The sequence below is a fragment of the Mustela erminea genome, chromosome 18 (genome assembly GCF_009829155.1).
Source record: "Mustela erminea isolate mMusErm1 chromosome 18, mMusErm1.Pri, whole genome shotgun sequence".
In the NCBI taxonomy this organism is placed as follows: Eukaryota; Metazoa; Chordata; class Mammalia; order Carnivora; family Mustelidae; genus Mustela; species Mustela erminea.
In genome coordinates, this window is record NC_045631.1 from 120089 (window position 1) to 360307 (window position 240219).

The following is a 240219-nucleotide window of genomic DNA, read 5'->3' on the forward strand; positions in this document are numbered from 1 at the left end:
ACCCTAAGAACATGACCTGAGCCAAAGGCAGACGTGCAACTGACTGAGCCACCCTGGTGCCCAGATGTCGTGTTTTCGAAGTGTAGGCAGTAGAAATGAATGACATATTTGTCAGAGCCGTGGTTGTCAATGTTAATTAGGTGAGTGTGGTTTTAGACAAATTCACCAAGTTTGCAAGATTAATCCTTGAACCATTACTTTTTAAGACTCTTTCAAGTCAGGACATCTCCCCTCATTGTCCCTAAAGCCTGCTCTAGATCACCTCTTTCTCCATTCCTATCATTTACTTCCTTCTCTCCACCTGTGTCTTTCTGCGAATATTTACTGAAAACACACTATGGAGAGTCATTACATGCAAAAATGGTAAGTATACAACTCTTGTCCCCCCAAAATAAAATAAAAACTGGCTAATGATGTATATATTAATAGGAAAGATATATACCAACATGAAAAATGTCATCAATTTTTAAGTAGTAAATGCTTTTGGACAATAGAAAAATGAATAAAAAGACTTATGAAAATGGAATGTGAGCATCAGAAATTATTCACAGAAAGAAGATCAATTATAAGGATCATTTGGAATTAACTATGAAGCTTATTAAAATGTGAATTTCTGGGCCAACTTCAGAGATTTTTGGAAGTATAGATAGAACTCAATAATCTGCATGTTTGGGGCACCTGGGTGGCTCAGTGGGTTAAGCCTCTGCCTTCGGCTCAGGTCATGATCTCAGGGTTCTGGGATCGAGCCCCACATCGGGCTCTCTGCTCAGCAGGGAGCCTGCTTCTTCCTCTCCCTCTGCCTGCCTCTCTGCCTGCTTGTGATCTCTATCTGTCAAATAAATAAATAAAATCTTAAAAAAAATAATAATCTGCATGTTTAACATGTAATAGAGATCAATAATAATAATAATGATGATGATGATGATGGCTAACTCACAACTGAGAGCTTATTAATAAGGAAAGGCATTCTGATTAATCTATCAATCATGATCTCAGGCTCTGATTTAAGTTCTGTTGTATTGTTGGGGTGAGTATGTTAATTATTGTGGAAAGGAACTACCCAATAGAAACATTAAGGAAGAACATGTAGAAAAGTATTACATCAACAGACTGTTTTCAAATGATGTTAAGTAACCACCACCCCTATTGTCAGTCAATAGCAATGACTTATTCTCCTAGATCGGTGTTGGTTTCATCTGGCCAGTTCTGCTTTGGGTTATAGTGACTGGGCTGCACAGTCCTTATTTTAAAAAGCAGTCTTGAGAGGTAGCAGCTACATAAGGAAAGTTCTAAATTCTTATAGTAATTGTCTGAAGCTTAAGAGATAAGCACAATTACATCTTTTTCAGGTGAGCCACCATCACACTGGCCAAGACAAGCCAAACTGTGGAGACCAATATTAGTTGGGTGCTGTATGTGTCAAGGTCACTTAGCAGTTGGAATCCACACTAGTTATTCAACAATAATTTAACAAAGACTTGATGAGGTTTGGAGGTGTTTTCTAGATAATAGAAGGACTCAGGTCCACACCTAGAGAACAAAAAGAGGAGTTTCAGATAGCTGAAATCTATAAACATAGATGAGTGGCCCTATAATGGATTGAACTATGTTCCCCAAAATCACTGGTGGAAGCCTATGGAGATAAGGCCTTTAATGAGGGCGTTAAATGAGTTAAATGAGTTTGGAAGGGGCCCTAATTCAATATGACTGTTGTCATTATAAGTAGAGGAAGAAGGTACCAGGGATGTTCATGTACAGAAGAAGGTCCATGTGAGGACACAGCAAGAAGGTGGCCATATGTAAAACAAGGAAAGAGGTCTCATGAGAAATCCATCCTTTCAGCACCTTGATCTTGGATTTCTAGCCTCCAGAACTGTGAGCAGGTACGGATCTGTGTTTAAGCCATCCAGTCTATGATGTTTTGTTATGGCAGCCCCAGCAGGACTAGCAAGGCCCTGTAGAGCTGAAATTCAGAGTTCTGAGGAGGTCCCGTTCATCTCAATTCTGAGGAATATTTCCTCTGAACATGTGATACACTTCTGAGGATGAGTATAATTTTGATAACATAATAAATATTTCACATTTCGTGAAGTCATGTAACATCAAAATTATTCTGCAATTTTTTTTGAAACTGTACAAGTGTATTTTTTTATTTGATTTTATTTTTTCAGTGTTCCAAGATTCATTATTTATGCACCACACCCAGTGCTCCATGCAATACGTGCCCTCCTTAATACCCACCACCAGGCTTGCCCATCGCCCCACCCCACCCTCACCCCTTCAAAACCCACATTTTGTTTCTCAGAGTCCACAGTCTTTCATGATTCCTTTATCCTTCTGATTTTCTGCCAACTCATTTCTCCTCGCCTTCTTCCAATGTCCTCCATATTGGTTTCCTTGAATGCATGGATTTATATGAAAATTATATTCAATAATTATTTAATTTTAGAGATAAATATTGTGGTTTTATTTTGCTCAAAGAAACTGTCAATTGATATTCAAAAATAAATAAAATAAAGTAGGGGGAAAATAAAAATATTAGTATAATTCATTGTTTTATGTAAGAATACCTAATACTTCAAATATTACTAATTACACAATAATACTTGGATATATCTTCCTTCTTAATAAGACAATATTATAATAAATTTGCAGAGATGCTAACTAAGTGGAATGAAAATGGAATGCTGAATGTTTTTAAAATTCAGGCAAATAATTTTACTGATGATAAATACATTCAGCCTAAAGTAATAACAGAAGCCAGTGGGAAATTTGAAGGAAGCCACTAGAGGACTCATTGTTCTCTGATGGTGGATCTGACTAATAAATGGAAAAACTACCAAAATAACAGTAGCTTACATCTGGGAAGCCCGCAAAAGAAGCCATACAAATGGTGTCCAATATAATGTGAACAGTTGTAAATTTTTGAATATTTGTAAAAATGTTTTTAAAAATTTTATTACTATAGAAAGTTTATAATCACCATTACCTACGACACATTACAGCACATGTCTTAGAGTTTTCAGGAAAGCTTTATTCTGAATGTTAAAGGGTACCTAGCAAATGATTCCAAGAGCTGTAAACCATGAGGTTAACTGGAATAAACTATAAAAGAATTTAAATATTTTGCACAAAATCATTAAAAAATCACTAAAAAATGCTTAGAGTAAACATTAGACAACTTGCTTTTAAAAATCCTTTTCCACCAAACATTTACTCTTGGGTTAATTCCTGTCTCCCACCCACTGACTCTTCACTTGTTAGTCTCCTGATTTCCTATCCCTTCTTTTTGTTACTTTCTTCTCCTCTCGCTCTCCCAGCAAGAAACACAAATTTACCTGTTTTTGTCCTACAAAGCTTTTGCAAGTTCTCTGCTGTTTTCCTGCTCACATTTAAATTCTACATTAAGTAAGTTATCACAGTGTATTTTACAAGAAAACCCAATTTCATTACTTAAGAAATAATGGTGCCAAACAGTGGTATGCTGGAATCATATCATACATATTACATGTACGTCTCCCAACTCTACAGTTTGGTGATGTTGCTCTGGCAGCTTTCAATCAGTGCACCTGTATGTGGGGGGGTTGGGGAGGTAAATAATGGAAATGAGAAAGCAAGGGCTTTCTATGTCTTCTGGAGTTGTTCAATATATACCAGCATTGCACTGGAGCTACTTGCTGTATTAAATGATATTAACAATAATGATAGAATTACTTAACATTTACAGGTTTATTATGGAACAAAAACCTAAATACTGTATATATCTTAAATCAATTAATACCCAGAATAATCATCTGGGATATGTACTAGAATTATCCTTATTAAAAGATGATGATGCTGAGGTCAGAGATTGATCTCATTGAAGTTAAGTCTTCTGGAGAAGCAATATGAACCTTTGCCTCACCCAAAGTCTGCGCGCACAAAGTTAGGATATTGGAGAGGGAATGTCTGGGAGTAATAAGAACTGAGTTTAATTTCCTCTATTTCATCCTTACCCTTTGACCTTGGGTAGTTTATTTTCAGTCTAAGTTTCTCCAAATAAAAGACCTATCATCTAGGATGGTTTGAGAAATAGTTTTGTAAAACTATAAAGTGCCTTCATTAATCTAAATATGTAATATGTTTGGGAATTTTAGCAAAAATTTAAGTAAACTAAAATTTCAATTAAAAAAATTTGCTAAAATTGGGACTCCTGAATGGCACAGTCAGTCAAGCATCCACTCTTGGTTTTATCTTATCTTGTGATCTCAGGGTTGTGAGATCAAGCCCTGCATTGGGCTCTGTGCTTAGGGCAGAGTCGGCTTGAGATCATTGTCCTCTCTCTCTGCCCTTCCCATTCATGCTCTCTCTCTTTTTAAAATAAAGAAATAAATCTTTTAAAAAATATTGTGTTAAAATTTAAGGGAATTCATATATAAATGGATATACACACATATGTGGATACACACACACACACACACACACACAAACATTCATATACATACTTTTGGTTCTTTTTTTTTTAAAGATTTTTATTTATTTATTTCACAGACAGAGATCACAAGTCAGACAGAGATCACAAGTAGGAAGAGAGGCAGGCAGAATGAGAGGGAGCAACAGGCTCCTTGATGAGCAGAGAGCCCAATGCGGGGCTTGATCCCAGGACACTGGGATCATGACCTGAGCCGAAGGCAGAGGCTTTAACCCACTGAGCCACCCAGGCACCCCTTTGGTTCTGTTTTAATGGAAAACTGTAATACATTCCCTAAACAATGGGCTACTTACAACTTATGGGCTACTTACAACCAGGCACAATTATCAAAAGAAGGAAATTCCATGCATCTCCATATTCCTTTACTCTGCCATATTACTGTGGCCCCTCACCACCACCTCGTGGCACACAGTCTCTTCTTTGCTGTCCTCCTGCTGTTCCCTTGCAGTGTATTCAATACATTTCTTTTGTTCTGTCTTGGGTGAATTCTTTCACCTCCCATTGCACTAGCCCTCCCCAGCCGGTACACCCCAGAAATTACTTAGTAAGATGTTCACCTCCATTTTTGGTCTGGTCTGGTTTGTGACTCTATGGATATAGTCATGGAAATGCTGAAAGGTGCTATTAATCTCCTAGGTAATTCCCACAAGTTTGTTATTTTCTTTTTTCTTTTCTGTTACTGAGCATGTCACTCAAACCTCAGTATAACATAGTGATATAAATAGACTAATTAAAAGAACCATGGTAAGGAAAGGAATTCCACAGGAAGTAAGAAGTTTTAATAAATTCTGAAGCTAATTAGAGCAAAGATTTCCCAAAAAAGTATATCAGAAAGAAATATAAATCAAGTTTGTTGAAACATGGTCTAAAAGAGTTTAGTTTGTTATTAACATGGTCTGAAGAGTGAATTATTTTGATCTGATAATGTAAACAAGAATTTAATGTGTTTTTTTCTTTTTTATTGGCAATAGAGTGAAATTTTAAAAAAATTAAAAATTAGGTAAAAATTGACACCTAATAAAAAATTAAGTAAAAATTGAAGATATTTTTTTCATGTTTTTCAAAAACCCACAAAATGACAAAAGCATTGAATGATAAAGACAAATTTATTTTCTCATAAAAGTAGGTGTTACAACAGCCCTAACCTCCAGATGGTGAACTTCATATTGTGATATACAGAGTTATATACAAGGATACTAGATTCTATAACTACTTCTTTAGATTTTACACAACACCTACATCTCTGCAAGGTTATTAACATATTAGCCACTGAGGTAAACTAGTTTGAGAAATACCAAGAGCTTGGTCATGAATGTATTAAGTCTTTCAAGTGTATTAGACATTCAAAGGGAGCCATTGATTTTATAAAGGAAATTGTACAGTTGAAAATTCAGGAAGTATGCCAGAGTTTAAATTACACATTAAAAGTGAATCGCTTCTATTCAATCTCATGTGAAAACATAGATTTGTTGATGGAAATGTGAGAAAAAAAAATGTAAAAACTACCAGAAAAATAGTTTAAAGCTGTGGATTTTCCAAGTAAATTTTCTCAAATTTTAATAAAGAAATAATTCTGATACTACTGAAAATATTCCAGAGCACAAAAACATTGGAAAAGATTCTAATTAAATTTTGGATTCAAAAAAAAAAATTTTGGATTCAAGCTTTTCTATAAATACCAAAATTTCTAAAAAGTAACACAATCAAAACACAAAATCAGACACCATAGACTCAGTTTACTAAAAAAACAACACAAAACACTTACCAAACATTTGGCAATTTGAATTCATGATTTTATGTATAAAATTCTATAATTCCAAGGTTTTTATTACAAATGTATGTATATAATTCACTCTGAACAATAAATCAAAAAGAAAAAAATGAATAAACTCCATAAATTATAAATGTCTTCTGATGTTTAATTGGGAATCAATGCTGACTTTCATTTAATGAAACAAGAACAGATGGATTCTTATTTAGTACATGGATATACATAGATATATTATAGGGATATAGATATATAAATAATTAAATGTCAGCTGCATTCTAAATGGAGAATTACTAATCTTTCCATCAAAGTGTAGGACAGCACAAGGATATCTATGCTGATCTTTATCACTTAACATTTTTCTGGGTGTACTAGTCAAGAAATTTTGATATGAAAAGTAAATATGATACAAATATTATACAGGAAAAAGCAAAATTATCATTATTTTCACATGATAAGACTGAATATCTAAAAAATATAAAGGAATCAATGAGAAACATTTTTAAATAAGAAAATGCAGTATTTAAGTAAAAACACCACTGACTTCTAGCAATTTTTTAAAGCTGTATAAAATTGAAAAGAGAAAATCTCATTTTACTAGAAAAAATGTAAAATCACCAGGAATGAATTACTAAAATAAGTGTGGAGCACAAATGGAGATAAATTTACAACTCTGTTGGATAGGAAAAAGACTTGAATTCAGAAGCTATGAAGAACAAGATTAATAAATCTGACTACATAAAACATAATCTTCATAGAAAGGAGGTAAGATACTGCAAAACATGAATTATAAAGTGATAATTACACTTCCAGTTCATATGGAAAAGTGCTAAGTTCATGAGTACATACAGTGCTTTTAAGATTAATATACCATTAGACAAAATAGGAAAAAAAATATAAGCAGACAGTTCACAGAGTACACAAATACCATGAAACAATATTTAACATTAATTACTCAATAAAATACATGGTAACACATCAATAAATAGTTATTTAACTTAAATTGGTGAAGTTTGATACTAGAACATTTTGAAAGATTTTGACTAGTACAATCACAAATCTATAACATTTTTATAATATTTTGGCAACATCTATCAACATAAACATGTATAAAAAATCATTTTCAATGAATGAATTCTACAGGTAATCTCACATAAATTCACAAATATATACACCATATAGATAAATTTCACTGACCACTGTAATAAAAAAAAAGTAACATGACTATCATAACATTGGTTAATTAAATTATGGTAGACTTATAAAATAATATAAAATTCACCCATTAAGAATAAAGAGTTGTATCCATGAATGGTCTGAATAGTAGTTGAGTTATCAGCACTGTAATAATAGTGATTTTGTGGTTTTGTTAATGAACTTGTTCAGATACTGGTTTTATATGATTGGGTAAAGTAGGTAAAGTATACTCTAAAATATTCTGTGCTATATTTACTACATGTAAATTTGTATTTATGTGCAATAAAAATTTAAAAAATCCAGATGGTCTGATATGGAAGGATGAACAATATAATTTAAAGTATAAATATAAATGGATTATATATTCTGTATATAAATATATAAATATATAAATATCTTATATATACTATATGTGTTTGTTGGTCTGAAGCAACAGGAAATCCCTTTTGGAGAAACAATGCCATGTAGATCTCAAATTTTTCGTAGACTTTTCATACATGATGTGGCATCTATTAAAAATTTACCAAATACTGGACAGGACTGGAAGAGATTATGCTGAGCGAAATAAGTCAAGCAGAGAGAGTCAATTATCATATGGTTTCACTTATTTGTGGAGCATAACAAATAGCATGGCGGACATGGGGAGATGGTGAGAAGGGAGATGAGGGAAACTGGAAGGGGAGATGAACCATGAGAGACTATGGACTCTGAAAAATAATCTGAGGGTTTTGAAGGGGTAGGGGTGGGGGGTTGGGGGAGCCAGGTGGTGGGTATTATGGAGGGCATGTATTGCATGGAGCACTGGGGTGTGGGTGCATAAACAATGAACTCTGTATGCTGAAAAGAAATAAATTTTTAAAAATTACCAAATACTGCAGGGAAAATAAAACCCATGATTTATAAACCCAAGTTAGAAGACAAAAGCAGAAAATAAAGACAAATTCATAAGAAAACTGGAGATGTCATGTATATTTAATATGTACATGGACTAGAGTACAAGATAAATTAAACTATATGTAGGTAATCTAATGATCATTATTGTAATAAGAAATACCTTAGCATACTGAGAATTTTATATATAGGTTTCATAACAGTTTAGTCATAGCTAAAAAGGTGATAAGTAAAGATAGATAGATGATAGATCAGAAAAAAATGATGATTGAAGCATTTGAGAAAATAACGGAAAAAATCCAAAGTTAGCATATGATATATGGCACACAATGAAGATATCTTATGGGAAATTTGAGAGTTATGTATCATGAGCAATGGAAAGGTAATGAGAGAGAGAGAGAGAGAGGTGGGGAAGAAAAGAGAAAGAGAATTAGAAACAATATTTTAAAAGCTAACAGACAAAAATATTGACAGTGATCAGACACATCAAAACACAATTTAAACAATGCTATAAACCACAAGCATAAAAATACACAAAGAAAGCCATGTCCAGGAAAATAACAGCAGAATTGCTGAAAGTCAAAGACAAGGAGAAAACTTTAAAAGAAATCAGAAGTCAAAGTGACAACTATTTTCAACAAATCAGCCATAAGGCTGACAGCTTTGATGGAAAACGGAATTAATGGGAAAGACAAAGTAAACAAACTTTTTGTAGTTCTGAGAAAATACCCCTTGAATTATAATTCTGTAGCCCTCCCCCCAAAAAAACCATTAAAACTGAAAGCAAAATAATGATTTGTTTATACAAATATTGAAAGAAACTATCTTTAATAAGATATAATAAGATATCTTTAAAAGCATGACTTTTTAAAATATTTTATTTAATTATTGACAGAGATCACAAGTAGGCAGAAAGGCAGGTGGGGAGGTGAGCAGGCTCCCTGCAGAGCAGAGAGTCTGATGCAGGGCTCTACAGGATTCTGCAGGTCTCCATCCCAGGACCCTGAGATCAGGATCCTCGCCGAAGGCAGAGGCTTAACCCACTGAGCCACACAGGTGCCCCAAAAGAAACTATCTCTAACAAACACTAAATGATATGAATTTTCAAACAGAATGATAGTAATGCTCTTTGGTAAAAGTATGGAAATGTAGGAAAGAATAAAGAACAGTACAGAGTGAAGTTCATTATTTTCTTCATTTGAGAAATAGCCCTAACCATCCAAGCCTTTAGTTGCCACCACTCTAATTAGTTAGCAGACATCAACAAGGAAGCAAGACCTCCACCAGCAAAAGACTGAGTCACTGAAAGCTCAGATGACAGCAGTTTTTTACCCAAAAAAGTATTTTAATTAATATACCTACACTTTTAGATATAACATTATTTCACACTTAGGAGAGTATAGTATAAATATAACTTTTATATGCACTGGAAAATTAAAAAAAATTTGACTCTCATTACTGTAATGTTCACTTTATTGTGGTGGTTTGAAACTAAACCTGCAACACCTCTGAGTAATGCTTGTATGTGGAATGAGAATAAAAGGAAGGAAGGAAGGAAGAAAGTACAGAGGGAGGGAGGTAAGGAAGAAGGAGGGAGAGAAGGCAGGCAGGAAGGAAGGAAAGTAGGAAGGAAGGCAGGCAGGCAGGCAGCCAAGCTCAAGCTGTGTATACAGAGAACAGACTGGTGGTTGCCAGAGAAGGAGGTACAGGAAGGGAGATGTAGAGGAAGAATGAATTTTTGTTGTTGTTGTTGTTGTTAAGTTTAAATAAATTTTAAAAAATGAAATAAAATAGAATAAAATAAAATAAAACCCAACAATAAGTGAATAGAAAAAAGAAAAGGGAAATTAAGGTCACTCTTTGAACCAGGGATGTTAAACAAACAATTTCAAAGTAAAGAGATTATTTGGATTATCTGAATACACCTAAACCCAGAAGACAAGAGAGGAAGAGTGGGTAATAGAGCTGGCATCATAAGAACCCACTGACCTTTGCTGGGTTCAATTTTCAAGAAAAAGGCCACAAACCTAGAAATTCTCTCTAAAGCTGTAAAAGACAAGAAAATGGATTCTCCCTTAGAGGTTTCAAAGATAAATGTAGCTGGTGAGATGCACTGTGGCTTCTGATCTGCAGAACTGTATGATAATAAGTATGTGCTGTTTCAAGCCTTTAGGTTTGGGTTAACTTGGTACAGAACCAATATGAAATCTTTAAAATATTTTATTGTCCTCAGCAAAATGATCTAAAATTATTTGAAAAATCAACCACACAAGTGATTCAATTGTATTTTAATCTTCCAAATGCATTTTGATAGTGATTTATCAGCATATTATACATTTAGAAAGAAATTAATATTTTAAAATTCAAAAAGAAGCTACATAAACAACACTTCAGAAAGGTCAATGGTAAATATGTGAGGAGAGAGATACTTTATTAATTAACGAATTTATTATTCATTCTTTACTAGACATGAATTTATTATATTTGATACCCAACCACAGACTACTAGCATTCTGATTTAGTTTATTATTACATCTAAGTTAAAGGATTTATGTATAATACATGTACTAAATTTTGATATTATATAGCTGTTTAGCAACTTCTATTTTCCTGCTAAGATATGTGCGATTTTATTCTCTTTGATGTTGAAGAAAATCTATAGTGAGATCCAGTTTTCTTTAAAAAAATTTTTTTTAGAGATATAGCTTATTATTCATGGACTCTGGACTAGAAACAAATTCAAATAGATTCAGCATTCAGATCAGTTGCAGCATATATATTTTTAGGTGATAACATTTTATTAAAAAGTTTTCTGAAAGAGCTTAGAAAAAAATAACACTTGAAGAATAATACCAATTCATATGAATTAATAAAAAGAAAGCCTAAACTTGGTAGGATATTTTTGTGACATAGAAATGGTTTATTTTTATAATATGCTCCAAATTAATTCACTGTTCTTATGCTTGTTATTCAATCTTAATATATATCAATATTGTTTGCCGATATTAGCATAAATTTATCAAATTATGTATTAATTATGTATTAATCAGTGGCAGAAGTTGCCTGTTTGTTCCAACTTATAAAACACATTATTCTTCTTATTAAACACATACATTTACTTAATATTTACTAATATTTACTTAATAATAAATTAATAATAAATGATAAATCATTGACAAAACTTCCTTTGAAAAAACTAAAATGATGGTCTAGTGTTATCTAACAGGGTCCAAATTTGATCTTGCGGCTTCCATAATATTTTCAGCATTCTTTATATTAAACAACCCATCAATTTCACTTTTTAAAAATCCTATTAGAAGAGAAAACATGTTTCTCTTATTTTTTGTTTGTTTGTTTATTACAGTTAAGCCTTTGCTACCAGTAAGTTGCAATCTTTAAACACTGACTGATCAGAATGAAAAAAATACAGGAACAAGGACATGTACAGAGGCTTCGGGAAGACCCTTGAAGAAATTACAGTTGACCTTTGAACAATTTGGATATGAACTGCATTGGTCCTCTAATAGGTGGATATTTTTTTTTTTTACGTTACAAATACAGTACTGCAAATGTGTTTTTTCTTACAATTTAATAATAATATTTTCTAGCTTATTTTATTATAAGAATACAGTATATAACACATATAGAAAATATGTGTTAATACACTATGTTATTGGTAAAGCTTCTGACCAGCAGTAGACTATTAGTAGTTAAGATTTGGTGGGAGTCAAAAGCTGTATGTAAATTTTCGACTGTGTGGGGTATTGGTTCTCTTAACCCCCACATTGCTCAAAAATTAACTGGATTTACATCTGGAAATTTAAATAACTTTGAAGTTTTAATAAAATGAGGTTTGTGTCAGTGCTAAAAACATTGTATCTTGGCTCTTGACAACCACACAATAAAGAATTAGAGATCAATGCCCAAAGTGAAAGCAGAAGGCAGGTTTATTAAAGCAACAGCACACTCTCTAAGGGAGAGCAGGTGGTATTCCGTGAGGTGGAGCTGGCCCTTACTTTGTTTTGGGATTGGATATTTCTTGGTCTTTTTGAAGTGGGAGGACCTTCAACATGCAGTGGATTGATCTCTAATGGAGGCTGCTTCCAATCATTTGGGGGACTCCTACCACAGGTTGGGAAGAGGAGTTGTTGTTGTCATTTTTATTTTATTTTTTTCAGGGTTCCAAAATTCACTGTTTATGCACCACACCCAGTGCTCCATGCAATATGTGCCCTCCATAACTCCCATTAACAGGCTTACCCAACCCTCTGCCCCCTCCCCTCAAAACTCTCAGTTTGTTTCTCAGAGTCTCTCATGGTTTGTCTCCCCCTCCAATTTCCCCCCACTCACTTCTCCTCTTGATCACCCAGTGTCTTCTGTGTTATTCTTTATGCTCCACAATTAAGTGAAACCATGTGAAAATTGACAATCTTTGCTTGACTTATTTCACTCAGGATAATTTCCTCCAGTCCCGTCCATGTTGATACAAAAGTTGGGTATCCTTCCTTTCAGAAGGAAGCATAATACTCCATTGTAAAAATGGATCATATCTTCTTTATCCGTTCATCCATTGAAGGTCATCTTGGTTCTTTCCAAAGTTTAATGACTGTGGCCATTGCTGCTATAAACATTAGGGTACAGATGTCCCTTCTTTTCACTGCATCTGTTTCTTAGGGGTAAATACTCAGTAGTGCAATTGCAGGGTCGTAGGGTAGCTCTAATTTTAATTTCTTAAGGAGTCTCTACACTGTATCCCAAAGTAGCTGCACCAACTGGCATTCTCAACAATAGTGTAAGAGGGTTCCCCATTCTCCACATCCTCTCCAACACTTGTTGTTTATTGCCTTGTTAATTTTGGCCATTCTAACTGTGTAAGGTGGTATCCCAACGTGCTTTTGGTTTGAATCTCCCTGATGGCTAATGATGATGAACATTTTTTCATGCATCTGTTTGCCATTTGTATGTCTTCTTCGGAGAAGTGTCTGTTCATGTCTTCTGACCATTTTTTGACATGATTATCTGTTTTGTGTATGTTGAGTTTGAGGAGTTCTTTATAGATCTTGGATATCAGCCCTTTATCTGTAATGTCATTTGTGAAAATCTTCTCCCATTCCGTGGGTTGTCTCTTCATTTTGTTGACTGTTTCTTTGCTGTGCAGAAACTTTTAATCTTGATGAAGTCCCAAAAGTTCATTTTTGCTTTTGTTTCCTTTGTCTTTGGGGACATGGATTGAAAGAATTTGCTGTGGCCAGTGTCCAAGAGGTTACTGCCTATGTTCTCCTCTAGGATTTTGATAGATTCCTGCCTCATGTTGAGGTCTTTTGTCCATTTTGAATTTATCTGTATGTATGGTATAAGAGAATGGTTGAGTGTCATTCTTCCATACATAGCTGTCCAATTTTTCCAGCACCATTGATTGAAGAGGCTGTCTTTTTTCCAATGTATAATTTTCTCTGCTTTGTCAAAGATTTTTTGACCATAGAGTTGATGGTCCATATCTGGGCACTCTACTCTGTTCCACTGGTCTACATGTCTGTTTTTATGCCAGTAGCATGCTGTCTTGGTGAACACAGCTTTGTAGTAAAGCTTGAAATTAGACAACATGAAGCCCCCAGTTTTACTTTTTCTTTTTCAACATTCCCTTAGCATTTCAGGGTCTCTTCTGGTTCCATACAAATTGTTTGGAATTATTTGTTGTTGTTTGTTCCAGCTCTTTGAAAAGTTCCAGTGGAATTTTGATCAGGATAGCACTGGAAGTATAGATGGCTCTAGGCAGTATAGACATTTTCACAATGTTTATTCTTCCAATTCATGCACGTGGAATGATCTTCATTTTTTTTTGTGACTTCTTCAGTTTCTTTCATGAGTATTCTGTAGTTCCTCAAGTACAGATCCTTTACCTCTCTGGTGATGTTTATTCCAAGGTATTTTATGGTTCTTGGTGCTATAGGAAATGGAATCAATTCTCTAATTTCCCTTTCTATGGAAATCAACTGATTTCTGTACATTAATTTTGTATCCTGCCACATTACTGAATTGCTGTTATGACTTCTAGTAGTTGGGGGGTGGAGTCTTTTGGGTTTTCTATATAAAGTATCATGTCATCTGCAAAGAGAGAGAGTTTGACTTATTTTTTGCCAATTCGAATACCTTTTATTTCTTTGTGTTGTCTGATTGTTGTTTCTAGGACTTTTAGTACTGTGTTGAATAACAGGGTTTAGAGTGGACATCCTTGTTGTGTTCCTGATTTCAATTGGTAGGCTGTCAGCTTTTCCCGTTTGAGGATGATATTCGCTATGGGTTTTTCATAGATAGATTTTATGAAGTTGAGGAATGTTCCCTCTATCCCTGTACTTTGAAGTGTTTTAATCAGGAGTGGATGCTGTATCTTGCCAAATGCTTTTTCTACATCAATTGAGAGGACCATGTGCTTATTCTCTCTTCTTTTATTGATTTGTTTTATCACATTTACTGATTTGTGAATGTTAAACTACCCTTGTATCCCATGGATAAATCCCACCTGGTCGTGGTGGATAATCTTTTTAGTGTACTGTTGGATCCTATTAGCTAGGATCTTGTTGAGAATCTTGGCATCCATATTCATCAGGGGTATTGGTCTGAAATTCTCCTTTTGGATGGTGTCTTTGCCTGGTTTGGGGATCAGAGTAATGCTGGCTTCATAGAAAGAGTCTGGAAGTTTTCCTTCTGTTTCTATTTTTGGAAGCAGCTTCAGAATAATAGGTGTTATTTCTTCTTGGAAAGTTTAGTAGAATTCTCCAGGGAATTCACCAGGTCCTGGGCTCTTGTTTTTTGGGAGGTCTTTGATGACTGCTTCGATCTCCTAACTAGATATTGGTCTATTCAGGTTGTCAGTTTCTTCCTGATTCAGTTTTGGAAGTTTATAGGTTCCTAGGAATGCATCTATTTTGTCTAGGTTGCTTAACTTACTGTCATATAACTCTTTCAACTGTTGATAATAATTTCTGATGATTGTTTCTATTTCCTTGCTATTAGTCATGATCTTTCCCTTTTCATTCATAATTTTATTAATTTAGGTATTCTCTCTTTTCTTTTGGATTATTTTGGCCAGTAGTTTATCAGTCTTATTGATTCTTTCAAAATTCAGCTTCTAGTTTCATTGATGTGTTCTACTGTATCTCTAATTTCTATCTCATTGATCTCTGCTTTAATCTTGATTATTTCCCTTCTTGCATGTGGGTTTGGCTTAATTTGTTATTGATTCTCCAGGTCTTTAAGGTGTAAAGAGAGTTGGTTTATTCTGGAGTTTTCAATTTTTTTGAGGGAGCCTGGTTGGAAGAGTTGTTTTTTACCTTAAAAGGTTTGTTCTGGAACCATCATGGCAACTCTTTTCCATGGGGATGGCAATGCAAATGCATTATGATAGATCTAGGGGTTACTCTGGGGTAGAGGTAGAAGAGGAGAGAACATTTTCAGTACCAGTGTCTCCTGGTTTGTTAGGCCCAGGGTCTCAGAAGTCACAAAGTCGGGAGGTTGTGCCCTCAGTCTTCTAATGTGTAACCCATTTTTCACCATCCTTGCCTCTAACTCATCTCTCACTGTCCACACATTCAGATATAGGGGAATATTGATTGACAAAATATTAATTGCCAAATAACAGTAGTTGGAGAATAAGAAAAATGCAGGCACCTGATTATATAATATTACTTAAATAAAATATGTTTTTATAAGTGCTATTGGAAGTAAATTCCTCAATACTTTAATCACACAGAATGATGGAATCCTAGATTTTTTTTTCTTGTATTTACTAAGAAAATGATCATGCCTCAAGTATATTAAAATGGAATAGGGAAAATTAAAAATTGTTTTAAGTTGATTTGCGTGTGTTGTGCGTATGTGAGAGAGAAAGAGAAAGAGAGAAAAAAAGAGAAAGGGAAAGACAGAGAGATGGCTGCAGTGAATTGATGAGTTGCAGGATAGATTTTAAAGTTTTGTCTTTTGCTTTCTACATTTCCTTTTCCTTAGGTTCAAGAGAACAATCAGTAATATCTCAGATGCCTGCTGGTAACATCAGCAGAAAGAGTTAGAGGTTCCCAGAAAATTAAAGATGAGATATAGTTTTCCTGACATAAGAAAAGTCATTTTTGTCCCCAGATATTTTCAATGATCTACAATATTTTCAAGTACCTGTGTACTTGCCCAAGCACACTTCTTCCAAAACTTCCTGGGAGGTTCTTACTGAAGGAGCAGAAGGCTGGCTGGGACAAAGCAAAAGCTGGCGTCTTGCACCCCCTCTTCACCCGCTCCCCTCCATATGTGTAGCATTCCTCAGGCACCCCTGACTGCCATAAAATGATAAATAGTTAACTTGCAGAAATCACAGTCCTGCAGGGTAGGAGTCTCCCTTGGTTTGCAAATGTCCTTGAGATTTAGAACAAAGAAGTTACCTTACATTAGATAGCAGGAATGTAACATTCTACCAGGAGACTCCCAATTGTCTTTATGTTAGTGCCTCATTAGAGGGAAAGTGGCCTTGGCTTGATAGTAACCAGGCCTTCAATATCCTGATAGTGCTTTTTTTTCACATGCGTGGGCTAACCGGCCAGTTTCTGCTTCTGTAAGATTGCTTTGTCTGCTTTCGCGCGCGGGTCCCCTGACCCAATCCACTGACGCCAAGTATGCCTGTTCAAACTACCAATCAATCAGCTCAGCCCCAACCAAAACTTGTTTGTATCTGTCTATAAAAATCCTGCACTGACCCAGATCCGGACCTCTCGGCGTTATCGGCAACGAGTGGCGCAGAGGTCCAGGTTCGAACCTGCAATAAATGACCCTTGCTGATTGGCTTTGACTCACGTCTCTGGTGGTCTTTTAAGGTGGGGGTAATATTCAATTGGCATTTCATTACAAAGAAATGCAAAAACCTCACTAGTTAAGGATTTTGAGGGAACAAGGCAATGGGAAAACTAACAGTCACCACCAGACCAGGAAATAGCCTAAGCTATTGAGACAATAAATCAGTGGTAAAACTCCTAGTGCTATTTCAAAAGTAATCAAGGCTTTGCATTCCTTGTCCCAGAAAATGAGCCCAAGACCCCGTCTAGTTTATATCTGCTCTTGAAGCCTGCAGAGTCCCTTTCCCTTGTCCAACAGTTACCTCTGCTTTATTCTAACGTTGAAGTTTCTGCCCTCGGTGGAATACAAGCTTCATTCAGGTGAACATGCAATACATATTGCACAAATACATATGTGGATGTGCATGCAACCACAACCTGATGACCAACCATACACGGGATAATAAAACTCTCCCTTCTGAATATTCATCTTAAATACTAAATAAAAATCTCTCTCCTGTTCAAACAGTCAAGGCTTTGGAACTTATTCCCTGTGATCTCCTTGTATGTTGTAAACAAAGATTCCTTTGTTTGACAACTCCACCTGTTTCTGTGATTCACCAAAGACTGACCTCAGTTAGTTCCGTTACTGTAATGGCTTTCACTACTCTGATTCTACCTCAGCAAGTCTCCAAATTTAACTATTTTTTTCTCCCAATTCTGCATGTTCTGGCTTTAAACTGCAACTCTGAAGAGATGATTTGCTTGTTTAAAAAAAAATCAAGAAAAGGGAGTAGTAGTCAACATTGTTACTTGGAACTTCCTGCCCTAAGGGGCTCTCCTGTTGTTTCTCTTTGACTTCCTGGACTAAAACGACAGAAATTTGGCAATACATCACTCCCCAATCCAGATTACTGACAGAACAGTTTATACTCTTAGAAAAATATTAGTTTAGGGCACCTGGGTGGCTCAGTGGGTTAAGCCGCTGCCTTTGGCTCAGGTCATGATCTCAGGGTGCTGGGATCGAGTCCCGCATCGGGCTCTCTGCTCAGCAGGGAGCCTGCTTCCTCCTCTCTCTCTCTGCCTCTCTGCCTACTTGTAATCTCTCTCTGTCAAATAAATAAATAAAATCTTTTAAAAAAAAAGAAAAGAAAAGAAAAATATTAGTTTAAAAGATCACATAATTAAATACTTAAGCATGTAGTGTAATATTGTGGTTTACAAGAAATATATTTTGGTCATCTGAATATTTGGTTTTCAACCATGGCTACTGACTCCAGCTCCTAAAACTCTTGGAATTTCCTATGATAAGGGTGAGAGAGGTTTGTTTTGTTATGTTAATGAAGTGACCTTCAGACCTCACTCAAGGGCAAGGGCTGTTTGCCTGAAGGACCAACCACTTGGTGAAAGCCTTTATAACTTTTTCCCCAACATGCCTCCCCTTCCCCCCAATTCAGGATTATCTGGGGAGGGAAGAGGAGCTGGAGATTAGATCAGCAAATGACTATGATTTAGTCAGTCAGGACTATGTCATGAAGCCTCCACAGAAAACCTGAAAGGACTGGGTTCAGAAAGCTTTTAGTTTGTTACATGTATGAAAAGGCAGGAAGAGTGGCAGTCTTACAGAAGGTAATAGAAGCTCTGTGCCCATTCTCCATACCTTGCCCTGTGTACTTCTTTATCTAGCTATTGATTTAAATCTTCTACTATATCTTTTAATAAGCTGGCAAACATAAATTAAGTATTTTTCTGAGTTTTGTGAGTCCCTGTAGCAAATTAAAAGAACGTAAGAAGTAGGCCACTGGGACCTCCAACCTGTAGTTGCTCAGTCACAAGCACAGGTAATAACCTGGGGCCTACAGTGAGACTGGCATCTGAGGTGGGGTTGGAGATAGTCTTGGAGGACTGATCCCTTAACTGATGAAATCTTACGCTATGTTCAGGTAGATAGTGTCAGAATTTAGTTGAATTCTTGGAGATCCTGCTGTTGTCTGAAAATTATTTGGCATTGTTGGTATGATGTCCTAAAACCCAAAAAGATATAGCTACCTCAAAATAAGAATAAGGTTGACAGCTTATATATAATAAGTGAGTATATCAGGGATTTAAAATATACCCAATAAATAGTGTAAGGAAATAAGGAAAGATTTTGAAATAAAAACAAGAATAAGAACCTAGTGGTACTAATAGATTAAATATATGTAATCTAGTTGAATTAAGAATACAATGGATAGAATACGTAATGGATTCAATAGAGATAAGAAGTCACTTAAGGATATAGTCATCTGGATACCAGCAAAGCATTAAAATTATCAATATAAAAGAGGTGTAAGATGTAGGTGATGTGTGTGGAACAAAAGCTAGAGAAAAAATTAGATTTCCTTACTACTCATAGCCTGTTGACAAGTCCTTGAAGTTCCTCTGGGGACTCAGCTGCTTCCATGTGGACACATCCACTCAGGGCAAAAGCATTCTTAGTCCACCCCCCAGGATACTGAAAATCTACTTTCACATGTAAAAATTACTTTGGAAACTTCTTTATCTCTACTCCCCACCCCTGCCCTCAAGATATACATTGGCAATCATCTCCCAAGCATATACCCACTGATACACATCAGAAGAGTCTCTTCCCTGAGTTTTTTACTAAATAGTAATAAATGACCTTTCCCTAACAATAGCTAGCCCCCTCAAGGTCCTGGAAACCTTGTTTATAAAATACCTTGGAGGCGTGTGTATCCCTAACCTCCTCCCAAATTGAAAGTATATAATCAGCCACTCTTTATGACCCCTCTCTCTCTCTCTCTACACCAAATAAATAAATAAAATAAAATAAATGACTTTTTTTTAATGAAAGAAGAAAAAAGGAAAGAAATATTTGAATATTAATGTACATCTGTTTCTCAAGCATAAAATAGTCAAGACACTGGATTAAAACTTACATATAAAAAAAGAAAGAAAATATTCATAATTATAGTTGACTCTATGAATCCCAAACTAGGGCATACATACCAAAGGAAAAAAAAAAATCATAAGTGTTAGAGAGAAAAATAAATAATTCATTAATAAAGAAACAAGAATCAGACTGACAAAAAATTTTTAAATAACATCAGATATAAAAAAGAATGAAGTAATAGCTTTATTATCTTGAAAAAAATAATCACAAATGTAAACTTTTAGATCCTTATAAAATGTCATTGGAATAGGAAGGCATAATAAAAAAAAAAACATTTTCAGGAATACAGACCACAGATAATTTGCCTTAATTTGTGTGGGCAGCACTTAAATACTAATATTATTTTAACAATTAAAATGTACTCTATGACCTATGGGGTGGGGGAAAAGAGGATGACCAAGTCATCTTGAAATAATTCAGTCTTATGAAAAAAGTAAAAAGATAGAAAAAAAGGCTTGAAGAAAAGAGAGATAAAACATATGCATAATAAAAATAAATAAATAAATAAACAACTGGAGTGCCTGGGTGACTTAGTCGGTTCAAGTGTCTGCCTTCAGCTCAGGTGATGATCCCAGGGTCCTGGTATTGAGCCCTGCATCAGGCTCCCTGCTCAGTGGAGAGTCTGCTTCTCCCTCCCATTGAGAAAAAAAATTTTACTTATTTATTTGAGAGAGATAATCTTTAAATTTTACTTATTTATTTGAGAGAGAGAGAGAAAAGAAAAACATGCACACAGCAGGGGAAATAACAGAGGGAGAGGGAGAAGCACCCTACTGAGCAGGGAACCCCCTGCGGGGCTCTATCCCAGGACCCGGGTATTATGACCTGAGCTATAGGTAGACACTTAACTAAGCCACTCAGGTACCCCAATGAATACAATCTTTAAAAATAATAATAATAATAAAGAAATAATATTTCAGATAGTATGATTTTTTTTTAATGTAAGACTTGGTATAAAAACAGGATGACATACTTGTCTAATTATAGCAAAAGACTTTGATAAGTTTAGATGCAGTAGTACATAAAAAATTTAACTTCTTTCATTAACTGATAATTTAATTAGATTAAATTAAGAGACATCAAAAATTAGAGAATCTAATAGTCCTGATCTATTAAGAAATGTAGCCATCCTGACCCCAAAACAATAGTCTTCAGTAAGTATATAAGCATAAGTTGAACGTTTACACAAGCAGGCCATTATTTAGGCCAGAAGTATATGCCAATAAATTCCTAGAGTTAAATATCAGGCTATATTTTCCAAGAATAAGGCAATAAAATTAGAAAACAATGACCAAAATATTAAATTCATATAATTGGAAGTTAACTTCATACCTAAAAAGAAATAATACAGCTAATTCAGAAATTTTGTTGCATATCAAGGAGATCATATGATAGTTGTCTTTCTCCGCTTGACTTATTTCACTAAGCATGATACGCTCTAGTTCCATCCATGTTGTCGCAAATGGCAAGATTTCATTTCTTTTGATGGCTGCATAGTATTCCATTGTGTATATATACCACTTCTTCTTGATCCATTCATCTGTTGATGGACATCTAGGTTCGTTCCATAGTTTGGCTATTGTGGACATTGCTTCTATAAACATTTGGGTGCACGTGCCCCTTCGGATCACTACGTTAGTATCTTTAGGGCAAATACCCAATAGTGCAATTGCTGGGTCATAGGGCAGTTCTATTTTCAACATTTTGAGGAACCTCCATGCTGTTTTCCAGAGTGGCTGCACCAGCTTGCATTCCCACCAACAGTGTAGGAGGGTTCCCCTTTCTCCGCATCCTTGCCAGCATCTGTCATTTCCTGACTTGTTGATTTTAGCCATTCTGACTGGTGTGAGGTGATATCTCATTGTGCTTTTGATTTGTATTTCCCTGATGCCGAGTGATATGGAGCACTTTTTCATGTGTCTGTTGGCCATCTGGATGTCTTCTTTGCAGAAATGTCTGTTCATGTCCTCTGCCCATTTCTTGATTGGATTATTTGTTCTTTGGGTGTTGAGTTTGCTAAGTTCTTTATAGATTTTGGACACTAGTCCTTTATCTGATATGTTGTTTGCAAATATCTTCTCCCATTCTGTCAGTTGTCTTTTGATTTTGTTAACGGTTTCCTTTGCTGTGCAAAAGCTTTTGATCTTGATGAAATCCCAATAGTTCATTTTTGCCCTTGCTTCCCTTGCCTTTGGCGTTGTTCCTGGGAAGATGTTGCTGCGGCGGAGGTCGAAGAGGTTGCTGCCTGTGTTCTCCTCAAGGATTTTGATGGATTCCTTTCGCACATTGAGGTCCTTCATCCATTTTGAGTCTATTTTTGTGTGGGGTGTAAGGAAATGGTCCAATTTCATTTTTCTGCATGTGGCTGTTCAATTTTCCCAGCACCATTTATTGAAGAAGCTGTCTTTTTTCCACTGGACATTCTTTCCTGCTTTGTGGAAGATTAGTTGACCATAGAGTTGAGGGTCTATTTCTGGGCTCTCTATTCTGTTCCATTGATCTATGTGTCTGTTTTTGTGTAGGTACCATGCTGTCTTGAAGATGACAGCTTTGTAATAGAGTTGAAGTCCGGAATTGTGATGCCACCAACTTTGGCTTTCTTTTTCAATATCCCTTTGGCTATTCGAGGTCTTTTCTGGTTCCATATAAATTTTAGAATTATTTGTTCCATTTCTTTGAAAAAGATGGATGGTACTTTGATAGGAATTGCATTAAATGTGTAGATTGCTTTAGGTAGCATAGACATTTTCACAATATTTATTCTTCCAATCCAGGAGCATGGAACATTTTTCCATTTCTTTGAGTCTTCCTCAATTTCGTTCATGAGGACTTTATAGTTTTCTGAGTATAGATTCTTAGCCTCTTTGGTTAGGTTTATTCCTAGGTATCTTATGGTTTGGGGTGCAATTATAAATGGGATTGACTCCTTAATTTCTCTTTCTTCTGTCTTGTTGTTGGTGTAGAGAAATGCAACTGATTTCTGTGCATTGATTTTATATCCTGACACTTTACTGAATTCCTGTACAAGTTCTACCAGTTTTGGAGTGGAGTCTTTTGTGTTTTCCACATATAGTATCATATTATCTGTGAAGAGTGATAATTTGACTTCTTCTTTGCTAATTTGGATGCCTTTAATTTCCTTTTGTTGTCTGCTTGCTGAGGCTAGGACTTCTAGTACTATGTTGAATAGCAGTGGTGATAATGGACATCCCTGGCGTGTTCCTGACTTTAGCAGAAAAACTTTCAGTTTTTCTCCATTGAGAATGATATTTGCGGTGGGTTTTTCATAGATGGCTTTGATGATATTGAGGTATGTGCCCTCTATCCCTACACTTTGAAGAGTTTTGATCAGGAAGGGATGCTGTACTTTGTCAAATGCTTTTTCAGCATCTATTGAGAGTATCATATGGTTCTTGTTATTTCTTTTAATGATGTGTTGTATCACATTGACTGATTTGCGGATGTTGAACCAACCTGGCAGCCCTGGAATAAATCCCACTTGGTCGTGGTGAATAATCCTTTTAATGTACTGTTGAATCCTATTGGCTAGTATTTTGTTGAGTATTTTCGCATCTGTGTCCATCAAGGATATTGGTCTATAGCTCTCTTTTTTGATGGGATCCTTGTCTGGTTTTGGGATCAAGGTGATGCTGGTCTCATAAAATGAGTTTGGAAGTTTTCCTTCCATTTCTATTTTTTGGAACAGTTTCAGGAGAATAGGAATTAGTTCTTCTTTAAATGTTTGGTAGAATTCCCCCGGGCAGCTCTCTGGCCCTGGGCTTTTGTTTGTTTGGAGATTTTTAATGACTGTTTCAATCTCCTTACTGGTTATGGGTCTGTTCAGGCTTTCTACTTCTTCCTGGTTCAGTTGTGGTAGTTTATATGTTTCTAGGAATGCATCCATTTCTTCCAGATTGTCAAATTTGTTGGCGTAGAGTTGTTCATAGTATGTTCTTATAATAGTTTGTATTTCTTTGGTGTTAGTTGTGATCTCTCCTCTTTCATTCATGATTTTATTTATTTGGGTCCTTTCTCTATTCTTTTTGATAAGTCTGGCCAGGGGTTTATCAATTTTATTAATTCTTTCAAAGAACCAGCCCCTAGTTTCGTTGATTTGTTCTATTGTTTTTTTGGTTTCTATTTCATTGATTTCTGCTCTGATCTTTATGATTTCTCTTCTCCTGCTGGGCTTAGGGTTTATTTCTTGTTCTTTCTCCAGCTCCTTTAGGTGTAGGGTTAGGTTGTGTACCTGAGACCTTTCTTGTTTCTTGAGAAAGGCTTTTACCGCTATATATTTTCCTCTCAGGACTGCCTTTGTTGTGTCCCAAAGATTTTGAACCGTTGTATTTTCATTATCATTTGTTTCCATGATTTTTTTCAATTCTTCTTTAATTTCCCGGTTGACCCATTCATTCTTTAGAAGGACGCTGTTTAGTCTCCATGTATTTGGGTTCTTTCCAAACTTCCTCTTGTGGTTGAATTCTAGCTTCAGAGCATTGCGGTCTGAAAATATGCAGGAAATGATCCGAATCTTTTGATACTGGTTGATTCCTGATTTAGGACCAAGGATGTGATCTATTCTGGAGAATGTTCCATGTGCACTAGAGAAGAATGTGTATTCTGTTGCTTTGGGATGAAATGTTCTGAATATATCTGTGATGTCCATCTGGTCCAGTGTGTCATTTAAGGCCTTTATTTCCTTGTTGATCTTTTGCTTGGATGATCTGCCCATTTCAGTGAGGGGAGTGTTAAAGTCCCCTACTATTATTGTATTATTGTTGATGTGTTTCTTTGATTTTGTTATTAATTGGTTTATATAGTTGGCTGCTCCCACGTTGAGGGCATAGATATTTAAAATTGTTAGATCTTCTTGTTGGACAGACCCTTTGAGTATGATATAGTGTCCTTCCTCATCTATTATTATAGTCTTTGGCTTAAAATCTAATTGATCTGATATAAGGATTGCCACTCCTGCTTTCTTCTGATGTCCATTAGCATGGTAAATTCTTTTCCACCCCCTCACTTTAAATCTGGAGGTGTCTTCGGGCTTAAAATGAGTTTCTTGGAGGCAACATATAGATGGGTTTTGTTTTTTTATCTGTTCTGATACCCTGTGTCCTTTGATTGGGGCATTTAGCCCATTAACTTTCAGGGTAACTATTGAGAGATATGAATTTAGTGCCATTGTATTGCCTGTAAGGTGACTGTTACTGTATATTGTCTCTGTTCCTTTCTGATCTACCACTTGTAGGCTCTCTCTTTGCTTAGAGGACCCCTTTCAATATTTCCTGTAGAGCTGGTTTGGTGTTTGCAAATTCTTTCAGTTTTTGTTTGTCCTGGAAGGTTTTAATCTCTCCTTCTATTTTCAATGATAGCCTAGCTGGATATAGTATTCTTGGCTGCATATTTTTCTCGTTTAGTGCTCTGAAAATATCATGCCAGCTCTTTCTGGCCTGCCAGGTCTCTGTGGATAAGTCAGCTGCCAATCTAATATTTTTACCATTGTATGTTACAGACTTCTTTTCCCGGGCTGCTTTCAGGATTTTCTCTTTGTCACTAAGTCTTGTAAATTTTACTATTAGGTGACGGGGTGTGGGCCTATTCTTATTGATTTTGAGGGGCGTTCTCTGAACCTCCTGAATTTTGATGCTCGTTCCCTTTGCCATATTGGGGAAATTCTCCCCAATAATTCTCTCCAGTATACCTTCTGCTCCCCTCTCTCTTTCTTCTTCTTCTGGAATCCCAATTATTCTAATGTTGTTTCGTCTTATGGTGTCACTTATCTCTCGAATTCTCCCCTCATGGTCCAGTAGCTGTTTGTCCCTCTTTTGCTCAGCTTCTTTATTCTCTGTCATTTGGTCTTCTATATCGCTAATTCTTTCTTCTGCCTCATTTATCCTAGCAGTGAGAGCCTCCATTTTTGATTGCACCTCATTAATAGCTTTTTTGATTTCCACTTGGTTAGATTTTAGTTCTTTTATTTCTCCAGAAAGGGCTTTTATATCTCCCGAGAGGATTTCTCTAATATCTTCCATGCCTTTTTCGAGCCCAGCTAGAACCTTGAGAATTGTCATTCTGAACTCTAGATTTGACATATTACCAATGTCTGTATTGATTAGGTCCCTAGCCTTCGGTACTGCCTCCTGTTCTTTTTTTTGTGGTGAATTTTTCTGCCTCGTCATTTTGTCCAGCTAAGAGTATATGAAGGAGCAAGTAAAATACTAAAATGGTGGCAACAACCCCAGGAAAATATGCTTTAACCAAGTCAGAAGAGATCCCAAATCATGAGGGGGGAGAAAGGGGATAAAAAGAGGTTCGAAAAGAAAGAAAGAAAAAGAAAAAAAAAGAATTTAAAAAAAGGAAAATGAATAAAGAAAAGTATAAAAAAGAAAAATATATATATTAGATAAACTAGTTTAAAAACGTTAAAAAAGACAAGAGTAAAAATTTAAAAAAAATTTAGCAGAAGAAGAGGGAAAAAAATGAAAAAAAAAATTAAATTAACTGCAAGACTAAAAAATCACAGGGAGAAAGCCATGAGTTCCGTGCTTTGCTTTCTCCTCCTCTGGAATTCTGCTGCTCTCCTTGGTATTGAAACTGCACTCCTTGGTAGGTGAATTTGGTCTTGGCTGGATTTCTTGTTGATCTTCTGGGGGAGGGGCCTGTTGTAGTGATTCTCAAGTGTCTTTGCCCCAGGCGGAATTGCACCACCCTTACCAGGGGCTGGGCTGAGTAATCCGCTCGGGTTTGCTTTCAGGAGCTTTTGTTCCCTGAGTGCTTTCCATAGATTTCTGGAGGACGGGAATACAAATGGCGGCCTCCTGGTCTCCGCCCGGAGGAGCCGAGAGCCCGGGGCCCCACTCCTCAGTGCGCCCTCAGAGAACAGCGCCAATAACTCCCATCTGCCTGACCTCCAGCCACGCTCCGAGCTCACCAAGCCTGTGGCCGGTTCAAGGTAACCCCAAGCTGAGAGCTCACTGTTGGCTCTGTCTCTGTAGCCAGCTTTCCCGTTCTAATACCTGCAAGCTCTGCGACACTCAGACACCCCGATCCTTCTGTGACCCTGCGGGACCTGAGGCCACGCTGACCCCGCGTGGGCTTCGCCCCGGTTTAGCCTCTGGAGCGATGTCCCTCAGTGGAACAGACTTTAAAAGTCCTGATTTTGTGCTCCGTTGTTCTGCCGCTTGCCGGGAGCCTGCCCCTCCCCCCGGGGTCTATCTTCCCGTCGCTTTGGATTCACTGCTCCGCCAGTCCTACCTTTCAGAAAGTGGTTGTTTTTCTTTCTAGAATTGCTGTTCTTCTCTTCAATCTGCCGATGGATTTGCAGGTGTTTGCAATCTTTAGATAAGCTATCTAGCTGATCTCCTGCTTGCTGAAGTAGTCTCAGCCTCCTACTTCTCCGCCATCTTGACTCCTCCCTCCCTTCTTTAGCATGTTGTCCATGTTCATGTGTGGATAATGATTGACCCACTGGTGCACTTCCAGAGTCAGACTCGAAACCCTCCAGTGCCTGTTCATGGATCAGAGGACCCCACGCCCAGAGAAGCAGAGGATGTCCCTCTTTCTCCAGAGCTGGAGAAGGCAGCCACCACCCTGGGGCAGAACCTGGTCCAGGCATATGTTTTCTGAAGCCCCCACTTTCAGTGGGCATTGCTGTGCCTGAGAAAGGCCCCCTCAGCCCCAGAGTCAGGACCCATAAGGGGCTGTCTCCCATCCTGGCCCAGGATCATGAGTAGAAACAATCCTGTCTTTGAGAGGACGGGTCTCCTTCAGGAGCCAGAGAGAGGACTGGTCCCACCCCCTTCCTAAGTCCAGGATGCCCAGGACCCTGTGAGAGCTCTTCATTCGAGGAGGAGTCATGGATAGCGTGTGTGTCTTGTCAGCCCAGCAAGGGAAAGAACCAAACCCCAGTGCTCAGGTTCTAACAGAAGCAGAATTTCAGTGTCCTGCTTGGAGGTAGCCACCAGTGCTGCTGCCCCTCAGAATAATTTGTTACTTAAACTGTGTCGCGAGCAAAACCCCTGCGTCCCGCCAGGAGGTCGCAATGTGTAAAGAAGAGATAGAGAGATGGATATGATGTAACTCACTTGATCTTTATTGGGACGAGGTCCGCACCACTATCGTGGCCCGGTCACAGTCCGCTGACATTGTCACGGAGAAGGAGACGTCGCCTCACAATCTAGACAGAGAGGTCACCGCAGAAGTTGAGACTGAGAACCAGCGAGTGGTTGGCAATGAAACTGTCGGGGCGTCGGTAACACCGGCGATGATGTCCTCCCGACAGGCAACTCGCTTCACCTCAGTCCAACCCGATGCCTCTTTATATACTGTGCTAAGTCTCCTTCATAAACATATTACATCACTTATTTTTCTTATGCTTACACACCAAAAACATACACATGTCATAAACATGTTTTGGTTTATGATATTTCGCACAAGTTAAAATATTTACAACTTGTTACTCCGCACTAATCTTATCACTACACGCATATGGTCTAGGCTTACTTGCTATGAGGTATTTGCTATGAGGTTAGTTTGTTATCACTACACGCATATGGTCTAGACTTACTTGCTATGTGGTTAGTTTGCAATTTGTTCCTGTTTTTCATTTAGTAGGGGTTTGCACTTACTACACATTATTTATTTATTCATTCATTTATTTATTACACTTTATTTATTAAAGGTTCGTACTCACTACAAACTGTAACCCCTGGAGGATTTTACTAGTTACCAAGCACATTTAGATATGGCCTTAAGAAATACATATACTGGCAACAGGTCTTAGGGGAGAAGGACAATATACGACAGTGAAGCTGGGCAGCTGGGGATGCCCGGCTCGCTCAGGGTGGAAGACCGCCCCTTCACAGAAGCCAGGCAGCCAGGAATGCCCCGCCAGCTCAGGGTGGAACAAAAACCTCCTGCTTCCCTTATCCATTATCGCTCCTTTCTCTTCCCAAAAGCGCCCGTTGTTAGTTAGATGAGTCTTTTGAATGTGCTTGTTTAACTATAAATTTGATCCTCCTCCTTGCTTGCCTACAAGATGTGACTAACGTTTGACCTTCATCAATCCTTCTGTTGGCTATTTTCTATCCAATAAAAGTGAGACTGTGGAGTTGCTCATGGCAGCAGTCCTTTTCGACTGTTGTCTCCTGCTCCCAATCTCTTGCAGCTGACTTGTTTGTGCCTAATTCTTCTCTCGTCGCCAACTGGAAGCGGCACACTGGCCCTCTTACGTGGCCTTGGGGGACCCCAGGGAAAGTCTTCCTTGCTCTCCTGCCCTCAGAGTGAAGGGCTGATCCCATGTCCCAGGGTCCCCACCCTGTCCCACTGCTGAAGAAGAGCCACACATGGGGACCTGCTGTCAGGAGTGTGGTCTCCCAGGGGCCTGGTGGCTGCGTGGAAGGGCTAAATGGCTTTGGGAGGAGGGGTGCTCACTGGCAACACTGTTCACCATTCCCCACAGCACTCTGCAATCCAGGTTCTGTGCCCACCACAGGTCAATCACCAGCATCCCATATGTTCCTGCCATAGGAGTGATTGATCATTCAGAATCACCGCATTGCACAGAGGTGGAGAGTGAGGCCCAGAGAGGGGAGGCAAATGGCTCCAGTCACAGCACTGCTCAGCAGAGGGGCTGGAATGCCAGGCCTCCCCAGCCACCATTAGCCCAGCCAGGGATTCCCTGAGCCCAGACCAAGCTCTCCCCTGCCTGCCCGGCCACACACTGGCCCGTGAGCTGGATGATGGGCTGTTCTTGGTTCTAAGGGTGTTGCTGACCAACTAGGAGAGGGAGTCCAGCTGGCTGGACAGGCTGTAGCTACAGGACAGAGTGCCAGTCTGAGCTAGCACAAGCCACACTCTTGCCTCCCTCCAAGAGCCTGCCTGGGAGCTGGAGTCTGGGTGCCCTGGGGGCCAGCACACAACAGGGTCTGTGCAGACCAGGGAGCCATGGCTCCCAGGGAGAGTCCACTCTGCCCTCTCCCTGCTCCTGCCCCACATCACCTCTCCTCACTGTGGGACTCCAGGACCTAAAACCAGGCCCCATAGGGCTGGCTCGGCTCCAACTTGTAATGAGTTTGAAGCCTCCAGGAGCAGCTGAATTTCCTGGGGCTGGAGGGAGGACTGGCTGCAGACAAGGACTGGGCTGGGGGAAATGCAGGCTCTCATGGAGTGTGAAGGATGGAGAAGGAGCTGAGTCCTGGGGCCACTGCTCATGTCTAAAAAGGGCTGAAATCCATGAATTCCCAGAGGGTCCCTCATTAAGGTAACAACGCCCCCACACTCGGGCATCCTGATGGTGGCCCCCTCCTCCCTGTCCTCCTTCCCACCCCTCTGACTCTAGCCAGGGCTGAATCCAGGGACAGGCTAGACCTCTGTCCCAGGATACAACCAGGAAGACAAAGCAGGAGGAGGAGAGGAGAACTGGAAGGGGCGGACTGGTCTTCTCCCTGCCCTCCATTGATTGATCCTCAGTTGGCCTCCACTGATGTCTCCAAGTCCTCTGGCTCAACCCTGCGTTTAGCTGGACCCTGGGAGGGAGTCTGAATTCCAGGCCAGCTGGGTGGGGGGTACTCGGTGACCTTTGCATCGCCAGATGTCCAACCCACCCGGCCTTGCACCCTGAGCCTTGCTTCCCAGGGTAGGCATGGGTCTGGTGCTCAGCAGACTTCAGGGTCACAGAGCACTTGGCAGTGGTGAGGGAACATGGGGGACCAGTCAGGTACGGAGCTATAGGTCGTGTACACATCCACCGCAAGGCTGTGTCATGGTACCGGTGCTGTGTACAGGTCTCCTGTGCACATCTGGCCTTCTTGGAATGGAGATCTGTGTGCCTGGTGCACCTTTCCTCCCCCTCCACCTACCCCTGGAGGAACAGCTAAGTTCAAGCATTTCCATGTCCAATCCTCAGGGACAGTTGGGAACCTGGGGTCAAGAGAGGCAGGGACTGGCCCAGGACAAAAGACGGGTACAGAGTCCAAGGAGCAGAGCTTCCGTCCAGTCCTAGGCCATCCCCGACCCTCCCATGAGGTTTGCTTTGAGGGTGAGAGCCCCTCAGATCCTCGGGGATAGCTACCCACCCCGTCCCATGTGGGGACATGACCTTGGGCATCCCCTGACAGGTAGAGGCATATGTGCTTACACACACACACACCACTCTGACTGCCCAGCTAGGGGTCAGAAGGGGAGTACACCTTGGTAATAAGGTGGGTGACAAGGGGGAAAGAAGAAAGAGGTTGGAGACAGCTGGGCCATGGGGTCAGGGGCATCAGGACTCCTGGCAAGGACCAAGATCCAAAACATGGGGAGGGGAGACAGGACAGGCTGAGGGTCAAGGGTCTCCAAGAGGCCCAGGGCCTTTGCCAGGGTACTGGGTGAGGACAGGGTCTGGGGTCTGGTGTCCATCACCACTCTGGACTACTGGAAGTAGGAAGAGATACCCCTCAGTGTGGACAGGGCTACAACACAAAAGGTCTCCCCTTACTCTTCTATCAATTGGGCCATAGAAACAGGGTATCCCTAGGCTCCCACAGGCTTGTAGAAGAGCTTGTTGGCCTTGAATCTCCAGTCCTGACCCACTGTGCTCCCAGTCTTGGGAAAATGCTTTGTACTCCCCCAAGGTCCTTCTGAGCAGAGGACAGCCTGGAGGCTTGGGGGGCTGACATTGTGGGCTTGCAGAATGTGGCAGAGCACTAGACCTACTGGTCTGGGGATCAAGGTCAGGACCCTTTTGGTGCAGCCTCAGGGTCCCCATTTGGAAGAGGTTCCAGAGTCAGTGCTCTGTTCAGGGTGAGGAGGCCTTAAGAAGGAACCAAGCACCAGCAGAGGAGAGGGAAACAGGGACAAGGGAGGCTTCTGAGGTTTCTCCCATCGCCCCTGGAGCCCACAGATCCTGCTCCTGTGAGACACACAAAAACAGAGACAGAGACAGAGACAGAGATAGAGACTGAACACGGGAGAGAGGAAACCAGGAGAAGTCACAGACTTTCCTCAATCAGCTTGGAACTTATATCCAAACATTTTGTCCCATTCTCACAGTCACACAGGCCATGTACCCTGGGGGGAGAGACTCCACAGGGATGTGTGACCAGGATTTAAGAATGCCCGGGAACCACTGTGGGGACTGCCCAGCACTTGGGCACAGATGAGACCCTTGGGCCTAAACCTAATGGAAGCCCCTGGAAGTCTGTGTCACCAAGGTCAGAATCCATTCACTGCAACCTTTCCACAGGTGATGGGACACAGGCAGGAGGAGGGTGGCTTTGCCTGGATCCCAGAGCAGGTCCAGGCCTCTCTGGGCTGTGGTCCATGTTCCGCCCAGCCCCTGGCTCACCTGTGCATTGCCAAGTGTGCGCACCAGCCTCCTGTATAGAGTATGTCACCCCTGGTGACACCCCTAGAAGTAGAAGCCAGAACACCCCCAATGTGCAGACAGGGAGACTGGGGAGGCCCTGAGAGCCACAGGGTGTGTCTGGAGACACAGTCCTGGGCAGGGGCAGGAGCCCAGTCTGAACTCAGCTCTGTGTCCTCACAGCAGGGAAGACAGCTGCACCCAGGCCTCCCAAGGGCTGTGGGGAGGCTGTGTGGGTGTCACTGTATAAATAGGGCATGGGGCAGAGGGTGAGCCTTGAGCAGTTTGGGGTGGGGGGCCCTCAGGGAGCTCTGGTGTGAGGAGGAAGTCAGGTAAGGAGCCCCCAGGCAGTGGTGACCTCACTTCCCTGACAACAGAGCCCAACAGAATTTGGAACCCACGTATCCAGGGATCCACATTCCAGAGACAACCCCCTGCCCAGCTCATTTCTTTGGAGATCCTCAAGCAAGATGTTCTTGTGTTGCCTACCGAAGTCCAGAAGATGCAGAGAGAGGAGAGCTCACCCACCAAACACTTCCCCTCACTGGGGAGGTCGTGTCAGGGCTCCCCGATGCCTCTGGCCATTTGGCCAGAAGAATCAAAAGGTGACACCGGGAGGCTCAGAGTCAGCCAGCCCCGCTCCTTCTGATCGACCTGTGTAGCCCCAGGTCTCCTCCCCGTGTGTGTGTGTGTGTGTGTGTGTGTGTGTGTGTGTAAAGAGAGCTCATCGGGGGTGGAGACGCCCCAAGCAGGAGCAGACTGATGAGGGGTCAGATGTCTGGTGGGCAGGTCATGTTCACACCCCAGGTTAAGGCTGGCTAGGTGGGACGGGGTGTGCAGGCTGCACCCTTCTGCCCAGGGTTTATCCTTCAGGGACGAGTCACTGACCCAGGTGCAGGGCTGTGCATGCACAGGTCTGCGTGTGATCCGGGAGAAGCTGAAGGACTGGGCAGGAGGACGGTGGGTATGGCCGGGCAGGGCTCTGATGCCTCTTGCACACTTACCGTCTCTGTCTTTGCAGGTCATGGATGAAATAGGAAGGAGGTGGGCAGACACGCACTCCTCCCTGACCCAGGAGTCCCTGGTCCTGGGAAGGCCTCCAGTACCTCCCAGACCACTGCCCCCGGTACTCCCATCGGACTGCAGTCCTGGACACGGGGCCCACGGAGGCCAAGTCCAAGGGTGAGAAGGCTAGGATTGGGTGCCTGTGGCTGTGTGGGGAGGAGTTGGTGCTGTGCCCCACAGGGAGAAACCCCCACGGGCTGGTGTGGGGTCAGGAGCAACGCCTTGACTCAGAGCACCCAGGGGGTGGACTGCAGTTGGGGAGATGTCCCGGTGAGGGTTCCTTCGTGGCTGTGGCTTCTCCGGGAGGCCCTGTCTCTGCAAAGCCACAGGGAGAGGCAGGCCCATGAGTGACCTCCTCTCCTCTCACAGCTACTCCAGCAGAGGAGCTAGACCCACTCCCAATTTCAGCAACTCCGGAGGGGGACGTGGTGACTGGAGACACTTCGGCAGGAGATCAGGAGCCAATAGGTGACCCGGCGCCTGCCCAGGGAGATACTGATGCTGTCCAGGGAGAGCTGGCTCCTGCTCCTGCTCCTGCTCCTGCTCCTGCTCCTGCTCCTGCCCCCACACCTGCTCCTGCCGCTCCCCCTTCCCCTGCCCCTGCCAGAGCTACTCCCATTTCCCCTGCCCTTTCCTGTTCTTCTGTTCTGGCCCCTGACCCAGATCCTCCCTTGGTCCCACCCCTTCCCCGGCCCCTCCCTGTGCCCCTGTTCCTGCCCCAGAGCCAGACACTGCCCCTGCTTCTTCCCCTTCAACTGCCCCCAACCCTTCCCCTGTCCCTGCCAGGACTACTGCCCCTTCCCCTGCCCCTGCCTATGCCTCTGTTCCCACCCCAGACCCAGCCTCTACCCCTTGTTCCTGCTCCTTTCCCTGCCCTTGCCTGTGCTCCTGTTCCTGCCTCTGACCCAGCTCCTGCTCTGGATCCTGCACTGGCCACTACTGCGGACCCTGTCCCCGCCCTGATCCCAACCCCTGCTCCTACACCTGCTCCTGTGGGGCTCCCAGAGCAACATCCAGAGCCCACAACTCTGCGGGAAGGGCTCCCTGTACAATTACCCTCAGTTCCAACCCCTGACCCCGACGTTCCCCCAGAATGTTTCATCCCCACCCCATGTTCTCTCTCTGGTACATATTCACTATTATAGTAGCTTTCCATGTCCTGTATGCGGTCTATTATTTATTTTAAATAAAATTACTTGTTTTCACTTGAACACTTCGTGAGCATGAAGTATATTCCCAGCGCTGTGCCACCACACCACAGAACATCGCTGCAGGATATCTCCTTCCCCAAAGGAGACCCTGAGCCCAAGCCCTCCCTGCCCATTGCTCCCCCAGCCTGGCCCCTCACAACCCTTAAGCTGCTTTCTCTTTCTGTTCCTGTATGTGTTCTGGAGGTTTCTGGAAGTGGAATCACTCGATATGTGCCTTTGTGTCTGCCCAACTATTTTCAAAGGGCACTTGTTTTTTTTCTCTGTTTGACATAGAATTTCCCTTATTTGATGTTGAAATGCTCAATGGATTACAGATGAGATTTAATCATGGGAGTCCTTTTAGGAATTATGGGCAAAATCTTGGGGCCAAGACCCCTGTTCCTGCCGGGACACCACAGTCTGACCCCAGACAGGACATGGCTGTTTCCACCTATGGTTCACACAGAAACTGGGAAAAAGCAGAAAACTGGAAGACACACCACATAGGGCAAAAGCATCACTTACAACCCAAGGCCAGAGAAAAGTTTCCCATGGTTCCACTCTGATCCATGCTCCAAGTCACTGGGTCCCACAGGGACAGAGACCAAACATGCAAGTTCAAGGGGGAGGATAGGCACACAGGGAGTATGTGTCAGGAGATGCAGGAGTTCCCGGGGAATGACTCAGGCAAAGGAAACCCTATGGAAGCAGTGCTGGTCACCCTCAAACCAGCAGGTGTCTGGTCTGGGGAGCAGCAGCCCTGGGGAGAACATGAGGAAGCAGAGGTCCAATGCAGTTCCCCTGGAGAGAAGGGTGACAGGCACCCCTGTCTGGGACAAGAGTGAGCGGCACCCATCCCGGACCACAGGTGCACCTATCACCTAGCAGTGCTCAGCCTGGGACTCACCCCCAGAAGCTCTGGCTTGGTTTTTCACAGATGTATTTTCAGTAGTAGTTGTCTCCAGTGGTGGAGACAGCAGGGAATGGAACAATGTTCATGCCCAAGGAGATGGATGGGATTCTCATCCCAGTCCTCATGACAGAATGTCCTGTAGCTACTATCTCAGTGTTGTCGGGGGCACGGGGTAGGCCCTCCTGAGACCCCATTCCTGCCACCCTGCTCCTGGGAACATCCAGAATTGAGGAGGAGGTGAAGAGGATCCAGGGGACAGCAAGGCCAAGGAGAAGGAAGGTCAGCACTGGGAGGACAGATGGACGTGCCCCAAGCCACCATTTAGGGCCCGAGCTGTGATTCCCTCAGACCTCACCCAAAATAATGGCTCCTGATGTACAGAATGGCTTCTGCGGGTTCACCCCCTCCCTCCCTACCTCATTTATTCACTCCATCATTCATTCCCCCCTCCCCTTCCCCTCTACCTCCCCTTCCTTCCCCGACTCCATCCTCTTCCCTCTCTGCCTCCCTCCCTCCCTCTTTCCCTCACTCCCATTCCCTCATGCCCTCCCTCATTCAGCGGAGGATCTGGGGTCCCTGCTCTGTACTGAGCACTGGGGCTTCATCAGTGAGCCCCCCTCAACCCATGTGGTCATATCCACCATGGGAGGTGACAGGGGGCAGTCCTCAGGGCTTACAATGGTGATGAGTACCAGGAATCTGCTCCTGAAAACAGAGGCCCATTTCACAAAGAAAATAATGGAAAGACACAGGCTTAGCATTCCCTCAAGAAAAATCTAGTCCTGAAAAATGATGAAAAGTAAATATATCCTAGACATCATGCAGTGTGAGTTCTAATGGCCCATACACACTGATTTCTAGAAGCAACAAAGAGTAACTCATTCATTGTTGACTGGGGGTTTGTGATACAACTTTTCTGACCGAATGACAGCATTTCAGCCAACATCTCCAAGATCTCTGAGTTTACCCTAAGGTCTCCGTGATGCTCTGACTCTTCCATCGACCTCCTGGGGAAGCTCAGTCTTGTTGCCTGCCTTGTCTCCTGCCTCTTCTGGGACATTTCCATGGACTCCTACCCCTGACCAGGGCCTTCCCCACCCGGATTCCCCATGCCCTAGGGCCTGGTGTCCAGATCCTGTGCTGGTGCTTTGTGCAAGGCCTGGGTGCTCCCTCTGGGGTCAGTTGGCATCTCCCATGCCGTGGCCTGCATCTTCCTACACTGGGTCTCCTCCGACAAGTTCATGAGGCCAGCCTATGCCCATGTCATGGGCGTGGAAGCATGAGTCCAGAAGGTCCAGATGGTCTGCTCCCTGAGCAGAGGACGGCCTGGGCCTAGGGAGCCTGAGGGAGGACATAGTACACTGAGCCCTCAGGAGAGTGAGCACGGTGGAGGCCTGGCGCTCAAGCCAACTGGAAGACCACACCCCACCCGCATTGGCTCTGCCCCCAGGGCTGGAGGTCATCGGGGTATCTACCCTCCCGTGCTGCAGGCTGGTAGTGACTGGCAGGGGAGGAGGCACCACTGGAGCAGGAGAGAGCCCTCCACAGGGAGAAGGGGGCAGGGGCTCTCCCAGCAGCAGGTGCACTGGGGTGGGCTGAGGGGGCATCAGGAGACAGCAGTGTCTGCAGCTGGGGTCTCCACACAGACCCCCTCTTCAGGCTCAGCACAAGCTTGTCTGGATGTCCTTTGTCCCCCAAACACAAAGTCTGACTCAGGACCTCCCCTCAAGCTCCTACTCCCAATCCTTTGTATTCAGCTCAAGTGACAAGGGCCAATAGGGAGCACCTGGGTGGCTCAGTGGGCTAAGCCTCTGCCTTCAGCTCAGGTCATGATCCCAGGGTCCTGGGATTGAGCCCCACATCGGGCTCTCTGCTGAGTGGGGAGCCTGCTTCTCCCTTACTCTCTGCCTGCCTCTCTGCCTACTTGTGATCTCTCTCTCTCTCTCTCTCTCTCTCTGTCAAATAAATAAATGGAAAAAAATTTTTAATTAAAAAAAAAAAGAAAGTGCCAATAGTTTAGGTGGTGTTGGGTGCACAGAGGCATGTGATTTTTCTGGCCCACACTGTAACACTGCTGGCATTTTAAAGATCTCAGGGCTTTGATTCAAAAACGATAGGATGCCTGGGACTATGGAAAGCTTTCTGAGACATGCCTCTGTGCCCTGCAACCCTCCCATCCCACCAGCTCTGCTTAGAATCCCCCCAGGCCACAGACCCACTGTCTTGGGTCCTCAGACAGCCCAGACAATGTGCCTTCAAAAAGGTGGGGCAACAGGACACACTGCAGATTCCAGCAAATCCCCCTCCCAGAAAGTGCAGGTACCGCTGGACAAGCTCTCTGAAAACAGCCAGGTCAGGGTTCCAGGAAGACACCAGGGCACAGGAGTAACTGAGGAGCATCTGAAGGCAGCCACCTCACTACTGGGAGATTTGGTGGAAGCGAGAAGTCACAGACTTCTGGTCTGGACTTGGTGTTTCCCTCTCCTGAGATGGGGACACCTGTGGTAGGAGCAGGTGGCCAGCTGGTGGGGCATCCAGGCACCTGACATGGACAGATGGGGTAAGTGAGGCCCGAGACCCCTGGGGGATGTTCCTGGCATCTGGACTGAACAGGTCTTCAAAGCTGCAGATTGGTTGGGATCCTCTTCAGGCTGAGAAGGAAGATGAGGGGGGCAGAGGGGACTGAGGAGGCTCGGCTTAAACAGGAAAGGACTGAACCACTCCTTTGGGGGAAAAGTGGGTCAGCTCCAGGTTCATGGGACAGAACGTGAGGCCATTATGCTACATGAAATAAGCCAGTCCCCAAAGGACTGATACTGAAGGACCCCACTTGTGAGGGACAGAGAGCACTGAGTCATAGAGGTGGAAGGAGCTAGTGGGTTCCAGGGCTGGGGTGGGGGAATGGAGGGTTAGGGTTAGGGTGAGTAGAGTTCAGTTTGAGGTGATGACAAAGTTGTGGCAATGCATAGAGGTGGCAGGTCCAGAAGAGTGAACGTACTTAACTGCCACTGAACTGACCCTGAAACATGCTTAACAGTGTCAGTTACGTGTCTGTTACACCACAATAGGAAAGAGTGGGTCAGGGCCATCGTGAGTCCCAGGAGGGCCCTGGAGCAGGAATCCTGTATCTTAGTTCTCACTCTCACACTCTGTCCCTTGTTGGTGACTGAGCTCACAGCAGGCACTCAGTGAATGCTTCCTAAGACACAGCACAGGCAGATGAGGGCACAAGTGCAAACCCACTGGTGGGCAGTGAGGAATACCAACAGGACATACACCCAGACGAAGCCAGTGCCCACTTTTTACAAACACCAGCACAGAAATAGCCATTTAAAACCCAGGCAGGGGGGCGCCTGGGTGGCTCAGTGGGTTAAGCCGCTGCCTTCAGCTCAGGTCATGATCTCAGGGTCCTGGGATCGAGTCCCGCATCGGGCTCTCTGCTCAGCAGGGAGCCTGCTTCCTTCTCTCTCTCTCTCTCTGCCTGCCTCTCAGTGTACTTGTAATTTCTCTCTGTCAAATAAATAAATAAAATCTTTAAAAAAAAAATAAAATAAAACCCAGGCAGGAACCACTTATAACCCAGAGGGTTCCATTCTCCTGAGGCTGATCTAGTGGCCACAGCCAAGCCTCTGGCAGTCAGGGGACTGGGGGTCTGACAGGTGGCTCGGCACACCCTTGACCCTGAAGCCCCATGGGACTGGGAGGGAAGACCCAGCCATGGCCCATTCTGGCTCCAGGGTGACTGCAGGGCCACTCCCAGGCCCACCAAGAAGTGTCTGTTCAGAACCAGGGAGGAAACCCTTTCTCTCGACTGTTCTTTTTAAAGATGATTGCTCAGCATTGACACAGAAAAACATCTGACCTAAAACTGGAGCCATTCACAGCTGCCAGTGACCCAGAAGTTATCAAAATGTGACCACAAAGAGAAGAACTTGTGTCCCCGGGCAGGCCTCCCATATGCAGGTGTGGCTGGGGGCCCTGGACATCTGGGCCTCACAGTCTCCCTCAAGGCGACAGAAGAAGGAACCTGCTCTGATGGCTCCACTGGCAGCATTTCCTGATGGAAATGGGGGCAGCCCCTCACATGTTCCTGGTGTCCAGACGATTCTTGGGCACAGCCATGTATCTCAGCTTCTCCATGATGGGGGAGGTGGGGGTGGGTAGCCCAGTGGCTGTGGGTCCCACAGGTCCTCCAGGGGACAGCGCGGCAGGGACAGCCCAGCATCTGCAGGTCCTGCAGGTCCTCCAGGACAGCCCAGCAGCTGTGGGTCCTACAGGTCCTCCAGGGGACAGCCCAGCCACTGCAGCTCCCTTGGGTCTTCCAGGGATAGCATCTTGGTGAGTTTGTGGTCCAGCAGGTACCTGCTCAGGTGGCTCTTGTCATGCCACATGGCCTCCATCCCATTGGCCAGGCTGACCCCCATTGCATGGTGACGGGCCAAGGTCAGTCAGTGAAACTCCACCACCAATACCCTAAAAAAGGCCCCCATGTAGTAAATGTTGCCCTGATCCCTAGGGATGTAAGCCTGGGACTATGGCTGGCACTCGTAGCTAAATTCCTTGCAGGCTGCCCAGTAGAAACTGGAGTACAGGATGCCCCAAAGAGGGGGGACAGGATCTCCACACCCATGTGGTCACAGAACTTCAGGTCTACGCCTGCACACCAAGTCCTCCACCTCGCGGAGGAAGTGCTGCTCGCAGAAGCAGCTGACCATCACCATGTGCTGCATGGACACAGCCTGCCAGTGCGGGGCACCATAGACCTCGAGGACCACCACCCTCCAGCCCTCCTGGGGGCAGGGGTGGGGGCACAAGGGCCCGGAAGCCAGCTGGTCAGTGAAGATGTAGCAGGTGACCCTGTGTCCCACCATGAGGGGCTTCTCCAGTGCCTTCAAGAACAGGTCCAGGAAGCTATAGGGACAGGGGACAGGGTGTGAAGAGGTTCACTGCCAGAGGCTGGCAGCAGGACCCCAGAGCTGGGGGCTGTGAACATGTACACCTTCTTCAAGGGGGCAGGCTCTGGGCTGTTTTAAGCAACACTCACTCTCCCAGCCTGTCCTGAGTGAGTCTGCCCATGGGGCCTCCCTACCTTTTGCTCCCAGAGATGGGGGCCATCAGTACCCCATCTTACAAAGGGGACCCTAAAGCTTCGAAGGTTGGAAACCCATGCAGCCCTACATTTAAGTGGGGGGAAAGCTCACACACACCCAGCAGGCATGAGCCAGGTCATCAGGGGGCAAACCAAGGCTCAGCCAATGGGGAAGCAAGCCAGATGTGAAGCAGGAGGAGACAACAGTGCTGCTGGCAGAGGCACAGCATATGCAAAGGCTTGGATCCAAGCCTGAGGCACCTGTGGGAAACCACACTCCTTAGTGCCCACAGAACAGAGGGTCCCCGTGGGAGAGGTAAGGCTGGTGGGGGTGGGCAGGAGGGGAGCAAACCACAGATAGGCCCAAAGGTTATGTTCCAAAATGATCACTCTGGTTACTGGAGGAGAATGGGCTCTGTGAAGGTGAGGACAGGGAGACCCTAACCCTAAGGCAATCATAACCCTAACCCCTAACCCTAACCCTAACCCCCATCCTAACCACTAATACCAACCCCAATGAAATCATCACAAAATCAGCGAAATACATTCCTATACCTTTCTTAAAATAAATGTAAGGAGCCTGATCAGGAATATTGCAAAACCAAGAGCTCGTGAATACATTGTGCGCCATAAGCAAGTGTCTCTTCACAAACGTCTCCAGGGTTGTTCAATAGAGTGAAACAATGTTGCATACCACAATGAATGTTTAAGTAAAACCATGTGGTCCTATTAAGTGATGCAGAAAATGTTAACCAAAATCCGATGTCTGTTGAGGATATAAACACTCACGAAAGTAGGAATAAGGGGTAATTTTTTCCATAAATCTACAGCAAACACCATGCACACGTCTGAAAGCTGCCGGCTCCACTTGGAGATCGGGGACAAGGGGGGGACGCTGGTGTTCACAGAACGACAGACACTAGGACCCCACTCGCAGGAGGCGTCTGGGATACACAGTCGGAGGCGGCTTCAGGGCCGAGGGGAAGGGAACTGGGAGTCGGTGTTTCGTGTATACAGTCCCCCTCGGGGAGAACGAGAACGTTCTGGAGAATGACGTGCGAGCATGTGACCTCGGCTGAGGTTGTGGAACTGCCACCTGCCATGTCTGAAGCGGTCCGTGTTGTCATGTTTAGTCACCGTGAAAACACGAAGGATGACGCATGTCACCACGGGCATGGACCCCGAAAACGGCCCCAGTGACATAACGCTATGGCAATGCCACTCAGACTGGAGCCCTCTGTGCCCCTTAAACCCATCCGGGTTGTGCACACAGGGGAGTCTCCGAGCGGCTCCGGAAGGAGAAAACGGGACGGGACCGGAGATGACATGTTGGACAGGGAAGCAGGCGGCGACCGCTGAAGTGGGCCTGCGGTCCGGGTGCCACTGCGGGCGCTGTCAGGGTTTCCTCACCTGGGGTTCCGTGGGGGTTCCGCGGGACAGTGTCGCTGTTTGGGTTAACACGCCCCAAAGCAGCCGGTGCGACGCGGCAGGCCTGGTTAGGAAGCAACAGTTGGGGGTCTGCGTGCGGGGATGACGCGTCTCTGTGGGGCGGGGACAGGGTCCCGCAGATCCAAGGTCACCGCAGAGTACTCGACCCTTCCCAACACCCCCGCGGCACCATGTCGCAGGAGCAGAGATGACGTCGGACTCCGGGAGGGAGGCCGAGCCCGCCGGCTGCAGGTCAGCCGCATGGACGGGCCACTCGCCCTTGCAAGAGGCAGCGGCCGGCCCGAGACTCGCGGGAGGACTGAGTCGGGGCCGAGTCTGGGCGCAGCAGACGCGGCGGGACTCGGGGTCCCAGGTCCCCGAGACGCCCCCACAGCCCGGTCGGAGCCGTGAGGAAGCGGGTCGGGCCTCGGGACGGCGGCCGGGGAGCCGGAGCGGCGGCGGGAAGGGAGCGACTGGTGCTAGGCGTCCGTCCCGGGAGCGACCGTCAGTCCGGGACCCAAGTCAGAAGCAGCCGCGGGAGAGACGCCCCCGTCCCAGCCCGCGGGGAAGCGGCGGTTCACGTCCCGCAGGAAGTCGCCGTCCCCGCAGCTCCGCCGGAGCGTCCCCGTTCCCTGAGCCCGGCCTCTCGTCCTACCGGAACCGGCCTTTCCAGCCGCCGCCTCCTCCGTGAGGTCGCGGTCGCTCCGCGCTTCCAACGCCGCCCGCAGGGACGTGGTTCGCTGCCCGGACGCCGCCCGCCGCCCCCAGACGCGCCCCCAGCCGCCCAGAGCCGGGGCCGCAGCGCGAGGCGACGAGCGGACACACTCACGCCTCAGCGTCCGAGAGTCCACGGCGTGTCCGTGGCCCGGAGCGACCCGCGCAGAGAACCTCGGAGCAGCCTCGTCCGCCGCCACGTACGGAAGAACGAGACACGGGGAGCCCCGACCCGGGAGGGGACAGGACTGTCCTCTCACAGCCGGCGCCGCTCACGACGGACACGGAGGGGTCGCGCGGGGACAGGAGACGCTCGGGGCTCAGGAAACACCCGCTGTCCCCGCCGCCGTCTACACAGTCCGCCGTCGCTCCGAACGCCCAGACTCCGGCGAGCCCCGCGGTGGGTGTGGACGCGGGAAGGACGTGTGGGGCAGAGGCGGGCGGGGCGGGGTGAGCGCGAGCCCCGAGTGGACAGCCGCGCCCGGACCACTGACAGTCTGAGGAGCCGCAGGAGTCGAGTCTGCGGCGCACGGACACAGCCGCGACCCGGAGCGCATCCGAGCCCAGAGCGGGGGGGCCCATAGCCCAGCTCTCAGCCCCGCGGGAGGCCACCGCGCCGCACACAAAGCCACGGAAGCCCCACCGTCTACACAGCACGCCCTTCCTCCGGGGGTCCTGCGAGCATGCGCTCCCTCGGCAGTCCCCGCTCCGGCGTCTTCCGCTCACCTTCTCCAGCCGCGGGTCCTGAGGGGGCTGGACGGCTGTCAGCGTGGACGCCGCTCCGCGTCCTCCACAGCGGTTCTGTCAGCGTGGACGCCGCTCCGCGTCCTCCACAGCGGGTCCTGTCAGCGTGGATACGGCCCCACTGTCCTCCACAGCGGTCCTGTCAGCATGGACGCGGCCCCACTGTCCTCCACAGCGGTCCTGTCAGCGTGGACGCGGCCCCACTGTCCTCCACAGCAGTCCTGTCAGCGTGGACGCGGCCCCACTGTCCTCCACAGCAGTCCTGTCAGCGTGGGAGTGGCCGCACAACCTCCGGAAGCCTCCACAGCAGTCCTGTCAGCGTGGACGCGGCCCCACGTTCTCCACAGCAGAACTGTCAGCGTGGATGCAGCCCCACGTACTCCACAGCGGGTCCTGTTAGCGTGGACGTGGCCCCACGTACTCCACAGCGGGTCCTGTCAGCGTGAACGGGGCCCCACTGTCCTCCACAGCAGTCCTGTCAGCGAGGGAGAACCGCACAACCTCCAGAAGCCTCCACAGCGGGTCCTGAGGCTGCCACCTGTCCCAGCTGCGGCTTCGCGGGCCAGGCTCGGGGCGGAGCTGCGGTCTGGCGCCCTCTGCAGGCGGTGGGGGGCACTGCAGAACTGGGGAGCTCATCCTTCAGTGGAAGCACCTGCTCCCTCCCGGGGTCCCACTGAAGCCATTTCATTCTGGAAATTGCAGCAATATGGAGCCCAAGATGCCCCAACATCTCCAAAAATAGCTCCGGAGCAATGAATTAGAAACAGTGTGGAATGACAACAGTCCCTGACCCAAACGGTGGCACTGAACATGACCCTGGCCCTGACCAGACCCACACACTGACCTCAACTTGCTCTCAAGCCTGGGCCTGACCCAATCCAAGAGCCTAAACCCAGCCCCCAACCCAAACACTGTTCAAAAGAACCAAAAGGTAGAAGCTGTAAATATCCATCAGTGGTGCATGAATAAATGAATTGTGGTGAAGGGGTTTGGGTCTGGGTTCAGGGTCAGGTTCCAGTCAGAGTTCTAGATCAGGCTTTGGGTTTATGGTCAGGGTGAGGATTTACAGTGAGGGGCAAGGGAACAGTTAGAGTTTAGGGCTTTAGGTTTATGATTTAGGGTTTAAGACTCAGGGCTTAGGGGATAAAGTCCAAGGTCAAATTTGGGGTCGGGTTCATGCTGGGATTTGGGCTCAAGGTTCATGGCTCAGAGTTCTGGTAGGGTTTGGGTTCCTGGTTCAAGGCTTGGATCCAGGGCTCAGTTTCAGAGTCCAGGCTTCGCGTTCCATTTCAGGTTTAAGATTCAGGGTTCCAGTTTGGGCTTTAAGGTCAGGTTAGTTTTCAGTGTTAAAGTTAGGGGTTAAGGTTAGGTTTAGGGATGACACATTTTCTTCAGTTGTCATCATGGACCCAAAATTTTTATTGGAAGTTTCTAAATCTGGAATGTATTTCATCTGGGTGTCAGGAGCTGGTTTGGAATTTAGGCTCCCAGTAACTCCCTACTGACAGCATTCTGGTCCTAGAGTCTCCCAGTCACCCAGAACCAGCTTTTGTCTTGGCTCAAACAAACCCTTGGCAGAGAAGGGCGAGCAGCTGCCAAAGTTGGGATGATTTCACAATGATAGAGGTGTGAAACCAAATATTGTGGAACTATTCATGGAAAATGAAACAGGAGATGAATAACTGGTCGACTTCTGATTCTTCCACAATAATAATGACCAAGTCTCCAATAGAATCTGATAATGTTCCCTAGGAAGGCCTATGGTCCTCATTACCAGTACTGAAAGAGGGCCCCTCCCCTGATTTAAAGTAGGAATCACAGCAGGATACTTCCTACTTTGTGTCAAAAATAAAATTTTATTATTTGGATGTTCCAGTGTACAATTTGTGGAAGCCCTGACATGTTCCTCTCTCAAATATGCATCAACACATGGGTAAAATGCAGGCAATGTTGTAATGCACTGCTCATTGGAATACCAAGTACAAGGAGGGATATTAGAAGCAATAAAATGATATCGAATATGAACCTCAGAACAAGCACCCTTTATGGGCACTTAATGAGGATCCCTAACCATGAGATCTAACCTCTCATCCTAGGGAATTCACCCATAAAAATCATCAATAACAATAGCCTGCTGACCGCTGTAACGACCTCACCATTGACCTCTAGGCTTGTATTACACTCTCCAACCACTATGGACACACTTCTCAGCAGTGGAAGGGGACTTGTCCACTCCTGGTGGACTAACTCTTACAGTGAAGCCAAAAAAATCCCACCTCTTGGAAATCCCAGCCATTAGGACACAGTCGCAGAAAGCACACCCAGAACTCAATAAAGGACAGACATCTCATGAAGCGGAGGCTGCAGATCACCCCCACTCCCACAAAGTAGCTCTACAGTGGACTCCAGGTCTGTCCTCTTCCCAGGATCACACGGGGCACCGCGTTCTTCCAAGACGCCATCCTCAGAACAAAACTGTAAACTGTCCTCGTCAGTCCTCTGTGCAGGCTCACAGTGAGCCCTGCGAAAGCCAGACACTTTCTTGAGAGCACTCAGCCTCTCACGCTGATCCTAGTGGATGGAGGGTGCTGCTCTCCCTGACTTCCGCACCAGCAAGAGAAGACTTGGAATGAGTCTTGCCAAACTCCATGCACAGGCATGTTCTTCATCTGCAAAATGATGGACAGTGAAACACCACGGATTCCCCGCACTTCTTGAACCTAGGTAAATCGGAGATACAGCTTGAGCAGAGCTATTATCCCAAACCCCCTACACACACACACACACACACACACACACACACACCTTCCCTTGTGCACTCCATACCCATTTCCATCCACTTTGCTCATTCTCAGCCATTGTCTCTGCAGAGCAGTACAGTAGCACCGAGGTCCTGAGTCTGAGGTACTAGGTGCTAAGCCAGCACCTTGGACCCAGTTACTATCAGAAATTAATATTCATTCTATTAACAGATGTGTCCCAGATCTTGCCTGCATGGCCATTAGAAGAGTCATCACAACAGACGTCCTAACAACTTGTGCCAATCTCCATGGCTCCACTCCCTGCCTCCAGGGATTGGCTCATCCATAGGCATGTCACCTGGTCCCAGCCGATGAGGTGAGAGGAACCTCAGGTCTCAGCCTGCAGAGCCAAGGATGGGGTGGGTCACCCAGGCCAGGGGCTTTTCCATCATGACTGCAGAAGTGGGCTAGGCCAGACCCGTGCCAGTGCCACAGAGGGCCCAGGAAGCTAGGTGTTCCCTACCATTACTGAGGGCTGAAGCAGACTCGTCCTGAAGCCCCCACATGCTAGATCTTCTGCTAACTCAGGAGCACTCGCAATGTGCTCGTAGTCTTGGCCTGAATAAGATGACCACCTGTGTGGGATATACCCCGCAAGATACACTGCCTGGTAACAGGGCCTTACTCAGCCAAAGAATGCCTACATGGAATTCAACCACAGACAAACATGTTGTGGAAGCTCGAGGCCGACAGAGAAACTGGCAGGGGGTGGGGTCCTGAGGCCTTAACTGTTGGTCAATCTCACTATCAGCTTTGTATCCTTTCCAGTGCAGGATCCAGGGTCAGGCAGGATAGATCCCAGTGTCCTCCCACTCTGCTACTGGAAAGGAAGAGCCCTCTCCCCCATCATCCATCATGTTGCAGATCTGGGGTGTGGGCAACTATGGGCCAAATGGGACCTCCCCCCCGTATTCTCTCAACCACTGTGTCTGGAACATTAGTCATGCACGGTCTGTGGCTGCTTTCAAGCCACAATGCAATTAAGAGTGCACTTCTCTTGAAGAGTACTGAGAAATAGAATTGTTGAATTATTACACTGTACACTTGAAACTAAACCATCAATAATACTTGATTAAAAACAACAATAACTTGGGGTACCTGGGGGGCTCAGTGGGTTGAGCCTCTGCCTTCAGCTCAGGTCATGATCCCAGGGTCCTGGGATTGAGCCCCGCATCAGGCTCTCTGCTCAACGGGGAGCCTGCTTCCTCCTTTCTCTCTGCCTGCCTCTCTGCCTACTTGTGATCTCTGTCAAATAAATAAAATGTTAAAAAAAAAAAAACACTCGTGTATCCACACAAATAGACCTTGAAAAAATTATTATTTTTTTCAGCTGGGAGGGATTTACTGGAGAATTTTAATCATGGATTCCTGGCTGAAATGTGTTGTCTTCCCCCCAAATCAGTAATTTTTTTTAACACTTTGCAAACCTACATTCCAAGTTTGGCATGCTCTTTTATTTACATTCCAGGCTTTGAGACAGAAAAATAAGAGCATATCCCTTTATATTTCATTTGGATTTTGCCAACATTCCATAAAAATGGTCATTATTTTTATATATCTTTCTAGCAGGTTCTTTTTTAACTTATTTTATTTAAATTCAATCACTTAACATAGAGTGTATCATTCGTTTCAGAGGTAGAGGTCTGTGATTAATCAGTTGCGTGTACCACCCAGTGCTCATCACATCACGTGCCCCCTCTGTGCCCACCACCCAGGTGCCCCAGCCCCCACCCTCTCCCCTCCAGCCACTCTCAATGGGTTTCTCACAGTTAAGAGTCTCTCAGGGTCTTCTTGCTGATTCCTTAGTGTGCCTGCTTCTAAATTTAGGTCTTTCTTCTAGTGGCACTTAGAGGAACAAATTTCTAAGCTTTTCCTCATGTACTGGTACCTTGCCCAAAGCAGTGATGCTCCAGATCTTCCCCGACATCAGAGTTCTAGACCCTGACCTTTTTAGGCTTCTGGTGGCCAGAAACAGGGACAGTAACAGTAGGTATGCATGGCAAAGGTGAAAAAGAACAAGACATATCCTGGGGTTTCTGATATATTTTTTATGATACAGTTTAAAAGTGAGGAAAATTGTGCTGAAGTATTTTTTCCTGCCCTAAGTTCCTGGCAAACAGAAACGAGGGGACTCGGCCAGCGTGACTAGATCACAGCAGGAGGCTGATTGTTTCCCTTCGCTCTCAAGGCTCCACTTCAAATTGCCTCTGAGGCCTTCGGCTCTTCACTCCTGGGTTGCTGTCAGCGGATGACCTTCAGCATGACCTTCCGCACCTCTGCTCCTGCTCTCCGCGTCCAACCGAAGCACAGTGTAGGGCTCAGGAGGGCCCTGGACCGACTACTCAGAGCGAAGTGACACGGTGAGGAAGGAGAGAGCCAAGATGGGGGCCGCGGGGGCGGGGGCACCCCGTTCTGCCAAGGCTCGCTCTGGCCTCAGGGGATGCGGAGGGCTGACGCTGGGTCCCAGCTGCCACCCCGATTCCCCAAGGCTGTGTGGGGCTCTGGGAAGACGGGTCAGATGCTTCCGGCTGCGGCAAATGGGCCCTGAAGGTCCATGACGTCCAGCCCCCACCAGAATGTCTCCCTAATTCCCAGGAGTCGGCTCCCAGAGAGGAGGGAGAACAGTGACTGGCAAACTAGAGACGCCAGCAAGACTGGGAAGGGGGGGGAGCCAAGACCCCAGGACGGGCAGGCGGCGGCCCCACATTTAGACAGAGGCAGGCCGGGAGGAGCAGCAGCCTAGACCGGAGCCCTGTCTCACTGTGAGCTGTGCAGGGCCTGGGGCCACATCCAGCCATTGAGGACGACCTAGGGGACACCATGTGGCGGCAGACCTCCCAGGAGCCGGCAGTGCAGGAGCACATGGTCCCTGTCCGGGATTCCCACCAACTCCGAGGCCTTGTGATCCCAGCGATTCCAGCCCCTTGGGCTTGGGAGAGACCGAGGAAAAGGCAAGGCAAGGAGGAAAACACCCCACACACAGCTGTACTGTTTTTATATAGAATTTGTATAATATATTTCTCTTCATTTGCACATTTACCCAAAACTTAACATCCTTTTTACAGGCTGAACTCACTCAGCTTGATATAATCAAAATTCTTTCTTTCAAACAAATAAGAAAAATTCAAAATCGTAAACCCGTAAGAAAACAAATTAAAAACGGTGATGAAACCAAGTCACCCCTCCCAGTGCGAGCAATGTCCGTTCGTACAATCTATAGGGTTTGGGTCGGAATCTCTTTATGGATCAGGCACATGTTTTCGCGACACCTTTATTCTCGCCGCTTTTAGCTCCTGCCTGGCAAGTCTGCCTCCGGGAAGGATCAAAGGGAGGCTGGTCTTGGAGGCATCGGCTTCTTGGGGCAGCCGGGAGTCGAGGCAGGTGCGATGTAGGGCAGCCGGCGTGGGGCGGGGAGCAGGGGAGAGCAGCAGCTGCATGCCAGGCGGGACCTGGGCTCGCTCTGTGCAGGGTGGGCAGAGAGACCAGAACAGCCAGGGCGAGGGCAGACAGCAGCGGGTAGAGGCCGGCGTTTACAAAGTCGGCCTCCCAGGGACAGAGAGCCAAGTTGGTGGTCCTGCCCCCATAGGCATGCCCCGCCCTGGCTGTCTGGCCTGGTCAGCAGTCCAGGTCATGAGGGCTGTGGATGGCAGCGAGATGAAGTGGTGATGCACGGTCCTCTCTTCCAGGTCCCCCCTTGGCAGAGCTGGGGCCCCACCACCGGCTCTGTGACCTCCCTCTGCCCTGCGAGACCCGCCGGGTCTGGGCGGTACGGACGTGGGGACTTCTCTGGGGCGGCAGGCAGAGTGGAAGACGAGAATGGGTTTCTACAGCACCACAGTGCCCACCTGTTTGCATCCCGACACCATGGGGGACCAGAGCGGGCCCAGGGCCTCGGGCCTGAGGTCACCAAGTCTCAAGACCTAACCCCTTCCCCCGGTCTCCTTTGGACAGCCCCTCCCAGGACGGCTCCTCGTGCAGCTTGGGGACCTGAGAACCGAGCTCTAGGGCTGGCTGCAGGAGCCGCCACCCCTCGTCCCACTGATGCAGAAGTGCTTCTCCAGGAAGACCCTCCTGAGACCTGTAGCCTTGGGCCCTTCCCACCCAGGCACCCGCAGACAGCAGTCACATGCCAGTGCAGACCCGCTCAGCGTGGGCCTGGCTGTGAGGAGCCTTCCGTGGGCCCCGTGTGGGGGGATGCACTCCGGCCCACACGCCATCCTGAAATGGCCTGAGGCGCTCTTCACACCAACAAGTCCCACAGAAGCTCGTCCACGGCCCGTGTGCCCTCCCAGCCTCACATTCCAAAGCCTGGCTTTGGAAGGAGAGTCTTCAGCACTTCAGGGAGAGACCGGCATCCTAAAAGGGAGAGCAGAAACGGCATTCACTCAAACAGATGCTGTGACGGCGGACCAACAGCCAGGCAAGCACACAGAGTCCCAGGGGTCAAAGTGATGGACTACCGGGACCTCAGATAAGAAATAAAATCATCATATATTCTCTGTTTGGTTTTTGGTTTGGGTTTTTTTTTGTTTGTTTTTTTTTTACTTCTAAAATAAGATCCATCTGATAACACTTCGAGTCTTTAAGTACAGAAGCTTTCCCAAGAGCAGCGTGTCCCCTGGATGACTGTTCCATTGGGCCCCCTGGAGGCCTCACAAGGGAGTCACGTGGTTCTGTTCTGAGAATGTCAGGCGGAAACTGAAACAGGAGAAAACAACAAAACGCAGACGTGCGGGGAGTCGGAGCGAGAGCAATGCCCACGGGCAGCCCACCGGCTGTGACCACGGACACCTGCTCACTGAGGACTTCCGTGAGACGGCCACGTGGGCACCAGCAGGTGGCCATGACGAGCTCTCCCCGGCTTTGGTTGGGGCTGCCCAGTCTCCAGATGCAAGACCGCAAGAAGAGCTCCCAGGCCAGGCTGCCGCTCCAGGTCCTCCTGAGGAAGGCAGCTTGGGGCCAACTCCGGCTTCACAGGAAGGCCATGTGCAGCAGCTCCAGAGACAGAACCCTTTCCAGAGAGGCTCCTTCAGACCTTCCTGGGCTGACCCTCTGAGCAGCCCTGTGGCACTCGCTCCCACATGCCATGATCGTGCCGGCGCGAGCGTGTGACGCGGCTGCTGCTCGGACGCAGGCTGCCTGGCATTCTGCTAGGAATGGGAGTGGGAGCTCAAGGGGGGCCGGGCGTTTTCCTGAATGAGTTCAGATGTCCGTGTGAGCGCTTGTGGACAGACGCCCCCTTTCTGTGCAGGCCACAGCAAAGGCTAGCACTCGACGTTCCAGAGGCCGGTCGCCTTGTTCGGGTAGTTGATGGCCAGGCTGATGGCAGCAATGTTCTGCAGAGCCTGTGGAAGGAGAACCAGTCGTGTGCTCATTTGTTAAGTGTGGACTGGACAAGACCCTCGGCTGAGCACCTCGGCTGAGTATCAATGTTGATACTTGGCTAATGGTTTAGCAGAGGTTTCTGGAGTACACATTTAGTGTATGGAAATTCAAGACAGCTAAAGGGCTGTTTGATTATCATCTCATCTTGCATCGTGATCAATTGGCAAGAAAAGGAGTTTTCAAGATTACATTTCTGGATGCTATCTTTTCAATTAATGTATCTGTAAAAGTTTCTTTGTAAATATTATGTGTTCTGATGTGTCTAAGATTCCAAACAAAATGATCCCTGCACTTCCTCAAGATGTTTAGTGACAGTCTGGTAAGCAGAGCAGTCTGAGCAAGAAATAGGAAATGCAGAAATAGGTTTTGTCTGGTTGCATATAATCTTTGCTCTTTTTAAGCTCTGTGAGCTCTGAAATATATTTTTGGGTTACTTAGTGTGTTTGACAAGACAGCTTGATATTTCTATCAAACAAATGACTTTCATATTGCAACAACCTTTGTAAGAACCACTCAAATAAAATTCTTTTATTTTAAAATAAAAGAATGGGGTGCCCATGATGGGGTGCCCTCACCCAGGGCACCAGCCCAGAGTGAGAAACAGTCGCTCAAGACTCCATGAGAACTGCAAACACAGGGCAGAAACATGACTACTACTCCGAGAGAGGGGCAGGTGTGATGCTGGTGGGCTCGGTGTGCCCGGAGAACATGGGCCGCAGGGCATCTGGGCAAGCTCTTCGGAGAAGGGAAAGAACACAGAGGAGGAGGAGAAGGGGAGAAACGAACAGTGCTAGGCCAAGCGTGGGAGGGTGCCGGGAGGGGGTACCCTGGAGCCAGGCCGAGGCCGCGGTGCGAGCTCAGTGCAGCAAGAACAGGGGAGGCTAGGGGAGGAGGAGGCAGAGTACTGGTCCAGCACAGAGGACATGCCGTGGGGAAGCTCAGCACGAGCCACAGGCAAGGAGACAGGACATGGGGATAGGCAAGAGGGAGGCGCCCACGGGTACATAACACAGAGCTCATGGTGCCACAGGTCATGTCTCAAGTTGTCACTGTGTGTCAGGAAACCAGGGGCGGTGGTGGCAGGGCAGGCAGGGGTCTGTGAGGAGAGAAGGGGGTTTCTACTCTGCCTGCGGGTCTCCAGAGAATGCATGTGAATGCATCTAAGTTGAAGGGGGATTCCTGCGTCTTCCCGGCAAGGCGACCACGTGTTCACGAAGTGGACTTGCCAGGAACCGATGCCCACTCCGCGCGACCCTGGGTGAACCTCCCACTCGTCCAAGTGCAGTGCCCCATCTGCCCAGCACTAGAGGACTGGGCCACAAGCTCGAGGGTACGCGAGGGCACCGTGAGTCTAAGGCTGTCAACGTGTGGTCTGGGCCTGGGGTTCCCGAGACCCTCTCAGGGAGTCTGCGACGTGACAAACACTGTCGCAGTGATGCTAGGACGTTATTCTGCCTTCTTCCCCTCACGCTCCCAAGGGCACCGCGGAGTCCCCCAGAGGCAGCTGGGGCGCCGGCCCTGGCAGATGCAAATCACTGCCATCTGCCTCAAGAATGATTGTATTTTGGAAAATACAGCTGTTTCTCACAGAATGTGTTATTCACATTAACATGGACTGAGTTTATTATTTCTTAAAACGAGCTGGTGTTTGTGTAGAACCCACCAATATAAGCTTTTGGAGATCCTCAGTAACTTCGAAGTGTGAAGGACCCTGGGCCCAAACCTCAGGGGCTCTCCTGCCATGGGAGAAAGTCACATCCGAAAGTGCCTGAAATCGAACTACGGAGCCCTCAGCCCAGCGCTCGAGTTAAAGCGCCTGCTGTTTTGGTTTCAGACACAAATTCTGGCCGGCATCTTGCTGGCCTCTCCAGGCCCACGGTCTTACATGAGCCGCTCCTACGAATGGGTCCAACAACTCTCAGAATGGGCCCAACAACTCTCAGAAGCAGAGGGACAGGGCGGGGACAGAGCTCCGTGTGGACCCTGGAGGCTGGGGGGCTGGGGGGTGGGGCCGGCTGGCTCCAGCGGGGAGAGGGTACCTGTGCCGCGCAGCGGAGAAGGTGGTCGTCTGTGGTTAAGGCCAGCAGGTAATCCTGCAGCAGGCCGAGCTCCTGGAAAGAGGGAAGAGACACCGCGTCACCGGATTAGCACCCGGGGACACCCGCCTGCAGCCACAAAGTCTCGCTCCTCCAGGCACCTCACGGCAGGCCCTCCCTCAGGAGTGGCGGATGGGGCTGGACCAGGAGGAACCCCACACCTGGTTGCAGGGGCGCTCTGGGTCCATTTCCTCATGAGAAAATGACGGTAAGCTAAGGAATTCTGAAAAGACGGCCTTTCGTCTACATTCGGCCGCCCACTCTGCTCACGGAGAAAGAAGAACCCACCCATTTCATTTTCCAGGATTCCCTACTGTCAAGGACTAACAGAAAGCACTTCCTCCCTCCCTGACTCTAGGTCTCCCCAGGGGAGGGCACACAGAGGTGAGGACCTGGACTTCAGGCCACACCCCCGCCCTCCGGCAGCAGAGGAAGCACCAGCAGGACCTCACCTGGGCTCGGTTCTCCGTGACGAAGAACAGCTCCGTGAGGGCGCGGTGCAGGGGCAGCAGGATGCCAGGATGCGTCACGTCCTCCAGCCGGCTATACTCCATGTGCGTGAAGAGCTGCCACAGCGGCTTCAGCAGCGCAAGGTCACAGAGGTCACTGTGGGGGCGGTGGCAGACGGGAGACAGAAGCCAGCTGACGGACTCCCCCACATCCAGCAAAGTCACTACCGTCCCCCAAAATACTCCCCAGTGGCAGAGAGGGAAAGGGGCAGAACCCCCGGAAGCGGGAGACCCTGGAGCCGTCACGTCAATCACGCCTGTCTTTAAACTGGGCGCCGTGAAGAACCTCCCACGGCGGCGGGAAACCCTCGAGATGGACGTTATGTGGAAAAAAGCAGCACGTAAAACCACGCGTACAAAAGAAAACTAAACCCAACTGCGTGTATAGTATCGTGTGCCTATGTCAAAAGCAACAGTGAACAAATACAGAAAATGTTTTCCATGGCTGTCCTTGTCGGTTCCCTAGATTTTCTTTTTTTTTTAAGATTTTATTTATTTGAGAGGTAGAAAGAGAGAGAAGGAGCACAAGAGAGACGCAGGAGCAGAGGAAGCGTCACGCAGGGGGAGGGAGAAGCAGGGTCCCTGCCAAGCAGGGAGCTGGACATGGGACACGATCCCAGGACCCTAGGATCATGAGCTGAGCTGAAGGCAGACACTTCACTGACTGAGCTACCCAGGCGCCCCAAATTTCCTAGATTTTCTGCAATGTTTGTTGCTGCAACAGAGCACAAGAGAAGATTTAAAAGACAGTGATAAGCAATATTCCAATCTTAGCCTCATAAAACACAAGAAATGGGCTAACGAGGGAGCTCTGCCAGAGCCCTTGTAATTCGAGGCCCCGGGTGAGAGACGAACGTTTCTGACTCAGGGGTAAGATGTGCTTTTCATTCCACTTCAACCTCCTTCAGAGAAGAAAAGTTAATGAAGCAAATAATATTCTGGGCCTCACTACATGACTTTATGCATTCATAATCTTAAATTTTGCCTTTTCTCTTTAATGTCCAACTTTCTCCCAGAACAGTAAGTCTTCCTGCGGATCAAGGGGAACGCACGGTTTGATTTCTGGAGACAGTTCTGTAGAACTTCCGGGTCACCATTGGGAGGGACGTCCATGCACCTGCGTGGCTCATACTCCTACCCCGCCCCAGGGCTGCCTTCCCCTCTGCCTGTGCAGTCTCACCCCAGGACTGAGGAAGGCCAGCGACCGTGCAAGCGCCCCCACAATGTGGCCAGGAAGGGCCCCGCCGTCTGAAGACAGTTTCAAACCTATCACTCAACCGGGCACTTCTCGGTGCAAGCAGCTCTCACAGGAACAGAACTGAGCCCCTGCAGGCGAAGCGACCTCCGTACACGGGGACCCAGTGACAACAGCAACCACAGTCCGCTTACCCCCCACACCCCCCGGCTGGCAGCGGCCGACTCCTCTCTGTCAGACTACACAGAGGCCCTGCTGCTGAGGCATCATCCGTCCATTCTGACTGGGACCCTGGGCTTGTCTGGGGTGTCTGGGGAGGGGCCGAGTGGCTCAGCCGCACAAGCATCTGACTCCTGATTTTGGCTCCGGTCATGATCCAGGGACTGCAAGGTGGAGCGCCCCCTTCAGGCTCTGCACTGGGCGTGGAGGCTGCTCAGGATCCCTCTGCACACCAGTCCCCTACCCCCGCCCCCACCCACATGCTCCCTCTCCCTCGCTCTCTCAAAAAGTAAATGCTGGAGGACACTGAACCCTGACAGGCAGGGCTGTGAGTGTGCGGAGGACGTGTGTGACTTGGTTGCCAACACTTGCCCTCCAAGCTGAGGAGCAAGGCGACGCGTCTATAATCCCCACATCTGTTCAGTACTCTGTGCAAGGTCCTGCAAAAGGAGGGGAGGAAGCTTCTAAGGACCGAGAGGAAGAACTAAAACCCCTTCTTGGCCAAGAGCATGACTGTGCTCTGAATAATCCACATGCACACTTAAAGTTAACAAACAGAGCACGGTCCCTGCACACAAAGGAAATACATAGAAATTAATTATATATGAGCAGAAACAGTTAAGAAATAAGAATTCTAAAATAACAGTTACAACAGCATCAAAACCATCAACCACCTAGGGATAAACCAAAAGGGAGCGTTGTGCAGGCTGCCTACACGGAACCCTGTGAGACGTGCCCCAGAGCGGGGCCACGAGGGCTGCAGGGGACAGGCACCAGGACTTCACGGCTGTGGGTCAGGGGCTCAATGCCACAAAGAGCCAAAACCCCATCTGGCGAGAGGAGGCGTGTGCCTGTATGTGTGGACAAAAGCATGTGGCTCAGGGACACTCCGAGGTACCAGAAGTTCTGGCCGGAGCGAAGAGGCAGGAAACAGACACGAGAGGGCATCTGCATTGGAACAGACATACAACAGACCGTGTGCAGACAACAGCCTAGCCAGAGACCCCAAAGGCCACAGAGAAGCAACATTAGCACTAGAAGATGCAGTGAAGTCACAGGGCAGAAGCCAAGGCGGAAAGACCCGCTGCATTTCTACACATTAGCAACGAACTATCAGAAGGAGTATTAGGAAACAAACCCATTTATGATGGGATAAAAAAGAATAAAACATTTAGAAATAAATATTAACAAGAGGTAAAAATGGTCTATCCACGGCAAACTATGGAATGCTGACGAGAGAAACTAGAGAAAACACAGGGAAGTGTAAAAGCATGATCCATGGTCATGGCCAGAAGACCACCGGTGCCAACGGCTGCTGCCCACAGCAAGATACAGCGTCCACGGAGCCCCATACAAATCCCCACGGCATTTCACAGAAACAGGAAAACAGCCATAAAGTCCATGTGGAACTACAGGAGGCCCTGAGTACTCGAACCAATCATCAAAGCACACCTGGAGGCCTCACGCTCTGATTTCCAACCCTAATACAGAGTTACGGTAATCCAAACCATATGGCACCAGAATAAAAACAGGCAGAAAGACTGATGAACAGGACAGGGAGCCCAGAAGTACACACAGGCGTATACGGACCATTAATTCTGACAAAGGTGCCAAGAATACACAATGAGGAAAGGACGGTCTCCTCACCAAATGTGTGGGACAAGCCGGATAGCCTCAAGCAAGGCTGGATCCCTCCCTCATACCACACACAGAATCAATACAAAAGTGATTAAAGACCTGAATGAGACACCTCCAGCTGCAAAACTCCTACAAGAAAACATAAAGGCTAAGCTCCTTGGCATTGGTCTTGGCTACGAGTTTTTTAAAATTTGACACAAAAGCAAGAATTAAGTGGGACTACATCAAACTAAAAAGCTGCAAAGCAAAGGAAACCATCAACAAACGAAAAGGCGATCTACGGAATGGGAGAAAGTACTTGTAAACCACATCCGATAAGTGGTTAATATCCAAAACACACAAGGAACTCATATGACTTGATTTCAAATGAACCTAAAGAACCCAATTAAAATACGGTCCTAGGACCTGAACAGACATTTTCGCAAAGAAGATGTGCAGATGGCCAAAAGACACATGAGAAGATAGGGGCTCACATCACTCATCATCAGGAAATTGAAGCCAGAACGAGATATTGCTTCGCATGTGTGAGGACGGCTATCATCGAAAAGACAGGCGATGACAGCTGTTAGGGAGGACACGGAGAAAGGAGAACTCTGGTGCGTCGCTGGTGGGGACGCAAGCGGCTGTGGCCACTGTGGAGACCAAGATGGCGGTTCCTCGAGTCATTAAAACCACAACTACTGAACAATCCAGCAATCCCACTCCTGGGTTTACAGCCAAAGCCCATGAATCATTACCTCAAAGATACCTGCACACAAACGTTCTCAACAGCCAAGGTATGGAAACACACAGTGTCTCCTGCGGGAAGAGTGGATACAGCCAACATGGTGCACCTACACGCACAACAGACTGTTCTTCACCATGAGATGAAGGAGACCCCGCCGTTCGCAACAACACGGATGGGCCCAGATGGCATTAGGCTCGGTAGAATGAGCCCAAGAGAGACAAACCCCAGGTGATCTTACCTCCACGTGGAAACCAAAACCAACCAATCAAACTCGTCAACACGGAGAACAGAATGAATGGTCACCGGGGCGTGGGGTTAGGGAGGCGGGGAGAGGCCGGTCAGAGAGCAAACGCTCCAGCTGTGAGATGAAGGAGGTCTGAGGGTCTAACACACAATATGGTGATGACAGCTGACAGTGGCGTCCAACGCTGCATCATTTAACAGAAATTTGCTGAAAAGCCAGTTTCAGCAAGAGGGGAGACCCCGGGGCCATCCCACACGACAGAGGCAACCACGTGAGGTGTTCGGTGCATTAACTAACCCGACGGGGGATCTTTCATAGCGTGGACATCCGTGAAACCATCCCCTTCTATGCTTCAGATATATTACAATTTTTTCAGTGATACAGTACTAAAGTGGCCCCGGCAGGAGGAACCAAACAGACGGGGGCTACACAGGAGACCAGACACAGATGCACGGGTGTGTGGACACCTTCTTGGGGACAAAGGTGACCCGGTAGAGTGATGTGAGGGAAAGGTGGTCTGTGGGGTTGGGCAGAGACTCAAGCCCAATGACTAATCCCAACCCGACACCGGACATCATGAACAAAACGCATTCAGGGTGGAACGTAAGCTAGATGTGACAGAGACAACGAGCTTGGAGAACACAGGAAATAATGTCGCGACCCCAAGACAGAGCACAGCGAACACTTCCTAAACAGGACAACAAAAGCACTATTGTTAAAATAAAAAAAAATTAAAAAAAAAGATTGGTAAAGAACCAGAAGCTATTAAAATCAGAAGCTTCTTTCCATCAGACAGCACAGAGAGAGAAGTGACAAGCCCCAGCGTGGAAGAAGGTCCTCACAGCGCGGAACCCCCACACAGGACCCAGGGAGGGCAGCTCACCTGTGGGTGCAGCATCGGACAATCCTCAGGAGCAGGTGGATGGCTTTCAACCGCTGATGCCCAGTCTGGCGACAAGCCACACCCACCAGCCACTCCCAAATTTTGGCCAGGGGCAGGTGCGGAATGACTCTTTCTTCTGACAGCATCTGCTTCAAAATCTCGAACCCTGGCCCACACCCACAAAACATGGACATTTTAGAAACACAAGCTGCTTGAGTTTTCATGAACAGACCAAAACGACTATGACCATACAAATGTTGCCCAAATGATGCCTTTTATAAGAGCAACACGGGACATTTCAGTTTCTCCTTTTTGTAACATGCCCTGTGAAATCTAAGAAGTGTCTTCTGCAGGCCCCACAGGTGGCTCTTCCATCTGTCCACTCACGCTGACCACTGGCTGCCCCAGCACACTCAGCGACGTGTGTGCAAGTCGCAGAGAAAAGTGCCTGCCTTGACTTTAACAAACATCAGTTACATCCCAGAGGGTCCCGCCCAGAAGAGCCTGAGGACGGCGAGAGGAACGCACACACCTGTCTGGAACCGCCCCAGGTGTCCCGCCGTCACAGTGAATTTGTAGCCCCACTCCGTGTTGCTCATGTCCGAGGTGAAGCGGTAGTACAGAGTGTCTCCTGGCCACACAAGAGTCAGAAACAGCTCAGGACGCGGCAGCCAAAGGAAGTCCCACGCTCCTGAGGAAGAAGGCTGAACCCGGGGTGACGCCCTCCCACAACATCCTTCTTCCAAGGACTAAGTGTCAATGCTCCATGGAGTCTAGGGGAGCGAGGACATGGCCACTACCTGGGAGCTCAAAATCCTTCCACTTCTGCTGCGACCCACTGAAGGTGTGTCGGTCCTGCTGGAAGTCGCTACTGCTGGCCATGGCCAGCTCGTCGCAGCCCTCCTCTGTGCTGCACTGCGGGTCGAATTTGACCGACAGGTAGATGGCACCAGGGATGTGGACTTTGTCCTGGGGAAGGACACTTCTGTCATTCCTGAGGGCTCCTCTGGTGCCCTGTCCAGCACCTCTAAGACAAGGGGAATGGGGAGCACAAGCCTGGGTAATAAGACAAAGGGCGGGGGCCTCCATGGCGCGGCCACGTCATCGGGAGCCAGTGCAGCCGGGACCGAGCCCAGGCCCTCATGAGGACCCACTGTCCAAGATGCTGGGGATTCCCTGCGAGGACCTCACCGCAGGAGAAGTGAACTCCTCCTCGCAGGTCGGAAGACTAGGGTGTGGGGACCCCCAGGGTCTGGGGAGGCGGACGGCCGCTTAGAGCGAGTGCTGCGCGGGGGAGGCAGCCACCGCCGGCGCAGAGGAGGTTCTCAGCAGCCCTCACAGGTCCAGCCTGCCGGGCACCCTGGACGTACCTCAAAGTTGGTGTTATTGTTATAGGGGTGTTTCGACTCCCTGACTTGCACCTCCATGCCAGGCTCCTCCATGAACTGGCACGCAGCCAGGGCCATGGTCCCCAGCATGCTCCCTCGGCAGCCCTGGAGCACCTTCCGCAGAATCTGGCAAGACGTGAGGCATGGAGCGTCAGAGCCCAGGGGCGGGAGGAAGGACACGTCCATTCCAACCCGAGGCCCACAAAGGTGCTGGCTTCCCCCTGGTCCCGGCCCCAGCCCTGGAGCGCACTCCTCCAGCCACCTCTTACCACGGGGACCAGGACACCCCCGCCTCAGTCTGCCCTGGAAACCCTACTTCTGGGCATGCTGAGAAGCCACCAGAACTCATCAGAGGTGGTCCCGGACCCTTAGAGTCCCAAGCCAAGCAGGGGAGGGACGCACAGAGAAACAAGGACTGGACAAGGGGACGTGGGCCAAGGAGGCATGGAACTGAGGGCTCCGTGGGGCAAGGATGGGGGAGGCACTTCCAACCGGGGAACAGCTGCAGCAGTGTGGGTGCACCATGTGTGCATGAGCATGCAGGAGGGTGCACCATATGTGGGGGTGCCAAGGGGACAGGGATGAAAAAGGTGGCAGTAAATGTGACTCAAGATCTTTGCCCTTGGAAGCTGGAAGGGGGTGACGAAACATGGTAGCTCAGCCGGAGGCGGCGCCCATGGCTTCCCCGTGCCGCCCCTCCCACCCCGCCCAGACCTGGCTGTGTTCTGCTGTGTGGCTCCTCTGGGTGCATTCACCCTGGGAATCGCCACCCAGCACTATTCTCAAAGATGACGTTGGAGATTTGACTTAAGAATATAACCAGGTGGGGCACCTGGGTGGCTCAGTGGGTTAAGCCTCTGCCTTCGGCTCAGGTCAGGATCCCAGGGTCCTGGGATCGAGCCCCACATTGGGCTCTCTGCTCTGCAGGGAGCCTGCTTCCTCCTCTCTCTCTGCCTGCCTCTCTGCCTACTTGTGATCTCTGTCAGATAAATAAAGAAAAAATCTAAAAAAAAAAAAAAAGAATATAACCAGGGGCGCCTGGGTGGCTCAGTGGGTTAAATCCTCTGCCTTCAGCTCGGGTCGTGATCCCAGGGTCCTGGGATTGAGCCCCGCATCGGGCTCTCTGCTCAGCGGGGACCCTGCTTCCCCCTCTCTCTCTGCCTGCCTCTCTGCTACTTGTGACCTCTGTCAAATAAATAAATAAGATCTTAAAAAGAAGAAAAAAATAGAACCAGAGGCCTGGAAAAGCAGACTGGAATGTGGGGTTAGGCTGCAGAGCCCACAGCTGCCTTCTGAAGGTTGGGGCCTCTGAGTATACTTCCTCAAGACAGAACCCACTCCGGTCACGCTGTGACAGGTGCAACACCCCGGGGCAGACACTCCAGAAATAAGCCCCAAACTCCCTGGACGCTCCCTGTACCATGAGGACAGGCCAGTCAGCCGCAATTCCCCGTGTCCCCTGGACCTGGCACTAGACAAGAAGAGACAGGCCAGGCCAAGCGCACAGTCAGGCTCCGGGGACCACAGTGTCAAGCACCCTCTGCACACCAGGTCTGCCGCACCCCTGCCTGGTCTCTGCTGCCCTCACAGGTGTTGGGGAGCTGCACGCCACCACAGGTGACCCCCTCCAGGGAGGCCCCCGCCAGAGGAAAAAGGTTCAAACGTGGGGGCGGGGGCCGAGGAGGAACCACATGGGCGGTGCCCAGCTCGGCCTGCTAACAATCACCTTTTCCCACTGATGCTTTTCTTCCAGCTGCATGAACATGTCCAGGATGTAGGTCATGTGGGCCGGGCCACTGAGTTCCAGGGTGTCCTCACTCACTGGCACGTGTCCCGGCCAATCGGCAAGCAAGGAGGCCAGCACGTGGCGGGCGTACAGCACGGCTGTGGCCTCGTTGACGCGGAACAGGTAGTCGCGGGCGGCCCGCTTGCTCTTGCTGTTCAGCTCCTTGTGCAGGAGGGCAGCACTCTTGCTGCGCCGCTGCTTGGCGTAGCTCTGCTGCAGCTCACTCTCCGTGCTGGCGATGAGCTTCTGGCTCACGGGGTTCGACTCGGCTGTGGCCTGCTCACAGCGTGTGGGCCGGGCCTGCAAACCCAAGACCACCATTACCACTGCCTGCCCCTCAGCACGGGGTGGGGGCGGGGTCAAGGGGCAGGTGTTTCGCGTTTAAGGTGAAGGCCACCCACCAAGCATGGTAAGATAATCATGTCTGTGTCCACGGCTTTGGCACTCTGCTCCTCCAGCCTCAGACCCCCACTGGGCTGCCACCTCTGAGCCAGGGTCCGAATCCTTTCGTCCGTGGTGAGCTCATCCCCGTCGAACCTGGGGAGAAGGGGCACAAGGCTGGGCACACACATCACAGAAAGTGAAGAGCTCGGCACGCAGTGAAGCCTGGCGGAAAGGCCTCTCCGCGCTACTGTCCTGTTACTGTTCTGCAGTGACATTATCGCCCCGTAGTCTGCAACCCAGACGCGGAGCACTCACTGACTTGCGCACGCAGACGTGCACATACGCCCTGGGGGCAGAGGACGCCAACTGTCCCTCGGGATCTCAGAAACAGAGCTCCTGGAAGCCTCAGCGGGATACCCAGCCCCTCCTCAGCTAGACAGCATGATGCAACTAGGTCCTCTGCCACAGGAGGCCAGTGAACCTTCCCTCAAGCAGCTGGGTTCAGGGTGTCCTCCTCCTTCTACTCTCCGCCACTCCCCAGGCTGGAACACAGGGCTGGGGGTATGGGTAACAACAAACAGGAAGACAATACCCTTGGGGAGACAGGGTCCTTCCCAGAGCAGAGCTGCCTACCCACCCTGGACGGTCCCAAGAAGAGAAACAATTCTATCTTCCTTGACCCACTGTTTCCGGGTGTCTTAGTCACAGCTGCTTAGACTGTGCCCTCCTTCATTTCACAAAGGATTTGAGGCAAAGTATGAGAAGTGCAGAAAAACAGCTTTTTCAAAGAAAAGTTGAATTGGTACTGCATGTAAGTTAGAAGAAGTCAAAACAAGCACATGACGGGGAGATGAATGTGGCCAGTGACGGTCCACAACATTCGGGAGCTGGGCCCAAGCACTAGGCCGAGCTTCCCGGCCCAGAGGAGGGAGTGTTGTTAACTTGGTGATAACCCTTGGGGAAATCCATGAAGATAACGTGCAAATAGCACTCTGGCCGCAGGGCCCAGGACGACGTATGAGAGAAGCCCTGGCGTCCGCTTGATGTCCACTCCCAGAGGGACACGCAGCACAGCTCAGAGAGGATGCATGTAGCGGGGCGGGGCCGGTGTTCACGGCGCTGCACAAAGAACTGAGAACCAGGTCCAGGGGCCGGCCTGGCCTGAGTCTGCCCAGCACGCGCTGGCGGGAGGCCATCATGGCCCTGCCCGGCCCCCATGCTCTCCCCCCGCGCTCCCCTGCTGGCCACACATGTGCCGCAGCTCTGCGCCCCTCACCTCTTCTGAACCTCCAGGAAGAAGGAGTCAGTCCTTTTCATCTGCAGCTCGTAGATGGCCCGGAGGACGTGCAGCGGGGCACGGAGCGCGTCGTGCGCCATCTGGAGGCCACGGGAGGAAGCACAGGAGAGACGGGGCTCAAAAGGGATAAAAGGGTTATTTTCTCAAGTTACCACAGGGTGTAATTTCTGAATCATCAATCCTAAGAGACGGACTGCGGAATCTGCTCTGCGATCATAAATTCACAGGAAAACACAGCACGGTAGCACCGGCAGCCACACGCTATGTTAACATCCACACCCCCACCCACCGCCGGAGCCACTGCCACGCATGCAACTCCAGGCACCGGCACCATGGGCCAGACACACGCCTGCTCCTCTGATCCCCACCCCACTCTCTGCCTCTCCTCCCTGCAGTCCGTGTTCCAGGAAGCGAGTATCCCCAAGGGACATCAGAGAATGCATCTCAGAAGTCACAGGGGACTCCCGGCAGCTAAGGGCTCAAAGGACGAGCAAAAGTGCTTGTGCTCATGTCACAGGAGAGACAATCCAATGCTGTCGGGCCAAAGAGCTTAAAAACGACGGCTGTGAGGATGTCTCCACTCTGGGTCGATTCTGCATAATTCAGACTGAGTCTTCAAGAAATGACCTCTCAGCACGTCAGACTGAGGCACTTTCACATGGAGGCAAACACTCGGTGCGAGCCCAAGAGAACCCGCCCCGTGGTTTCCGCACGGCCCCAGAGCTCACCAAGAAACATATTCGGGTGGGCTCGTCCAGGCTCTCCAGAGGGTCCAGCTTCTTCTGCTCCGGCTCGGTGGGGCTGCTGACCATGCCCTCTACTTCGTCCTCGGGGTCCCCTCGCTCGTCTCGCTCCGGGGCTGTGTGCTCGGCCGAGGTGTGGCTCTCCTTCTTCGAGGAGTACAGCATGATGGACAGAATCTATAGACAGAAAACCAGGCAGGACAGGGCTGCGGGTTCCGTGGATGAGAACATCACACTGATCTTTAACCCTCAAATGGTACAAGGTATTCGACCTTTTTTAATAGATGCAAGCATTCTCAAAAAGAAAGTAAAATTAGTAACAAAAAACACGAGAACATGCTCCATTTGCCTGTAATTGAAGACATACTAACACACACGCCTTGGGGCGGACGACCTAGGCTGGGATCACCTCACGTTTTGGTGAGGGAAAGGAGCTAGAACAACGTCTGCTGACTGTGCCCCAGCCAGCAGCACCCCTTTCAGGAGTAACATCGAGCCTGTTACGCTCGATGAAGCTGACATCCACCTTCGTGTGTCCCTGGCAGCCGCTACGCTGGGGTCATGACCAGTGACTCAGGGAAGCAGCCGCCGCACAGGCCCATGGCGTCTGAGTGCCACACACACGGCACCATCTGTGTTTACACGTGTGCCAGTGACGCCGACGGAAACAACTAGAATAAGGCCGTACAGAAAATACTAATGGTGGTTGTGTTCATGGGTGGAATTTGAAATTTTCTTCCTTTTCTATATTTCACATTTTCTGCAATGTAGTTCTGTTATTTGAATGATTAAAAAAATTAAATTTTACTTTTTTTTTTTTTTAAAGATTTTATTTATTTATTTGACAGAGAGAGATCACAAGCAGGCAGAGAGGCAGGCAGAGAGAGAGGAGGAAGCAGGCTCCCCGCTGAGCAGAGAGCCCGATGCGGAGCTCAATCCCAGGACCCTGAGATCATGACCTGAGCCGAAGGCAGCAGCTTAACCCACTGAGCCACCCAGGAGCCCCAAATTTTACTTTAAAATGTAAAAGGTTTTCCTCAGAATGAGAGCCCAGATGCTCTCCGGGCTTTCCCATACTATATTTCAGCACCATTTCCCGAAAGCTGGCCAACCCCTCGCAGGACGCCAGAGGACGGGCTCTTTGTACACTGGCCTCCGTGTGACAGAGCACAGCCGGCTGCCCTCCCTGAGCATGGCAGCAGCCTCTCCCAGACCCAAGGCCAGCACAGGGTACACACACTCGACACGGAACCTCAGCGATCCCACTGAGAAAAATCTGTGGCCCAGAAGCAATGTAGTGAGATGAAAATGATGGACTAAAATGCTACGTAAAATAAACATAACCAAGGACAAACTCAGAAACAGATTTTAGCTCAAAGGAGTGTCAAAGGGAAATAATAATTCCAGGATACATTTTATCACCGTGAGGTAACGGTCAGCCGCGTGTTTCCATAAACTATTTGTCCTCCGTGTTCTCTGAGCAAACAGCAAATGCATCCTCTCCCTGACAGGGAGGTCAGCTGTAATATCCCTGTTTCCAGCAGGGGACGCAAACCGAAGACACGGTTCCAACGCCTGCCCAGAACGGGTGAGCTCAGGGTAGAGCCCGTCGCGGCTACTGCAGGGGTCGCTCCCAAGCGGGAGGCCTGCCGTGGGCAGCGCACCCATACCTCCAGGTCCCGCAGGAGCCACGTTTTACTGAAACCGGTCCCTTTGCTGCACTTTTTCACCAGGAGCTTCAGCAAATCCGTCTGAAGGAAGGTCGCGTGAGTCTCTTCGAAACCGTGAGCCTGCCAAACAGAAGAGCAATGACCCACAGCCACCTCCCAGGCAGAAGGCACAGGCCCCGTGGGGAGAAGCAAGGCTCTTTCAGAGCCCAGGCTCAGCCTATGGCCCAAGGTCACCACATGGGGAAAATTCCAGAGTCGCAGGAAGGATGACACCCTAAACCTCAGCCCCAACCTGAGCCCGTCCGCTCCCCAACTCAGCCCTGGCAAGACTTTCTGGAGCCCAGGACACCGTGGGCTTTGTCCTACATGAATGAGCTTCCCCAGCGCTCGTCAGACCACATCCTACGTCCCGACTCCTGGCAGATGGGGCGCCACAGACAGCCTGCCCAGTTCTCTGGCCTCACACCCATCTTCCGCAGGATCCTGAAGGCCCACAGGTGCTCTTGCTATCGCTGACAGCCTCACCTCCTCCTGGGCCTGGCTCCCGAGGCTGCATCGCCCTGTCCAGACTCCTCATCTACCACCTCATACTCCACCTCCTCAGACAGGCTGTTTCTGATTCGGCAGTCCTCCTCCTCGTGGGCCCATGTGGCTCTCTGGAAGGCCAGACTGCAAGCCCCACCTCTCGAGATCAGTGCCACGGAGTTCCACATGGCTCCTGGTGCTCAATCAACAGTCATGAAAACAGGGACTCCAAGACAGAAACGGTCTGTGCCCTTGGGGAGTTTGTTTTCTCTTTGCTACTATAACTAAACAACTAAAACAAGAACAGACTGTGGTAAGTGCCTCGGAGGCAACAAACAGCAGCTGCGTGGCCTCGGTCCCCTCAGCAAGAGCACTCAGGGCGGGCCCAGAGCTGCCATCTGTGCGGACCCCTTGTGCTGCCACAGTCCTCCTGTGGCCTCCTGGGCAGTTCTGCCCAAGTCCAGGGAGTCACCAACTTTTATAAGAAACCCTTTTTTCATGGCTACTTCTTTGGGGAACATCGTCCTAAAAAGTGATCGCTTTCCTCCTGTCAGGCCCCTCAGCTAGCAGAAGAACTATCTTCCCCACAGGTCACGGCTTCTGGTCTGCACGCCAGCTTTCATCACCCAGCTCCTCCCGCCCCAACCGTCAAGCCTGTCGCTCTAAGTCCCCTAGCAAGCCGGGCCCCTCTGTCCTCCATTCCCTCTTGCCCTGGCTCAGAGGGGAGTGCAAAACTGTCCCATCCAGTTTCCTCCCGCCTTCCAAGGTCACATGCCCATCAGGTAAACATGCGGTTCCATGAAATAGTACTAAAAAAATACAAAGAGCCAACTACTGGGAAAATTCTGTTTCCTCCTTAGTTATCCTCATGCAAGACCTCAACCACTCCCAAAAATAATCCAGAGCCTTTGGTTAGCCGTCCATCGCGATTAGACGGCACCCGCCTGCAGTACGAGCCCCCCAGACGTCCCATCACAGTGGCTCATCTGCAAGGGGAAGAAGGTCACCATTACCTTCAGCGTTTTGTAGAGTCCTTTGAGGGCGAGAGACAGGACCCAGGTAGCTTCCACGGCCTCAGGACAGTGGCTGTCCACGCTGGTCTGCAGAAGGTGACTGGCGATGAAGGCCAAGTGCTGGGCGTACTGGCTCAGCTGGGCCTGAGAGCCGCTGCACTCCTGTCCCTTCTGCACCAGCTGGTAGTCCTTCACTGCGGCGTTCAGGCAGGCAGGAAGACAAAGGCATGGACAGTTAACGCTCCCAGCAGCCACATCTCTTCCCCCGTGGCGTGCCTTACTGAAGGAAGAGCCGCAGACCCCAACACAGACAGCCCTGCTTCAGCCTTGGCTGTGACCCCTACGGCCAGTTTGCAGGTGAGTGCCGAAGTGGCGTTGGGCCACCCGGCCACCAGGCAACCAGAGACACGATTCACATCCCGCTGCTGTGCGCAAACTGGCCATCTCCAAGTGCTACGGGCACTTCTTCACCGGCGCTGCTCCCAAGCAAGCTGAGACAGACGGGATTAGCTCCTGTCTCGAGCAACCGGACAGTGAAGTGCACGTGAGACCATGGTTTGCAGACAGGAGGTGACCGGCAGTGCAGACTAGGACCCTGACAGAAGGGACAAGAGCCAGAGGACCCCTCCAAAAGCCTGGCTTTCCCGAGACCACTTCCAGGGGCAGAACGGGGACTAGAATCAGAAGCAGAGTCCGGTAGTCTCAGTGAACTGATGAGAAAAAAGGTGAGTCTGGGGAAGTCAAGGCAGCTAGAATTTAGGGGCCAGAATGTCACGAAGAAGGGAGAGGCACAGGGACATAGAGGCTGCGGGGGCCTCGCCAGATAGCCGCACAAGCTTCGTGGCGAGTCTCCGGCAGAGCAGGAGCCACAAGCACGGGAGCACACCACCCAAGAGTGGGAGACGAACGACTCCTGGAGCTCACAGAGGCCTGGGGACCTTCTGGCTCCCCACGCCTGGCATCCTACTGGGTGCTGGCGCACGTGTCCTGTTGGGGGCAAAACGACTATCTGAAGACAGTTGCTCAAATGTTTCTGAATCTGATGGAAACCGTAAATCCACAGACCAACAAGCTCAATAACCCCCAAGAAGAAGAAACAAGAAACTCATGTCGAGGCAAACCCTGAACAAAATGCTAACCCTAAGTGACTAGGTGACTAAGGAGCAGTTCTTAAAAGCAGCCAGCGGGAAAAAGACGCATTTGAAGACAACAGAGAACGACAGCAAACGCTGCAGCTGTAACCACGTAAACCACAAGAAAATGGATCAAAAACCTTAAAAGACTCAAAGAAGGGACTCTTGGCCTAGAATTTTGTAGGCGGCAAAGTCATCTTTCAAAGATAAAGTCAAAATAAATTTTTTTTTTTGGTTTGGTAGGACACACCCACCAAAGCCTATAGCAGGAGACCGCGAGGCAAGAAATGTTCCGGAGTTCTTCAGGCCGAAGCAAGATGGTAGCAGGACGACACCTGCACTTACGCACAGGAACAAAGACCACCAGGAACAATAAGTATGAGAGCAAAGCTTTCTCACTTTAAAACCTTTCTTAAAGTATCTTCTTATTTGTATTATTTTTTATTTTCTAAACAAGAGTTCTTTTTTTTTTTTAAGGATTTCTTTGAGGGAGAGCGAGAAAGAGTGTGTGCGCACACAGACAAGCCAGGGGTGGGGGCGCAGAGGAGGGAGAGTGAGTGTATAAGCAGACTCCCTGCTGAGCACGGAGCCCAACACAGGGCTTGATCCCATGACCCTGAGACCATGACCTGAGCCCAAACTAAGAGTCAGATGCTTAACCCACTGCAACACCCCAGGGGACCCAAAACATCTGACTTTTTAAAGCAGAAATAAATAATGTATTATTTTGAGGTTTATAACACATAGAAGTAAAATGTGTGACAGTAGTAGCATAAGGATGGGGGGACAGAAATATGAAATCTATGTTCCCTCACTATATGTTAAGTGATAGAATACTGTTTAAAGGTAGACAATGACAAGTTAAAGGTGAATATTATAAACCCTAAAGCAACCACTAAAAAATTAAGAGATAAAGTTAAAAATCAACTGTGGAAATAAATAGAGTCATAAAAACAGAACAAAACTTCAATCCAAAAGCAGTAGGAAAAAAGGAACAACAAATGAGGCAAATAGAAAGCAATCGGGAAAATAGCAGATTTAAACTAAATCCCCTTGATAATTGCATTAAAGCTAAGTAGTCTAAACATCTCAATGAAAAAGCAGAGATCGTCAATGTCAACCTGAATTAAAAAAGAAAATTCCACTACATGCCATCGACAAGAAATCCACTTTAAACGGAAAAACACTTACAGGTTAAAGTGAGAGCATCCAAGGGGCACCTGGGTGGCTCAGGTGGTGAAGCGACTGCCTTCAGCTCAGGTCACGATCCCAGGGTCCTGGGATCAAAGCCCACATCAGGCTCCCTGCTCAGTGGGAAGCCTGCTTCTCTCTCTTTTTCTGCCCTCAACTCACTCTCTCTCTTTCTCACTCTATCTTAAATACATAACTAAAATCTTCAAAAAAAAAAAAAATACACTGATGAGTCTCTTCTGAGACCGTCTAGGAGACAAACGAGAGAAGACACAAGGTACCAAATCCAGGAACGAGAGAAAGCTGCTGCTACCCACTCCGGATGAAGAGGAATCAGAGACCTCAATTTAATCCCTAAATAAAGGGAGACATATACAGTGCTCACGGGTAGTGTTATGATGTCATTTCTCTCCAAACAGACATACAGACTCAGTGGTTCTGAGGGAACTATAGGAACTGACAAGCTGATTCTAAAATTTACACAGAAAAGCAGAGAAACTAGACCAGACAAAACAGTGCTGACGGAAAAGTAACGAAGTTGGAGAACCTGATTTGGAGACTTAGCATGAATCTATAATGGTCAGAGAATGTGGTACTCGAGTAAGGACAAATATACAGATTAATCTAATATGACAGAACCCATAAATACACACACACACACACACACACACACACACACACACACGTGGGTCAACTAGTCTCCAACAAAGGTGCCGGGATAATTCCATGGAGAACCAGTCTCATCTGAAACAGTGGAATGTTGACATGCAGCAAAGAGAAAAGACCAAGAGGGAAAAGGAGACCCTTGATGGTCCCTCACGGCACACACAACCGTGGCACAGACGGAGCCTAATGCTGACACTGAATGAGCACAGGGTTTCAGAAGCAGAACAGGGCACGTATGGTGACCTACTCCAGGCTCTTCTGGGGTTGGCACTTAGATGTACTTTCGCTGTTCTACTGATCAAGCACGATGAAAGTGACATGAATGGCAGCACAATTACTCTGAGTTATTTTGCACTCATGTAGCTGACTCCATCATATACTTAGATGGCCCATCAGAAAACAAACCACCAGCCCACGACAACATTAACTGTTCAGACCCTAAAGGTGCCCCCAGAACCTGGGAGCCATATATACAAACTGAGGCATGGCCAGGGCCTTCCAATTTACCCTAATCCCACCACATCACTTTAGAGATGAGGGAAAAGCAGCTCAGGCCATTAAAACTTGTTTTTTTAAAACAACACATGCAGGGCCACGCAGAGATCTGACAGTTTCCTCCTGTTCTTCGAAACAATGAGGCTTAGGACCTGTTTTCCTCTTCCGGGTTTTGACATCGACGATCACAGCCCTGTTCTTCTCTGTGAAGTGCTTCAGGACGATGACGTTATGTGGCTCATTGGCGTTATCCATATACACACAGCGGGTGCCCACGCAGAGAACCTAGAATGTGACAGCGACCAGGAAGGCAACTCAGGAGCACACAGACCCCTGATCAGACCCTCTGGTGGAAACGTGCCCAGCCCCCTCTGCTTGTGCCGCCGACTTCAACAGTGTGCAAGGACGGGCACTCCTGAGTCCAAGGCCTGGTGCATCGGCGGTTTACACACTTGCCGGAGGAAGCCATGTTCTCACGGTCCTCTCTGTCCCAACCATGAGACACGAGGATCAGAAATGAGAGCGAGATGAATGCCAACTGGGGAACAAGGGCACTCTCAAGTCATGTGTGACTCAGTAACTTAGGGACCTGTTACTCAAACTACCGGCTGATAAAACAAACAGCTAAACTGCTAAGAACACAGTCAAACAAACCATCCCACGATCTTGGAAATACACCAATACTGTAAATGCAAATGATGTGGTGAAAGAAAACACCCTCCCAGAGACATGTGCCGAGCCCCCGCTGTGCACACGGAGGGCAGGGAGGCCATGGGACCGGGAGGTGTGGCCCAGCTTCGGAGCCGTGTACCTGCGGGAAGCCGACCAGCACCAGGAGGGTGAAGACGTTGGTGTGCTTCAGCTGGAAAGGCAGCTGCTTGACACAGTGGTCTGTGAAGGTGGCGATAACGTCCCGCCACCGGGGCGTACCGCTGAGCGAGCGCAGGATCTCCGCCATGGAGCACGCCCAGTCCAAGCCCACGCGGCTGGAAGGCAAGAACTCCGTGAGGCAGTAGGGCCGAGGCTCATGCTCGCCCCAGCAGGCCCCCCTCGCGGCACTGAGAACCACACACACCCCTGCGCCCCAGAGCCACACACCCACTCATCTGACAACTCTCAGAATGACGCCTCGGGGACCTCCACACTCAGCATACAGTTAGGGCTGAAAACAGAATCTCTATAAAGGGTCACACACACGTACACACTTGTGCCCACTCATGTTTGAGCACAGAAAAAAGACTGGAGGGAAACATATTCAAACAGCACCAGGTGCAGGCAGGGGCACCCTGGCGGCTCCGTTGGTCAGAACACTGGGGTCGTGGGATCGAGCCCCACATCGGGCTGCACGCTAAGCGTGGAGTCTGCTGGGCTGTCTCCCATTACCCTGCTTACACACTCTCACTCTCTCAAATAAATAAAATCTTAAAAAAAAAAAAAAAAAAGATGGTGCAGCTGGGGTGACTTTTTTCTCCACTTCCGTTTTTCAAATTTGGTGTTCTGGTCAAGTTACTTTATACCAAAAATAGCCCTAATTTCTTCTACCCCAAAGCCTATGCTTACTGCACCAGGAAAAAACCATCAGAATGAACATCATCGAGAGTTCAAGCAGCAGACACTGCAGGACCACACAGCTGTTTTGAGGTGGGTTTCACGGATAATTTCAGCGTCAGCTGACAACTTTGCTAGTAAAACGAATGCTGTTCTCCCAAGAGCGGCCTAGACAATGGCACACTGAACTCAATCAGCAGCCGGACCAGGGGCTTAAAGCAATGAACACCATGGGGGCACAGAGCGCAGGCACTACCTGTCCAGACACACCGCCCCCAGGCTGAAGAGCAGGTGTGTGGTCTTCCAGCCGTCAGGCACAACGGAACTGTCCCCTGAGGCAAACAGGGCGTGCTCCGCGGAGAGGACCGTCACCACCGCGGCATCCACCTCTGCTGGTGAGAGGCGGGCGATCAGCTGGCCGAGGAGCCCCAGTGTGAGGTGGTAGGTCTCGTTCAGATGGCCTGCGTTTGAGATGACAACCTGGAACATGAGTGGAAGGACGCGCTCCAGGGGCATCACGGGCACCGTGGGGTCCTGCCGAGAGAGGGAGAGATGCCAGTTCACCACAGGGTCACGGGAGAACCCCGGTCAACGCCGTGTCAGTCCACGTCCTGGTTAAACCTGGCCGGGGCCGAAGGGCCCGCACCGTGTCCTTCATCGACAGCCACGCACAATCAGGTGGAAACAGACACTCCAGGCATCACCCTCTGACCCAACATCTCACTGATTATGCTTCTCTCGGGGACACACAGGTGATATGAGCACGTGGTTTCAGTACACAGCTTTCCAAAAAACACATTTTTTCCACAAATACCACCACCCTCTTCCAAAAAAGAAAACGCCATTTGTCTCATACCAACTTTAAGGGAGGTAACATGGCCGCTAGCAGCCCCAGAATCCTCTTCTGGGAGCACTCAGCAAACACCTGTTCGGGGCTTCCAGGAACCGCTTTCTCCTCGAGGGGCTTCTGAGACAACACGCCCGCATTTTCAGCATCTGTGAGGGAAAACATCACACCTCCAGATGTTGCCAGCTTCTCTGCGTGAGCAAACAGGCAAGTCTACTGCGGCCTGTCCCCACACTGCCGGAGAACACCCTGGCGCGTTGCTGAACCCGCCCCGCTCTAGGAGGGTGACCATGACCGTCGGAGGTGAATGCGGAGCCCCACCCCGGCCTCCCAACTCGCCCCTCCCCACCGACCTGCTCTTCAGCCTTCCAGCCACCTTTAGTGCCCACACAGCCACCCACTGGTTTCCATGATGTGCCCCCCTCCTGGGTGCAGGCATACCCGAAGCACCCACAGCCACAGCTGGAGCACGGCAGGGGCCAGGGGAGCATCCGAGGGAGGAACCGAGTCCATCCGGACCAGGACGCCGAGGCTGGCGTGGACCAGAGCAGACCGGGCCTGCCCAGGGTGGCCAGACTGCCGCCCGGAAGGCAGAAGAACACGCGCTACACAGAGGGCCATCGGTCCCTTCTGAGAACCGGCCGCACATGGAGCAGGAGGCCAGGTGCTCGGCCCTGCCTCCCTCACGGAGCAGGCGGCTGGGACAGACGCTGCTTCCCAGGCTGCCCTGAGGAGGACACGCTCTAGCACCTCCCTCTCTGGGCTCCATCTCCCTGAAACACAGCTCTGAGCGCAACACTGCTAGCCCAACAGGGAGCTCCGGGCCCCCAGAGCACAGCGACCCAGAGCCCCCCCAGGGCGCCACCCCTTCGTGCCTGTGAATGGACTCTCCCCTGTGTTTTCCTGGGCGTTTCCCACTCTGGGATCTTCGCTCGTGCTGTTCCCTCTGCCCAGAAAGCCCTTCCCACAGCAGATCCTGGCGCAGCTAAGGTCCCTCGCAGCCCAACCTTCACAAGGCTTTCTGGGGATGCCGTCCGTTCCCGTTAGACACCATCGCCACCTGCACCCACCCACCCCTCTCCTGTGGACAGAGTCACGTTCCAGCCTACGGTTACCCATAGCTTGGTCCACACCCTCCCCCCCAGACTGCAGGCTCCGTGAGGGCAGGAGCTACACGTCTGTCTGACTTGGTCCCTGTCGCACTCCCATAGCCCAGCACGGTGCTTGGCACACAGAAGGCACTCAGAAAACTCGGGAATAACAAGGTAGGAAAGCAGGCAAAGTGAAGGAAAGGCGACTTTCGAAGCGTGATCACTACTGTCAGATACAAAGCTGAGAAACCACGATTTCTCGCGGCTGTGAGCCGATTTCAGGCTGTGTGCCACAGACCGCTCAGGGATGGGTCTGTGTGCGATCTAAGACAAAAAAGAGATCAAGGTCATGATGCGAGTCTCCACCTGGACGCCTGGGAGCTGTGCCTCCATCCGCAGGTGAGTTGGAAGCCTGAGTCTGGCACGGAGGACCCTTCGCCAATGACACGCCTTCTTCGTCTGCCTTACTTGCCTGCTTGCTGTCTAAAGGCCCGACTTCCTCTGGACCATCTCTCTTGCCCTGGAAACAAAAGGTAAAGGAATTTAGGTTTCTTCTACAAAAGTTGCCTCATTACTGCTGTGATACAATTTGCATAATCATTGGCTAGTCTTTATAGACTAAATTACTTTTAAATTCCACAAGATAATGTCCCTCATTTCCGATGACAAATCTATGCTCTACTAAGACACTAGTCACTGTATCCATTCTCCAGGCATCTCAAAACGCCCCTGCGGCAGAGCCTGCAGTCCTGTCACCCACAACCCCCGAGACAATCCTCTACTATCTTCCACTTAGCCTTTAGAAACCACGTACGGAAAGTTCTCCCAGGAAGAAGAAAACAGCAAAGGTGTGGAGCTCTTTCTAGCTTACTGAGCCAGCCCACACCTGTGGGAGCTTTATTTTGGCAAGGAGCTTTGTTAAAGGGACTCCTGCTGGAGTAGGGAAGCTTTCTTAAGCTTGAGAGTTGGGCAGTGAGGTGCCCAGGTTGGCCGGATGACAGCCCTTGGGCCAGGGAAAGTCTCCATGATGAGCCTGAAACCTCTTTCTGCAAGAAAAACTGAGGAAATGCTCAAAGGAAAAGGCAGATCAGGATGCAGAAGGCAGGCAGAAGAAGCTTCCACTGGCCAAACATGGGACAGTTTCAGCATCAAAATACTTCCTGAAAAGTAGCAGATTTTAAAGATTTTATTTTTTATTTTTTTATTCATTTGAGACAGAGAGAATGAGAGAGAGAGCAGAAGCAGGGGGAGTGTCAGAGGGAGAAGCAGGTTCTCTGCTAAGCAGAGAGCCCGATGCAGGGCTTGACCCCAGGACCCTGGAGTCCTGACTTGAGCTGAAGGCAAACACTTAACGACTGAGCCCCCAGGCACCCCAGAAGATTTTATTCTTAAATAAGCTCTATGCCAAGATGGACTTCGAACCCACAAGCCCGAGATCAAGAGTCGTGTGCGCTACAGACTGAGCTTTCAACCCACGGAGCGAGACAAGCCACCCCGGTTGCTGGGGTCCGAGCTGATCTAAGTGGACACATGGGGAGCAGAGTGCTCCGGGGCAGCAGATATGCTAGGGGCTCGGAGGGCGACAGCACTGTGTCCAGGCTCAGGGGCGATGGCTGCCTCTGCTGACAACGTCCTCCCTGCCACCACCGTGTGTGGGTAGTTAGAGTGCCGCCCGGACAAGGGGTCTTGTGGTCAGGACGGCAGCACGCGGGACTGGGCTGAGGCCACTGCTGCCTCTCTGGCTGAATGAGGCTGGCACAAGTCTCCAGTTGTCGCCAGCCATCTCTGCCTCTGTCTTCCCCTAAGCACAACGGGATCCCATTGAGCCACCAGTACCACATGGGGGATCCATGAACTAGCCAACGTGACAGAGACGGGACGGAAACATGGGCCACTCCTCAGGCCAAGGCAGGGGTGCCCGCAGCACCACCTCAAGCCTCGGAGGAGGCCTCCCAGAAGCCACGCTGTGCTCTAGCACAAAGCCAACTTTAAAACTGCGATCGCAGGCGGTACCCGCATGCAGGAAGGAAGAAGGCTTTTCTTCCACTTCCGCAGGTGTGTGCAAACCACCGTTGTCTGTTGGGTAGGCAGAAAGCACTCGGGATTACCTGCCTGCTGCCCTCTATAAGAAGAACTCCGGAGCACTTGGGGGGCTCAGCCAGTAAAGCATCTGGCTCTAGGTCTCGGCTCAGGTCGTGATCTCAGGGTTGTGAGATCAATCCCTGCATCAGACTCAGCGCTGGGCATGGAGTCTACCTGGGAGTCCGTCTCCCTCCCCCACTTCCCCTGACCCCCACGCACACACACTCTCTCTGAGAAAATAAAAGCTTCGCATATACAGTGTGCGCCATGGGCCAGGAACTAATCTCCTGGGGTATAGGATCTTCCTTCCTGTAATCCCACCAGAAGGCGGTAACAGGAGCGGTTGACGCTGGCGGGGAACATACAACAGACACTGTTTAAGCATTTTATGCACAGACGCTCGCTGCGGAACACGACACCTCATGGAAGAGGTACCAGTGTTTAGCCCACCTCACAGATGGGAAAGCAGAGTGAGAGGACGGCAGTCACATGCCGAGGACCTGACAGAGCAGGGACTGGAGCCCACAGTCCAGGCCACGAGTCCGTGGCCTTAGCCTCACCGCCCTGCACATGGCTCCCCATCCTGCGCAGTAACGCACACAGACGTACATGGCAGAGCACAGAAGGGCCTGCATGCAACGGGTCCTCCACAGCGCGGACAGCTCTGTCCTCCTCCAGTGCACGGCTGGGCACAGCGACAGGTGGGGCCCGGCGGTCTGGACCAGATTCCCCATCCGGCAGTATACCGAGAAGACACAGAGTTTTCAGACCTATGTGGGCAGCGAGAGAGCGGTCACAGACTTTAGAATGAGGTCATTTTGTGAAAATGCCATAAATCCCTACATGGAGAGATGGCTGGATTTCCAAAAAGCAAACCAACGCACTCCCAGTAGAACCCTCCCTGGCTGTCTACATCTCCTTGGCTCCTGGCGTCAGGCACCAGACGTCTGAGGACCGAGGAACACACGTGCTTCGGGAGCAGCAGAAACCCAGGACACAAGAGGACTGTCCACTCAGAAACCCTAACAGGACAATTCCATAGCGGCCCCCGACAACTCCATGTCTATGTCCCCACTGGCGAGCCTGGGAGCTCTGGCACCGCCCATGTGTGGCCCCACACGGGCCTCATGTCCCCACCATCCTGGAACAGGGAGCCCCGTACTTTGAGAGGGACTCAAACAGCTCCGAAGTGCCGCATGCACACTACGCTCCCCCGGGAAAGTCAAAGATGTTGCAATATTTCGTCAAACGACTCTAGTTCCACGGACTCTAGTTCTCTCACAGAGAACGCGGTTATGTGGAACAAACCTGCACCCCAGGTAAAAACAACGTTCCTCTGGCAAAGCTAAGACCGCCAGGGTCAAATACCAAATTCCACATCCACAGACATTAAGAGCGTTAGTTATTACTTTTTCTTTTCTTTTTTTTTTTTTAAAGGTTTTATTATTTATTTGACAGAGAGAGATCACAAGTAGGCAGAGAGGCAGACAGAGAGAGAGAGAGGAGGAAGCAGGCTCCCTGCTGAGCAGACAGCCCGATGCGGGACTCGATCCCAGGACCCTGAGATCATGACCTGAGCCGAAGGCAGCAGCTTAACCCACTGAGCCACCCAGGCGACCCATTACTTTTTCTTTTTGACCGTCGTGTGACTATCTTAGAGAAACTAAATGCATTTCCGCGCCACAGCTCGTCTCAGACACAGGCGGGCATCTGGCATGGCTCGCAGGCAGGGGAGCGCCTGCTGCAGGAAGCGGGCCAGGCTGCCCGGAAGCAGAAACGGTGTCTCCTTCCGGCACGAGCAGCGGGGCTGGCCAGTCCCCGCGGGAGGACAGTACCTTTTCCCTGGTGGGCCTGCATCAGACAGTCCCCAGCGAGCTGCAGGCATTGGCTGCGCAGGGCGCTGGCGCTGCTGTGCTCCCGGGGGCCCAGCCTCTCCCCGGCCGCGTCCTCCCCGCTGGCCAGGTGTGCGCTGTAGAGTGCCAGGGCAGCGAACAGCAGCCAGGCGTAGTTGTGGACGTACGGCTGGATGAGCCTCTGCCGGTCGCTGATGCGGATGGTCACCATCGGGTGGGCCGTGACGCTGTGCGTGGGCAAGTGGCTGCAAAGGCAAGATGTGTTCATGGCCGACTAGCCTCCATGAGGGCGTGAAGAAAGCCGGGCCTCGGCGGTGTGCGTGGTCCCACAGGGCGCAGGGACCTCCGAGGCTGGGAGAACTGAACATCTCAACACAGAGGAATGAACCAAAAAAACAATGGACTAGCGTTGCAGGGTTTCACACACACACACACACCCCACCACCAACAGGCAAAACACCGTCTACAGAAACTGGTGGGGGCAGGGGGGATTCCTCACTGTGGAATTCTCCCAGTATGACAATACCACTTTGGTAATGTGAAAAAATGCTCATCGTTTTTAGAGGTGGCCATGCAGTATGTACAAGGAAAACGACCAAGAGTCTGCGATTTGCTTTAAAGCCCTTTAGCAAAGAGGAAAAAAGAACATGTTAATCACGCAGAGCAAAATCTTCATAGCTGTTGGGTCTGGATAACGACTATACAGGGGTTCCGGGTCCTCATCTCCTGAGCTGTGGGTACGTCTGAAATCTGTTAGAGCCAAAAGGCTTTCACCACACACACACACACACACACACACACACTCGCACGCACGCACACACGCATGCATGCCCAGTGTCCTGCGGCCGAAAGTCACAAGAGCGTACCCATAGGAGTATTTCTTTGCCGCGTAGCACCCGTAGCAGAGATCAAAGTCATCACACACATTACAGTTCATCCTCCTGCCGATGATCAAACCCTGGCAGTGGTCACAGGTGAACTCCATGCTGACCATCTCGTGGTCGTCTCCATGGCCCTCGGGCTTCACCCCGCCTAGAAAAGAACACGAGGCTGAGGTGGCTTGGGCGCAGGCTCTCAGCGGTGCTCACTTCCAAACACGCACCGACCCAGAAGCAAGGCTCTGCCAGGTTACTGCTCAGGACGTCAAGGGCCATAGGCACTGTCTGGAGACCAGGGCGCTCTGCCCAGGGGCTCTGAGCACACAACTGCTCAGCCATGGTAGCGTGGACCGCCACCGTCTCCCAGCGCCACTGAGTGTGACGGGACGTACCACCAGTTCCCAGCACGACCACCATCTGGCAGAAACAAGTCCATGTGCCCATGGATGAGCTGCCTCCCATGCAACCTGCACTCTGACAAACATCAGGCATCTGCTGTGTGTTCCTCTCAACCAACACTGAGGAGTGACCAGGGTTTTGTTCTTACCTCTTCATTCCAGAATCACAGAGGAAAGCAGACTCCACTACCTCAAACCCCATGAGGGAGGAACCGTGCTCGTGCCCCGTGTGGTCCCAGCCTAACGGAGCTCTGCACCTGCCGCCCACTCCTCGCACCGGGCCCACTTCTGCTCCGGCTGCCGAGAACCTGGTCACTGCTGTGACTGACTCCCTGAGGGAGCTCCTGGGAGGCCAGAGCCTCCTTCCTGCAGCAGCTCTCTGAGGATGTCACCACCCCACTATGTACAGGTCCGCTCAAGGGCCTCAGCCAACTGCCCCAGAGCCCAGCTGTGGGCCCCGGCGGTCTGAGCATTTTGACCTGGACACACCAGCGATACTCAGGCCCGTCCACAGATGGGCTCCGTGCCAGAAGGGGATACATGGCCTTTGCACCCCCCAGCTCTGACTTTCTTCAGGGACCAATCCACATCACGCCTTCCACCTCCTCGCCCAGCTTCCCTCCATAGCGAAGGTTACCTCTCCCAAACTTTTCTAGAACACTCCATATCCCACCTCCGTAACTCAGCACGCACACCCTTGTCCTGGGGCACTGCCCAGACGGTCGCTGGATATTTCCCGACCGGGCCACGCACACACAGCACTCAGCCTACTCACGACTACCTACCCGCCACACCTCAGCACTGACACACCAAGATCGGTCAAAAGTTCCGAGGTCTGCTTTTGTGCGGGGCCTCGGACTCCTTGTACACTCTGCCTGGTCCAGAGAGAACCACCCTCCGGAACTCAGCTGAAGGGCCCTTCGGCACCCGTTTGTGCACAGAGTCCCCACGCCCAGCAGGGTGGCGGGCAGAGGGACGTCAGACACCAGGGCGCGGGTACCTGGGACTTCTCCGCAGCAGGCGGAGAGCAGCCCGGGCAGTACCTCCCCGAGCAGCAGGCAAACAAATGACATGGGCCCGGGGCCCGGCCCGGGGGTCCCTTGGGCACAGCGCGCACCTAGGAAGCAGGTCTTGCAGAGATCCATGTCGCTGCACTGCAGACATCGGTAGCGGTGCCAGGGCGCAATCTCGTCACAGCCATCACAGGAGATGTCCACGTTGAGCAGGTCACAGTAGCGAGCAATGAACATGTGCATCTGTAGGGTGAAATGTAGGCCATTAGCCAAGACACTCCAACACGGCCACGACCCATCAGTCACCTTACACTTCACCACCCACTCCGCGTGGCCCTGGGCCAGGGTGAGAAGAGGGTAGCGCTCGGTGTCAACGCGGGAATCCCCTCAAGTGACCACGCAGAGGGCAGCTGCTCTGATAACCGAGTCAGGGGCTGAGAAAACCCTGCAAGGCACCAGCAGCAGTCAGGAAGGTCCCGGAGATGACTCCATGTTGAGACCTGAGGGCAGACAGGTACCACTGGGTCTGGGTAAGGGCAGTAGGCACACCAGACAAAACTCATAGCACGTTCTACACAAGGCAATGAGAAGCCAGGATGGTGGCCCCTAGGACTGGCAATAACTCGGGTCCTGGGTGTAGAAGGCAGCACAGAGCAGGGGAAAACTGGATCACATGATCACTCTTGAGCGTTGTAGAAAGTTCCTCTGGCTACTGATGGAGAATGGACTGAAGGAGGCAAGACCACATTCGGGGAGACCAGACATGAGAGGGGCTGTCACAGCGGCCCCACGACGGGCTCAGGGTGACATGGCACTGTGAGTAAGAGGGCAGAGAAAGGCAGGCATGTCTGAGAGGCATGAAGGAGACAGAGGAGTGGCACCTTGGGGATGGAGTGGACGCGGAGCAGATGCAGGGTCGCAGAAAGCAGTGCTCGAGAGCAACACCCAGATCTCTAGCTCGGACACTCAGCCAGACAGGGCAGCACTCAAAGACACAGAGACGCTGCCTCAAGAGCACTGTTTTCGCTGGCGCTTAAAGGGGAAACCTTTTGGGGGACAGCAAGAGTGCCGCCCTGAGCAAGCAAGCTTCATGGAAGGTAGCGGCAGGCCTAGGTGCAGGTCCTCCACACAGCCCGGAAGACGGGCAATGACTCACTAAGCGGCGGGACCGTAGCTGACCAAGCGGACAGGCCCCATCAGCCCCCAGGGAGACACTAACGCACCAGAGAGGAAAACGCCCCGTCCGAGCACCGCGGAGGTGCTCCGGGAGCCAAGTCGCTGGCACACAGGAGGCATGCGTTGCTAACAAAAGGAATGACTCTGAGGCAGGAGATGCACCATATGGTGGTGTCGGGGCAACACCTCGTGTGGGGACGGACATGGCAGTCTAACTGCTCGGAGCCTCTGGGCGTCTGAACCACAAGACTCAGGCTGTGTGTGCACGTGGCGGTTCCCGTGCTCTGCGGACAGCCTGGGATGGATACGGGGCTCCACGTTACTCGCCTACAGGAAGAGAGCGTGCTACCCGAGGACACCGGAGCCCAGGCCTTCAGCAACTCTCTCTCTCACCGTAAATTAATACGCCGGCGCCTCCTGTTCCACTTCAGCGCCACGAGCCCACGCTCGGAGAGTCCAGCTCTACAGGAGGGAGCCGCGCGCTCGGAGTCCGGCCAGTACGGGGTTCAGGCCCCCCACTCCCCACCCCGGTCTCCAGAGCAGAGTCGGAGACAGCTGCCTTCCAGGCTGTGCACTGCCACCGGACCTCCCCTACACAGCCCACTGGCATCCCCCCTGCAGACGCTCCTCTCCACACTCCCAGTCACTTCCAATCACCCCACTGAGAGGGCTTACTTTCCTCTGCTTCTCCGGCTCTTCCTGGGCTATTTTTTCATACCAGGCCTCAAACATGCCGTCCTGACACTCGTCCATCCATTCTGAATTCTGCTTGGCATCGGCAAGCTCGTCGTCTTCACTCCACTGGCTGAAAGGAGGACACAGAGAGAGAAAAGAGCACCTTTCCCAATAATCTAGGGAGAGCTGGGTAACACACTCTTTTTGCCCTACGGGTCTCACAGATGGAACATTTCTGAACCTCTGTGGGGAGGATGTGCATTTGGTGCAGAGGATCTGTGGGGCTGCTGACAGAACGTTCCAGTAAGAGGGAGACGCCCTTTCCAGAGCAGACTACAATGGCTGAGGAACTAGAGGCTGAAAGGCTATACCTAGGGGTTTAATTCCCCACATCCACGCATCCTAATGAACCTCAGTGACAGGTGGTCCCAGCATGCCAGAGAGCCAGGAGCCCCAGGGACTGGCTCTCCCACCAGCTGCTCTTCAGCCCGGACCCCACACACACACACACACTAAGCCCTGGCCCTCAGTCTCATTCTAAATAGCTTCATACAGATCATCTCTGGGGCTCCTTTCAGATGCAAAGTCACGAATTCCCATGATTCTGGTTCATAGTTCATTGTAGCAACCAGAATTTTAAATGTGAAAGGATCTGCTCAACCACAAATGCAAACTATTTACCAACCAACACACACACACACTTGTTGACTCCTGCGTCCCCGACAGACTGCCGCCAGGCCTCCTTGCACTCAGCTCTGGGCTGGGCGCTGAGGAACAAGGGGTGGCTGGAGGGGTCCTCCAGAACTACAGGGCCCAGGCGCAGGCTCGTACACCCACCCTGGCTGTGTCCGCGCACAGAGGGCAATGCCAGCATCTGGGACATAAGGAGACAGGTGCAGGTCTAGCTCCGCTTCCAGGATGCCCAGAATGTCTGAGAAAGTGAAGCCTGTGCCAACACTGAGTCACTAACTTCTGGTTCTCTCCCCATGCCTTCCTTTCCCCGTCTCATTCTTTCTTCTCTATGCACACCAGTGGACTTGAGCAGGGTGGAGAGACACACATTTTAAGTGGAAAGGAAAGAAAACCCACATGCTGATTTTTCTCATATCTTAAGTCCTTATAACGTGCAAGAGGTTACACTGGCTAAAGGCCCATACACACAGAACCAAAAAATAAAGAAAAGGATTCTCCGATTCAGAAAGGTAGGCTAGGGTCTCCAAAAATGTTGAGGATCCTCGTCCTCACGATCCCACCACCACCACCACCTCCACACACTTCCATGCACCAGGCACTGTTACCAACCCTGAGAAACACAACTCATTTACCCTTCACAACAATCTGAGGAGGTAGGTACCCAATACTGTCCTCCAGGCCTAAGAAGGAGGAAACGGAGGCACAGTGGGCTCAAATGAGCAGTCCAAAGTCCTCCGGCTGGGCTATGGCAGAGCCGGGATGCACTACGGGGAGGCTAACTCCAGCATCCGGGCCCTGAACCCCTCTGCTCCGGGCACTGCGGGGTGTGGGACTGGGATCTTACCTGATCACACTGTCGTGGACGCTTATATTTTCTTGTGACATCTTCATGAGGAGATGCGGCAACTGAATGTCCACAAAGAAGGCGAGATCGCCGGGTTCCCAGCCCATATCCAAAAAATGCAGCAAGGCCGTCTGCACACAGGACAAGGCAGGCAGCAAGGACCTAAGGACCCCAGGAAGCTGAGCGTTACCAAAGCCGCCGTCCCCAGCCGGGATGACACAGAAGGTAAGTGGGAATCCGGTGTGTCTCCAGGTGAGCTCACACCCCACACAAGCCCTCCTCCAAGGGCAAGAGTCCCGGAAGCATGACGCCACACCTGCCGCAGGGTACTTTATGGTCAAAGAGCGTAAAAATCATGTCCGGTAAGCAGCCGGCCCCAAATTAGCACAGGTCATTCCTTCGGCGCAGACAGAGAAGGAGACCGCCTGATTTCAGGCTCCTGCCAAAATCACCTGCGCGGGATGGCGCTGGGGAACGGCTTCACACACGTCTTAAAGGTGCACGCAATGCGCGAGAAGCTGAAAAGGACAGGTCATCTGTGCTTACGCAAAGCAGGAACTGCCCCCTTGAGAAAGGACAGAGCACACAGGAAAAGGACTGGGACATGTCCGAGTAAGTCCGCGCATGCAACCGGTACTGGGGGGTGACGTCCGTATCACTGCTCGCCCTCTCACCGTGGGCGTCCACACTCTCACCCAGGACGTGCACTTCCAAAGTCAGCAAACACGGAGTGCACGTGGAGACACGCAAACGCGGTACAGTACCTGTCATTTATGCTGCGAAACCCTTTCACCGCCTCGACCAGCAGCAGGACAAACTGGTAGTAAGTGTCGCGAACCTCCTTGTGCAGGCGCGCACCGCAGCCCTCCAAGTGCACGAAGTAGCTGCACACAGAGGGGAGCGGGGTCACATCTCTGCCGGCCGGCAGCGCCTGTGCGGTCTGGACACCCTTCCTGTGCCCAGCGCGCTGTGGAAGAACGCACTGAGAGCCCGGGGCTCGGGGGGAAATGGCATGGCAGCGAGGAGTCGAGGAGTCGCCCGCCGGGGCCAGGGCGCAGACAGGCGAGCATTCCTCCTCCGTAGCTCATCGGGGCCGCCCCCCGACCTTCGCTGCTCACCTCAGCCAGGCCCCTTGGCCCTGGCCCCCCAAACCGATGAGCCCAGCACCAAGCCCGCGGCCCCTCCCACCTCAATCCTTGTGCCCTGGGAGCCTTCAGGGTCCACAGGAACGACTCCCAGGTGTCCCTGCCACAGTCCCTCCAGCCGGACGGGCACTCCTCTGAGATCATCACTACAGGGACAGCAGGACTCCCGAGACCTGGACTCGAGAGCAGCCTGCTCTGCCTCCGACCCCACAGCAGCGGCCTCCATCCCCAGGAGCCCCAACCCATGAGGCTGCCTCACGTGTGGTAGCCGCGCTGAGACCCCGTGGCCCTCACCGTCCTCTCACCCGGGCGACCGCCAACTCCCTGCCACCTCTCCCTCCACAGACTGGCCTGAGAGAGCTCGCGGCGCCCTCAGAACAGCGCGGCGTAGCGGGGGCACTGCACATCAGGCTGACGAGCGTCGCTCTCCACTCAGGACCACGAGGCTCCAAGCTGCACTTGAACAGCCAGTCAGACCAGCCTTCTCACCTCGCACTACTTCAATCCCTCGTGCCTCTCCTCAAACTGCCACGGCTTCCCCTAACCCTTCATGCCTGGCTGAGGACAAGGACAGAAAAACCACAGCGTCCCCCGTCCCGGCACCACCTGACCGGCCCGCACGTCCATCAGCACCACACGGCTCCCGCATGACCTCCCTGGCTCTGCCCAAACCGACCCTCTGCGGCAGCCCCTGCCGTGTGACGGACCCTCTCCTCCTGTGCCCAGTGTGATCGGGACAGACGCCGGCCTGCCAACATATGAAACGCGCCAGCGCCTTATCCTAAAACCCTCAGCAGAGCCCGTGTCTCAGGCAATTCTGCCTTTTCCTCTGCTCCCCTTTAAGGCCAAGGTTCTTGAAATGGTTGTGGTCTCTCCCTACCTTGGACCTCCCACCCAATTTTCCTCTCAACTCAGTCCAGCCAGGCTTTCGGCCCCCAGACAAATCCAGCATGGGCTTCTGTGGCCCCACATCAGCGTTGGACGCAATGGACACATTCTTCTCTTGGCTTCGAAGACCCCATCATGCCCTGGGTTTCCCTCTGGATGGCCTCTCCTGCTCGACCTCCTTAGCTGACCCCTCCTCTACTGCCTGAGCTCTGAATGAAGAGGTGACCCTCGGGCTCAGTCCCGAGCCCGTTCTTGTCTGCCTCTGCATGTTTCTTGGTCATCCAGTCTCATGGCTGTAAACACGGTCTACATGCTAACAGCATCCCTACTCTAGCCCCAGCCCTGGCTTCTTTCTAGAACCTCAGACCCTTACCTTGACGCGCTGGATGCCTTTACTTGGATGTGAGAAAGGCAGGTCAAACTTAACACACCAAAGCAACATCTGATTTCTCACCCCAATCTGTTTCTTCCATTCTCTTCCCCTCAGTAAAATCCACCATGATCCACCAACTGTGGAGCCAAGACCCAGCAGCTCCCGCACTGCGATCCCTTCTGCTCATTCTCCGCACCCCATCCCCAGGTGCGTCCCCGCAGCTCCATCTCCAGAGCAGATCCCGAGTGCCCTCCCTTCTCTCCATCTCCAGGACCACTGCAGGCTCTGGAGCCTGCCGCCTCCCACCTGGCCGGCCGCACCATCTCCGGACTGCTCTGTGTCCACCCACACTTTCCCCTGGAGTGGTCAGATGTGACTTGCATAAGCGTAAGACAGTGTGCTCCTCCTGGGCCTGGGGCTCCCCAGGTTCTCCCACCTACAGCTCAGAACAAAATCCAAACACCTGAAACCCTGCCCTACAAAGTCTGGCATCCTCCGAGCCCCAAATCACTTCCTCTGCTGCTCTCCTGCCATTCCCCCCCACTCAGACACGCCAGTTTTCGCGCTCTTCCTGGGGCCAAGCCCTCACCCTAGGGCCTCTGCGCTGCTCCTTCGGCCTTCAGTGGGCCTCCCTCTGAGCTCACTGGTTACTCATCTCCTGGTTCACAGGCTGACTTCTCAGCGCCATTCCCTGACCCCCAGACTACATCACTGTGCATAAAGCCGTCGTGCCTGGGATGGATACAGTAAGCAGATGGAGGAATGGATGCATCTCCTTTATCATCTGTTTTTCCTCAACACAATACAAGCTCCAGCAGGGGCGCCTGGGGGGGCTCAGTGCGTTACGTGTCTGCTTTCAGCTCAGGTTAGGATCCCCGGGTCCTGGGATCGGGCCCCCCATCAGGCTCTCTGCTCAGTGAGGGAGTCTGCTTCTTCCTCTGCCTCTGCCTGCTGCTCCCCAACTTGTGTACGCATATGCACACTCTCTTTCTCTCAAAAAATAAAATCTTAAAATGAAAGAAAGGATAAAAGCACCATTAGAAGAAGACTCTTGTCTGCCTCATCCACAGCTGCACACCCATCTCCTAGATCGGGGCCTGGCGCCAACACTCAGGCAACAGCAGCTAACTGGCTACCGGAACCACCTTGTGAGGTACTCAGATTAATGTCCTCACTGTGAACAAAAATCCAATCTAGCTCACAGCTTCCAGAAGCCAGCGGGCGGGCGTGGGGACACAGGGAACACAGTCCTCCCTGGTAAAAAAAAAAAAAAAAGCTGATAAACTCACCAGGGGGAATAAACAGGTTTCTGGTATTGCTTACTATAGAAAGAACCCATTTCTCCTTAGGGCAAGAGTACTGACCAAAAATAAGAATTTACATCCCACCCGGAAATAACAGTTACAAATGAAAGATGACTTGGGTTTCCTTAAAGTGACCCATGCCTATCTTCCTTGCACGTGGGTGCGGGGCGGGTTACTCACTTGGTAAACTCCTTCTGGCAGGTCAGCAGCTCCAGCAGGAAGAGCACATATGGCGGGTGGAAGCAGTGGGGCTGTCCGAGGGACTCCAAGCAGTACTGAATGATCCTCAGGACCTCAAGGACACTCTGTGCCTGGGCCTTCCTTAAGGCAAGAACCTTCACAACGCTAAAGACAGAGGTCGAGTCAGGGGCAGCGAGAAAGCGCGAGCAGCACGAGGGTGACGGCAGGAATGCCAGTCCGGAGGGGGTCCGGGCCCTGTCGGCCCCTGCTCAGCCAGCTCGAGGCCCAACCCGAAGCCCGACCCCCCACGCTCACACACTCACTAGTTAGAACGGAACTCTGGTATTTTTACTGCCCCGCAGAGACAAAGCTTTAATTCTCAACGCAGGAAATCATGAAGACATGCAATCCTTCCAGAGACGCAGGCCCGCCAACAATTTTGTCAGAAAACCTCAAATCCTAAGTTTCTCCCAGGATTAATATGAGACACATTTATAAATGATGGCTACGGAAACCAATGCTCCTTTTTTAAAAATCTTCGCATACGTTACTGAGACCTAATAATGTACAAATCTTCAGTCACAAAATGCTTCTTTAAAAGGCAAGCGTAGTCACCCTGTTTTGTCTGGCACGCACTGACACAGATCTTAGTCTGCCCCCCAGATCCTCCTCACTCCCTGCGGTGCGTAGGAGCCCGGCCTGGCCTGGGCACCAGGAGGGACGGTGGCTCACCTGTCGTGGGAGAGGGACTGGTCCTTGATGAAGTCCAGCACGTCCTTCAGCACGGGGTACTTCTCCTTCACAGTGGGCGCTGGCCTGGCTTCCTCCACAGACCGGAAGGAGAGCAGCCGGAGTCGTCCTCGGGCGAAGGGAGGCCGCCGGGCGGGGGCAGAAGGTGACAAGGGCTCTTCGGTGGTGGCAGAGGACAGGTCGGCAGCAGTGGGCCCGCTGCTGGGTGGCAGCTTCGGCTGCACATCCGAGCCAGGACCCCCGTCGCCTGCAGCAGGGGTGCCCACTTCCACAGGCGACACGGAAGCCCGGAAATGCTCCTCGACCACAGAGCTCGTCCTCGGACGCCTGTCCCGTGGCTGGAGGTGATCTGTTTCATCTGCAGCCACCAGCCCGTCACAGCTTTCCTTTGAACTCACTCCCACAGGCAAAAATCTTAGTAACAGGAGACTCTTCTGAATACACTCTTTTGCTGAATGCAGAAAGCAAAGAAGGTAATGGAAAAAAAGTCAAAATTCAACTTATTTACTTTCAGAGAGAAAATAATCTCCTTAAACTCTACAATTTAGGACAAGAAATACCTCCATTAATAAAGTGATATACTTCTCCCTCTGCCCCTCACCCTGTTCTTGTGCTCTCTCATTCTCTCTCACTCCCTCTTAAAATATATATATATATATAATAATAACCTTTTAAGAAAATTAAAAAGGGCACCTGGGTGGCTCAGTCGGTGAAGTGTCTGCCTTCGGCTTGGGTCATGGTCCCCAGGTCCTGGGATTGAGGCCCGTGTAGGGCTCCCTGCTCAGCGGGAAGTCTGCCTCTCCCTCTGCCTCTGCCTCTCCCCCTACTCCTTCTCTCTTTTGCTCGCCCACATTCTCTCACTCAAATAAATAAGCACAATCATCTCGCAGACGGGTCTCCAGCTTCCCAGCACGCGTCCACAGAAGGCTGAGCACACTCACCCAGGCCCTCGGGGTTCACCTCAGCAGCTTCTGACCCGCGCCTTCCTTCTGCCTCATCCCCCAGCGTCATCAGGGACTTCTGCTTCATCTCCAGCTGCAGGGACAATGCGAGCCACACGGTTACAGCATCCAGGCAGGGCTGCAGGGGCAGCCTCACCAAGCTATAATCACACGCACCCAGCACACCACCACAAACGACCGCACCGTCATCGTCCAAATCTGGAGGGCACAGCTGTTTCTGTTGGTCCCAGAAGCAACCCAGGCTTGGAAGCTAATGGTGTATCCACAGCACTGCCTTCTCTTCAACTGTGTGCTGTTTGAGCAGGTGGCGTACCCCTGATCCCACTACTTTAAGAGTCGTGGAGCACACGGCTGGCTCAGTGGGTTAAGCGTCCAACTCTTGATTTCCACTCAGGTCATGTTCTTAGGGTCCCGAGAGCTGCATCAGGCTCTGTGCTCAGCACGAGTCCACTTCTCCTCTCCCTCTGCTCCTCCCCCGCCCCCGTGCTTGTGCATGTGCGTGCTCCCTCCCTCTCTCTCTCTCAAATAAAGAAACAAACTCTTCAAGCAGAATGTACAGCTCTGGAGCTGGGGGCCCTTGCCCAAAGCCGGCCCAGCACAGACAAGGCAGTGCAGGCTACAGAAGTGAATGGCTTGCTAAGGCCACACACCCAGTTTCCTGCACAAGTTAGACCAAAACTCGATCTCGGTGCTACCCTGGGCGGGGACACTTCTAAGTGATGCTGAACCGGCCAGGCAGAGAACAGTGCCCCAAGGGCCAGCACAGGCCACGGTGCTGAAAGCCCAAGCAGACAACCACGTCTGGGAGAGAGGCTGGCACGTTGTCCAGCCGTCAGCAGTCTGTCCTACACTAAACCAGAAACAGGTCAACTGTCCAACCCTTCCCCTTCGAGCGCATATGGTAGCGACTTTATCACTCATTTTCTTACACCGCTACTACTGCCTTGGTTTCTCACAGCACACTGTCGTGACCCTCCTCACACCATCTAGAAGACAACACTGTTTAATTTTTCTGGATAGGACCTGTTCGTTTTGTCTCCATCCACCTATCCAGCAAGTCACTGCCATCACTACGTTCTAACTGCTGTGGAGCCTGGCCAAGCCCCTTTGGTTCCTGGGTTATCTCATGCATTAGACAAATCCTGGCACCAGTGATCTGAAGCTACCTGCATCTCTGGTCTGACATGTGTGCTAGATGGTTTGAGGTTCACAGACTCCTCCAACTCAGTGTCTCAAGCCACCTGTGTGTCCCCACGCTCAGCATGTCCCAGAACAAATTCACTGCTGCCCCACTGCCCACTCCCAACTCCAGGCCATTCTCCCCAGTCTGGCTCAGGCTTCCACGGCCCAGCAAGTCCCCAAGTCGGGAACGTGGGAAGGGTCCTGGAGCCCACCACACCATGGACCACTCACACCAGCCACAGAACCTGCCCACTCTACGCCGAGGGGCAGCTGCCATGCTCATCAAAGAACCGGCTGGTCTCCCGCTCTCAGTCTCACTGCCCGGCCTCCCACTCACAGACGATGCTACCATGTACGAGGCCAGGGAACCACCGTTCTCCAGTGCGGGAAGCCTTCCCTGTGGAACGCGGCCTCGCCGCCATCTACAGCCATCAGTGGCCATCCAGGCCAAGAGGCCCCACGGAGTGGCCCTGGGGTTACTGAGGCTGTTAGGGGCTCACGGACACTCTCAGCACTCCCCACAGAAGGACGTGAAGGATTCTACATTATTTTAGCGCTTTTCATGTCACTGAACTTTAGTAAAAACAAACAGACTAGAGAGCTGCTTCCCTTAACTACGTGAACCCATGGTGGTAACAAAGAACAGAAGGCTGGCTGAGGACAAAGCAAAAGGCTGACACATTGCAAACCAACCCCCACTCCCCCCGCCACTCCTGGGTGGGACATAGGTGACATTCTTGGAATCTCCCACCCATCTTAATGTGAGTTCCTTGCTGGAGGGCAGAACAACCTTGGCATTGGCAAGGCCTCCGGTATCTTGTGGGTCCTCTTTAGCATATGGAAGTCCCACTGAAACCTCCCTTTCCTTACCTCCCCCCACCCCCATGGTACAGAACTGCCACCCCTCACAACCCCAGGGCAGCAGCTCTTCCTGCCCACTGGTCCTGTCCCCGTGACTTAATAAACCACCATTCTGCACCAAAGATATCTCAAGAATCCTTTCCTGGTCATTGGTTCCGGACCTCACTCCACTGACCTCACCTATAATCTAGAACCTCATCAGTGGGAAAATTCACAGCACATACAATCCACATGCAAAGAAAATCTTACCATCCATATTCGAATGCCGTCTGCCAAGCAATAGACCTGGGCAAACTCCTCGCTCAGGGCTGTGCTGCCCCCACTTTTTACTGGGGAGAAGAGAGACGATGAGATTATACTCAGTCAACTCAATTCGGTACTGCAGCGTTAAGCACAAAGTAGCTTCTAACTGTCCTCACACAGAGAAAGGTCTTTCTCCTGATGCTCAGACCTTGCAGGTAAGTGGGTGTGGGGGAGGGGCAGGCCATTAACCCATAAACACCAGTAGTGGGTTCTCTGTGTTACCACAAAGTCATTTTTTTAAGTGAACAACATCTGAAGTGGACATACTATTAAATTGAGTAAAATATTTAAAATAAACATATGAAAGTAAAATACCAAAAATATTAAAAGTAAAATAAAAAGTATTAAAAGTAAGTAAAAATAACTACTAAGATGAAAAAAGTTCACGGTATAAATTTTAAGTGAAAAAAAAAGAGTTTTGAAACAGTGTAAGTACAAAATTACCTACTTAACAACACTTATTAGAAATCTGTGTACATACATGACATATATGATACATATACAGATACATATGCCATATGAATATGCCTAGATAAAAGGGCCAGATAGATACACGGAAAAATGTTAACAGATGTCTTCTTGAACTGGTGAGATTATAACTGGTATTTTAAGGTTTCCTGTACTTTGTAAGTTTCCACATGAACGGATAATATTTTCATAATTAGAAAAATCACAAAGAAGTTGTCTGTTTCAAAGAAAGACCTAGGAGGCTGCTCCTTTCTTGGCTTGTAAGAACCAGAGGATCACAGACCAGAACAGCGAGGGGCTGTCCCGGAGCTGGCAGACAGCTGAGGGCTCAGGGCACATGCGGGCTGCATCACCGGGCTCCTCTGGCACTGGTAACACCGGGAACACTGTAGAGAACCACAGACCTGGCTCTGCCCTTAGGCAGCGCACCACCCAGTTGAAAAACTCCACCCACGTATCTCTAATACAAAAAGGTGGGCCATTTTTAGACAAAGATGAGCAGTTCAGCAAGACAAGCCCCTCCTTCAAGGAGCTCGCCTGCTCAGCAGGACCCAGGAACAGCGCCCAGAGAACAGAAACCAGCTATACTTCCAACCCAGGGCAAGGTTGTTCCGGAAGTGACCTGTATCCAGTTCCCATCAGACTGTGCCTCTCCTGAAATAGGGACGTGCTGTCTGAGTACCATCTGAAAAGGAGCTGGGGATCCTGCAATCAGCCAGAAACTCTCTTTCTCAGCTTTTAGTTCGAGCCTTTCGTCCACTCAGAGTTCCTACAGGTAAACAAGACTGTCCAGCTCTCTTATTACCATTTGATTATGAAAACATACTGGATTTTTTTTAAACCTGGCAGGTCACCTGGTCCCCCACCCCCTAGCAGAGATAGTCTTCCACAGGACACCTGTTTTCACAAACCACCCACTGCCAATGGAGGTTTTACTTATTTGAGCAGCTTCTTCAAGGAAACAGTAAGAACTGAGGAAGGATTAACAGATGTTCTAGAGTCAGGAAATAAACCCTGCACCGTGAAGTCTGAAGAACCGGGTCGTACAGGGCAGCCGCGATTGTCCTCGGAGCACTGACTAAGAGCAGCAGCCGTCCAGGGCCTGCTCTACCGGGGAAAGCACGGTCCCTGCTCAGCTCATGTGCACCATGAAAGCAACACACTCGCAGCTGAAGTGCTGGGGAAAGGCCTAGCTCCTCTTTACGGAGGGCGTGAAACACTTTTCCCTTGAGAGATTATGGGGGGAGAGAGCCCCTCCCTCCCACGGGTCCGGGTCCCAGCGGCTGCTGGCTACACTCACAGGACGCAGCCGGCACTGCGGGTTGGTGGGGGGCGGAATGCAGGGCGGGGGACGCGAGGAACAGAGATGGCGATGAGCGGGCAACCAATCAGGAGGCCTCCAAAAGCTACAAATGCTTTAAGTCTAAAGACAAGAGTGAATACATTTCCCTCCTTGGTCATCAGCACCCTGAATTACCCACACAACTCGGGGTCTGACCAGCATTTCTCAGGATGTCGGAGCTCTCAACTCCCGAGTTTACGGATAAGGGGACGAACGTGCAGAGAGCTTGTCTGACGAACCTGAAGCCACATGACTTCGAGTTCTTGCCCAAGACTATAACCCAAGTTAGGGCCTCCTTCCCTTAAACTTCTTGGCAGTTTTCCATGAGGATTTTGGAGAAAGAAGTGACCTGCTGATTAGGAAACTCAAGGCTACTTGTACATATGACAGTTGTGTAACTATAAACAGGTCATGGATCTTCCGACTGGCAGAGTGGGACTTAAACAGAGCAGGTCTACAGTTGTAGAAACATGTTTGTACTTCAAAATGCTTAGAAATGTTCCCGTAAGATAGGCTTTCTTAAAGCTTAGCAACTGGCCTTCAGATCAGAAATATTCCCTGTAATATAAGTTACCATATTTCTGCAGCTTCTCATACAAGCCTGGAGTACGACACACCAGAGCAGCAAAGGTGGCGTTCACAGCTTGATCAATAGTGGAACCAGCAACTATATCTGTCTTTGGGGCCTGTTTTCTACATGCCTGTATGAATCCTTTGAAAAGTTCTGAAAATGGCCCACAGAAGTTCTGGGCAGGGTCTGACTGTGCAAACTCAAGAAGAAAGTGGTGGCAGGGATCGTCGGGGATATTCTTGACCTGGAACAAAACAACAAGAACACATCGTGTTGAACGCAGGCCTTCACATGACCAAGTCCACCCAACACTGACCAGAACAAAGTAGGACAGAACAGGAAGCTTCACGCCACTGCGCAAACCAGACAGAAACGCGGCTTTAAAAAACCAGGTCAACAAGTAAAACCCTGAGCACACGAACACAAGCACCACCATGGACAGAAAGGTGATCGAGTGCCAAATGCCAGGAAGGGGCACCCAGGAGCCCCCAGGAGAGCTCCCGACAGGCTGAGGTGAAAAGGGAAGCTTGCTGGAGGGTGTGGGCTCTGGACTGGACCCTGAAGACTCCTCCGGCCCCTGAGGAACAAAACTGCCAGCAGACGTGAAGTCTCAGCTGGGGAGCGGCTGAGGGGTAGAGACGTGCCGTGAGAGAAGCCCAGACAGAGCCTTGCCCGGCCCGATGAGGAGCCTGGATCCCACCCTGTGGGCAACGGGAGCCAATAATGGTGTCTGGCCATGGAATAACAAGGTAATTCAGTGGCTAAAAAACCCTGGTAGGGACACCTGGGTGGCTCAGTGGGTTAAGCCACTGCCTTTGGATCCGGTAAGCATCCCAGGGTCCTGGGATCGAGTCTGGCATTGGGCTCTCTGCTAAGCAGGAAACCTGCTTCTCTTTCTGCCTCTGCCTGCCACTCTGCCTGCTTGTACGTGCACTCTCTCTCTCTCTCTCTTTAATAAATAAATACATAAATAAAATCTTCTAAAAAAAACAAAAAACCTGGTAGGTCCCAGTGTGCCAGGGCACGTGCAGGATGAGAGCCTGGAGAAAGATGCAGACGGAGGAGGTGGGAGGAGGTGAACACCCCAGGACAATCCACGGGAATGGTGGTGGACCAGGTGGGAGATGTGAGAACAAGACGGGGAGCCATGGCTCTGTGCCAAGGGAAACAACAATGACAGTGAGAGCAGCAAGCAGCCAGGGGAAGGGCACGTCCACTCCCGAGTGGAGCTGGGACACTGACAAGGAACCACCTAACGGAAGGATGGGGACACAGGAGTGGAGACTGGAGAAGCACCAGGACTATGGACTGATGTTTGGGGAGGTTGTGCACAGATGTGACAGCCAAAGAGAGAAGACGGGACGGTCTTGGTGGGCTGCGGGGACGGGGAGAAAGCCAAAACTCCTCCACTGTAAGGAAGGAAGAACAGGCGAGGCCCACTGAGGAGGCAGGGCCGCGGCTGGAGGTGAGGAGAGGACAGCGGGCTGTCAGGGAGCCGGTGGAAGACAAGCTCTGAAGGAGCCTGGTCTAACAGAGGTCAGGGGAAGGCCGAGGAAGAGCCCCAGGATTCTCAGCCGCCCACGGTGACGTGGGCAGGGATGGAGGTAGAGCACCAGAGCAGAGACGGAGGCAAGGGGGACGGTGAGAGACAACAGGCAGACGTGCCCAGCTCGGGAGTCATCGCAAGCCCAGGTAATAGGCCGCTCTTCCACAGAGAGCACGGAGTGCGCACAAACCGTTGACTCGGACGTCTGGCTCAGCGGCTGCAGAGACACAATCTACCAGCTCGTGCAGGGACTCGGCCAGAGTTCCCGAGCACCGACCACATGACTCGCTGGTCCCTGGGGCCCTCAGAGTGGACACCACGGGAACAAGGGATGGCCCCTGACGTCGGGCCGCTAACGGCTGAGCAGGGGTGAGGACGCCGATAGCAGGGCTCACAGCGGAAGCAGAAGCTATCAGCAAACACTCTGTTCCCGGGAGAAAGACGGCGCAAGTAAATACCTCCTTACTATCCTGGTGCGGGGGAGTGGGCCAGCTCGCTGCTAATCCCAACTCTGGACTCAGCTGATGCCTGAAGACAGGTTTCCACAGCGGGGAGTTCAGGACTGAAGCCATTTTTGCGGGAGGCACCACCATGTCACTCCCGAACTCTGGAAAGAGAAGGAGGCTGGTGAGCCGCTGTGTCTCTCCCATGACACCGAGAGTCTGGGGGCTGGCCAAGACAAGGTTTCGACCACGGGGGTGTTCCGAGGATGTGCCGGGGACCCACCCCCATTTCCCAGCACGGAGCTGTGCTACGTGACGGACATGCACCCCGGATGCACCCCCACAAGAGCACCCTGGGGCGCGGCCCTGCCACGGGCAGCCTCGCTCGCTCGCACCTATGGACCTGCCAGGGCAGGAGGCGAAGTGAGCTGAGACCACGGCCAGGGAAGAGCTGGAGACCGTGGCCAAGTATCTAATGGGGGAAATGTTCACAATTTGCAAAGTTAAGTTTGAAAAAAAAAAGAATTAAATACCCAGCCAGATGTGTTTACGAACAGGCATGAGAAAAAGTCTAGACAGGAATACGTTAGCATGTTAGTCACAGTTCTCTCTGGGCGTTAGGACTAGGAATGACTTTTCTCCTTCATCTCTCTCCATCATGTACCTTCTATGATATTTCCTTTGACAGTCAGAAAAACTCAGGAAAGGAAACAGAAATAAAACATACTAGGAAGTTTTATTCTGTAATTCTCGTTCCTTCGATGCATTTAATAACTAAGTTGAAAAAATCCCTTTAAGACAAAGTCCACGTTCCTGCATGTGACATAAATATTCCCGTGGTTAAAGGATGCATGGCTAATTTACTCTATTTCTGCCTTCCGAGTTTCACAAACAAGAAGCCTCCAAAGCTGCTCTCCAGCCCAGGCATCCTCAGTCCCACTGGGACGTGCATCCAAGTTCACCTCGAAAGTACCTGATGGCCTGGCACTGAGCGGCCCTGGCTGCGGCCTAGTGTGGTCTGCAGGCCCGCGAGGACGGACACCGTCACACCCGCACCCGCCCTCGTGTGGAGCCGACACGCAAGGGACTCACGGTGCACGGACTTGAGCGCCATGCACTGGGCGGCCAGGCGTCCCATCAGTCGGGAAACGAGCAGCTGCAAGTCCAGCGCCCAGGACACGGCCACATCGGGCAGGCCGTAGGCGGTGACGGTGAACTTGTAGCCCCACTCATTGTTGCTGCTGTCAGAGTGGAAGAGGAACTGCAGCCGGGGGCCAGCCTTAAAGGTCACTTTCTAGACACAAGCACAAAAGCCATGAGGTCAAACACGGTTGAGAAAATACCCCTTTGGGGCGAACATTCTTTAAGACTCAGACACTTGCATCCAACATCGGTGTCTATCCTCGCCCTCCAGTCTCACCACACCTGCCCAGGTGACTGGAGGGGCGACTGAAACACAAAGTCCATGACTGCACTGCGTGAAGAAGCAACGGTGGTAGGTTTCTAGACCTCGGACGCCCGTCTGCCCACTGCCTGCTCATCCAGAAATGGTGCTCGTGCTCCCCACTGAGACCACCAGAGAGCACGCCAATGGGGGGAAGCAGCACTTCGCCTGCCCCAGAGACCACACAGTCCTCTGGTGGGCACTGCCGGCTTTCACCACGGGCTCTGGGCCTTCCTGGATCCCTAGCCCCACACACACCAGACAATGTGACAGAAACCAGGGAGAGGCAAACTGTGCTGTGAAGAACCAGACTGTGAGTTAGGAGACCTCCCAGGCCGTCCAGTCTCTGCAGCACCCAAGCAGCTAGAAATAACCCATCAAGTGATGAGCAGGCTGGGTGCTGAAGCACCCTGATCTACAGGACAGGTGGCTGGCTGTCACTGCCAGCTCTGCAGAGCCCTTCCTTTCACAGAGGTGCAGGGGAAGTGCTTCGCTTCCAGACCCCCAGGCCCTGACCAGGAGGGAATCGGAGCAGAAGTGCACACGTCACTCCTTCTGGGAGCGCCACACACCTTGGGCCACTTCTCGGTGCCGACCTTGGTGTCATAGCGTGTTTTTCCTCCTCTGGCGTCAGTGAATTCCAGATAATCATACCTGGGAAGGCATAATCTCCATCACTCTCCTTCTCTCATTTTAACCCGCTGCCGCTTAGGAGAAGACCATGGAGTGTTACCTTTTCTCCGTCTCACACCGCTCATCAAACTCCACCTCAAAGTAGGTTGCCCCCGGGCTCACAAAGACAGACACCTCGTGGCAGTTGTTTTCATAGTTGTGGGCAGACTCCTTTGTCCAGGTATGTAACACCACGGGACACTCCTGCTGCCACGTCTCTGCGTCGAGCTACACACACAAATTAGTCAAGAAACCAAGTGCCGGTCACTCTGTGTCCTGCCACACGGAAAGCTGTGCATCTGGGCCCCAGACAGACGGCGCAGGCACCGGACACACACGGTCGCATGGGCTACAGAGAGCCCCGTGTTCCACCTGCGGACAGGTCAGCGTGCCTCTAGCCCTTAGCAGAGGACATGTGTGTTTTCAGTACAAGATTAGCCTGTTTTCCTGCAAGTCACTACTCGCATGAATTTCCAGTGAGAAGAAACATTGAATTTGGGACCTCGGCAAATCTCAGCCCATCCTCTAGTCTCTCTCCATTTTTTAGTCTTTGCTTTTTCACCTTTAAAATAAGCTTTATAACGTATGCCCTTTCTACTCCCACAGAGTTGTTCCGGGACTCAAAGAAGAAAGTGCAAATCTCTGTGTCCCATAAAGTTAAACAGGGAGAAAATTCTGTTAAATACCCAACCTTCGAATCTGCCTTTCAACACGTCGTGTCTCTTCCGGACTCCAATCTGGTCATTCACCTACCGGGTTCTACACAAGCTCTGGGCTGTGAGAGCGGACCGCCCGCATACAGCCTCCTGGCCATTTGGGCCATGCCCAGTCCCCAGGCCACCACGCACCTTCATCCGCGAACCACTGATACCACGTTGCGGGGAGGCCTTTGGAGGTGGGTCCCCCCCGGTGGTCCCGGCACTCTCAGAGGCTGCAGCACGAGCTCCGGCACCCACCCCGGTTACCTTATTGAGCGGCCCTTCTGGGTCGGCACAGAGCCGCCTCAGCAGCCCCGTCAGCGTGCTGAACTCGCGTAGCAGCGTGCAGTGGGGGACGTCCAACGCACAGAAGTCCAGCAGGAAGATGACCTGAAGGAGATCGATGAGGCCCTCAGTACCTCCTCGGACTCTGCTGGGGCTGCAGCTCACAAAACCCCCTTTCCAGAGACCCTCACTGTGTCTTACCAGTTGACGAGCTGCCATCGAAAACACCGAGTTACATAACTTTTCTACGATGGTTTTTCCACTGTGCTGTGACAAGAGGGATTCTAAAATCACTCTCATGCTTGCCAGAAACTGCCTCACATCTGCCGAAACATAGAGACAGCAGTTAGTATCATGTGCGGGACCCACATCCTTTGCTCGGTCATCATGAAGGACAAAGCCGGAGAGGGTCTCAGGTGCAGTGATAAGAATTCCACATCAGAAGGCCACCGAGTGCCACGGGTATGTTTTCCTCTGCGAGGAAAGGCAGTGCAGATCTCAGGCAAGGATCGCTCTGAAAGGCAGATTTCGGTCTTTGCTACTTTGGGATGAGGTGGATCTTGGCTGAGCAGCCCAGCAGCCAGGGTGAAGTCTCGCTCTGCTCACAACGGGCCCGTCTCAGAAGGCCAGGTCTCAGACCAAACTGCAGGAGCCAGCCCTGGGCCCCGTCAGCAGTCCTGTCACACTGCTGGGAGTCCACGTGCCACACGCGTATTTCTCAGAACCTGGGGAAGGTCACATCATTGTCTGCAGGTTTCTGGGACATGAACAAGAGCATTTTCAGGGTGTGCAAAGACCACAGCAGTGGCCCCATACACCTGAGATTTCACAAGTTCAAGCCTCTCCCATTTGGGTGCCTTGACGAAAGCCCAGATGACGGGCTCTGCTGTACAGTGTGGTGTCACCTGCTGTGTGACAGAGGGCCCCAAGGCGGGAGCGCTGGGCACACCACACACTCACAGCACTCTGGGCAAAAAGACAGGCCACAGAACCCTAGATGAGGAAGGAACCACCACCCAGAGACAGACTAATCTGCCACCCAGGACAGAAAACCCTCTGGGCACTCCCTGCACGAGGCTCCGAAGAGAGCAGCAAGGCCCAAGCAGCCCTGTGCTCTGGCGGGGGTGGGACGGCGTGGCCGGCACTCACACTGCTCCAGCAGGTCGGCGGCACGGCCTCTGGCTGCGGGGTCGGCGCTCTTCAGCTGCAGGAAGCACCAGGAGAGCAGGCTGCCCTGGACGGCCCAGAACAGGGACAGCAGCACGGAGCCAGCCTCCCCTTGGGCACCCGTGAGCACCAGCAGTTCACACTGCGAGAAGCAGACAGAGGACGTTTTCACGGCAGGGGCAGAGCACAGGACATGGGCACAGGCACCCGGGCACGGCAGCCATCCCCGGCCCAGAGCTGTCCGTGTTTCAAATGTGACCGAGAGAAAAGGCAGGTGAAAGCCCCTCTCTCACCCTCCCGCTCTCCAGAGGCTTCCCGCATGGTTTTCACCGTCAGCAGCCTCCCCTTCTGTCCCCTTGGGGTCTCGTCCTACCAGCGACCCCCTCTCTCTTACGCCTGCAAACCCCGTTTCTCTCTAGGCCCTTCCCTGGAGCCTGACATCACACCTATCCCACCTGAAAAGTCATTTTCTGCCCCTCGGTGGCTCTCCAGCCATCAGCTCTGTTCTCACCTGACCTCAAGGAGTAAATTCCTGCACAAAGATACCACAAGCTATGTCCGTCCCACAATCTCCACATAGTTGCCCCCACCTAGAAACAATCCCACTGGCCCTCCAAAGTAACCGGGATACACAGTGGCAAGTTCCTGAGGGGAGTCCCGCACACCAGCGACAAGAGATCAACCGCATTGTGCATGTCCATGTGGACAAGCCTCAGAAACGCTATGTTTCGGATGTGTGCCATGGGACCAGGCCAAACAAGCCTGCTGCACAGGAAAAGCCAGACAGGAAAGATCGGTGTACACCTCACAAGGGCGGCTGCCTCTGCGGGGGAAGGCCTGTGGTGCAGTGGGCATTTCAGCTCTCGGCTCTCCCTCAGTGGCCATACCAGTCCCAGCACTGACTCAGCTCCTGAGTGTCCAGGAGCTCCCGCCATCTCAAGTCCTAGCACGAAGTCACATGTTCCAAGACCACCCCCGGCCCTTCTCCTCTTCAAATACTGGCCCTCTCCATCTTGTCCCTGGCTTTCTGCACAAGCGTGAGCACAGGCGGTGGCAGGAATAGAGGCAGATGGGAGTGGGGCACGGCCACCAGGGCTCAGAGCAAATACGGATGAGCAGCCGGCTGGAGGAGGGGCTTCAGGGAAGACAGAGATGGGCCAGACAGTCTGGAAATGAGACAGAAGGCAGGCAGGAGGCAGTCAGAGAACATGAATGTGACAGCAGCAACCGAGGATGCGGGCATCCGAGTGGGACAGAGACGACCCTGGACTGGAAGTCATACTAGGTGTGCAAGGGCCAGCCCACAGGGTGATCCTGGTTAATGAGAGCCTGGCACTCTCAAAGCTGTCTCCCTGTGTGCAGAGCAGCCAGGAGCGGATGGAACTGTGGCTCTGGCCACGACCCAAAACAGCGGAGCACTGACGGGAGAACCCAAGTAAAGGGCAGAAAGACACTCCAGTTCGGCCACATAAGACACTACCATAAAGTCTCCGTCACTCCACGCTTCTGGCGTGTGGACTGGCCTGGCCCACATCACGCCCCATGCCCCAGTCCATGTTCTGTCCAGAGAGCAGTCCTTGGTCCCCTAGTCACGGGGTCCTGTCGCGTCAGAGTCCCAGGGTGTGCGGTGTCACACAGACTCATAATCCTGTCCCAAGAGGCTCTAAGGCAGGAGCCTGGGCTGGGACCTAGAAACCCAAATTTCTGCCCAAACACCACACTTGACAGGTGGACGACACTGTGAGAAACAGAATCCTTCATGTTGAAAAAAACAAAGTGAAAATTTGAAAGTATCACTAGCACACACAAGAGAGACTATCTTCTCAGACTTGATTAGCATGTGCGTTTCCTAAGGCATCTTAAATTTTTAAAAAACTAAAGCAGTTTTCCACGGAACTCCCTCCCTCCACAGACACAGGCCTAAGTGCTGGGCTCACGGACTGCACCCCAGGGGACATGGCAAAGACCTCCTTCGCGAGGGAAGTCTCAACAAGCACGTCCACACATGGATGGCTCGCTGACTAGCACAGGACTGGACCCAGGAGCTGCGGATCAGGAGCCACGGCAGGCTGGGGACTGTCGGTGCCCATCTGGAACAGCCCCGGGACAAAGATACACCACACTGTGAATGAGGCCAATGGGGGTGGTGCCCGCCATCACCGGGTCACGAGGTGAGGGGAGGTGAAGGGGACCAGGACAATGGGGGCGGCAATCACCGGGCGTGAGGGGAGCGGAGCAGCCACCAGTTACCTCTCGGGCAGCGACGGACAGGAGGGTGCTTGTGACTGCTAGTACTTCAGGGTTGTTCAGGTCGGCCACATCACCCTTCTCAGGCAAGAGCAGGAGGCCACCTGGATCCTTATCACTGAAAGGACAAAAGTCTGTCACGACATGTTGTTTCAGGCACAGCACCTTCATGCTTTTGTCTTAAAAGTTTTCAGAAAAGGATGCAGGATTTCAGTGCTAGTTCTGCGCGTTGTGGAGGAGTCTGGGTCAGGAAAAAGGCAGGTCCCAGCTGGGTCTGGGCCGCTGTCCGTCCCCCATGTCCTGAGTAAGCTCAGGCCGTACACCTCAAGTCCTGAGCAGAGAGTCTGAGGAGTCAGTCTGGTGACTCTATCACTGTGACCACCAGCAAGAAAGACCCCTGATCTCACGGGGGCTAACTGCACAGTCCAGGCTGCACATTCGTGTCTTCAGAAGCTCCCCTAACGAGCTCCGAGGCTCTTTCGTTGCCCCGATCCTCGAATGCAGACCCACTCGCAGCCCTCTGAGTCTGCCCCACTCTAGATACGGCCTCACATGTCAACAGGAGCTTGGGCCCCGCGTTCCCTCCCTTCTTCAAGAGCCTGGGCCTCCAGGAGGGCCGCCTACAGGGCCACTAGCTGCTCCGCCAGGGAAGCACGCACAGATCTCCGAGTCGCCCCCTCCCGGCACACTGCCCTGGCTCAACTCCCGCTCTGTGCTTCTGGGTTCTCAGACCTGAGTACAGGACGCCCAGCTCCTCCAGCTTCAGTCGGCGTCTTTGACCTCAGCATCACCAAGAAATGGGAGCACTCGGAGCTCCTCAGTGGGTGCTGCCCCCAATGGAGGACTAGGCTGTGGCTCAAACTCCTGACAAGGTCATCGCCCCACCACCACCTGACCCATTCCTCTGACCAGTGGCCTCTCCCTCCAGGAATCTGGCTGAGCAGAGGGGACAGAGAGCTAAAGCAAACCTCGCGAACATGGGAGCGACAGAGGGCAGAAAGTGCCAGGAACTCACCTAAAATAGGCGCACAGCGAACGGAAAGTGAGCTGCAGGGACTGCTTGTGCTCCTGTTCGGTGACGTGCTTCTAGAAAACAATGAAGTGCATGGTCAGACACCTGTTCCACGGAATCCCAGAGCCCGGGCAGCACAAAGGGCCACTGGCCCATTCCCGAGCACAGTGCTAGCACACGCTCCGCAGCGCGCCACTAGGCCTGGCCCGGTGCTGGCAGGAGCCGGCTCCCCGTTGCAACAGAAGACGGCAGGCTCACTGCAGGGCACTGCTAAAGCTCCCACAGCCAGGCTTTCACGCGAGAACTCGCGATGCGAACATGTGGCAGGCGGGGCGCTTCTCATCCCTGGGCACAACGCGAGAGCAAAGGGCAGGAACAGCGCATTTCTCTCGAGTATTCTCTCAGCTCTGAAATCGGACCTAAGCTTTCCCAACATAAGCCAGAGCAGCCTAAAGTCACAGTTGTAGGAATCACATCTCTTGACGAGGCTACTGGGCCACTTTAGGATCCCTATCTTAATGCAATAAACGCGCTGAACACCGACTGTCAGGCAAGGTGCTGGAGGGGGTCTCCAGAGCAGTGAAGACCCAGGGCCCTGCCTGGCTCAGGAGGGTGGGAGACGCAAGATGCGCCTTCCGTTCGTCAGCATGAAAAGGGAAAACGGAGCCCCACCACCGCCGTCCATAGGGACGGGTGAAGGGAAAGCGACGGGGCTGCAAACGGATGGCAATGCCATTCGAGAGGTCACGTGTCATCTGCCACTTCTATGTGTGGGACACACTCGAGCAAAGCAAGTCACTGCGAGTGGCCTGGCAAATGCTGCCGGTAAACAAGGAAGATGGGAGTCCTGCCCACAGTCTAGTGGGTCAGGCCAGCAGATGCTGTCCAAGGTCAGGAGTCTGGGTGGAAACTGACCCTTCAGGCTGACATGCAAATTTTGTAGACAGATGAAAACAGCGTAAGATCCTGCCTCATCCCCAAAACCATCCGCAGTCACCTGACCCTAGGACTTGGCCCCATAACACTCTGCGGCTTCTCCCTGTGGCCGGTGTCCCCAGCTGGACTATAGTCCCCTGGCTCCAGAGACCATATTTGGTGCTTTTGTTCCCTCCTTTCTTTCTATGCACCCCATGAAGAATTTACTACATTTGCTAATTAGTTGCTACATTTATAAATGCCTTTTTATGGGCGCCTGGGTGGCTCAATGTTAAGTTAAAGCCTTTGCCTTCAGCTCATCATGACCCCAGGGTCCTGGGATCAAGCCCCACATCAGGCTTTCTGCTCAGCAGGGAGCCTGCTTCCCTCTCTCTCTGCCTGCTGCTCTGCCTACTTGTGATCTATCTCTGTTAAATAAATAAAATCTTGAAAAAAATAAAAAATAAAAATGCTTTTTTAAAATGCTGGATCTATTTTCTTCACTAAGCTCCTACCAATAATTCTACTACTTGCTTGTCTACAGACAATAAAAAACAATCTATAATTCTATCACCTATAAAGAATTATTTATCTTATCCTTTCCGATTATGATTAAAATCTCTCTTCCTTGTCCTACCACACTGGCCAGACCCTCTGACGACCTCCCGAGTAGCAGCGGCCGGTGAGCGTCCGTGTCTTCCTCCTCATTCTGAAAGGGATGCTTCTACGGTCCACCATCCAGCATATTGTTAAAAGTCTGGGGCACACGCCCTCCAGAAGGTTGGGGGAGTTCCTTTCTGCTCTGAGTTTGCTAATGGTTTTATAGTTTTAATCTTCATCAGAATTTAATCTTACTTAAATGTTTTCTGTATTTACTGACATAACTTTTTCCTCTAAACTCACTTACTAATTTTCTAACATTAAACCACCCTTGTATTCCTAGGGTAACTCCCAGTCAGTCAGCACTTTGGATTTTACCGGACCAGTTTACAAATGTTTCGTTAGGCTTTTCTTACAATGTTTACAAGAAAGCCTGACCTGTAAGTCTGCTTCCTTGCCACTCTTTTATGTTTCCATGGTCATGCCACCTCTGAAGCACTGGGAACTCTGGAGCTCTCTGGCCTACATGTGTTCAGCATTGCTCAGAGAAATTTTTTTAAGTTTTTTTTTTTTTTTTTAATACTTTGAGAGAGAGAGAGCACACGCCCATGCATGTGCACCTGGAGGGGGACGGCAGAGAGAGGGATGAGCAGACCCCGTGCTGACCAAAGAGCCTGATCAGAGAGAGAAATTTTTGTTCTCACATTGTCATCGATCTGTTTCCCCCTGTATCACACTCATTTTCCCACAGAAATACTACCTTGAGGACTAAAAATCTGGATCTTTGTACGGGATATTCCACTTGGTAACATACTGCTCATAAACCCTGAGAGCACTTTTCACCGGCCACTCTTGACGTCTGAGTGCAAGGGGAACAGGTCGGTGAGGGCTGCAGTTCCCTGCAGGGAGAATCTGAGACACCTGGGTCTCAGACCTGGGTCTCAGACACCTGGTCAGGGATTTCCTTTGAAATCATGGCGGGGGGGGGGGTAGAGAGAGAGAGAGGATAAGGCAGATCACCAATGAAACAAGAAGAGCCCCAGTTTACAAGTGCCCAACCTGGGGGGCACGTAAGGAGGATGGGGCAGGGGGTATCATATTTCCTCTAGTTTTGTGTTTGTTTTAGACTTCCCCATACCAAAGAAGCGACAACTTTTGAAAAGAATGCTTGGCTGCAGGGAAATCCTGAAGAGGATGGAGGAGACAATATCCCACTTTGTGAGACAACAGGCTACATGAGAGCCTCCCTCTCCTTAAGGGCAGGGGTGGCGCATGGGGCCCTGAGGCGGCTGGGTTAGGATCAGCAGCAGATGCACACCCGGAACACCGAAACCAAGGAGACGCGCAAAGGAAAGAGGGAACCCTAACTGCTATCCCTCCAGATTCCCGACGTGAGTGATTACCATCATGGCGAAGAGATGGTCCCGCCGGCTCTGTCGGTCAGGAAAGAAGACGGCAGCCCCATTGAGAAGGGTATTCCTGACTTCTTGTTTTAACGTTTCCACGGGTGCAGAGTCTCCGTCCACCCTGTCCACCACTGCCAGGAACGAACAACGGCATCAGCGTCACATCCCCCACCCCACTTACAACATCGGTACCCACGCTCGCCAGCCCGTGACTAGCCACCCCGCCGCATAGCGAGGGCCTATGTACGGCAGCACAAGGAAATGCACTGCACCGACGGAAGGGCCATACGTACCAGTTTTCATTTCATTATTTCCCCGCCCTTCTGAGCCGCAACCGGGCAAAGCCTGGACAGTCATTCCACGTGGCCACGTGCTTATTCTCTCCCCTCCCTCCCGTCCCAGTGTCTTCACTACAATGAGGACTGAAGAGTGTGACAGTCATCACTATCAGTGTGACACGCCTGTGGTCAGAAACCAGGAGGAAGGGGCGCCTGGGTGGCTCAGTTGTTAAGCGTTTGCCTTCAGCTCAGGCCATGATGCTCGGGTCCTGGTGATGAAGTCGGATGGGGGGTGGTGTACAAGGCGCCAGCTTTTGCTTTGTCTTCAGCCAGCCTCGTGCTCCCTCATCACTCGTGCTCTCTCATCACTCCCTGCTCTGCGGGAAGCCTGCTTCCCCCTCTCCCCTTTCTGTGCTTGTGTTCCCTCTCTCATGCTCTCTCTCTCTCTCTCTGTCAAATAAATAAATAAAATCTTAAAAAAAAAAAAAAGAGAGAGAGAGAGAGAAAAGAAACCAGAAGGAAGACTCACTAGTGAGAGACTAAATCCTGAACTCAAAATAATGAATCAAAAGAAAATCCAAGGAAACCCTCATTTACCCAAGCAGTGACCCCTCTCCTGGGCTTGCATGAGCACAGAGTCCCTGTTCTTATAGCAAGAGGCCTGGCAGGCTACTAGCACAGGGTCACATTCAAGAAAAGCCCAGGGGCCCCTGTGGGGCTCAGTGAGTTCAGTGTCTGCCTTTGGCTCAGTTCATGATCCCAGGGTCCTGGGATGGGGCCCCGCATCAGGCTCCCTGGCTCCCTGCTCTGTGGGGAGTCTGCCTCTCCTTCTCCCTCTGCCCCTCCCCCCGCTTCTGCTCTCCTGGCTCTCTCTCTCTGTTAAATAGACAAATAAAATCTTTTTTTTTTTTTTTTTTTTTTTTTTTTTTTTTTTTAAAGATTTTATTTATTTATTTGACAGAGAGAGATCACAAGTAGGCAGAGAGGCAGGCAGAGAGAGAGAGAGAGGAGGAAGCAGGCTCCCTGCTGAGCAGAGAGCCCGATGCGGGACTCGATCCCAGGACCCCGAGATCATGACCTGAGCTGAAGGCAGCGGCTTAACCCACTGAGCCACCCAGGCGCCCGACAAATAAAATCTTTAAAAAAAAAAAAAAGTAAAGGCCAGCCCAATCCCTACCGTCACATAAATGTGTGTGGAGCTCCTTGGCGGCCATGGCCCCTGCAGGACTCTGCCGGGGAGCCTTTGCTTGCGGGCAGGCAGCTGGCCCGTCCCTCTGCAGCACGGAGAAGCAGCTCTGGAGGAGACGCAGAAGCAGGGTTTGGGCACAGATGCATTCTTCCCTCGGGCTACAGAAAGGCAAGCACACCAGAGCGTTAAAGGCAGGTTGCTTTTTCCCTCCTAAGCAGTCTAAAAAGGACTCTAGTCTACACAGCAGGCCCAGTAAAAAGAAGGCCAAGGAGAGGAAAAGAGGCAGAATGGAAAGAACCTCACACCCTGCCTGAGTCTGCCCACAGTGGGCCAAGGACACGTGTTTTCGACCCTACTTTTCCACCTATAAAATGAAGGCACACCCCAATGCTTGACCTGACAAAATGTTTGCAGAAACAATGCCCAAAGTATGTTACAGAAACGTGAGGCGCTGTCTTTAACGATAACCAGTTTTCTCAAACGAGAACAGTATAAACCAGGGAGACGTCAAAGAATCTTAGAAAAAAAAATGGACTATTTGGAATATAAAAAATAGCTTTTTCAGTTTTGTTTATATGATTATCACCTTATAATAAAGTCTGACCTACTTTTGCTTTAATTTACTGTAAAAATTCCAGAAGATTTGCAAATCAAGACCCGCGAAGTCCAGAAAAGATTTGTATTTTAAGCCGCTTTCCTTCTGCTGCACCTAAAAAATTATAAAAACCAGAAAAAATAACATTGAAAATGCATTTAGAGAAATATTGGGATGGCTCATTTACCGTTTGATGGGAATGGGTGTAGGCTTCCCACACGGCTGACGCGGACGCTCCCCAGCCCGGAAGCGCGCGAACAACCCTGCCCAGTGTGGCACTTTCTACAGGGCATGTGTACGTGCGCACGCGGAGGTGAGAAAGACGTGCACAGACGCACACGCACCACACGGAGACTCTCAACTCCATACACCGCACCAGGGCACCAGCGAGACGACACAGCAGTGTGCTTGGACCCCCGCCCGAGTTGAAGCTGCCCCAGAGCCCCCGCGGCTCTGCGGCACCCCACCTCCCCTCCCCCAGCCCCGTTTATGTTTCCTGCTGGAACAGGAGAGCTTGAGTAACAAAGACCAAACAGACCGGAGTTAAACTGGGTCTCAGCAACACCAGCACCCCACCATGGGAGGGCGAGAGGCCCCACTGACCCCTGAGCTGAGTGGTGTGCTCTCTACGGTGATGGTGGCGAGAGTCCTCCCCAGAGTGAGCGGTCACTGCGTTCTTACTAGTGACTGTACGAGTGACTGCACAAGTCAGTGTCTGGACCACAGACGGTTTCAAACCCTGACATCCTGGTACCGTTAGTGAGCAAACACAATTGCCTGGACCTTGGAAATAAACTTCCCAGGACTTAAGGGAGTTGGAAATCTCACAATCTTACTCGGTGTCCCCAGACCACCACCAGGCACCACGCGGGGGTCTCCAAGGTCTGTGGGTCTATTCCAGGAAGCGTCACTGTGACGACCACACGTCCTCTGGTGACTGACACCACGGATGCCCAGCACCTCCCGCCCCGGCTCTCCCCACGCCATCCCAGCACCACCATGCCTGCAGCACACATGCCCCTGCACGGGCGTCTCCCTCAACGCCACCATTAAAGTGCCCCACGGGAACGAGGTACCAGGTCATGGGCGAGCTGCTGAGTAAACTGAAGTGTCCTGAGGAGCAGGGTGGCCCCACAGATGCTGTCCTCCCCGTCCTTCCTGCAGAGGGTGCAGACAGCAGGCTGCTCCGCTTCCGCGCTCACTGGCCGCAGATACCCGCTGATGCTGAGGCCCTGCACGCCCAAGCGCTCCGCCGACTCCTGGCGCGTGCACAGGAACTTCACCATCAGGTACTAGAAGGATGGGGACATACAGGGAGAGGGACTCAGAAGCCGGACTACAAACGGAAGGAGATACAGGCCTTTCTGGGACGGTCCCCCGTGACTTCAATGATCTATTAGGTCCCACTCTGTCTAGCATGGGGGCCCAAAAGGAAGCCCAACATCTCGACAAACAGGAAGAAAAACACTCGTGCTGACGAGTCAGGGTTTGGGACCGGTCCCAGTGAGAGAAGTGGCACCACACCCTGTTCAGAGCAAACACGGGCCAAGACACCATGAATCCGAGAAGTGCATCTGCTGTGCAGCCCCGCTGTTGTGGAACAGAAATCAGGCAGAGAGTGAGAGCGGTCAGCACATGCCCTAAAGAACCCTCTCAAAGCCCCCACTGACCCACAGCCCAAGGCCCTGCGCCATCTGCTGGAGGCCAGAGCCACCCTGCAGGCCGCCTGCCAAGCCGACTCCACACTTCTCACAGCGGAAGCTGCTCAGCCGGGTGCCGTCCAGACCCCAGAAGCACTTCCTGAGCGTCTCCTCCCTCCAACCCTGAGGGCAGCTCCTCCTTCTCTCACTGAAGCTGCTCACTGAGGCTGACACGAAGGCTGAGAGAAACGTGGCCCAGACAGAAACGACTGCCCTCCCAGCCACAGAGGCACAGCACTCATGCCCTCGGGCCAGGGTGCTCCCCCCCACCCCCCACCACGGCTGTCCTGCCCCCCATGGCCTAGCCGGACTGCGGGCAACGGCGCCATCACGGGCTTCCAGTGCTCGGCAGCACACCCCCTTTCCTGGGAAACCTGTCCCACTGGCCTGAGGCCCGGGGAGGCGCACTTCCCCTGGATGGTCACAGCCCCCTGTGTCCCTGGATGGTGGCGTCCGTCACGGGGCCCCAGGCTCCGATGGTCCCGGCCCCGGCGCATACGAGCCGTGCCACAGGCAGGGCCAGGGCCAGGGCCGGAGCCGGAGCCAGCGCTGGAGCCGGAGCCAGAGCCGGAGCCGGAGCGGGGAGCAGCCACGTGGGGCAGCCGCAACTCCGCATGGCTTACCTGGGCTACTCTGCACTGCCGCAACTTCACGTCCGCTTCATCCCACTCTTCTTCCAGCTCAAACCAGCCAACGGGGTCATCCTCTCCGAGCTCCTCAGAGGGGCAACCAGCCCTGCAAACACATGGAAATCACAAAACACAGTCCTCTTCCCAAATTCTCAGGGGCCTTAACGACTCAGGCGCCATCCGCGTGGCATTGAACCTGCCACGAGCAGTCGGGTCCCGGGTGTGGAAATGACTTCCGGCCATTTCTCCCCGCTCCTCAGCCTCCTTGGCACCGACATGGGAACAAGTATCAGCTCCAAACAGAATCCGGGAACTAAAGAGAAAGTTTGCTTCTCCAGATAACATGTCTGAAGAACGAGACAGGAAACCAAGGCATCTCAGAAGAGCGACTCATAAATGAGAAACAACAGCCACCATAAGCTTCTGGAAAGATCCCAAGGACAGAGAGGTTCCATTCTTTCCCCAGCTGTGGCCACTACACATACACCCAGCCCGAGGTTCAGCGCACTTGCTACAACTGAAGGGGAAGAGCCAGGGGACTTTCAGATCCTGGAGCTTCAAAAAGGGACGTCAGCCTCCTCACTTTTTCCTGTTCCTGAAAAGGTGCTTCCAGGAAAGCGTCTCAGCCTCAAGGGTAAAGAAGGACAACTCCAGCTACTCTTCTTAAAAATTAGACACTTGAGGGACGCCTGGGTGGCTCAGTTGGTTGGACGACTGCCTTCGGCTCAGGTCATGATCCTGGAGTCCCGGGATCGAGTCCCGCATCGGACTCCCAGCTCCATGGGGAGTCTGCTTCTCTCTCTGACCTTCTCCTCGTTCATGCTCTCTCTCACTGTTTCTCTCTCAAGTAAATAAATAAAATCTTTAATTAATTAATTAAAATAAAAATTAGACACTTGAGTTGTATTCCCTTTTCAGGAAGTCAATAACCCAAGGAGAAAAAGGCAGTCTTTCAAGTAACACTCCTGGAACTTCCCAAGACCTAGTCTGCGGGACAGCTAGCAGCACGTGAGTACTCTGCGCGGAGAAGCACACGCGGGCATTTGTGGCAAGAGGGAGAAGACTAAGGATCCAGAGTAGGTTCTGTAACGGGGAGAAAAAAATGTTCTCTTCTTGACTTAAGACTTTCTTGGCATCAGTCTTTCATGACATAATTAACCCTAAAACCAAGAGGACAGAAGGTATTCTGCCTTAACCCAAAACCATGTCAATGAGTTTCATCAACACCGTGTTTGAGGATTTCTGGATTCACTCTGCGGCAGCCTTTGGGAAAGTCCTGGAGAGGGAGAGACAGATGGCCAGGCATTTGAGAGCACAGAGAGACAACCTGTTGACTACACCCCACAGCAGACAGAAGACAGAAAAGAGAACTGAGTGTCCGTCCTCTTGAGCATGGACAGCGCCAGTCAGCTGGCTCGGGAGCATGCCAACTGACCAATGACCGGCCAGAAGGACAGAAGACAGAAAAAAATGGGAGAAGACAGACACACGTACATTAACCTCTTGATTTCGAAACTGGAGAGACACTGGTAACATGCAGGCCAAGCAAATCAGGATTTCAGAGTAGCTCAGGCTGGAACCAGAGCTAAAAACCACTAAGTGAGGAGTGAAGAGACCTACATCTGGTTAGAAGAAAATCCTACATAAAATGTGAAAGATCTTATTTAACAGGGTTAAGAGAAAAAATTCATCATAATATGTCCCAAGAATGGGACAGAGCTGCTTAAAAACAAGTGTAATCTCTAGTTACCATTAAAAAAAAAAAAAAAAAAAAAAAAGAGGATATATTAGGGGCACCTGGGGGTGCTCAGTGGTTTGAACGCCTGCCTTCTGCTCAGGTCATAATCCTGGGGTCTGGGGATGGAGCCCCCGTCAGGCTCTGTGCTCAGCGGAAAGGCTGCTTCCCCCTCTGCCTGCTGCTCCTGCTCCCTCTCACTCTCTCTCTCTCTCTCAAATAAATAAATAAAATCTTTTTTAGAAAAAAAGGATCTTTTAAGAAGGCACATAGAATGGTGGGGAGGGAGACTCTAGGAATGAAGGAGATTTGTTCCAGTTCACGTGCAGGGCTGCAATCACAGACATAGACTTCTGCTGACCTGCTGTGACCTTCGGCGGAGGGGCAGCAGGCTCTCCACTGGGAGGAACGTCCTGGAGACTAAGGGCCACCAGTGGACGCCCAGCAGAGAGGGAACTACTCCAGACCTGTGCTACTTGGTGTGGTCCATGTGTGGGGACCAGCATTCACCTGAGAGACCCCAACTCTGGGTAAGGGTCTCCACCCAGAACTACTGAAGCAGAACCGGGGACACGCGTACACAGCCAAGCTCAGTGGTATGGCACCGGGTGCAAGGCCACAGCAGCACAGAACCGGGTGCCAGATGTGAAGGCCACCGTTAACTCCAGCTCCCGTCCCCGGAGACAGCAGCACAATCAGCAAGTCCAGGGTTCTGCTCGGTGAGTTTTAACCCGCTACTGTGAATGCAGGAGACCACGCTGCCCAAGGCTCACCAGTGAGCTCTGGGGCTGAATCTGAGAGGTCCGCTTGCAGACTTAATCCAAACGAGCCTGGGTAACACCCGATCCCCCTGCCCACTCCCTACTTCCTTTACTGTCACCCCCTCGGCTTCATGATGACACACGGGGGCCTTCCCGCTGCCCCACTGGCTGTTTCTCAGCTTCCTTTTTATTCTGTGGCCCTTTAAATGCTGGTGCCTCTCAGCATGCTGATCTACAATGTCTCTCTTCTCTTCCCAGCCCACATCCTCTTCCAGAACTCACTTCAATTATCCTTCAAACATCTCTCCTACTGGTACCTTCAGTACCTCTTCCAGCTCCAATGCACTCTCCCAAGGAGCTGCCAAGTATCACCAAGTCTTCCTAGACCTCAAATCCAACAGGACCAACACTGAGCTCATCGGCTTCCCACAGACTGCTTTCCCAAGCTAGTTTCTATCAGAGAAGGGCCCTTCCAGTGTCCCCACCTGGGCCAGCCAAAATCCCAGGCCTCCCCAAAGCCTCCACCACCCCTCCTTCTCTGCTCTACTCTCAGTAACGTCTCTCTGCCAGTTACCAGCTCTCCACCACTGTCCGTGCTGCTCTGGCTGAGGGGACCTAGGCCTCTGGCCACCTCCTCCCTTTCCATTCTGCCTCCATGCTGGCTCTCCCCCAGCCACACTGCACATAGCATGATCCAGACCAGCACCTGTAAAACACACATCTGGCTGCCTTGTTCTCCTCCTCTACGCTCCTCAACACTACACTGGCCACCCAACCTTGCTGAAAGGATACAGTTCTCGCCCTGAGCCAGAGACACAAAGACCTTTAGTGAGCGGGCCACTTGCCGGACCTCTAGTTCCACGTCCCAGCACTCTCCCCCTCGCGATGACTTCAGGCACCTGCGTGCCCCCGAGCCTGCCACAGCTCACCTACGAGGGCTCAGGTCTGCTGTGCTCTCTACTCAGGATCTCCCCTTTAACTGAACACCCTCCTTAGCTCTTAACCCAAACAACACTCCCTCCAGGGTCTTTCCTCCCCGAGCCCCGACCCTTGCCCAGTGCTGACCACTCTGTGACATTGCTGGTCTGATTAGACAGTGAGCGCCACAGAGCAGCGACTGTACCCACTTGTTCCCTGCATCTCTTCTGTGGCGAGCATCAGGCCCCATGCAGAGTGGGTGCTTAAAATACCTCCAGTGAAAGCATGCTTAGGAGGAGGGAGCTTGGGGCAGATCTTAAAACACATCTTCATGGGTGTTGCCAGGAATCAGTGATTGCTCATGGCCACTGGGGATAGGCAAGGGGCACCTGTCTATAGAGACGTGAGCATATTTTGCCATAAGAAAATGCATATAGCCTTATTAACTACAAAGATTTTGATTCTGTTCCTTACCTGCTTTTTACAAATTGCCTGAATTCCTGAAGCTTCCATTTGTCATATTTTTCAAACCTCTTGAAGTGTTCTTCTGCATGGAATTTATCAGAAGAGGAGTTATAGGCAAACACCAACCCACACTGGGCACCAATGCCACCACGTCGAACCTAAAAACACGGAAGGTACAAAAGTCCTGTGGCAGCTGTGTTTCCAAGTAATACAGTTAAATTCATAGAGCTTGAAGCAAATTCAAACCAGCAAAATGATATTTTGAGTTCATTAAGTCGGGAAAACAAAAGAGCTGCTTCCTAAGAAGCAGTGCCTTCTAGTCACACGTCCCCGGACAACGATCTCCTCATCTCTGTGTCCCAGCCCTCTGCTACAGGCCTGGCACAGAATGGTCACCACACGTGCAATGCAAACCAGGGACACAGACTCTGAAATGGAACCCTGTCTTTAAAAATAGCAGTAACGTTGCTTAAAGAAGGGAGTATGAGAATTACCATAATTCTGATCTGTGTAACTTGGAATGCAGATTCAGTTCCTGTAGAAAAAATGGTACTTGCTCTGGTCTTCCCAGTCTCTGTAAGAAACCCTGCAAAAGGAGACACTGAGGTGAGGACAGCCGACCCATGTGTCATAACCCGAAGAACTAAGACCAACCAAGCACACCAGATCTTTTACATGTGGTGGCGGGGAACTAGTCTGCCTGGTATTTTCATAAAAGCAAAAAGAGATATCCCCTCTGCATAGATGCGAGCTCACTGCCAAGGCCCAGGTAACAGACCATGGCTAGGGACAGTCTCCTCGACCACACCAGCAGCCCTGCTCTAACGATCAAGAACACAGTTGATAAAGACTGTGACTTAAATTTGAACAGACATAAGACCAGACAACCAGTTATCTTTTTGTGCCATTCCTAAAACCGTGCCTGATGCCCGACTGCTGACAGAGGACACAGGCCTAGAGCATGACAGAGGGATGATGAGGCTTCTGGAACAGTGTCAGGAAAGCCTGTGCGAGACTCTGAAACAGGTGTTCCGTGGGCACACTCTGCGGGCTACCTCCAGCGCTCACTGCTTGTGAGCAATCTCATGGCTCCATGAACCACACTCGAGTGTTGGTCAGTTTTATGTCTCTCTGTGGACTCCTGCTGGCATTCTTGTTGGTCTGTATGTATCTTATGAATTCTCCCGTGAACTATTCGTAACACCTTACTGGGCCCTCACGAATCAACGACATAAATAAAAGTGTAACTGTTCGCCTTTCATTTGTATGAAAGTCATGGTTTACCTCTTTTGTTGTTGTTAATTATCCTTCAGTAACTCACAAAGAGGTCTGCTGCTAGACCCAGGCTGCCTTTCTCTTCCGCGCCCCTGCAGGTGACAGAACTCACACACATGCCCATGCTGCTGTCCTGGAGACAGGAACGCCTGCAACCTGCCCGTCCGCGCGAGCCCGGAAGACCACGCCCGCGTCCGACGCACCAAACTCTGTCAGCAGAACTGTCTGAACTGGAACCTCCACACATGCAGAACATGTCACCGAACTGGAACCTCCAACATGCAGAACATGTCACCGAAACCAAGAACACGAAACGCACAAGAAACTCACGGCAGAGCAGCTGTGGCAGGACCCGGCCGCTCGGCAGGGACCACGTGTGCATACGTGGGTGGCCGCCAGCCCGCAGCTCGCAGCAGCTAAACCACAACGGCCTCAAGAGAACCAGACTCTCTTTCAGCAGCCCTGCCACCAACACACACCCGAAAGGTTCTCTAAAGGCCAAAATAAACCCACAAAGCCTGAAAGGTAAGCACAGAACTGGCTCTTCCCGTCCTTGGTAAAAAACATGCAGCGGCTCCTGGGATGCCCTCACGCTCCGTCTGTTTGGGTACCATTCCCCCCAGTTTACTCTCTCAAAATGACAGCGAAGAGAATAACCTATCGCAGAGCTGCAGAACTGGACAAATGCACGCCGTCAGTCTCCAGGCAGCACCAGCATCCCTGGCAAGCAGTGGACAGGACCGCCGGCACTCCGGAGGGCCAAGTGCGGGCTCCCTCGGCAGCCGGTGGCCTCTCCAGAATGGGCACCTCCCGGCACTTGGGGAACGTGAAGCCTCCCCATGCAGAGAGCTCCCCGTGTGCCCTGTGCCATGGTGGGCAGTGCGTGGCCTGCATGGCCCTTAGCAGTCCTCAGTGGGACAGGGGAGGGACACGGGGAAGGAAACGTCCCCACGGAGGCTTCACTGCGTGGAGAGGACCACAGCAAGAGTGACCTGCGTGACAGTCCACGGCAGGCGAGGTACGCAGGCAGAGGAGGTGCCTCAGGGAGAAGCACGAATGCAGGGGACACGACAGAGAAGAGGTGACCACCGAGAACATATGTGGCCTGCACCGCTGTGAGGAAGGCCAAGGAGAAAGCAAATCCAAGGCCGGGCAAGGCCGGCCAATGCTCGATAACGGCCAGAAGACTCCCCTTCCTGGGCTGCATCGGCAACGTCCTAAGCAGGGCAGCGAGCGCAAGGCGGCGCGTGCAGGAGACGAACTGGCCGGCCAGCAAGATGGAGGAGAAAGAGACAGACCCCTGATGAGGGAAAGGGCCCGCTACTGCACAGGACAGTACCTCGGCAGCTACCATGCCAACAGCCCACGAGCAGGGAGGTTCCTTCAGACACGCCTGATCCAGAGGCGTCCCGCAGAGAAATACCCTCCTTTCCAGCAGTATCCCACCTCGGATCTGCTGCGTTTCTTAATGCTTTAGGGTAACACCATGGAAAGATGATCTAAATATAAAAGCAATAACTTTTTATCTTCCAAAAGGAAGAGTCCTTGCTTTCCAGCACTCAGCAGTCGTTAGGGGTGACCGACACCCAGCAGAGGACAAGGCCGCGATAAGGAGAGCGGGCAGATGATTCAAGAGCCACAGCCATGCGGGCCGACCTGCTGTGCAGCCCACGCATGCCACGGCCTCCCCACTCCCCGCACGCACATGGACCGACCACTCACCATCTCTGGTCCACGGCTCCACCAGGAGGTTTTCTGGGCCTGACTTCTCTTCTTTCCCTTTGACATCGCAGGCCTGAAGGATCAGCTGAAGAGGTTTACCTGGTCAAAGTGAAGAGAGAATGAGAGCCTTAAGGTGGCGCAGCGTGAAAAATAAAACTATCAGGCACGTCCGTGGGACTGGAGAGCAGGTGGGCAGCGCGGCCGAAGGGAAACGCACCAGCTTCCAGCTGAAACAGAGAAGCAGACACCATCCTTCTCTGCTCTCCTGATGAGACCAAGCAGTTTTATGTCCCTACGTGAGTCCAAGCGGAGGACTCCAGACTAACCACTCCTCAGAAACAAAACACACTATAAGACAGACTGATACCACACATTCAACATGTCTGGGAGAGGGAGCCCCGAAACCCTGTTCTGGAGCCAATAGCTAATTTTATTACAGCTGCGTTTTTGGGTTTTTTGTTGTTTTTTTTTTTTTTTTTTTACAATTGCATTCAAATATATGTAGTATCTTAGGTCTTAGGTCTTGTTTCTTTAATATACCTGCAGATAAATTTTGAAAGTTTCAAGATTTTTAGAAAGTACCATATGCTACAACGACTTGAAAACTTTTCCTTCTTCCTTCGTGTTACTGATACTATAATGAATACCCATTAACCTATAACCCAATCCACAACACTGCCTGTACAAACATTCCGTCCCGCGTCCCTCCCCTCTCCAGTATTCCTGCCCAAACAGCTGCTCATCTGAACTGATAACTTTCCTGGAGGGTATCTTCCAAACACCACAGATCCCTCCCATCCAGCCGTGACTGTTATGAGCTCCCTACCCCACCAAAAAGTGACATTTTCAAATTTAGGGGGCAAACTAGGTTTATAAGACGTCAATTACCTGACCTTAAATACTAAACATAAAATGAATCATTAAGTTGTATTAGGCAAAGGTACCAATATCGTGGCAGAAATAGCACAGTCTGCCCCTATGAGGAGGGGGGCAGAAGGAGACGGGACCCAGTACTGTACTCTGGACAGACACGTCGGCGCAAGAGGCCGGGATGGCACGAGAGTTGTTGCTCACATACCAGCTGACGAGGGTTGGGGGCCCATCCTGAGTCAGCAGGAAAGTGCAAAGGGGGACGGTGGCCGGGCCCAGGCAGGAAAGCGGGGTTGGGCACACAGCCCGCACAGGGAGCAGTCTCACACCAGGATCTTAGTGCCGTGTCTGGGTCAGGGTCCCCCCCCCCAACCAGAAAGGAGGGACTCCAACTTCCCAGCCTCCTGCTGAGCAGAGACGCACCTGCACCTCATTGAGGATGGCTGGTGACCGGCTGACCACAGAGCCCACGTGGTCTGCCCAGCAAATCCTGGAAGTACAGCCTAGGGGACACTTAGGCCCTCTTCTGATAATGCCGTCAAGGAGCCCACAGCCCCCTTCTCCCTGCTGGCCCCTGGAGGAGAGGATATGTTCGGCCCGGAATCACAGGGTTGGTGCGAACCGCCCGAGGAGGTGAGAAAATGCCAGGTTTGCGACGGTGTCAGCGCCTGTCTGTCGCGCCTGCTCATTTACCGTATTTAAGCAGCAGGCTCTGCCTGACGGACGCCATGGAGGCGATGAGGGACGAGGCATCGTACTGCGTGTCCAGGTGCTCGCTGATGGTGCACAAAGAGCTCAGCACTTTGGCAACACTTCCTCTTGCCAGTGCAAAGGCCAGAAGGGTTAGCTCCACCTCAGGAGTCGAGCAGCAGCTGGAAACAAAGAGGAAGAACGTCTCACTTCTTAAAGACGCGAGGAAATCCAGGCAGCCCCACACCCACGTAACTGACCACCATCAGTGAGATCCACCTATCCGATGCTTTCTCTACCTGGGTCACAAATACTCGCTCAAAATCCTCAAGATAACCTACAGGAAAACGAAATCAACCCAGAGGACGAGGACATTAAATCCTCCCCTCTGCGCCATTATTAACCTATAACTAGTAAACAACGCTAATAGCATCAGTTTCAACCAGCCTAGCTTTATAAAGCAAACACAGATGCCACAAGTGAAGGAGCCGCTATGGTAAGGCCCTGCTGCTAACAATGCCAGGGGGCCAGGGGCTCGAGGGCTCACTCCCCCAGGCAGGAGCAACCTGCGCCAGACAGACTCTACTCTTCTGCCGCTCATTAAACACATCGCACTGAAACTCCTGACACTGTCCTGGGGTCTCGGGACCGGGCCTGTGCCCCGACACGGGGCACGGTGGACACAGAACAGAGATGTCGCCACAGCAAGCAGCACATCTGGCAAGCCGGACTAAGGAGCCTCACCAAGGCCCACAGACCACGGCTTGTCCCTATGCAGAGAGGCACATGGGTGCCCGGAGAGGCCATGGGCTGGGGCTCCAGGAAGCCGACAGCTTCTGCACTGGGGTCTCTGAGACACCTGTTACGGCTGCATCAGAGGACCCCCCCACTCCGCCCCCTAAGGTCAGGTGGTGTGGCTACATAATGGAGCTCAGAGGGCTGAACCATGGTTTCACCTTCTCTTCAGTCACTAAACATGAGCCATGTTTAGTGCTGATCTGTAGAAGATTTAGAAAAATGTTTTTAAAGACTTAACAAGCATATAGACCCTCTACCCCCTGCAAGCCCCATCTCATCAACCTTGACTTTACCTAGTTATCCGTATGAGGAAGCTGTCCACTTCTTCTAGAACGTTGGGAGACAGGAAAGTAGAGAAATCTGTAGATCCTGGTGAGAGGGAGAGCGGAGGCATGTGCTGCAGTGCCTTCCTGCAAGTGTGAGACAGAAAGTCAGAACCGACCAGGCAAAACCCTGACTTAATACTGCTCGATGAACACCAAACCATCAGACACCTGCTGGGATCAGTCCCTCATGAATACAGCGTCCCCGCAGAGAGCCTGGGACAAACCAGGCCCTCCCCCAGGAGTCACAGTGCCAAGTCAGTCCGTGGAGTTTCCTTCTTTTTCATTTACTCTCTCTTTTAAGAATCTACCTCCCTCCACAGAGACTTAGTCCAGCCTTCGGGATCTCGTCTTCATTTCATGCAGGGTGGGCAGAAGACACACATCCCTGACAGAAAGAAACCCCAGAGTTCCTAGAAAACGTGACCCTGGAGGCAGAGCAGTGTTTGGCCCAGTAAGAAGCTCATGTCCATGTCCCCTCTTAAGATCCATGGCACCTCAAGACAGGCGACCGGTTCTCTTCCCTCCTGAACAGGAGCACCAGTCAGGACTTCTGCCCCTCCCTGTGTTTCCTGCCTCTCTACCTTAATGTCTGCTTCGGGGCTTCTCTTCTCTCACCTGCTCTTACGCTGATCTCTCCGAATCCCCCGAAAGTTCTCCTGAGTGAGCACACCACAAACAACACGAAGGCATGCAAAAGGAAGTCAAGGCACTACAGCCGGCAGTCCGCTCCAGGTACCAGTCACGAGAACCCCTCAACGGTACTCCTCTCACCCCGACACGGAGACGGCATGGCAAGGCCAACGTGGTGTCACCCCCTCCCTCTCACGCGCCTCCCCGCTCTGCCAGGACCCGCGCAGCCGCACGGAAAGGCAGCTGCTCCGGGAGGCCCAACGCACGTGAGCACACAGCAATTTACCAGACTTATTTCTACTGATACAACACTTTTGTTTCATAATATTCTTTTTATTTTTCCTCATTGATTTTCTTCAAAAAAACTTACAGTAGTTTTAGATCCCTGATATTTAAATATTAGAAGTGAAGACATAACTGCAGATTAATAATTATAACCGTTTAGAAATATAAACTTTAAACATATCCATTGCTCAACAAACTCGGCCTATCTTTACAAAATTAAGGTAGAAAGCTCTTCTTCCGTCCCTTCCTGAGAATTCAGTCCATAAAGGAGGGCTGTACAAGGCAGGCACTCGTGTGTGTCTGAGGGGAGGGCACCGAGGGGCATGAGAAAGGCATGGGAACAAAGGGACAGCCTGGCAGGGAAGGTGAGCACTGAGCAAGGCACCTGGCACTCGGTGAGGGGACCCAACAAGCAGGGCACATGCCCAAGGACGGCCACAGTGACTGCGGGAGTCGGGGTGGAGGGTGAGGGCAGGGGAGATGGAGGCGGGTTACATGGGTAAGTAGGGAGGATGGGCGGCAATTTTGTCATTATCCGAGAAGGGAGGCTCAAACACAAAGAGAAGAAACTGAGAATGAGCACTGCCACTGTCCGCCAACACTGTCCAATGCTGTCGTGCAGGATTAGAGGTGGGAGGGTCAGGCCAAAGCCTAGAAGTCTCAGCACCACAGACACAGAAATGACCACGAGTGTGAATGTGTGTCACGTACACACACACGTGCACACTACTTATAGACAAAGGTGCCCTTTCCCGTGGGGTCTACTCAGGAGGCCTGAGAGGAGCCAGGGGCCCGTGTGTTTCCTGTCGAGCTCCCATTCCCCGCCCAATAGGGCGGCAGCTCCCTGAGACAGCAGGGGATCCAGGACTGGGGCAGGGAGCGTTCGAGGCGGCCCGCAGTATCTTGTTGTTCTCGAAGAAAGTGAGGAAGTGTACCACATTGCCAAGGACATGTCAAAAGGACACAGAGCCAGACCAAAGGGGTTCCTACTGGCCAAATCCGAGCCAACTACACATCAACACTGTGACGTTACAAGCCCGTGACTAACGCGGCATCATGAGTCCACACCAATACAAAGTCTGAGAATGCAGAGGGCGCTTACAGTCTCGAAGCACCTCCTCACCAGACACTTACTAATCGCCACGACAAAAAACCCCACTACGGTGGAAACTCTGGCAGACGCCCCTTGCTTCAAGGGATCAAAGCTGACACGAGCCGCACTAGTAAGAGGACAGGCTAACGTCCCGCGCCCCCGATGGGGTGCAGGAGAACAGACCATCGCTTCCGTGATACTCCTGCCAAAGACACAAACCTACACCGAATCATCAGGCAACATCAGATGAACCGAAACCGAACGATATTCCTGGAGATAACTAACCCTGTAACTTTCAGATGTCAAACTGTCAAAGTCCTGATGGTCAAGAAAGACAGAGGAACTGGTCTATACTGAAGGAGACTAAGCAGACGGGGCAAACGCCAAGCACGGCCTGGGTCCTTCAGCTACACGGGACAGTACAGGGACAGCTTACAGGACCCAAACGGAACCCAAGGAGCAGAAGGCAGCACTGCGTATCACTGAAAACTTCCTGACCCTGCTGGCTGCAGCGAACCTTCTTGCGGACAGGAAATTCGCCTTGAGTCTCTGGGACAACAGGGCACCAGGTGTGCAGAATACCGTCAATAGGCTCAGAAGGAAATGAGAGTTGTTTGCGTCGTACTTGTGGTATTTCTCTAAGTTTCTCATTGATTTTTGAAAAAAGTTTTTAAGCAGGAAGCAAGACAGAGTAAGGACTAACATGACCTCCCACGTAGTACTGCCCGCAGAGCTTCTGGCTGAAAGCCTCACTCTCGAAGTCGTCCAGAGGACCACTATGGTAATCGCTCTCTCGGTGACCGAACTTTAACACGGTACGGGTACTTCCTCGCTTTGAAAGCTGTACATCACTGCTTCCTGCCTTGTTTGTTCCAACTGGGTCTTTCTGCCGTCAGGCTTCTTATTTTTAAATTTTTAATTTTTTTAATAATTTAAATTTTAATTTAATTTTAATTTTTTAATGTTATTTTTAATTTACTTTTGCTTTTTTAATTTTTATTTTTGAAGGTGATCTACATTTACAAATGAATTTTCTGAGTATCTTAGAGAAGGTTTCCTTGAGTTTCTGGAGTTCCAGGGCCGGGGTTCACGCTGGCACATCCCCGCCCAGCCCAGCAGTGTGCCGCCAGGAGTGTCACAGCCCTCGTCTGCAACACAGGGCTAAGTCTTACATGTCTGCTTCACAACAGGGGGAGGTAAGTAATGCCCAGCTTCTGAAGGGGTTGTTCCTGCTCCAAAGTGCTCCCTGAACGTAAGCAACTGTGCCCCCGCGGGGAGGGGGGGAGCAGAACAACACGCATGACCCCCTCCCCAGGCTAGAGGCAAAAGCACAGATAGGAAACACCAGGGCACCCGGGGCTCTGCAGGGGGAGGGAACAGTGAGGGCACCTGGACGGGCGGGAAAGCAGAGAGAGTGACTTACTGCGTGTTGTGCAGCACCGTCTGGACAAAGGCAGGGTTTGTCTCCATGGACGCCGTCACCAGAGAGGTCAGCAGAGACCAGTACCAGATTGCAGAAGCATCTGACACCGAGACCCCAGACTTCTTAACTCTCTGAAAGCCAACAGCCCTCAGACCATGAATTCTAGTGTCACATCCATCGCTAAGACAACGTTTTATGTTAATCTGGACATCTGTCAAGCGCAAACAACAAATTCAGTATAGGATTAACGTCTTCAGTTCCGCAAATGCTAGGCTCCCAACTAAAAGCAAAATAGTAATTCACATTTTGAAAAGAAAATTTTGAGATATACTCTGATGCCGGAAATAAATAACGTGTACAATGCAGCTAGCATACAATAGACTTGTCAGAAAAGCATCGACGAAATGAAGGTAAACTTAGGGGTGACTTAACCCTGTCCACCACAAAGTTTCATAGGAATTTATGCATCCTGAGAATTAAACACAAAGATCATTTTTTAAATCCTGATTCAATACATGGTAAGAAAATTTCTAGAATTTGTGCTAAGGTTCTGAAATTTCGATTTAAAGAGTCGCTATCACACAGCTGTGGTGAGAATTTACTTTTAATAATCAAGTCCAAACAGATGACAACACAGGCATGACTCACTTGTGAGAGCTGTCACAATGTCTTATTTGGGTTGGAGAGGAGAAGGTGACAAGCTAAAAAGGACACAACTGAGAGAAAGGAGCGTCACAGTGTGAGACAGAAAGCATCTACTCCAAAAGCTGAACCACTGTTTTGCCTAGGGACGAGACACAAAGACTCTACCTCCCCAGGCCTCAGTTCCTCTGAGCAAAGTAAGAATACTTCCTTTGGCCCAGGAAAGCATTAGGAGAAATGAGACAAAACATGAAGCATCCCGGCTCCCTGAATGAAAAAAGCCTGGAAGGAAATCACAGAATTGTGATTATTTCCAAAATGCCAGGTGTGAAGTAAGGTTATAATAGTACAAAAATGGAAACAAGCTAAATGTCCAGGAATAAAGGGCTGGTTAAAGTTGAGGCAAGTTCTTACATCGCTAAACAACGGTGTGTAACAACACACGGTGTGACAACGTGCTAAAAAATTTACAAAATGGCATGGAAAGAATTTCACCATTTTGTAAATACGTATACAAATAAATTACATTTTGTGAATACGTATGCACAACCCTACATTTGAAGATGTGTGTGTGTGTGTGCATGCACGCATGTGTACCCACACACACCCTAACAAGTAAAGATCTGGAAGGACCACACTAACATTCACAGTGACAATCCCTGGGTAGTGGGAATTTGAGTAGTTTCTGTTTATCTATATTTTTCTAATTTTTCAGTAAGGAAACAAGAATCGAGTATTTTTAATTTAGAAGGGTTTCCATAACTTTCTACAACAGCGCACAGATGACATAATGGCTACTCCATGTGCACGACGAGAAGCAAATCCAAGCTCCAAACGAAACCTGAGAGTCTCCCCACTGCAGAGGCCTTCCCGTTGACAAGGGCCCCTTCCTTGCCCCCCAGCCCCCCGATCAGCAGGCAGGCTGCCTCGTGGTAGACTCACAGAGCTGACTGATGTTGGCATTCTCCAGCAGAGTCACATAGCCGGTGACATTGCTGGGAATGTGCACGTCGCGAACGTCCTGCAGATCACTGGCACTCCTCCCCACGGCTACTGTCACCTGCTGCGGCATGTAGCTCTGGTCAGTGGCAGCCACCGCTATGGACAAGTGTCGAAGCACAACGTCTGGCTTCATTTTTAAGCTGGAAAACACAGGGAGCACAAACGACAAGTGTTTATACAGATCGAAACTGCCAGCATCCACGAGTCCCATCTCCAAGGTCTTGTATTTGATATCGTCAAAGACCACCTCTCTTAAAAACAGCCAACTAGAAAAGTCCTTCCAACCTTTCTGTCTCTCGAATTTCTTCCAGTTCAAGGTTAATCTTATATTTCCTTTTAAGCTATCAGTAGGCAGGAAAGCATACTAGGAACACCCTAAAAAAATCGCTGTACCTCCAAGAAGCAAATCCTAAACCTCATCCAAAGAACTCAATATACTGAGTTTCTATAAATTAGATGGCAAAAGGTCACAGATACTCTCCATGAGAGAACGAGACAATTATTTCTATCTCTACGAACTGAAATTAGCCCGTCCTCTCAAGAGGCCGGAGAAACTGTAGAAGGCAGCTTCAGAACTTCCAGAAACACCAGGTCACCGCCCCCGGCTCCACCCCAGGGTTCCTGCTCATCCATCCCCTTCCCTCCTCCTCTGCCAAACTGGTCAAGACAGAAGCAGACAGATTTTCTTCATGCACAGAAAGGAGCTTAAGAAGCAAAATCACTTCTGGGGCACCTGGGTGGCTCAGTGGGTTAAGCCTCTGGTCGTGATCAGGTATTGATCTCAGGGTCCTGGGATTGAGCCCCACAGCGGGCTCTCTGCTCAGCAGGGAGCCTGCTTCCCTTCCTCTCTCTGCCTGCCTCTCTGCTTACTTGTGATCTCTCTCCCTCTGTCAAATAAATGAATAAAATCTTAAAAAGAAAAAAGAAGTAAAATCACATCCGACACAAGAAAAGTACTTGCCCACTGTGGTAATTAATCTTCCTGGGAAATTAGTGAAAAAAATCTGAGATCAGTATGATGAGATATCAGTCAAATACTATTTCTTAGGGCAAAAATGAACTATTGGGATTTCATCAAGATCAAAAGCTTTTGCACAGCAAAGGAAACAGTTAACAAAACCAAAAGACAACTGACAGAATGGGAGAAGATATTTGCAAACGACATATCAGATAAAGGGCTAGTGTCCAAAATCCGTAAAGAACTTAGCAAACTCAACGCCCGAAGAACAAATAATCCAATCAAGAAATGGGCAGAAGACATGAACAGATACTTCTGCAAAGAAGACATCCAGATGGCCAACAGACACATGAAAAAGTGCTCCACATCACTCGGCATCAGGGAAATACAAATCAAAACCTCAATGAGCTATCACCTCATACCAGTCAGAATGGCTAAAATTAACAAGTCAGGAAATGACAGATGCTGGCGAGGATGTGGAGAAAGGGGAACCCTCCTACACTGTTGGTGGGAATGCAAGCTGGTGCAACCACTCTAGAAAACAGCATGGAGGTTCCTCAAAATGTTGAAAATAGAACTGCTCTATGACCCAGCAATTGCACTACTGGGTATTTACCCTAAAGATACAAACACAGTGATCCGAAGGGACACGTGCACCCGACTGTTTATAGCAGCAATGTCCACAATAGCCAAATTATGGAAAGAACCTAGCTGTCCATCAACAGATGAATGGATAAAGAAGATGTGGTATATATACACAATGGAATACTATGCAGCCATCAAAAGAAATGAAATTTCTTTTTCGACAACGTGGATGGAACTAGAGGGTATCATGCTTAGCGAAGAAATAAGTCAATGGGAGAAAGACAACTATCATATGATCTCCCTGATATGAAGAAGTGGAGATGCAACATGGGGGGTTAAGGGGGTAGGAGAAGAAGAAACGAAACAAGATGGGATTGGGAGGGAGACAAACCATAAGTGACTCTTAATCTCACAAAACAAACTGAGGGTTGCTGGGGGAGGGGGGCCGGGAGAGAGGGGTGGGGTTATGGACATTGGGAAGGGTATGTGCCATGGTGAGTACTGTGAAGTGTGTAAACCTGGCGATTCACAGACCTGTACCCCTGGGGATAAAAATACATTATATGTTTATTTAAAAAATAAATAAATAAATAAAATTTTTTAAAAAAATACTATTTCTCCCTTAAAATGCCAAGTAAAAAAATTATCCATGTTTATGAATACACGAACCAGGTAGCATGATTTTATGCAATTCCTTTTGCCTTTTTTTTTTTTTTAAGATTTTATTTACAGAGATCACAAGTAGGCAGAGAGGCAGACAAAGAGAGAGGAGGAAGCAGGCTCCCTGCTGAGCAGAGAGCCTGATGTGGGCCTCGATCCCAGGGCCCTGAGATCACCACCCGAGCTGAAGGTAGAGGCCTAACCCACTGAGCCGCCCAGACGCCCCCTTTTTGCTTGATTCTTAAAGCATCTCCACAGACAGTCATTTACAATACAGAAACAACCAGGCAGTTAAGTAGAAAATACTCTAAAATTCACAGAGTGATCTGTGAGCACGCTGTCAGGGTAAGAGAGGGCAAGCAGGAGCCACTCGCACTCTGCACAACTCCTGTGCTAGCACCCACCGGATCCAGTGCGAGCGGGCACTGCCATCCGACTGCCAGTACGATGACGTTTCTCCATTTGTCATCTTGTCAATGTCAGCAGGGTTTGACGAGGTTTCTATGTAAGCGTAACACTTCGCTACTGACTTGAGTTTATCCATCTCCGGGCTTCCGGTTAGATCTCCAGGACTCTCTGCAGGGAAACCAGATGCTATCACGTGACATCTCTTTCACGAAGGCGAAAAAAAAGGTCATTTAAAATATCTAACATAAATACCCTTGATAGTTTGGCCCTGGAAAAATAAATATTCCTTAAAATCTCCTTCCAAAGAAACTTTATAAGGCAGAAGTGTCCGAGGGTTGCTCTATGGGAAAATACTTAAATCACTGATATATTTGCAAGCCACACTAAGAGAAGAAAATGGTTTCTTACAGTTTGAATGGGCATTTCTTTAAATATGTGGGAGACTTAGTAGGCCACTTGTGTTCTGGAGAGCGGCCCGGTCCTACCTTCATCTACTTTCTGCCAGGTTGCAAGCCTTCTCGCTGGTTTGTAGGTTATAAGACACATACACACGCTCGTGACAGGTGCTGCGTACTGTGAGCCAGGCACGTCTCTAGACATCTTCGATGTACTAATTCAGTCCAGAGATGAGGAAACCAAGGCACAGAGAGTTATTAAGTGCCCAAGCTCAGAGTTAGCAAAGAATGCAGTCTGTCATCACACATTAGAAAACAAATTTCTGTTCCCTAGAACACCATTAGAGTTTTGACTGTGCTTTGAGTTTCTGTTCTACAGAACTTTCATAAAATCTAACTTCTTCATATCCAATGGTTTCTGAGTCTCACATCCTGCTTGGCGAGTTCCCTGTGCTAGGAGCTGGGCAGGGTGTGGCTACTCTCTTCCACACTTCAAGTCTCTTTACAGTGGGACTTTCCAATCCACCTGAAATTTGTTTCCATGAATGGAATGGGTTAATAAGAGTCTGGTTTTATTTTTCTCTCCAAATGGCTGACCAGTTGCCCTGACCCCACTTGTTGACTAATTCGCCTTTCCACCATTTGTTACGCCGACTCTCTCTGGTACTCTACTCCCACACACACGTGGGTCTGTTTCCGGACTCAACTATATTCCACGGACTTCTGAGTGAGTCCACACTGCGTGTAGTGGCTTTCCTCAGTGACTCAACGACTCACAGAGTACCTACTATGTGGCCCAGCTCCAAGTGCTAAGGATAATGACATGAACAAGGTAGACACATAGAGAAATCATAATTTTACAACTTCAAGTAGTGCCATTTAGACCATTAAACCTACAAAGGTGATGGTGACCACAAGTGGGGAATGGGGGCGTTAATTAGGTGGGTACTGAGGGAAGGCCTCCCTAAGTCACATCTGAGAGAATGAAGAGAAGCCAGTTGTGGGAAGGAAGGAAGGAATTGGAAGGAGAGAAGGAAGGCGGGAAGGAAGGAGGGAGGAGGAAGGGAGGGAGGGAAGGAGGACAGGCAGGCAGGCTAGTTTCCAGAGCCAAAGGCAGGAAGAGTGCTGGCTCCTACAACTCACAGACGTGTTCAGGAGCCCCCCGCACACGCATGCACGCACCCTTCTCCCTCTGGAGCAGCTGGTCCAAGGACTCCTTGAGAACAGAGGCCCTCATGGCACACACGTTGGCGCAGTGGTCCAGCATGGGGCAGGGCACGGCTGTGCCGGAGAGCCGGTTGCGGTGCAGGAAGCGCAGGATCAGGGACGCGTGCACACCCAGCCCCTCCTTCGACTCTGAGAAGATGTCGATGAAACCTGGGAAGACAAAACCCATGTCTGGTGTTTACAGGAACCCACCACAGCAGTGTTCCACACTCCCGTCCTGGTGGCCTCTCTGAATTGGCTGAATTAAAAGCAGCCATTAAGAATCTTCACTGATATTCTCAGCTTTAATCATTTAAAAATCTAAACAAGTTTTAAGAAATGAACCCGTGGCTGGTGTGTCTGGGTGGCTCAGTCACTTAAGTGGCTGACTCCTGAGGATCTCAGCTCAGGTCTTGACCTCGGGGTCATGAGTTCAAGTCCCACATTGGGCTCCATGTTGGGCACGGAGCCTACGTAAGGAAAAAAAAAGAAAAAAAGACAAAAAAAAGAAATGAGCCAGTGGTAACCCCAATTTAAGCATTCATTTTGGGGTACCTGGCTGGCTCATTTGGTGGACCATGAGCCCCTTGATCCAAGGACTGTGAGTCCAAGCCCCACGGTGGGTTGTTGAGATTACTTCAAAATAAAATTTGACAGAGATCACATGTAGGAAGAGAGGCAGGCAGAGAGAGAAGAGGAAGCTGGCTCCCCGCCGAGCAGAGAGCCCGATCAGGGCCTGACCCCAGGACCCTGAGACCATGACCTGAGCCGAAGGCAGCAGGTTTAATGCAATGAGCCCCCCAGGCACCCCTCAAAATAAAATCTTGAAAAAAAAAATTTAGTTTAGTTTAGTGGAATTTTAGAAAACTTACACTACATTTGCTTCAATCCAAGCTTTAAACGTGTAAGCACTGAGACACCAACTAGGTGGACTAGGAATCAAGTTTATCCCATTAGGAAGTCAACGTGTCACTGCTTTTACACTAAGCTACAGGAGACACGATAATGATGGCGCAGCCACCGCCCTGACCGTACTTCCCGGGGGGCATCTCACAAGGCACAAGGCTCTGCCCCCAGGGCTCCTCCCGTGCCCCCACGTCCTCTCCACGGCAGCTCCCTGGGGTCTGCCTGCTCTGTCCAGCCCTCGGCCACTGCCCAGACCCTGGGCTCAACACTTCCTGCCCGTGCTGACCCACCCAAAGTTCAAGATGAGCTCTCCCTTGGTCTGGCATTAACCCGCCTAACCCTACGAAAACACCAAACACACCAAGTCTCTCTGTTTAAACTCCCCTCGTGGTCTGCACTTGCGGCGTAAGTGCACTGGGATGAACTTCCACAGAGCCGACACCCATCAAAGCAGCACCCGGAGGAATTAAACATGAAACAAACGGGTTGTACTTGAGAAGGAGACTTCACATTGATTTTCAAGACAGAACAGGAGGCTGAGGAGAAGCCGTGTGCCGGAAGCACCCCCAGCACAGCCTGGAGACACCGGGTCCATGTCCCCGTGACTCAGAAGCCGTGGCACCCCTCAGCCTCCTCACACAGCTCTCCTCCCACTGGCAGACCCCACAGCAGCACCACTGTCACGTGAAGGCATGGCTGATGGCACCCCGTGTGCTCGGGACGCCCGTGAGAATACAGACTCTGCCCGTGGAAGGTCACACAAGTCCAGCAAGCACTGAACGCCAGCACAGTGGGGTGACAAAAGGACAAGTCCCAATCTCAGTTAGAAAGAGGGATAAGGAAACCAGTCCCTAGGGACAGGCTAGCCCAGCTTACCATGATAAAACAATTTCTTTAAACTCGTGGTCCATCATAACCTACAACACACGTTCCTGCAACCAAGGTGCCCGTAAGCCAGCCTGAAAGGGGAGAGGAGCAGCGAAGCGGCTTTTCCTGGAGCTCAGACACACTTGTAGACTTGGGGGAAGTCTTTTCTGTTTGCTTTCTAACGAGTCATAACGGACAAGAAAGGAGGATGATTTAACTTGGATTCTGTCTTCTGAGTCCCCAGAAGAAACCAGACAAAAACACAAGTTTTTCATAGATATAATGTAGAAGTATTGCTTAATTTGTACACTACTTGTATTATCACTTAAATTTCAGAGTGACAGCTGACTAATGAAACAAACAAACAAAAAAACCCACTGGGTGCCTACCATATATCAAAGACGTGTAACATGTGAGGACATGGCAGAAAGACAAGGCCGCTGTCCTCATGGAGCACACAGTACAGGAGGAAAGACAGACATTTACAGACAAGTGGGTCATTAATTAATTACAGTGATGCATGAGGCAAAAGACAAATTCAGGATGCACAGAGAACTGGGGCCAGGGACAGTCTCTTGAGGGAGTGAAACAGAGAGACCCTCTCACGACAGAAGTTCGTGAAAATGGCAGAGCTGCCCAAGCGTCAAGGTACTGGGGATGCAAGGAGACGATGACGCAGGAGTGAGTCGGTTTACGCACCTCTGGGGACAGCGGGAGAAGCCCACGCGCTGCACGGGGCCCTCACCCTGCACAGTTATAGCCGGAGGACGGCAGAGCTCACGGGCCACGCGAGCGCGCTCCGGCCTTACCTGGGACAAGGGAGCAGGCCTGCAGCTGCCGGATGGTGTGGCTCAGCTCGCCCTGGAGGTTAGCGCCGCTGGAATGCTTGAGGGCCTCCAGCATGCTCTCGGCGTCCACAGTGCCATCGCCCTCTGCGTCGAACTGGGCAAAGGCCTGCAACGTAAGAGATGAGCCGTGATCGCGGCTGCTCCCGAACCGCGCCTGGTGGGAGCAGGGCACGGGGTCCATTCCCAGCATCTGGAGAACAGATTCAGGACAGTGACTCGCTGCGCTCGCAGAGGCCAAACACAAGCACACAACTGCTACTCCACACACACAATTTTTTCACCTCGCCTCTCTCGCAGGAGGTCAGTCTCCTTCCCCCAAATAACTTGGGAAAGCCAGCAGCATGGCGTCTTCCAGCAGGTGACAGAGTGGACAGAGCGCTTGCACCAGGGACCCGGCTGGGGGTAGCAGCTCGGGGTGAGCGCGGCTTTTCCTTCCAAACACTCCTCAGACACGGACCTAATAGGAAATTTGCCTCCAGCCCAACTGTGTCTGCCCTCCAGCCACAGTCGAGCTTGCTCCCTCTGGCGTGGGGCTGCCTGGGGAACCGGGTACAGAGTGGGATTCGGTCTGAACTGCGGTCTGTCACTAAGCAGCTGTGTGACCATCCACACACCCCTCTACCTCCAGAAGCCCGAGCGCCTTAATCGGAAAGATGGAGCACAGGGCTCCAAACTCACAGCCGCTGTCTGGACCAAGTGGCATCGGAACAGCAGCCAATACGCAGGAAGCGCATCAGAATGCTCTCAAACGTGTGCCGGCCGCCTCCCCTGCGCCCCAAGCCGGCCCCCTCACGTTCTACAGGACTCTCCTCACCAGGGGGACACCTGCCGCATCCCCCAGATCCTAGTCCGTCCGGCAGCAGCGGTTTGTGTCTTCCTGCTGACCTGCTCGCTCACAGACACTCCTCAGCAGGGAGCACTTTGGCAGTCTCCAACCCTCTTCTCGAAGTAATCCTCCCTCTCCCCCAGAACGCCTGCCCTTTCCCGATTTCCCTCATTTGTGGAGCATGGAGATGTCCCACTAAGGCTTCAGGACTGACATGAGCACCCCGATTTCCAGCACAGACCTCCAAACACAGTGCTCGTTAGGGACACGGCAAACCCCTATGCTCAGGTCCATGAACCAGGGCTGGATGCGCAGGCGGCCAGACAGAGCTTCGGGCAACATGTGAGGGAAGGACGCAGCATTCCCCTGGCACTTCCTCAACCCAACAGGATTATCCAAAACCATGACAGGACCAAAGGCTACACTACTCAAAGAATAACGTTCAAAAGGAGGGAAACTATCACCCTGTTCTTCTCTGATTAGGCCCAGTCAGGAAGATGGGCTGGGTCTGACTCCACACCCAAAGGAAATGACATGGAAGGGGTCAGCGGACACAGACCGTGGCAGAGAGAAGACACGGCCTGTGAGGACGGGCACCACAGCACAGGCCTGCAGGGTGAGGAACAGATGCCTGGGATGGGCTGTCCCGAGAAGGGTCAGCGAAAATGAAGGTCATGAGACAGAAATTAGAGCGAAAAAATAAAAATTAATTAATTTCTTTTTAAAAAGATGTTAAGGGCGTCTAGATGGCTCAGTCGGTTAGGTGTCTGCCTTTGGCTCAGGTCACGATCCCGGGGTCCAGGATTCTTGCCCTGCGTTGGGCTCCCTGCTTGGCAGGAGCCTGCTTCTCCCTCCGCCTGCTGCTCCCTCTGCTTGTGCTGTCTGTCTGCCTGTCTGTCTGTCTGTCTCTCTCCTTGACAAATATATAAATCAAATCCTGAAAAAGCACTAACAATAATTTGGAGGAGAAAGTGATGGGGGGTAGATGAGATAAAATTGGCCTGGAGTTGTACGCGCTGGCACTGAAATGTGAGAGATCATTCTAAGCTTACCTCGACTTTCTTATGTTTAAAATTTTCCATTAAACAAACAAACAAATGTAAGACATCCACAGACCCTCCCTCCACTCAATAGCCTGGGGGTTGATTCCTCAGAGAGAGTGGTACAGTCTCCAGACGAGGAAAAGCCTGCACTAGAGCCCACAGAGGTAGGGTTGGAAGACCTGCCCCTGCTCCAGGGCTCCCAGAATGCTAGCAGCCGGACAGAGATGCCAACCCTCCAGGCAAGAGACTGGCAGGTCTTCTCTGGGGCACCAGACAAGGCCCTGAGGACAGACCTGGAGACACTGTACCAGAGGTACAGTAGTATCAGAGGTACCAGAGGGCTCCCCACGGAAGGGCCCAACCTCTTCACCATATACCAAGGCTCAGTGTCACCAACCAGATGCAGGGAGCGCCCACTCTTTAGGTCCCCTTCCTGGACCACTGGACATTTGAGGAAAGGTCTAAGAGGAAACACAGAAACAGCAACTTAGAGAAAAGAAAGGAAAAGGAGAAGTAAATGTGAAAAAGATTATCGTTCATATCTTCAGAGAAATATTTTAAAAGCTATTATTTTAAAGATTTTATTTATTTATTTGATAGAGATCACAAGCAGGCAGAGAGGCAGGCAGAGAGAGAGGGAGAAGCAAGCTCCCTGCTGAGCAGAGAGCCCGATACAGGGCTCGATTCCAGGACCCTGGGATCATGACCCAAGCCGAAGGCAGTGGCTTTAAACCACCGAGCCACCCAGGCGCCCCTAAAAGCTATTTTTAATACCAACTTACTGACATATAATTCACATACCATAAAAATGACCCTTTTAAAGTGTACAACCTTGTGGGTTTGGGTATATTCAGAGTGGGGGAGCTGCCACCAACACCGCCTAATAAAAAGGGACCCTGCATTGTCATGAAAGACCAAGAGACTCCTACTGAAAACAGTCTATTCAGAACACTTTCGTAAGCTCCTGAAAGTTAAAATATCACAGCAAAATGAAAATCTCTCAGCGGATTTGGGAAGATAAATTGACTAGAGTGCCCAGAGAGTAGAGCACAAAGACAAAGTCATGGGAACCAGGCAAGGCAAGACGAAAACCACCAAGAGACCAATCCAGAAATCCAATATCCAAACACTGTGAGTGGTAGAGAAGGAAACACAGAAATGGGATCCAAGATAATTTCGTGCAGCTGAAGGACATGACTGTTGACACCGTAGAGGCTGAACACCCCCCACCCCCAGGGACTAAAGCACATTGTGATCAGATTTTGTAAGACGGAGGGGAAAGAGAAGTTCCTGCTTCCACGGGGAAGACACAACGTCCATGTCAGAGGTCGGGAATCAGGGCCAATTCAGCAGTTATAAGGGAAGCTGGGACAGGAGCAGGGCCTTCAGCATCCTGGGGGGACTCTCTCTCTCACCCAGAAGTTAACACACAGTCAAAACACCACCTACTGCGCAGGAGTGGAAAAGACGTTCTCACCCAGCGAGGCTCTCAGAACAGGAGCCAGTTAACGCTCCCTCACTCGGAAAGCTCCTGGAGGCTGCGGCTGCGCAAACACAGAACGTGCCAAGAAAGGGGAAGACTGGGGTCCAACCGAGAGAGAGAATGAGGTCCCGGTTGCTGGAGATGCTGACAACCTGAAGAACACCAGGACCAGAACGAAGCTGGTTGGGGGCTCTTGAGATGAGCCTCTCGGAGCTGCCATGGGCCTGAGCAGAGCCGGTATGCTGCGAGAGAGGCAGGCTCGGCCGGAAGCCTGCAGAGCAGAGCGGGTGTGCTGCGAGAGAGGCAGGCTCGGGCCGGAAGCCGGCAGTCGCCATTAGTGACAGAAGATCGCGCACAAGAACAGCACCCGCTTAGTCGTCGACCTCAGAGAAAACACAACGCTGTACGAGACAGGGGCCACAGTCGTGGGGTGCTGCACAGCTCAGCCACGTACAGACAGGCACGCCTGTTCTCCCCGACACACCAAGATGAAAGGATCCGCCAGGGGAACGGGAGACGTGCGCACGCGGGCACGGACAGGAAGGCGAAGGTCAGCGAAGGCCTCCCCTTCCGTGGCAGGAAGGAGACGGATGAGGCATGCGACTGAAAACTGACGGAGCCACGTAACCGCGTCGCCCAGGGATGTGCAGGAAACCTGCTTCAGAGCCAGCTGCAGCAGCCAAGGGTGATGCATCCCTGCAGGCCACGGCTTTCGGCATGCGTCACACAGGCTCTGTGCCATACGAGCGATGAGGAAAATCAACAATTCTGAGGGCCCACTTCAAGCACAGGACAGACTGGATGAGTGGCTTCACGACATTTTTAAGTAGCGTAATACTTCCTCCTGTCTAAGGGAACATCTCACGCAGTGAATACATCAACCCTACAAGATTTCTGGGACCATGGGAAAATGTGAACGTGGCCTGGGGGCTAGAGGAGACCAAAGTGAACCCACACAGAAGGGTGAGGACCACAGACAGAACAGCAGGCTGCAGAGGGGAGCTATAGGATGGCCCCATGGTGGCTTACTGTTGTTGTTGTTTCTTGTTTTTGTTTTTAAGGATTTATATATTTATTTGACAGAGATCACAAGTAGGCAGAGAAGCAGGCAGAAAGAGAGGAGGAAACAGGCTCCCCTCCCCCCCCCCCCCCGAGCAGAGAGCCCAATGCGGGGCTCGATCCCAGGACCCTGAGATCATGACCTGAGCTGAAAGCAGAGCTAAACCCACTGAGCTACCCAGGTGCCCCTGCTGTTGTTGTTTTTAAGATTTACCTATTTATTTAGAGACAGAGGGGACAAGTGGGAAGAGGGGGAGAGGGAGAATGCCAAGCAGAGGGGCGCGTATGGGGCTCAGTCGGTTAAGCATCCAACACTTGATTTTGGCTCAGGTCATGATCTCAGTCATGTGACTGAGCCCCACATCAGGCTTTGCACTCAGCATGGAGTGTGTTTAAGATTCTCTCTCTCCCTCTACCCTACCCCTCCTTTCACCCAGTCTCTCTCTCTCTCTCTGTGTCTCAAAGAAAGCATTAAATTAAGTTAAATTACACTAAGGGGGCACCTAGGTGGCTCAGTTGAGCCTCTGCCTTGAGCTCGGGTCATGATTTCAGGGTCCTGGGGTCCAGCCCCACATTGGGCCCCCTGCTCAGTAGTAAGTCCGCTTGCCCCTCTGCTCCTCGCCACTTATTCCCTCTCTCAAATAGGTGAAATCTTTAAAACAAACAAACAAACAAACAACAACAAAAAAACTAAGTACATTAAAAATTGTAAAAAAAAATCTATTGATCTGTCAGTAATTACTGAATATAATAAAAAGAATTTTTAAACAAAGAAAAAGAAAGACATACTGTGTGACAAAAAAAATCAGAACAGCATTGCTAATAGCTTCACCAAATAAATACATCATTTCCCGACGCCTGGAAATTGTCCTTAAAGAAATGTACCGGTTTTCAAATCCAACACTTAACAGCTGGTGTATTTCGCAGGACTTCCTGGAGTCTGGTCTGCTCCTGCGCACACTCAGTCCTCTCTGACAGGCGGACACTGTGCCCCTGAAGCTGAGCCTGGCTCCACGCGTGGGAAAACCGACAGGGCACATCCTTGCCCTCCGAAATGCTCACAGCCTTGGAAAAGAGATCTGCAAACCAACAGCAGCAATGTGACGTGTGCTCATCCCCACAACACAGCTAGAGCATAAACAACCCGGGTGGCTAACAGAACAAGCCCCAGGCAGAGCTCTAAGCCGCACACCGGGAGCAACTCGTATTCTCCTCAGCGACCCTCGAGGTAGGCGCTACCCTTCTACCAGTGAGGAACAGAGAGGCGAAGGATGTTGTTCGAGGTCACAAGGCTGGCAGCCGTAAATCATGGTATCAGGATGTGATCGTGGTATGACTTGGGATCCTACACCATGCGCCACTGTGCCACAAGCTGACAGACGCTCCAGAGGCCAGAAGCCCAAAAAGGACTGGGATACTCGGGGAATGTGGCCCTGAGAAAAACCACCCTTGCACTGAGTTTTGACGAGTAACTAGGAATCTGTGAGCATGTGCAGACGAGGCAGCCATCATAGGAAGAGGGGCCGGAATGTAAGCCTGGACACAGAGAGCAGGAAAGACCGCATGGACTCTCATTCCTGGTGCAGCAGGAGGCAGGGCTGTGGAAGCCAGAGGACAGAGAGCCTGGCCCGTCAGGCTGAGGGGCTCCCATTGCCTAGCAAGGGTACCAGGAGGCCACTGGAAAAGATTGATCATTCCAGATCTACTTAAACCCTCAAACTGGAATGGACCTACCAATGTCTTCACATACAGGCCTTTACATGGCTTGAACTCCTTCTCCGGTGTCTCTGTGACACACACTGGTGATGGGAAGCTCATGTCTTCTGACCAGTTCTGACAGCAAGAACTCTCTTCTCTATATAATGAATGGAAATGCGCCTCCCTAGTGTCACCACCTGTGGGGCCCTTCAGAACACATCCGATCCCTGTGCCCCAGAACAGCCCACGGATCACTGAACACGGGCAACAGGCCCCGAGTCTCCCTCAACCAGTTCTCACTCCACTATGGCTTTAGTCTCATTCCCATGCTGGCTGTCCCCTCTGGGACCCTCCAGTTTGACCTAACCCCAGAGCAGTGTGTCTCAAGTGTCACTGGCTGAGCTACTGTAAGAAATACATTTCAAGGGGGCGCCTGGGTGACTCTGGTGGTTAAGCATCTGCCTTTGGCACAGGTCCCAATCCCAGCGGTTCTGGGATCAAGCCCCATGTTGCCCAACGTCACCCCAAGTTGGGCTCTCTGCTCCGTGGGGAGGCTGCTTCTTCCTCTGACCCTCCCCCTCTCCTCTGTTTGCGCTCTATCTCACTATCTCTGTCACTCAAATAAATAAATAAAATCTTTTTTTAAAAAAAGAAAGAAAGAAATACATTTTGGGGGCATGGTTCAGTCAGTTAAGTATCTGCCTTCTGCTCAGGTCCTGATCCCAGGGTCCTGGGATCCCGCCCCAGGGAGGAACCCACTTCTCCCTCTCCCTCTGCCACAGCTTCGGCTCTTGTGTGTGCCGGCTCTCTCTGTCAAAAATAAAATAAAACAAAACAAAAATAAAATAAAACAAAACAAAAGAAAAAGAAATATATTTCATGCCATGCCCAGGGCCTATAATGCTAATATGCCTCCTGAAACAATGTAAAACTTTCTCTTACTAGATACAATGTACCCTGACATCTTCTATTGCATTCTTTTCTGTTTCATGTTTAATATGCAAGTTAGCCCTCACTAAAGAGAGTCCCAACAGTTTGCAGCTCTGCAGCCTGGGGGGGGGGGTCCTCAAACCCAACTACGTACAGTAGGTCTGGCCTTAACTGTGCAAAGGGAAGCAAGTCGACTTCCTGCTCTCTGGAAACAGAGCACGGCCGCCCATCTCCACGGAGCTGACACCACCTCCACGGAGACTGCATCAACCTTCTGTGCTGCATCTCCCTCCTCTTCTCTGGCCTCAGGCTTCCGCCAACATGCCCATTTGCGTGCCTCGCCACCCATGCCGTAACCACTGAGGCATCGCCCAAGGGCAGGCCCTTGGCCGCGGCATGCGAGAGATGCAGCGTAACACGGGATGGCGCTCAGACCATTCCAACTTAATGTCCTTAACCACGTGTAGGATCAAGAACATGGTACACATGAGAACGTACCAAACCCCTCACAAACCAGAACGGGGCACAGAGCAGCAGAACGCACGCATCGGGCTTCCTACAAAGGCTGCACCCTGGTTCAACCTGGGAGAAACAAGCCATGTGAGAGGTCTGGATCGGGTCGCAGCTCTACCACTTGCTGGCCCAGAGTTTTGCCTCTCTACTTAAGGTCTCAGTTTACCCATCTGTGAGACCACGCTGCATGGTGTCCAAGCACTGGAAGGGCTGTCAGGAGACAGAGTGAACACTCCTGGCGCAGAGCTAGAACAGAGAAGAACACCACCCAGGGCAGGAGGGGCGTGCCAGGCGCTGTTCTAGGGCTTCCACGTGGACAAGTTCCTTGACTCCTCATGCTAACTGTACAAGGTGACAACTAGCACCATGCTCACCCTTCCCGGGGGACGGCTGGGGCACAGAGCAGCTGTGTGACTAATCACACAGCCTGCAGATGGTGGAACCCAGATTTTTCTGTGCACAGTCTGACCCCAGAGCCCAAGTCTGAAACTCAGGCTAAAGAGGAACAGTGGGACAGGAGGACTTACGAAACAGGGAGCTCACTGCTACGGTAAGCGCAGCTGTCCAGGGTATTACAGAAGGGACTCCTTTCCCGGGCAACGGGAGGGGAGAGGCTGCATGCAATGCTTACTAAGGTCCTTCCCAACTCAGATGGTAGACTAGAGCCCAAAGGAGCAGCACTCCCAAAGTCGGCCACACTCTTTCACCCCAATTTGTCTGCACTGCGAGAGCACACACGTGAGCAGGCTGGGGGGAGGAGGGGCAGAGGGAGGAGGAGAAGAGAGAGAATCCCAAGCAGGCTCCACACTGAGCACAGAGCCCCACACAGGGCTCGATCTCATGACCCTGTGGGAATCACAACCTGAACCGAAAGCAAGAGTCAGATACTCAAACGATGGAGCCCCCCAGGCGCTCCTGTGTTACACCTTTCCACTGCATCCCCTCCTTCCTCTGCCTGGCAAATTCTTCTAGCCTCTCAGGCCCTGGTTTGGTGAAGTCTTTCCCAAACTCCATGCTACTGTTAAAGGCTCCCCTGTGGTCCCTGAAAGTGAAATGGGCTTAGGGTGAAGCAAAGGGCTACAGGGGCAAAGGGAGGCAAGGACAAAATTCCCGTGTGCAGGAGAAACTGCGAATGGGCTCAGTCGGCTAAAATGCTCCAGGAGCTGAGAGTGGAAAGTTACACAGACCTAAAGCTTAGCCTCCCGTTTGAGTCTAAAAGCAATGGGGAGCCAATGAAGTTTCTACAGTAAGACAGCGCGTGATGAAGCAGTGTGTTGGAAATCAGGGAAAGGTAAAACAAGGCTGTGGCCTTTCCTCTATAGCTCTTCTTCCCCACAAGAAGCCAATACCATCATCCCCGACACAGCGAAGTACACAGGGTCAAAATAACCCCCAATTCACCCAGAGTCCTTCTCTCCCCCACCGCCTCATCGCCATCCACGGCCATCGCTTGCTGGGCCAGAGTAGAGCAGGCAGCTGGGCAGGGGGCCTCACAGCCAAAGGGCAGGACAAGATCAGGTGGTGCGCTCTACGTGCCAAGCGATGTATAGAACAGGCAACGAGGGCCCAAACCCAGTTATTCAGAATCACGGCACGAGAAAGGTTTGGTCCTGACCAGGTGATGGTGCCAAGGCAGGGAATCTTGAAGAACTGAGAGAAACAAGGTCCACACACAGGACAAGGCAGGTGTCCCATTGGCGTGGGCACACGGCTCGAACAGGGAAACAGAGGCAGAGGAGGTCAGACAGGGAGACTGGCCAGCCCGGGGGTTCTAGGCCCTTCTGAGGAATATGTATTTGTCCTTCAGGCAGTGGGGAGTCTCTGCAGGCCCTGGACTGCGGGCAAGCAATGTCTGCACCTGCTTTATCCTTACTGCACAGACAGGAGTCTCTCACGCTCTGTCTTCAAAGGGTGGAGAATTACATCCGCATAATTCTATTTGCATAGTTCTTGGGCTCAGAGCCATTCTAAACCAGAGGATTAAAACCTTTGACACGATAATGACAAATGGTGTTTTTCCTCTAAATTTCCTCTGCACCAAACACTAAAACCCTTTTCTAGTTTTCCTAAAACTCTATTTAACTGTTCCCTCAAACATCAAAAAATCCCCTACTCCTCCACCGTTGCAGACTGGATATGGGGCACAAGGCCGGAGAATGAGGACGAGACTGTCTTCAGGCTGCTCACCCAACCTGCGGGCCCTGCGGCGGAGCGCTGGCCTGGCCCTGGCCCGGAGACACAGCCGCGCGGAGGCAAGAGGGCAAGGGACAGGGATGGTCCTGCCCTCGCACTGCGCAGCCCAGTGAGTTTCACAGACGAAGCACCAGAGCCAGTACGGCAAATTAATAAAAGAAGACCTAGTTCTCTCAAATTCCCATCTGAAAGCCATCTGCCATCATCCCGTGTTCAGCACCTTTTCCTGCCCAAGACTCTACACGTCTCTGGAGGCATAGCGTACTGAGAGTACAAACACGGAATCTCTAATCTCTGCTGTCAGATAGGGATTTAATTTTAACTCTATTCCCCATCTGCATAAAGGTCAAGCAGATTCTGCTCCCTATGATCAAACCAGAGTCCTTCCCCATGGACCACACCTAGCAGAAGAGAAGGTATGTTCCACTATAAAATGATAAAGCTTCAGACTTTGATCTACAGTACAAGTCCAGCAACTTCTTTAGGGTACCACCTCAAGCAACTAAGTCATGGGAACATGAAGGCAAGATGCCCGTGGGGACATGGATGGCAACACGGATCTGGAGCCCAAGAACCAGCATATGAAACTTGGAAACACTTAGCAGTATAGTCATACTGTATACCGCCGGGGACCATAAAATGAAAGGAGGGAAAAACACACATCATCGTTTTAGTTGCTACTATGAAGGCGTTTTATTAACATCTCCCTTATACCCTTAAACTTAAAGTATCACAACACATCATCACAAGCTTATATTAAAATTAACTAAGACACAGAAATGTCCGCTTACTTACATCCAAGGGCACACTTGTTTTAGAGCACGGAATCATAACCATGGCTAATGCTTATCTTCTTGGACATTTCCCCGTATAATTTCTCCATGCTTACAGATAGGACAACCACTGCGAGTTCTTCCAAATGGCTTTTTAAACCCTGGCTAAGCCTTCACGTGGAGACAGACCTGCTCTTTTCAGCTAACAAGTGCTAACCAGCAGCAAGGGCAGGTCACCAGACTTTAGTACTAGGCCACACCCCTAACCGTCTCCACACCAGGTCTACTAAAGGGGAACAGGCTTCAAGAAAAATACACAATGCTTTTTCTCAAACTGGAATTATTCTTGCTAGGTCTCCCTTAGCATGCAGAGGAAAATTAAAGAATTGAGACAAAAAAAAAAAAAAAAAAATGAGACTAAGTAAAAAGAATCCCAGAGAACCAGGTCCCTAGAGGAGGAAGGCCTGGAGTCAGAGGACTCCACTAGAGTGTTGGCACCAGAACTCACTTTCCCATCCTATTTGAGTCCCTGAACTCTACAGAGCCTTCAGTCTCGTCCTCACTGTGGAGCTGGGGTCACCCACCAGCCTTGCACAGCTGGCCCGAATCACTAGACACCAAGTCTCCGCACACACTGTAGAGAGTGAGGGGAGACAGCCCTGCAGGTGTGAAGAAAACTCCCAGCATGTATTTCGTGAGTTCAGTGTATGGGTACTTAAGACCCTATGACACACCTCTAGGTGGCCCCAGGGATTTTTACAGAAGGAAAATACAAACCTGCAACTTTCCCAAGTCACCAGGTCTTACTGCTGGGCTTCTGAGTCCTTAAGGTTTGTTTCTGCCACACGTGTGACTACGATGACTCTGTGTTTCACAGCGGGGAAGGGACAACCACTCAGGTTTTTCTTCCCACCTATCTCTTTAGTCATGGTGGCTGCACGACCTCGGATTTAACAATGTTCAACAGTCCACGGACTAGCTCTAAGGGACTCAAGTTCTCACGGAGCACACACACACACTTCACAGTGGGAAGAACCGATGGGCTACTTTCTCACGGAACCCCAGCGAACAGATGACTGTATCTCAAGCAGTGTTCTCTCGGACTCCCTGTCTGCGACACCTCCACGTCGCTGCCCATGGACACATTAAGCTCAGCATAGCCAAACCAGAGCCAAACCAGACCAAATCTGGTCTCTCCAGATCTTCCCTGCCTAAAAAAGTTTCTATTCTCAATAATCAGCCCTATCACCTTTCCAGTAATGTTGGAGCCATCCTGAATTCCTTTCCCCTTCTAATTCTCTACTCACACATAAGTCTCAAGGACTGCTTATTTTACTTCCTAAATCACTCTCAAAATTGTTGGTGCCAGGGCCCCTGGGTGGCTCAGTGGGTTAAGGCTTCTGTCTTCAGCTGAGGTCATGATCCCGGGATCCTGGGATCGAGCCTCGCATCGGGCTCTCTGCTAGGTGGGGAGCCTGCCTCCCCTCCTCTCTCTGCCTGCCTCTCTGCCTACTTGTGATCTGTCAAATTAAAAAATAAAATCTTAAAAAAAATTGTTGGTGCCATTTTAGCTGCCACCACCCCAGCCCAAGCCACTCAGTCTCTTACCTAAACTGTCATAATAGCTTCCTAACTGACCTGCTTGGACCCTGCTCCCCTCTCCAACCGGCTCCCTAGAAGGCAGCCACAGCACCATGGATCTGGCTTAAAGCTCTGGTTTGCAAACTCCTAGATGACAGAGGCTGCAAGGCCTCCCCAGGACCTGACTCCTGCCCACTCCTCCAGCTTCGCTCTCTTCCTTTGAGTTCTGGGGTCTAGCCACGTGTGTCACACCACTAATTGGAACAGGGTATCTGTTCTCCTCTTTCTCAGTAATCACATCCTTGTTTTTCAGCTAAATCCATGGCCATGGAATAAAAGTTGTTCCCTGCCTCCCTTGCAGCTCAGTGGGGTCCTGTGGCCGGGCTTGTGCCAACGGGAGGTGAGCTCTGTCCTTAAGAAAGGCGGTGTGGGGGCACCTGGGTGGTTCAGTGGGTTAAGCCTCTGCCTTGGGCTCGGGTCATGGTCTCAGGGTCCTGGGATCGAGCCCCATATCAGGCTCTCTGCTCAGCGGGGAGCCTGCTTCCCCCTCTCTCTCTGCCTGCCTCTCTGCCTGCTTGTGATCTCTCTCTCTGTGTCAAATAAATAAAATCTTAAAAAAAAAAAAAAGAAAGAAAGAAAGGCAGTGTAGCCCTCTCCTCCCATTTCCTTCTCCTGAGGCTGTAATACACAAAGCGACAGCTGAAGGAATCATTCCAGTCACTCGGTGGAAAGCGCCTGTGGAGGAGGACAGCACAAGAACGATGGAGCCAGGTCCCCAGGGGAACGACTGAAGGCCACGTCAAACCTGGACCGTCCACCTGGACTTTTTCCTAAGAAGCTGTTTACTATTTCTTCTGAAGATCTTACTGATTTACCTGACAAAGAGAGCATAGGTGGGCAGAGAGGCAGGCACACTGAGAGGGAGAAGCAGGACACTGGGATCATGACCCGAGCTGAAGGCAGTCGCTTAACCAACTGAGCCCCCAGGCACCCAGAAGCTGGTTTACTACTTTTTTTTTTTTTGACAGACAGAGATCACAAGCAGGCAGAGAGGCAGGCAGAGAGAGAGAGAGGAGGATGCAGGCTCTCCACGGAGCAGACAGCCCGATGCGGGGCTCGATCCCAGGACCCTGGGATCATGACCTGAGCCGAAGGCAGAGGCTTTAACCCACTGAGCCACCCAGGCGCCCCTGGTTTACTATTTTTTTAAATTTTATTTATTTGACAGAGAGAAATAGTGAGAGAGGGAACACAAGAAGGGGGAACGGGAGAGAAAGAAGGAGGCTCCTCCGCTGAGCAGGGAGACCGATGTGGGACTGCATCCCAGGATTCTGGGATCACGACCCGAGCTGAAGGCAGGCACCCCAAGCTTGTTTACCATTTAAACCACTGATGCACTGACCTTTCTGTCCCTTGCAGCAGTTTTGTCTAAGCCTAATACATCACACCTTTCTTCCAAATTCTCCGCTCTCTGGACTTGGACATGTGCATGAGATTTTCTCTCCCTGCTAACCCTCTGCTCCTCCCATGTTATCTATCACCCTTTGGATCTGAGCTGAAATGCGACTTTCCAGGTAATTAAATACTCTTGGTATATTTTTCCTTACACCTTCCTTTGGCTGATACTCACTACGACTATAACTGCTGGGTTCGCGTGAGTCCCCTTCAGTACGACACACCATTTAAGAGTAAGACTCTGCTTTGTCCACTGTCATCCAAGTGCCCAGTAATCAGTGTGTGCCCAACAAATATTTGCTCAATGAACAATATCATAGCCCCCGCGTGATTTCTGGACCACACCTTAAGGACTTCTTGGCCTTGGGCGCTTGGGTGGCACAGTGGGTTAAGCGTCTGACTCCGGCTCAGCTCATGATCTCAGGGTCCCAGGATTGAGCCCTGCATAGGTCTCCCTGCTCGGCTGGGAGTCTGCTTCTCCCTCTGCCCCTCCGCTCTGCTTGTGCTCTCTCACTCTCCCTCTCTCTGTAAGTGAATAAATAAAACACTGTTAAAACGGACTCCTGGCCTTACATTATGGGACTCCTGTCAACTGCTTGTAGCTCTATTTCTGTCAGACATTTCCAATGTAAATACTGTTCCCGCCATTGCCTTCTGGACAATTCTGAAACGTGCCAACTCCTTCAACAGATCTACACAGCTCTTCCCAACACAACTTCATTTTCTCTCAATACATGTAGAGCTAGAGACGAAAGTATTACACGGACTCTTGGAATTAAGAAAAAATACATATGGAGATCCTTCACTAACGAGTATGACCCCATTTTCAAGAACTGGGATGTCTTACCGGTATCTTTTTAAAGAAAATATAAGAAACATACAAACCCTATTTATATGCAAAAAACATTCTTAAAATATTTTAAAAGCCTCTGTTTGTAAAGCGCACATCACTTTCTAATGGCATTACAAGCACCTTCATTGCACCCTTCACGGACGCTGAAGACTCTACGTGGCTTACTCACTCCCACAAATTAAGCATCTATCTGCTGTAACACTGTGGAGTTAAAGAAATGGGTTCCCAAGAAGGAGGCGGTGGGACCTAAGACAAAGAAGCAAACAAACCAAGAGAGCAGAGTGCTAGGGCTTGGGCTGCCAACGAGTCAGTGGGAGACCCTGGAGCAGTTCTCTTTTCACTGTAAAATGAAAGGTACAAATAATACCTAACATCCCTTCTGAGAAAAGAATATTTTGTTTCCATATCAATTTGCTGCTCATGATGCAACAGAGATGATGCTAATGACTGTGCCCAAACCTCGGTCATTACAAGTCCTAGCAGGACGGGTGACACCTGCCCGTCAGCTTCAGGTTACACGGAGGTTTCCATGAGTCTAAAACACGGCTCCTGGACTATCCAGAAACAAGTGTGTACTTTGGAAATGGTAGTTTCGGGGTAGTGAGAATGGGTTTCAGAAGGCGAGCTCTCCAGGCCCGGTTGTCCTGCTCCCACGCTCGCTGGGCGCCCACGCCCGATTCAGAGGGCGCTCTGGACAATCCTCCCGCCGGTACAACACAGTGGCTTCCACCGCCACTCCCTCGATCCCTAGGCCTCCGCCCCGGAGCCCGACAAGGAAGATCCCGCGGGCCGCCGGGGCCGCGTGGGGCAGCAGCACAAACGTCGGCACTGCAACGACCTGCGAAGACTCCAGGGCTTGTCGAGTTCCTCAAACCAAGGACGGCCCCGTCTAGGCTTTCCGCACCCCCAGAAGAGGGTAGAGACTCGCAGCCGTGTCCCGCGGAGTAGAGGACGCGAGCACCGCAAGCTCCAGTCCTCAGAGCCCGCGCACCCCGCGGGGTTCCGCCCCGCCCGTCGAGAGACACCGCCCCGCCCCCGCCCCGCCGTCGCGGGCCGGTCCTCACCTCCTCGAACTGCTCGCCCGAGCAGCCGGCGCCGCGAGCCTCCAGCAGCTCCCGGAACTGCTCCAGGGTGACGGACTCCTCACCGCGGCCCAGCCGCTCCTCCAGCCAGCGCAGCAGCGCGCCGTGGTGCCTGGACACCAGAGACTCGCAGGGCGGAGCGGGCCGCAGCGCCGCCGCCGCCTCTCGCAGTCGGGCCGGCTCCAGCAGCGCAGCGGCGGGCGGCAGCGCCGGAGCCGCGGGGCCCGAGCCGGCAACCGTGCCCGAGTCGGCCGCCCAGCCCTGGTGCGGGCCCCAGCCCTCGCCCCCGGCGGCAGCCCCTTCGTCTTCACTGCTGTGACTCGGAGCGTTCCCCATGGAGTCTCCGTGTCGGGCGTCCGGCTGTGCCGCCGCCGCCGCCTCCCCGCCTCGACCTGTCAACCTCCGGCTGCACCCGGCGGGCGGGGACGGGGAGGGGACGACGGCGGCGGCGACTTCCGGCTTCCTCTCCGTCAAGCGAGGACTGGCGTCGCAAAGGCGCCGTCAGGCCGACTCAGGCAAATGCCGTAAGACAGCGAGGGAGGAGGGCTGCGGCGGCGGGTGGGACCCCGAGTTCCCAGAGGGCCAGTCGGTCCTAACGTCTACGTCATCTGACCGCCCCCTGTGCCGCCATCTTTGTTGGGGGCGGGAACCGGCATGACCGGGCCTTCGCCGGTCGCAGACTCGGTGTCTCTCCACGTTCACTCCCTACGCTGAAAAAAATCGAAGCCAGGGAATGGACCCGGAGAGTGGTCTTTCTTCTAAGCAGGTGTCCCTTCAGTCCCGCCTTGTCCCCTGGGGGGCGCAGACGGGGGCGCGACGCCGTCGCGCCGGTGACGTCGGCCGGGAACGTCACGCCTGCGTCGCCGCTGTCTTGGCAGTGGTGGCGCGGAGGCCGCCTGCCGTGCGAATGCTGCGGCGCGGCGGGCGTGGGCTCCTGCTAGGCCTGGCCGCGGCTGCCGCGGCCGCGGCCGCGGCGGCCCGGTGGCTGGGCTGGTGGAGCGGCCGCGCTGGCCTTCGCCTCTTTGTCCCCGAGGAGCTGGCCCGCTACCGCGGTGGCCCCGGGGACCCGGGCCTCTACCTGGCGTTGCTGGGCCGCGTCTACGATGTGTCCTCCGGCCGGAGGCATTACGAGCCTGGGGCCCACTATAGCGGCTTCGCAGGTACCAGCGGGCCGGCCCTCGGGCTCAGAGGGGCCCCGCTCCGCGCCTCGGGCCCTCCGGGGTCTCGCCAGCCCGGCGCGCCTCGCCCCACCCTGCTTTTCCCGAGCGCCCTCCGCGACGTCGGCTGGAGAGACGGGCCTCCCGCCTGCCGCTGGGGCCGCCCCGCGAGGCCCCGGCGTCTCCGGGAAGGACGCCGCGTCCCCGCCCTCCGAAGCCTGCTCCCGACCCCAGTCGTCTCTCGAGGATGTGCCTGTCCCAAGTCACCTTCCTTTAGCGCTCCCCAGGTCTCCCCAAAAACCGGTGCTCTGGGTGGGACTCGCCCTTGCTTTAAGACGGACGCTCTCCTGTCCGCTGGAGATGCTGAGGCCCGAGCCAGAGAGGGGCTGGTCGCCCCTGCAGGCGCTCAGATCCGGGAAGCTGCGCGCGTGGCAGGCCCGGAGCGCTGGTCGGTGGAAGGTCTCCTGTCCGTGTCCTCCCGCCGCGGGCGTCGGAGCTGATTCGCTGATAAGCTCTGGACCAGGACCACCAGCCGGGGTGGGGGTTGGTGTTGGGACGCTGCCTCTGTTCCCTAAATACGAGGCACCACCTGGCTCCAGGGAGAACTTGGACAGAGAAGGAATTCGGGTCAGCCCATGCTGCCAGGCTCCTCATACGGCCCAGCAAGGAAGGAACTGACCCCAGCGGCACACTGATCTAGCTGGGAGCTGGGCCTGGGGTCAGGGCTCGCTCCCCTGCGGGCTGACGGTGGTCTGTGGGGCCCCGCACAGCCCCGTCAGGGCCAGTTGCAGCTGCGTGGCAGGGTGCGCAAGCGGGAGCGGGAGCCCTTTCATTCCCGGGGTCGCTGCTCTTTGTGCCATGCTCTAGTGTCTGCCAAGTTCGTCTGTGCCCGTCATTCACTCAACATCCACGCCCTGACCCCACCACCGCCCGTCTTTGGCCAGGTGCTAAGGGTCCAGAAGACCATGCTTCCACCACCCACACAGCCCAGCAGGGAGGCAGAGAGGTGCATTCCAGCTGCCGGTGTCTGGATCATGGTCTGTTAAGGTGTAATTCACACAACGTAGAACCCACCCTTTTAAAGCGTATAATTTTGGACGTCTCCATGTAGTCAGAAGGTGTGCAAACATCAGCCCCATCTAATTCCACGAGTTTCTGTCACCCCTGAAAGAAACCCTGTATCCATCACCAGTCCCTGTCCACTCCCTCTGACCCCTGCCCCGACCCCCAGCCCCTGGCAACCACTGTCTGCTTCCCTCTGTTGTGATGATCTGCCTGTTTGGAGAATCACATGCATGTCTGGCTTCCTGCACTTAGCGGCGTTTGCAAAGTTCATCGGGGCTGTATAGTCACCGGTCGGTCCTGCGTTCCGCTTTATGGCCAGGTCATGTTCCATTGTATGCGTGCGTATGCCACGTTTTGTATATTTCATCACCATTTGCTGGACATCTGAGCTATTTCCATTTTTCGCCTGCTACGAAAACTCTGCTGTGAACATCTGTGTGCACATTTCTGTTTGGACGCCTGTTTTCAGTTTTCATGTAGCAACTCTTGGGTTTCACTTTTTGAGACACTGCCGAATTATTACCTAACGTGGCTGTACTCCCACCATCAGTGTAGTAGAGTTTCAGTGTCTCCACATTCTTGCCAAACTGGCCGTCTTCGATTATATCGTTTAATGGGTTTGGTGTGGTAGCCCACTGTGGTTTTGATTACTTGTGTTTCCCTAATAGCTGTGACCTGGAGCATCTTTTGATGTGCTTGTTGACCATCTGTGTGTCTTCCTTGAAGAGATACCTGTTCAAATCCTTTTCCACTTTTTCACTGGGTTGTCTTTTTATTATTGAGCTGTGAGAGTTCTTTATATACTCTGGATACTGACCTTGACCAGATCCCTGGTTTGTGAATATTTTCTTCCCTGCCGTAGGTTATCTTTTCCCTTTCTTTATAGTGTGCTTTAATGCACAAAATTTTAAAATTTTGGTCGAGTTTATTTTTTTTCTTTGTTAGCTTGTGTTTTTGGTGTCCTAGCTAAGAAACCGTCACCTAACCAAAGGGCACACACATTTACACCTGTGTTTTCTAATAACGGTTTTACCGGTTGAGCTCATACATTCATGTCATTGATCTGTTTGAGTTAATTTTATATATGTTGTGAGGTGGGGGTCTGTTTTCATTCTCTGCATGTCGCTGCCCAGTTCTCCAAGCACCATTGGTTGGAAACACTATTCTTTGCCCGTTTGAATTATTGAAAGTAATTAGTGAGAATGGACATACTGAAGACTGGCTGTCAGTGCATGGGTTTCATTCAGCCGGTCCTCACTGACAATTACTAAAGAGGAAGCACCGCCGGACACCGGGGAATCAGTCCTGTGTCGGTGTGTGCTCTGCCGTGATAAAACTTGCAGACCAGTAGAAAAGGCCGACAGTGCATAGTTATGACATCAACAGCCAATGAAGTATTTTTGTGACAGGTGTTACGAGGAAGAAATACTTCTGTTACTGGAGGCACTAACGTAAGAGTGGACGAGGGAGAGGAAGAGGAGCACAGCGTGTGGTTGATATTATCACTGACCCATTTATCCAGCTGTCAGGGAATATCTTTTTTATCAGATATGTAAATCTGAGTAAGCATATAAAAGATTTTCCTAACTGTAAAAAATACATATTGTTAATGAAAATACAGATTTTAGATACATTTTTTTTTTCCCAGCCCAAAAGAATTGGCTAGCATTTCTGCTGTGATCATTCAGATCAGGTCTGATCTGACCTTGGCAGGACCTCACTATAAGCCCTGTGCCGCCACTGGCCACACACGCATCTGTCCAGTGCTTGCTGAGTCACAAAGCCAGTATTAGCTCTTGGCTATTGGCCATAAATGGCTGTCATCATTGTTGGCTCTAGACGCCATCATTATAAGAGTTCTCCTTGCTGCGTAGTGTTTCAAGGGCCCCATTTCTATAGGAAATATTGAGATGCTCAGACATTTTGAAATGGGAACAATTTGGAACTTCTGATTGGACTCAGCGCTCCATTCTATCAAGTGACCCTGGGTTTCAGCTCAGTAGGGAAGCTCAAGGCACACCAGATAGCACATAGACATTTTTCAGGTGACACTCTCTCCCCCTTGACATGGCAAGGCAAGGCTGCTGGCCAGTGCTGTAGGGCCCTGAGTAGCCCGCTGAGGGATCTGGACATCATTCCAGCGCCAGAGGAAGGCACTGAGGATTTTTCAGCAAGAGAATGACATCAGTTCACATTTAAAATACCAATCTCCACGTTGTATGGAGAGAGCGTACGGAGAGCCACTAGGGTTTACTGTAGTAGTTTGGATGAGGGACAGTGGCGGGCTGGGCCTGCTTCGTGGCAGATGCGGAAAGGCAGACTGATGTGGCTACTTAGGAACCTGAAGGACTCGGGGACTGCTGGGATTTGAGGGCTAAAGGAGGTGTCCCTGTCACAGACTGCATTTCTGAACTGAGTATCTGGTTGATAGTTCCTGAGCTATGAAGTTCTAAGAGACATGCAGGTCTCCTGGGGCTGGGGTGCTGATTAGTGGAGGGTGAACATCCCGTTTGTGGAACATCTAGGTAATGTTGAATAGATGATGGGACGTACCACTCTGGAGCTCAGAAGTCTGAGCCGAAGATACCAACCTGGCGACCGCAGGCCTAGAGGTGGTTTTGGAACAGGAGATTGTTGTGTGTGGGGGCACAGTTAGAGCAGGGGAGGTGGGCAAGAATCGAGCCCGAAAGCTGGTAAAAGACATGCCCACGAGGGAGGGGGAGGCCAGGAGCGTTGTGTCGTGGAAGCGGGCATGATCAGCTGTGCCAAGCGCTGCTGAGTGGCCACGACGCCGGGGGTAAGCACCACAGCATGTTGCAGATCCAGGAGCATCTGCGCCAGCGAGGGGGGTAGCTGTTTTTGGAGATTGGGAGTACAGGCTCCCACATGTTTCTCAGAAAATGGGCTCTTGAGTTGGTATGGTGCCTGTGACCAACAGGGTCATCTGTTTGGAAACCTGTCACCTGCAGGCCGAGACGCATCCAGGGCGTTTGTGACTGGGGACTACTCCGAAGCGGGCCTGGTGGACGACGTAGCTGACTTGTCGTTTTCGGAGGTGCTGACCCTTCAAAATTGGCTTTCATTCTACGAGAAGAATTACAAATTCGTTGGTAGGTAATCCCACGGGTCATTTCCATAGATTCCATTCAGTTGTCCCACAGGTTTTTTTGTTTTTGTTTTTGTTTTTTAAGGATTGTATTTATTTGACAGAGAGACACAGCCAGAGAGGGAACACAAGCAGGGGAGTAGGAGAGGAGGTAGTAGGCTCCCGTGGAGCAGGGAGCCTGATACGGGCTCGATCCCAGGACCTTGGGATCATGACCTGAGACAAAGGAAGATGTTCAACGAATGACTGAGCCACCCAGGTGCCCGGTTTTGCAGTTTTTTAAAAGACTTAGAGTTCTTTGGAGATTGGACCAAGGTTTAAAACCCACACAATACCCATGGCATTTTCCCCTTAAACTCTGGTTGTTAGTGTGTCCGTGAGTCTACACTAGGCAGTGTCCGGGACACTTGTTTCCCTCCCTCGTGATTTTGGGAGAAGATGGCCCGGCTGTTTGCTTTGGCCTCTGTGGCACCCAGGCCAGGGGTTGCCTGCAGCATCTCAGACAAGCAGCTCCAGGAACCTGGCTGGGTCCCAGGCATCGGGCTTCCGCACCCAGTCAGGAAGGCTTGAAGCCTACATTTGTGGGCGGTTTTGATAAACACTGTTTTATTTAGCCCTGTCAGGAGCCCAGCCTTAAGTCTGTGTCCATTCTGAAGGAGCGGCCTCCCAAACATTCGTTGAACCAGTTGTGCCCAGCACTACGTGGGTCACCAGCAAGGAGCAAGCAGGGACAGGGTCACGTTCCAAACAGACACCTCACAGTGTCCTAAAGACATGGTAGAGTCTAAACACTAGAGTGCTTTGTCAACACCTAAAATCGGGCTGTTGGGTCCTCTTCCTATCTGGAGCCAATGTGGTCGCGGCTGACTTCCTGGGCAGCGTCAGTGCCCCTCACCAGCCCCGCGGTCTCAGTGGGACATGCTCTTCCTCTGCCCCTAATGCCTCTGACGGCTGCTGTGTCTTGACCACCTGGGTTCCATTTCTGAGAACCTTGGCCTTTGTACAGCTACTCTGCTCCCTCCACATCCAGCTGCCCAGAACCTCCACGGTCCTCTGTGTGTCCAGTCCCCCAGCGCACACACTCGGTTGGCTCCTGTCCTCCCGGCCCGCACACCCCCTTCTGTGTTTCCAGCCGGCTGTCCCAGGTCATTCCTGGAGCCACAGCCACGTGCGCACTAGAGGGACTGGGCACTCTGGGGACCTCCAGGAGGCTGGCTTCTCTCTTTTCCCCGGGAGGTTGCTTGAAATACTGCCAGGTTAGTAAGGAAAGGGACTCCTAACACAGAGAATAAGAATACAGCCCTGAGAGTGGGCACAGGCGGCCCGACCAGGCATGTCCTCCTGGCGTTTGGGGAGCTCTGCCGTGGTTGGTCAGGGTTAGCATGCGTGCAGGCAGGTGGTCAGGGGAGGGCTGCGGACCGGGGTCGGTGTGCACTTGAATGCCTGCCATGGATGAGTGATGGGGACCGGACCCGGGAGGAGCTGAGTGCGGGTCCTACAGTTGTGGGCTCATTCTGCAGGAGGCAGGTGGGGGCAGGATTGCACGGGCCTGGAAGAGCCCCGTCGGGGGAGGGGGCTTACTACCCGCGCACACGATGGTGAGGACAGGAGGGCTACTCGGCAGCCGGAACCCAGCCTCAGGCACATGGGAGGCAGATGAGTCTCTGTGTTCTGGATACGGTGTTGGTTGGGAGCCCTTCCAGTGGTTGACCCCGTTCTCAGGACACGGCTTCTCCAGCTCTTTCTCTGTTGCCTCTAGGACTCCTGCCTCTCTGTGGGTCTCATGGCTAAAACCTAGTATGACCGTTTTGTCGCCAGGCACACACAGATCCTCCGGGGAGGAGGTTTCTGCTAGACCGATTCGGGCTACAGGCTGGGGCTAGCGCCCTGATCCCCCCTGTGTGGCTTAACAAGCGTGGAACACGAGTGCTCTGCACTGGGCTATTTTGAACGCTGGGGCCTTGCTGGGGGTGGGGAATAGACTCGTGAACAAGTAAACCGGCCACACAATTCCAGATAGGGCTGTGTGTAAGTAAAACGGACTGAGTAGTGTTGTGGGGGTGCTTTGTGGCCCCTTTAGAGCAGACCCCAGAGAGGCCTGCCGGAGTGGACGGTGGGTGAGCAGAGCCCTGGACGCAAGGAGCCGGTCCCTTGTGTGTCAATGCAACATGTCTCGCGTGCTTCCAGCACCATGGAGCACTGAGGAAGGAGTCACGTGCGGCTCTGCCCCCCGGGGAAAGTGCCATCTGCACATGGGAAGGGTTGGCGGCCCCCATGTGGGGGAGCCTGCACCTGGAGGCCCACCTCTGCGGGGTCTTGTCAGACATCGAGGGTTCTCAGTCCGGAGCCCGAAACCCTGGGAGCTTGGGCCTCACCATGGGGGTGAGGTGCTGTGTCCCTCCCTCCATGACCCTGACCTCGGCTCTCCCATCCCTGCAGGAAGGGTGACAGGAAAGTTCTATGGAGAGGATGGCCTCCCCACCCCCGCACTGAGCCACGTGGAGGCCATGATCTCCCGAGGCACAGAGGCGAGCCGGCGGGCGCTGGAGGAGAAGCAGACGTTCCCACCGTGCAATGCCGAGTGGAGCTCCAGGAGGGGTGGCCGGCTCTGGTGCTCCCCTGAGAGGTATGCAGGCATCTATGCGGCTTGTCCTATCCGGCTCGGTGATGCCGTAGCCCAGCTGCCCACCCAGGTGGGCTCTTCCAGAGCACAGGTGCTCTGGGGAGCGGGTCTTAACAGTGCCTCGGTGTCTGAGGCTTCTGGGGTTCCTGACAACCAGGAGAGGTTGGGGGGGAACCCGGGTGTGTGTGTGGTTTGCTTGAACTGCCCAGAAACCCGGCCTGGGGATGAGAAGGTCCAAGTAGAGCAGCTCACTTTGGCCTGGTGACCCATCCAAGGCCTCTGTCGCTCCTGGTCCACACAGATCGGGGCTGCCTGCGGCACAAGGGGACAAGGAGGCAGAGCTGGCCTTGGCTCGATGCCCCGAGCCGTGTTCTGGAAACACGGCAACTGCCGAGTGTCTCCGAGAAGCCCTTTCCCGCAGAGATCTGCGAGTGGAGCTCAGTCAGGGCAGATGCCCCAGGGATTAGTCCAGGCTTGTTGGGGAGCTGAAGGAGTAACCAGTGTTTTCTGCCCGAATCATCAGGCCCTTGGGCCCCTTAACTTTGGTGCAGAAGAAGGGCCCCGGCCCCCTGGCCCACACAGCAAGGTTGAAGGGCCTCAAGTGCGAGCCCAGCGCTCCCCGAGAGGGGCCGGGGAGCGCCTCCCTGAGGTGTAAGCTGTGCACATCCATGCGGAGCCCCCTTGCACTCCTGGAGGTGGATCCCTTGTGCGATAAGAACCAACAGCCGGAGCTGCCAGCTCTCCCCAGGCCAGGCCCTGGATCCGTCCCGCTTTCTCCACTCTAGCTCAGGGAGCAGGCCCGAAGGGTCGGGAGGAAAGTTTCTCTCCGGTTCTGAAGAGACAGGGCCTGCTCTCCACAAAGGGGCTCAAGGAACCTGGCCTGCCCACCCGAGGGCCTGTCTGCCAGGCTCGGTGGCCCCCTCTGGCGTCACTGCCGTCCCTGTCCCAGTGAGCCCACCCTGTCCCTCTGCCTTAGCCCCGTCTGTTGTTTTACCTCCCTGCGGAAGCGACAAAGGAGGCCTGAGTTCAGACAGGGACTGGGTATGGAGGGAGGGGGAGGGAGGGAGGGCGAGAGGCACTAGGGTGCCGCTCACAGGCCAGCGGGGGTGAGCCTTCCCCAGGTGTTAGCAGTGCAGGGCCTGAGAAGGCGCAGGGCAGGGCCTGGGAGCGCCGGGACAGGGTGGCAGACTCTGCCCACGGCAGGGGACACTGGAGGAAGTCAGGAGAGACGGAAGGTCAGGGGACGCACGCCGTAGACCCCCGCCTTGGGAAAATGCCAGGTGACCTCCCCCGCTCACCACCCCCAGAGACTCACGAGTTCCTTCTGCTAAGCCGTCGTCTTTGTTCTGTCCTCAGTGGAGGTGTGAGCAGAGACTGGGTCGGGGTCCCCCGGAAGCTGTACAAGCCAGGAGCCAAGGAGCCCCACTGTGTGTGTGTGAGAACCACCGGACCCCCCAGCGGCCAGGCACCTGGCCTCCCCGCGTACACAAACCGTGGGGACTTAGACCACCCCGGCTTGGGCGAGTACACGGGCTGCCCACCCCTGGCCAGCAGCTGCTCCTTCCTGCCATGAGCCGGTGCCCCGGATGGTGGGGAGACACAGAGAACCCTGCCTGGGTCTGGACACTGACACTCCCGTGGCTGAGGCCAGAGCGCTCCAACCTGCCCGGTCTCGGTCAGCTTGTGACCCACTCACCGTCCTTCAGAGCCCTCGGACAGGAGTGCGCCCAGATATGACCCACTCAAAACTATAGGGCCTGCCAGGCCCCCCCAGTCAGGGCCCCAGGGGCACCGGCCAAGGAGGGACAGCATCACTCCCCTGCACCTCAGAGACGGGCAGACGTGTCCAGAGAAGCCCCGGGTCCCCCCGGCTAATCCGAGCCCCAACCTTGCCTCCACCCTGAGCCGAGCCACGTCTAGTTGGAGACGTGGGCAAAACGGGGCAGGCGGATCCGGACACCCCCGAGTGGGTCTGAAGCAATGATGATCTTTCTCTTAAACATTCAGAATTAGGTGGGGGAAGCCTGCTTTTTGACGAGAAAGTGGCTTCAGCGCCGCACTGCCACTCCCCTCCAGGGCCGGCCATCACCCCTATGCCGAGCAGCTGACCAGAGGAGCTTCTTCCTAGGGACCTGCCTGCACCCCCAACCCCTCCTACCTTGCCGCTCTCCCCGCACCCGCCATGCGCCAAACGCTTGCTTCCCTCCCAAAGGAAACGCTTCTCCAACTCTGATGCACCTCCGGCCACCGCTGAACCTGTAAGCTCTAGCATGTGCTCTCAGCCCCCGCCCTGGAATGGCAGGCTGGATTCTGCCTTCCTCACCCCTCGGCCATGCCGGTCCCGGGCTGGCCATGCTTGAGGACCTCCGAGAAACCCTCCCTTGGCTCTTGCCTGATCCCTTTCCTCCCCCAGATGCCCTCTGGGCCCATGAGCGCACCCCCAGGCACCCTGACCCCACGTTTCTAGAATTTGGTCTCCTGGTGATGTCTCCTTGGCCGTATACCCCTTGTCACAACACGTGACGACCCCAGGAGCCTCCCCAGCTCCCAGCTGTCCTTTCTTACCTAGATGCAGCGAGCGTCCGTGTCTTGCCTCCCACACTGCTTTCTGCACTGCTGAGAGCAGTCACCCTGGACGGCTGGGGCATCCCCCCACACACACCTTCAGTGACCTCCCACCATCTGTGCACCCTGGCCTGCCAGCTGGGTTTTGTGTCTATGGCAGTCTTGTTCTGAGATGACATCCTGAGTTTCCCATCAGCAACTCTCCCTGCACAAGGACCGAGGGCTCCCCAGCCTGGTGTCCTGAATCCCCGGTACACAGCCAGGGGTAAGTGCACAGATGGGCAGCACCGAGCAGTGGAGCAGGGCCTCGTGTTCCAGGTTCTTGCCCCGTCTCAGTGCTATGTGTGTCCTTCCATGCCGCTCCGTCCCTGCAGGCACCTGGGTGCCATGGGGGGGAGGGGGGCAGGGGCCAGGGGAGGATCACCTCGTGGAGGGTACAGTGGGCAGCGGGAGACCCGCTAGAGCCCCAGAGGCCATCCTCAGGGAGGGAACAAGGGCCAGTGTGGGGGCTGGCCCAGAGAAGTGCAGACTCTTCCAAAACAAACAAACCCCGCCGTCATCCCAGCTGAGTGCGGCCACGGAGGGCCCCAGGCACCTGCTGCCCCAGCTGCAGGCGGCTCACTTCCTCTTCGCCACCGCCAGGGACTCAACCTTGAAGCGCTCCTCGTGTGCGGCTGCGGGCTCGGGCTTGCTGCGATGAAGCTCGTGCTTCCTGGGGCAGCAGCTCTCCTTCCAGAGGCTGCCCCGGGGCAGAGCTCAGCAGAAGAGGCAGGCCCCCAGGGCAGCTCTGGCGGGGAAGACGGAGGCTCCTGAGGGAAAGGATCCTGGGGGCGGGGGGGGGGGGGGGCTTCATCTATTGTCCAACCTGTCTGCCGGCCCTGGGAGGGCCCAGAGCAGGGGCGCAGCAGAGCTGAGCGGTTCCCCCACGTCTGCATCCCGCCCTCTGGGGCAGGGTTGCCCCCCCGGAGGGAACCATTCCAGACCACTGTCCACCCCCGACTTGTTTAGCTCTGGGACCTGGAAGGCCCCACACACAGGCTGGACCCTGTCTGTCCCAAAATCCATGTTGCCTCTCAGAGCAAGATGAAGCAAACCCTCGCCCCCACCAGAGCCTCCGTCAGCTCCCAGTGGAGGGGACCGTGTGTCCTTGCATCAGAGGAGGGCACACCACCGATTTCTGATGACCTCCTTCGGGGGGACTGTGAGCCAAGAAGGACTGTGGTCACCACTCCCACTCCACAGATGCAGGCAGTAAAGGCCCAGAGGTCAGGGAACTTGCCAGTACTATCAGTGCATCAGGAACAGCGGAATGGAGAGCCAGTGCTCTCCCCCGGCTGGGCAGCTCCAGGACCTATGCCGGCCCAGTTCTCGTGGGTTCACACACCTTCCGACTAGCCTTCCCCTCCAGGGCGGCTGTGAGGGTTACGCGGGCTCGTCCCCTGGAGGCGCTTAACTGTGCCTGTCAGCCATGAGAAAAGCCAGCAGAGAATGAGCTCCATCTCCACAATGGGTCTGAACCCCGGGGGGACAGGCTGTCAGATGGAAGACCAGGAGAGAGAGAGAATGTGTCAGCCCAGCACGCGTGAGGCCCTCAGCTCTGGTCTGCAAGTCCCCGAACTTCCCCAGTGTTCTTGGAATCGGCCCGCTAGACCAGGGCCTGCAGAACCCTGCCTGGGGCCGGGACCGCGGGAGGGGTCGGAGTGGAAGCCTGGCTGCCCAGGCTGACATCGGCCCCAGGCGCGTCCAGGTGGCTGGTCGCTCACGCCTAGCACAGCTACTTTGCGGCCCCGGCCACCAATGTGTTTCTGAAAAGTCCTGGAAATTCCAACTTTCCTAAAGGGTGAGCTACTCAAGAAGTGGGTTCACATGTCAGGAGTCAAAATTCGTTTTTAATGCTTATTGGTATTTCTGCATTAAAAAGTGACTACAAATGTCTTGCTGAAGTTTCCACTTTTTTTTTTTTTTTGAAGTTTCCACTTTAAAGATTTTATTTATTTATTTGACAGAGAGAGATCACAAGTAGGTAGAGAGGCTGGCAGAGAGAGAGGAGGAAGCAGGCTCCCGGCTGAGCAGAGAGCCCGATGCAGGGCCCGATCCCAGGACCCTGAGATCATGACCCGAGCCAAAGGCAGCGGCTTAACCCACTGAGCCACCCAGGCGCTCCTGAAGTTTCCACTTTAAATGCACAATTTTATCTCATTTTATTGTAAGGAATGGTTACAGAAAATGCAGATATCAGTATCTGAAAAATACATTCCATGACACGGACTCCAAGGAACGCCACCAATCGGCGCCTTCCAAGGCCGCCATCCTGCACAGAGCACTGCCCTGCGTGGCAGGAAGCCCAAGGGATCCCCCTGAATGCGTACCTCCTGCTCTTGCCCTGCAACCCCCCTTCCCTCCCGTCGCACAGCTGTCATGGCAACAGCCAGCCAGATGCCTCTGCCACAGGAGGACCAGCCACAAAGCCCAGCGCGTGCCAAGTCAGGTCTCCCCGCTACAAAGCCTGTCTGCCAAGTGCAACAGGTCAGCGCGGGGTTTGTGCCACGGAAGGGAGCGCGCGCGGGCGGCGATCTTCCGGAGAACATCTTTAAGGCTGTGTGACGACTTTGGGGGCTGCTTTAGTGTTCAGTTTGCATCTGGTCAAGCACTGGCTCCTCGCGATTGCTGCATTAAATGACGAAGACAACGTGGCTTCCCAGGCCCTGCCCCCATGGAGAGGCCTGCATGAGGGGAGCAGTCCCGGTCCCAGAAGACCTTCGGTGCCTGTCAGGACCGTGTCCCACTGCCTTGCATGGTACCACTGTCGTCTGGGCGCCCAGTGCACCCCTCGGGTCTAAGCCTCATGCAGCCCCTCCTGAGGTGTGCCCCCCACTTTGTGCCTAAGGACCAGGCCAGCGCAGTCCCAGGCAGCGGGCCAGGCGGGGGCGCGTGCGGAGCAGTGGCTGACCCGCTGGGCCACTGGCCTCCACGCAGGCACGGCCACAGTGACTCGGGGCTGAGGTAGAGGGCCAGCGGGCGTAGGGACCCCATTGCCGGAGCGTGTGTGGCGGGGGGACACCGCGCAGGCCGCAGACCCCAGGCGCAGCACTCGTTCTGCCCCATCGTCCGCCCAGACACCGCCCCAGATCACCAGAACCGGGAAGTCCCAAGTGTAGGCACTTAAGTTGGGAGGCCAGTTCCTGCGCTGGGGGTCGCAGCCAGTTAAGTGAGGCCACGGGCGCACACACGGGCCGAGGCAGAGGTCCCCGTGCAGTGGGCCTGGTGCCAGGCAGAAGGCCGGCAGAGCTGATGCAGTGCAGCACGCGGACGCGCACACGGACCTCGGGGCAACCGGCAGCTCTCTCAAGGACTGCGAGTGAGATGCTGCCGCTAGTAGCTGGGCTACGGGCCGAAGTGACACGGGGACAGCCCTGCAGTTGTAGAGCATGGCCAGTGCCAACAAGGGCAGGGACGTGGGAGCCCCACGGGAAGCTGCCACGGAACCTGCCATGTGCAGCCCAGCGAGCACCCCATGGTCCCCCCGCACAGACAAGGACACAGCGAAGCCATGCGGAACTCCCAAAACGCTTGCCCACTCCGGGGCCGCCCAGCACTCTGCCATCCCCGGACCGGAACAAAGAGGAGCTGGCCTCAGCGTATTTTAGACAGGACTTGAGCACTTAAGTGCAATGAGAGGCAAGACAGCGACTAAAACTGGTAACAGCAGGGCAGGAGCGGGACGTCAGCCCGATCCCTGATGGGTTTCCCATCCTCCGCTCTCCACCCTGATGTGGAAAGAGCGAGCATAAAAGTACCCACTGCCTGGATTCACATCTGAAGCACAATTATCTTACTTTCCAGCTAAAGAACCGGGCTACCTCACGAAGCCCTACTTCCTCGTGGTCCTGCTCTGCTGACCACGGGCCTCACGTGGGCAAGTGTCTGTCAAGACGAGTTGTTCTTCTGCAGAAGTTCTACAGGAAATGTGTCACAGACTTTAGAGGACCAGAGGACTCTTCTGATTCTTTTAAACATTGTGCACAAGCTCATGTTAACATAGAAAGCATATATATCTCATAAATGACAGAAGTATTAAAAAGTAGCACTCCAGCTTATCAGCTTGTTTTATACACACATTTAGGCAACAGACTGTATAAATCTACAGCAACAGAGACGACAGACCACCGTCCAAAAAACAAAGCAAGAAAAGCAGGCTGTTGCTGAGATATTTAGTCCCTTTACACGTACACCCACACTTCATTAGCGCAAAAACAACGTAGTGGTTGCTCACAGTCTGAAACGTCGGCGTTACGACTGACACTGCTAAGCTCTGAGAGTAATTCATGGGCACACGTGCTCATCTCAGAGTTTCTTTCTTTAAAGCAGTGGTAGAAGTCTCTCTAAATGTGCATTTTTTAAAAACTGGCCAAACCTTCAAAAGGAGCTTTTCAGCGCCACAGGGTTAGCAACACGCACTAGCAGCGATGAAGGCCCCCAAAGCTCGGGGGCCTCATTCCACGGATGAGCCAGCGTGTTCCAAACCTGCTTGCACCCGCTTGCAGGCTTCTGGGAAACGTGGGCCCCTGTGCCTGCCGGCCGGAGGCCACACAATCCCCCCCCAACACCCCATCGCTGGGCCCGGCAGCCCCGTGCGCACCATGGCCCCATCAGGGCCAATCGTCAGAGTCACTAGTGCGTGCACGTGCAAGGCGGGCTCCGAGTACAGGTGCGGACATCGAACCCCCCGGAGCGTGGCTCGACACCACGCGCAGCACACAGTGCGTCTCCGCCAGCGTGCCCCGATGGCAGAGCGAGGCCTCCACGCACGGCACGCAGCCAGACGAGAGAACCAGACTCTGCGCTCCTGAACCCAGGTAAAGCTTTCAGTTGTTAAGGCCACGATTTTTCAGCTCTCATCTCTGAACCCTGTTTAGAAAATTTCACCTTTTTTTTTAAAGGGGCAGCTCACTAAAAACATCAGCTTAGGTTTAAAAAACAAGCCTTGGGGCAAGAGGATCCTATAATCTTTGAGGAAACACTGCGCTGCCACTTACCCAGAGCAAAGGCAGCGCGCATGGGGCGGCCAGCCACCAGCCGCCCCACCGCGGGGTCCCGCCCGCCCGGCTGCTGGTGCAGGAAGATCACGGGATTGTTCCACACGGACACTAAGCTACCGGGAGGGGAGGGGTTTTCCGAGTGTCCCAGTATGTTGCAAGCAGAATGGGGTCCAACTCTTGTCACAGGTGGTGCTGAGACGACACAGCTTGGTCCACCAAGTCGTCCAGTGACCTCGATCACAGTCGGACACACGGACAACCCAATGGAATCCTTGTAATGGGGTCAATCCCCCCCAGGGTCCTTCATCGTTCAGTCTGTTCCGCAGCAAGACGGGACGGCCAGCCCCTGCTCTGGGTGGGTCAGGCTCTTGAACAGAGCAGCTGCCGGCGAGGCGACCGGGATGTGGCCTGGGGGATCCCTAAGAGACCCCCCCCAGAGTCAGTACATCAAAGCAAATGTTGCAAACCCTCACGGGCTTGTTCAGATCAAACTTTATAATAGGAATCTCCTTGGTCGAGCATTTATGGCAAAGAAGGCGTCCGCAGTGGCGGCTGTGGAAGCAAAGCAAGGGGGTGTGAGGGGGCCTCCAGCGGTCGCGGCGGCACCGCCAGCCCCGCACACACGTTACAGCGCCGGCGAGGAAGGCTCGTCAAAGACCAAGAGCTGCTCGGCACAGCCCAACGTCGGGCTCGTCCTCACAGGCCCAGCCCCTCAGCTCCCAGCGCAGCCGAGCCCCTCCCCCTCCTGCACGCACCGGCCACGGCAGCGTCGCCAGTGCAGGGCCCTGGCAGGTCCATGGCTTCTTGCGGAGAAAGGCAGAAGCAGGGAGGGACAGGAGAGCCACCGCCCCCTCTGGAAGGTAACCTTGGGGCCTTACCAGTGATGCTTGCGAGTCGTGACTCCAAACTTGGCAGCACATTCGTAACAGGTGGACCCATCGCACCATGGAGGCTCCTTGGACAGCATGTCTGCAAGGATGGGCGGAGAGGCCCCGTCCCTATCAGAGTGACCGTGCCAGGTGACCTGGGGGCCGTCGCAGTGACGTGGGCCCAGGAGCAACACAGGGGAGGGCTCTGGAGCCCCAGCACTTGCCAGGCAGGCTGGGGCAGGAGGGGCAGTGCTCAACGCTGTGACAGCAGAGTGTCTGCGGGGGGACCCGGGCGGCCAGGGGCAGCCAGAGCAGGAGGCGCAGTGGGAGAGAGACCGCAGGCCGGGAAGACTGGCAGAGGCCACACAGCAAGGGGCCAGTGGGGAAGGGATGGACCTAGAGCAAGCACCACAGGCGACGAGGGGCCAGGAGGAGGCAAGAGCGGCTGAGGGCTTGGTGTGGGCTGCGGAACATTTGGGCCAGGAGTGACCAGCACGCATAACAGAACCGTGACTCATCTCCAGGCTGAACAGCAGCTCTCTGCCGCCCAAAGCGCCCTACCCATGCACGTGGCCTGACCTCACAGCAGGAACGGCGCGGGGCTGGTCACCGCCCAGCACCTTCCACAGTAGCACCCGGGATGGCTCCCACCCTAAGCTCTGAGAAGACGGCCCACGTGCGCTGCGAACGGCAGGGGTGTGAGACACACTGTGCATGGGCACTGGCTCTGCTGTGGACCACTCAGGCACACTGGACAGGTCACCCGGCGCCACTGCCACCTCAGTAGGGATGGGGTAACGCTGGCAAATATGAGACCACGCAGAGTGCCGCTCTCCTCGCCATAGAGGGAACAGGGTGGGTGTGGTCAGTGGGGACAGAAGCAGAAGGCTGTCCCAGAGGATGCGGAGCCTGGACGTAGACGTGCAGGGACTGCCGGACTCATGCACGGGTGACCCAGGAGTTCACGGATTGCTGGTGGGATCGGGGAGCCGGGAGCAGATGGGGCCCGAGAGCACTCTGGGAAGAGACTGCTCACAGCCCCTCTCCCACCACGGCCCTCACAGAAAACTGTATACAGGGCCAGGAACACACAGGCGCATTCTGGGGTTCAGAGGTCACCAGGACATCTAGATGACCCACACCAGGACCATGTGTCCTGGAGGAGCAGGAAGGAGCCACTCACCTAACAGTCTGAACAGAAGCTGCTTTGTGGCGACCTGGTAGTTGAAAATGTTGACTCCCTGGTTATTGTTGACCCCAAGGCGAGCCCCAGAGCGGACGACGGCGCGGCACAAGTTGGCATTCCCTTTCATGTACGCCAAGAGCAGCACTGGAAAACCAAACAGCAGCAGGGTTCCTTCCTACCCGGGCTTGGCCGAGGGGAGCACAGGCCCTGGCAGCGTGCGTGCCAGCAAAGGCCCTGCGGACACTCTGGGAAACCTCAATGGGGGGTACGCAGCTTTGTCCAGTCCAGGGCCAGGAGCCCAGGATGTGCAGGGCCGCTCCGGGGCCCGGTGAGTGCATCGCTCCAGAGACGTGAGCAGAGATCAGACGCGGGAGGAGGCCCGGAAGGAAGGCCTCTGTCTCAGCTTCCCCCCTCTGGCACACACTCGGGGGAAGAAAGCCCTAGTTACGTGACACAAGAACACCTGAACATGTGGAGAGAAAAGTCAGCTCAGGCTCACCCTCCACCCCGGGGAGGTGTCCCATGCAGGCGCCAGCCCTCTGGGCTCCCAGGCTCCAGCCAGGACCCTGCGGGCCCGTCGCTCCTGTTAGCTCCCGCTAACACCCTGCACTCCCCACTTCACTCCGTCCTCTCAAGGGTGCAGGCGGACGGGGGCGATGATTTCCAATGAGGGAAGAGGCACAGAGAGATCACAAAAGCACCCAGCGGCACCACTGAGAAGAGAGCAAGGCACTGGGAACCGGGTCTGTGCACTTAAGCCCGACGAGAAGTGCCGCCTGCCCGTTTCCAGTTCCCAGTCAGCGGCGCACAGCAGCGGGTGCCAGACCCACAACCCACTCCCAGAGCCAACTCCCTCAGACCTAGGCTCAGCACAAAACATTCACACGCCAAGGCCAAGAACAGACAGGATACAGGTGCCCGTCTAAGGTTCCGGACGCTCCTGGGACGCCACGCTACTGCAAAAGCCGAGGCGGCGCTGTCTGGCAGGAGGGAGGATGAACGGGAGCGCGGCAGCAGCACAGGGCTCTGGGAGCTCAGGCTGGTTTCACCCGTTTCCCTACTTGAAAAATGGGGATGCGCTGCCTGCACTGCTAATAGGGGGCTGCGGGCACTGCACAAGCGTCTACATGCAAGAGTTCCTCAGAAACGCAGGGACAGCCACACGAGTTAGCGCCATGACGCCATGACCGCAGGCAGCTGGAGCAGCACCGCGGGAGGGCCTCCACGGGACTCCTGCCCCTGTGTGCGTAACGGGCCACGTTTCCGAAGCCCATCAACACACACAGTAGCACACCCCCCACCCCGGAAGCGCGTGCAGGGCCAGACAAGGGGCAGAGGAGGACAGGAAACACAGGCAGGCACGTGTGCGGACAGGGGCGTGGCTGGGGGGTTCTCTAGACACTTCCGACATGCGTGTGTCCCCAATCAGACACTGCAGAACGCCACGGGGGCTCCAGGGACAGACGCTCCGAGAGCCCCTCCCGATGCGTAGGCAGGTGTCCTCCAAGGATGACGTGTGTGCCCGGGCTCCTGTCCTTCCGGGAGGCAGGAGCCCAGGCCCAGGGAGCGGGGACGGTGGCCTTGCACGCTGACGTACCCGTGTTCCCTTCTGCATCCGGCTTATCCAGAGGGTACTCAGGCATGCACTCCAGGAACAGCTCGAAGATGGTCGCTGCATTCTCTCTGCCGTACTGTCCCAGGATGTGCAGGGGCGACTGGCCGCTGACAGAGCAAGCAGGAAACGCGGGGTCATGCACAAAAGATGTAATTTTCTGACCCCCGTGATGCCGGATAAATTTAAGAACACTGACTAGGTCATCAAAGCTTCTCTACAAAGTATTTTTCAGAAAGAAACACTCCAAGGTACCAAAGCCGGTCAAGTGCGCTACTGGCCAATTAGTTCTACAGTGCGGACCTGCGAGGCACGGGGACCACGGCAGTGAGGGCAGGCCAGGCGGCATGGAGCCCAGGCCTCTGCTCCGACCACACACACTCACCGCAGGTTGAAGGCTTCGGCGTCCACGGTGCACTCGGTTAGGAGGACCCGGATGCTGTTGAGCCGACCATGCATGACCGCGAGATGCAGAGCTGCAGAGTAAACCTCTTACTGGGCAAGCCCAGGACCCGTGTGGGAAACATGGCCTCTTCACAACCTCCCTCGGAACAGGATGCAGCCACAGCAGCCCCCGTCCACTCACACAGCCACGGCTCCCCAGCCTCAGTGCCCCCCAGGACGGAGTCGTGCGCGCAGCCCCGGCAGACCATGCACTCTGCGTCTGTGGTCACCCAGAGCAAAGACTTCAGGGCTTCACCAGAAACCACTGCAGGGCTCGGGAGGAAGCTGCCCGGAACGGTCCATGGGAGCCCAGCCCAGAGCCCACCCTGCCACAGCTCTGCTGCTGTGGAAACCAGCCTCCTCAAGGAGGGCAGGCCGGGGTGCGGGACACCTCGATGTCCAGATGAGGGGCACTGTGGAGGGCACCCACCGTTATTTCCATTCTCATCCACAGCAGCAAAGTCCACTGCATTCTCCAGGAGCACGGAGCAGATGGTGGGCAGGTCCTGCTGGGCAGCGAGATGGAGGGCCGTCTGGCGATGCTTCGTCAGCTCATTCACTCTGGCTCCTGCAAGAAGCTGTGCGGGCTGGTTACCTGACCAGCCTCTCCGCCGCAACCGGCACAGGTCCTGCCGACCGCGGCAAGCCCGCCCGTCTCCAGATATTTGCGTACCCACCCGGCCAGCAACGATGGGACCGTGCGGGCCTTGCACACGCTCCAGGGGAGGCAGAAGCCAGCGAAACCCGCTCCAAGCAGAAAGCGACAATTATCGGTATATGAAGAAGCCATTCCTTAGGACACAAAAACTCAACTTCTAAGTCTTCGCGCTACAGACCACGCAGGATGACAGTGACATTCACCGTACTGTGCAAGGATGTCCACTGCTCACAGCAGCAAAACCAGATCGCAAGAAGGATTGAGTTACGAAAATTACAGAACATCCAAACAACAGAACAATAGCCAGTAAGATGATAAAGATTTGTAGTTTCACACGGAAGGACACTATGATACAGGAAGTCAAAGAAAGGCCAGTTAGAAGATAGGATGACAGCAGGGTCCCATCTGCAAAGAGAGACAGACACACAGACACACACACTGATGGTGTGTAAAAGCACGCAGACCAAACTCACAGGTGTCGGGGGTATAAGGGAGATGTGACCTGCTTCAACATCCTTACATGCTTTATGGTTTTCCACAATAAGCATATACTATGTTTATATTATTTTCTGTTGTTATTAAGATTTTAAATACTCTTCACATCAAACACGGGGCTAGAACTCACAACCTAGAGATCAAGAGTCACGTACCACTGACTGAACGAGCTGGGTGCCCCTCCTATGTCTTTTTTTTTTTTTTTTTTTTTTAAAGATTTTATTTATTTACTTGACAGAGATCACAAGTAGGCAGAGAGGCAGGCGGGGGTGGGGGGTGAAGCAGGCTCCCTGCTGAACAGAGAGCTCAATGCGGGGCTCCATCCTGAGATGGTCTCCTGAGACAATGACCTGAGCTGAAGACAGAGGCTTTAACCCCCTGAGCCACCCAGGCGCCCCTCCTATGTCATTTTTAAAAAGAAATTAACTCCAAGAATTACAGAATCAAAAGCAGGAAGGACCTTTCGACAATATCCTGTCCACTCGTTCTTTTTCAGACAGACTTCCAAGTTGCGGCTAGAGTCCACGGTGCCTGCCCCGCAGCCCGAAGCCAGGCCGGCTCCCAGTGGGTGCGGACACTCTGCCTCGCAGCTCTGGTTCGGACCCTGCCTTCCAAGTCCCAGCCTCCGCGACCTCTGGGCACCCAGTGCAAGCACGCACAGGTCTGGGAGGACATTCCAAGGGGGATCCATGGCCAAAGTGCTGCGTGTGCTGGGACTCAGACAGAGCTAATCTCAAGGATGGTTAACTGGGGAGGGGGAGAGGTCTGGGCAAAGGCACTCTTACATGCGAACAGGCTCCAACATGAATCTGACGGCCACAGTTTGATGAGCTGTTTCTAGGCCCTCCCACCACCTGTGAGGTCAGGGAGGCAGCAGCTTGACCTTGGTGAAGGGGCCGTGACCCTCAAACCTGTCCTAGCTCTCAGATGGAAGGACACATGGCCTGAGACTGTCTGCTACTTTGTGCCCCCCCTATGCCTCCGTGGCTGGTTCCCATACCCAGTCTGGGCCTGCTGCTACCAGACACCCCGCCATCATTCTCCAGCCCTCCTCATGGAACTGCCCCCCACAGCCCACTGCAGAGGTACCTGCTCTCTCAGCTCTAACACATAACAAGTCTTAATTGTTTTCGAAGAAGTCTTTTTCAAACACAAAAATGGGACAGGGGCACACAGTTGGCTTAGCTGGTAGAGCCCATGACTCCTGGTTTCGGGGCTGTGAGCTCAAAGCTCACACTGTGCAAAGAGAAGAGCAGAAAAGGAAAGGAGTGGAAAAAAGGAAAGAAAGAAAGAAGGCGGGACACTGAACGCCAGTCAAGTGCCCTCCTTGCTAGTCGGGCAGCAGGTACTGGGTCTGATGGGAGGTTCAGGGTCCGGCCAGGGGACATGAAGCCCTTTGCCTGCATGTGCTTTCAGCTCACACACTTGCTTGGCTTCTCCACACCAAAAGGAAAAAGGCTGCTCACAGTTCTAGGTCTGCCGTGTCACACCCTCCAATCTGGTCCCTACCTGCCCTTCCAACCACAGCTCCAACACCCTCCCCAAATTCCAACCGAACCTTCCTAGTGAAAGCACTCACACGCACTTTCTAGTCTCCACGTCCTTGCTCGGACCGTGCCCCGGCCTGGGTGGCCCTGTGTCGCACTGGGAAAGACAGGGTTTGCAGCTGAACAGAAATGGCTAAAATCCCAGCCACGCTACTGACCACCTCATATCTCGAGGGAAGCTTCTTTCTGGGCTTACATTTTCTGCTTTGTAAGATGTGAAAATTTTCCTACACCTCTCTGGGTGGTTTTGAGAATTAAGGAGTGGTCAGCTCCTTGACGTCAATCTTGGCAACGATTTCTGGATCTGACTCCAAAAGTGAAAATAAACAAGCTGGGCCAGAAACTAAAAAACTTCTGCACAGCAAAGGCAATCATCAACAGAATGAAAAGTCGTGAACTACGAGTGAACGTATGCGCAAGTCACACGTCTGATAAGGGGCCAACATCCAAAATATACACAGAACTCACCGCAACTCAATACCCGATGAGTAAGTGAACAATGTAAAAACAGGCAGCAGGACCTGACAGTTCTGCAGAGAAGACGTCCAGATGGCCAGCAGACACAGGAAAAGATGTGCAACATCACGCGGCATCAGGGAAACGCAAATCAAAATCACGATGAGATACCATGTCACCCCGGTCAGAAGGGCTAAAATCAGCAGCACGGGAGACAGCAGGGGCCGGTGAGGGAGCAGAGAACGGGGACCCTCGTGTACGGCCAGTGGGTGAGCAGGCTGCTGTTGCCGCTCTGGAGAACAGCACGGATGTTCCTCAAAATATGAGAAACGGAAACACTGTGTGACCCAGTAATTTCACTACTGGATATTCATTGAAAGGAAAATTGCTATTTAAAGAAAAAAAAGATAAAGGAGCAAGTTTCTTGCACACTGTAAAAAAGCTTTAAAATGCCTTTAGTATCACACAAACCAACCAGCACAACCAGCACAACCAGCACGGGAACTCTTGATAGTCTGGACCTGCTCTTGAACTCCTTGAGTTCTCCACAGAGAGCAGAGGCAGACGCCTGCGAGTCTGGGACCCGTCTTCTCCTACACAGGCACCTGCGGCACCCTGCACAGCTGGGGCCCGCGCAGAGGCACGGGCGGACCGGCCAGCTCAGGCTGGGCCTGCGGCCACGCCCGCACGCCACACACCGCAACCCAGGGGAGGGCTCCAGCGTGCATGCGCGTCCTGGGCTGTGGGACAAACACTGGGCGCTATCTGCACCCACATCCACCGCAGCCTTACAGGCCAAACCAAGACAGGAAGCAGATCCAGGGCGCATGACCGACGAACGGGGAATGATGCAGCATGTGCACATGGCCAGCACAACTCAGCCAGAGACAACGAGCTCGTGTTTTCTGTAACAAGATGGGTGCACCCTGAAGGCATTAGGCTCCATGCAATAAGGCAGAGAAAGACAAACACCATATGACCCCGCTTACATGGAGAATCTAAAAATCAAAAACCCAAACTCACAGGTACAGAGAACAGACTGCCGATTTTCGGAGAGGGGGGTGTGGGGTGCTGAAATGGGTGAAGGGAGTCAAAAGGTACAATCTTCCAGTTACAAAATACATAAGTCCAGGGCGCCTGGGCGGTTCAGTCAGTTAAGCCTCTGCCTTCGGCTCAGGTCATGATCTCAGGGTCCTGGGATCGAGCCCCACATGGGGCTCTACTCAGCGGGAGCCTGCTTCTCCCTTTCCCTCTGCTGCTGCCCCTGCTTGTGCGTGCTTGCTTTCTCTTTCAAATAAATAAATAAATCTTAAAAAGAAAAATAAATAAAACACGTAAGTTCTGGGGCAGTAATGCACAGCACGGGAACCACAGGTAATACCACACCGCGCACCTGAAATTGCGAAGAGTAAATCTTAAAAGTTCTCATCAGAAGAAAGCGTGTGTACCCGTGTGTGACAGATGTTAACTAGACGTGCCGTGGTGGTCACTCTGCGCTCCACACGAATACTGAACCACTGTGACGTACCCCGGAAAATACCACAATGGGACATACTGATGAGAGCACGTAAGCGTGTGCCAGTGGCCCTGAGAGCACACACTTGGCGCTGGTGCAGACGTAGGCCTCCCTGCCCTTGCGGCCGGGCCTGCCCCGGATCCTGCTTTCCCCCAAGGCCTCACCCCAGCACCTGCGCACGGCGCCGTCTGGGCTCTCAGGATGCACTGCCACAGACACAGGGCTCCCCCAAGGGCACTGGCTTAGCTCCCCAAATTCATGCCAGCACTTCAGAAAACCCGCCAGAACAGCAGTGATGAGAGCTCCTGCACACGGCACGACCCAGCCCACAGGTCCCACACACTGCTCGCAGCACGTACCAAGTTGCGGACGATGATCTCCGAGCCTGCTTGGACGGCGAGGTGCAAAGGGGTTAGCTTGGATGCATCCTGGACTCTGGAGTTCACATTTGCCTGCACGCTGATCAGGAATAGGACGCTCTCGATATCAGAGTTCTGAACTGCCACGTGGAGAAAATTCCGGCCCTTGTTATCCACCTAAGGCAACGAGAAGGAGCCAAAACATTAGTGGGCCTCCCTCACGAGGGAGCCTCCTGAGCACGGGCCAGAGGCGATGGTGTGGCCAACCCCTCAGGTCCAGGAGGCTCCTTCCCAATAGCCCACACTGCACGTGCCCCCCACCCGCCACAACATGTGTGCATTTGGTCGCGTGTGCAAGGCCCTGGCACCCTCCAGCAGCAGAAGCTGATCTGGAAAACTGAGAAAGAGACGACCTGCGGATGGGAAAGGAAGGGGGCGCTCGGGGAGAAAGGAGAAGGCAGAGACTAGCTGTGGGGTCCCCTGCTTGGCTCAGACCAACCACCAGGACCCCCCACCTCAGCGGCAACAGCAGCCCGACCCCGAGCAGTTGCACAAGGTTCCTCCTTCATCAAGCTACAGGGTAAGAGCACGCAGCGGGGAGGCAGCCACCAGCCTGCTGCAGACCGGAGCTCCGTGCAACTGGCCAGAGAAGTTGTGGCTACGAGAGCCATCGCGTCCCCGAGTGCTTGGTGAGAAGTGAGGGGGCAGTGCCCGCACACCCACAGCCACACACACAGCACATGCTGCTGTCCCAGGCGGTGTTTCTACAAAGGACTCCGGTCCACCATGCCCGACTCCCTTGTGTATGAGGAAACACGAGGGGCTGCCCGTTCCCAACCCTGCGGCAGCGCCCGCAGCCTGCTCGCACACCAACGCAAAGCCAGCAGCCCAGGGCAGCCTAAGCTCCAAAACGGCTCATCTGCCGCGCCAGGACTTCCTTCTGTTCAGCTGCCATATCTCCACGTCACTGCCCTCGGCAGCTACTCGTGAACCCCGACGGGGACCTCAGTCCCACCTGGACGCCCTGAGGCCGGCCCTTCGCCAACCCCTGAAGCAGCACAGAGAATGTGGGGCCTGAGCCGGCCACCCGGACGGAGCCCCGCTTCCTCGGAGACACTCTCCCTGGAGAGCTGCCCCCACACCAGCCGCTCCTCCTGTTCAGTTCACAGCTCCAGAAGACCTTCATCACCACGACCAGGAAACCAAGCAGAGGCACATGAGGACACCATTGGGGCACACCACAGAATGACGCCCCGGCCGGGGCTTGGCCACCTCAGCCTCCCTGTGCGCGGGGCACCAGCAAAGGGCTGACACAGGGCAGAGCACTCCACTCTCCGCCAGCACCGACAGTCCGCCAGAACGGCCGGACTTCAGAAAAGAGGAGAGCACTTTCAGCACAGGTGTCTTCGTGAGAAGAGACCTGTTCGGCTGGGGATATCGGTTAGTCTCCGCGTCACGGGTCCCCCGAGCTCGGGCAGCGGACGCAGTGTTGGGTGTGGGTCCCTCACCTGCTCGGCAGCCCCGGACTCCCGCTTGAGGATGGCCTCCGCTGCCCGGTTATTCTTGTAAGTCATGGCGCAGGCAAAAGGGGTCAGCCCCTGTCTGTCGCGGACGTTCAAGTGGATATCGGGGTGGGAGATCAGCAACTGAATGATGACGCTGTGCTGGTTGCTGATGGCCACGTGCACAGGCGCTCTCCCTTCCGCGTCCTGCAGGGACAGACACAAGCTCAGTGTCCAGACGCAAGAAGAAAACGCGGGGAGAAACAGGAAGGGGATCAAATCAGATCAGGTGTGAGAACCGATACTGCCCCCCTGCGTCCGCAATCAGCTTTTCAAGAGTCCAAGCCCAGAGAAAACCAGAAGCCGTGGGCATCTCCCTCATGCTCCAGTGACCCAGGGACACAAACACGCTTGGTTCGGAAGATGAACCAGCAGTCAGGCTCGCCTGAGACCACCGCCCACTCGGCAGCAGGCAGCCTATGTCCTCACGGGCTGGGACACCGACGAGCACCAAGGAACATGACTCGGGTGCTCCACGGAGCTCCGGGGACAGCTGAGCACAGTACTCAGCTTGAGTCTCGGACAAACTCCCCACAGAGACGGACAACCAACGGAGGTGAGAGGCCAAGAGAAGCTGACCGAAGGAACGCTCCTCACGCTGTAGGAAGGACAAAGGCACAGAGTGGGAGAATCTTCACCTGAAAGTCTTGCAATTTACAGGGCAGACTGCGTGACCCAGGGGAAGTCACTCCATCCACCTGTCCCTTAGCCCCACTCACGGCCACACCGAGGCCCAGGACCGAGAGTCTGCAAGGCTCTCTTACCTGCAAGGCAGGTAAGAGATTACTCCCTAATTCTGCCGTTAGCATCCCTCTCCTGGAAAGAGAAATTCTCCATACCTGTGTGTTTACACTGGCACCAAATTCCAGAAGACACTGTACTGTCTCCTCCAGCCCCCAGGAGGCTGCCAGATGCAAGGGGGTCTGCCCGTCTCTGGCCTCCTCCTCCCCTTCTCCGTTAGGACCGGGCTGCCTGGGACTGTTCACATCACAGCCGCTGAAAGCGAGGGGGACATGAGAGGCGGGCTCCAAGAGCCAGGCTCCCAACCCAGCCGGAGGCTTGTCAGCAAGTGCACAGCAGCAGCCTCACCCGCCCAACGCGCTGCTGCCGTGGCCAGGACAGCTGTCTCAGTCACAACCCGACGTCCAGGTCTGACCCCACTGATTTTCCTTTAGTCTTGGGGGCAGCCTGGGCATCAGAACTCTTCAAAGCCCCCCCAGGGATGTGTGTGCGGTCATCTTGAGAACCACTGCTCTAAAGGTCCCCACCGTGCATGCTGCACCCTGAGCGTGCCATGGACCTGCTAGGGCTCATGCAACTTCAGCGGGCGGGGGCCCGGGGGGGGTCCCCATAGGCGCCATCTGGTTTCCTCCGCCCCAGCCTCCTGCCTGCACTGTGTGAACTGGCCTGACGGGACTACGGGAGCCTCTAGGGCCCCCAGAGCAGGAAGCGGGCTCAGCTTCGAGACTGCGACATGGGCACACAAGCCCTTCTCCTCAGAAGCGGGTCAAGTGCCTTCACTGGCTGACTTCACAGAGCAGGGGCCCTCCGACAGCCTTCATGGGGATGTAAGACCCACCAAGGCATGCCAAGACCGCAGCTGAGGAAGAGGACACGAGGAGACACTGGGGGTTCTCTGACCTGCGAATAAGGAAGCAGGCGGTAGACTCGTTGTTCTCATCGATGGCCCTGTGCAGGAGTGTCTGCAGGCAGCCCCCGGGCCCCGGGCCCCAGCACGTGGCATCGCAGCCGTGTCTGACCTGCAGAAAACACAGGTGACTCACAAACACTGCCCAGCAAAGTCACTCTATTATCCCCTCTGAGCTCTAGGTACACCATAAGATTCACTGTTTTCAGGCAAGATACAGCTGACAATCTACTGCTAGTGATACTAATCTGTAGAACACTGATTAAAATATGCTTTGTGCCAGGTCCTGTGGGATGGATTTGGGAAACACAAGAAAGACAGAAAGACAACGTTATCATCACCCTTGGGAGCCCTGTCCCAGGAGGGACAGAAAACAGACGCACTCCTGTGGCCTCAGTGACACGCCTGTAACTCACAGGGAATGTCGCCATCAGCTACATGAAGCCCCAGCTGCACAGTGCACCCCTGGCAGGGACCAGGCACATCAGATAGCTTGGTGAGGACTTCCTGGGGCCTGTCTTCTGAGTAAGGGAGATAAACCAGAGCTCTGAGGACTTGTCACTATGGTATCCGTGAAAGCAGCCCACACCCAAGGCCTCCCGAGGAGGCACCCCAGCTCTCTGGCGTCTTGGCAGTCCTGGTAAAGACAGCCTAAGAGAAAGTGCTGGAAAGATCACATTGAACTGCAAGTTCCTGAAGAGGCTTTTCCACTGCTCATCCTCGACCTGACTGGCTGCTGGCGGCTCTCTTGTTCCTTGCGACCACTAGGCAGACAGCAACTCAGTCTCAGACACAAAGGCCCCCATGCGGAAACGGAGGCCGGAGCTGAGCCTGTCTCACCAGGGTGGATGCAATGTCCTCCAGACCGTTTGCCAAGGCGAGCCACAGCGGGGGGTTCCCCTTTTCATCCGGCACGGACATGTCCGCGCCCCGGGTGCAGATGGCGTCCACCACGAGCGGAAGCTGGTTTCTGATGGCCAGCTGAAGGGCTGTCTGCCCGTCCTGAGTCCTGCGAGGACACCCACCCAAAGCCAACATTTGTAGCTGGAGCCCAAGGATAACGCGTGCCCCAGCGCATTCCAGAGGCCAGAAAGCACGTCACTCACGCTAACCAGCACTCCCTCAGAGCACTTTATCCTGTCAGCAGCCTCTGTCCCTTCTGCCTTTTTTTTTTTTTTTTTTTTTTTTAAAGATTTTATTTATTTATTTGACAGAGAGAAATTACAAGTACACTGAGAGGCAGGCAGAGAGAGAGAGAGAGAAGGAAGCAGGCTCCCTGCTGAGCAGAGAGCCCGATGCGGGACTCGATCCCAGGACCCTGAGATCATGACCTGAGCCGAAGGCAGCGGCTTAACCCACTGAGCCACCCAGGCGCCCCCCCTTCTGCCTTTTTAAGAATACAGCTGAGCCACCCCAGTGCCCCCAGATGGTAACGCAGCGCCTGTGTGTACTGGTGTGCACTCGGCCGTATGGCTGCTTCCCGCAGCAGCTCAGTAACCTGCCGCCATGCACTTGACTGACCGCTCCCTCTCCTCAGCCATTCCACGTCACTTGACACTAGAGATACTGATAAATTCCTCTGGAAATACGGGAACACTAGAAACCAAACTCCGCATTTTTCCCCCAAGCCCTTCGGACAGCTCACTAGCTGGAATGTTGTTTGTTGAGCGCGAGATCGCTCTCTAAACAACAGCTTCCGGACTGTCCTTTCAGTGAGCTCTGTGCGGTATCGTGGCCTGGTCCTGGAGGGTTCCCCTCTGCCACCCCCGGGCCCAGTGCACCGGGAGCGGGTCCTGCGAGGAGAGCGCGGCGCCGCCCACCTGACGTTTATGTCCGCCTGGTGCTCCAAGAGGAAGAGCGCGCTCCTGCTGTCCTGCCGCTGCATGGCCATGTGCAGCAAGGTCTGCCCGTCCGCCATGGTGTCGTTGATGCCGGCCCCGGAGCCCAGCAGCTGTGCCGCGATCGTGTGCATGCCTGGGACGCAAACAGGCCCTGACTGCCCCACGCGCCCGACATCTCACCGCAACACACCCACACCCCCTCGACGTCTCAAAGCCAACGGCTTCCACGGGGTTTTACAGGCTTAACCCAAACCCCATGATGCGTGCAGCCCCTCCCCGCCCACCTCCCCGTCCTCAACCCTTATGACGCAGGTCCATCTGGATGCCGGCAACTCCCGGCATCCCTTACCCGTCCACAATGCCAGGCCCAGCACCGTCTGGTCTCGGGAGTCCTTAAGGCTGAAGTCCGGAATGATTTGCAAGTTGTTGGTGGCATGAAGAGCATTAGCTAAAATTTTTAAAGGAAACACACACTTGATTTCACCATCCATGGACCACATTAGTTTCCAACTAACTGACCGACTAGAACAGAATCACCTCTACACAGAGAGTTCACCAATCTTCTTGTGGGGGGTGGAAGCCCGGGAACCTGGTATTTTGGAGCAGAGCTTAGGGGAAAAGTAAGTTTTTAATGCTTAAAATAGCGAATCCTCACAGAAGGAAAACAAACCCACTATGCAAACACAAATGATACTTGACTGCCGAAGAAAGGGTCAAAGCCATGGCCTGGCATGGAATTCCCACCACCGCAACACTCCCGTGAGGACCCCAGAAAGTGCCTCTACCTACAGCCTCACTCCCTTCCAGAGGCACATGGCAGAGGCACGCTGACTGTCACAGGGACAGGGCAAGAGGAAGACAAGAGCCAGGCCAGGAAATGGGAGCGCCCGAGCATGCCTTTCTGGGGAAGTGGGCCTCCCCACGGCAGGGGCTGCCCCTGGCCCTCCTTCCCGCTCCTCCCACAGTGCTCCTGTCAGGGAGGCTGAGCAGGACAACTGACTTGAGCAGGACTTGGGGCCGCAGGGTCCTCGGACGCTGCTCACGCCGACACAGGGCATTGGGAAAACATCCACGTGAGAGGCAGTCACCGGTTCTAAAGCCATAACCTGACAGGTGGCGTGGAATGGGCAGGCCCTGTCCTAAAAGCTGTACGTGGGGCAACAGCGGTCAGGAGCCAGAGGACACGCTCGTCTCACTTGACCTGGAAGGATCTGGGCGACAAGACTGCCCAGTGGAAGCAGCATCAACTCTGCAACTCACAACTCAGAGCTGCCGCTCCAAGGCGCAGGGCAGGCCCCACCGCCCACCTTTCTGCTCCAGGATGACAGATACCACGTCGGGGTGATTATAGGCGATGGCCATGTGCAGCGGGGTCTGCAGGTAGACGCTGTGCGTGGGGCTGCTGGCGGACGCAGCCTCCCTCGGTGGCGGCGGGGCTTCCTGAGTCTGCAGGTTCGGGTTGGCGCCCTGCTGCAGCAGCTCTGCAGTGAGGCCGGCCAGGCCGCGGCGGCAGGCTGTGTGCAACGGGGTTTCTCCCTGAATGGAAGCAAACGGCGCACCTCAGAGCACGCTCAGGAGGGGAGCGCCCATCCCGGAGCGATGACGACGGCCTGTGTACCAAAACCCGGGTCTCCGGGGACAGTCACCGTCCTCGGCTCATCCTGCCACTGGCTGACAGTGACGCGCCCCACACCTGCGGGTCTGTCCCTCCCTTCCCTGTGCCATCAGCCTCTGTTTCTTTAATGCCGGCCAAGTGCCCTCCAAACGCCCTGGCTCGTCCTCCCGTAGGTGTCCAACAGCGTTCCTAACCGCCCTTCACACGGTTATGACTACACAAGCCCGATGTGCCGCGGAAGCCAGCCCCAGGGAGGCGGGCAGAGCCTCAACTGCAGCCCCGTGGGGACAGGACTACCGAGGGGCCACCGCGTCCCTTCTGCCCCACCCCCACTGGGCTCTCTGCCCGGCTCCCATCAACCCCGTCTTGAGCTTGAATCAAGTCCTCCTTCCCCTCCTTTCTGACATTAAAAACACTTTAAACTGCCATCCCACACACTCATCTCACTACTCAAGAGGCACAAGAACACACGGCGTCAAGTTTCCTCCTGGCCCCGTCCCCACCACCCAGCTCCCTCCAAAACTCCGGTGCCAGGGTCCTGCGTCCTTCCAAGGACAGAACAGTCACAGAAGAACAGGCACCCAGACGTACACACACAGCATCCTGCCACTCAAACAGACGGACTCAAATCAAACACGCAGGCCTGCCCCTTACTCTCACGGAGACTACACCTCATCGGTCTAGAGTCAAGACCCGACAAGGCTCCTTGTGAGACAAAGCAACATCCCACTTCCTTTTCCCTGGAAAGAAATTTCCACTTTGACCTCTCAGCTGGTTTTCTGCAACCTCCGTATTTCTAACTAACGTGTTCCTGTTGCCGCCTCAGTTTTCCAGTCTCCGGCACTGTACGTGCACCTGCCACTGCTGTGTCCCTGTGTCACCAAACTCGGCCCCCACCCCCGCGCCCTCCCCACCCACTGGTGTTGCAGTGAGGAGGGCCTCACACGCTGTCCTGTGTCCCTGTTCACCAGACTCAGCCCCCGACCCCACGCCCTTCCCCATCAAATGGTGTCACAGCGAGGAGGGCCTCACGGAGCATCCTGTGTCCCTGTGTCACCAGACTCAGCCCCCGCCCCCAAGCCCTTCCCAATCGAATGGTTTTGCGGAGAGGAGAGCCTCAAGGAGCATCCGGTGGCCCTGTGTCACAGGACTCGGCCATCCTTCCTGCGCCCTTCCCCATCGAATGGTGTCGCAGCGTAGAGGGCCTCACAACAGTGTCCTCCTCTGTGGGACCATCTTCTGCTCCAGCCACCTCCCCTCCACACTGGCACTGGGAATGCTCAGTGATCCCCATGATCCCACCAGAATCAATAAGCACAAGACTCTCAAACCCCGTATCTGGGGACAAAACACCCGTTTCAGCCTGGTTTTCTAACCAACTGCATGTATTATTCAGACAAAAACTGAGAAAGAGCTAATTTCCCCCCTACATCCACCACTGCCTTTCTTGCACGGACCCACACTGCCCCCCTGGCCACCCAGCACACTTACCCACTTGTTCCTGTGGTTGGCCTGGGCGCCACTGGTCGCCAGGAAGAGAGCCGCTGCCTCGTTCCCTGCTTCAGCCGCCCGCTGCAGTAAGCAATTCCCTGGGAGACAGGGAGCACACGCGTCTTCCACCTGCACGAGGACGAGCCCCTCCTCGCCCACCTTTCACGATGGATAAGCCCACACCCCACACCCACGTCACGCCCACACGGGCCATCTCTGCGTGTGGATGCAGACGCTGGGCAGACCCGTGTCTAGGTGGAACCAAGACTTGGTCTGGGAGTCAGAGACATTCATCCCCCCAGAGTCTGCCACTGGCCGCAGCCCAGGGCCAGAGGCAAGTTCTGCTCCTGCTGAGGACAGGGTAGAGCGCGTTTCTCAGTAGCAGAGCTCCTGGCATTTTGGCCAGGGGACTCTGTTGTGAGGGGTCTGTTCTGCACACATGGCAGCTGGATGCCAACAGCACCCCAGCCTTATGAAACCAGTACAGCTAAGATGCTGCCGGGGTGCAGGGAAGGCGACGGTCGTCTGAGCACCCATGCACCTAGAAGAACCACGTGCAGCACAATGTGAGCTCAGTTCCACCAGAAAATGCCCTCTACATCTTACCCCAGGGCCTTAAGTGGCTTAGAAACGTTCTGATTTTAGCACTGTTTCCTAAATAAAAATCTTGGGAGGAAAAAACACCTTTTTTCTTCCTTCCTTCATAGAATAGTTCTAGCTCCAAAGCAGCGTTTCCCTTTCCACTAACACCTGTTTCCAGTTCAGATAAACACAAAATCCCCATGCGCTGCAGCTATGCTATCTGAGAATACAAACTGCAACCAGGACTAAAACTGGTAAAGAAACGGGCCACGGCTAAAATCAGCAACACAAGAAGCGACAGGTGCCGGCGAGGGTGCGGAGAAACGGGAGCCTCGTGCGCCGCGGGAGGGAACGCGAGCTGGTGCGGCTGCTCTGGAAGCGGCATGGAGGGTTCCCAGAAAGTTGAAAACAGCTGCCCTACGACCCAGCCATCGCACTACTGGGTGTTCACCTCAAAGATACAGACACAGGGATCCGAAGGGGCCTGTGCACCCCAGTGTTTAGAGCAGCAACATCCACAAGAACCAAACCGGGGAGAGCCAGAGTCCATGGACAGATGAACGGCTAGAGAAGACGTGGTATGTATTTACACGCGCACACGCAGACACATACACCGGCGTGCTACTCAACCATCAGAAAGGATGAAATGTGGCCATTTGCAATGACGTACCGTGCTGCATGAAATGAGTCATCACAGAAAGACAAACACAACATGATCTCACTCACTGGACTTTAAGGGAAAAAACAGATGAACACAGGGGAAAGGGGAAAAGAAAAGGAGGAAGGGAAACAAAGCATAAGAGACTGAAAGACAACAGGGCTGCCAAAAGAGATGGGTGGGGGAGGGGCTAGATGGGGGATGGGCATTGAGGAGGCATTTGAAGTGATGAGCACCGGAAACCTAAGTGATTTATCACTGATTTCTACTCCAGAAACCAGTAATCGCACTTTAACCACCTAAAAAAGAAAATGAAAGAAAGGATAAATGCTTTGTTTTCACACCCCTTCCCCTTTTCCCTCCAAGACCGTGACCGCATCCCTAGCAGAGAGCCACTGTAATTTAAGTGAGCCCTAACTACGGTCCCGTCCTCACTTCTGCAGTCACTCTAGGGCACACAAGACATGAGCACGGGCCTCCCTGTCAAACAACACCGACCTCCACCTGCCACAGCCTTATGCTGAGAAACAGGGCGTTGAGGCCATTCCATGCATAAGGACAACCAGAACAAGGAAAAACAGTCATCCTGAACTTGCACTGAAACTCCAAGTATACGGAGTAAAACGGACGGCCAGCGAGACGATGGACAGATCCACACCCACGGTGCAGAACTGTAATCCTCCTCCCGCACAGGCAAGCCGAGCAGCCCCCCAGCTGGTGACGGAGAGAGCGCGCAGCAGAGCAGCATGCATGGTGCAGGGACGTGAGCACAGGTGTACGCGCTGCAGGGACAGAACGCGGCCCCTGTCAAGCATGTGTTAAGCTTTCGTAAAACTAGATCTGCGGGGTGCCCAGGGGGCTCAGTCAGTCAGGAGTCTGCCTTCGGTTCAGACCATGATCCCGGGGTCGTGGGATGGAGCCTGCTTCTCCCTCTGCCCCCCGCTCCCCCTGCTCCTTCTCTCACCCCCACTCTCTTTCTCAAATAAATTAATCTTAAAAATCAACCCCACGTTCAAGTCCTAAACATCAAGGAACCAATTTCTTATATAACGTGATGCTCATATAATACAATTACATTAAAAACCAATAAAATTATGGCCAATAACCAATATACCTTTATAAATTAAGAGTAATTTAGTAACAATCTCCTTTCCAGAGACTTTCCTGATTCCCTGGTGTGGAGTGCCCTGCCTTCAGCTTTCATGTCACCCGAGGGGTGATCTACTTTGAACTGTATTTGAATTATTAACTTCTTTTCGCACACCCCTTTTCTGGGCCCACCCCCCTCATCAGTGGTGCCCACCCACGCTTCACACATAGCAACACCGATCACAAAGGGACCCTTCCTAAAATATCCGCACAACTTACTAAGTCAGATCAAGGAAATATCCACCTTACAACAGTGGCTTTGCAACTGTGGTCGCTGGATTCCTGAGGGTTCCTGAGTCTTTCAGGGGCCCATTATGTCAAAACTGTCCCCATAACACCACCCCTGGATGTTCGCTTGTGCCCGTGCTCACCGGTATGGCTGGCAGGTCACGCTGAGGCCTGAGCGCGAGTGACAGTGGCCCCAGCACAAACCCACAGTCCCCACACTGCTCTTGACCACCACGCACCAGCCAAGAAAGGGGCGGGTTCTTGATAAAGCAGTAGAAATTACTAAATTTCTTAAATTTCAGCAAGTCCCCATCCTTTCAGAACCGTGTGACATTTCCTTTGTAAGGGGGACAATCCAACAAAAGGATATTCATTCAGCAGTTAAAGTCTGAGCAGAGAAGCACAAGATAAACACATACTCACATGAAAGAGAAGAAGTGTCTGCGTGAGGAAGCCAGCAATGCGCGCAAACCCACAGCGGCGGCGCAGCGGGCCCCACAGCGGGCTGGACTCACCGGCAAGGGGGCCGGACTCATGGCCGCGGCTCCCCAAACTGAGCAGCCGACAGACGCTCTCCTGAGAAGGAGCACAAACGCGAGCCTCTCTCTCTAATGACAACCGGCAGTATTTGTGCCGGATGATAAAATGTGGATCTTTCAAGTGAGTATCAGAATTTGGGAAACTTTGGGGCGCCTGGGTGGCTCAGTGGGTTAAGCCTCTGCCTTCGGCTCAGGTCATGATCCCAGGGTGCTGGGATCGAGCCCCACATCGGGCTCTCTGCTCAGCGGGGAGCCTGCTTCCTCCTCTCTCTCTGCCTGCCTCTCTGCCTACTTGTGATCTCTGTCTGTCAAATAAATAAATAAAATCTTTAAAAAAAAAAAGAATTTGGGAAACTTTAATCGAAAACTGCAGGTCTGACTGCTTATGGATACCGGAAGACAACAGTCTCCTCTGATGCGATCAGCGGCGACACTAGACACGTCATTCTGAGATACAAACGCATCTGAAGACGCCATTAACTCCGCAAACCAGCACTTTTCAAATGACCAAGTCACGATGTGACCGGACCACGTTGGGAGCAGAGCCGTTCGCAGGCAGACGGGTCGCGGGTCCAGCATCACAGAGTACGAGCAGCTGGTGGGCACGCTTCCAGGCCCCACGCTGCGACGGACTCTCAGCTACCACCCGGTCACTCTGCTCGCTGCAGACCCGGGGGAGCGCGCCGCCCTCCTCCAGCTACATCAACACGTCAGGGTGCGTTTCCTTCCCACGCTCTCACCGAAACAACTTGTCTCAAAACGCTGACTACAGATGCAGACCCAGAAAACCAGTCACTCTCCCACTTAATTTTGTTTTAAACATCATTCTTCATTAAAAATAAATAAATAAAGCCATCTTAAACATAGAACGGTTTGTTATTTTTTAAGCTAACACAACTGCTACAAACTTCTCAGTTTTAATTTCAGTTTTAAGGGGCGCCTGGGTGGCTCAGTGGATTAAGCCGCTGCATTCAGCTCAGGTCATGATCTCAGTGTCCTGGGATCGAGCCCCGCATCGGGCTCTTTGCTCAGCGGGAGCCTGCTTCTCTCTCTCTCTCTGCCTGACTCTCCGCCTACTTGTGATTTCTCTCTCTGTCAAATAAATAAATAAATAAATCTTTAAAAAAAATAAAATAAAATAATTTCAGTTTTAATTTCTAAAACGTTAAGCATCACAGCTATAACCCAGCAAAACTAAAATCCTGAGGGATACGGTTTTTAAGCGCATAACAGCAGCTTTGGAGCCCTGCAAAGACGCCCCCAATACCCAGTAAACTGAGTGTTTCTGCCTCACAGACCAGAGTCCCACTAAAAAGCCTGATGTCAAAAAAAGTAACTCGGGCTGTTACTACAGTGAAAAGCGCAGACGATCTCATAAGACCATGCCATTTGGTACAAACGCGGATGTGGCGCTTCCTGGGCCCCAGCGCAGGGGCACCCCCGCATCACCTGTGACCGTGTCTGGGGCGTTGGTGTTGCTGCCGCGCTGGATGAGTCGGGCTGCGAAGCTGTTTTCGTCAAAGGAGGTCCCGTTCACCACCGGGAGGTCTTCAAAGGGGTTCACGGAGTGGTCGGGGGACATGGTGACGTACTGCACGGCGAGCCACAGGGCGGTGCTGCCCTCATGGTCCTTCAGCTCCAGATCCAGCCTGAAGTGAGGAAGCCAGCAAACAGCTCACACGGCCCGCTGCAGACCCCGACCGGCCACAGCCTCACCTTCCCTTTCTGCACACTTGGAACAACCACTGTTCGTCTGGCTCTTACTTACTAAACTTCATAACACTGGAGGACACTGTACGAGAATGATTTTTCACACGTCATCCCACCCTCCCCGCTGCTCTCCCGCCATGCCCCGCGCGTACCGCTCGCACTGCAGCAGCTGGCTGAAGACGTGCTCATTCCTGGCCGTGATGCACACGTGCAGGGGCGTCCTGGGGACGAGAGAGAAGCAGGGTCAGCGCAGAACAGGCACGGCTCAGGACAACACATGAGAACCCCGCATTTCTGCAACAGAGGCTCTCTGTGCCCTGGAAAACAGCTGTCCAAAGCACAAATGAGTCTCTAAGAATGAAAATGGAGTTGCTTCTAGGGCTCCATCTAGCCAGGGGCCAAGAGGACAGGAACGCACAGAAGGGAGATCTATAAGGTTCCCTCCAGTGAACGGCTGACCCTCACTGAGTAGCTCCTCACGTTCGGAAACAGCAGTCTCTACACGTGAGGGTGTGTTCTCGCCACCTACCCTCCGTGAGTCCGCAAGCAAATGTTTTTCTTCCTGTAACTCTGGGTTATGCTCAGACACCGCGTGCCAACAGGCAGGGACTGAAGGAGGCACTTCTGATTGCCCTTCACGGCCTTTATTCAGCCCTCGCAGGTCCTGAAGCCCCCCCCCCGCCCCCCACCAGCACCCAACTCAGAGGCACACGCCGCCAGCGGGTGCTGCAGCGGGAGGAAGTCAGAGTCAACAGAGTCAAGAGGAAAAGGAAGCAATCACTTGGGGAAATAAAGTAACCGTCACACAACAGTGGGGTCCCAGAGACCCATCTGTCTTCACTGCGGGGTCCCTCCACACACAGCTGTCTCCCACTCCAACAACTGCACGGAGCTCCGTCCTCCATCTGTGAGAGGCTCTTCCAAGGTATAAAATACTGAGCCGTGACTACAGAGAGTGGGGCCCACTTGCTAGAGGTCCCTTCTGTCCTCCCACATGGCCCCCCCAGTGGGAGGCAGCCCTTCCGTAGACTCAGAACCACAGGGGATCCTCCACAGGGCACTTCTGGGCAGAGGACAAAGAAACAGGAGAACAGCTGTCAGACATGCTGTGGAAAGCCGATGGGAGCCGGCGTCCTTACCCGCAGCGAGAACCAGGTCTAACCCAAAGGACTTCCCCACGCCCAGACCTCATGGAAATACCAGAGACCGCCTTCAGATGGGGTGCGCCACCCCTTCACGGTACCCCACCAGCTCTGATGAGGATGCTGGGACAAAGTGCCCTTGGAGGAGCTGGACCGGTGAGCCCCCGAACAAGATACAAACTGCTTACAAGTCCATGGACCTCAGTTCCAAGCACGGAAATATTTCCCCAAACGCCCCTGGGTTAGTCATGCCTCTCATCGGTCCAACAAAGGAGCCTGAGCAGAGACCCCAACTGCTAGCTGTGTAGCTGTGTGCCGTTGTGTGCCCCACAGAACACCGCTGTGGACATGGTGCTCACCTGCCCTTGCTGTCCTGCATGTTGGGGTTGGCGCCGGCCTGCAGAAGGGCCTCTGCGATCTGGGCCATCTCAGTCATCATAGCTGCCGAGTGCTTCTTTGCACTGCACGATGCCACAAGGTGCAACGGTGTCTCCTGGGCACCCAATGTAGCAGCATTGACAAGGGCCCCATTCTTAATGAGGAAGGTGGCAGCAAAGAGATCTCCTGGAAAACAAACAACAGAGACAACAGTCACCCATGATAAGACCTATTGGCCTATTCTGGTCCTCAGAAAGTCAGAAAAACTGCAGACAAAGAGAAGGGACATCAGGCAACGGTTCTTGGCAGAACCTTTGGGACACCTCTAAGTGGAAACCTGTCACCAAGATCGGGAAGTCACATCATTGAACTCCAAAGGCTTCATTCAATTCTGATTCACTGCTGTCCTCTGCCCTGCCCCTCGCCTCCAGGGCACTACCCAAGCACAGCAGGCTTCCGTGCTGACAGACCTCCCTTGCCATCAGCTCTCAAGGATAGCTTCAAGATTCCTCCCCAGCACAATCCATGCCCCTCTCATTTCCTGACCACGGTCCACTCCTACCACCAATCTGCTGCACTCACACCCAGGTTCCTGACCGGAGGATGGCCCTGACATGTTCGCCACCTACTATGCATGGACATGACAGTCTCGACAAGAAGTTTCCATCTGAGCATCTGAACCAAGACTCTGTACACATCGCTCTACAAATACTCCACAAAGTAAACTAAGTGGCTGTCAAAACAAAGGTTCCTCCTCAGTCCCCTCCACTTCCCTAAGTCTTGGAGCATTTGCAGGTGCAAGAGTCTGCCTGGGACCATGTACAGATACCAAACTAATTCAGAGTAACGGACATAAGATCCAGTAACTCTGGCAGCTTAAACTGCTGTCTATTCACGGTGCTCTGTACGAGGAAACACGGAAACTACCAAGAATTAAGTCTGCATGACGGTACTAAAGGTATATAGTTCTGCAAATGTGCGGCTAAACTTGGAACCAAGCAATGTGACGACTTCAAGTCAAAAATATTTGTGGATGGGACGCCTGGGTGGCTCAGTTGGTTAAGCAGCTGCCTTCGGCTCAGGTCATGATCCCAGCGTCCTGGGATCGAGTCCCGCATCAGGCTCCTTGCTCGTCAGGGAGCCTGCTTCTCCCTCTGCCTCTGCCTGCCATTCTGTCTGCCTGTGCTCACTCTCTCTCGCTCTCTCTCTCTCTGATAAAATAAATAAAATCTTTAAAAAAAAAAAAAAAAAATTTGTGGAAAAGCAGTTAAAGTACGCCTGTCAAGTTAACCTGGAGGTTGACAGGGACTGAGCAATTAAATTTGCTCTAAGATCACTTACAATTCAAACTTCCTTGGATTTGGTTCCATTTACAACTCAAAGCAAGCAAAAAGCATTCACTAGACGCAGTGCATGGGGCTCCCCACTCAGCGCAGAGTCAGCCTCTCCCTCTAGCCACCCCCCGCCCCGCCCCACCTGTGCTTCTCACTCTCACTCAAATAAATAAATAAATAAAATACTAAAGAAAGAAAAGGAAAGACAAGAAGGCCAGGGCAGCAAAGCACCCTAAGCTACTGAACTGTGAACAAAGAAGCCACCCAGTTACAAAGGCAGGGCGCTGGCTTCGAGGCACTCTGCCCAGTGGGAGGGAACCTCCAGGGGGCACGGAGGAGCTCACTGCAGGGATGTCCTCCAGAGCAAACATCCTTCCCCTGCCGGGCGAGGTGTAACTGGTGGATGTGACTCAGGACTTGGCTAAGTCGTCCCAGCGGGATTGAGGGACACTTTCTGTGGATTCTGTCCCCACTTCACCTAGGTCTACAGGATAAATTTCCTGCAAATCACACCCTTCTTCAGTGGGCAGCGCCCCCGAATGCAGAGCACCCGCCGTGACAGTGGACTTCCTACTCCACACGTGCGGAGTCTGGGGATGGACGCCCACGGCTGAAGGCGCTGCAGAACCACTCGGCTACACACATCACAGACACCGGTGTCCGTTGCACGGCCTATCTGTTTTCGTCTCTGCATCCAGCCATGCTCTTCTGTGTCCGATTCTGTGAGTGCTGGAGATAGACGTACACTCCTTTGAATCCCAACCTCCAGATGACAATCTTCTCTTTTCAAAGTCACTTATGCCAAGTTTTCTTCTATATCTTGCAATATCATTAATTTTCAACTATACTCTGTAGTCTCAACGTGTATAAGGCTTAAGGTTTCAAGAGTGGCAAAATTCTCAAGTGTTATCTGTATTCCCGTGCTCATTTTTTTAAAAGATTTTATTTATTTGAGAGAGAGCACATGTGCACACACGTGTGCAAGCAGGGGACGGGGTAGCAGGAGAGGGAGAGACAGAATCCTCGGGGAAACTCCCTACTGAGCGCAGAGCCTGACACGGGCTCTATACTTTCTTCCAAGGGACCATCTTGCCAGAGAATATCAGCCCTGGCATGGAGGTACACAGCAGCCACAGGCCAATCAGCTGCTGACTAATCCGCATCTGATCTAACTTGTGCCTGCTCCGTCTTATGTAAAACAGGCACCAGGGGAATGTGTGGGAAGAAAACGGATTGACCGGTCAAGGCTACCAGGTCCCACTTCAACAGACTGGCTCTGATTCTATCAATTATGACTTCAGGCACCTTAAGATTTCTCTAACCAGCCTCTTCTTTAGCCCCCCGTTTTTTCCCGGGGTCTGGGGGAAAGAGCAATCTTTACCGACATCATGAGCAAAGGACCAAAATTCAGACTGCTGCACACAGGCCAACGGTAGCGCTCTGAGCGTGACGGTAACGCGCGGGTCTGAGGCCACGCTGGGGGGGGGCCTTCGCTATTCACACGTGCGTACACGGAGAGGTACAAACCAGCCCCCCAGAGACTCCGTCTAAGAGAGAATATGTACAAACATTAGCAACAGAATACAATATCCCAGACAAAGCCACTTCTGGAAAGAAAACTCGGGATTGTTGGGACAAAGGGCCTCAAGATGAGAAGACAAGGTGCGTGATACTGGGGGAAGGGCTGGGGTTTCACGCCTTCAAGCTCAGCACACATTCCAGACTAAGAGAGAAACATGGACAGCGTGCGGAGAAGCCTGGACACACTAAACAAAGCGGGTCGACCAGGCAAGACGGCCCACGGAAGCGAGGGTCGAGGACATCCAACCACCGCCTGCACGGGGATTGCAGAGGGACAATAAAATGGAACGGTCTGTCTTAAGCCCTCTTAAAAGACTTAGAGCTTTTAGATTAGACTTACTTGATTATCAAGAGCCAAAGACTTTTTTCTTACTTATATACACATATGCACATAAACGCATGCACCCCACACAAGAAGCTATCGAGGAGTTCCTGGACACTGAAAACTGGGGACGTTTTCCACTAAAGGAAAGCCCGTGGGTACACAGTCTAGAGGGAAAAGACGATGGCCATCAAAGAGCAGAGCAAAGGGAGAGAATGGAAAATACCAAAAACACCATTTATAAAGTTTCTGTCAGGAAGAAAACTTGTAACACATCTTACAGAGATTTCCACCAAAAACAATTACAACAGGGGAGGCCTAGGGGGCTTAGTCGTTAAGCATCTGCCTTGGGCTCAGGACATGGCCCCAAGTCCTGGGATAGAGCTCTGCGTCAGGCTCCCTGCTCGGCGGAAGCCTGCTTCTCCCTCTCCCACTCCCCTGCTTATGCTCCCTCTCGCTCGCACGCTCTCTGTCAAATAAGTAAATACAATCTTAAAAAAAAAGAAAAAACCAGCAACAATCACAGCGAGACTATCTGGTACTTGGAAGTCGGTCACTCCCTCGTCCTCATCCAGCAGCACAGCAGGTGCACGAGACCTCACCAACATGGCTTGTCCACATCAGCGTATCCCTAACAGCAGCAACATCAAACCTAAACTCCACACAAAGCTCTTTTGTGCAGCTTCCGGAGCAGGGCTGTGTTCAGGGAACCAGTGACTTCGCCACGAACACAGCCAGCCCCAGGCGGTGGCGCCATCTGTGAATGGACTGCGAACAGCGAGCAGAACTACGGCACCGATTACTACGAGGTCACCGCTGTGCGCCAGCTGCGCCTGAACAGCGAAGAGTCACCTTCTCGCCTCAGGCCACCTGTCTGCCTCCCACGGACTCGCCCACAGACACCGGCTGCCCGTGTCATTCTTCATGGAACTGACCGGCACAGATTCCGGTGGGCACCCAGAAGCAAGCCCACATCTCTCAAAACAGAGATCTTTGTTCAAATGGCAATGAACTTCGAGTAAGGCCAACAGTTAAAATGAAGTACACTACTCAATGAAGTCATTTTGGAAGGTCCACAGCCTGACGGCGCAGGTTACAGAAGGAAGAGGGAAAGAGCCCTATGGGGACTGGAGCTGATGGTGGCTCAGCAGCCAGCGGCTGCGCCCACCACCCGGCAGTCACCGTGCCGCACGGGCTGCCGACACTAGAAAACGACAAGGATCCCCACTCTGCACAAGAGGGAGAGGAGACCCAGTGGCGACTGAGTGACGGGCCGGAGGTCCCCGAGCAGGCACACGAGCCCGGATCCGAACCCCAGCACACCCAAACTCCAGCGCCAGCATTCAGCCCGCCACACCAAGCCCCGCTCCCCACGCTGGCGCACACAGGCTCTAAGGCAATGGACCAATTCAGAGAGGAAGATTAAGGCGCCTGAAAACAAGCATCAGAAAGGCATCATCAGTTCTTGGCAACTCTCGTAACTAAGCAATCACCAAAATATTTAATAACTCGCCCAAGATGCTTTTTCAACACACATAAGAATTTAACTCCCTAAGAGAAAAGAAAGAGAATTCTGGGATTTTTTTTTTTATTAACAAGTGTATTTGTTTCCAAAACAAACATCTCAGACACCACACAGTATGGGAAAAATAATTCCCCATGTGGTGGGAACCTTCCCCACTGCACACAAGCCCGGTGCGCCAAGTGCCCAACAGCTGCACACTGTGCGGAGCGCCACCCGGGAAACGCATCTGCTCTCGGCGCTGACATCCTCTCCGAGGAGCTCCTTCCCGCTGATGAGCAACATTTTCCTCTCCGCCAGCCAACAAGCTGAACACTGACACATGGCTCTGAGGGATATTTTTACTAAAACCTTTGCCCAAAAAGAGCAAAGCCACAGCTGCCACAGGCCCATATTTGAAGTGACTACATTCCACCACCCAGGAGCAACTTGTGAGCAACAGAACATGCGTATGAATGGCAACAGCAAATGTAAGAACGATGGTGTAACGGCACAAAAAGAGCATGGTACCAGAGCGCAGTCATGATGGTCGCATGACCGCAGGGGGGAATGCACAGGGCTCGGACGTGCGGAGATCAGTGCGTTCTGTCTCTGCCGTCCACACGTAAACAGAAGAATGGCTGTGGCCAAGTACTTCACTCAGGTCATCTACAAGTCGAAGCTTCTGGCAGTCGGGAGAGCTGTCACTCCGTGCTGGAACGCTGCCTCCAGACCGCGTCTCACCCTGTCAGATACGACTACTGTGAAGTGGACGCAAGCAGGACCCGTCTGGGACTTAAAAATCAGTAAGGCCATGGGAAAATGGGAAAAATAAAACAAAAAAGACTAGTACTTTTTTCCCTTGTAGCATTAAGATTAAAATGTTTTGACCTTAATTCTATCACTTCCATATTCTTCCCACGATGAACAACATACTCTCAATACAGCTACAATTCCAGAACCTTCCGAGAACAAATGAAGCTGCATCATTCTGCCAGGACAGAAGCCTAACCCGTCCAACTGAACATTCTGAAGCCAAGCGTGTGTCTAGACATGCGTGGTTTTGATCCTTTCCCTCTCACAGTCCCTGATACAAGTAAAGTCCTCCTGCCACAAGTCCTCGAGAGAGTGATGCACGTCCGTGGCATACAGCTTCAAGGTCCTTCTGGAGGTGCCCTTTCCCTGACCCTTCCTCCGGGGGCACTGCTGACCCCACAAGAGCCTAAGAACACGGCGCAGGCCCCAGGTCCTCCTACCCACCAATCACAGATTCTCATCATGTGCAGCCGGAAAAGGCTTTTCACAATGTGTGCCACGGGGTCATAGAATCTTCGAGAATTACCCAGATGAAAGTAAAATTGCTTGCAGAGAAGAAGACAAGGTATACCGCTTCTTCCTACCCCTCTGGATTCCTTTATGCAACAAGCTCCAGCCGTTCCTGTCGAGCATGTCCACGTCAGCCTTGTGGCTAACCAGCGTGGTGGCGATACTCTCCAGTCGTCGTGACAGGGCGAGATCCAGAGCCAGGTCTCCGTTATGGTCCACTTCGTTCAGCTTTCCAGGGAGCTGCACACACAAATTTGTAAATTAGCGCCCAGTCAGTAGTGAATACAGCTGATTTCAATCTCTCCCAATTGGACTCTAACATACCATCTTTTTATATAAATACTGAATTTAGTGCTCTGACACTGCATACTCTCCAAGTCCCAATAAATTCACGAACTTTTCTCAGGCCTCCTCGGGGCACAAGCCTCCCAGGGAACAAAGAATTAGCAGGGATCCCAGAGCAGACACAAACACAGCGGAAGACAGTACAGGACCAAAATGGAAATGGAGACACTGCTGTGGGAGCACAAAGGCCAGGGCAGAGGGTCACAGCCCGACGGCGAATAGCTAACATTTTCATAAGAGACTATGGCTTAGTATCAAATTCCCCACAGAGCGGGATGACTCCCCGGGCGCCAGACACCCAGGACAAAGCATGCTATGCTCCCCTCTGTCAGAAGCAATGTACTTCTTCACTGGGCACTGCGGTCAGCAGAGTGATAGCCCCTGAAGATGTCGCTGTCCTAGTCCCTGGAGCTGTGCCACGATCCCCAACAAAAGAGACTTTGCAGATGTCATTAAGGTTAAGGACCTTGAGGGAATGCATTCTGGGTTACCCAGGAGGGACCCAGCTGGTCACACGTGTCCTGAGAAGGGACAGAGGGAAGCAGAAGAGCAGGTCAGAAAGACGGGATGCGAGGACTTGACACACCGTCCCAGCCAGAAGAGGGAGCAATGTAGTGGCTTCCGGAGATCCAGAAGAGCCCCTTGCTGAGAACCAGCAAGAAAATGGGGACACTTGTCCTGTAACCACAAGGAAGTAAACTCTGCACCGTGCCAAACAATCGGGAAAGGGATTCTCTCCGCCAGCCTCCAGGAAGGACCCCGCCCTGCCGCCTCCCCAAACGTACATGGGCCCGCCCTGGACTCCCAACCAAAAACACTTTAAGATGACCTGTCCACGCTGATTTCAGCCCCTAGGTTTGTGGCAATTTCTTACAGCAGCAAAAGAAAACTGAAGCAGGTTTTGGCACCTGGAAGTCAGGTACTGCTCCAGCAATGACCTACACACGTGGAAGCCGCGTTGGAAACAGCCAACGGGCCAAGGCCGAAAGGGTTTTCAGGAGCATCAGAGGAAAAGCTCAGATGGCACAGACACAGGTACATGAGAGACCATGTCAGTGACGGCCTGAAGGAGTGAGGGACATTTTAGAGAAAAACAAGCAGGTTTGTTTGGGCAAAAGCACGTCAGTACCTGTGAGTCCGTCTCGATCAGATACAGGAAGACCACATCCTCTCTCTCTACTCTGATTGCCTTGTGCAATGGGTACTCGGTCTTGGACTTGATCATCTTGTACAGCAGCTGGGCGCCCATGCTACTGAAGTCCTCCTTCCGCAGGTCATCCTGAGGGCAGGACAGTTGAAAGCAGAGCAGACCCGACACGTCAGCAGTAGCGACAACAGACATTCATGAAGAAGCCCTCGGAAGGTGTCTGTCCCTTCTTTAAAGAGAGTGTAGCATTCCCCCTCTCTGGATGACACAGAAGGACGGACAGCACGAAGGGGCTCAGGAACTCCTGCTCTGGTTCGCACAGGGAGTAAGTGTCCAAGCCAGAACCCAGGGCCAGAACCATCCACTGCACCCCACCATGCCTTCCAGACACAGGACAGCAACCCTGACCCCAACCCAGGATGCTGCCAGGAGCCCTCCAGGGGGAATGCCGTCTGTACCCCTACAAAGATGAGAGCTCAGAGTTCATCAGAATTTCCAGAGAGGAGTCCCCGCTGATCACAGGCAGTCTCCACTACCGCAAACTCTAAATTTTTATTTATCGTAGCAGAAAGACCACCATTCCTGTCTCAATTCTTCACAACCCTATTATTTTAGACACCTTTCCTCACAATACTGTTAAGCACAGAACCATGTGCAGAAACTAGCTCATAAAACAGAGCCCTAGGTGTGATTCCTTTAAAAATGCAAAGAACAGGGGCACCTGAGTGGCTCAGTGGGTTAAAGCCTCTGCCTTCAGCTCAGGTCATGATCCCAGGGTTCTGGGATCAAGCCCCACATCGGGCTCTCTGCTCCGCAGGGAGCCTGCTTCCTCTCTCTCTCTGCCTGCTTCTCTGCCTACTTGTGATCTCTGTCTGTCAAATAAATAAATAAGATCTTTAAAAAAAAAAGAAAAAGAAAAAAGAAAAAGCAAAGAACACAACAAAGAAATGCCAAAACCGTTCTCTATGACGAACACTTCTGAGCAGGGCAAATCGAAACTTAAGGACACTCCCCCCACGTTGCAGAGCCGCAGCCGCCTGGAAACAGCACTGCCAAGCGCCCAAGGCCTGCGGGCAGCTTCTGCGGACAGAGGACGCAGGCGGGGTCCTTTCGTTCCAAGCCTGTTTCTTAACCTGAATTACCTCCTGCCTCTCTGCTCTGCAATCAGGAGACGTCAGAGCCCAGAACAATCTCTCTGGTCATCTTACGCAAGCAGGAGGCAGAGAGGAACGTTCGCAGAAGCAGGCCCGAGCCCAGGTCTCCGGCTTGCCACGCGTGTGCTGTGCTCACAGCCCTCCACCTCGCACTCACCCAGTGGCTGGCGATAATTTCCGCACAATAGTTCATCAGCGTGCCGGCACCCAGCTCCTCCGCAGTCTGATAGAAGCGGATACAGTTCCTGACGTTCACCAGAGACATGACGCTCTTCTCACATCTGCGAGAGAAATTAATGGTGAGCGGTGTCTTCAGGACGAACAGATTCATCAGTGAGCAAACCGAGGCCATGAGCGGAGTACTGGTGGTCTAACCCAGCGACGCTGACGTGTGAGCAGGCAGGGGAATCAGGGTGAATTCACGGCTGAGCTACCGTATTTAAAAGTACAAGACTAGCATCATACCACACAGACCACTCTGGTCAGAATCAAAATAACCTCTAAATAGACACGTGAAACATAACCCCAACTGACTTACATGTGATTCCGCGAACCCCATTAATCACACACATGCACCTACAAGACCAAACACATTATGGGTCAAATTCACTCCTTTAATATGTACTGTACAGGGCGCCTGGGTGGCTCAGTGGGTTAAGCCGCTGCCTTCGGCTCAGGTCATGATCTCAGGGTCCTGGGATCAAGTCCCGCATGGGGCTCTCTGCTCAGCAGGGAGCCTGCTTCCTCCTCTCTCTCTCTCTGCCTGCCTCTCTGACTACTTGTGATTTCTCTCTGTCAAATAAATAAATAAAATCTTTAAAAAAAAAATATGTACTGTACAGGACATGTGTGCAGTTTCCACCCACAAGGCTTCAAAGTAGCTTCCGAGAGGAGGCTCTACGCACGCCTCAGTAAATCCACATCCCGGAAAAGTCCTCCCACAGCGAACTGTACGGTATGGGAATTATCACTCGATAAAGCTGACTTGTAAACACCCACAAGAGAATGTGGAGAGACAACAAAGTTTCACCCATTACACCCAGAGTGAACCTGCGGTGCACCCGCAGGATACACGCAGTACACAGTGAACTCACAGTACACACCCAGTATACACACACTACCCCCACAGCACATACACTATGCCCGTAGCACACACACTACACCCACAGTATACACACACTACATCCAGTGTACACACAGGACACACAGTGAACCCGCAGTATACACCCAGTACACACACACTACACCTGCAGTACACACACTATGCCCGCAGTACACACACTATGCGCACAGTACACACACACAATGCCTACAGTATACACACACTACACCTGCAGTACACACACACTATTCCTGCAGTATACACACTACACCTGCAGTACACACACACTATGCCCGCAGTACATACACACTAAGCCCACAGTACACACACTATGCCTGTAGTATACACACACTACACCCATAGGACGCACACAGTGCACCCCCACTACACCTGTAGTGCGACTATGGTACATGCAGTACGCCCACCGTGTATAACACATACATCCCTCACTTGATTTACAGAGTACACCAGACAGAAAAACTGGCTGCACAGACGTCCAAACAGCCTGCTACCAAGCACCACCACCACGAGGCTCTCACATCCACTAATAAAAAAGCATCCAGTATGTCACCCAGGCTGGCAGGCCCCTGTTGGCACAAAGCTGACACACCCCCTGGCCCAGGAGATGCTGCACTGGGAAGCCGACTCCAAACTCCAGGAGGCTGCAGGGAGCCTCTGCAGGACTGGGACTTCGGGGGAAGGAGGCCAGCGGCACCATCATTCCACCCGTTGCCTACACATCTGCGTAGAAGTGGTGCCCTCCAAGGGCATCACAGAGGCCTGGCGGCCTACCGTGGCTTCGTCTGTCCTGCAGCTCCCACAGAAACCCTCTTCTGTTCACGGGGGCAGAACGGCACTGAGAGCACAGCACTGTGCAGGAAGAAAGACCTGGACGGAGGTCCACGGAACCCCCGTGCCTCTTGCCTCCTGCTACACACAGTAATAGAGGATCTCCACGCATTTTTCAAGACAAAGGGAGCTAAGAGCCCCACACAGCACGCATGCGTGGCTGGTGTTCCTGTCGGGGTGGGGGCCTTCTCAAGGCAGAGCAGTGTTTATCACACGGGCTGGCTTCGTACTACAGTGAGAACACGTGCGAGCCGGCAGATAAATCTCCGTCTGAGCAGGTGAGGTGCTGCTCACAGAGGTGGAGAAAGGTCACGAGTGAGGGAGAGAGATGGGGAAGGATGGAGCCGTTTTAACAAGGCCCTGAGAAGAATGAGCACAGCTCCGGGGGACAATCTTGCCGACCTTACTCCATCCAGCACTCAGGGCGGGCACTGACTGCATTCCAAGAGGGATGCCTGGGTTCTTTGTTTCTAAGCAGTGCAGGTGCCGTGGTGTAAGGAAGCGCCGCCCACAGGGCACTTGTCAATCAAAGGGCACCTCAGAAAGTAACTGTTACGAACACCAGGACTTACTTCTGAGTCGTGGTCCACCAAGTGACCATGACCGGCTATGAGACCAGAGCGTCCAGGGAGAGAGGTCCTCTGCCGGCGCCGTGACACTTCTCAAATGTGCAGCGCCGACACCCGGGTGCGTCCGTCCCACCATCCCACCCCAGGGACCACTGACCCGTGTCTGCAGAGCCTCTTGCACAGCACTTGTACAGACAAATCCCCTTCTCCTTTCTGCTGCCGAAGACACTCATACCAAGATACTGGAATGTGTTTCCTGAAGACAGGTGTTTCGTTATCAGCGGCAGACACTTCACTTTCACCTCACTCTGGGGCCCCCAGGGTGCCATTCATTCTCCCGCAAGCGCGTAACTAGTAACGACGTGGTTTACACAACATCAATGTACACTCACATTACGGTTACATGGAAGGCCACGATATCTTATTTAAAAATTCAGATTCTTAGTTCTTGTCATCTCTTTCAACAGTAGCAGGACAGACTAACTTTCCTTTGAAGGAATTCTGTTGTGAATACATGTTTTTAATTTTAAAACACTAAAAGAATATAGATATACAGGGGCGCCTGGGTGGCTCAGTGAGTTAAGCCGCTGCCTTCGGCTCAGGTCATGATCTCAGGGTCCTGGGATCGAGTCCCACATCGGGCTCTTTGCTCTGCGGGGAGCCTGCTTCCTCCTCTCTCTCTGCCTGCCTCTCTGCCTACTTGTGATCTCTGTCTGTCAAATAAATAAAATGTTAAAAAAAAAAAAAAAAAAGAATATAGATATACAAAAACAGTTTTCAAAGTACAAAATCAAGGGGTACCTGGGTGGCTCAGTGGGTAAAGCCTCTGCCTTCGGCTCAGGTCATGGTCTCAGGGTCCTGGGATTGAGCCCCGCATAGGGCTCTCTGCTCAGTGGGGAGCCTGCTTCCCCCTCTGCCTCTGCCTGCTTCTCTGCCTACATGTGATCTCTCTCTCAAATAAATAAATAAAATCTTAAAAAAAAAAAAAAGTACAAAATCAAGCAAGAATTAAGCATCTCACGAACTCTATCTAGTTTCAGTATCACTCCCATGTGCGAGAATAGGAGTACCGACAGGAGAAACAACAAAACATTATCTGGTTGAATTACAGGTGACTTAGGGTTTTTTCTCTATGTTATTCAATGTTTTCCAACTGCCATACACTGAGCTTGTATTTTATAAGCAGGAAAACAACTATTATCGTAACTGTCAATTTTTAGCATTTACTATTAGTTCTCCTTTTTAAAAAGTATCTTTCTGATAATACTTCCCAAAAACTTCCCTTTCATCAAACTGGTGAAGCATTCCCAAACCTCCGAGATCCCAACATACCCACAGGACCAACAATTCCCACGGACAGAGCCCTACGCTGTCTCGGATGTGCACACACTATACCCTCCTGCCCCGCAGCAGTGGGCGCCCTGAGACCTGTCAAGAGCCGACATCGGCCCACCACCACCCCAAACCCCCACTCCTGGGTGCCCTCCAGCCCCACCAGGACAGGTAACAACTTAATGCCCCCACCCAACAGCACAAAATGGAGCATCTGATAATGCTGATGGTTAAGAAGCCTAACCAGTCAATAAACATGTTAATTAAATCTATTACAGAGATTACAATTACCTAAACCACTCCAACCCCAGGGCATTTTTATCAAAGCAATTTAATTTACAAGCAAGTTCAACAAGGTCAATGGAAAAAAGCTCAGGAAATTTGGAAAAGAAAAGACACAAATCATATTCAATCTAATTAAAATCATTCTTAACTCACCCACATAGTTCACTCACTCACCCAAATCAAAGGCCTCCACGGTCAAGTTAGCTTTGCTAACAGAATACAGTATGTGCCTACCTATCGCAGACCTGTTTGGGGTTTTTGTTATATTGGATTTAGATATCAAAATGCACTGGGGTTGACCTCCATCACAGCGCCGGGGGAGGAGCCTGTACAGGCATTCACGGGGTGGGGGCCCGCAGACGCCGGCCCCTCGGTGGAGACAGGGAGCAGCTCCAGGCCCTCCCAGGGCAACACAGCAGGGACTGAAACCCCCCTTCACTCACCCACGAGACAGACGAGATACTCCTGCAGCACCCGAGGGGATACAAGAGATCAGCAAGTGACGTGAAAGACACCCGCAGCCGCACCCCCCACAAAAACCAAAGGGCATCTGCACGACATCATAAGGTGACACTATGCTTTCTGTTGCTCTGGACGGCCGACACGGGGAACAACAGAGAAAACTAAGTATTAACAAAACCCAGCAGGCTGCCTCCGTGAGGACCCAGAAACCAGTAACCAATGAAGGAAGAACTCGGGAATGCTGTCTGCGAGCCGCACAAACAAGCTTCTAACGAGAAGAATCTGAACGAGGACTTCCCCAAGGATGTGTATCATGCCACAAAGCAGGGCGACTGTCCCAGGAAGTGGCACTGGAGGGAAAGCTGGGGTCTGGGCACATCATCCGAAGTGGCTCATACTCATTTACCAGCTCACAAACACGTAATCCCAGGTTTTAAAAAATATCAGTGAAAGGAAAGAGAATACCGAAAAGCTCTGGCCAAATCACACCAAGCAAGGGAGGGAAAACCCCGTCCCCGCCACGGCAGAGTCCCGTCTGTCGGCAGCAGCGTTCGGCTCGGTTCCAGCCCAGCCACAGGCTGGAGGGGCTCTGGGGACCGCCACGACTTGCCTCTCCCTGAGGAGCTGCAGCTGAAACCGGTTCGCCAGCTTCATCAGCTCCGTCAGGAACGCGTCGTCTTCCCGGAACTCCAGCTCGTCCGTGTACACCCAGCGCAGCATTGCCCTCGTCACCTCAGGGTCGGCATCTGGTGGGGAAAGAGAGACGCTGAGAACAAGGCACCCGGTCTGGCGACAGCACCATGTGGCACCAGGAACAGCAGCGAAGCACCCTGGGGGCGTCTGACCCAGACCAAGCTTCACAGACTCTGTAAGTGCAGACACTGAACTTGGAAGCAAGTCCAGCGGGGCCAGGGGCTCAGGTGGTTCCACATCCGGTTCCAGAGTCCAGCTCAGGTCAGGATCCCAGGGTCGTGCGAGCGAGCCCGCGCTGGTGTGGAGCCTGCTTAAGATTCTCTTTTTCCCTCTCCCCATCCCCTTTCCTACCCACCTCTCTCTTAAAAAAAAAGAAAAAAAAAGGTAAATCCAATAAATTGGGTGAAAATATTTTGAATATATGATGAGTTTACATTCCAGTGAAAAGAACTTACAAATAAGCATTAAAACATGGACAACTAATGGGAAAATGGGCAACAGATATGAATGGTAATTCACAAAGATAACTAAAAATGTTCAGTAAACCTTACCAGTAACTACAAACACAAAACTAGAAGACAATTTTTTGTCTCTCAAAGATTCCTAAAAAGTACGTAACCTCTTACACAGCAATTACACATGTAGAGTATCAGCCTAATAATGGAGCAAGTACAGAGAAATATATATACTAAGACAGTCAAGAGTATTGCTTTTTTGTTTTTGTTTTTATCGTGTTATGTTAGTCACCATACAGACAGTATTGTTTTTAGCAACAAAAACTGGAACAGAAATCTTAAGTCCAATACTGGTAAGCTAATAATATAGTATATACTCACACTGGAAAATTCTACATCAATTAAAATTACTTAGATCTGAATAATCAATCTAAAAAGATACAAACTATATAGCAGGTTTAAAAAAAAGGCTAAAAATGCATGTTTTAATTATCTCATTTTTTTGAGATGTGTGTGTGTACTCACATGTGTGTACACACACACACGCACACACAGAGCTCGGTGTCTGTCTCCCATGCAAACAGTAACCAGGTCCAACCTCGTTTAGCTTCTAAGATCAGACAACACTGAGAACTTTCAGGGTGGTAAGGCCAAAAACAGATCAACCATCAGTCTAGTTTGCTTGCTTTTTTCCCAGTAATTTCTACATTCAACGTGGGGCTCAAAGTCACGAATCCAAGGCCAAGAACCACAAGCTCCACCGAAGGAGCCAGACAAGTGACCTGTCTGTTTAGACACTGGAAGGACGTATATAAAATATAATATAAAATATTAACCCTGCTAGGATCTATAACTAATTTTTCTTTGGGCTTATTTTCTATTTCCCTGTTTTATATTTTTTTTTTTTAAGAGGAGGAGGGATAGAGGGAGAAGGAAACAAGAGACTGTGAAGCAGGCTTCAACCCAGCGTGGAGCCTGATGTAGGGCTTGATCCCAAGACCCCGGGATCATGACTTGAACTGAAATTAAGAGTCGGATGCTTAACCAAATGAGCTACCCAGGCAACACTGATTCTGTTTTAAAATCTGGCGGGTTTCCTTTAATAATCCTCCCCCAATTATCCAAATCAATAAACTTGACAACGGATAAACCAAAACCTAAATAATTTTCTTTTTAAGATTTTATTTGTTTATTTGACAGAGATCACAAGTAGGCAGAGAGGCAGGCAGAGAGAGAGGGAAGCAGGTTCCCTGCCCAGCAGAGAGCCCGATGCAGGGCTCGATCCCAGGACCCTGAGATCATGACCTGAGCTGAAGGCAGAGGCTCAACCCACTGAGCCACCCAGGTGCCCCAAAACCTAAATAATTTTCTTAAAAACCATGATGAGCAGAGATTTCCTGGGAGCCCTCTAAATTTCAAATGCAGCGAAGTTCATGTGATCTCCAAGCATTCCCACTCCTGCCTTGACTCCTTTCATCTCCAAACTACGTTGAAAATAAATTCATTGTGAGACTCCGACGGAGCAGCCATGGGTACCGGCTGGGCAGAGAGCACTGAGCCAGGAGGAGGCATGTGCTCTTAGGCGAACCATGCAGTCTCTTGCTACCAAATTACTCACCTCACCCTCTAACAAAATTTCCACCTTCCTGTACACGGGTACCCAGAAGGGGGGTCCAGGGTAGCTGAAGAGCAAGGGAGACTCTTCATGTGTCCTGAATGAGCCTGCATGGGCTCCGGCTTACCTCGGAGCTACTCGGGTGCGGAGGAGCCCCCTCCTTGCTTCAAGAGCTGCAGGGATGTTCAAACCACTACCCACCTTCAGTCTGAATTTGAAAAGATCCAGTATTTTCCAGAGGATGATACAGGACCCAGAGTCCATAAAACATAATCCACCATACAATCCAAATTCATTGATGTAGAAAAAAATCAGGAAAATACGGCCATTTCTCAAGGCAAATGGTAACATATTTTAACCCCAAGATGACCAGATACTGAATTTATCAAACACATGAAAGCATCTGGCCTAACTATGCTCCAGAAGGCAAAGGAAAACACATATAAAATTTTAGAAATTTTCAGCATTTAAACTAAAAAAGGAACAAATGGAAATGACAGAACGAAGAACATAATATATTGTATATTGTATAGTAGGTTGTATACTAAAAACTCAATGGGCTCAACAGCAGAAAGAAAATAGCAGCAGAGAAAGACAGCAAGGACAGACCAATAGAAATCATCCTATCTGAAGAACAGAGAGAAAAACAAGATTGGGAGGGAAACAAGAGCTTTGGGGAGAGTTGTGGGATAGAAACAAAGGTCCAGCATCTGTGTCACTGGAGTCTCAAAAGGAGAGACTATACACCTCGGTGGTTCAGTGGGTTAAAGCCTCTATGTTCGGCTCAGGTCACGATCTCAGGGTCCTGGGATCGAGGACCGCATCGGGCTCTCTGCTCAGTGGGGAGCCTGCTTCCCCCCTCTCTCTGCCTGCCTCTCTGCCTACTTGTGATCTCTGTCAAATAAATAAAATCTTTTTTTAAAAAGGGGGAGGTACAGAATAAAGGCATCAAGAAAGAAAAATATTTGAAGAAATGACAGTCAACAACATTCCAGATCTGATGACAGACATGAAGTTTTAGATTTAAGATCAATTAATTCCAAGCGAGAAGAAAATCTACACCTAAACATCTAATAATCAAACTGTTACAAACTAACCCTAAAGACAGTCCTGATCACTTCACATCCACTAGAAGGGCTACTATCAGACAAACAGAAAATCACAAGTGTTGGTGAGGGTGTGAAGAAACCGGAACCCTTGTACACTGGTTGTGGAAATGTAAAATGTATAGTCCCTATGGAAAACAGTATGAGAGTTCCTCAAAAAATGAAAAATGGAATTATTATGTGACCCAGCAATTCCGCTTCTGGGTATGTATCCAAAAAACTGAAAGCAGGATCCTGAAGAGATATCGCACATGCACATCACAGAAGCATCTCTCACAACAGTCAAGATGTAGAAGCAACCCAAGTACCCACGGGTGGAGGAATGGATAAATGTGAAACGGTTTATGCAGATGGTGGCGTATCAGTCGGCCTTCAACAGGAAGGCAATGCTGGGCACCTGGGTGGCACGGCCGGTTCAGCGCCTGACCCTTGATTTTGCTTCCAGTCTGGACCTGGACCCATGCCGGGCTCTGCCCTTGGTGCAGAGTCTGCTTGATTTTCTCTCTCTCCTTCTTCCTCTGTCCCTCCCCCGCCAAATAAATCAATCTTAAGCAAAAAAAAAAAAAAAAAAAAAAAAAAGCAAGGGCAGGAGGAGGAAATTCTGACACTTGCTACATGGATGAACCCTGAGGACCGAGTGTGAAGTGAAATAAGCCAAACACAAAAGGGCAGATTCTGTGTGACTCCACTTATACGAGGGAATGAAGGTCGTCGAATTCACAGGCACAGAAGGCAGAATGGTAGTTGTCAGGAACCAGATACAGGGAGAAACGGGAGTTTTTTAATGGGTAAGGACTCTCGGTGTTGCAAAATTAAAGAGTTATAGAGATTACCTGACAACAGTGTGAACACACTTAACACTGGTCAACAATTTAAAATGTTTAATATGGTAAATTTTATGTTACACATATTTTACTACAATCAAAAATTAAAAAATAAAATAAAAAGACTTGAAAGCAATTAGAGAGAAAGTACCATTATGTACAGGCAAAGATCGCCATGACTGTAGATTTCTCAGAAGAAACCACAGAGGCCAGAAAAAAGTTGAATGACATTTTTAAAGTTCTTTCAGAAAAGAGAGCTGCCAACTCCAGTGTCTATATGCAGGGAAATTATCCTATAGACGTGATGGTGAAATAAGACGCCCTCCAAAGAGGGAAAGGAGTCTGTCACTCCCAGAGTTGGTCTACGGGAAATGCTGGAGGATGTTCTTCAGGAAGAAGGGAGGATACGAGAGGGAAGCATGCATCTTGACAAATGAAGGAGGAAGTAAAGAAAGAGAAATATCTGAGTAAACGTGAAGGACTTTTGAACGCTGTTCAGTTTGCGGAAGCACAAGCGGCCGCGTAGGTGGGATTTTCCGGGGACACCCACGAACACGTGTGAGGCTCTACCCTAAAGGGCCGTCGTGGAAGCAGGAATGGGACGGACCAACGCGGCTGCCGAGTACAGACAGACGGCAGTGACGGACACACTGCAGACCCTCAGCAGAAAGTGGGTGGCACGTGTATGATCCCCACGGCAGTTCTCAGCCAGGGCCCATCCTGCCCCCCAAGCGAGCCCTCGTGGTGTCCATCAGTGCTTCTGGGCGGCAGAACGGGGCATGCTCTCGGCGTCTGGTGGGTAAGTACCCCGCAGTGCACAGTGCAGTTCCCAGAACAGAGAATTCAAGCCAAAAACACCGCTGGAGTCGAGGAACTCTGCCCGTGACCCACCACGGAACACGGCACGAAGAGAGGGCGGCAGTCAGTCAGTGCATCTGCAGGGAGCTCTCTCTCTGCAAATAAACCAATCCTTAAAGAGATACAGCGGGGGGAGACACCTGTGTGGCACAGCCCATGAGCTGCCAACTCCTAGTTCCGGCTTGTGTTGTCATCTCAGCTCCTGAGACCAAGGCCTCTGTGGAATCCACACCCAGTGTGGGGCCTGCTGAAGACTCTCTCCTTCTCCCTCTGCCCTCCCACCTGTGCACGTACACGCTCTGTCACTAAAAATAAATAAGTCTTTTGAAAACTCTAAATGGAATACCAAATATCCAAATTATCCAAAAGAAGGCAAAAAAGAGAGAAGCCCAGAAAAAAGAAAAAACCTGGGTTAAGCAGAAAACAAAACGGTACCTTTGTTACAGACGTAACCACTTTAAATGTTGGCGGTGTAAGCCCTCCGCCGAGACAGAAGAGACAGCACAGCAAGACCTCTGTATGTGCTGCCCACAGGGGACACCTCTGAACAGAAAGATACGCATCCGGTGACAGCAAACAAAGACAAACAGTAAGTGCGGGAGGCCGCAGGGACGATCTCCTGTCAGAAACAGACTTCAAGACCTACAGCACCAGCAGAAATAAACTTTAGCATTTCAAAATGATAAAAGCCACGCTTCATCTGGAAGTCCTAATAAGTGTGTTATGTGTATAATGACAAGACCCAAAACCCATGAAGCAAAAATGAACAGAACCGAAGGGAGACACTGACAATGCCCAAACTACAGGAGATATTAACACCCACCTTCAAGGCACTGACAGAACCGGACACAAGAGAAGAAGAAAACACAAAGAAGGTCTGAACACCATCACCAAACACCTAGACCTAAAGGACACGTAAGAAGCGCCATCTCCAACAACTGCAGAACACGCTTTCTTCTCAAGTGCACTTACGCTCACCAAGACAGACCATACGCAGAGCAGCAGAACAAGTCTCAATAAATCTAAAACGATCAAAGTCATAAAAAGCATGTTCTTTGATAATAATGGAATTAAATTAGAAATTAGTCCTGGGTGCCTGGATGTCTCAGTCGGTTTCGGCTCAGGTCACGCTCTCAGGGTCCTGAGGTCCAGAGCCCCGTCAGGCTCTGCGCTGGGTGTGGAGCCTGCTCAAGATTCTCTCTCCCTGTCCCACTGTCCCTCCCACCCTCCACCATGTATGGCTTGTATGTATGCCTTGCGCTCTCTCTCATTCAAAAAAAGAAAAAAAGAAAAAGAAAAGAAATTAGCCATGAGAGATTATCTAGGAAAACCCCAAATGTGTGGAAAGTGCACACCATGCTTCCAAATCATTCATGGATCAAAGAAATCACAAAGAAAATCAGAACATACCCGGACCTAAATGACAACATGCCATAGTCTGCAAGATGCAGCCATAGCAGTGCTTAGAGGGAAACACGGGACTTTAAACCCTTGTCTTAAAACAGAAGATCAAAAATAAATAATCCGGGATGCCTGGGTGGCTCAGTTGGTTAAGTTCTGTCTTCAGCTCGGGTCATGATCTCAGGGTCTTGGGATCAAGTCCCGCATCGGGCTCTCTGCTCGGTGTGGAGTCTGCTTCTCCCTCTGCCTGCAGCTCCCCCTGCTTGTGCTCTCTCTCTCTCTCTGATAAATAAATAAATAAATAAATACTTACATAAATAAAGAAACAAATGGATACTAAAACTGCAAAGTCCAGGGGCACCTGGGTGGCTCCACTGGTTAAGCGACTGCCTTCAGCTCAGGTCATGATCCTGGAGTCTGGGGATCGAGTACCTCGTCGGGCTCCTGGCTCAGCAGGGAGCCTACTTCTCCCTCTGACCCTCTCCCCTCTCATGCTGTTTCTCTCTCTCTCTCTCTCTCTCTTAAACAAATAAATAAAATCTTTAAGAACAACAACAACTGTAAAGTCCACAACTTAGATGACAATACACAGTGACCACGTGGCATTTAGACCAGGAACGCAAAACTAGTTTAACATTGGAAAAATCTATGTAACTCGCTCTATTAACAACATAAAGGAGAATAAAAAACCGAAGAATCATTTTAGTGGGCATAAAAAAAAGGGACAAAACTCAAAACCACGTGCTAGAACATCTCAAAACACTAGGAATCCTCGAGCTGGTAAAGCACGTCTATGAAAAGCTTACAGTCCACAGGGGTATGGAGTCATGAAAGACCTCACTGCCTCCCTCTGCAACCAAGAGCAAGGCAGAGTCCTTGCTTTCATACAAGCAACCTGCATCCAGATTCTATACAGAATGCTTACAACCCAAAACTGAGAAGACAACCCAATTTCTCAAAGGGCAAAAGATATGAACCCACACGTCCCAAAAGAAGCCACACAAACGACCAAGAACACGAGACAATGCTCACCAGGACTGGTCCTCAGTGCCACACCACACCTCACATGCCTTCGTACAGTGACGTGCCTACCAGGTCAGGAAGGCTCTGGAGCCCCGGAGCTCCTCCTCCGCACACTGCTCAGGGGGTGTGCAGGCTACCTCCATCTCATTCATTTTCGGGAGATCCCAACACTAAGTACTCACCCCTAAGTACTCACCCCAGAGACACACAAACACATCCAGTTGAGCACACTACTTGTACCGTCCAAGCGTCCACCCGCAGGTCCCCGAAACTGCAGCCTGCAGCACACGCACACGCAGATGCCGCTCAGCAGGGACAGGGAACGGGCCCTGAAACCGCGGCAGAGACCATAGACGGACGTCACGACCCGCACGCTGCATGAATGCAACCGGCAACACGCAGTAGCAGTACACACTCCGTGAGTCTGTCCTCACGCAAATTCAGAAAATGCAAGCTGACCTATAAGGACAGAAGCCAGTCACTGGGTGCCTGGCATGTGGATGGAAAAGGGATGGGTCATAAAGGTATGGGAGGCAAATTTTAAGGAGGTGAAAGTGTTTGTCACTCCACGTGGCAGTGGTTTCACTGTAGGTCAAAAGTGACCAAACTGTACATTTTTACTTTGGGCAATTTATTTCACTTCCTTTGCATCTCAATGAAGTTGGAAACAAAAGAGACCGAAAGCAAGAAGCCGCATGACACTGGGGTTAATGGTGTGGATTCTGCAGCGAAGGGGATGGGTTCCCACCGAAGGTCGCATCCTTCCTACTGTGCGAGCAGGAAGTGCTCCGAGTGACTCTGGTTCCACAGGAAACCTCAGTTTCCTCATTCATGGAAAGGGAGGCAAGAATAGAACTCGCCTGAAAATGCCCTTCTAGACACGAGTGCGGGGATGTGGGTGGGCCGCACAGAGCCTGGTCCCCGAGGCCGTGATCCACTAGACCGTGGCTGCTACTGGCTGTAAAAGACCATCTTCCACCAAAACACAAAGTTAACACAGCCAATGTGAGAAAAGCACAAAGCAACACCAGGAGCGAGTGGGGCTGTCACCACAGATGGGACAGACCTTCTAAGGCTCCCAGGGACTCTCTGGCGAGGGGTGGGGGCTGCCAGCAGCAGCCCACAAGGCTGACAGCTGCAGGACACCACAGGACACTGCAGGACACGGCACTGGCTGCTCGGAAGAGGACTGGGGAGGAAGTCACCACGCATCCGCAAACCTGTCTCTGAAGGAACTACTGCCACTTCTTTATTTTTTGTAGGATTTTATTTATTTGTCAGAGAGAGAGAGCACAAACAGGGGAGTGGCAGGCAGACGAAGCAGCAGGCTCCCCGCGGAGGAGAGACCCACCCCCCTCCCAATGCAGGGCTCGATCCCAGGACCCTGGGACCACTACCTGAGCCTCAGGCAGACGCTTCACCAACTGAGCCCCCAGGCGCCCCCCTGTTCTCACTTCCACCACCGCCAGTCACACAGAGCTCAGTCAGCCTGCACAGAGGACGGGACCGGGGTCCCACGCGGGCAGGGAGGGTACCAAATGCTGACGGGCATCCTTCCAGGCTCCCGCGGCCACAGCCAGAGGACACGGTGAGAGGGGACACCGGGGCGGAGCCACCTGGAGCGAGCACTTGATGAGGCACCGGACAGATGCCGACAGATTCCGTCTGGCTGGGTTTGCCTTAAGGGCAGCCCAGCGGCCGCCCGCCAGTGCGCTCCGCTCGCTCCCCAGGTGTAGGATGGCCTCCGGGGACGGCTTTGTACGGTTCTCCCAACCCCAACTGGGTGCCACAGGAGGGAGGACTGGGCCCTCTGGGTTTGGGAAGGGCCTGACAGGACTGGGACTTGCCCCAGGGAAGCTGGACGCCTCATGGCGCGCAGTTGCGGAGCCCTATGTCCAGGCGCCCCGTCACGCACGCAGAGCCTCTAAGAGGGCAGCCACTCCCACGGAAGTGCTCCAGAGGGCGGGAAGCCAGTCACTCCGCCTGAGGCAAGCAGTTTAGCTTCCCAGGAAGCTCTCCCACAGGCCTGGAGAGACTGAGACTCTCTCTCTTCCCAGGTGGCCACCCAGTGTCTCAACAAACGCATCTTTAGGATTCAAACAATAAAAAAATAAAAAGCATGGTTATATGTGCTTCATCTTTGTGCTTCAGAACAATTTCAGACTTACAAGAAGCTGACAGAGTTCCCAGCCACGCCTCCCTCACCTTCCTTGGTAACGCCTCACGGCGCCACAGGACAACAAGCAAAACCAGGGTATTGGGACTGGCGCAGCGGCGTCGCCTGACTGCAGACCTTCCTGAACGCCACCCATCTCCCCATTAACGTCCTCTCCACGGTCCAGAAGCCACAATGCTGCTCACCGTGCCCTGGACCTTGGATCTGACCGATTCTCCCCTAGTCTTTCATGACCCTCACTGACTTGGGTGACACCAGCTAGTGACGCTGTGGAATGTTCCTCAGTTTGGGTCGGACAGGTTCCCACAATCAGACCTGTGCACCAGCCCAGACACAACACAGCGCACTCTCTGAGGAGCGTGGGGGTGAGGAAACGCTCCTCTCTCCAAGCATGGTTTAGACACTGCGCCTTTATGCCCTGCTGCATCTCCACCCACACAGGCTAAAGTACGAACAGTGATGAGCACAAAGTTGTGCTTATTCTGAGTTTTAAGGAGTACCCGTTACACAAGAGCTTCAGAAGAAAACGTGGAACTCGGAAAACCAATCTATGAATGTAAGTTCCGTGCAAACAGGAATTTAAATCTTGTTCACGGCTGCGTCCCCAGTGCCCGGAAGCACCCGCAGTCCGTGGGGCCGACCGAAGAGCTCTGAGAAACAAAACACCCTTATATTCGTAGAAGGATGGTATCAACTCCGCTAGCATGGGAGAGTTCAACCAGTTGAAACGTCGCCTCTGCTCGGTTCACGCACTTGTTTACAAGAGCTGATTTCCAAGCTCCCTCCAACCACTGCCAGCCATGCAGTGGGTAGCGCATGTCGCGTAACACATGCGGCTCTGGAGACACACACACACGCACGCGCGCGGCTGCTACAACCCAGTCTAGGCAGCCACACCCACGCCGCTCTAAGCGATGCAGCAGGACTAGACTGCCGGGGCCAAACACACAGCAGACTGGAACGGGTCCACCTTCGCCTCACTTCCCTGAACTCGGTCCCGGGACAAATTCCACAGATAAACCCTATAAAGTAACATGTCACAGGCTCCACCTTCGGCTACCTGGGCAAGCGCCCCCGTCCACCAAAGCCACAGGATGTCTGCTCCGCTGTGGATCACTTCTGACAGCCAATGGCACAGCCGGGCTCAGACCACACTCGGGACGTATAGCAGCAGGGGCTCCAAGGACATTTAAAGGCATTAACATGATATATATATATTTTTTATTTTATTTATTTATTTGACAGAGAGATCACAAGTAGGCAGAGAGGCAGGCAGAGAGAGAAGGGGAGGTAGGCTCTCTGCAGAGCAGAGAGCCCGATGCGGGACTCGATCCCAGGATCCTGAGATCATGACCCGAGCCGAAGGCAGAGGCTTAACCCACTGAGCCACCCAGGCGCCCCAACATGATACTTTCTTAAACTAAACATTTCCTCATCTCCTGATTCACAGTGATGCAGTCTTGAGGTCAGTCACTGAGTCAAAGCTGCTTTTAAATGTTATGATGTTCTAAAAAAGTAAAAGCAAATTTTTAATGTTTGAATTAGGCCTCTTACACCTTACTGCAAGTGCCTGTGTTCTTAAGTAATTTTGCTTGGTCTCCATTCTTACTCATTTTGATTCCATCCAATATTTCACAATTACACAAGAAACTCTGATATCACCTTCGCTGCTGAATTACCTACCTCAGAATCTGCCGGACAGTCCGACAACGCAGTCCCAAGAAAGACCCCCGTACAGCTCAGCTCTCTGCTTCCTCAGATGCTCAGAGCCGCTCACAGCATGACTGGCCATGTGCCAGAGTACCAACTCCATGGGCCTCAGACCACCGGGACCATCAATTTGTGATAACATTCTAACAGACTGCTGAAGATGACACGTTCCGAACTTTTTTCTTGGCAGACTATTTCCCGTGTCTCATCATCTCTTCTAGTCTTTGTAAACTATCTGGTCAGCTACTGAAATTGAGACCCTCTCATGCCCCTTGTGAATGGGCTTTCAAAGGTCCCCCCGTTCTGCCATACGGGGGTTGAAGATAAATGGCCTCCAAGGAAAGCTCTGCTCAGAGTCTTCTGTCGCAGAGCAGTGTGCTGTTTCCTAAGCAGATGCGCTGTCGCACACACAAGTGTATCCACACGTAGATAATTGTGTGTTTGCAACTCTGAACTACAGGTCGCAGGTTAAACCCTGGAAACGATCCTCAAGAGACAGGGTTCACTCACGGTGGAAAGGCATCCACTGTCTGCACCCCCAGCCCCTGCGGTGAACACCGACCCGGGCTCCACAGCACTGCTCAGCCGTCAGCCTGCGCAGGTCGTCTGCGCCGGCGACACGAAGCCGCTGCACTGGCGACAGCAGAGCCCTGGCCGGATACGACCCATGTAACCCACTTCTCCACAGGCAGGACGCGGCTGTAATTGTTTCAGTGCTCCCAGCACCGCACACGGAAAACAGTACCTTCTGAATTGGCAAACCTTTTGCAGAAAGATGTAATTTTGCAGCATTTTCACACAGACAATAAATAAAATCTGCAAGTAACTCATTACCCCACTGCCTGGGAGTTGCCTTAACATGTGTTATAATTCTCGTGACTATTCATAAAAGAATTAAATTTAAAATTCGGTTTTTAAAAAGCAGTTAGGTGAAGTACTAAATGAAAATGCAATTCTGAAGCAAGCTTTTGAAAGTGATTCTTTTGAAGTCTACTTACCACCCTATTTACCCAAATTCTACACAACACAAGAGAACACGAAATAATTAAGTCATACATCAAACAGCTCAATGCCGCTGTTCCAATTCTGAAGTCTGGTGGTCGCCCTTCACTGCTAGAGGACAACAACTCCATCCTTGGGAGGAACCCTACTTCCATGTTCAGTCCCCGCACGGCAGGAGGAGCCCCTGGCAACCATGATGGAATCCTGAGCAACTGAACACCCAGACGTGTTCTTCAAGAGGAAGCAAACGCTTCCTTCTACACGTGCTCCCATATTTATAACATTCTAAGAAAAGAGTTTCTGGACATTTATCTTGTCACAAGATACGTTGTGACGGACACATCTTGTGTCGGACACAAGAATGTTGCCGGTATCCACGGATGTGGGACTTACGTTTAGGGATCACACAGACGTGCTGTGTTCGACCCACTGACTTCACTCATTACTCAAACGGCTCACGGTCACCACCGGTCGGTAAGAACGTTTCTCACTTCCACTGAAGCACTAACACGTCCCCCACAGGCAGGTCACAGGCTCACCTGACAGGTCCAGCTCCTCGGTGGAAGACAAAGTAGCCAGACTCCAGCTGTCGCTGCGGGCCGCCAGCACAAACTTGTGAGCACGGATGTGCCTGTCCCCAACCTTTATCTTCAGATCACTGGGGAAGAAAAACACCCACAGACATAAAGAGAAACGTCACCACGATTAGGTACAGCGAGGACTCAAATGACAGGAACACGCACAGACTGATCCCCATATACCTGGAGAAGAAGGGAGAAGAAGAAACCAGCGCAGGTACGGCCCTGTGCCAGCACTGAATTCTAATGGGCCATGCATGTGACACACGTTGCCCCACATGCCTGTACTGCCAGCTTCTAGCTATGGTTCACATGGGATGTTCTGCTTTTTCCTATGGGACTCTGAAGGTGGCAAACCTACTGGTTAGACAGGATAATTAATATTCACATAAAATGTAGAAGAGGTTTCGTGCAGACTAAACGAAGGTGAATCATCAGGGAGAGAAAGAAAACGTGGAGACCGTGACACAGGCTCTGGGACCACGGAGCTGCACACTGGACCCACTGACGGTCAAGCAAGGGGACGAGGAACACTACAAACTGGCTCTGACCAAGCAGTCCAGAACGTGAAACCAACGTCTACACTCCCGTTCTTGACAGAAACATTCCGACCTATTACGGGATGCATTCTGCTCAACCATTTAGACAGAAATGGGGTAGAAGAAATATTTTTTTCAAACACATTTTCATATTTATGACAAACCATTATTGTGAAAAGAGCATTTCAAATATTTATATTTGACTCTGAAATGTCAAATGCTGAGGGAAGAAAGCATCTGGGCATTTAACAAAAACCTCCGGATGACCCACTGGGCCGACACAGCCATGTGCCATATGGCTTTGCTGGCAGCACTAATCCGGAGTCATTAATTATCACCATGCTGTGTACGTGCAAGTTCTTCTGTTTTCATATGCCCCTTCAAAATGTGTTGGCTTGGAAACCTTCACAAGCTAAAGACACAAAAGTCACTACAGTAAAAAGAAAAAAAAAAATCTATGCCATGAATTAACGCATCCACTTAAGAGGAGCCCCAAGGAGGATACTGTTTCTGCGTTAGTGTGGACGCAGATGCAGTATATCCACAGATGCACCATCCAGGCTGCAGGCCTGTGAGCGGCTCCGGCTCCTCTGAAGACCGAGCAGCTGCTAATCACATTAGACCAGAAGAACAAAGGATACTCGGTATTTCCAATTACTATAAACTACTCAAAACCGCAGAACATTATTAATCAGTCCATAGAAAGGAAAAAATATTTTACCTAAAATACAACAAATCATATCCTTTGTTAAATTTCTAAAACTCAGAGAAAACAGGAAGCTGTTCGTAAAACACAAATGATTTTTAAACTCTGAATTTATGTATCAAGTATTAAATTGCAGGAACTTAAATGAAGACTTATTGTTTCCTGTTTTGGCCACGAACTGACTTCTAGTCACAAAATCATAAAAATGAATGTTTCTACATATTCACGAATGTCAGGCCAAACAGGGGAAATGGAAATACAGACAAGGACCTCATTAGTAATTTCTTTTTTTTTTTTTTTTTTTTAAAGATTTTATTTATTTATTTGACACAGAGAGATCACAAGTAGGCAGAGAGGCAGGCAGAGAGAGAGAGGAGGAAGCAGGCTCCCCGCCGAGCAGAGAGCCGATGCGGGACTCGATCCCAGGACCCTGAGATCATGACCTGAGCCGAAGGCAGCGGCTTAACCCACTGAGCCACCCAGGCGCCCTCATTAGTAATTTCTAATAACAATTTCTACAAATACAATTCAAAAATGGAAGACTGGATACGTTTCTGAAAACTCTACGCAGAAACAATTAGGAGGGTAGTAATGTTTTTAAATTTTCCTTCAAGGGGCACCTGAGTGGCTCAGTCAGTGAAGCATCTACCTTGGGCTCAGGTCATGATCTCAGGGTCCCGGCATTGAGCCCCACATCGGGCTCCCTGTTCAGCGGGGAGCCTGCTTCCCCTTCTCTCTCTGCCTGCCTCTCTGACTACTTGTGATCTCTGTCAAATAAATAATAAAAATCTTTAAAATTTTCATTCCAGTCAAAGAGCTTTTCCCTGTAAAATACGCATACTAGGATGTTGTTACTGGAGAGAAAGCATAAATAAGAGCTTCCTGCTAGTTTCTCAAACACCAAGAGAACCCCGTAAGCTTGATCACTAGAAGAATGATGTATTACCATCACTTTGAACTATTTTAAGGGACAAAAGCCTTCTCCTGAACTTAAGTAAAATTAACGTGACCACTTTCTTCCACATTTCTCAATTTAAAAACCCTTTAACACCTACTCTTCAATTACTCTAGTTACTGAGATGCACATAAAAATACTATCTAAATTCTTCAACAGAATGCACGTTACAGACAAAGCTTCGTGGTGGGTTTCTCCTTATTTTCGAAAAGGACCGCCTGCTTTAGAAAGTGATCTTCCAACTTCAGGTCCTCCGTGTCCGAAGCTCAAGTCCTCCTGGAACGCCCTGTGCCCACTGATCTCCAGGCTGCACTGGGTGAGGGACGGGCTTTGGAAGCGCAGGGGGGCCCACTGCAGCCATAGCACCCGCGCTGTGCACCCGGCTCCCTGCCACGGCCTCCCAGAGCGGCCGCGGTAGAATGGACGCGTGTGACAAAGAAGTGACAGAGAATGTGAACAAACGATGGGAGCTCTCAGGACACGAAGAAGTGCCCACAACAGGTCAGGCTCCCCGCACCAGGGGAACCAGTTTCTACCGGTCCACGGAAAAAAGAGGGGAAGACAAGAGACGATGACCTACATGACACAATTTAAAAGGCTGCCCTTTCCTCGGAGTATGTACTTCCTCTGTTTGGGGTATTAAGTTTTTCTTTCTTTTATAAATAATTAAGTTGAAAGACAGCGGTTCTAGATTTTGATCTTTTTTTTTTCTTCTAATGAGAGAGCACGCGTGCGCAAGAGAGTGAAAGCACTTGAGCAGGGGGAGCAGGAGAGGTAGAACAGACTCCCGCCGAGCAGGGAGCCTGACGCGGGGCTCGATTCCAGGACCCTGGGATCACGACCCGAGCAGAAGGCAGACACTTCACCAACTGAGCCACCCAGGTGCCCCTGGATTTTGATCTGTTGTAAATGTGATCGTTTATTTTGGGATTGTACTAAGGCTTAGCTAGCCTGACTGCCCATCTCCTCCACAGCCGGACTCCCTGGCGTGCATGTCCACACCCTTGTCTCTTCTCTATACCCACTGCCACCACCCCGACTCAGCCCTTCTTCCTCTCTGGTCTGGACAACGCACAACGGGCTGCAGGGCTCCCTTCTCTGCACGGTGCTGCCTACACAATACCAGCAGGTTCCCCTTCCTGAAACACCACTTTGACGGTAACAGTCCAACAGCTCGAAACACTATCCCATACTGCCTAGAGGATCAAGTCCAAATGTCCCCCCTTGGCCGCCCAATTCAAATCCCTGTACCTTTCCCGCCTCTCCCAGCACCCCCTCCAGGGACACGTACCCCAAGACGGTCCCTCCCGTGCCCCGTGTGCTCTGCAGGCTCCCACACCTCAGCCTGCTCTCAGCCTCCCCACTGGTAACACGGCTGTCTTCATCTCCCGAACCCTGCCCGGTCTCGAACATTCACCTCGAAACTCAGTAACAACAGCTACTATGTGCCAGACATCGATCAAAGTACTTCAAACACAGACTTACTAATTTAGTCCTCACAGGAACACAGCGGGAGGCCGCAGAATCCCCACCTCACGGGTGAGGAGCTGAAGCATGTCCTACAGCTTCAGACCACGCAGCCAACAGGTGCCCGCTGAGCCGCTAACACAGGCTGTGAAGCTCCAGATGCCATCCTCGACCACACTAGCCTGCCCGCTCATGCCAAGACCCCTTCCTGGGTCACCCCAAGAGGAAGGGACCCTTCCCTCTGAATCCCCGGACATGTGAGCCACTTCCTGTCTACCCTGTCGATGCAATCACCGTGACTCCCTACGCTCTGTGCTAAAAATAAGCAGGAAATAAAAGAAACAAAAATCTCACCCCGAAGAGCCTACACTCCAGGGACTGCAGGGTTGAGGGCATCCTGCTCAGAGAGGAAGAGCCCAAGGAGAAAGAGAGAGAGAGCAGTTACGGCAGTGCGGCTCACCTGTACTGCTCCTGCTCATAGAGGCCGGCCACGATCGCCAGCAGGCGGCTGATGAAGGACTCACTGCTGCTCTCCTTGTCTGCTTGTGCAGCCAGAAGTGCGCATCTCTTCTCCGTCTCCGCCAGCGTCTTCTGTAGCTTCACATACTCCTGTCGGAGAAGCATCAAGTGCTTCTCCAGCTTGGCCACCTCCTCTGCGAGGGAGACAAAGCCGCAGCTTTACTATGGCAGGTGTGGGTGGACAGCATCCCGCAGACAGGACCACCATGAGAGGATGGTTTCCTGGTGACACTCCTTTCCTAGTGATACTCCCAGTGATACCCATAATGGCTCTGTTAAAGGCTGCCATGGCGTCACTGGGCCAGAAAGACCCTTGTAGTCCAGGAGTTTCTCTAAAGATCGATACTCAAGAAATGACAAGGAACAGACACATGGAAGATGTTCCAGGCTCCTGCCCTGCAAATCCTTCACCATGAAGCCACAAGTCTCAAGGAAAGATTACCAAAATCACCCAGGACTGTTTTCCCAAACCACTGGGAGTGAAAACGGATTGCTCCGTGTCCCGCGCAAACTCTTTCTCAGGCAGCTTCAGAAACAGCCCGTGAGGTTGGCACAATCACTAGCCGTGCAGCCCGGGTGAGGATGCCGGGAAAAGAGAGACTAAGACTTAGCATGCGGGGGCGCTTCCCAGTGCCTGTGGTCTGTCACGCCTGTGGTCTGTCACCCACCATCCCATGCCACCTGACCTCCCCTCTTCAGGAAAGAAGCAGCCAATGATGGTTCCAATGAAAGCACGTCACGTCCACAGGCATGCTGGGCCGGATCAAAAAGGCTGGGTCTGAAATTCAACAAACATTTGCCGAGCGTCTACTAGGTCCCAGACACTGCACAATGGTAATCAAGTTCAGATGTCTCTCTCCTCGGAACTTCCAGTTTGCTGGGGAAACCAAACTTTTAGGGTTACAGTAACAATGCTAACCATCAAACACAGAACTACAGCTCTAGGCACACAAGAAGGAAGGAGCAGACGTGTGAGAATCCACAGTAAGTGTAACTTAGGACGCCAGGGAAGACGTCCCTGGGGAAGTCCACAGTCACGAAAACTCCCTTCTCTGATCCCTGTGCTCCAGAGCCTTGCTGAGGCTCACGGCACGGTGCTCACCAGTGCTCACACAGATCACGGCCAGAGACCCGCATCTCTGACCACGTGCTGCTCCTGCCCCTGGGCCTTGGCCCCTTTCCCCCTTCCCACCCCTTCAGACACAGCAAATCCTGACAATGCCCTCAAGCCCACGTCCCACGCAACCTGCCTCATTCTCTGTGTCTTGAGAAAACCGAGTTGCTGTCAACAGCTCTGGCCGCACCAGCCGCCTGATGCTTCCTCAGGGCAAGGACCCCCTCCTACACAAGCACGCAACCCCTCCGCCTAGCCTCCAAACCCGTCACCCAACTCAGGCCCTTTGCTTTGGCATCAGCCTCCCTTCTCAGCAACTTTCATCTCTCCCAACTGGGTCCTTCTCCTCAGCACATACATCTGCTCAAGACCCTAGTAAAGCAAAACCCTCCTTCCACAGCTCACCTGACCCCCTGTGCCCTTGCACATCTAGCTACCATACACCCCTTCCTTGCCCTACTCTCCCATCACTTCCTCCTGTGTCCCCACCATCCCCCTGAAACTCCTCTCCACAATGACCTAACTGCCAGTCCAAAAGACACTGGATGGTTCTCCTCCTGGACCTACTACACTGCATGTGAAGATATTTTTTCCCCAGCAACCATGATGCCACCCTCTTTCCAATTCTGCTTCTCCGTCTTCACCACGGACCACTGATGCTCCCCAGAGTTCTACCCCGGCGTCGTCGCAGCTGTCTGTCCTCCCAAGGCAGCTCCACTGGTCAGACTCTGCAGCTGGGCCACAATCCCAGTGCTGACGATCCAGGGACACTTCTCTGTGGTCCAGATTTCTGTTCTTAGCTTCATCTCGCCAACTGCCTAAATGACACTGCTCTCTCGTGGACCATGGGCACCTCAAGCTCCCTGTGCCCAGGACAAAACTCTGAGCAAATGTGCTCTGCCTCTGTACGGTCCCTAAACTAATAAATTATGCCACCATCTAGCCCAGTTATGTGAAGAGAAAATGTGGGAGTCATCTTAAATGTCTCTCTCTCACTCACACGACCCCAACACCATAAAAGTCAGGGCTTTTTCCCACATAAAAATCTCTAGGAATCCTTCTGTCTTTTGTATCCCCACACCCACAATGACTCAGTTCAGGCCCTCACTCATCATATGTGCTGTCCAACGTGAAAGAATTCACATCCACATCTCAGAGCCCAGCGCAGGGTCAGATACACAAAGGATCACTAAATAGTCGATCAATTCAGCTGAACAAGGACAATCCGGTTTTGTAAGAGAGGATTCCTGGCCTCTCCCCATCTTCATCCCTCCCCCACCACCTGCTGTCCAATAGCTAATTTTTTATAAACATGGAAACAATCAAAAACTGGTTCAAAACACAAGAAAGGTTGAATAAACTAAGTGTGATACTTGGTTGTGAAGTTATTACGCAACAAACACTTTCTAAGAAATACATAATAGTTTGTATGTGTTCAAAGATAAATAACATATTAACAGAAAAAAGCAGGCAGTGAAACTATATTTTGTAATTCGAATTTTATTATAAATATTCACGTATGTGGTAAGTACAAAGACAAATACCACTAAGTATCAGCAGATCTCACCGCGGGCGGGGGGGGGGTATGGTTACTGCACATCTCCACACATCTCAGGGATTCTGTAACAAATGTGCTCTGCTTTCATAAGCAGAAAACAGTATTTTAAGAGAAATCTATACAAACACAAATACAGATAATGGACTGTTTCTTCACACATCTACTAGGACACATTCTCCCTCTCTTCCAGAGGACCCATGTTACACAAGTACCCAGGCAGAAAGCTGGCGTGGGTCTCAGATAAGTCAGTGTTCCTGCAGAAACAAAGCAGGAGGCACCTGCAAGACGAAACGGTGCTTGGAGCTGCTGAACTGACCCCTTTGCACGTGAGCAAAACACCAGAGGACAAGTCCAAAGAGATGACTTTCTTCCCAAAGTACTGCCATCATTTGGCCTACATGTATTTCAACAAAACACCGCTCTCAAAGCCACCAGCTAAATATAGAACAGTACTGATAATGATCCTCCTACGATATTTAAAATATCAGCAAACAGCATCTACAGGTACACGGAAGCCCTTAGGAAGGGCTCAGTCACGCTCCTACTCTCACGGGACAGACCGACAGGGTCACTGGGTTTGGAGCGCCCTTCACAGCGGCTCTGACGAACACACCAAGGATTTTCATTACTGACCTCAAAGGGAGAAGTCTGTAGCAAAAGCACTGCGTTAATACATTTTGTATAAGGTAGGAGATTTATACTTTTTTTCCTGTACAGAAAGAAACAGGAAGAAAAGCTAGGTAAGTGGTAACAGAACAGAACAGAAGTGGTAACAGGAAGTGTGAAAGGACATATGCTCAAGAATCGTATCAAAGTCTGTTCAAACCTGTGACCACATGAATGTACGGCATCAGCAGTTTTGACAGCGGCCACCTGGGGAGGAAGAGCAGGAGGGCAGGACTGGGGAGGAACATGAGGGCCTCTGGGGTGCCACTAACACGCTTGCTGTCTAACTGAGTAGTCAGTGCATATTCCATTTGGGGAGTACACTGAGTTCTACACGCGCTATGATTTGCTCTTTTCCGCATGTATCTTATGCTCCAATTAAAAAGCTGAAAACTTGGACCTCTGGGTGGCTCAGTCGATAAGCCTCTGCCTTCAGCTCAGGTCATGATCCCGGGGTCCTGGGATCGAGCCCCGCATGGGGCTCTCTGCTCAGCAGAAAGCTGCTTCTCCCTCTCCCCTCCCCCTGCTTGTGTTTTCTCTCTCTCTCTCTCTCTCTGTCAAATAAATAAGTAAAATCTTTAAAAAATAAAAAATTGAAATAACTGATATACACGAAAACAGCTGATACAGTGGTTTTTGGAGCCAAACTGACAGAGTCTGAATCGTCCTGGTAACGAGCCATGGGTCTGGAGGCAAGGTCATCTCTCTGAGCTTCAGTCCACGTATAAACTGGGGTTGAGGGGCTGCTTCCCGGTGCTCCTGCAGGACTGAGGGACAATGGTACCATGGCTCACGTGTGCCCTCACGATCACCACAGTGATATGATTATCGGATACACAGTTGTAACTGTTACCAAGTTTACACAACTTTTTTTGAGTCCTGACAATCAGAATGGGATTCAAATGCTTTATTGACCTCGAAACCAAAACTGATCAATAAAAGCCCTGGCCAATCAAAGGGATGTTACGAGAAGTGTAAAGTGATCAAAGTCCGAGAAGACGAGCAAATACTGAGAAACGCACAACGAGCCGCTTCGAACGCCGCGTCACCTTGGACCGCAAGTCTGCGCTGACAGTGCCCACGGCGAACCGCAAAGCCTCTCGCACTCGGAAGCACCAGCACTACTCACTTGGGAGGTGCAAGGGAGACTGTGCTTTGAGGAAACCTCTCCAAGGGGAACCGCTAACGCACTACAGTAAGAAGTCAGAGTCTGGAAAGAAGTCAGAGTCTGGAAAAAGCAGCAGGCACGCAGTGGTCACCGGAGAGAGAAGAGCGTGGTGTGGTGAGCGGGGCTGAGCGGTGGGACCATTTATTTTCTGCTGTAAGCCTTGCAATATTTGACTTTTAATTCTATGTGCACTTATAAGCAAACATATGGCTTTATACATGTTTTCAAGATTGGGGAAAACAGAATTAATTTTCTAATACCCAAATATAAGGGTTTCTAGAGATCACAAAACGTTCTGACTGAAAGGAACCTAAAGACCATCTCTTTTAGTTCAACTCACAGATGATGCCCCAGAGGAAGAGAAAGTGGCAGAATCCATGGCCCCCGGCCACCCGCCCCTCCTCTCAGGTTCTGCGGGAGAACTGCCACTCGGGCTGTCGGAACTGGACGGGGCATGACCCGCGCAGTAGACCTGGGACGGGCTGGGGAAAGCGGATGTCTCGCACGGCCGCAGGGACGGAAAAACCGCTTGGGAGGAAAAGCTCTGTCCCTGCACAGCTCCCCAAGTCACGCGCAGGGCGGCTGCCCCAGGCACACAACTGAGCGGACGGAAGACCCGCTGAGCGGCCGCCTTCCGTTCACGTGCTGGTCCGTCAGAAGACGTCCACCCTGAAGATGTGGACATGATCTAGTCCCGCTCAGTAAGAATGAAGTGCCACTGTCATGCCGGTGCCAAGGCAAAGAAGCCCACCTCGGCACGTGGGGTTTTTGTTTACAAAGCTACAGGTAGAGACAGCGCTCTGAGGGGACCCTAACAGATCAGGAAGCCGGCAGCCCGGGGGGCTCAGCCGCAAGGCATGAGCCCCCTCCTGGGACTGAGCCCCGCATCAGGCTCCTTGCTCGGTGGGGAGCCTGCTTCTCCCTCTGCCTGATGCACACAGTCTCTCTCTCCCCACTCCCCAACAAACAAATAAATAAAATCTGAAAAAAAAAAAAAAAAATAGATCATGAAGCCACCTGGCTTAAGCCAGAGCAAGGAAAGATGTCCCAGGAAAGTGGTGTTTTACCTCAAACAACTTAGATAAAGCCTGTAAGTTATCTCAGCACACTGGGTCCAGAAAATACAAGGAAAAGGCTTGTCTTTTACTTCCTTGGTCAGATTCTCCCTTTAAACTAGTATCAGTCAACAGGTTTGTAGAACAGAAGTGATACTCAACCCTGAGAAACAGAAATAGTTAGCAGGCAAGGCCTAGGCTCACTGGCAAACACGCTGGCGCCTCACCTGCCTCTGCCTAAGCCAAATGAGAAGGACGGCCGGCGGCCACCTGCCCTTGCTGGTGCCAGCCAGTGGCTCCGGGTCCAGCCCACCTGCCTGAGACAGGGCAGCCTGCCACCATGGACCCCTGGTTCTCCTTCCACGGAGCAAACTGAAGCTTCCACACTCGAGCCAACCTAGGCCTTCTGCTCCACCAAAACTGCTACCAGACAGCGGTGTGTGTCTGTTTCACTGAAACGACCACTCTGCAAGTGTTCAGAAGCACCTACTATGCACCGTTACAGGAGATCAGGACCTGCCTCTTGGAGAGGTTTGAAGAAGAGAGTCTAGCTTCACCTCTTGCAAACAGTGTGGCACTGATGCAGCACCCACAGGGAGCTCACGGCAGGAGGGAACAAGAGTCTGGGTACTGAGTCATGGGCACATCTGCCTTCCTGAGTAAAAAGTCGTGATTCCTCTACCTAACCCTTAAAATTAGATCACAGAAGTTCGGCTTCAATCATTTTCTCAAGGAATCCCTGTAAATTTCTTTGGAATCCCAATTCCGAAATCTACTGCAACAGCCCTAATATCTGTCCAGAACTGCTGACATGGAATTCTAGGGGCTGGACACTGCCAGAGGACACACAGATTATCATTGGGGAAGATGGAAGGGCTTCAGGGCGATTTACGGCTCTTATTCGCAAAACCACAGACACTCCACAGCATCTCTGCAGGGAAACTCAGGTCACAGGTGCACCTGTCAGTGACGCTGCCATCGTCACACCGTCTCTTCTATCACGGAGCAGATAGCATGCTCGGCCAAGACATTCTTTTTTTTTTTTTTTTTAATTTTTTTTATAAGATTTTTTATTTATTTATTGGACAGAGAGAGATCACAAGTAGACAGAGAGACAGGCAGAGAGAGAGAGAGAGGGAAGCAGGCTTCCTGCTGAGCAGAGAGCCCGATGCGGGCCCCGATCCCAGGACCCTGAGATCATGACCTGAGCCGAAGGCAGCGGCTTAACCCACTGAGCCACCCAGGCGCCCCGGCCAAGACATTCTTGAGTGGGAACACTGTCTGCCTGCAACAGCGCAAATGTGTCCTTGAAGTGTCCCCAAGCCGTTAAGAGTTCGCATAGGAAAAAGCACGAGGTCACCATTCGGAGCAAAAACGAAGACCGAGCCCAGCGCAGCCCAGGGGCGGAGGCAGCACACCCACAGGCTGTGGAGCGAGGCTGACTGGGATCCAACTCCGGCCCCACTCTTCCTACCTGGGACCCCACACCAAACACCTCATTCTCATCTGTAAATGCGCTAACACGTGTAGTGACCTCGGAAGGGCACCCGCTCGGTGGTGTGTGCTCAGCAAGTGTCTGCTGTGATCCCAGCCCTTCGGAAGGTAACAAGCTCATCCTCAACAGCAGGACTCTGGAGCCTCGCTGGCCAGGGCTGCCCACTTCCTAGCCGCATCCCCTCGGGCAGGTACTGCTCTCTGCTGCCGTTTTCTCGGTGGAAATGGGAACTACAGTGACATCCCAGGGTTTTGCCAAGGAGGAATTAAGTCCCATTAAATCATGTAGCACAGAGCCCGGTTGAAAGGGTTACTATCTACTTTTTCATCAAGTGGCTGCTGTCAGCTGAAGTGCCCTCCTTCTCTTCCGCCAACTTTACTTTAGAAAAAGCAAGTTTCTATAACATATAAAACCTACGGTTTCACCAACACGGCCATGCTAGGTAGCAGTGAAGGCCTCGGGCAGGCGGCGTGAGGCACCATGTGCTCTTCACCAGCGCAGTCTGAGTCCTGACAGCTCATCGGTCATAACGAAAATGCTGCACAAAAACCTGCTTTCACCATGACTAGCCTAAACTAATGACTTACGTATATTTAATCAGCAAGGCATGGGACAGCCAGAAAAGGAACCAGCAATGGTCTGTATAAGACTCTTCCTTCTGGGGCGCCTGGGTGGCTCAGTGGGTTAAACCCTCTGCCTTCGGCTCCCGGGGTCCTGGGATCGAGCCCCGCATCGGGCTCTCTGCTCAGCAGGGAGCCTGCTTCCCCGGTCTCTCTGTCTGCCTCTCTGCCTACTTGTGATCTCCATCTGTCAAATAAATTTTTAAAAATTAAATATTAAAAAAAAAGAATCAGTTAAGAGGAAAAGACAAGTAAACTGGACATTACGAATTTCCAAAGTTGTTTTTAAACACTAAGAAAAAGAACAGGCAAGCCACATCCAAGGAGGAAACGTATAGAAAGTGTTGTTTCCAGCAAAGGTTTCTACTCAGACCACGTTAAGAACTCTTAGAGCTCGCGACAATAATACAACGCAATAAAAAGGGGCCACAAGTGGGAACACTTCACCAAAGAAGATACGTGCACGGCAAATAAAGTACATGAATACAGTTAGAGAAATTCAAGTTAAAGCCACCCTGGCCTGCCCTGGCACTCCCACTGGACGGCGAAAATGAAACTGCTGGCGCAGACGCGGGGAGCGAGGACGTGGAGCAGCACAGCCACTCTGGAAAGGAGGCCGACCATGGCTCCGAAGTTAATCACACACCTGCCTTGTGACCCAGCGGGTCCCCTCCCAGCTACTGACCCAGAGGAATGGAAACACATGCACACAAACAGGAAACAACTCGAGTTTCCAGCCGGCGAATGCACACAAACGCCAGTGCAGAAATCCAGTGGAACGCTACTCCTCTGTGAGAAGGATCCAACTGACACCGGCAACACACTGCCTGGAAAGCAAAACACTGAGTGCAGGAAGCCAGACACACACGACGACATACTACAGGATCCCGCACCAAACTGCGGAACAGGCAAACCACAGGGACAGAAAGCAGATCGGTGGCTGTCAGAGGTCCAGGAATGGAACGGACTGCAAAGGAGTTCAAGAGAACCTCTGAAGACAGCAGAGATGTTCTAGGTCATGACTGCTGTGGCACTTACACTACTCTAAGTATTTGTCAACTGTCAGGTTGAAAACGGTGAATCTCACTGTTTGCCAATTATGCCTCCATAAAGCTCGCAGCACACTCCCTCTGGGACACACCTGGACATCTTGCTCTTTCTCAACACCATCGCACCAGCATTTTCCCATCTGACTCACTCCCGTGCAGCCAGCATCCGTGTCCTACTTCCCTCGTCACTGTACTCCACACACAGCATCACTCATCTTCCTGAAACACGGCTTAACCAAGCCGAGCACCTTCAGCCAGTTCTCTACTGTCTAGAAAAGTACAGGCTTCCTACCGAGGTTCTGGCTCCTCTAAGAAGTCTCTTGAGGGCACGAAACGTCTTATTTATCTTGGTACTCCACTGGCTGTGCTCTGAACTGCACGGCACTGTCTCTGAGCATTCCAAAACTGCACACAAACAGCGTTTTAGAAATCTGATGACACGGATGATCAAATCCCATGACACTGCCTACCGTGGTACACTGACAAATGCCCCCATCAACATCCACGTCCTCATCCCTGCAACCTACGGATATCACCTTTATATGCCAAGGGAAGGGGGGCTCTGCAGGTGTGATTAGAGAGCCGAAGTGGGCAGGACCCTGAGCAATTACACACGTCCTTATGAGGAGGGGCAGAGGGAGCTTCGACACAAAGAGGAAAGGCCACACGAAGACCACAGCCTTGAAGACTGACAAGCGGAGGAATGCCAACCACCCTGGAAGCTAGGCTCTTCCCAGGGGGAGTGACACTTTCCTCTCAGCCCAGTGACACTGGTTTTAGACTTCCGCCATCCAGAACCATGAGGAATACATTTCTGTTGTTTGAAGCCTTCCATTTTGGGGATATGTGCTCCAGCAGCCCTAGAAAACTACAATTTTTTCCTTTACAAGCAAAAGATTACACATGGTAAAATATTTTAAAGTCTTAGCAGCTTCTTGCTGATTAGGGTCAACAACAAAGTTTTACACAGTGAATAAAATGAACGCTTTCTTGTAACACTTGGCAATAAAAAAAAGGATTTAGTATTTTTTGATGTCTCCTATACAGTTAACTCATTATCTCATATTCTAACCAACATATTCCAAACAGCACAGCACTTAACAAAACAGAATTCACTTAGATTCAATGAACGGTCTAAAACTACACAGCGGGCGACCAACCGAAGATTCAAGACCCCAGGCCAAAGTCCATGCTCGTCCCACAGTGCCATGCTGCCTACCTGCGGCTCCAGGATCAGGCCAGCAACCCTTTACTGTTAATTCACTAACCAAGAATTAAATGTGTTCTTCCTGTTCCCCTCCTAAATGCAATTTCTACGCCCTCTGCTTACTCAGATTCTAACCCAAACTGGACTCAAGTTTTTTTAGATGAACAAAATCTTGACGTTTCATTTCTTCCCACTTCTCTAGTTTTTGTACTCTAGCCCCAATTTTAACAGTGAATTAGTGTTCTTTATAGAACGCGTTACTCACTAAATGACTTTATCTTTTACTCTGCTTTAACCATGTCCATGAGATAAAAGAAAAAAATCACTGTAAAAGCTGTGACAACACCCTATTTGGAGATGTGCAAGACTAAATATTGTCTCAAGAGTATGTTAGGGTCTTCCACGTAACAGTATTTCATTCAAATATCAACTTCTCAGCAACTACTATCCTCCTTGCTGGAATCAGCACCAACAAAGAGCTCCTCCCTGGTGATGATTCACCTCCGCTATGACTTTTCTAACCCTGTCCCAGTACAGATGGGAATTTTCTTCCACAGTGGTTCATGTCTGTTCTTTAATCAAGAGTGCTAAATGTAGGATGACTGTTGTTTTTTATATTTTTTATATATTTTATTTATCCAACACAGAGAGAGAACACGCGGGTGAGCAGGAGCAGGGGAGGGGCGGGAGGGGGAAGCCAACTCCCCGCTGAGCAGAGAGCTGAGCTCATGACCTGAGCGGAAGGCAGACGCTCAACTGACTGAGCCACCCACGGGCCCCTAAGACAACCGCTTAATAAAGAGTATGAAATAAGTCGGTATATTCACTATTGAGAACTCAGGTGCACAACACATCCCCCTGGAAAGAAAAAGGGAAAGAGGAGGTCGACACCATCTGGAACACGCAAAGGGTCAGTCAGGGCCACCGGAGCCCGCCGGGCTACACTCTCCTGCTCCTCTCTCTCACTCTTTGGATATTATTAAAAACATGAGGATGCTAAGAGCTCATATTCTGACTTCTCGCCCTTTTAAAAACCTAGCAAATGTAACTGTCATAACCTGAATGTTTTGACAAAGCACAAAAGCCTTTGTTTCACCCAAGTTTGCTTTAAAAAACCCTATTATACTAGTTACAAATAAAACTCACTACCCAGGACTCCTTCCTTAGATAAGAAACATTACTTTTTTTTTTTAAGATTTTATTTATTTGACGGAGAGAGATCACAAGTAGGCAGAGAGACAGGCAGAGAGAGAGAGAGAGCGAGAGAGACAGAGGGGGAAGCAGGCTCCCTGCCTAGCAGAGAGCCCGATGCGGTACTCAATCCCAGGACCCTGAGATCATGACCTGAGCCAAAGGCAGAGGCTTTAACCCACTGAGCCACGCAGGTGCCCCAACATTACCTTATTTTATTCATATCTGCATCTGTGTACACATACACATACACACATATATAAACAGACTAGTTTAAAAAGTTTAAAAAATTAGCTAGTTAACTAATAATTTATTGATGATCTCTTAGGAAACCAGCACTATGATCAGGGCTACACAGAGTGAGATTTGGAAGGACATACACACATATATAAACAGACTAGTTTAAAAAGCTGATTTAGTAAAACCATGTTTTATCCAATTAATGACTCAGTTTGAAAAAAAAAATGTTTTGTGGGATACATCGCTCTTCCCTGAAGCTGAGTGATGCACAAACCTCAGTTTTTTAAAAGCTCCCCAGGGCGACCGCACCGTGCTGGGAGCCAGAGTCTGAATCGGGACAGCCAGCAGACAGAACACACGGGAGGGCCAGCTTCACAGGACCCACAGGTGTGGCAGCTGAGTGCATGTCACTGACGTGAGAGCGTGTTTATTAGTGGTGCCATCGATCACCAACGTGAGAGAAAATCTGTGACCATAAAGCACAATGCACATCCTTTTCTGAGAAATTGTGCCCTTCTGTCTGCTCCAAGGTCCCATCAAGGCTGAGACTGTCTTGGTCACTCTGTCACCCCTGGCACAGCAGCTTCCACTTCACAGAAATGAAAGACACTTTCCTGAACGGAGCCCAACTCTGTGAAGTCTCACCTGTAAGTCAGCAGCATGACAAACATCCTTCCAAATCTCACTCTGTGTAGCCCTGATCATAGTGCTGGTTTCCTAAGAGATCATCAATAAATTATTAGTTAACTAGCTAATTTTTACCCACAGGCCAGTCTGACTGGAAATGCTTCTAAATGCTCTCGCAAAGACACAAACACTGGACATAGCAAACTACACCCACAAAGGAGGTCAAGACAGTTGTTCTAGAATCTGTTCCTCCTCCTCCCAGCCATTATCTGAGTCATGCAGATGCAGAACCCTTGAGTCATCTTTGCTATCTCCTGTCAACATGTAAACAAGTTTCAAAAGTCCCATCTTTCATACCTTCCCCAAGTCTTGCTCCTATCGGTCACCAGCCCAAAGCTCCTTACCAAAAAACTCATCACCAACTGTGACCATCTTCCCAGATCTGTCCTCTGCACTGCAGTCCCGCCCGCGTGCCACCAATAATTCTAGTCCGTCACTACCTTGGACGGTATCACTCACTCAGCAGCCTCACTCCACAGCCCATAGCGCAAAATCCAAACGCCTTATCAATCCATTCATTATCTACCCCTTAACATACCTTTCCAACCTCGTAACCCACTATTCCTTCCATTAAGTGACCTCTTCTCACTACCATCTCCCCATGTCCACAAGAGGTCTATTTTCCTGATCACAGGTCAAATGCTATTTTCTGCAGCAAAGACCTTCCTTGACTACCCAAAACATACTCCCTACCACTTTCCTATAATATCTCTTCCCATCTGAATTTTCAAAGTAACTTCTAGCGTTTTTCACCTTCTGCCTTACAGGTTTTTTAAACAAGCTTTTCACCTCCCCGCCCACACTGCAGACTCTCCTGTGAAGATGCTCGAGGTCTGGCTCGTCTGTTTGAACCACCACTTCTCCCTCTTCCCATTCCACGCTCATCCCATCCTCTACCCCATAGCGCCTCACAAGGCAGAGCTTAAATACCCCAGACCCTTGGCCTACTCCGATTGAACAGGACACTAACACTTGGGTATTTTCACTTGCCTTGCCAGTGACAGAACCCTGCACCTCTCTTCCCACACATCCGTAGTCACTGCAGTGGACTGATAAACCTTCTCTCTTCATGGGGGGAAAAGAAAATCCTGAAGGAGAAAGTAAACAGATGCCATAGGTGACAGAAGTGAAAAAAGGGAATGGCAGAGAAAAGGAAGCAATGCTCATGAAAGGACAGTGGTCAAGAGATCTCCAGGGAATGCATAATTGTCAAAAGCCTGGAACATGATGAATCCCAGACCTGTCCCCCTGAAACGAATGATACCTTAGATGTTAATGAAAGAAAGAAAGAAAGAAAGAAAGAAAGAACAAACAAGACCAAAACCAAGTGTGGGACAGATATTCACTGAATGAGTAAAATAATAAGGAAAGGAATAAATCTGAAAACTGAAAAGAGAGCAAAGTTTCCTCTCTCCCGCCTTCTACCAGCCTGTACTGACAAAGCACTTTCTGGAGGCGTGTCATCTAACAGCACTCTCTGCAACGATGCAAGTGCAGTTCATCTGGGCTGCGTGCTAGGAAGCGGACCACCAAGCACACAGCTACAAAGCAACTGAAACTGAGCGACTGTGACCATAGAACTGAATTTTTTTAAAAGATTTTTTATTTTATTTGACAGACAGAGATCACAAGTAGGCAGAGAGGCAGGCCAGGTGGGGAAGGGAGCAGGCTCCCCGCGGAGCAGACAGCCCAATGCAGGGCTCGATCCCAGGACCCTGGGATCATGAACAGAGCTGAAGGCAAAGGCTTTAACCCACTGAGCCACCCAGGCGCCCCAGAACTGAATTTTTAATTTTACCTAATTTAAAGGAAAGTAGCCATATGAGGCTAGTGGCTACTATATCAGCCAGTGATTGTCCAGAATATGAAATGTACTCACCTAGTATTTTAATTGTCCAAAGTCTTTTCCTCACCAAATTCCAGTAAGCTAATAAAAGTCCATGATCAATTTCCTGTTTAGTAACCCATTACATCTTTTCCAGTTTTCACCTTCATCTTACTGAGAAAGAGAAGGAGAGCGGAGCTGAAGAGGGGACGCAGAAAAGAGCACAGGCCAGGGTCAGAATGCCGGGCACTGCGTTGGCAGTGTTCTTTGTTTCACCATTTCTTCTGACGCCCCCTCAGCCACATCTGAAACAGAGAGGACCCCCTCTTCTAAAGCTGAGGAAACGGAGACAGAGAGCAATTAACCAGCTTGCCAGGCTAACAGCTTGGCAGGACTCGGGTTCAAATCCTCGTCTGAACACAGAAGAGCTCTCAAGCATTCTACTTGGATTGCTAAGACTAAAACGGGCAGGATGAAAAGTATCCTGGGGAGTCGCAAGAGGCTAACGTTATTCAGAACGCAAGAACAGCCAGTCCCGCCAGTGCACCCAAACAGAGACTGAAGGTGTATCCAGGCTACTTTGCTCCATGTCCGATAAATGATGCCCAGTAAACTCAGCCATTCCTTCAACCATTCGTATGATTCCAAGCTGGGTTACACAGCACTGAACAAAACAGAAGTCTCCACCCTCATGGGGTTTACGCTACAATAAAGGAATTTAAAGAATAATTAGGAACATCTCTAAAGGTGGTGAGAACTAAACAGACACTCAAATGAGACACTTAGTGGCAAGTAAATACAGTGAGAGACTGTTCCAGGCAAAGGCGCCGCAGGGACAGACAGAGAGGTGGACGGGCTGGGAGCGCACATGGAAAAGCAAGGAAGTCCGCACGGCAAGAGCACAGAGACAGGAGAGAAGCAGGCGACACGGCCACACAGTTAAGCAGGCCAGACCCCGCTGGGACCTATGGGTCCCTGGAAGGCTTTAAAATGTATTTTTAAGATCACGAAGACCCACAGGAGCGGAGACTGTGTGTGGGGGGTGAGCGTGCTGAGAAGAGTAAAGGAGACGTGGTCTCCTCCGTGTCAAAGAGGGAACGCTGGAATTGTAAAAGTGGATGGTGACGAAGCAAAAGCAAGGAGAAAAGGGAAAAGCAGGAAGTCCAAGTAGGAAGGACTTTTTTTTTTTTAAAGATTTAAGTAGTCAGAGAGGCAGGCACGGGGGGGGGGGGGGGGGGGGGGGGGGGGGGGGGGAGTAGGCTCCCTGCTAAGCAGGGAGCCTGATGCAGGGCTCTATCCTAGGACCCTGACATCATGACCTGAGCCAAAGGCAGAGGCTTTAACCCACTGAGCCACCCAGGCGCCCCAGGAAGAACTTAATTTCGAGTGACAAAGCAATTTTAAATTAGTAGGAGAGCTGCCCATGTAGGGTAGAAACTAATTCAGAACAGATTTTAAGCTAAATACATTGGGTCAAACCACCAGCCACGAATGGACGGAAGGAAGAAAAGGCTGAGTTCTAAAGAAGTCGCTAAGAGGGGACCTGCACACGGGTCTTTCCGGGCTCTACCATACTCCCAGGCACTGCTTCCCACACCCTTACGCCCTGGCACCACACGCAGAACCACCAGCAGCAGGTCCGCGCGTGGCACGCCCTGCAGACTGTCCCGCAGCTCCCGGACCCAGCTTTCCGCCACTGGTCTGTCCACGGGGATTTCAGAACGGGCGGAGCGGCCCTGACAAACGGACTGCAGCGCCGGCAGCATGACTTCCCGGCTACCCTTGCCTTCCTCCCCCCAGCACCCTCCCCGCCCCACTCAAGGCTTCCCGACGTTTGGCAACACAGTTTCCCCAAACCTGAAACCACGGGCCGGGAAACTGAAACACAGAACAGGTGCAGAAAAACCGCCCGGTGGGAACGTCCCGGGTGGGCGCGCCCATCCATGACCTCTTGGCGGTGGAACCCTCCAGGAGGTGTCGTTGCAGGTCCCCGGGCCCAGGGCTGCGCGTGTCCCAGGGCGACCCTGGCCGCGCGTCCAGGCACCTGCAGCACGGCTCGCTGGTCGCTGCCCGCAGCTTGCGCGAGGTCCTCCGGCCTGCAAGCTGACCGCGGGGCAAGCAGGTGCGGAGCAGAAGTGCTGAGCGACCCCCAGCCGCCGCGCCGTTCCCAGCCCGGTCACTCGCGCCCCTTCCAGCCACAGGGCTAGACCTCGGGCCTCCCGGGAGGCCCTCCTAGGAGCTCCCCTCCCTCCCGCCCTTCCTCGCTACTCCGGCCGCGATCTGCCCCCAAACGAGCTGCCGCTTCCGTCCCTTTTACTCCCCTCGGCGTTCACGATGTCCCTCTGCGCCCCCGACCAGGGCGTCTAACGCGGGGAGGACCGAGCCGAAAGCGGGGTGCCGGCGCGGGCCGTGTCCGGGACCGCGGCGTCAGACCCGCGTCCGCGCAGGGCAAGGCAGGCGGGTTTCACCGGCACATCGCCGAGCCCAAGGCCCGGGCGGGAGGCCTGCGAGCCGTCGGGGCCGCCCCGACCCAACACCCGAGCCACGACGGGCTCAGGCCCCGCTGGGCTCCAGAGCGACGGGTCATGACCAGCGCTCTGCGGCTGCTCGAAGGGCACCGGGTCACAGCAGGCGCGTTTCCCGTAACAGCGGGGCGGGGGGGAGCGGCACGGCAGCGGCCCCCGCAGGACCCCGCGCCGCCGCCTGCCCGCCCTCCCCCCACACAACCCGCCTCCACCGCGCGGACGCCCTCCCGCAACACGCGAGAGGCAGGGCCCGAGAGGCCGCAGCGCCTCCGCCCGCGGGGTCCCGAACGGCGTCCCGGGAGAGCGCGAGGGCGGGACGAGGGCGACCCCGGCCGCGTCCACACCCCCGCCGCCCCGGGGGCAGCGTCCCGGACGCCGGACGTGCCGGGACGGCAGTTTCGGTTTCCGAGCAGCGGGCGACCCAGCCGGCGCGGCCGGTCCCCAGGGGCGCCTCGCGCACGCCCACGGCCGCGCCCAGCCTCACGGCCCGAACCCGGCTCCGCAGCCGCCGCGGCCCGCGGGGGTCGGGAGCGCCCGAGGGGCGTCGCCCCGGGAGCCGCGCTCAGAACCCCGGCCCGCCGCGCGCCCCCGACACCCGCCGCGCCCGGTGCGACCACGCCCGGCCGGCCCCCGCAGCGCCGCGTCGCCGGGCCCGCAGCGCCCGCTCCGCCCCGCGCCGTTCCGCGCGCCCCCAGCACAGCCTACCTTCCGCCATGTCGGGCCGGCCCTGCCGCAGCCTCGCGAGAACTGCGCGGCGCTCACTGGGCGGCGCGCGCGGGCGGCCGCGGGTCTCGCGAGAGTCTCTGGAGGGGGTGAGGGGCGCGCGGCTGCCTCTCCTCCCCTGGCGCTTTGGAGGATGGGGCCTCCGCGCGCGTGGACCGCCTGGGTCGGGACTGCGGCCCCGCCGGGCCCTGCCGGGTGGACATGGCGAGCGACACTAATGCTTGCACAGAGCCGGCCGGGGGACGGTCGGGGGGCGGGCGCGCCGCTTTCACGGCTCGTGTCTTGCCGGCAGCTGAGGTGGCGGCAGAGGCGACGGGAACCGGAACGGGGGCTCACCGCGCACCCCACGGTGCACCCCTCCCCGGACTCCATCGCGCACCCCACGATGCACCCCTCCCCGGACCCCACCACGCACCTCACTGTGCACCCCTCCGCGCACCCCAGTATGCACCCCTCCCCGGACTCCACCGCGCACCCCACTGCGCACCCCTCCTCAGACTCCACCGCGCACCCCACTGCGCACCCCTCCTCGGACTCCACAGCGCACCCCACGATGCACCCCTACCCGGACTCCACCGCGCACCCCTCTGCGAACCCCTCCTCGGACTCCACCGCGCACCCCACTGTGCACCCCTCCGCGGACCATCCACCGTGCAGCCCACTATGCACCCCTCCCCGGACCCCACCGCGCACCCCACGACGCACCCCACTGTGGACCCCACCGCGCACCCCTCCACGGACCTCACCGCGGACTTCACCACGCACTCCACGATGCACCCCACCATGCGTCCCACTGTGCACCCCTCCACAGACCTGTCCGTGGACTTCACCGCGGACTTCACTGTGCACCCCACTATGCACCCCACTGCACACCCCTCTGCAGACCCCACCGTGCAACCCACTGCACCCCTCCGCGGGCTACACCGTGTACCCCACCGCACACCCCACTATGCACCCCTCCTCGAACCCCACCGCGCACCTCATTAGGCACTCCACCGTGCACCCCACTGCGCATCCCCCCGGGGACTCCAACAATGACCCTGCGGTAGAACCCATGCGCACCCCACCATGGACCCCACTGGATCCCACCCATGCGGACCCCACTATGCGTCCTACCACACCCCACACCAGTGGCCCCTCCACGGATCTCACCATGGACCCAACTGGTGACCCCAAGTGGACCTCAGTGCACACCCCAGGACCCCTCTTTGGACCCCACCAGGGACCAGAGGTCGTTGCTTAGTCGTTTAAAGCCCACAGAAGAGGACCCAAATGGGCCGAGAGGCGTCAGGAGACCAGATGATGACCTGAGTTCATGGACCAGAGAGAGACACAGGATCTGGCCCGAAGGCTCCACGCTGTCTCCTGTGTGTGTGGACGGGTGCTTTCCCAGCAGAACCCCCCTTGGGCTGAGAGCACAGATGATGGTGCTGGCCCGGCCTTGGGATTCCCTGCCAGACAGATGGAGCGGACAGCTCAGGTGCAGACAGGTAGGGGCAGGGGGTAGGGTTGTGAAACCCAGGTCCCTGTCCTGTCGAGGACCAGTGGGGAGGCTCGTGTGCCAGGTGGCAAAGGGCAGCTAGCTCCAAGCTCGGTAGCCCCGGGATGTGATAAGGTCCAGGACAGGGAGTGCAGCACACCTGCCACAGTGAACAGTTAGAAGCCAGGGAAATTGACTATTGGGACTGAGAGGTAGGGAAGGAGGGAGACCCTAAGCCAGGAGCCAAACCTTCAGTGACTCTGGGGACGTCCCACAGCAAAAAACAAGGTTAAGGAGTAATAGGACCAAATAGCAGAGACCTATCCAAACAGATTTGGAAAGCTAAAGGAGACTTGAGAGAACAGTGGCAGCCGCATCTCTGGAAGCACGGGGACCGCAGGGGACACGGTGGCTGGGAGAAGAGCCAAGGGAGAGATGGAAGTCTGAGAACGGCAGAGAGGTCCCAAGCGGGAGAAGCCGTGGGTGCTCTCAAAGGTAAGCACCAGAGGGTAGGAAGGGGGAGTAGAGAAGGGATCTGGAGTATGTTCTGAGGGAGAGGGAGGAATTCTGGCCAAGGGACATGCGGGAGAGGGAAGAGGAGAGTGTGTGGAGACGCGTCAGGACAGTGGCACACTCAGGGAGATGCTGCTCCAGCTGCGGGGGGACACACAGGTGGGCGGGACGTGGGCCAGGGCAGGTGGCCACGAGGGGCGAGCAAGAGGCACTTAGACCACTGAGGGTTAGGGGAGGACTTGCCGGGCGTGCGGGCCAGGCCAGAGTGCCCAGCTTCTTCGTCTGTGAAGAGTAGTTTGGAGGTGTGCCACACGGTGAGCCACTGGGGTCATCGGTGTGGCCTGGAAAGCCTGTCCCCTTCGGCCACAAGCAGCCGTGGCTATTTGAGCGCGCCCTACAGACACGTGCTGGGTGGTGGCCAAGGAATGAAGGAAGTGTCTGGGAAATAGCATCACAGCTGATGCCTGTTTGGCGACAGACCACTTCCTGGGTCTCACCAGCATCAGCCTGGCACGTGACAAGGAGAGTGCTCGGCGTTCGAGGTGTGGTTGCCGCCGAGTGAGCTACACCCGCAGTCAGGAGAACAGGGTGTGAGTCCAGCCCGGCAGCTGACGTGCTGTGTTGGTGCAGGCCGGGGCCTGCAAGCGCATGCTCCTATCACGACTCCGCCGCTGTCTCATTATGCTCGTAGATTCGGAGGGTCAGGACCCCTGTGAGAACGTGACGAAAACCAGGGACAGCAGCACGTGTGCGGGAAGAAACAAATTTGGGCCCTTCCAGCTGGCGCCCACAGTCCACACGCCCACAGCCGAATGGAAACCCACTCGGGCTGGAGTACCCCCTCCTCTCGGCCTCCCTCGGGAAGCCCTCCACGGCGCACGCGCGGTCCTGTTAGGAGGACCTGGAATAGACCCCGATCCTGGGCCTTTGTCTTCTGCCCTCCTTCTGGATTCCTATCTGGCTTGAAAGCCCTGAGCCACGGAGAGGCCCTCCTGGCAGAGCCCGGGACACAAAGCCACATTAGCACTGGGCAGTCGAACTCCAACAGCCCCCAGGCTCTGGGGCGCTCCCAACACTGGAACCACCGGAAAGAGACACAGTCTGAAAACTCAGCCCTGGAACCTGGCTCACCGTAGACTTGGCTCAGCTTTTGCTCAGACGGAGAACTTGGTGTGGAGTTGTCTGGGACAGGAAGCAGGAGGAGCATGAACGGGAAATGCTGAGGCCTTAAGGGCACGCGGGATCAGGCTCTTCCTGGGAGAGCAGCGCCCTGTCCCGGTAAAGGGGAAGGGACGGGATCTCTCAGAGTCCACTGAATTGGGCTCGAGTACCGGCCTTCATGTGCGCATGGTCTGTGTGACCTGACACGAGGGGTGGCAGTACCCGGTACGGGAGGTGGTGGAACAGAATTCCAGCCGTGAAACTTACTTGCTCTACAGTTTTGACACTGACCTGCACGTGTTTCCGTGTGAGAAAGCATGACTCTGGAAGATCCTTGTAAGAAAGGAGCTAGGTCCCTTAGGAGACACACCTGCGCAAGCCTGCCTCGAAGCAGAAGCTTGAGAAATAGGAATGAGATCTCTGGGGCTCCTTAGGAATGAAGGAGATGCCGCTGTGAACACACAGCACGACCACACTTATTTCTAACGGGATACTGCTGGGAAGGGAGAAAAATCAAGGGTCTTGCCTAGGACTTTCTGTATGGAACCTTGGTCTAAGAGCTGTCTGCTGTTTTGTGAAAGTCTTTTCCTTCTCCTGTGGTTTATTCTGCCGGTGTGAATAGGATTCACATCTTTTCTCATCTCACTACAGCTCTGTGGGACATGCTGGTCCAGTGAAATGAAACAAAACCAAAACCCTAACCCTACCCTGGCATTCATGTTACACACATCTGAAACTGAATAACCAAAAATACCTTATCCTGGAAATAATTTGCTCTGCAAATTGTATTCCTGCTGGGGTTTGCAGTCCTCTGGGAAGGCCTGTCTTTCTGAGGGTGAAGGGGAAAACCAGGGGGTCCTTCCTTAAAGCCCAGAGCCTTGCACACAGCAGACCTAGTCCAACACTGTTTCTTTGCGCTTATTGCTAAAACCCTGGGCAGATGACTGTGCATAAAACTGGCATCTAAAGGGGTGCCTGGGTGG

The 240219-nt window shown here is 51.7% G+C and overlaps 3 protein-coding genes and 1 long non-coding RNA gene across 8 annotated transcripts; 2 read left to right on the plus strand and 2 right to left on the minus strand.

The window, feature by feature from the left end:
* Window positions 1-32872: 32872 nt before the first annotated feature.
* LOC116578020 lies at window positions 32873-34276 on the plus strand. The gene is made up of 3 exons (XR_004280696.1): window positions 32873-33047; window positions 33464-33624; window positions 33877-34276. It is a non-coding gene; the product is annotated as an uncharacterized LOC116578020 (long non-coding RNA).
* A 16643-nt stretch (window positions 34277-50919) lies between these two features.
* Window positions 50920-149348, minus strand: ZZEF1 (zinc finger ZZ-type and EF-hand domain containing 1). 3 transcript variants are annotated; one of them, XM_032322273.1, is made up of 55 exons: window positions 148766-149348; window positions 133256-133400; window positions 130650-130844; window positions 129069-129240; window positions 126402-126601; window positions 124818-125028; window positions 121354-121470; window positions 120266-120444; window positions 118703-118801; window positions 116200-116291; window positions 115715-115863; window positions 111821-111932; window positions 110574-110789; window positions 109511-109611; window positions 108891-109060; window positions 107433-107566; window positions 104518-104588; window positions 103506-103620; window positions 101238-101397; window positions 100290-100411; window positions 100071-100193; window positions 99167-99333; window positions 99006-99087; window positions 98082-98283; window positions 97005-97153; window positions 95004-95244; window positions 92566-92645; window positions 90253-90346; window positions 89294-89762; window positions 88562-88726; window positions 85436-85555; window positions 84672-84833; window positions 83135-83264; window positions 81388-81526; window positions 79861-80026; window positions 78977-79239; window positions 77751-77911; window positions 75426-75579; window positions 73978-74117; window positions 73378-73655; window positions 72385-72559; window positions 71726-71858; window positions 68089-68282; window positions 66551-66670; window positions 64866-65057; window positions 64117-64253; window positions 62858-62993; window positions 62397-62756; window positions 60653-60796; window positions 60083-60251; window positions 59815-59913; window positions 59283-59448; window positions 54320-54473; window positions 53811-53882; window positions 50920-51731 (listed from the first exon to the last, which is right to left on the minus strand). In XM_032322273.1, the coding sequence occupies exons 1-55, from the start codon at window positions 149117-149119 to the stop codon at window positions 51651-51653; spliced, it is 8931 nt and encodes a 2976-aa protein (XP_032178164.1). In that variant the 5' UTR covers window positions 149120-149348; the 3' UTR covers window positions 50920-51650. The 3 variants fall into 3 exon arrangements, with proteins under 3 accessions (XP_032178164.1, XP_032178165.1, XP_032178166.1); XM_032322274.1 differs by having other exon boundaries at window positions 64117-64217; window positions 148766-149347; XM_032322275.1 differs by lacking the exon at window positions 85436-85555.
* A 272-nt stretch (window positions 149349-149620) lies between these two features.
* LOC116578215 (neuferricin) lies at window positions 149621-158729 on the plus strand. Its single transcript, XM_032322276.1, has 4 exons — window positions 149621-149943; window positions 153975-154115; window positions 156551-156737; window positions 158091-158729. Exons 1-4 carry the CDS (start codon window positions 149691-149693, stop codon window positions 158305-158307), a joined length of 798 nt encoding a protein of 265 aa, XP_032178167.1. The 5' UTR covers window positions 149621-149690; the 3' UTR covers window positions 158308-158729.
* Window positions 158730-163387: 4658 nt separating this feature from the next.
* Window positions 163388-236153, minus strand: ANKFY1 (ankyrin repeat and FYVE domain containing 1). Of its 3 annotated transcripts, XM_032320102.1 has the most exons (25): window positions 236065-236153; window positions 218901-219093; window positions 214735-214853; window positions 201943-202078; window positions 196891-197014; window positions 195562-195711; window positions 194162-194327; window positions 188005-188209; window positions 186656-186724; window positions 186243-186442; window positions 181638-181735; window positions 179839-180067; window positions 178881-178979; window positions 178511-178664; window positions 177531-177699; window positions 176684-176802; window positions 175882-176038; window positions 174989-175189; window positions 173481-173657; window positions 168880-169027; window positions 168391-168481; window positions 167991-168115; window positions 166391-166537; window positions 165217-165307; window positions 163388-164890 (listed from the first exon to the last, which is right to left on the minus strand). In XM_032320102.1, the coding sequence occupies exons 1-25, from the start codon at window positions 236072-236074 to the stop codon at window positions 164758-164760; spliced, it is 3510 nt and encodes a 1169-aa protein (XP_032175993.1). In that variant the 5' UTR covers window positions 236075-236153; the 3' UTR covers window positions 163388-164757. The 3 variants fall into 3 exon arrangements, with proteins under 3 accessions (XP_032175993.1, XP_032175995.1, XP_032175994.1); XM_032320104.1 differs by lacking the exons at window positions 214735-214853; window positions 218901-219093; window positions 236065-236153 and adding an exon at window positions 213167-213256; XM_032320103.1 differs by lacking the exons at window positions 163388-164890; window positions 165217-165307; window positions 166391-166537 and adding an exon at window positions 166544-167453.
* Window positions 236154-240219: the final 4066 nt, after the last annotated feature.

What these genes read in the sequence shown, in the direction of transcription:
- ZZEF1 (XM_032322273.1), bottom strand. Translation starts at nt 149,119, where the DNA reads ATGGGGAACGCTCCGAGTCACAGCAGTGAAGACGAAGGGGCTGCCGCC. An exon ending in TGAGAAGCTGCAGAAATATG is followed by an intron (nt 92,646 to 95,003) that starts GTAACTTATATT and finishes TCTTCTCCCCAG; the next exon opens with TAAAAAGTGGGGGCAGCACA. An exon ending in GCCCTTCTGTGCTCTGCCAT is followed by an intron (nt 75,580 to 77,750) that starts GTACGTCTGTGT and finishes TTTTGTTTCCAG; the next exon opens with GGCAAGAGAGATGGTCCAGA.
- LOC116578215 (XM_032322276.1), top strand. Translation starts at nt 149,691, where the DNA reads ATGCTGCGGCGCGGCGGGCGTGGGCTCCTGCTAGGCCTGGCCGCGGCT. An exon ending in GAAGAATTACAAATTCGTTG is followed by an intron (nt 154,116 to 156,550) that starts GTAGGTAATCCC and finishes CCATCCCTGCAG; the next exon opens with GAAGGGTGACAGGAAAGTTC. An exon ending in CTCTGGTGCTCCCCTGAGAG is followed by an intron (nt 156,738 to 158,090) that starts GTATGCAGGCAT and finishes TTCTGTCCTCAG; the next exon opens with TGGAGGTGTGAGCAGAGACT.
- ANKFY1 (XM_032320102.1), bottom strand. An exon ending in GGATGCAGAAGGGAACACGG is followed by an intron (nt 166,538 to 167,990) that starts GTACGTCAGCGT and finishes TTGGTTTTCCAG; the next exon opens with TGCTGCTCTTGGCGTACATG. An exon ending in ACGACTCGCAAGCATCACTG is followed by an intron (nt 164,891 to 165,216) that starts GTAAGGCCCCAA and finishes TTGCTTCCACAG; the next exon opens with CCGCCACTGCGGACGCCTTC.